The sequence below is a fragment of the Catharus ustulatus genome, assembly GCF_009819885.2.
Source record: "Catharus ustulatus isolate bCatUst1 chromosome Z unlocalized genomic scaffold, bCatUst1.pri.v2 scaffold_26_arrow_ctg1, whole genome shotgun sequence".
In the NCBI taxonomy this organism is placed as follows: Eukaryota; Metazoa; Chordata; class Aves; order Passeriformes; family Turdidae; genus Catharus; species Catharus ustulatus.
In genome coordinates, this window is record NW_024879445.1 from 105,831 (window position 1) to 394,188 (window position 288,358).

At 49.7% G+C, this 288,358-nt stretch overlaps 2 protein-coding genes across 8 annotated transcripts in view; one reads left to right on the top strand and one right to left on the bottom strand.

Annotated features, from left to right (window-relative positions):
* Positions 1 to 25,629: 25,629 nt before the first annotated feature.
* PAX5 (paired box 5) lies at positions 25,630 to 162,362 on the bottom strand. 5 transcript variants are annotated; one of them, XM_033086474.2, is made up of 11 exons: positions 162,235 to 162,362; positions 155,280 to 155,445; positions 151,847 to 152,044; positions 147,792 to 147,856; positions 145,693 to 145,821; positions 109,931 to 110,106; positions 91,718 to 91,774; positions 87,697 to 87,826; positions 59,158 to 59,259; positions 39,093 to 39,179; positions 25,630 to 31,862 (listed from the first exon to the last, which is right to left on the bottom strand). In XM_033086474.2, exons 1-11 carry the CDS (start codon positions 162,278 to 162,280, stop codon positions 31,786 to 31,788), a joined length of 1,233 nt encoding a protein of 410 aa, XP_032942365.1. In that variant the 5' UTR covers positions 162,281 to 162,362; the 3' UTR covers positions 25,630 to 31,785. The 5 variants fall into 5 exon arrangements, with proteins under 5 accessions (XP_032942365.1, XP_032942363.1, XP_032942366.1 ...); XM_033086472.2 differs by lacking the exon at positions 162,235 to 162,362 and adding an exon at positions 159,340 to 159,556; XM_033086475.2 differs by lacking the exon at positions 91,718 to 91,774.
* Positions 162,363 to 202,021: 39,659 nt separating this feature from the next.
* Positions 202,022 to 288,358, top strand: part of ZCCHC7 (zinc finger CCHC-type containing 7) — a 95,616-nt gene continuing 9,279 nt past the window's right edge. Inside the window, exons 1-8 of one of the 3 annotated variants that reach the window (XM_033086493.1) lie at positions 202,022 to 202,108; positions 202,665 to 202,704; positions 204,924 to 205,016; positions 206,447 to 207,160; positions 261,124 to 261,167; positions 262,236 to 262,361; positions 263,250 to 263,420; positions 277,169 to 277,204. In XM_033086493.1, coding sequence (XP_032942384.1) covers positions 205,007 to 205,016; positions 206,447 to 207,160; positions 261,124 to 261,167; positions 262,236 to 262,361; positions 263,250 to 263,420; positions 277,169 to 277,204 — 1,101 coding nt within the window. In that variant the 5' untranslated portion in view covers positions 202,022 to 202,108; positions 202,665 to 202,704; positions 204,924 to 205,006. The remainder of the gene's footprint in view (positions 202,109 to 202,664; positions 202,705 to 204,923; positions 205,017 to 206,446; positions 207,161 to 261,123; positions 261,168 to 262,235; positions 262,362 to 263,249; positions 263,421 to 277,168; positions 277,205 to 288,358) is intronic. The other 2 variants (XM_033086494.1, XM_033086495.1) reach the window with 2 other exon arrangements.

Here is a 288,358-nt window from a genome sequence, read left to right on the forward strand (position 1 = left end):
AATTATAATTAGTGGATGCCTGTGAGGAGTCCAGACCAGATGTTAGCCAATACACCTCTCTGACAATATCTCTGCACATTTTATCAGTAGTTTTTTAGATTTTACTTTTCCTGCCTTGTAACTAATGATGGCTGAACCATTTAAGGCAACATTTTCCCTGAGCCAGGAACAGTTTCAGTCGCTGACATACTTTGGTATCTGTAGAAGACAGCTGACAAGCAAGCTTCCTGGAGAAGCATGGCTGCACCAAACCCCACAGCTCAAGTAGTCAGGTTCATACAATCATGACATTGTTAAGGTTTGACAAGAGTTCTAGGGTCTTTGAGACCAACCATGAAACCAGCACCACCGTGTTACCACTAAATTAAGTTCCAGCCTGTTGCTTTTTCTTGGTATCACTGGTAATCCTGACTGTCATTCCTCCTACGTCCAAAAATGCCACCAGTCTGCTCTAAGTGGCAGGGTTGTTTTTTTCACTCAGTTTCTCACCTTCAGAGTTTCTAAAGATATTAACACCATGCAAGGCTGACAAGATGAATTCCGACAAAAGATAATTGCATGAGTCCTTTGTCGCTGAGCCCTTTCACTGCCTCAACACTGTCACTTTCCATTTTGTTCAAACATATGTGTCAAAGGTGCACACCTCACACAGGGAGACCAGGAGGAGCTCGACCAAAGCTGTTTGGAAGATTGGAACCAGTGTATTCTCAGGGATTCATTTTTTTTTTTTTTTAACAAGATGGAGGTGGATGGAGGATGGAAATGCAGGTTCCAAGGTGTACCTCAAGCAAGCTAATGCCTCATTGAGGGACCAGAGTGGACATGCCATGATCAGAACACCCCTGGGTGGTCCCACAGGGATGGCAGGACACAGCAGAGGCATGAGTCCTGCAGAGGGAAACTGACTGGCATCACTGACACAGCTCTCTGTGGTCATCACCATGCAGCTTGACAAGGGACTGGGCTATATCTCAGCCAGACCCAACACACACAGCAGCACAACTGTTCCTGCAGAGGAAATAACACACACAAAAACCAGCAAAACCCCAAAGAAAAGTAGTGCAGATGTTTCCAACCAGAAATATGGGGAAGTAGGGACAATTTTTTGCTTCTTCAGGCATCTCTTTTGGAAGAGTCCAGGGTGGGAGGACAGTGCCTGAGGCTCTGCATGGCTCTCAAGGCATGTGAAGTCTCCCAAAACAGAAGTTTTCCAGTTTTTCCCAAGTATAATTTTTAACAAAATCCCTTCTCTATAGCATTCTTGTGGATGTGAGTGATCAAAAATTCCACACAAATACACTTTAGGGTTGTTTTATTTGTTTATTTATAGACCCCCCTTATTATTCATAATCCTTACAGGCACTTGAGAGCATGGGTTAGAGGTGGCCTTGGCAGTGCTGGGGTAACAGTTGGACTTCGTGGTCTTTTCCAACCTAAAGGATTCTATTATTATGTGATTCTGTTTCTCAGTGCTACCAACTGATGGTTCTTAATCCAGGAGTACAGACCTAGATTAATTTCTAGCTTTAATGAGAACTTGTCATTGTGCCAAAATTATGTTTGCTTGCTCTGGATATTGGCCAAGTGAAGTGGGTCATGAACTTTCTCAGAACATTGTGTTTTGAACATCAATTTCATTCAAAGAGGGAGGTTTTAGCATGTATGTCCATTTCGAGAAAATCAGAAATTTCTGCTAGAGAAACTTCCAAAAGATATTTGAAGTTTTGGAATTTTTATTTTGAAACAACCCAAATCAGCAGTGTGGGGTTTGGTTTGTTTTTTGGGGCAAAGTGAGGGCAGGAAGTTGGCAGGGTAAGGAGGAGTCACCTTAGTTCCTTTTTCATGCTAGCCATATTTTGAAGTGATACAAAGAAATGCAAAATACACATATTTGAGTTCATATTTCAGTTCCCCCATGAAATACCAGGGTTATGAAATGCCACCTTTCTGGATCAAATCTCTCAGAAGAGTAACTCTAGAAATACTTATTTCACTCTGAATCAGGAAAATAAATTTTGAAACCCTGGTGTTTCTCTTATGCTAGAAATTGTAGATTTTTCCTGGTTAGCTGATTTCTACACTCCACCTGCTGAGGACCTTGCTCCTATCATCAGTGCTTATCAGGCCAGAGGTGAGCTGGTAAGGGGCTGCTTGAGTAAATATTTCTTCCACTTCTAAACAAACTGTTTCTTTAAGTTTACTTGTGTTGTGTCAAGATTTCCTCTCTACAGAGTTGCTCTCCTGCAGCAAGATACCAAGCTGATTCCCTGTCTTTGCTGTGACTCTGTCCCCAAAGTAAGAGAAGCTGTGGCACTGGAGCACCAATGGTGAGGACAAAAGAACAGCAATTTGACCAAATCAGAGGTACAAACCCAGTAGCTTAGAGTCTGACTGCACTGTGCTGTGCTTACAGCCAGTTTAAAGGCTGGGGCATGCACCAAGGTGGTGATGCTGACAGGCAAAGTTTAACTCAATGTTCCTGATAAGGGCTCCAGGCAGGGACCAGCAAATATGCCTCTCACAGGGACCAAAGGCAGTAGACTGTCACCCTTGCAGCCCCTGAAGAGAGCCCTCCTCTCTGGGGGGCATCTTACACCTGCAGTCAGTACCTGTGTTTGCAACACCCACTGTCCTGATCAGAACATTGTCCTGATGCAGTGGGGAGAGCCAAACCTCAGAAGGACACAGAGCTGACAGCATCATGGGGCTGAGTCGGGCAGAAGCTTGTGCACAATGAGAAAAAAGTAAAAAGAGAGAAGAAGTTAAGAAATGGTAGCTTTCAATGAGCTGAACTCCCTTCTATGCATCACTCCAGGAAGCCCAGGACAGTGTCTCCAGTAACTCTGATCTGCTGGGAAACACACTGGGTGGGAAAGTAAAATCAGTCTCAGTTCAACCTGCAGACTTGTGCTTATGCTATGTGACTTTTAATCCCAGGTTAGTACTGCTGTCCTGGTTCAACCAGTGATGGAGAAGGAATAGGGATGAGAAAACCGCTGTTGGTCTGGAAGTCCACCTGCTATCCAGTTGACACAGCTCCACTTGGAAGAGAAACAACTTCCCTGTCCACCCAACACCCGCACCAGGGCTGGCCAGTGACAGACTTTTTGCTTCCCAAAGTAATGCCACTTGCCTGGGAAGGGAAGTGGTGACATCCATGGCAGGCAGTTTGGTTTAGTTAGTTCATGGATAACCTGGCATTGACAAGTAATTGCTGGTTTCTTGCTCCAGTAAAATTTGGAAAAACAGGTAGAAGAAACATGGCTCTTTGCTATCCTCTGCTGTCATATCCAGTCAACTCATTAACTTTACTCTCTCCCTAGACTGCCTCTAGGTAGCTGTTAATTTCAGGTGCTAAAAATGCAATTTAGTAACTGCACGAGACCAAGAGGGAGAATATAATTCACTCCCCTGCCTCTTATGAGACCTGTACATAAAGCAAATGAACCCAGACTTGCTGTTGTACAGAAGTTGGTTTTTGCAGGGGTGGGGGGTCGGGAAACAGTATAAGCAGACAACAGGCAAAGTCAAGTGTCAAAAATTATGAGCCCAAATGAACTCAGTCAAAGATACTCTATCTCCAGTTGAAAGGGCCAGGTATTTGTCAAACAGGTGCAATATAACCTAACCTGATGAAGTGCTGTAGTGTCACACCGTAATGCATGCAACAATATGGTCTTTCTATAAAGCCCTTTTCCTTCACCACAGCATCCCTTCTACATCCTCAGATGTATGCAGCATTTGGCCATGGGAAAGTGAACTGAACAGTTAAGAGCTGACAGAAACACAGCTGATGATACCTCCAGGTTTAACCCAAAAAGAAGGAAAATCTATGGATGCCCATTCAACCTGAAACTCTAAGAAATCATTAGTAAGCCATGTTCAATGTTGATGACAAAAGAAATTTAGGGGTGAAATGGAATTATTGGCATTTGCTTAAATTTGCCAGTTTCGATAGCACAGGAGACAGATCTGTGCTGAGGTGCTTGCAAGAGAAAATATAGTTCAGGGTATGTACACAGCAGTGGGCTGGCAACTGCTGAAATGACAAACCTTGATCAATCCCCTCCCTGTAGTGGCTGGGCTCAACTCAGCTGGCCTCCTGGTGAGGAGTGAAATCTCTGCCCATCGTCTAGTTCATGTGCATGGGAAGGAGTAGCTACCTCCAAAGATGTCTTGAGCCTCGATGTCTGAGGGCTTCTAAGTCCTTTCTTGTCAGCAAACCTGCAGTGGGACCAATATGATGCCTCCAAAACATGTTATCTGTCTCCTCAGACAAGATACCATTCTATCTGTCAGACCAAATTTTCACCATCCTTCTTCTGGTCAGGGAGGGTGCTCTTGTGGTTCTGGCTGCATGAATGCTTTGTTGCTGGTTTGGATGGCCTCTGTTACCCTTCTGCTGAAAAGTAAAAAGCAGAGTAAGTCATGTTCAAATTCTACCCAAGTTTGATACACACGATGCTGTGTCCTTCCCTGTTCCAACATTACATGACCTTCCCTATGGACTGTCACTCCCAGTAAAGTATGAAATCTCCCAAATCCTCATGAAATTTCAGGTTTCAGCTTTATTTTAAGCTGGATTGTCCAGAAGTGAAAGGATCATCTGCAAATGTAGTTCTCTCTCTATGAAAGCCTATGTACAGAGAAAGAAATTCTACCTGGTTTCAGCCTTTCTGGTTTAGTTTTGGTTTAAAATTTCTGGATAGATTTTATTGAGTTCGTATCAAATAATGAAAAAGAGTACTACTTCAAAGTGACAAACTCATATAAGCCTAACTGACAAAGGATTATGCAGTTCTTCCTGCAAAAGCAAACAATTTTTGTCATCAACATTTCAATTTTTAAAAAATACTATCATTATTATCTTTAACTTGATCCTTCATGGTACAACTTTAATTTGTTTGGGCTAAAGCCAGTCAATTTTACAGCTATGGTTTTTGTCTAACCGAGAAAATATGTTCCAGTGTTGGAAAATCCCTTTGCTGACCATTACTGTCTGTAACCAATCTGTACCTCTCTTCAACCTTTGATTTTGTTGCAAGCATTTGTCCTGGTTTAAAGGACAGGTGTCTGCCAGGAAAGGTTCCAAGGGAACCTCCCTTGGAATGAAAAATATTACCCCCTTTCCTACAAATTATTGTTGGGGCTGTCAGGCAAAGATATGGGAAAAGGAATAATAGTTCATTACTTGGTTGTCTTTTATCTCTCTTAAGTATCGTCATTATCATCTGTTAGGTAACAAATAATAGAAAATTCCCTGAGGTAAAGAAGAAGAAGAAGAAATAAAAAAATCCTAACCTTCAACACATTGCCACTCCTGTGCCATCCCACATTTTTCCCTGTTTCTCCAGGGGTGGTGCCACAGGAAGGAGGGTACTGCTGCAGAGTGGTGGTGGCAGATATAAACTGTGACCCAGCTCTGCAGGAATGTCAATGAGGCAAACGTTCCCCTTCATCTCCATCTGTGGACATACTCCAATCCTTCCTTGCGATTTCTGAAATTTCCTTTGAGGACTATAAAAACCAGAGGGCATCTTACCTCGTAAGTACCCTCATATAGTAAGAATTGCAGGGAAGGTTTTTCAATCTATTGCTTTATTTATTTTCCTTTACTTTAAGGCCTATCAACCATCCAGTTGAAGTGCCTGTATGGGAAGGGTCTTCTCTTATTCCCTGCCCCCCTATGTCAGGCAAGACACCAAAAATGGTGGTTTGTTCTGCCATGCAGATATCAGACAAGAGTTCACAGAGTGACAGTAAAGCCTCACACTGGGAGAAGACTTCTCTACCCTGGTTGAGGGATGTAGCTCCTGTAGGAGCATGCAGGTAGATGGGAGTCAGGAGAAGCAGAGTGCTGCTGGGTGAATGAGGACTTGTCCATCCTGCAGGCACCAGCAGGCTGAAGGCTGGGACTCTGCAGTGAGGACATGTTTTCTGGGGTAATCCTGGAGAGCACTGGACCACTGCAGCCCATGGGGTGGGTTAACCAGTGGAAGAGTGTATGTACTACTGATGTACACATATAGCTCCAAACACACTATCTTACCACATAACTTCTCTGCTGCTTCTCATTACTATTTGCAACAGCAAAGGAAACCTTTTAAACATAGCTCCTGCTGTCTTATTTCAACAACAACCTTTAAAAAAAAATCTGGAACATGTAATAAACAATATATCTATAACTAATTTCTTACAAAATATGATGGGTTTGTTTCCCCTAATCAGCAGAGTAACCACTTGCTGGTTTTTTCCTGCAATTTTAAACCCTCCGTCTTACTTCATGCAGTGAAGCAACTTGAGCAGGATTGAGAAACTGAGATGGCATTAAAATAGTTAAATTATTTAATTTCCACACTTAGAGATCTGTTTAGATCTCATAATCTGCAAGCCCTGTACAGAAAAGAGCACTCATGGGTGCACCCAGATTTTGTCCTGCTCTTCATCAATGACCACCACTCATCTCCTGTGGCAGCTCCTCCATCTACGAACTCCCATTCTCTAATAAGATATAAATATATGCATGGTGCTTCCTGCCTCTCTTGGCAAGAAACGAAGGGGACCATCTCAGTCATATTTGTTTTCTCACAAAGGCTGGATTTATAAGGATGAAGTGACTAACCTGAAGAACAGCCCTTGGCAGAACTCTGTGCCATGGGACAACCACACTGAAGACCAAATGCATACAGAGAACTTACTCAGTTCACCTGACTTTCTTCAGTTGGTTGTCAAGGGGTCTTAACATAAAACACAAAGGTGTTCATTCACTTTGCACCCATGTGCTTCATCGACAGAAGCTGCAGAGTTCCATTTTTCATTGGAAAGTATTAAGTCATTCCTACAAAGTATCACAAAGCATCACAATGATGCCTTCAAAGGCTCACAAACAGTCCTAAATATGTCTATCCTGAATGTCAGGTGCTGCCATAAATATGGTATTGCCTGCAACCGAATTTGTTTTCATGAATCCTGCTAAAGTTGGAGGAAGCTGAGCCCTCTGTTTCTTAATAGTCTGTGCTTCTTGGCAGACAACTTCTCCTACACTAATAAATAAGAAGTTCATAATTCACTTTAATAAAACAATTATTCTTTTTAATTAAGATAAGCCTCACATACATTTGCTAGCAGTTCCTCTATGCCTATCTGAAAACACCTTGCCATGAGAGACTTCCATCAGAACTGACTTTGCAACTAATAATGTGGTCTTCATCACTTAACTCAAAAGTCCCTACTGGCTTTAGCACAGTGAAGCATTAAGGAAATGAAATATTTTAAAAAAAAAATCATACCCTGAAGTTTGATTTGTTGAAAGCATTTCCTAAACTGACAAGCTACATGCCGTGTCTATGAAACCCACTGGGAACTTTCAAAACTTGAGCAGCAGTTTCTAATCACTGACTATCATTAGCATTTTAGTGAATAGATTTTTGATAAGAAAAATCTTTGCCCTGTGAAAAAAAGAGAACCAAATAACCTGACATTTTTAGTGCAAACAGAACTTCTCTTTAATTATTCTTTTAGCTATCCTCCAGGCACTGGGTGCCACAGTGAGTGATTCTGTTGTGCTCCAGCAGAGAGCCCAATGTTCTGCAAGCAAATGCTGACATTATGCCAAAGCTTTACACTGTCACTTACACATTACCACCATGGGATATGTCTTCTGCCATGCACAGAGGTGAGGCAGAGGGTTCCTGTGTGGATGGCAGATCAGCACTTCTGGCGGACCTCATGGCAGCCAAGCTGTGCCAATGGTGTTTCACAGCTGCCTGTAGTGCAGGATATCCAAGTCAATGGGACCCTTAATTCAGGACAATACTGGAAGGTGCACACTGGGGCAACTGTTGTAGAGGAAACTTTGGGTATTGCAAGCTTAAGGACACAGAGACTCTGTAGAGGGATCTGGATAGGCTGGTTCGATGGGCTGCAGGATGAAGTTCAGCAAGAAGTGCCGGGTTGTGCCCTTGGGTCACAACAGCCTCAGGCATCTTCAGGCTAAGCAAGAGTGGCTGGAAATCTGGAAAAGGACTGGGGGGTACTGATTGACAGCCCAGGTGTGCTCTGGTGGCCGAGAAGGCAAACAGCACCTGGCCTGTATAAGAAATAGTGTGGCCAGGAGACCCAGGGCGGTCATTGTCCTTCTGCTCTGGAGAATTGATAAGGCCTTATCTTGAGTGCTGTGCCCAGTTCTGGGCCCCTCAATTCAGGAAAAGACTGAGGGGCTGGGGCATGTCCAGAAAAGGGGATGGGGCCGGGGAAGGGTCTTGAGCACTAGGAGTGTCTGAGGGAGCTGGAGAGGGCCAGCCTGGGTAAAAGGAGGTTCAGGTGGAACCTTCTCTCTCCCTGACAGGAGGGTGGAGCCAGGTGGGGGTCATGGTCAGCTCCTGAGAAATGAGAACAGGACAAGAGGAAATGGAGGGGAGGGGAGGGGAGGGAGTAGCTTTAGATTGGATATTAGATTAAGCCCTTGACCATAAGGGTGGTGAGGCACAGAGAAGTTGTTGATGCCACATCCCTGGAAATGTTCCAGACGAGGTTAGACAAGGGTTGGAATGACATGATCTGTAAGGTTCACTCCAACCCAGGTCACTTTATGATTCTATCAATCTATAGCTAGATGATGCCCCAAACTTGGATCTTTAGGGCTAGAGAGACCTGGCAGAGGTGAACAAAAGTCTCAGTGCTATACAGATTGTCTCCAGACATGGAGAACCACGGAATGAAGCAGAGCCAGAATCAGGTTTACCAACATATTAATCTCTGCACAGTTGAATAGTTACTTTGTCTGTGTCACAACCCCTGCAGCCTCAATGGATCCAGAACCAGGACCAGGAGCTGGTATGGGTTAGAGAACAGCCCAACTGGGCTGCCAGCTGCTCTTCACCCTGCCAGGCTGTGCAACCTTCAGGTGTCTCACCATGAACTGCAACTTTTTTTCCAGCTTCTCACTAGGTAAACATCACTTTCCTGGGCTGTGAGAGTGCTCCCAAACTAATTTAGGTGCTTTGGTAAAATCTACCATGTAATCTACCCTGTCAATAAAAATCTGTTATCTATGTTAGCCAGAAAGAGAGATGGGGCAAGTCCTTCGTGATGTGAAGCAGCAGTGCTGAGTAACAGCCTTTGCTTTCACCAGCCTGGTGTTTTAGCAAGAACTGAGGCTGGAGGAAGGGGCTACTTCACCAAAAGCAGTGCCAAGTTTTCCTTGAGATGTGGCTGGCCATGTCTGTCTGCAGAGCAGGAAAAAAACTGTGGCTTTGGAGAAGGTTCTGGGAAGATCGTCAGAAGCACTCACTGGCTGTCACCCACTGTGCTGCAGTCTACAGGGGAAAATTGGCTGAGGATTCACCCAGGTCAGCAGCTCTGCCTGGCCTGCCTTCACCAGCCCCGTCAGTGCCTTCTTCTGCTGCTGACAGGCAGGCACCACGTCAGGCAGGGGTCAGCACTCAGGTGGCAAATGTGGGTGGGAGCAGGGCTGGTGGGATAAAGCAAGGACAGGCGGGACAGGAGGTCCTGCGTGCAGCAGGTGAAATGTTCATCCAAAGCCACCCAACACGTCTCTGGTTTCCTGAGGGAGAAACGTGGCCTCCAAGGGCTGCTTTATCCATGGGCAATGCCCCTGCCCACATGCAGCAGGGGAGACCTCTCCTCAGGGCTTGGCTTGCCCAAAGGGAAGGGGACAGGGATGGGAGGGGGCACGGTTTCGTGGAGTCTGAGCAGCCCTTGCAGTGGTGTAGGGGGTTTTCGGGACCAAGAGGAAAAGTAGAGGGCTGGAGCTAGGGGTGAAGTGCCACAGCTAGATTTTTTGACAAAGATGAAGTAGAAGGATACATGAAGAGCTCACAGAGCATTCTCTCCTCTGTCCCCACCTCTGTGTGCCCAAGTTGCCCGTGGCCTCTCAGCCGCCTCCCACCTGACAGGGAGGAGGCATGGGTCTGACAGCGTTCAGGGGAGAAAAGGGATGGGGAAGAGACAGAGGCGGCTGCAATCCCCGCTCGAAGCTGATAATTAATAAATGAAATGCCCTGGGACTCCACTAAAGCTTCCTCAGATGACTTATCTGTCGTGGGCTCGGCAAAGCATTAAATGGCCATTTTCTGACAGAATGACTTCACTGCGCCAGAGCTTCCTTGACTTTGTGAGGAATATTCCTCCCCTCCTCCCACTCCTTGGTTTTTTTTTTTTTTAGATCTTCTCTCTTTCTTCCTCCCTCCCTCCCTCTCCTTTTCTCTCTCCCTGGTTGACGGCTCTAGTTCATTTCTGCCTATTTAATTGGGCCCCGGATGAATTTACTCGACAGGGCCATTCATCATGTGGCAGCGGCTGGCGGACGAGCCCAGGGGGAGCGGGGCTGACAGCTCCGGCAGCCTTGGATGCTGCCTGACTCTGGAAGTTCACATATTTGGGCATTAGTGCAGCTATTAGTTTAACAAGCTTCGTTTATCCCTGTCACTACCACTTCAGCTTCCCATGTAATAATTTGAAATGTAGATTACTGCTAGACAAATGGGACAGAGCAAGAGTACACAGGAGGGAAAAAAAGTGACATGGATTGCTTGTTACGAGCTTGCTTTTTTTCCCCCTTCCCTCTTTTAATCCCTTTCAATGTGAATGCTTTGATTAACTTAATATTCACATTATTTCTACTGTAAGCAGTTTGTCACCTGTGTACTTCCCTTTTTAGAAAATAGTTGTTAGGGATTTATTGACCCAAAGAAGAGGTTTAAAGCAATTATACAGGTGTCCAGGGGCCAAGGTCTGTGCATACACAGCCTCCTCTGTAGGAGCAGCTGGAGGTCAGTCTCTGCCAGCCAGATACACCTATGGACTCCAAACCTGAACCTTGTCAGGACAGGTCTGTTCCGCATGGTGGAATTCATCTAAGGTGCTGCAGCACAGCAACATCACACACATATTCAGCCTTCCAGCTTCTGATTCCAAGGCTTCTGACTACCACATTGGTTTTGCCACTTCTAACCCAGGAGTAAAGGTGATGCTGCAGGACCTCCACCCCCAAATCTTCACAGGTTGTATTGCACTCTTGTTGAAGTTAAATGTATAGCACCTGATGTGGCGAGGCCAGAAAGAGACACGTCACCACCTGCCCTATCGCCCAGAATGAGAGAACTTCATATCAACCTTTCTCAGCAAGTCCAAGGCCAGCACCAAATTTGTCTTTTGAAGATACACCTAGAGGAGCCAGGTGTGAAAAACTCATATTACTGAAAATGATCCAGCCTTCAGCTATCTCCCCAACCTAAATGTGTTCAACATAACTTGTATTTGCCCAACAAAATTCTTGTTTCCCACTGTGTCTCTGATTAGTGCGGGAACTCTTCTTTGCCAGATTACAGCCTTGTGCTCAAAGCTCAAGCTTTTCAGACCAGATAGGCCAAGTTGTTTTCAAACTGACCCTTGAAACATCCAAAGGGGATGGTCTTCATTCAGTTTCTCAAATGAAGTAAGGTTTTCAAGCTGTGAGTTATTCTAGAAGACTTACAAAAAGCCATGTCCAGGTGCCTACGTATTTCCTGACTCTGCAACACTTTATGTTGCTGTGGTGCTCAGGACAGAGTTCCCCAGGTACTGCCAAGACCACCCCTAACCCATGTCTCCAAGCATCAAATCTACATGGCTTTTGAACACCTCCAGGGATGGTGACTCAACAGCTTCCCTCCTTCCTACAAGCACTTACCTGCTTGACCTTGCATTTCACCATGTGGAAGATGTGTTTGTCAACTAAAACCATCATACTCTGCAGATTTGAGTGATCTACAGATCAGACACTGCCACTAACCTGTGGCATCTGCAGACATTACCACTGTAGTATTGGGAATTCCTTCCTGCTCCCTGATAGAGCTAAGTGGGGTTCACATCTGCTCTGGAGGAATTCTGGTTATTCATCACTCCAGTCTGCACTGGAGCACAATAAGTCATTAAAAATCAGTAAATTATTCAGATAATTTTGTATATTTGTATTCATTTTAAGACACTGGCATATGTAGTGAGAAAACAGTCAAACCTTCCTAAATAGGAGTTGTCTCAATTCCCTGGACCTAGAGGTGGGTGTGCTGTTTGTCTCTGGAATTACAATTATGGTGGTGAACTTCTTGCAAGGAACATGCTGGCAGCTCTGGTTTTGGATGTAATCACTGGCATCAGCATGGTTTGCTCGTCTCCCACTCTATCCCTATTTGCACAGTAAGATCTCCAAGGTGCTGCTTGTGATATGTTGTTATCCTTTTCCAAGTCACTGCAAAGTGACACAATTCATTTATCCCTCTCTTCTCCGCAACCCTGAGACTCTCCTGGGGGCCTCAGCAGCTGGTGTCTTCCCTTAATGAAAAGAGCTCACAGGTCCGTGTCAAGCCCACAGGCAGCTGATTTTCCTTCGTCATCAAGCTGGAGTGCAGCAACTAGCCAACCAGCCACTGTCCTGTTCCTCCACCAGTATGTCCAGGACAAAGAGGAAGTTCCTGGCTTGATCCTGGGACAGATCTCAGTCTTTCACCCCTGGATTTGCTTTGCAAAGCCCCTTCAGGAATTTCTCCTCTGCAGATCTTTGGGAATGCAGCAGGAGACCATATCTTCCTCTAATGCAGTGTATACTGCAAGAGACAGAGGGTCAGTGGGAGGGGGAACTATTCCAGGGGGAAAGACAGGAGACAAATGGTGAAGGGGCAAAGTAGGGGACCAGGCAACTGGAGTGATTAATGGGTGCTTCTCTCTCTGTCTGGGCTTGGAAATTCAGAGTTCTGCAGAAGACAGAACATTCCTGGAGTTCAGAGTCCCCAGCCATCTGCAGACTTCTGCCTTGCTAGGATGGGTCAGGCCCAGGCTGCCCTCAGGGCTCTGGCCTTCAGAGTGCAGAAGAAAATATCTTGATTTAAGGTCCTCCAGCTTGCCTGTCCCTCCATCTAGAGAGCTTTTCCCCAGCAGTGCAGCTAGTGTTTCTCTGCTCCCTGGATAGCTCAGGCTACCCCAGGTACTTTCACCTGTTTGTTGCTGAATGCATCAAAAAGACTAAATTCCCTGAAGCCACATCACCCAATGCAGGAATACTGGAGCTATAAGTGAACATGATCTAAGGTCATGTGGCTTTTGACCTGTGTCACCACTAGAAAACCATCCACTCAGGCTGTGGTGAAAAAGTCTTGGTGAGGAGGTAGGACTCACCAATCTCCAATTTCCTGCAGCACCACTTCAATCACAATACGGATTGACAAAATGGGTCAGTAGGCAATTTTTTTTGGACACCACTTCCACTGGAATGCCTGTGACTTTGGAATGAGGTGAATTGGACCTTCCAAGATGCCAGTGCCACTGTTCACAGAGCAGCCTCTTCTTCTGCAGAAGGTTCAACAGAGGATGGTTCTCCAGTACCATCTATTAAGAATCACCAAGTTCCTGGGCTCTGATGAGCCCCAGGCATGCCTTCTAACAGCAAATGCATCTTGATGCAATGTCAGCTTTGCACATGTGTATCCAGCTGCTACCTCAGGATGGGAGTTACCTCCCCACCACCCACCTGTCAAAGCTGAGGCTCTCAAAGCTCCCATCTCCAGCACTTTTCTGCTCCATTTCCAGGAGGCGCTGGCTCTTCAGCAGAGGTTCAATCACAGACCAAGGGGAGAACAGATGACACTGATCAGCAGCATCATGAATTGTTCCTGTTTTTGCAGGTAGTTCCCTTGTCCAGTCTGGCTCTTCTGCTTTACAGGAGAACTATGAATTGTTGTCTGTATTGTAATTAATTACAATCTATCATTTAATTAATAATGAGTTATTAAGTAACCATGAGTAGTTTTAGAAGGCTTTACATGCTCACTAATTTTGCAAGACAGCTTTTCTAAATTAAAATATTGTCTACACCCTAATGAAATGCCTCTTTGAACAAAAGCAGGAACATGACATATACCTTGCAAAGCCAGGGAGTAAAGCCCCAAGGTATCATGTTGATTTCTTTGGATGACTTCCTTCTTCTGAATTACAACGCATCAATTCTCTATGAACTGTAAACAACTGTGGGGAAGTTTTTAGCCTGTCAAGCACCAATGCTTCCTCAAACTTGCATCCCCTTGATCCTCTGCAGTTTCTAGAACTACATTAAAGTAGTTGTAGGGAGGTAGAGGTGAACTTTGGTCCCAAGTGCCAAGTGACAGGTCAGGAAGGAATGGCCTTCATTGAAAGGGTCGTACAGCCCTGGCAGAGACTTTACAGGGCAGTGGTAGATACACCATCAATGGAAGGATTTCAAATATATATAGATGTGGCCCTCGTAGACATGGTTTAGTGGTGGCTTTGGCAATGCTGACCTAATGGTTGGACTTGATCTTAAGGACCTTTTCCAACCTAAATGATTTTATAATTCCATTAATCTTTGCTCCTTTCCAAGTTAGCATGTAGCAGGATTATGGGGAGTGAGCTGAGCAGTGCTCTTGGGTACTTGTGAAAGAGTGGTTTTGCATCATCTCACATGGTGCTGACACCCACCTACCTTGGAGATACGACCCTTCCTCCTCTACTGTGAAATACTGGGTTTTCACTGAGGTTTGCTTTTTCCACAGGATTTGCCTTTGCTCACCCTTTGCAAAACAACACTCTACTGCATCCTGCATGGTCACATATGTCAACTGGGAGAATCTAAGAATCCTGTTTTAAGGTTGTCTGAGTCTGCTGAGGCTGAAATGTTGCTGCTGTCAAATCCAATCCAAAAAAGCCATGATCACTCCTGGGGGCACCCAACAAGATTGCTTCATTTACTATGTGTTTAGCAGTGGATAATCATTCTGAATTAAGTAGAAAAATGTTAGAGTCATAGATGCATCTAAAAAGAAGTTTTTCCCCACCAGCAGTCTTCCACACATTCTTCTTCCCAAAGAAATGTAGACAAACAAGAGTGATTTCCCATCTCAGGAAACAGATTTCCAGCAAACAGTAATCCTGACCCTCAGTAGGCAGGATTGGTGCAGCCAAATAAAATCCGGTGTCCCTTGCTCCCTTTTACATGAAAGTGAATTGCTCCTAGCAGAAATTATACTATGTGAACAGATCCCACCAGAACAGCTATTTGGACTACGTGATTTTCTATTTGTTTATTAGATTTGAGACCCAAAAGCCAATACAAAATCCCCAGCCCTTCAAGTAGTGGTGGAGCAGGTGTGTGCTGAAACCTCACTTAACCTCAGGAAACTTCCGTCCCCATCTGCCAAAGATTTCTCTTTCCTTTATAACTCAAGGCTAAAAAAACCCCAAAACCAACTTCACTCAACATTCAGGCAGTAATTACAAGATCGTATTTTACAAATGGAACATAAATAAAATTACATAGCTAATTAAGATGTATCATGAACTGAAGCTGATTTCTATGATACTAATTGCATATTTCACCTCCCTGTTAAATGGATTTGATGGTCTGAAAATAAGCCATTCATTTTATGCAGTGGGGGAGGTTTCTGTGAGAAGCAACTGCTGGCTGTCAAGTGGGATGTTAGGTTTCCCTGGTTAGACCAAAAATTAACTGGGTGAATTGATGACCCTTTTTACCAGTCCTCTGAGGAGTGTGAATTTGAATGTGTCAGATACTTTTTCTGCCCCAGCCTCCCTTCTTTTGCAAGACATGAATGTCCAACATAGTAAAATTCATTGGAACAATGGAAATTTAAAAAAATACTTACTTACTCCTACTTTCCTGCACAGACTAGACAGGTTAAAAAATTGGCTTGGGTACTGCTACATTTACATAACCACAATCATCCACAGAATTTTTGTTTTAACTCAACAATTAATTTAGCTTACTTAAGTAAGTTAAAGTTAAAAGAAATTAATAAGTTTAATATTATAGTTGTTTACATTTCTATGCAACAGACAGCTGCTAGGCATGTGTGACCTATGTGTCACAGGCAGGTGTATTAGTTAATGTTACATAGGGCCTGGAAAGTGTGATCTGAAATCTTCACTCTCTAGAGGGTGTTCCTTAGGATTTGGCCAAGTGCTAGGATCTTCCCCTTCTTGCCTCACAGTAGGGATGCAGTTTATACATGCACATAAATATATTTAATTCCTCTAATACAGATATCCGTCTGGAATTTCCAAGGACTGCATTTGTAACAAAATTCTGAAAATCACCATATAAGGGACAGAAATCCAGGATCTGAGAAACAGTGGGACAGATGAGTATTTTAAGATTGAATGCTTTAAATCCTGCATTGAGGGAAAACAGGTATTGCTGTGCCATTGAAGGCAGGAGGTGCTTTGGCAGGAGGATTCTCTCTGATTTCATGCCATATCCTGAGAGGTGCAGGGGAGTTGGACCTGCACTGGCAGGTGACCCTCATTCCTCCAGTTCTCATTGGGAAGTGTTTCTCAGCTGTTAGCAGCTCTGGAAAAAGAGCACAGGATCTGTGGAGGCTGAAGTACACCCCCAGGAAAACCTGCTACTTTTCTCCTAAAGGACTGCTCGTGTTTGAACATGAGGTCCAATTTCCTGTCAGTGATAGATAAAATGTCCATGATGTGGCTTTTTACATCAGGCAAGAGAAACAGTGCAGATGCAAATTTTGCACACCTGACGATTTGAGACCATTTTTTAAAGAATTGCACATTTGGAGAATGAAGCATTATTTCAGTGAAATATGGGATACATCCCACAGCTCGTAAGTGGTGAAGAATGGTGGTACAAACTACTGGATCCAGCAGCCCAGGTGAGATCCTGCCAGAAGCAGCTTGAGCATGAGCTCCAAGGAGACGTGTGCCCAAGTATACATGTATATTCACACATGTGAAGACAGCCAGCCACACAGATCAACACAGACTCATAAAGTTCACACATGAACACAGAGTGTTGTTCTCCTCTTGCTGAGTAGGACAGAGTCCATCAGTGGCAGAATATATATACACACACACATATAAATATATATGTATGTATGTATGTATATAATGTATATGTATATATATGTGTGTGTGTGTGTGTATATATATATATATACGTATATATATGTGTGTGTGTGTATATATACACACATCCCTTCAAGAATATATCTCCCTCCAACGTCAGAGCACAGATTTTTTTCTGCTTGGTAGTTGCTTGTTTCCCTGAGCCTTCCCTGGGACAAATTTGTAAGGGTCCTGTGTGTTCCTTCCAATGAGTTCCTAATTTGGGTTCCAACTCCTTCTCTTGCCCTGAACTCCCCTGGGCTTGTAAAGTGAGTCTTGAATGGGCACCATGGACTAGCCCACTGTTCCTCCTGTCCCCCTGGTACTTACATGTATGTCAAAAGCAAAACCAGATGATGTCTGCTTTTTCAGGGATCGATTTAGTCTGTGTCTCATGCGCTCAGCTGCATCTTCAGATTTTCATAATCCTGGACTTCTGTTCTGGATTCAGAGTGCAAAGGGTTTGTGATTGAAGTTATAGTTTGCCTTAATGAAACTTTACTCCATGAATTATTCCAAATGCTCACATTTACAGAAATCTGACCTCTCAGAGGGGGTCTGCAGAAGACAAGCGGTCTGGGGTATCCTGTTTTGGCATCTGACACTTCAGAATACCTTAATTACAAGTTTGAGATAGACAGAAGAAACTGCAATAATCTCTGCCATATTTAATGATTTTGTTCAACACTATTTCAAAAGTGCACAAATACCACCAGGATCAGCGTGTGAACCAGCCCCAGGAGCACCACTTGTCCCTGGGAACATCATCCTGGCAATTCCCATCAACTGGCATCTCCCCCTCTCCTGACTCGGCCCCAGTGTCCGGCATGTTGGGTCACCCACAGAGAAGTGATGAGATCCCCACAGAAGCAATGCTCTGGGTTCAAAAAGCAGAAACTTTTCTTATTTGTTTGCCCCTTATTCCTCTCCACCTAGTGCCTGTTCTGGGTGTGATTCTTGACCCGTTCCAAATAATCACACAAAGCAGTGAAAACAGCAAATCATAATCAACTATGTTTCTTACTATTACAAAAGTGACATTATAAACTTAAAAGACATAATATAATTTTATCTTTACTAATAGTCCAACATGCATACGAGAAAGATATTTGACATTTTCTACACCTCCAACTCTTCTTCATGCGCTGCTGAGCAGGCTGCACCAGAGTTCATCCATTTAAATCCAGTTTAGAACTCAGTATATATACAGTAAAAGGATTTCATGATACAGTTGTACTTCCTAGTCGTGCTTAAAAAAATTTAGCCATCTCTCCCCTCAAAGTTTCCTGATTGGAAATGTAAATCACCGCTAATAATGAAATTGAAATCAGACCTGATATTTAGAGTGAGGTAGACTGCCCCACTCCATTTACTTGAGCAATTTGTGGCTTGTGTTGAATATTACCAATACTTACTAGAAATGGTTTTGTTTTGCTATGTAGCAGAGGTTACCTTGCCCAAAGCTCCTCCAGAGTTTTCTCTTAGCTGTTCCTTGTTAAATGCTGTCTTGCAATAAGCCACTGATGTTTGCATTTCATTTGCTAGATGAAGACTATTGAAAATAGTGTGATTAGTGTTGCACTCTGAACCCAAGAAAGGAAGGTTTTAAGGGCCAATCAACACTTTAAGGAGTTGTTTCAGCAGTCAGACCTTGCCCATGCCCCATCTTGCTCTCATCCCTCTTTGACAGCAACACAGTCGAGTTCCTGGCACCACAATAGGGTCGTTCCTCCTCTCCCCTCCATCACCAGCCTCTCTCCCAGCTTCACGTCACTCCCAGCCTTCTTCTCCTTGGGGCCCTTCTTTGCCCCACCTAGGCAAGGAAAAACTGCACATATGTTAATGCTTTCCTGACAGATGGAATACCATGGGAAGACAAGGGTGAGCAGCTCACAGGGATGGACCCCGAAGGACTGGACTGATGTCAGGCCAAGTGCACACTGCCACCAGTGTCAGGATTTATTCATTCCCATCCTTGACTTTTATTCTGCCAAGTGGCCAGGTAAGCCTCTTGTTCCAGTAGACAGGAGCAGCCCACCTGCCCTTCAAACCAGGGCAGCCACGAGCCATTGCAAGGCTACAGGAAGCTCCAGTGGGCTGCAAGGCAGCTCCAGTGCTTGTTTCCACAGAAAGTGGAACACCTCTACGCATTTATCTCTGAAAAGATGCCCCTTTCCTATGCCTCAGCAGTTGGTCATCGGTGTTGCAGTGGTCCTGACACCCAAAATCTGTCCTGCAGGGAGGGTGAAGCACACCACACACGTGGCCCTGTGTGTGAGCTTGCCCAAGCAGGGTCACTGGGTGGTCTGAGTGGTCTGTGGGCCACAAACTGGAGGATGAGCCAGAAATTAATGTTTCAAGTTAACTGGAGTTGTGATGTGCTCCCTCTTACTGCCCCACATCTCAGGACTTCTGAGAGGGGTCAATGCCACTCTCACAGTCCTTGCTGCAGTTCTTATCGTGGGACCAAGCTATGTGAAACATTTTATCACCATTTTTCCTAGCTGCAGTGTGCTTTTTGATCCTTAGCAGAGCAGGTATGGTGCCCTGAGCCACTAATGCCCTGTAAGAGCCCTATTTCTAAAACAGCAACTGCTGCACCAAGAACTACGGAGAAACCCTTCCTCCATTCTGGATTCTCAGCACATTTTGGGGTCCTTGTTTACTCAAATAGCAGTCTTGTAATTTCCAAATCAAAAGTGTTTTTAAAAACTACTTTGTATTCCTGAAAGTTGATATCTTACTCAGTGAAGAATCATCTCATGTCTTTAAAACTTACACCATTACTCTTCTTGATTAACAAAAAAGCTGGCCTTTCCAGGGCCCATAAACAGAATCAGCCAAGCATAAAATATAAGAGAAGGGAAAACAATTAGAAGTTATTTTAGTTGTTACTTTGGAGTTGAACATTATATTTCCATTTTTTTCTCTGTACAGTAGGAAAACTATTGCTGCATACATATTTCTCTTCCAGTAATGGTATGTGGATATACAGTCAGAGTTTCATACTGGTCACTTTACTTATGGATTAGTAAGCAATATGCATGTGATAGTTTTGAGCCTTCCTTTTTATGATTGTGAAAGAAATAGACACAGTAGACAATTATTATGTTAGCTGGGACTATAAGGTTTATGTGAGAGGTCTATCCAGATGTTTGGTCTTCTGATGTGCATGGTGGTGCTTCCTGAGAAGGAACAGGCAAAGAGCACCGTGAGCTGAGAACAGTTTGCAGGTTGTAAAGGAAAGAGGACAGCCCCTTAAATGTGGTGGAAATACAAGTTTCCATGTGTCAGGGGCAAGCTTGTTGTCCTGTCTGTGAGAGACGTATCCAAAAAGTTCTCCATTTAGATTCAGACTGCAAGAGACGCAGAATATGGTGGTACATGGCACTGAGAAGGAAAGGGCATGGCACAGGTTTGCCATGAGTATGAAAATAACATGAACCAGGTACCATTGTCTGTGACATAGCAAAGAGGACAGTACAATTGGGGCAGCTTGCATGCCATTCGTGAAATGTTTGTTATGAAACAGAAGACTGTAGTCATCATTTTTAAAAACACGTAAATCACAACAAGTAAAAGATTAGAATGCACCTTGATATTATGCTGTGGTTGTGTCCTAAAATGCCTAATTTTACAGATTATGTTCCTAGGTATAAAAGATTTTAAAGAATCAACCAAGGTCTTGTCATTTAATTTTTTATGGATTGTATGAAAAGGGGACAATATTTTGAAAATCATCCACTCGTTGGCACCTAGTCACAGCTAAATAGGTGCTGAGGGAGAAATCCAGCAAAACCAACCAGCAGAGATTTTTGTGAGGGGGAGACAACATCCAAGCTGGGTCTGGAAATCTGAGGTCTGCAAGGACTTCTAGGAGCTGGATTTGATGAAGCTTGGGGTGCATTGCAACTAAGAATGTTTCTAGGACCTTCTATTCTCCAACATTTCTAGCTAACCATAAAGGCAGGCTGTATAAATGAACCTACAGTGAGTTCCTACAGGACTGGCATACAGACATCCAGAGATGTGAGCCTGGTGTGCCAGACTCCTCTCCTTTCTTACCATACAGAGACTCTGAATTACGTTTTCCTCTGCTAATTTTAGTTATCATATGCTTACATCATCTGTATATAAATGAAAAAGAACTTAATATGTTTGTTAAAATCACAGTGTTATATTAAAGAAGAGTTTATTTAACTTTATTTAATTTAAAGGCCACTTAGTAGACTGAGCCTTAATGATCCACAGTAAATGTATTTTTTCAAAAGATTTCTCCATTATTGGGTGTTCTTAGACAAGAGTCCACATTTCATGTATAGGATTTAGATAAATTGCTGCTCTGGTAACACAGTGTGATAAGGAGACATTAATTCATGCTAAATGACAAAGAAATTCCTTCAGAGGAATTATTCTATCCCTATGAATATAAAAGACAACCTTTCTAGCTGAGCATTTAGTGAGAAATCAGACATTCTGTGCATTATACCAAACTGCAGATGTATTCATTATAATAACATTAATCATGATGACTCCATTTGTCAGTTCCACCCTAATTAAGCATGGCTGCCATAACAGACAATTTAAAGTGTTATAAGAGACTGTTTACAAGGGGGTTAATAGAGTTAGGAGTCAGAATTAAGTGGTCTTCTATCAGGTGTGACTTTCCTGGTGCTGTGAGGTAGCAGAGGCTCAACAGTAACATAGGATGGAAGGGATGACTGAAGCATCACACTCAGTCTGGTCTAGGTATGTTACCTGTTGGCTGGGATGGGGTATCCTGTTCATGGCTGAAATAATTTTCTTCCCAGTAGTTGGTGCAGTGTTGTGTTTTGGATTCAGAATGAGAATAATGTTGATAACACACGGATGTTGTTGATGCTAAGTAGTGCTTATCTTAAATCAAGGACTTTTCTGTTGTGCACAAAAAAATTGTTCCATTTCCCAACAGAGAGGAGGTGAGAAAGCAGCTGTGAGAAAGCATGGCCAGGGCAGCTGTCCCGAGCTGCTCAAAGGGATCTTCTACACAACAGATTGTCGTATGCAGCATATAAATTAGGGAAGCTAGCCAGGAACCAATCCTTCCTTCCACAGGGCTCTTGCACATTTTAGCACCACCATGTCTTTTTGCACACACAGATGAAATTGCACAGCATGATCCGTAAATTTGTACCTTTTGGAAGTTCTCTGTGGAATTCATTCCTATTTTTTTGATGCTTCTGCAAAACACATCCCATTGCTAATTCTTAGCCTTTGCTTGTATTGGAGATTGCTGCAGCCAGCCAAATTCTCCCTGTTTTGGAGAATGTTGGTAGGTGAGTTTTTCATGTGTGTGGTAACAAACATTCTCTCTGCAGTTTTGGCTGCATTTTCAATGCCTACTGCTCCATTTGAAGCAAGGGCATGGGATCCAGTTTCAGGTGGGCCCAAAGCCTCCTGTTCAGAGAGCCTTTGAAAGGTGAATGAGTGAGAGTTACTATAAATTTGTAGGCAGAAAGAATCCGTTCAGCTGAGTGGCAGCTGAAGCATGCTTCTCAGTTCACTGTTCACTGTAGCCCCACAGCTTTGGAAACACTGCTGTAAAAAGATGTTTCCTAAGTACTTAAAGAAAGTTCATATACACATAGGAATTTTCTCCCTAGGGCATTTCAAGTTTTTGGGGTCTTTTGATAATGAAAATAGGTCATGAAATCTTCAGACAGAAGCCATAAGTCTTCACCAGCTGTCTGTGACATTATTTCCAGATGTTCCTGCTCATAGCCATCATGGCCCACTGCAGGAATCCTGGCAAAGGAGCTGTCACTGTGATCTCTTTGTACCAGCTCCTGTATGCCCACATCTCTGCTCCTGTCTTTCCTTGCTGGACTGCATATTGCCCTTGTCTGAAAAATCTGTTGCAATACAGAGACATTCCTTTGCTTAACCACAGGTCTGCATTTCCTATTCATTAAAAGTACAAGCGACAATTCCCAGGCATCTTAAACAATGGCCATTTGTGTGAAGGTTTGAGCTAAAACCGTATTTGCATCCTTGAAGGGCATTCTCACTGAAGGAAGCAGTATGGGGCCTAACACCTGAAGAGACAGGAAGATTCCATGCCTCTCACTGCAATTTTGTCAGGTCTAATCCCACTGTTCTGCTACCAGCAGGCTGCCATGCCATTTCACATCCAGACGTGGAAGGGCTTTAATGAGGAACGGGCACTGCCTGCCTGCTGCAGGAGTAGACAACTTGTTCCTCTTTTAACCTAGCAAGGCTGAAAGACAGCAGAAGTGCAAAACATATAAAAATAGAGCAAGAAATGGCAAACACAGTACAGCCACAACATGGCTCCTGGTGTTCTCCTGTAAAGTCCCTCTGCTGCTAGGCCACGAATCTCCACTGAAAGCTGGCCAAGCACTGGCACAGGCTCTGCAAGGAAGAGTCAGTTTGGTTCATGCACTCTGCTGTCCTCAAGAAGTACTGGGAGATGCACTAAGACAATCTCAGAACTGTAGAAAGTTGGAGTTGGAAGGGACCTTGAAAGCTCATCTGGTTTCATGCCCTGCCATGGGAAGGAACACATCCCACAAGACCAGATCCAAACTCCAAACCTGGTACAACCTGGCCTTGAACACCTCCCAGGATAGCACAACCACGGTTTCTCTGGGCAGCCTGTGCCTAGAGTAGTTATTCCCTCTTTGGAATTATTTCCTCCAAATATCCAATCCAGCCCGGTCATCTGTCAGTAGGAAGCCTTGTCTACTCTCTCCAGGCCCTCCTCCAAAGTCCCTTGGAGCCCTCTCAAGTCTTGGAAGGGACCCTAAGGTCTCCCTGATGAGAAAGAGGGAGACCCCTTCTCCAGGCTGAACAACCCCATCTCTCATGCTGTCTCTGTAGGAGAGGTGCTCCAGTTTTTTCACCACTGTTATGATGATGGACGGCTGCTGAGAGTGGTCTCTAAGCCCCAGAGCCTTCCAGGACCTTGCTGCCTGGGAGATGAGACAAGCATTGTGAAGGTCTGATGGCTTTCCTCCCTCCCCAGAAGGCATCACCACCTGCTACCTACATGAAGAGGAATCTCCCAGGACTCAGAGGGCAATGCAAGGGATTCCTGCTCCATCGGGGGATATTGGGTTCCTCAGGGCACCAGTGCCTTGACAGGGGCCAGCAGGTGGCTGTGAGGAGACAATTTCATTTTGGTTTGTGCTAACAGTGGTTGTCAGAGGCACATGGGAGAGGGATTGTGTAAGTGCCAGGTCCAGGAGGCAGCTAGGAGAAGGTGAATGAAAGCCTTGTCTCTGGGGGGATTTGCCTGGAAACCAGTTCAGGTCTCACACGGGACAAGCAGTCAGCAGGGGAACACAGGCAGGTTTTGGCAGGGGCTAGGGCCATTACAATAACTTCACAATTATAAGCCGCACTTCCAGGTGTTGGCAAATTTTCGTTCCTTGTCCATACATAAGCCGTACCTGATTATAAGCCGCACGTTACAATACAGAGTGTGATAAAAGGTATCTGTTCTATCACCATCTGTTGAGGGTGGGGCAGTGATCCTGATCTCCCTGGGAGATATTCTGCTAATGGGCATCCATTGAAACCAGGCAGGGCATTGTTCTTTATCTTTTCACAGCCCATCCTTCCTCCAGCCAGTCATTTTCTGCTCATGGCCATTGAGTCCCACTGTGGCACTGATAAAATTACTGCATCCCATTGGGAGTTGCTCCAGCCAGGGGGAAGAGCCCAACATTTCTTACCAAGATAAAAACAGAGGTTTTGGGACACTAAGGGAGCCCTTTCTCCACTGGAATCCAGAGGAAAACCGGATTTCTCCAAATCACCACTGGAGCTCCGGAGGGAAACTGCACCTTGTACAGGAGCACTGCTCCAGCTGAGCCACATCTGTCACTGCAGGAGGATGCAGCCACCATGGAATGGCACTGCTGCCAACACCCTGCCTGACGGGTGTCAGGTTGTACTCTGACTGTGTCAGGGTTTGGGGTTTGTTCTTTGTAGTGCTGTATTTCTATTTTAATTTCCCTGGTAAAGAACTGTTATTCCTAATTCCCATATCTTTGCCTGAAAGCCCCTTGATTTCAAAATTATAATAATTTGGAGGGAGGGGGTTTACATTCTCCATTTCAAAGAGAAGCTCCTGCCTTTCTCAGCAGACACCTGTCCTCCAAACTAAACCAGCAACTTCTCATTCTTTGTCCATATATAAGCTGCACCTGATTATAAGCCGCAGTTTGGGTTCAGACCAAAATTTTAGTCAAAATTGTGCAGCTTATAATCGTGAAATTACTGTAACTCAGACAAGCCACTGTGGTGTTCAGATGGGAGAGAAGCCTTCGGGGTCTTTTGAACAGCACCTGACTCCAGGCCCCAGTAAACTGTTCCATCTTGCATCCAGGGGTATCTTGGAGGGTGCCTCTGCTTCATGGGGAGAACAATCTGCCCACAGGAACAAGGACACTTGAGGACCAGCACTGACCTCATCATTTTGTGGTGGCATGGGCTCTGCCACAGCACACAGTACCTTAGAGGGTCCAGCCATGCTGGGAGAGGGTGTTGGTGACACCAGGCTGCAACGCCTCACCGTGTCTGACGGGTGCTTTTTCATGAGGGCCTCCAATGTCCCACTTCAAATGCAACTACCTGGTAATTTTTTCCCTAGAAAGGCAGGACACAAGGAGAGCACAAGAAGGAAAGCAGACATTTTGAACTTAAAAAAATTACTTTTATTTTAGGAACCAATAAAATTATGGTAAATATTTACAAATAATTATCTCACATAAAGGTTACATAAAACCAAATGTCCACAAGTAACAGTCACTCTCATGAAAAGACACACAGATATTGAACTACGCCAATCTTATTGCATGTTTCTTCAACTAACCTAAAAAAAAAGTGTTGCAGTCAACCATTTAACTTAGAATAAAATCACAAATTCCAGTACTGACAGGAAAAAGAATTTTGTAAAAAAAGAAAAAAACAAAGAAAAAACCCCTTCAGACAGCCCCTCCTTTTTGACCCATGCCTTAGCACCCCTGGTCCCCAGCCCACCTCCCTTTTTGCTACCCAAAAACAAAACCCAAAACAAAATCCCCAAAATAATGTTCGACGTCTTTGGCAAATTGGCACTGCTGTAATTACATTCAAATATTATAACACACAAAAGCAACACACGGCACTAAGGAAAAAACACCAAGATTTCAAGTTTGTTCTTTTCCTACTAGAAAAAAAGAATACAAAACATACACATTTTAAGAAGCATTTTTTCATCTGTTTTGCAACAGATGTTATCCCCTACTTTCAAAGGCAATTCAACAGTATTTTTAGGATTTTTTTGTAAGTTATTTTTTGTTTGTATGTACTTTTCAAGGTGAGGAGGCTTTTCTTTTTCTCCCTCTCTTTCTTTTTCCTCTCTTTTTAAAGAAGTAAGGTTCAATGCAGGCATTGCAGACTTTGGTGGATACAATAGGTATTTCTTTGTTGCTAGAAGTCCCTAATACATAGTAGTTTGTCTTTAAGAAAAAAAAGTTTGTTCTTTTTTTTTTCTTGGAAAGGAATTCCATTTGCAATGAAATGAGTTTCTGTAATTTTGGAATGTACAAAGGCCACTAGACAAAGTGAAAAACCATGACAACATTTTTTCCCGCAGGAGGCTGGGCAAAGGAAAAGGCAGGTCTAAATGCCCACTGGCCATTTTTCCCACCTCACCTCGTGTAGACAAGGCAGAGCCAGAGACCTTGGACACAGGGGTCTGGCTGGGTGGTGTCTGGGGCTGATGCACGACTAGGATCCACCTCTCCACAACCCCTGCCAGCTTCTGAGATACTCAAGTAGTAGCATACTACACAGACAAGTGTGTAGACAGCAATCCCTGCGTGCATGCCTGCCCACCCAGCAATGCTGCAGCGGTGTCCAGCTCAGTCCTTTCAGCCTGGCTCCCACCCTGTTACTCCTGCATTCTCTGAGCCTTTCACAGCACTGATGAGTGAGGCCACTGCTGGAGCTGACACCTGTGCCAGCTGTGACACCGAGGTGAGCAATCCAGGCACCACTTTGCCATGCTTTTCATCAGCATTTGCACGTCAAGTCTCATAAACTTGACCAGAAAAAGAACACTTAACTGGTTTTGATCCTTTCAGATCCTTTTGTTTGTCGTACTGTGGTAACACATACCTGTGACAAGAGCAGGTCTGAGGAACTAAGGGCTTCCTAGCTGGCATCCCCAGCCTTGTGTGCTCCTGAGCATTCTGCCTCCAGGGCAGAGTGGCAGCTGGCTGCAGCTCGGAATGTGTGCCCACTGCCTCTGTCAGTACAGGCTGCCTGACCTGGCTGTGCCTAACAAAACCCTCATGAGACCATCCCTTGGACGCTTAGTGAGACTTCAGGGTACGTTAGCCAAGAGATAAAGTTGGTTAGAGTTGGTCCTCTAACATTTCATCAACGAATCCAGAAGAAAAAACAGGTTTTTCCAGAGTTTGCTGGGACAGAGTTATGGGGTGGGTCAGCCTAGGTCTGTGCTATCTCTTAGGCTTTCCTGTGGCACATGCACGCAGAAAAGAGCATGGTTCTGGGAAGGACACCTGATCAAAGCCATGTTGCAGCCAGTGGCAGCTGCACAAGTTGACTCTGCTACAAGCCACGGCTCTTGAAGTATGGGTACCCGTCTGGAAATAAACAGGACGTGTCTTCCTCTCTCCTCCATACTGAAGCATGTGTAAAATACATAAATTAAAGAAAAAGAAAGCCAGGAATAGAACCCCATTAGCTAAGACCAGCATGGCAAAGCATTTATCAACACCTGGTAACTGCTAGGGCTGGCACGGTGAGGCCATCACAACTCCTTCACCCACCACGCCACTCTCTCCCACTGCACTGCCCACACACTACAGCACCAAGAGGACTCGGTCAGAGAGTCAGGGAGGGGTGGCAGATTGTGAGCTCCATGTACCCTGGTGCTGTTTCCTTCCTCGCCATCTCTTTCCCAAGTGCCTCATGCACTGATGTTGTCCTAACATCGTCCAGTCCAATCAGAGATCTTCTCAGATATCTTGGAATGAACAGTCACTTTCTGGCCCCATGATGCCAGAGCCCGTGTGTTTTTCTACTTTGACAGTGATCAAAGAAAAGTTTTGATCTGTTGATCCAGTCTTCAGGGACATCCAGAGCTCTGCAGTCAGTAGAGCTGCCTAACAATAACGTCTCCATAACTGAACCTTCGAACACAGATGATGAACAAATTCAGTGTCCACAACATTTTGTGTCTTCTTTATGGTCATGGTCTGACAGCATTAAACTGAAGGTTTCCTCAACAAGTGAGTTCATGCAATCCTGACTCCGGCCTCCATTGATTTAGTTTTACAGCAGCATTGTCCCTCTCCACCTCTCAGATTTAATTTCTTAGCCTGCGTCAGCAATGTATTTGATAAAATTATTGCTGGAGCATCAAGGACTGGAAAACCCTCCACCTAACCAAGTGTATTACAGAGTTCAGTGCTGAAACTGCCTGAAGGCACTTCATGGGGTTGATTACCACAAGGGTTTAGTAATGATTCACTGCTCTGCAGGGCATCCCACCTGAGTAATTTTAGCAGGGCACCCCAAAACCCAGAACTGGGCTGGCTCTCTCCCTTCCTTGTAGCCCCTAAGGGTCATTTGCTTCCCATCTCCACCTTACCCAGTAACTCCTCCCCCATGACACAGTGAGGCCACAGAGCACAGAGGGAAGCAGGAAATCCTCTGTCATCCCCAGATGACCAATAGAGCCTTTCAGAGATGCTGCCCAAGGAGGAGGATTCCCACAATGAAGAGTATGGACAGAAGGTGTTTCTGAGGGAAGCAGTTTGTAAATCTCAGCTGAAATATTCCCAGAAACAGAAAGTACTGTCAAGAAGTGCCTTTTCCAGCAGCATGGCATGAATACTCCATGGCCTGACTCATACTGGCTGTTTGTGACAGAAAGATATCCCAGCAGATGTGAGTGAGCCATGGCTGCCACATTTTGGGAGATGGGTCAGGTACGAGTCCCTGCTTTGCATGTGCAAGGATGGGAGTTTTAGGGCTCCTCTCAGCACTTGCCAGAGAGTCCTTGGGATGGAGCCCAGCACCGTACCTGGCAGGTCAAGGGCTGCCCTGATGAAAGCCTTGAGGCCACTCAGGCCTGAGCACTTTGGGTCACTTCAGCCAGTGGCATCCACACATCCATCATTTGGAGGAAACACATCTGTTATGTCTTTCCTAAGTCCCCAACCCACCTAAAAGTACTTCTGGCATGAGTATGGTAACATCTGCTGAAATGTCATGTTTGGTCTTCTCAGTGTAATCTGAATTAATATATGTCCAATTCATACTCAGCAATACATACAGCTGAGGAAACAAGTAAAAGTAATGTGGTTGCAGGAGAGCAGATGGAGTGCTGAAGTGGGTGAAGGACCCACATGCCAATGAGCTGCACTTCCCTCACTGGGCACACAGACTTGTTTTAGCCAAGGCTGATGGTGTCCCAACAGCTGGTGTAACTCAGCACACCTCTGCTCCAGATACATCACCAGCACCAGTGGTCAAACCCTTGTTTCTCACGTCTTCAGTAAAAGTGTTGGACAGGCACATGCCTTCCTGAACTCAGAGAGAAGGTGCACGTGCTGAGTGGAGACAGTGCACACCACCTGGCCAGGCTCTTGCATGTGGTCCCAGGGACAGAAATGCCCTTTACAGTATTGTCCAAGAAATGCAAGCAATTATAGGATATGCAGATAGTTATGAACCCAAAGCAGGGGTTCAGAAGGTTCCTTGTGTAAATTTTCCATGCTGTAATTTGTCTTTTGTTAAAAGCAGGTGCGTATCAGTAATTGATTGCTGAAAGATTAAAATTGGCACTCATCTCACTGATAAGTTTGTCACAAAACTTATTGCTGGATTGGTTTAAAAGACTCTGGCTGAAATCTCTGATGGGGTCTGTGAACATCACACTGAAATGTCACTGAGCTGGTGGCACCTGGATGTCTCCATAGCTGCTGAGGATTGGACACATCTGCCCTGGAAGCTTGGAAGTGCTGGCTGCATTTCCATTATCGTGAGAGGATGCCAATGGAGTGGGAGAGAGAATTTCTCAGCAGATCAGTGGTCACTACAGATACCAGATATTCAGCACAAGTTATGAGGTGGGAAAAGAGAGAATAGTGTTAACTCAGTAGCTGCCAGAGAAATGTTTGTACAACTGGAACTGGTGAATACCTGCTAGAATATTCCTCCACAGGAGTGCCTCTCAGGTTTGACACCAACAACCTTTATTCTGCAGGGAAGCTCCAACAGGACTCCTCAGTAGAGCCCAGGCAGCTCTGGGTTGATGAGGATGGCTGGGTCGGGAGTAAGGAGGCTACAGCCAGATCTTCATCTCAACAGGACCAGGGAGCTTCTCCACTGCCCTCAGGAGGAAAGGGATGGGGTCATGCCCATCATCCTTATGTGGCTGACGATGTCTGTGCCTTGGTCTGGGGTAGGGGGAGGCTTCAGGGAGAGATCAGCACTTCTCCTGGCTCCATGGAGAGGCAGTGATTGGTAGCTGCTAAGTGGTCATTGGTAGCTGCTCTGCTCTCTTAATTTAGAGCCCCACAAGGTGCACATTGAAACCTGTGACTATTAGTGCTTGCTATTCAAGTAGGAGGGAAGAAACATGGAATTAGCAGGGCAAAAGTCCCCTCAGGCATGTCTGGACTACAGTGCTGGAATCTGCAATGCCTTCACAGAAATGTACAGACACCCCAAAGCAAGTACTTTCCCCTTCAGCTTGGCTTGGAAAGTGCGGCTGCCCTCATGCCTGGTACACGCCACTCACTACATGCACTTAACAAAAATCGTAACCACAGTATTTCTCTGCCTTCCTCTCAGGGTTTTCATGACTGGGATTTAGCACACAATCTATAGAGATATACATAATATGTCAACTGTTATTTAGGAATTCCTTCCTGGATGCTGCTTAACTTGAGTTTGTTCCAGTGTTTAGTATGATGACAAATTAACAAAAATTAATATTAAGCAGTAAAGTATCACAAAATTGCCTATGTCTTTCAGTTGCCCATGTGTTTGATACAAGCAAATAGCATGATCACACACAACTGTCAAATAGGATGCTCTATATAGAAACAACATCAGCCCAAAATACAGCCACAATGAGTGTTAACCTGGTTCAAAGTTGCTTAAAGCTTACGGAGTTCTTTGAATCAGTGCACCAGTTTCAAAACACACTTTTGGATGTGTTTTGAGTTCATACTTGTACAATGTTGCTGTTTATGTTTAAGCTACTCTTACAGTAATACAAACAAGCAAATATTTACAGTGGTGTGCTTGCGTAAAACTGAGCAGACTGATTTTTTCTTTGCCACACACACCAAAAAAAAGAACAAAAAAAAAACAGTAAAAAAAGGAAAAGGAAAGAAAAAAAGAAGAAGAAGAAGAAAAGAAAATTGCCTTGAGTCTCACAGCCTGTTTCAGTGTGCAGCAAGAGGGAGCTGCCCCAAGGGGAGCTGTTCACACCTCTTCCTTATCCCCAGATACAGCCATGGCACCCGCAGGCGATTAAAGCAGTAGCCAGCCGGCTGCAAAGAACATGAAGCTACCACACATTTTTGACCACACAGAGCTTCAGGAGTACCGCTTCCTCCTGTTTCTCTGTTTGATTCAGGACCCAACCAGATTTAAGAATACAATAATCAGTTCCACAAGCTTAAAGAGCAAAATTTCAATTATCGTGCTCCTACTAGGTACTTTCTCCTTCCCTTTTGGAGTGGCTGGCATGGTGGCAGCACGGTGTCCCGGTGGTCCCAGACGTGCGTGCCGTCAGTGCCGATGCCCTGAGCTCCGGCGTCAGTGGCGGTCGTAGGCAGCAGCGGCGGCTGGTGCGGCTGCTCCGCGGGCTGTGGCGCTGTAGTAGTAGGGTGAGCCTGTGGGAGATGAGACCACTGTGAGGAACACAAAGGTGGAAAAGTGCCAGCTTGCAGTGTTTTGACAATGGCTGTCAGAGAGCACTCCAGCCAAAGCTTCAATAAAGGCTGGGTAAATAGAATGAAAATTGCATTCCTGCATTCTGCATGAGAAGGAGGCTACCATTGGTTTGCATTGCTGCTTGCTGCTTGATACTTTCTTCCATTCCTTCACTCAAAGCATCAACTTCATTTACTTCACCAAAAAAAGTTAATTACTTTCCAGAACAGAAAGCCAAGATATTCCAACCCCAACACACTACTGTACTCTGATTTCTTTGATTTTTCCCCCTCCTTTTAAAAGGAGGAGGTTGAACCCCAAAGCATTCAAAATATTTCAGTGAAAGCACTTGTTTACCAAGGAAAGGCCTGGAAAAGATTGGTGGAAATTCTTTGTCCTGCCGGGCTAAGGACTGGTAGATAGGACAATTACCCAAGTATCACCAAGAACCTGGACTATTTGTTTGAATGAGGGAGAGTCTTTGCTATCTAGAGAGATACCCATCTGTCCATCCAGCACCAGTTTTAAGAAACCCTCCAAGCACACCAGCAATGAAACCAACTCCAATCCGTCCTAAGGAGGGACTTTTCTCTCTTCAAGGTGCCACCAGTTTGGCCTGAAAGTCGCCAGTTTCACATGCATGGGATGTGAGGCACATCACATGTGGAAGAATCCCCCTGGAAGGAATTTTCCTTGACCACATGCATCTGAGACCAAGGGAGGCTTGGATGAGCAACAACAAGCCAATGCGAGTAACAGCGCTGGATTAGTCAGGGCTGTAGGGTTTGTTTTCATGAGTGGCCTTCTCTAAGAGCTGCCTTCCATCGTGAGCTCCCTGCCTTCAACACACATGGGACAGCAATCTATCAGACGTTGTCAGGGGTCTTCACAGCCCTGGATGTGACTTGCTGCAGAGGCAGTGACTTCTGCTGCTTCAGTGGCACAGAGGAGCTGGCCCCACCAGGAAAAGGCGATGGCACCAGAGCTCAGTGGGGACTGTGGACCTCTTAGGAAAGCATCAGTGACGGTGAAACCAAAGGTGCAATTTTGGTTCTTCACTTCCTATCCCAGACTCTAGCAAACACCGCTCCCGCAGATCCAATGGCAGACCCTGGGCACAGCCTGAGTGTGGCAGTGCCTCAATTGTTCTACTACCGTGGCCCTGCACACCCTCTGGAGCTGGAAGGAGGACCCACTGGCATGCCTGGTGCTGTTGGTAACATGCTCTGTACTGAGCCAAACACCTTCCCCGCGGGAGGCTGGAGAACCTTCTTGCCATCACCTCTTACTGTACAGCCTCCAGATGAATGCTTTGCTGTTCACTCCAAAGTGACCTGAGTGATTATTTGAGGGCTGCTGATTCAAAAGCCCAGGCACAGAGTAGGAATCACACAGCCAGACTCTTTAAAAGGAAGCTCAAGGAAAGTTGCTGTTAACTGTTGGCAAAATGCAGAGCTACCCACTGCTGTGGCTCCAACAGGATCAATCTGAAGGCAAGCCCAGCTGTTCCTTCTTGGCTGCTTTTGTCCAGAGTTCTACATCAGGAGATTAGCTCAGGCTTCATCACCAGCCTCCAGGTTTTCATTTCCAAGGGAGCACAAGCTGATGCTTCCAAAAAACAGAGCACAGGCAGCATTTGCTCTTGCCCAGTATGTGCAGTGCACTGCTCAGCACAGTCAGTCAGAGAAGAAAGTTTTGTGATGATCAGTGTCCCACTACAGCATGTAGTACTTAGCTTCTGCAGCCCTGAGGGGTCAGAAACACAGGACTTTGGCTACTGTGCTGTGGCAAAGCAGGAGATTTTATGCAGTGTGTGGGTCTGTGTTGTCCTCAGTTGCATCCTTAGTGACCCAGACATCCAAAATGAGACAAACCCACACCAAAGGGCTGGGTTCAAACAAAGTAAAGCAATCTTCAGGAGTGTGGTGCTAGCTGACTAGAAGGATAATTTTACTGTACACAAAAATAATTCAAGACAGTCCATGAAATCACTAGCCAGGAGAAACTCTTGCAAAGGTGTGTACAAACACAAAGATGTGTTTGTGTCTACAAACTCATATGCAGGAGCTAATCCGACCTAGGTTTATTTACTAAAAGTTAAAACATTTTAAGCCACAGCCAATGGTGTTAAAGCAGATCCCTTTAGCAGGTCATCATTCCATTTATGTTTGCACAAGTGTAGTCTTGTGCTACCTGCTGACAACACCACAACTGCTATCCTGGACAGATAGTCTTCTTCCAGGAGACCTGAGGCTAGGGCTCCTTAACCTGATGTCAGTTCCCTGGAACAGGCTATGCCTGGAGAATACTGGAAAGGTTCACAAGGACAGTGAAAACCATTTTCATAGGTAGCCTAAAGTCAAATGCTACATACTTCATATCCCAGCCAAACTCAAGCCATTGAAAGCACAGAAGCCTTCCTTGGTTGAATTGGCCACTCTTGAATGAGCTAAGGCAAAAGTTAAAAACTTATCAGACTTTGAAATGTTCATGCCATGTCTAGGTGAGTTTTGGGGATGTTTCTTTGGGGGTTGCCCATTGGTGGTGCCCACTTTGCTGGCCCATGTCCTCTCATGGCAAATCCAGCAGCACAGTTGTCCTTGGGGATCACAGCAGCAGTATCTTGAGGTAAAACAGTTCACAGGCCAGGTGGAACTGCTGTCTTCACCCATCACCCAGGGGGTCAGTGTGAAGCAGGCAGTGGTGGTGGGCAACAGAGATCCCAGTCCCCACTGGTGCTAGCCATGGCAGCTCAGCTCAGGCAGAGAGGTGAAAAACACACAGGAGGGATGCAGCAGCACCGAACAATTTCACCTTGACTCATGGAGCAGTGAGTGGGTCCCACCAGAGCTGGATGCAGTGCTTTCTGAGGTTTTAGGGTAAATGAGGTCTTTTGGTGGTCAGAGCCTTTGTCTTCCCACTCTCTCTTCCTCCACTGTTGTTCTGACTCAAGGCAGCTACAAAAGGCCCAGTATTTCTCCCATGCATTCCAAAGGCCTTACATTTCTCTCAGGTTAGATTTTGCCAGTTTGCCTTTCAGCTGTGCAATCAAAGCTTGTATTTAAAGTGAAAAATGAAAGTACTCACTCTTCCTGTCACCATGCCCCCATCCAGAACAGACTAGTCCATCCTTCTGTCATTTTTCCTTTCTAATTCATACTATCATCAATTTATTTCTTGACACAGTCATTTCTAGTGCCTACTTGTTCTCTAATCTTTCCACAGAATCCCACTGAGAAATTGAATCTAATCCTAATCGAGAGGCTCCAAGTCCTGCCCTTGCATGATGCCTTGCCAGCACTGGCACCATGGCACTGCAATGGTGCAGCCAAACCCTCCCAGCCAGCTCACAGGGACCACATATGCATGTGGGCAGGGACACTGCATCAAACAGAACCCACAGTGAGCAGGATTTAGCCAAATGCTACAAGCCAGTGCAAAACTGAATTGTTTTTCCTGTTTATCTGCCCTCAGCATGCACATGTTGAGCTGATCCCATGCTGGTGTGCATCGGTGTGTGCCAACAGTAACAGCCTGAGCCCTAGACATGCACATTTGCCTCTCATGAGCTCAAATACAAATGCATGTACCTCTGTGTGCATCCCTGCACTGCACTGCTTGCAGGTCGTTTGCAGGACAATGTGGGGAAGAAAGAAAGGAAAAAGATGTTCCTTCCCTCAACTTTTTGTGTGGCTTTGAGATGGAGACACCTACTTCAGTCCCTAAGCCAGACCACAGAAGTGGCCAGGGTTTATTTCCCTTTCCCATCACATTCCTCGAGGAACTTGGGATCTATTCACACTCTTGCTGTGGTGAGGTGGGACTGAGTCGTCCCCCACAGCAAAGTCAGTCATGTCTCTGACACCAAAGGAGATGTGGTGTCACCAGGGCTGATGCAAGATGCAGGAGCATGAAAATGCTGTAAAGCTGCATCAGGTAACTGACTTCTTCTGCCCCTGTTTCTGTTGACCATTCTGGAGGACCACAGGTTGTTTGTCTGCTCTTCCCCAGGAGCCATGGGGCACAGCATTGGGGACTGCCCCAGACAGGAGGCAGCACAGTCCTCCATCTGCACTGGTTTCATGACAGCTGGGGCACAAGAGGCTTGCTGCCAGGTGCAGAGAAGTGAGAAGCACCAAAGCAAGGGCAGAGCAGACAGCAGGGTAATGCTGAATAGCTGGTGCTCTGCTGGGGCCAGACAACCCAGTCCCAGGGTCTGCAGGAATTTGGTTCTGCCTTCCCCTGAGACACCACCTCACACCCCTCCCTGCTGCTCCACACATATAGAACAGAGACTGGGACTTAAACCCAAAGCTTTCTTACCTTTCTCATCTCTCTCTCTTTTTACTCTCCCCCAAATATAATTTTTCAATCCAAGTATCCTTTCCTCCACTTGCAAATCATGGCATTTCTCCTTTTAGCTCCTCTTTCCCAGGTCTCAGACTCGTGTGATTGCTGTGGTGCAATTCCTCCTTGCCAGCTCAGGGAATTAATTGAACGTAGGTGCTGCTAAGTGCTTACAGTATTGCACTTTCATCTCAGTGAAAGGAGCAGGACTTTGTAAAACAAACTGTGTCAGGCAATGTACCAGTCCTGATTAATTTTGTCAAGGTTTCTGCTCTGAGGCCGATGCTGCCAGAGCTTGTTCTCAGGAGAGAATTACTAAATGCACTCACGTATACTCCTGAGAGGAGTGGAAGCATCCAGGATATAGTTCAAATTAACCTATTCTCCACTGCGTGTGCCCAGGCTCGTCACACAGCACCTTCTGGTGTGCAGGGAGACTTGGGGCAGCTTTTAAAGGCCCTGCCAACGACTCCTGCTTGCCCTAAACTACCAGTGGGATTAGCAGGCACTAGGGAGAAGGGATTGCAGGATCAGGCTTCCAGTGACAAAGGCAGAGCTTTAGATAAGAGATCTCTGCAAGGCACAAGAGACATCTCACCCACAGACTAGGGCTGATTGCAGACATATTCCTGATCAGATCATACCACAGTACTTGGACCTACCCATGGTCAGACAAGGGGATTCCCCCTCCAGGAAACTCCAGTCCCCCCAGTTCTGTGACCACACTGAACTGAATTTTTTTTTGTTTGTTTGTTTTTTGTTTGTTTGTTTGTTTTTTGTTTTGTTTTGTTTTTTTTTAAATATTGAAACAAAGTATGTTGAAGAGGACAAAAATAAGGAAGCCAAGATTATATATTTTACATTTGCCAACAGAAAAAAAATTAGTAATCAGCATTGACATTATAGCATGAAACACTTCAATCTCAAGAAAGCTGCAGTTTCTGGAAAAATATGAAAGCCTCTGATTCTTTTTACCCTTGCCTCATTTAAACACATGTTCACAGTATGCTGCTGAATAAATTCTGCTGAAGGAACCCCCTCCAGCCTGAGAATGAGCTTTGCTGGGAGAAGCACACTATCCCCATAACTCGTCATATGTCAAAGATGAGTCAGAATTTGCCCCCAAAATGCATGATCCAAACAGGAAATGAGAAAAGGAGGATGAATGCAGAAAAAAGGGAATGGCACAGGTAAAAGGCTCTGTCGTCTCATGACCAACCTCGGTTTAAATTCTTCTGCTGACCCAGACCTAACAATCTCCAGCCTCTTCAGAGCATTACAGGGACCTACCTTGCCAGAACCCTGGACAGCATGCTCAGAGCTGGTACAGGCCCATCACCTCAAATAAAGAGTGGAGCAGGCCCTGGGTGCAACCTGCTGCTGGCAGAATGGAAGGGCCACTGCCCACACCTGTGGGACTGCTCAGGAATGGCCTTGGGTTGGCTCCAAACGGTGTGCACACCCTTCTCATGGATATCCACAGGCAGGAAACAGCCCAGGAGCCTCTTCAAATGCTGTTATCATGCAGGTGGAGAGCTGGGTTGTCATTTATTTTTAGTGTCATGCCAATATCTTTAACACTTGAGAAGGACAATTTTAAAAGTTAAACAAAACCTGGCTTCCCAGGCCATGATGCAGAGCATTGTGAAGCAGCTTTCCTGATTCAAAAGGAGTTGCAAAATGAGAAACTAAGAAAGCATGGTGTGTGTTCTTGCCTCTGGCAAAAGCATCTTCCCCAAGCTGCTCAACCAAAATTCTGCCAGCACCGCTGGCTGTGGCCATGGAAACAGTGGGTTTGAGCACGGGGACTCCCCTGGCTTTGTGCAGCTATGCCCATCCATATTAGCTGAAGATCTGTCTGCTGATTTATGATGGAAGCACTAACAAACCCTTAAATGTGGCACAGCAAATAACAGCATTATACCAGCACCATGGCATGAGAGGCAGAGGCTGTCTATTGCTCCCGAAGGATTTGTTTAAGGACAAGAACCATGATGAATACAGCCTGGGTGGTTCAATTACATGGGGACTCAATTACTTAAAACAAAGAAACTGGATGAAAAAAGTACGACAAAAATTCAAAATTATTTCGCTGCTGGAGGTCACATATAACAGCCCTGTCATCCATAAATCTGGAAATCTCTAAGGCATGCTACTCCTGTGTTGAGAGATGACAATTAATTGGTATTTTACTTACCTCATCCATGCAAATTATGCAGGGAAAAATTCTAATTACTGCATGCTACATGTATATAAGGTCAAAGTGGGCCAGTTTTTGACGGGGTGTAAAATGGATTATGTTTATCCTTCACATGAGGGCCATGATCCTGCAGGAGTTACAGGGCTTCTGTCTCCCATTGCTCATAGGGACCATGCTGGCATCAGTAAAGCTGTACCAGTGGTGTCTTGCTGAGGAGACATGGAGTGGGCATCATACACACAACATGGGAGCAAACACAACACTAGATCAGGGAGAAATGCAGAACACATGCATGAGCAAGCAGCAATGGCACAGGAAGCAGTGGAGCTTACAATCGGGCTGTAAGCAAACTGGCACCACAAGTTTTGTCTGAACAGGGTCCCTTACCCTCAAAAAATGGTGACCCTGCTTTCCAGCAAGACCCTATGTCTCTGGAAGGATTTTTATCAGAAGCAAGAATACAAGACATTTGGGCCAGGTCTTCTTGCTGGCAAAGTGAACCAAGAGCAGTCGAGCACCTGCAGTCCTGTTCTGGGTCTAAAGTTGACTAAGGACAAGCTGGGAAACACATTCTGCCCACCCCAGGGATGGACAAACACTGCACACCTTTCACTGATCTCTCAAGACAGGAGCAAACACTTACCCAGGAGTCCAGGGTTGGGAAACCTCCAGGAGTCATTGTATGTTGAATATTGTGGGTGGCTGTATGGGCTCCCAGAAAACTCGCTCCCTAAGTTAAAAAGACAAAGAGAGAATAAAAGGTAGTTTAATTTGAGATGACAGTTACAATTTGGGGGTAAAGGGGGTCTCCAGTGTGTGCTCTGCTCCACTGAGTGCCACAGTAAGAGCACTGGTGGACACCCTGCTTTGAGGAAGGTGAACATGGATAGGTAAATTATCAAGTAAATGGGTGAAGACTTATTCTATGTCTTTTTTCTGCTGCATCCCAGGCCACCTGAACTTGCTGCAGGATCAAGGAAATGAGGAGGGATGGAGAAGCCTCTGGGACACAGAGATGGGGCTGGCCTCTGCCTCTCCAGCCCTACAGAACTCAGGGTGAGAAGCACAATACTAGGACAGGGCTATCCAGATACAGTCTCTGCTGCAGGAGAAGATGAACCACTCAATTTCTAGATATTGGATATCCTCCATGGTGAACACTGTCCCGGTCCCAGGTATTTCAACAACACTGTAACCCAAGGAGAGGGATGTTTACATCACTTTCAGACAGATTTGAAGCCTCAAAACAAAGGCAAAAAAAAGGGTTGAAAAATTAAGGTTATTTATCTCCCCATCAATTCCCATTCTTTCCATCTGTTTGTTTTCTTCACATGTCACCTGCTTCATACTTCAGCTGCAAGCTCTTCAGAACAGAGTGTTGCACCATGGGGCTCTGACCTGGCCCCTCCACCATGCAAATACCAACGCTGTTTTATTAGGAAATGTTCCTTGAATTACAGACTTCCTCCTCTCTCTTTTTCTTCCTCCTTCCCTTCTCCATCTCCCAAATGTAAATATATACAAGCACAGCACAGCAGGAGAAAGGGTATGTTTCCTAAAGCAAGATTTGAGCACTGTGGGTCATGCCACAGCAGATGCTTGCCATGACCTTTGCTTGCTTTGGTCTTTGGCATTGCCACAGCCACGACCCCGTACCCAGGAGCTGCCATAACCCCACTGCTGACACTGTGTCCTGAGCACCTCAGGGCTCAGCACCCCTGTCCCACACAATCCATAGACCCAACATGGAGACCACATCTGGGTCCCCTGGACAGTGAGCAGCCATGGTTTAGGCCATTTGCTGTCACACTGGCCCCAGGGAAGAGAGGGTGATGCTCTGGTCACCAAAACATAGGGTCTGGTCCAGGATAGCTTGATCTCCACATGATTCTGCTTCAGTGCAAACAAGCTTCCTCTCCACCTGCCTCTCAAGATGAAGACCGAGTGTGCTGACAGCAGGACCAGCCCACTGCTAGTCTGCTACAGGACATCTCTGTCAGCATCTCCTCCTTGTTTCTCTTCTGCAGCCCTTCAGAACCATGAGACTATCAACCTAGTCTCTCTCCCCAACACAGCTTCCACAGAGAGAAGCTCCAAAGTGTGCAGCAGCAAGCGCTTCCACACTCAGCACACATTATTGTGTAAAAAAAAACTCTTCACAAGCTCAGAGTAGGTTTTCCTTCTTTTTCTCTAAGGAATGGCATTAACTCACCAGGAAAAATGGAGCTGTTTCAAACCTTTTTCAAACAGTACCTACTGTTCTTCTCTGCTCCTGTCCCTGTGGATGACAGACAACTTCAATGCCTGAAGTTACCTCTGTCAGAGTGCTCATTTTAAAAGAGTAAGGCACGCCAAAGTTGACAATGCCCAAAGAGATGTTAGGAGCCACTTGACATACTGCAGCCACTGGCAAGGGCTTGCCCATTGCCTTCCACCAGTCAGGGCTCCATGTGTCTCCTGCAGGACATCCAGCTTCTCTCTGGTCCTTTCTGCCTCTGCATCACCACACTTGAAGCTGTTGTCTCACCCTGAGTGCTCCCTGATTCTTCCACGCTCCTATAGCCCCTGGGCTTCCAGCTCGTCTCTGCCCCAGCCCTGTGTTTCTGGTGTTTGCCCAAGCCTGCAAAGCACACAAGCAGCAGTCTGGGAACTTCACTTGGGACAGTGATGAGGTTCCCTAGTCCTGAAGTTTCGGTAAAATTCTCCTGCCAATGTGTGGCACACAGAAATCCTTGCAGCTTGTGGGTGCCTTTCTACAGGAAGGCTGTCATACACTACCTTCTCCAGGAGTTGCATTTCTTCCTCTCTACAGGAAAGTGAGATTTTCAAAGGTTTAGTCCTGGTTTAGTTGCACAAAACAGCTAACCTGTCTTACTGACATGGCACACAAAAGCAGATGGGGGCGAGTCTTGCTGGTACATCCTCCCTGAGAGCAGTGCAGTGCATGGACACAGGGACAGAGTGGACAGGACAGCAGGACAGACCTAGATCCCTGTTGTGGTCTGTTTGCACAGAGTGCACAGAGAGCTCCGTCCTGTTCTTTGTGCACCAGGAGCAGCCTAGGCTTGAAATAAAGCTCCCAGTGAGCTCTTGCATGCCTGCAAGAGCTTCATCCCAAGGGGGAGCATTCTCCCCTTGAACTACACGACACCTTATTTTCAAGTGTCCCGGCACTCTCTTTCTCTCCCTTGATCCCTTCCCCCTCCTTCCATCCCTCTCTCCCTCCCCTTTCCTATTCTCCTGGAGCTGCACAGACCCACTCCATTCCGTGCTGATGCTGTGCACGCCATGGAGTGGGCAGCAGCACTTTCCAAACGTTTATCACTGCTGCAGCTGGGCTGTGGGTGGGAATGGGCTGACATTTCATTGTTTCATCCTCTCCTGTCTTGCCCTCCTCCCCCACCATCCCCACTGCCCTCCTCCCCACACTCACACACAGACACACATCGTGGACCCTCTCTGGGGGATGCTCCAGTGCCTGTCAGGCTGAGGCTTCCAATTCTCTGTTTTTTATGCCTCAGTGGTCAGGGTGTCAAGCTCCTGCAGTACAGACCAGCCAGAAGCTCGAGGAGTCACTGAGCACCATCAGCTCAGTGACAGTATTGCTTGCTTCTTAACATACTCTGCATATCCATCAGCCTTGCCCGGGAGGTGGGGGGGACTCGGGGTGGGGGGAGGGGGATATGGGGGGGGAAGAGACAGAAAGAGGGAAGGAAGGAACGAAGGAAGAAGGAAAACGAGAGGAAAGAAACATGAAAGAAAGGAGGGGAAAAGGAGAAGTGGGGGGGAAAATCTCAAGCCCTGTTATTACCACCACAGGACTTGGGCAGACAAATAGTACAGCCATAAGTGAAACTAAGCTAGATGAATGAACACTGCATGACTGCCTCACAAATTTCACCAGCTATTCCAAGGTCCATCAACTACACTTCCTGACAGCACTTCTTAGCAGACAGCCCTCGCCCCGTTCAAAAACAAACACCACGGATCAGCCATCCAAGGATGCACACGCGCGCGGCATGTCGTGCACGCTGACTGCTGCAGCGTGAGGAAAGGGTGGGAATCACACACATCCCTCCTTATGAGAAATAGTAAGCTTCCTCCTCACTAGTTCTCACCTTGCTGAAACACAAAGACACAAAACAAAGAATTCCTGCCAGAGTTAGCTCAGCTCTTTGCCACAAACCTGACTCTACACTGCACGTATGGCTTTAACCCAAAACAGGGTCAGACCCTTCCATCACCCCTCCAAGTAGAGGTTAGGAGGGGAAAGAACAAAGAGTGATTCCCAATAACACTGCTGCTACAAGCCAGTGCCAAGCCCGGGGAGATGCATTCCACCCTGAGACAGTGGGACAGAGATAGCCAGTGTGATGGTGATGGATGGACCTTCTGCTCTGCAAAACTGTCCTGTCCACTCTGCAGCATTTTTCTCTGAGGACTGGTTAACTCATTACTTTATCAGTCTTCTTGGTTTTAAGGTAAGCTTCCTGAAAGTTTTCTTTCTGATTTACAGAGAAACTGAACAGCATGAGTCTAAAAATCTCAAGAATGAAGAGATGAATTAAAAAGCATCACCATGTTTTTCAGACTGCTGTGGCTTTAGAGAACTGCTGCTGCAGGGAATGGGAAGGATGCAGGCACATCCATGTACCAGTACTGGGCATGGGGCAGGAGGGTAATGGAAAGTTTCCTGCCCTGCAGAAAGGCAGAAGGATGTCAAAACACGGCCAGCTCTGACAGAGGCCGTGTTCAGCAAAGGTGTGGGAACTTCCCAGGATGGAAGAAGTCTGACCACTGCCATTGCACTACACCATTCAACATGCAGAGCACCTGGCTGCAGCCCCATGAAGCTCAGCAGTCATGAGTCTTGCACTGTGTGACAACAGCAGAAAACAGAAGATTAGTTCAGCTGTTCAGCTGCTGATACTTTTGGACTGAAATACAAAATTTGAATGAATAGTCTGCAAAGAAGTTTCAGATGCCACTTGTAAGTATAACAGTCAAGTTCTCAAAAGGCCTCATGAATCAGAAGCTCCAGAGCCAGTACAGCTCAACAAGAATGGTGGAGGTTAGGATTTTTTCCTTTTTTTTCTTCTGTCTCTCAGGGAATTTTCTCCCATTTATTGCCTCACAGAAGATATCTGCAATATTTAAAAGACAAAAGATGTGACTGGAAGGAGGAGGAAGGGGAAGTTGCAGTTTGTTACTATTTCTTAGCTGGGGGGCTTTCTCTTGGGAAGTGCAGATAGTGCAAGATTTTGGCTGGGGAGGGAGAGAGTGGCCTGGGCCTTAGTTCACTCATTCATTCTCAGGATCAGAGCGGGGACAGTCGTGGTCTTGCTGCTGCAGGGAGAATTTGCCACCACCACAGAGTTGTTTCCTGGACTGCTTCTCCTCACCGTTGGTAAGCCTTTGCCTGTAGGAGTGGCTGTTGAACTGGGACCTTTTCAATTCTGAAAACGACCCTCACCATCTGCTCAGGTGCCTCAGGGAACATCCGGGACTCCAGACCCCTCCCCGCTTCAGAGGACTACCAGCTCAGTCCCACTGTTTTCTGCCACTGCTTCGGGCTTTTCCCTACACTTTACCCAACACCCTGTATGTGCCCAGACTCCCGCAGCTCCTGGCACAGCTTAGGAGTTCTTGCTACACTTTGTTTTGCCACCCAGATGTGCTCACTTCTGCCGTTCCGGCCTGAGGTTCCTGCTACAGTCCATTGCACCCCGCAGAGGGGCACTGACACCAGCTGGCCTCTGAGGCAGTAAAGGAAGCCCCTTCTCTCTTCACCCCCGGCCCACCCGCCATGGCCCGTGCGGAGAGACGCAGCCGAGCCCCCGCGCCACAGCGCCCCCTACTGGCCTGGAGGAATCATTGCACCTGCCCGGCTGGGAGCCAGCAGCGCCCCTGCTGGCTGTGCCCGGAACTGCACCAAGGGAAGGTGAAGGCTGGGCTGGACATATTTATATATATATTTTGTATCACAGTACAGAACTGTTATTCCTTCTCCTGACAGCCCCAACATTTCAAAGTTATAATAATTTTGAGGGTAGGAGGTCACATTTTCCATTCCAAGGGAGGTTCCCACCTTCCTTGACAGGCACCTGTCTTTCAGACCAAGACAAAGGGTCAGTTACATGCAGACAAAGGTTTGGACACTTTTTGCTGAGTTTTCTCAGACAACAGGTTTTTGCACAAGTATGTGTAACACAAAGAAACCACCAGGAATATGGGGGTAGATGCTTGTTATCCATGTAACGGTTACTAGCAATACAACATGCAGGTGATGCAACTGCAGGTGATACAGCATGCAGATGATGTAATGCACCTTCGTCTCTGCCACAGCCATGTGACAGCCCCAGGCTGTCACCCAACAGGGACAGTGACCTGGCAGCCAGGCCACCCTTCCTGCCAGAGCTGTTGCAGCTGCTGTTTTCTCCACTAGTGTCCACTACTGGGCCTTTTTGTTAACCAAACTTTGCATTTAGGACAATGTGGTATTCAGCCCTTCCATTTGGCAAGAAATTAAAACTAACCAGGAGGAAATGCTATTGAATAAACACAGCTGCTTAAAAGACAAGAACAGAAGGTCGCGGGACAAAACACAGAGTTACGGCAGAGTAGTATCACCTTCAATACTCCTTCTGGGGGGTTTTGGATAAGTTTAAAAACAACCCGCTATATTTGTCCCTAGGTTGGTTTCCTGCAGACAAACCCATCTCCCTGTTAGTCCAAACTCCTGGTGCCTCTACCTTTCCCTTCTGACAAGGGATCTTATTGTAACTTTTTAAAATTAGCGTTCTCAAGACTTTTATTTGTTTTCTATCATTTGATTACTTTGAGGAAGTAATCACATGGATCATAAATTTCTTCAGCGAATTCCAATAACAATCATTACCCTGGTAAGCAAAGACACGCTTGACTGCGTGGGGAGCAGGCATAAACACTGCACTGAGCCATGTGTTCACACCCACACATCAGTGGCTGACTCTGTGAGGCAGCAGCTATCCAAACACAGCCTGGAAATCTATTACATCAAAGTTCTGCCTGCCACAGGGCCAGCCATTGCCTGAGCTGGAGGATATAAATCAAAGCAGAAACTTCTTGTCACTCTGTGCCAACACCACCCCAGAAACCGTTTCATGATCCAGCAGCTCAGACAGTATCCTGCATAAAGTCAGAGGGACAAACAACTGTGGGGACCCTGATGGGCAGGAAAAGGGTCTGAGCTCTCGGCAGAGAATAGCATGGTTTTCTCTCAATAAAATGACCTTTCCTCTCCACACCAAGCCATTGCAGTAGCTTAGGGTGAGAGAATGAGGTTTGCAGTCCTGTTTGGGAAGTTGCTGCCTCTGAAGCTCACAAGACTCATTCTATCCCCATGAACTGAAGAGGTGGGAAAAACCTTTCAGTTGATACTCCACAGCATACGAAAGAAATGCTTTTTCACATCACTAACATATTTGTGACAATTTATGACAATTCAGACAAAATTCTTCTAGTGAGAGCCATGGATTTGGGTTTGGTTTTTTTTTAATCAGTTGTTTTCCAAACAAATATTTTCCTTTTAAATTCAAAGAAATACTAAATTTTCAAATTTAATTCAGTGAGGTTTAAAAAAAGACAATTTTGCCAAAAATCTCAATGGTAAACTAACTGTACCTTTGAAAAGAAGAAAGAACTGTACCTGTGAAGAAAAGTCCACAGTCATTTTTATTGTTGGTTTTTGTTTTGATTGAATCATGGACTTACTTCTAATTTCAACATTCACTAGCAAACAGCAGGATCAGAGATATATATCGCTCTAAGCTAAAAATATCAGCTGCATTTAACCTGGGAGAGTAGCAACCCAGGGCATGCCACAGGCTAACCACCAGGCCATCTGCCAGGTATTCTCCTGGTCCCTCACCTGCTTTTTGTGCAGAAGTCCCACAGGAGAAAGGAAATGGATCACTCTGCTTTAGGTTCTGCAACTAAGCACACTTGGCTGCTAACTTGCCTGCTCTAAACCAAGTAGTCTACATGATACAGAAGTGCCAAAAAGTGGGGGAGGTTACCAAACTGCATCTCTACTGTAACAAAGCAGGTGTTTCAAAAACAGCAGGTATTTCAGAAACTGAGCAGGAAAATACACTGCATCTAGAAAAAGCCTTCCATGATCCACCCGGTTTGTCTCAATGAAGATACCATGGTCATAATGAGCTAACATCCAGGACAAGCTGGTGGGATTCATAGATGAATCTTGGAAGGGCAGGCTTGGAGAATTTTCTCAAGACTGTGTTACCATAAACTATGCCAGGATGAATGACACATCCAACAGGTGGATCCCTGGAAGGTTCTGGCAGCCTGGGGGGCCAATACCCCCCTCTCAGATGCCACTCTTGTGCCCATTCCTGCAAGCAATGATACACCACCACAAAGAGACACATCTTCACTCTGAGCACAGTGACACATGATGACAGACCCCTGAGCTCACATGGAGCTTGGGCTAGCATGGGCTGTGGTGGGAAGAGCCTTTAAGAAAAAGAAAAGTTTTCCAAGGGGGTTGAAAAATATAATTTTGGAAAACGTCTGCAGTGAGTAGTTTCAAAAAAAGGAAGCTGCTTTTCAACACCTGAGGTCATCTGCATCACAATGGGAAGCTGTTCTCTTTTTGAACCTACACTTACATGGCATTGTATCCAGCAATCTATTTATTTTCACAGGAAAGAAGTGACAAAAGCCTTAATAATGCAGAAGTGGAAATGCTTTCTGTACAATTAATATCCCACCCCCAACCTTTTCTGTTCTGATGATGGAATTTAAAATATTAGATTTCATCAAAAGAACAGCTCTCATAAATGGTTTCCATGTAAAACTTTTCTTACACAGAACAAAACCTTCACTTGTTGATCTTGAAAAAAAAAAGCCCTGACAAACAGTGAGTCCTTAGAGCAGTAAACTTTTTACCCATGTTCTTTCAACATGGCATGACAAAACTGCAGCAAACACTTCATCCACCTTTAGCCAAGACAGAGTGTCTGGAACTGTGATGTGCTGCAACCATCAGGCCAACCCTGAGACACTGGCATTCACAGGATCCTAGGCAGTGCCACTAATCTGTATTAATAAATAGACAGCATTCTGCCTGTAGGAAGGACTGCCAAAAAATGTTGCCACATTTTCTGTTAATTACTGGGGCCAGTGGCAGAAGCCAGGCTCTTCTTTGGCCACTGAGCACCTGCAATACCCTCCTTCAAAAAATCTGAACAAAACCAGGAATACTTTTGTTTGTTAGAACTATTTCTCTCCTAAAAGCAGGAGGAACAACCCACTTTTCTTTTTCCCCAAGAAGCTACACTATATACATTTATATAGATAAATATACGAAAGTAAACACTTCATGTTCACTTACCTACAGACACTGTCACAGCACTCCAGCTGGATGCCATGTGGACAATTGCTGGGGGCAAAACCCAGGGTCTGCTCCCACAGCAGGTGGGTATTGCATACAGAGCCACTGGCAAGGGGACCAGGGCAGTGCTAGGATGTCAGGAACTGCAGCAGCAAGGGTGCACATACAGAAATACACCCCACATGTAAGGACAGACACACACTCACAAAGACCTGCCAATATGGACTCACAGATATGTGCATCCTCCTTACATACACAGGCTTGTAAATCCACTGGCAAATCCGCTCTAAGTGATCAACAGATCACTTATAATCATCTGTGACCCCTCACACACTCACCCTCACCAAAAGCACATCCAGTCCCTGTCTGTCCCATCTTGCAGTCATTGATTAACCCTTCAGAGAGATGCTGAGGTACAGCCATCCTCCACATTTTCACACGTGTGATTTCAAATAGAAATTAGCCCCTAATTTGGCTAATTGTTCCTGCACATCAACCAAGGAGAGGTTCATCACAGTTGTGCTTGGAATGCACTCAGTCACATCCAGAGAGCATGTCTCCAAAGTTCCCAATCCCATCAAGACTGCCAATTAACTTCTAATGAAGATTGTGCATAATTCTGTGATCACAGAGTTTGGCCAGTCTTTCTCCTTTATTTCATCTTTTCATTACCCAACGCTGGTCAAAGATGTCGCATTTTAGCAGTTCTGGGTGGGCTGTCATATTGTACAAAAACAGTAACATGCAGATTTTTGTAACACTACTGCGTTTCCAAGAAGCTACAAGGCACAGAAATCCCATCAATGACTAATGAGTTGTGGGTTAAGGTGGACGTACCTTGCTGAGAAGTCACTGTAGTATTCTCGACCCGTGCTGCCTGCCATAAAATTTTAATGCTGCTTCTGACATATTTATGAAATACCTCACCTAGTCTTTGCAGGATGACAAAAAGATTTACATCTGCAATTACTGCAAGCACATAGGTTTTAGCTGTGCACTTTAAACTTTTGTACACAAAGGTATTTAACTTTAATACAACAAAGGTAGGTGGTGCCACAGAGCAACCATATTGGAACTGCATGAGGAGAGATCTATTTCTCTATACTGGAGGACAATTGCCCAACTCAGCTGAATATAAGATGGCATTGCCATTAATGGCAGTGAGGGATTTGCCCCTTCCCTCTCTCAGCTGCCCCTGTAGGGTCATCTTCCCTCTCCACCAGCCAGGGGCATGCAGACTCTTGGGATCCCAGGAGGAGCCAGCAGCAAGAAGCTGCACTGCCAACAGTGATATCAAGATCAGCAATCCACACTTGGCCATGTGCACAGCCTCAGGACCAGTGCTGCCAGATATGGGACTGGGAACACACTGCTGCTCCATCCGGTTGCTGCAGTTCTTGCAGCACCTTCCTTCATTTTCACTACAGTATGCCATTTTGATTAAAAGTTCTCACTTAATTTTGCTTTCTTTCTGTTACCCCATTTTATTTATTTTGCACAGGTCACATTACATTGAATTGCACTGCACTGCTATCTATTATACTGTCTAAGCATTTTCACCTGTTTTGATAAAGTCCTAAGGAATCCAGAAAATCCTGGGAATATTTTATTATCAAAGTATTTAATTTCAATTTGTGCCATAGGCATCAGTTCTGAGAACTGGAGCTCACCAGAGGGCAGATGTTCTATGTTCAAACAGTTCTAACTGCAAGCAAACCCTCTCCAGTAACAACCATAAAGAAGTCAAACCTACCATCTCAGAAAATAAGTGGGGCAAGTAGCAAAAAGACTGAATTCATAAACAACAGCCTGCAGGAGAATGGCTGCAAAGTCCCCCAAACCCTCTACAGGAGTCATCCTCCCATGGCAGAGGGGAGTGCTCAGGGACCTGGGGACACTGGGGTTGAGGATCTAGTCTGCAGAATTCCCTTGGACACAAAAATGCTGGAAGCAGGAGACTTCCATCTCATTGCAGGACAAGTCCTTGGCACCTTGAAGCCAGGCATACATTGAACCCCTGTCACCCTGAGGTGGGCACATCGCCCAGTGCATAGAGAAACCCAGGCTGGGGATGGCGTATGAGAAGCCCCCTCTGAGACAAGAATCTCATCAACAGGTGGGCTAGTCTGGTCTAACACTCAGGAGGAAAGAAAACATCCCAACCCTCACCACATGGAAGCACTGGACAGTTGGGCTGTCGAGTTCAGATGTGATGGGAACATAGACTTTACCCTGCCACCACTGTCACCAGCTGCCATGCTCCGTGGTGTGGCAGGAAAAGACCAGCCATGTCACACTCCTGCTCATGGACAGAATTGGCCATGAAGTGCTTTCCACTCTGCTTACTTTGGGGATCTCGGCATTTGCTCTTTGTCAAACACAATTTGTCTGGAAACGGCCTCATTGATTTGATGGCTGGTCTGGCTGCTCCACACACCCCACATATGAAGTCACCTCATGTCTGAGCCACAGCTGGCAGCCCTTCAGATGCTGGGCACTTCTCAGGGCTCAAAGCTCTGACAATTTTCTGTTCTCAACAATGACACTTTTGTAGTCTCCAATTTTTTAAACTCTGTGTGCTGACGTAACACAAAGGAGACACAAGCATGAAAAACAGAATGCTCAAAATTATAATCTGTGTTGTGTGCTCTCACATGGCTATTTCTCTCCTCTGAGAAACCACACTATGTGCAAGGTAGTTGAGTTCAGCCCAGCAGGTCCAGGTCAGCTCTAGCTGTTCCTTCGTTGGTCACAGGCAATGCCTTTGTGAGGCTCAGAACACGGGTACTTGCATCACAGAATCACAGAATAACAGAATGGTTTGGGTTGGACAGAACCCTAAAGTTCATGTAGTCCTAGCACCTGGTATGGGGCTACAGCAGGCACTATACCATTCCACTACCCCAGGGTGCTCCAAACCCTTCCAGCCTGCCTTGGGCACTTCAGGGATGGGGCAGCCACAGTTTCTCTGGCCAACCTGTGCAATGTCTTACCAGTCTCCTAGCTCTGCTACACCAATCCAAACCATAACTTTCCAAAATCAGATCTAATGTAGGTGTCATGGCTTTCAAATGACAGTTATCTTTTCCTTATTTTATTTTCACCAAAGGACAGCTGTCTGTAATGAAGAAACGAGAGCAAACGGGAGTGGACTCATGAAATGCAGAGGATGCAGCAGTGTGCCTCACCCTTGGCATGCCACATCTGGCTGACACCACCTGCCACAGCTGGCACACTGGGGGTGCATCCCCTGAGCAGCCATTGTCACTCTGTCCTTGAGAGACAGCACAACACTGATCTATTAGCAAACCCTCTGCAAAGCTGCTCCTGCCTTTGCAAAGGAGGAGTGCCCCTGCACCCTCCACACACAGAGGGACTGTCCTAAGGACCCAGAGGAGATCCTGGGAGCTGCCTGGGCAGGGGTGAACTGATCCTGCATATGGCAAACTCTTAAAATCAGACCCATGTGCCAGGTCCTGCGCAGCATATTACTGAGCTTTTAACACATCATCTTTAAATTTCTGGCTCTAGATATTTTGGAGTAGTTTATTGTAGCTGCCAGCACAAGGAGTCTCAAAATTACTGTATTGCAGAGGGCACAAAAATGTTTAGTAACATAACCTCCCTTAAATGAAAAGAAACAAACCAGCAACAAAAGACTTATTAAATTCTCACTATTGCTTTTATAACCACCAATCTTGCTTAAAGGTGGCCAGCACATCAGACTGAACAGACATTAACAGAGAACCATTCCCAGCTGCCAGCAGGGTCTCCCTGGGGCTGTCTTAGAGAGGGAATGGTCTCATGGCTCCCTTCTGGGGATGCAGGACAGAGCCCTGTGCCACCAGCTGCATGGCTCTCTCTCCCCACTCCCATCTTCAGGGGTAGCATGCCATCACTGCCCAGAGAACCATCCTCTGCAGTGATGCTCCAAGAGCCTCACAGCCACAGACAACCCGGGAGTCCTGGCCAAGGCTCCAGAAGAAATTACCACAAGCCCTGGTTTCCATCCCTCAGTACTAAACAACCCCAATCTCAACCAACACTCTTCGATCCGAAGAGAAGCTTAACTTGAACACTGGCATCTGACCAGAGCACTCCCCTGTCCCAAGGGCAGCATCCCTCAGCTCTGGAGCCCAAACCCTGGCACCATCCTGTGGAGAGGAGGGGACAGTTTTGGCAGGGATGTCTGGCTGGAAGATGCTCCCCAGCCCACGGCCCCCGGTGTCACCACTGCTGGCTGACAAGATAGATGGATTTGACTGAAGGTAGCCAAACTGTCACTCAGGAGGTGCCCCCTCGGTACTCTTCTGGCTGGATCTACTGGAGGATGGGCCTGCCTGAGCCCCTCCTGTCAGGGATTTCAAAGGGAACAAGCAGCCGAATGCGGATCTGACAGCTCGGCCGAATTAGGGCTATTTGCATGCTAATTTCTACCATGCTTAACTCACTGGCAGACCTAGAGCGAGAGGCAGCCTCTGCATGTTTGGAACAATGCTTGACTGATCTAGCTGCGTTAACGAGCAAATTATGGTAATTTTGTTATTACAAATGCATAGAAATTTCCAAAGAGTGGAGCAATACAATATGTTTTCTCTCCTCCTCCTCACTCCTAAATACAGACCTCTTTGTTTATACACACTTCACCTTGCTTACTTATGTTTAGATATGCACAATGTCTCACCTCAACGGGAGGAGGCAGAAATTAGGACGGAGCAGAGCGGTCTGCCTTTGCCACACGTGGACCCTGGGGACCACATCCTCAGCTGGAGGAAAGAGCAGAGGGCCAAACTGACCCCAGCGAGGATTGCTCTGCGAGGGGAAGCTGGATCAGTACATCCAAAGGCTGTAGGCTTTCCAGCATTTCATCTTCCTGCCCTCTTCAGCATAATTTCTAAGTCAATTCAATGAAATGATATCTGACAAGATCATATTGAAAACAATATGGATTTTATCTATATTCTGTGCAAGCGTTCCTGACAGATGAAAACCAAAACATTTCTCTAGACTTCCAAAATTCTGGCAGATCCTCATTCAAAATGCACACCAGCAGAGGATAAACATATACCATTTACCTAACTGCTTCATTGTTAATTAAGGGAATCATTTGTCAGCTGGTTTGCAATTTGCCCCAAGATATTTGTGATGGCACATCACATACTCCATCAAAGGTGATGAAACCTCTAGGATTTGTCTTCTAAGAACTGCAAAAGTGTGGGGAGATATTTCTGTCGAACAGCCCCAGACTTAAGGGAAAATTTGCTTTACCAGAGAAGGCCATGTCAGCACTTCTGCCCTTTGGTAGCAGGACTTCTGACTGTGGTACTGAAGCCCTGGATTTTTTAGAGGCTGAAGCTGTGCTTGGGGTGTACCAGGGGACATTTAGGTTTGGGTTTGAGCTGCTGGAGCTGTCAAAAAGGCACAAGTGCCTCTAACCCAAAAACACATCTCCATCCCAGCCACAACAGCAGCGTGAGGTGGTGGAACAGATGGCAAACTTGGGAGTCACTTCCAGGCTCTGAGGAGGTAACTTGCAAACTTCCAGCTTCACTGAGGAACTGTTGAGGTTTATTTCCCATTTGCTTTAGGTTCATCTACCAGAAAGGGCTAGAATCTCACTGGCCAGAACAATGCAAGTGTTCAAGTAACCAAGCAGTTCCAGCATTATGCAGTACAACAGAGAAGGACCTGGTTCATTGATGCCCTCTGACATCCCACATACTGCAATTTTGTTTCTCTGCCCCTGGTTTTAGGCATTTTATCTCTCAGCTGCTTCTCTTTTATTTCCTAAATATTGTCATGAGATTACAACTTGCTGTTGCAAAGCATAGGCAAAAGTAGAGCCAGAACAAAAAACAATTACTAAAAGAAAAAAAAAATAAAAAAAAAAATTAAATTAAAAAAAATTAATAAAGTCTTCAGTGTTCCAGTGGATCTAAATTCCACCAATCTCTACAGACTGGATCCTGGTAGTCCCACTGATCCCAAAGTCTGCCTCCTAACCCCTCCAGGACAGAGGCTGGCATTCTGGCCCCCTGCACCCCTTGCTGCAGGCTGGGTGCCAGTGCACTGAGGGAGGGTGCTGTCCCTTGCAGACCCAGAGTGAGGAACAGCCCCAACAGGAAGAAGTCACACGACCTTACTGCTCGTCAGTATCAATACCTGCCAGCTACAATGAAAAAACTACATTTGAAAATCACATGTTTTGTTTGCAACATCATCTCTTTCTCCTTCACATGTTAGAGCAAGCATCTTCTCCTAGCTAAAAGATTGCTAATGACAGCATTGCTATTTTTTATGCCTTTCTTTTCAAAGACCAGTTTTGAATGTCAGTGTTTTCAGGTCCCTTTAGTCGGGTAATTGCACATAGACTTCTTATAAAGGAAATTCATTTGTTCAGGGTCACTGCATGGTTTTTCATTAAAAACAAATTACCGGTGTTCAGAAAGGACATCTGGGTTTCAAGAGTCCCATTAATGACTATATTCTCAGCATCACTATTCTGGAGAGTCTACCCTTTCCTGTCACCCAGCATGCAGAGCCTGCCAGGAGAGGAGGGGATGGGGTGAACAGCAGCCCTGGGGAGGGGAGCAGAGCTGGCAGAACGGGGGCTTCAACCCTGGAGATGGGAGGAAGGAATCAGGGGAGGGGGCAGAAACTGAAGGGAAACAGGGAATGCTGTCCCAGCATTTCTAACACACGAACTGGAATAGAATTTAAGCGAGTTATCATGGCTACTTGCATATGACCTGAGTCCAGCTCAGCTGCAGCATCACAAACGTGATGGCAAGGGCACAGACACACTGGTGAACACACCTGTGGTTTGTCCAAACCCCTGTCTCAGCAATGAAATAGCTGCAAACCCCTCTGCCCCAGCGCTTTCAGGACTCAAATAGGACACAGCTTCTGGGATGGGTTGCTTGGAGCAGCTCTCACACCACTCCCCATGTTTCCCCTCTGTCCCATCGCTGCCATCTGCCCCACACTTAGGAAAACACTGACCTTGAGATACAACCTGGAGCAGACCCCTGGACACAGGTGATCTGTGAGGGGAGACCTGAGCCAGTGCTGGAGACAGGCTGGTGCTTTGTGAAGCTACAAAGGATCAAGAAAAGGCTCCAGGCAAGCAGCACTGATCCCGATCATCATGCCAGGTCCAGTCAGCAGGACAGCAGAGCCCATGAAGGAGGAGGAATTCTGGGGAGAAAGCCCAGCCTTCCAGAGGTGAGGGATTTATGGTGATGGTATGGTCTCTGTGAGCAGCCAACAGCAGCTTCAGAAGCTGTGCTTCCATTCAAACTCCACCTCAGGAAAGGGCTCTGAGGCCCCTGCAAATGTTGCATTTCCCAGTGTGCACACAGTTTGCTTCTGCTGAGCTCTCAAAGTGAAGTGTGAGGTAGTAAAAGGAGAAGAGGAGGCAGAAACTGCCAGCAAAAGACAGCACCATCTCCATCCAAAGAAGCAAGCAGCCCCAGGATCACATCTCTGTGATGCAGCAAGCCCAGCCAGGTGGCAAAGGCTTCACGCTGTGAGTATATGGCAGGGTGGAGAAGATGCAGTTTGTTCTTCCCCAGGGATTTCCCCCCAGGAAGGAAAGGCAGCTGGGGAAACACTGCTCCATGTTTCCAAAGCAACAGCACCTTAGGGGCACTGTCATAATGTGAACAAATAGTAACAACAGTACCAAATTATTTGGGATAATTTCTGCATACAGCATCTCAGTAACCTGTGGGATCCTGCGCCCCAAGATGATGCTGAGGCCACTAAACTAGTAGGAACCAACAGTGGATTAAAGCTTTAAACAGATAATGAAAACATACAGAGAGCTGCATTAGACAAATTGAACATTTACAAGAAATATAAACTTCCATGCTTCAGGCCACCAGACAATGAGGGTTAAAGAGAAGAGCTCATTCTGTGCAAGCTGCTTCAGGCACTGCTATGTTCTCATCCCCAGCTGAGGTTGGTGGCTGTTCCTAGGATCCTTCCTGTGATATGCCACATGATAGAGTCAATGTTCATGCCTGCTCCCGGCACATCCAGGAATATTTACCAATAGTCATCAATCCCTGTTGGGTCTATCTGCCTCCCTGCTGTCAGCAATAATCTCCCAGAGGACAAGGCGAGTCAGGGATGGGACATGGAGCACTGGCAAACAGGGTGCCAAGCCAGGGGCTAGAAGGTGCCATTGGACTGCTGCAGGGTGAGACCATGGTCATGGGATGGAAGAAGAATGTGGAAAGTGATTTTTCCCAGTCCCTGTGTAGGCATTCACCTCTTCCCTATGACAGAGGAGATGTCTATAGGGCTCCCTCCAGCCTCAAAGTGGGATTCATGGCTCAGCCAATTAATGGTAACTGGGGTCTAGAGCAGAAGTGTGTCTTCTGCGTGGACTGCTGGCACACTCCTCTACAGAAAGGAGCCTGATCTCCCTCTGTTAAGTTTCCTGACTCCATCCCTACCCACAGTATCATGCAGAAGCATATGAACTTCTGCAGCACATCTCCAGCAGTGTCTCAGTTGAAACACTGAGTCGTGGAATGAGCAGTCATGTCAGGATGGAAAGGTCATCAAAGGTCTCAAGACCCTTCTCAGTGCAGGATCAGCAATAAGGCCAGGGCAGGATACCCAGGGCTTCATCTAATGTGGCCTTGAAAACCCTCAAGCATGGAGACTGCACAACCCTTCAGCAACCTGTTCCACCACTGGGCCTATCTTTTGGGGGAAAAGTTTTGAGACTTTTGTCATACCCCGTTGCATCTTGCTTGTTTTGACTTCTGTCAATTATTTCTGTGTGTTAAGGGGGCCCAAGCCAGTACCACTGTGAGTCCACAAGTTCCAAGTGAGGGGCATGACTCCATCCCTCCAACTCCTGCACAGGATGATGCTGATTCTAATGACCAGTGCAGATGGCAGACTGATGCTTAACTCTCTGTCTGCCTCATCCCTGGAGCCCCTCCAGGAACTCAACAGTCTAAACAATCTTCAGCCCATGTTGTTGCAAAGGGCTCCTCTTCCTGGTGCAGGATTTTTTGGTTTGCCCTTGCTGGGTTTCATGCTCTTCCCCAGCCTGCCTATGTGCCTTGACATCACTGGATCCTACTGACAGAATCATGCAGGTTAGCATCCTCTGACTACCTGATAAGCTGGGCTCCCTTCTAGGTATGAGGTTGTGAACCAAGAGAGACCTCCAGCCATGCCCTGCAGTCTGTGTGAGGCACCAGCATCCACCTGGAGTGTGGCATCAGGCACTCCTCTGAGCTGGAGCACCCAGCCAGCTGTTATCCCACCCATCTGTCCCCACTGTGGCATTCCACTTGCACCCTGTGACACCAGAGCACTGCAGCTGCTGGCACCTCAGCACAGCTCCTCTCCAGTCAATTCTACAGCATGACCAAAACACAGAGCCAGAAGCCTGCAGAGGAAACACATTCTTGGGAGACTTGAGCAATGCCAGCTGTCAGTCCCTAAAGCTCCAGACTGAAATCAAACAATGTGTTTGCTTGTTTGGTTCCTTCAGAGAAAAGCACTGGAGTAGTTTATTCTCTGCCATGGCAGACAAGCCACATAAAAATGGAAATTCACTGTTGATATGCAAATCCCTTGTTTTGCAGGGAAGGGAGGAAATGTGAAATTTTGAGCATGTGTTTGAACAAGTCATGGAGATGCAGCAGAGACAGGTTCCTGTGTACCTCCTTGCCTGTGGGAGAGATAAGAAAGGGCCTGGGGCTGTCAGGAGGCGGAAGTGCTCCTGTTAGGGTGAGCAGTGTGGGGGGGGCTGGGGAAAAGATAAGGACAGAACATGGAGCTGAATCCACACATCCTGCAAATGCAAGGAGTGTGAAGGTCTCCTGTGCCCCACAGGGAAGCACAGAGCCCGGCAGGAATGGGACAAACACCCAGCCTGGTAAGAGCTGGGTTTATCCACATCAGCAGGGGTAATGGCAGCAGCAACAAGCACGCAACAAAACACTGCTTACGTGCTATCATGTCTACATTTCTCCCATGTCTCTAACCACTTAACTCACACAATTGCTTAATTACAAGCAGAAATTCATGGCTAATGATTAAAAATCTTATCAAGGCAGCACATTTCTAGCAAAGGCTCCGAAAACTAGAACAAGGCAGAGGCAGGTCGTGAGACGAATTCCTGAGAGCTGGCACAACGAACACATGCCTGTGCTCGGGCACGACAATTTGGCCACTTTGGAACAAGCAGGGATGTGCCAATGGTGGCAGACTGGGTCTGTCACCTGCCTTACTGTCAGCCCTTCAGGGACTGTGGTGCTTACCCTAGCAAGGCTGCAAGACTGGTCCTGCAAAGGACAGGAGTCAAAGAAGGATTGAGAAGGCATTTTGGATGCTAGTTAGCAAATTCTCACTTAAATGAGACGGAGAACCTACAAGAATTTGCAGCTGACCTTCACACTAGCTGGAGCAGAAGGTTGTTATTAAAGGAACCAGTGAGAGGAACAGTGCAGTTATTCAATATAATGGGTCACACAAGCCTATATGTAGTTAAAAATAAAATCTATTACCTGGGAAAATCGGCTCAGATGACTCTACATCACTGAACCTCACTGCACCTCCTCTGGCTGAGCACCATTAAGTCCCACATCCTGCAGCTCTGCCAACCCACCCAAAGAGTGGTAAGTCCCCAGAAAAGGCAGGAGTACTGTTGCTGCCAGCACCCAGAGCCACTGCCCTGCTCTGAGCTGCATGCAGATCTGCAGCCAGCAGTGCTGAAGGCTGGCATCAGTGATGGGACATACCTGCAGAACCTGCTCTGCCCACCCCAGGCACCAGCACAACCTCTGCTCCTGCTGCCACACAGCCAAGCAGTGGCACACGCCACCTGGCATTTCTGACAGCAACGTTCCAAAACGGGAAGGAAATTACAGAAGTACAGTGTCCTGGGAACAACTCGGTGTCCCCATCGCTCAGGTTGCTCTGAGGTCAGGACATGTCCAGCCCCCAGGCCCAGTGACCTCACTGCTGGGGCAGCACAGGGACACAGTGTTGGGAGAAACCCGGCAAGGTAGAGAAAAGCCTGAGCCAGGTGAGGAGAGCCTGGCACAGCCCAGTATGAGGCAATCTCCAGGCTCCACAGAAGGGAGCTGGGAGCTCCTTCAGCGTTTCAGTGCCAACACTTTGCTTTGGCACGCTGCAGATCACTCGGGATCACTCCACACCTGCCCTTCATCACTGTGGCTTCCACCTCAGCACAGAACATTTACAGCACGCGGTGTTTCTCTCCTGAAATGCTATTTGTTTTCCTTTTACGTTTTCTTTCCCGCCTACCCTGAAGACTCACCAGGCACCATTCCTGTCAGAGCTGGAGTGGAGTAGCTGCCCTGTCCGGCAGGAGGGACGTGTGGAGGGTATCCTGGGAGGGTTGTACTTGCCAGCTCGCGACCTGAGGAATCAAACCAACAAATCACCACGTGAGCATCGCGACAAGCAGACACGGCTTTACATCTCCCCAAGCACCCAGAACACAGCCATGCATTTGTCATCACTGCTCTGCGAGGACCAGCATGGGATTTCCAGCCTGGCAGGGAGGGCAGGCACAGTTTGTTTTCTCTATAAGCTGCCACAAAGCTCCAATGAAGTGCAAGACTGGAAGGTGAAGAGCAGAGCTCCGCAGGGAGAGGAACGCACCCGCCTGAACTCCAGCTGCTCACCCCTATTCCCAAATTTCTCCAAAGCTTAGATTTGTAAAGTCAAAAGCAGTGAAATGGGAAATAACACAGATCTTAATGACATTTTGCCAGAAAAATCACTAGAAAATCACGTGCACAGGCTGAGACTATTTGAGATCTAAATGCGATGCAGGGCATTTTTTTAATCTCTTATTAAAGCAGTAAAACAATAAAAAAGAAAAAAGGAACAAACACAAGGCATCAAGGCATTGAGACATGAAGGTGGCTCAAAATGTAGTGTGTCACAGTGCCAGAAGAAGAGTCAGATTTGCAGATACAGCCTGATGCCCTTAGCCACAGAAACATAAGTTTTAGTCAAGTACCCACAGGACTTCCACGGAAATAACCCCACAAAAGCAGGCAGTGGGATGTCTTCCATCTCCCTGTGCCCCTGGACCAGGGGTCTGGGGTGCCCTCTCATCCTTCACCCTCTCCCAGACACATCTCTTATGACCTTTGAGGACATGTTTCTGCTGGCAGTGTAAGGACAGGAGGTCAGCTAGCACGGCTCACACAGTGCCACACAAGTGTTTCCTCAGTCATGCCTGGAGGTTCTGGAATAGTCACCATCCCTTCAGACTGCCACAGTGGGGTTTTGGGTAAGTCACTGCCAGCTGTGGCCACAAGAGACCCTCCAGAAGGAAAGGATGCTCCTGTGATCTCACCAGGCAGCATCCATCCCTCACCCCAGAGGGAATCCTGGATTCCACTCATGGTCTGCTGGGCTCCCATGGCATCCTTGGGTGGAATACTTAGCTAAGGAGAAACTGCCTTCAAGACACACACAGATACCTGGCAGCACTGACCCTGCACCCCCATGGCTTGTCAGCAGCTGGATGTAGGCTCTGTCATCCCCTCCCAGTGTGACATCACTCCCACCACTCAGGCACCACTTTGGTTCATGGTCCTGTCCTTGGACCCACCCCGTGGCTCTGCCAGCACCTCTGGTAGCCTGCCAATGGCTCCTCCAGGGCCAGAGGAAAATGAGGCTCCATCACATCCAAACCACACTCAGAGGATGTGGCACTGATGAGAGCTTAGCTCTGAAAAGCTGAGTGTGCCCCTCAGTGAAGAGGAAGGGACTCTGGGCTGCATGAAGCACCCAGCCCTTGTGCTCTTCCGTCCTCTCCAGGACAGGGACCACTCTGGAACCAGTCAGCTCCAAGATCCTGTTGGTCCAAAACAGCTCATTAGCAAAAATCATGTTCCTTCCTTAAAAGGTAGCATGTTGGATCAGCAGAAATTATGTGAATTTATTGATTTTAGAACCACTGTCAAAAAACATGCACAGATTCTGTTTTTTTCACATTGTGTTTTGTAGGCAGTTGTTTTAAGACAGTGAACTTTTTTCAGGTCTCTAAAGCTTGGAGTGATTGAAATGGAACATTTTTCCAAAAGCCAAAACCATTTTTAAAAAAAAGTTCTTTGTTTGGAAAAGATTTTGAGCCCAAATTTCATTTTGAACTGATCTAAAAATAAAACTTTAAATTTTCCCCTTTTTTGATATCTTTAAAGAAATGAGACTTGGCCTGATGAGACAAGAGACAGCTACACAAGTAATTGCAAATTGTGGCTTGCAATCTGTGGGTCATGGCCACAAGGCTGCCTCCCCCTACCCTCGGATGGAGGGGTGCTTGCCAAAACTCTGCATTGCTGCAGGGATCTCTCAGCACATGCCCCACTTTCCTCCTCACTCAGTATCTGCAAATCAGGATGTAAGCTGTTCCTCTCAGGCCCTTCCTACAGAATATTTATGGTGCATTCACATCCTAAAAGAATTTCAGGTTCAAAACAATTGATTAATTTGCTCTCCAGTGCTAGAGAGAAGTCACATCCCTTACGGAAGGGCATAATGAATTCTAATTATTCAATGCAGGCAGAAAATGGTTATTTTAGATTAAAATGTTCTCCCCTCATCGCTGCCCTGCTTCCTTCTCTCCCACACAAAATTAAATGCTTTATGTCACCTCTACAGTCGGGAGAATACAAAAGTGTCTGCACTCTACATAAAGTCAGTCTCAAAGCCAAGTTCACTCCCAGTGCTAGCAGGGACTCAGCTCAGGGCTGTCCCTAAAGCTGATGAACATTTCACAGGCTGACTGCTGCCATCTAGGAGCCCTCTGGAGACCCCGGGGGAACTCAGAACTCCTCCCTTCCCCTTGGCTGAGTGGGGTCACACAGAATGGCACAGCACATCCCGGCCCAAAGGTGCCTGGAGCTGTGGGAAGCTCCCCCTCCCAAACTGCCCACACTGACTACACCCTGCTCCTCACTTTCCATAAAAACCTTGGCATTTACTTCAGTATTCTAAAATATTACAAATTATTCACTTTCTCCAAAGCCACTGCCACACCCAGAATGATTAGGATCGTTGTCAAGGGCACTGAGCAATGTAACCACCACAAACAACAGGATAATGAAGGACCTCTGCTCCTCAGTCAATTAAGAAAACATTGACCATGATCTATTCCACAGGTATAGGCTGGTTTCCATTACATCCCATTTCCAAATGAAACGTTCTGTCATCTGTCAACAAATCTTCCTTGTAGGGTCCCCACAGCCAAGTGTCAGCAGGGTCAGAGAGGAGCTGAGGGTCCTGGCCAAAGGTGACCGAGGACATAGCTGCAAGAGCTGCAATCCAAACCCATCCTGTCAATTCCATGCAATTTGCTTTCACCAAAAGAGAGAGAGTGAAGCATCTCATGCTTCTGTGAGATTTCCCCCCAGTGCTGGCACTGCAGCTTCAACTGCATTAAACCAACTGATTAAAGAGAAAAACACTAACCCACCTAGTACAAAGAGAAGCAGCCTCTGCCCCAGGGTGTTCCTGCCTTTCTCACGCAGGCAAAGCACTCAAGAGGAAATGAACATCTACATTTTAGCAGTGGCCCACACAGACATAGGAACCTAGGTCCTTCACAACGTATTTTCTCCTGAATGTCTTTGTCCTGTGCTATTTGAAGATCGTTTCAGACACCTGAAGTTAGAGATGGGGCAGAAGCAGCCGTGGGCAGAGCTGCCCCCTTGCCTTGCTGGGCTGGTATTGAGCAGCACAGAGCAGCTCACCTGCCAGCTCCAGCCTGCAGAGAAGCTCAACCAGAGCAGAGCCCAGCAGGATTTTCCAAGGTAAACAAAAATCTCTTTCCAACAATTTTAAGCTCCAAGTACCAAAATACCTTTCTGAGTCTTTCCCACAGTGGCCTCCCCATGGAGAGGCTGGTAGCCCCAGCAGCACCAGTACCTTCAGTGATATCTGCTGACCTGAAACTGGCACATCTCCGTGATAGAAGGAGCACACAGCAGCTCTAGTGCCCGTTCAGCGTGCACTCTGCCATCTCCTTTATCACGCCATCTCCTCCAGACTGCTTCACCAGGCTCCCTCAGCTCCTGGCAAACACCTCCAGGGCAATGCTGACCCATCATTCATCTGATTTCCAGAGGGAAAATGTCTTAGGGGGATCCCCAGTGCTGTCGTTGTGGGGAGTGGAGCAAACACGTCTGCTACAGATGCCCCCGTACCTGTCAAAGGCTCTGCACACAGAGGATGGTCAATACAGCTCTGTCCCACCATCCACCAGGAGCTGGCAACACTCACAATGAAAGCAAGTTAACATTTTGAAAAGAAAGTGGAAATAAGTAGGTTTTTTCCATAAAAGAAATTTTGTCACTAGCTACAGGACAGCTTAGCAGCAACCTCTGCACAGATGTGGCAAGCAGTGCTTGGGCATCAGCAAATGTCCCTGGACAAAACGGCTGGGGCAGAGAGCAGCCTGCAGCAGCAGAGGACTCTGCTGTCTCCAAACCACGTGAAAAAAACAGGGAGCAGTTTAGAAGCATTCCTCAATTCATTTACCTTCTCTAAAAGAATTCAAAAGGCAGTAAAGAGCATTTTCAAGTGTGTCTTTGTACACTACTGTGTGTAAACGTGAATCCAATTAACTTCAAATTTAACTACTAATGAAATTATCTCATTTTGCTATCAGCTCAGCTCTCATCCATGGCAGTAATTAACCACTGGGGGTTGTCACTCCCAGACACATGACACAAGGACTCCCCCAAGCTCAGGTGCTTCAAACCCGTGCAGAATTCATTACCCTGACAGTGTGAAAACCCTTCACTTTCAATACCACAGGGCACCAACGCATTTTTTTCCCTTTATCTAACAGATTGTCAGTAACAGTATGAAAGAAATGAGCCCACTGGACATGTAATTAATTACAGCAAAGGATACATCATGAAATGTACGGGGTTCAGGTGGTGGAAGGGGGCTCACAGAGCCTCTCTGCCACTGTCTCACAGCCACCAGCAGGGCTGGTGATTTTCCTCTCCGCCCTGCACCGTGGTCTGCACTGGGGGAAGCCAGGCCTTTGCCCCCTGCCCCATGCTCACAGCAGGAATGTGACTGCCACCAGCTCAGGAGCACGGTCAAGAGTGAGGCAGTGCTCTGGGTTAATGGGGTAACGCCACCTCTTCAGAGTCAGGGGTTCAATAGCACTGGGTCAGCAACACTGGGAAAGCCAGCCCAGCAGCCCTTGAGCTGTCCTGCATTCCCACACTCCTTGCAGGTACCATTACAGGACATCAGCCAACCTGAAATGGCCACCTAAGGCAGCACACACTGCTGTCTGAAATCACACAAGGTACCACCAAGCACCAGAGCTCTCCACCCAGCAGAGAGCCAGCACTGCCCTAGGCTCCACCCCAGGCATCCCTGCCCAAACCAGATTCCCCACAGACCTGTCCACCAGCACAGATGAGAGGCCTCCCCCCAGATCCCCACAGAGGCTGCTGCCTCGCTTGACTCTTCAAGTCCTTCCAGAAAACTGTTTTTAAAAATGCAGGTTTGCACTAGGCAAAGTGGGGATGAAGACATGCTGACACACCAGCCCACAGAGCTGTGCAATGAGCTGGGCAGGTGCTTCCAAGCACCATCCCGCCCAGTCTGGGCTTCTACAGCTCTGTGCCTGGCAGCCTCTATGTGCAGGGAATCCTTATGCTAGTTTCATGCAGGGATGCCACATAGCAGGTGCAGCAGGGCACCAGCAGAATTGATAAACCACTTCCCAAAGGCCTCCCAGAAGGATGAACTTGGCCCCAGACTGTGCTCTCTTCAAAATGACCTTGCATGGTCTCTGGGACTCCGCATAGCGATGGGAGGAGGATGGCACCCCTGCTGTGGTCACGTTTCTGGCCCTGTCACACAGCACCTCCTTTGTCAAGTGCCTGCCAACCCTGGTGGCAGAGGCAGGGACCTGTACTGGTGCTGTTCTGCTGCCAGGACCCCAGAGGACTGCTGGCCCCAGGAGCCTGCACATGTTCCCCTCTCTCTGGGGGCTTTGGCAGCCGTCCTGCCACACCAGGCACCTGCTACCCCAGATATGAGGAGGCTGTGGTGCCTTCAGGAAGGGATGACACTGCTTAACACCAGAACAAAAAAAAGTAATTGGCAGAGATGCTTTCTGGATGCCACTTCATCTCTGGGAAGCAAGCCCAAATTTCTAGCACTATTTCAGTTAAATTGGTTACCAACACTGACTTCTATTCCGAAAAACCCAGTTCCCACTTATAGAAGCTCTTTTTCTTCTGCTCAGTGAAGAATTTGATCATGCTAACATGGTTGTTTCAACTGTTATCCCAAAGAAAATGTTTTGATCAAGTGCACAGTGCTGTTATCATGAAAAGGCTTGTTGAGTTCCATCAATTGGCTCTTGCTCCCTTTGCCACCTGGGGGTGTGTGCGTGTCACCCAGGGCAGCAGCACGGGGCAGTGGAGTACCCAAACAAGAGAAGAACATGTCCTAAAAACCTGCCTAGTTTTATCACATACAAAATACTGCTGCACAGCAGTAGCTCAGTCATTACTGCCTCGGGTCCAAAGCCACTGAGCACATGCCCCAGCATTCAGTCCTGCCCAAAAGTCACTCAGACTCTGTATCCCCTCCATGCCTGCAGCATGGCATTCCATGCCATTCCACTGGGAAAGGAGATGTCACCAGCACAGGACTCCAACACACTGAATCGCTGCTGTTAATGAATAACTCCCCTCCTGTGCTCATCTTGCTCTATTTGTGGACATCAAACCAGTGTGGTGTGCTTACTGTGATGAGTTACCTCTCCTGCACCTAATTAGAGGCAGATAAAACAGTGGTAACATACAGATCACCTGTAATGATTTTGCTGACTCGATTATTCTTCTGACAATTAGCTCTGGCTGCCAAAGCCTCACAGGAATGTCAAAGTCTACTTCCTACAAAGCAGGTAATGTCACAGGTATGACCATGAAATCAATAATGAGGCACAGCTCTCGCAGAGGGCATTCAGGTCAGACGGAACAGCCCTTAAATTAAACATTGATAAGCAGAACACAATTATCCATCATGTTTAAGTGCCTGCGTGAAATTAGCAGCCAGGGAATGGGAGCAGTGGGGGAAAGATTAGTGGAGGAGGTATTGAAATGCGCAGTGTCCACTGTGACTGGGGCTGCAAGGGCTCATGGCAGTGGCACCGTAATCTGCTATCAGAGCCATAAAATTCAGATTAAGTACACTGCACTGAAACAGGGGCTGCAGATGTGGGTCTGTTTTTCTCCTCATCTGCAAAGCAGCAGCAGATGTTAGAGGACTCCAAAGCTGCTCTCTGCTACTCTTTCTGTAGACCCAATTACACTTTTAAAAGACAGCCAGGGCAGGTAAAAGAGAAAGAAAGGAAGGCTGATGTTTTCTGTCAGAGCAAAAATGCAGTGAGAAATTACAGGTGAATACCCCAGTATGCTTTCTCTGTGATTCCTAAGAAAGAGTCCTGAAGCTATAGAGTACTCTGCCCTCAGTCCCATCTCCTCTGGACAACTCTTTGTGCTGCTGCATAAAACTCCTTCTTCTGTGCAGCCACAGAGATCTTGCACCTATAAACAACTCAGTATTCCAGCTTGTCACAAACTTTTTAGGGTTGTGAGGATGAGAAAGTTTTTTCTGCAGATCTGAGCTGAGCTGCACCATTATCCACCTTGTTCTTCAAAGTCCACCTGGTTCTCTGTCCCTCCTGTAACACGTGCAAGGTCAGAATTCCAGGGGTTGACCCCTTCATCCAATGCACTATGTATTGGAGAGGACATCTGTGTGAAAAATAGGGAAAATACCCCAGGCAGAAAACATCTTTGCAGGAACCCACCCCCTAATTCTTGTGTGGCCAACATCTAGCCTCACACTAAAACGCATCAACATCATTTAGCCTTTCCCTGGCCCATGATAAATGACATCTTCAGGCCTTGCAAGCTTTCCCTTTGTTGAACCCAGCTGGGGCTAGCAGGCCCACCAGTGTTTGGGGCAGGGCAGGCATGGCCTGGATCTCAGGTGCTCACAGCTCCATGTGTGGAGGGATGTGGGGAGGTGTGGGGATGCTGGGATGCACGGCAGAGTGATGGAGAGGCACACCACCACAGCTTTATCTGTGACATTTCATCTGTCAAGGGGACACCAAAAGGACGGGCAGATGGAGGTGAGAGCAAGGATGGAGGGCACGTGGTGGTCTGGATCCATCAAACCCCTCTTGTGGGGCCTCTCCCACACCTGGAGAACAGCAGAGGAGCAGGTCACGAGCAGCATGGGGCATCCTGCAGCAGCACCCTGCAGGACAGGATCCTCAGGCAAGGCTGGGTCTGCCTGGCACAGCCTGCAAACCCCGCTCAGGTCCATGTCCCTGCACAGCTCCTGCATGTCCAAACCCTGGGAACTCCTTCCTCACTGAAGAGCACAGTCCCTCCCAAAGGAGGGGCCAAACAGACACACAGTGAGGAGGAGGTGGCATCATGTCACATTTGCCTTCGTGCCAGTGCCACCTTTAATAATGAAGCCTTTACACTGAGAGACAGAAATGTGCCAACAACTTGAATTGTGTAAACGTGGAGTTTATGGAAGCAGAGAGCTGTTCATTTGTGCATTTTAATTCCAAGAGGGTAACGGGTGTGTATCAAAAAAGTTCTGAAGATGCTGGATTTGATTTTCATTTTTAAAAAGAAGTTAAACTTCATTTTCAAGTTTAAAATTACTTTGCTATGTAAAATTTAAGATACTGAGGACAGATACAGAAGGTGTACAATGAAGAACTGCATACTGCTCTGGTATGGTTTTACCTTTTTTAGTACTTTCTGTTGTTAAACTTTCTTCAGCTCTCAAGGTTTTTAAGGAGGTATTTTGTTTGTCTATTTGTTGTGGATCTGGTTTTGTTGGTTTTTTTTAAAATATGAAGTAGGCCTGAACAAAGTAAAAATCTTGAATATTTTCACAGTTGTTGGATCTGCAGGGCCCTTCCTCAGCCAAAAGGATGGACCTTGCATGGGCTCAGCAGGGATTCACAGAAAAGGCTACAGGGCACAAGGACCCAACAACCCAAGCCTGAATAAACCCCCTGAATATTCGAGCCAGAATAAACCCCCAGGGGCTCCTGGTCCAGGGGTCAGTCCCTCCTCCAGTCGGCAGGAGAAACACCTCCACAGATAACAAGTTTCAAGAACAGGGGAAGGCAGGATGGGATCTTCTGTTGGTCAGGATCTCAAAGGTGAAACTCTGCTTACGTGACACTGAAACTGATGGAGGTGTTCTGGGTTTCAGGTGTGGCCAAAGTTTCACTGGAAAAGTGCCTGAAATTGGCAGGAAGAGTCAAAACTGCAGGCACTTAGGATGTGGGAGCTGCTAGAACAGCTTGAGGGAAGCCAAATGAGCTTCCAGAGGTTCTGGAAAAGAAACGGAGCAGGGAATGCAGACTGGAAGCATGGACACACCAAGACACACGTGGGCTTGTCCTCCTGCTCTGGTCATGCCACGGCGCCAGCCACACTGATCTGCAGTTTTCAGTGTTCCACAGGGGATTCACTGCACACCAAGTGCTCTCCTCAGCAATTTGCATTCGTTTGGAAATGACATCAAGTGCTGCCTGCAAAGGCAAAAATCCCCATCTGTCTGCTTATCTGCGAGACCAGTTAGGCACCTCCTCTCAAACTCACATGTTTAAGGGGGAGAGAAAAGAAATCTCACTTTAAAATAATGGGCTGACCATCACAGCAGGTCTTAGACTAGAAAATGTTATTTTTTGGTCAAGTGCATCATGCAGCGTAATTCACAAGGAACAATGAAATAAAACTTTCAAATAGAAATAATAAAACCAACTTTAAAGAGTTAAGAATTAAATAAATGCAAAACAAAGCAAAATCAAAAACCAAAATATAAAACAACAATTCCAAAATAAACCACCTTCTCCTGCTAAAATGTAGAAAGTGCCAGTTTTCTCTATTTTTCTGCTGTTGACTAACATGCTTCTACATTTCCTATCACCTCACATCTCAGGCCTGAACAGCCTTACACACCTCACAACCATTGCCAAATTAAAGAAGGGGATTTTTTGTTGCCTTATTTCTAAAATGTACTCTGGCCAGCATGCTACATGCAATGAATGAAAGAAATAGGAGAATTAAACCACGCAATGAAACAGCTTTCTGACGAATAAAGCTATGGAAATTTTAGGCTCCATTTACTCCTCAATCTAATTTTGCCCTCCAATGCACATTATGTCTGAAATGGGATCTCATGTGGTTTGATCAGTGCTCTTAACGCATGCAGAGGCAACATATTCCCTTTATTGTTGTTTTCCTTCTGCAGCACAGCAATACTTCTAATAAGAGCAGCACAGCAGGCTTGGTGAGACTATCTCCACAGTAATCACTGTGCTGCTGGAAAGATGCAGAATGACCAAGAGGATCAGCAGTTTGGAAAAGTTTGTGGTCCGGGGGATCCCTGTTCCTGTAAATGCACAGCTAGATGCTAAACACCCCACAAAAACCATGAGGAGACAGAGTTACCATGAGATATTTAAATAAAACATTTTTCCTTTTCTTCTTCTGCATTTTTGGATTTTTGCAAATGCCCGGAAAGTGTTTTCTAGCTTCTCTTTGCAAGCAAGAAGACTAGAAGGATACTGCCATCAGTTTGTCAAGAACTACAAACTCCTCTCACTGTAACAAGACTCCAGACAACTCCTTGGAGCTACAAGGGAAAAACCAAACAGTAGGACCTGTAGTGTGACAAATAGCATTGTTAGCATTTTCCTGTGCTGGCATGGATGCTCCCAAAAACTAATGGATATGTATGGGGAGAGGAGGCTGGCCTCCAACCTCTGCCTCATCAAGAAATGGAAATCCAAACTTTTTCCAGCCCCATATGTTCAGCCCATGTGACAAACATGCAACAGTTATGAGAAGAGGCATGCCAGCTGGGGAGTGCTCCTGCACATTCCTGGAGCCCTGAGCCTTGGCACAGGATGGCAGCTGCCCTGGGAACAGAGACACTGCTTCCTTCAGCAGGGCTCAGATATTCACAATTCATTCCACAGACCTGGCTAAAAGACCTTGCTCTCCATAGATCACTCAGAGGGCTCATACCAGGCTGTGCAGTCACCTCTGGGGCCTTCCCAGGCACCGAGGAAGTGTGGGAGGAAAAATGGAGATGGCCCCTGAACGACCAGCTGCCACCACAGTCACTTCATGAAGAGAATGCTGATGCCCTGATACCCAACCACCATGAGTGGGATGTGCTGTGCTGAGACATGAACTGCAGGAAAAGGCCCTGCTGGTACAGATGTTGCTCCAGAGCATCTGTGTGACTATGATATATTATATTATATTATATTATATTATATTATATTATATTATATTATATTATATTATATTATATTATATTATATTATATTATATTATATTATATTATATTATATTATATTATATTATATTATATTATATTATATATCATATTATACCATATTATATTATATTACATTATATTACACTATATTACATTATATTACATTACATTACATTACATTACATTACATTATATTATATTATACAATATATTATGTCATATCAGGAGGTGCAGGGCAGCCCACCTCTTCCTCCCAGCCTGGCACCTGCCCCTGGATCTGAGAATTACAGAGGACGGCCTGCAGGGTACTAGAATCCAGGCAAGCCTTCAGGCTGCTGAGTCCCTGGTCCCTGCCATGTCCTGCTGGGCTGGGATGACCCCCAGCTTCATGATCCCAGCCATGTGTGGGAAAGCTGGATCAGGTAAGCTGATCCAGCCAAGCAACCATGGCTTTCCAGCTTTGTCCTCGCAAAGGCCAGCAGTGACATCCAGAGAGCTTTTGGGAGCAGCAAGAGCAGAAGGAGAAGCTCAAGCAGCACGTACACCTGGCTCAGTGGGAATCCCTTTGGTCCCTTGCACCCCTCAGCAGCAGCCAAGGACTGAGGATGCTGTGGCAGATGGTGTCACTGCAGGGCTGTGGTGTGTCCAGCCAGGCTCAGGCAGCACTGCTGTGCCAGGGGCTGCCAGTGCTCAGCCAGATGCCAAGTGACCCAGGGTTTCACTGTCCTACCTGTCCCATGCAGACAGACCCCTGCCCAGAGCTGACACGGGTGAACATGCCCCAGCAGCCCGCTGGTGCATCCAGACATGGGAACACAGGAGTACAGTAATTTCACGATTATAAGCCACACTGATTATAAGCCGCACGTTACCATACAGAGTGTGATAAAAGGTATCTGTTCTATCACCATCTGTTGAGGGTGGGGCAGTGATCCTGATCTCCCTGGCAGATATTCTGCTGCTGGGCCATCCATTGAAACCAGGCAGGGCATTGTTCTTTATCTTTTCACATCCCATCCTTCCTCCAGCCAGTCATTTTCTGCTCATGGCCATTGAGTCCCACTGTGGGACTGATAAAATTACTGCATCCCATTGGGAGTTGCTCCAGCCAGGGGGAAGAGCCCAACATTTCTTACCAAGATAAAAACAGAGGGTTTGGGACACTAAGGGAGCCCCTTTCTCCACTGGACTCCAGAGGAAAACCGGATTTCTCCACATCCCCACTGGAGCTCCGGAGGGAAACTGCACCTTGTACAGGAGCACTGCTCCAGCTGAGCCACATCTGTCACTGCAGGAGGATGCAGCCACCATGGAATGGGACTGCTGCCAACACCCTGCCTGACGGGTGTCAGGCTGTACTCTGACTGTGTCAGGGTTTGGGGTTTGTTCTTTGTAGTGCTGTATTTCTATTTTAATTTCCCTAGTAAAGAACTGTTATTCCTAATTCCCATATCTGTGCCTGAGAGCCCCTTGATTTCAAAATTATAAAAATTTGGAGGGAGGGGGTTTCCATTCTCCATTTCAAAGAGAAGCTCCTGCCTTTCTCAGCAGACACCTGTCCTCCAAACTAAAACAGCAACTTTTCATTCTTTGTCCATATATAAGCCACACCTGATTATAAGCCGCACTTTGGGTTCAGACCAAAATTTTAGTCAAAATGGTGCAGCTTATAATTGTGAAATTACTGTATATGGACAACTGGTTATTCAGCTTGCTACGTAAGCACAGAGGAAAAGAAAATCCAACAGCTTCCACCAGTCTGTTTTGCAGTGACATTAAACCCATGCTGAAATTTTTCATCTCACAAAGATCAATATTTATGATCTGCATCTGGAATTAATCTGAGATGGAGGCATTTCCAATCCAAGCATCATTGCTAATGTCATGAACGGTTTTCTACTCTTCACAGAAGAAATATTTACACCCTCAATTTTTACATCTTAATTAGGGTTCAACAAAGTCCAAATCAACAATCTGTGTTCTATTTTTTGATATTTAAGTAATGTTATTTTTTATCCTGGAATAATATGAAAAGCTGAAATCAGGCACTTTACCCAGATTCTGTGATGGAAATAGTGAAGTTATGGAAATGTTGACACATGAGAGTTTCAGTATTTTCCACCAAATATTCTCAATTGTCAAGTTTGAACAGCAGCAGGACCAAATTCATATTTCCAAGTCCCACCTCTTTCTGAGCATTCTAGTGGGTAGATAGCATTTCTTGACATAGTGAGATGTGCACCTCAGCTGATGAACCTTGTAGTTTACAACATAACAAATGTGTGGATTACTGTATGGCAAGCACCCTCCAGTGAGGTCAGACCAGAGAACAGAAGGGAGTGGGGAAAAGGATCTCGCTCAGAGCCCCATGTGATATTCCCCTTCTGCCACATTCAAACAGGACTGAAGTACAGTAATTTCACGATTATAAGCCGCACTGAGCATAAGCCGCACTTCCGGGTGCCAGCAACTTTTCATTCTTTGTCCATACATAAGCCGCACCTGATTATAAACCGCACGTTACAATACAGAGTGTGATAAAAGGTATCTGTTCTATCACCATCTGTTGAGGATGGGGCAGTGATCCTGATCTCTGTGGGAGATATTCTGCTAATGGGCCATCCATTGAAACCAGGCAGGGCATTGTTCTTTATCTTTTCCCAACCCATCCTTCCTCCAGCCAGTCATTTTCTGCTCATGGCCATTGAGTCCCACTGTGGCACTGATAAAATTACTGCATCCCATTGGGAGTTGCTCCAGCCAGGGGGAAGAGCCCAACATTTCTTACCAAGATAAAAACAGAGGGTTTGGGACACTAAGGGAGCCCCTTTCTCCACTGGACTCCAGAGGAAAACTGGATTTCTCCACATCACCACTGGAGCTCCGGAGGGAAACTGCACCTTGTCCAGGAGCACTGCTCCAGCTGAGCCACATCTGTCACTGCAGGAGGATGCAGCCACCATGGGATGGGACTGCTGCCAACACCCTGCCTGACTGATGGGTGTCAGGTTGTACTCTGACTGTGTCAGGGTTTGGGGTTTGTTCTTTGTAGTGCTGTATTTCTATTTTAATTTCCCTAGTACAGAACTGTTATTCCTAATTCCCATATCTTTGCCTGAGAGCCCCTTGATTTCAAAATTATAATAATTTGGAGGGAGGGTGTTTACATTCTCCATTTCAAAGAGAAGCTCCTGCCTTTCTCAGCAGACACCTGTCCTCCAAACTAAAACAGCAACTTCTCGTTCTTTGTCCATATATAAGCTGCACCTGATTATAAGCCGCACTTTGGGTTTGGGCCAAAATTTTAGTCAAAATTGTGCGGCTTATAATCATGAAATTACTGTAACCCCTGAGTGCCAGACCAGGATGGGATGCTGCAGTGATGCCCAGGGCCATGGGGCATCCCCACCCATCCCAAGAGCTGGGGGCTGTGCAGCCTGCCTGGGCTGGGTGAGACACCTGGGGCTTGCATGGTCCTCTGCCATTACCCTTCACGTGGGAGCTCCCAGCTCACATTTTTCCCTGCCTGCTTCTCAGCTGAAAACAGTGACTGTGGACAAAAGCAGGGCAGGAGAGTGGTCAGAGGGGTCTCCAGCTGACAGTGACCATCATGGTGTCAGAATTTATAACTGTATTAAAATGGCATGACAGTTGGCCACAATAAATCAGCTTCCCTTCTTTCCAAATCACGGACAATAAAAGGTTTGGCAGTGAAAGTCATTCATCATCATAAAGACTTGAGACATTCCAGCCTTCAATTTCACTCACATTCTCAATACACCAGAGAGGAGTGCTGGGGTTTTCGGGGAGAAAAAAGAGAGGGAGAGAAGAAAGGGGAAAATAATTAAAAGAAAACATGAAGAAAGACTCGACAGGAATAATTACAAAGGTCACAGAAAGGAGTACATCCAGGAGAGCGCTTCTGATGATGGGGGCAGAGCTGCTCTATTCTCTGCAAGGGTGTATGTGACACTGAGCAGGGCAGCAGGAGAGGCTGGGACAGTGTCCCAGAGGGACAGCCAAATGTCACAGTCACTCCCCTCCTTTCCCAGACCTGTGGTGACACTGCTGATCCCTGCTGCCTACAACCCCTTCATGCCACGCAGTGGGGATGGAGGAATGCAGGTGATGACAGCAGCTAGCAGCGGTGGAGCACCGTGCCCACAACCATGATGGTGCATCCCCCTCCACGAGGACTGCAAATTCTTTATCTATCCACTCAGCAGGAGGGACCTCTCCTGCTGCACCAGCAGCCAGCTGCAGCCTGAAGACCTCAGAGCAGTCTCTACAGAAAGGGAGAATTTTGCTGAGGGTCAGCAGGCAATGTCCTGCAGATGAAAGCACAGAACTCCATGGTCTATAAACCCTTGGGTGACAGCACGCACAGGAGCAGTGGCTTTCCATCCCTCCAAGGGGTCAAGCACAGGGGATAGGCTCTCCTGTCCACCACATGCTGGTCAGGGCGGGGAGGCATTATCACACAACACCAGAGCTGCTTTATCCATGTCACAGTAGGGCCCAACAATAAGCTAGTCAGAAGTTAGGAACTTAAGATCATGTCTCATTAAAACCTGAGTTGGTATCAAGACTTGAAGCAGTGAAGATGCAGAAGAGATGAGTAAAATCTGTCTCCTGGGTAGCAAGGATGCAGCAGTGCATCCCCAAACCTGTTAAGTGAATCCTTACACAACTGACAAGGTGTGCCCGGCCATGAGGTGACAATCCCACCTCTGCATGTCCCAAAAAGACCCAATGTGACTCTGCAGCTTGTGCATCCTCACAGGGGGAGGCTCCAGCAGCTGCCTGTACCTCTTTTGGTCAAGCCTTTGACTGCAGAATGAACACTGGTCACTCTGGGGTGGACAAAGCCATCGGGATGCACTGGGGCAGGACATTGGGATTCATGGGGCACCTCCTGGTACGGCCCCAGCAGCTGCAGGGAAAGGATGCATGAAGCAGAAGTGTGCTCTGCAGCCCTGAAGCCGTGTGTGTGCACAGGTATGGTGTATGTCCCGTGTGTCCCTCTCCTGCCGGTGTTCCCTTGTTCCTGTGATCCCATCTCCAGCGGGGGAGATGGGCAATGCTCTCCAGGGAACTCAGCTCTGCCACCCAGGCTAGGCTGGCAATGTGCTGGCTCTGCAAGACTGGTTCATAGTTTGCCCTGATTCAATGTTTATCCCAGAGAGCTTGGCTCTTTCTGCATCAGCACGGGGGCAAAGCTGGAGCTGGATGCATTTGGGACTGCCTTTACTGGCTAGCACACACAGCTCAGGTAACAGAGGGCACAATCCTCCTGCAGTGTGAGCAGCTACCAGACCTGTCCAAGGCTTCACCAAGGTCTGGGAACAGCTTGTGTCCATACACCATGGTTACAACAACATTGACAAGGACAGAAGGAGCAAAAACAAGGCCTCTGTTTAGTAATGAACACCTGATTTGCTGACAGCCTCATCCACAGCCCCCAGCATCACCCCAGCTCTTGTGCAGTTAGTGCAGCTGTAGCAGCACCTGCTGCCTCCCCACCACACCCTTCCACACACTACTCCTGCAATCTTTACGTGGTCAAGGACCATCCTTCCCCCAGGAGGATGCTCAGAACTGGGGATGCCACAAGGTCTGGACCCACAGCTGCCAGAGATGAAGGCAGCTGGGGAGGGGATAACCCACAGCTCTCTTTAGAGGGGGACTGCTGATGCACGAGCCTTTTTCAGATGTTAGAGTTCAGAAAAGGTAAAATGTCATCACAGGGCTGAGCTCAAGGATTTCAGACTGTTGTAATGAATGTACAGTGAAAAGAAGGAAAACTCCAGAGGGACCCCAACACTCCTTTCACTCTTTCTACTGAATTTACTTTTGAGCCGCATCTGTGTGAAAATCCCAAGCCAGGTGTCAAGTCTGTGGCAGCACAGGCAAGCCCCATCCCCGCTGATTCTTGTGGGATTTCCACAAGTGATATTCCACACTGCTGGTAGATGTGCCAATTCCATAAAGCAGCTCAAGAGCAGGAAACTTGTATTTTGATTAATTGCCAGTGACATTTTTCTTTTTTTCTACTGCATTTTTCTTTTTCCGTAATTTTTTATCACAGTTCAACATTTTAATGAGAAATTATACAAAACCCAAAATTCATACTTTGTTTGTCTTAATGTAGCATGAAATCATAAAGAAACAATGGTTCATTCTGAAAAAAAAACCACAACCAACCAAACACAAAACCAGCCAACCCCAAAAAATCCTCTAGCTAATAAAATCTCTATTCTTGGCCAACACAGTGTTTTCTAGGGACAGAACTACAGGAAGAGCTCTTTCAAAGACTAGAGAACATAAGCAATAACTTTCCTCCAAATATACACTGCAGCATTATTAAAGCATGACTTCAAACACTTCACACTTTGCAGTTTTTCTTTCTTGAGTCCTTTCAGGTTCTGCCTAGATTTCTCCCATATTTCTCCTAGATTAAAGCAATTAGATCATGGTCCCATTTCTAGGGGATGGTAGGAAGGTGTGAGCACACAGCAGACAGCTCGTGGCCTCCTTGGCATGCTCTCCATTGCTCAGGGGTGCACACAGACCCAGAGCTGTCTCTTTTACGATTTCCTCTACTCACTTCCCAAAACTGCTGGTCTGATTGCTCACAGCCAATTCACTGTAAATACATAATCTCCCAGCTGGTCAGGTATTATTTAAGAGTTAACTGTCAAGAAAATTATCATCAGTGTCAGAATAACCGAATGGTTTAAGTCAGATGAGCTCTCTAAGATCACTCAGTCCTGCCATTCCCCAACAGTGCTGAGGACACCAGCAGCCCATGTCCCCCAGTGCCACATCCACGGCTTCTAAATCTTTCCAGGGATGGCAACTCCACCACTGTCCTGGGCAGCCTGAGCAGCCCTTTCACTGAAGGTATTTTCCTAATATCTGGGCAAGGTGTGAACCTTCCCCAGCATATCTTGAGACCATGTCCTCTTGTCCTGTTCTTGTTCCCCAGGAGCAGAGCCTGACTCCGACCTGGCTGCACCCTCCTGTCAGGGCATTGCAGAGAGCCAGAAGGGCCCCCCGAGCCTTCTTTTCTCCAGGCTGAGCCCCTTTCCCATCTCCCTCACCACACCTAATAACACTTGGGCGCCAGACCCCTCCTCAGCTCCATTGATTGTCATGGGACACATTCCAGGACCTCAATATCTCTTAGAGGTCTTCAACCACTGCCATCAAAACAATCACCTTGTCCAAGAAACAACTTCTGCAGCCTGGCTCAGAGTGCTACTAGATTTTATTTTTGTGGTGTGCAGATGCACAGATGCCAATGCATCCCTCTAATCACCTGGAAATATCATTTTGGTGTCTTGCACAGAAACTCTCAGATGTTTTGTTATTGTTGTGGACCCCAAAAAAAAAGACAAACAAGGAAGCATTTAAGCTAATCAGAACATTTTCCTTTAGTTTTTCTTTCTTTTCCATTTTTTAATTATTTCCAAATTAGAGATGTACAGTAATTTCACGATTATAAGCCTCACCTGATTATAAGCCGCACGTTACGATACAGGATGTGATAATAGGTGTCTGTTCTATCACCATCTGTTGAGGGTGGTGCAGTGATCCTGATCTCTGTGGGAGATATTCTGCTAATGAGCCATCCATTGAAACCAGGTAGGGCATTGTTCTTTATCTTTTCACAGCCCATCCTTCCTCCAGCCAGTCATTTTCTGCTCATGGCCATTGAGTCCCACTGTGGGACTGATAAAATTACTGCATCCCATTGGGAGTTGCTCCAGCCAGGAGGAAGAGCCCAACATTTCTTACCAAGATAAAAACAGAGGTTTTGGGACACTAAGGGAGCCCCTTTCTCCACTGGACTCCAGAGGAAAACCGGATTTCTCCACATCCCCACTGGAGCTCCGGAGGGAAACTGCACCTTGTCCAGGAGCACTGCTCCAGCTGAGCCACATCTGTCACTGCAGGAGGATGCAGCCACCATGGGATGGGACTGCTGCCAACACCCTGCCTGACGGGTGTCAGGCTGTACTCTGACTGTGTCAGGGTTTGGGGTTTGTTCTTTGTAGTATTGTATTTCTATTTTAATTTCCCTAGTGAAGAACTGTTATTCCTAATTCCCATATCTGTGCCTGAGAGCCCCTTGATTTCAAAATTACAATAATTTGGAGGGAGGGGTTTTACATTCTCCATTTCAAAGAGAAGCTCCTGCCTTTCTCAGCAGACACCTGTCCTCCAAACTAAAACAGCAACTTTCCGTTCTTTGTCCATATATAAGCCGCACCTGACTATAAGCCGCACTCCAGGTTCAGACCAAAATTTTAGTCAAAATGGTGCGGCTTATAATCGTGAAATTACTGTACAACAGATTTCAGCATGTATCTGGCAGTGAGAAATGCTGCCTGTGGATGGAACTGGCTGCTGATGCCCTAAAAGCTGCCAGCCAGCCCTGAGCAGCTGAACCCCCAGCTGCCAGGGCAGCAGGTGGCACAGCCGCATGTGAGCATCCCCAGGACACAAGGTGCTGTGTGTGAAGCCTGCAGAGCACTTTCCACCACCACCATGGAGCTGACTTGACATCCTTTTGTTTCTCAGGATGTTTCAGGCCACGGAGAGCATGAGACGAGGCTGCTCAGCACGTTTGCAGAACAAGCCCCAGGCCTGCCACAATCAGGACCACCATGAAGGCACCAGAACTCTCTTGTCTTAATCCTCCTGCTATAGCTGCTTGATTTAAAATTGCATTTATTATCCATACCACAGTGGTATTTGGGGCAGAGGGAAACAGATTTAATTAATTAGACATCGCAAAATCCTTAAGTAAAAGATGCTATGTAAATGCAAATTGTTATTATACATGCTTTGCACCAAAATATGTTTACCATAGTTAAATTCAACATTTAAATCCACAGCCAAACTCCCAACAGAGTCAGGCTGTACATCATCAAAAGAGGCAGTTAATAGCCTGGGTCTTAGTGGGGTACAAGTGCCCTCGTTTGCTTTCTCAAATGTACTTCTTCTTTAATGGCAAGATAAGAATTCATAAAAATTGAAAAACTCAACAGTGTCACAGTTAGACTCTGTCTTCTCATTAAAAATGACACTTCTGTTTTTCAGATTGGCTGCTTTCCAGAGGAGTTTATGTGGCCTTTTTTCAAGTCTTTAACATGGCAGAGCCTATTGTGAGTGATGGATAGATTATTGAAAAATGCATCTGCACTTTTATCTATTAAATGTAGAAGCCAAACTGTAACTCTTAGCATTACACTTCACTAGAAACCATCCATGCATTCCAACACCCATCTGCACTTCAAAGCAGTCCCAAAAAAGTTAAAGTAAAATTCTGTGACTATGTTCCATTTTTAAACACAGATGATAATTTCCAGGTAGGGACAGGTTATATGACCAAAACACAGCCACAGAAAAAGACTTTTTATTTTTGCTATTACAACTAAGCAGCAACAACCACAAAACCACCAAATCATTTTTACCAAAGAAAAATGTAATATTAACAAGTCCAAATGTTTACTTCACTTTCTTCAAAACCATACTGATTTGAGGATAGGGATGGGAGGAGAGAAAAAAAGAGGGGGAGAAGAAGTTGTGAAAAAGTTACCTTACTCTTATTTCAGAGAGTTGGAACAGGAAATACAAATTGAAATAACTTTTCATTGAAAAAAACGCAAATATTTTAAAACTTGGCATCAAAATAATTTAAATCCTTGCATTCAGCTAGTGAAAGCACAGCTGTAAAACTGCTGCTGACTATCAGCTGGATCACAATTCTCCCCAGAATCTTTGGGTGACCCTTCTTTCTCTCTCCAGACAGATCCATCCCACCTACACAGGTCCACCTTAAACTGAGCACTCCTCACTCCCTCAATAGCCATTGGAAAGCAACAGGCACATCCTGATGAGAATCCCTAACCTTACATACAGAAATTCTTTGGACAAGTCACCTTCTGCAGGTGTTTTCTTCTTTCCACCTGCCACAGACCTGAGCAGTGAGACATCAGCAAAGAGATTCCAGTGCTGTGTCACTCTGAGGATCAAATGCATGCAGGTAACCAAGGGGGCCAAAATCCAAGTGTAAACAGTAGATTTATTCCATCACCATGCTGGCACAACAGGGACAAGCACACTGCTAAGCTTTCATCTTAACAGGGGCAAAAAGTGTGTGGGCTGTTCCCAGCCTCAGGTATCAACAGGTCTGTGCAACACTTCACAACGCTGTGAATTTCCTGTGTGCTTTTATGAGCTCTGCTTTTATCTCTCTGCCACGACAGGGAGCTCAGGAATGTCTGAGAGTGTCCATAAACACCAATGTTAACTCTACACAGAAATTCTACTTCTCAGAAAAGACAGAATAAAGAGCATAAATTATGGTTTTCCACACTGTCATTCTCCAGGTATTGGCATTTCCAGTTGCAAAGTCACTAAACTATCATCCTCCTCACCACATCTTTTTACAACACTTGCATCCCAGTCACTCTTGAAAAACAAAGTAGTAAATATTTAAAAGTAGTAAATTTGCTTAAGGGATAATTAGTATTTCCCAATGAAACCAGGTTTGTCAGCAAGATCTGGATTTAGACCTGAATTCATGAGAAAAAACAACCTACAACTGCTGAATCAGCTAGATGGGAGATTCTTAGGTTCATTCTTTTTGACTGCAGTAATATACAAGTTAAAATAAACATCCTCTTTCTCCCCTGGGAGCTGCCACCAGCAAATTTCACAATGCTTTTCCCATCATTATCAAGGCACTTTTTTACTTCTTGTTAATGAAACACTAACCCTGTATCACATTTTTGCACCTCTAAAATCATAGTAGGCTTTCACTGTAAACATCAGGCGTACACAGAGGAGAGAAAAGTTCTGTTTCATTATGAATTCCTCAAAGGCATCTGCTGGGAGCTTTTTTCCCACTAAATGTCACAGGGTTCAGTCTGTCACCACCTTCCACCCCACACACCCACACTGGTTAAATCTTCCACCTGGATGTGCACACCTCACCACACACTATTATGACTGAACTCTTAATTAATGACTGAACTCTTAATTAATGACTGAACTCTTACTTTTTCTTCTGTACCCCTAAGGCTCCAAATTTCCAAAGCCATAAAAAGAAATAGGCAGAGTTCAAGGTGTTTACACAACCCAAATGTCCTCTCTTCTGCTTTCACTCTCCCAGCCATCACCAGAGGAACCAGACCCTTGCAAGCTTCATCAGAGAGGTTCAGTCGGGCCAAGAATCCCAGGAAAAGAGTTTGAAGGTTGGTCTCTTTTCCTGGTGACTAGAAAGCAACAGGACAAGATGAAACAGCCTCAAACTGCACCAGGCACAGATTGGACATCAGGGAAATTTTCTGCACTGGAAGGATTGTCAGGCACTGAAACTGTCCACAGCAGTGATGTCCCTGGAGGGATTTAAATTACATGTAGGCATTTGGAGACATTGCTAATCATAGACTTGGGAGTGCTGGATTGGTGGTTGGACTTAATGATCTTGGAGACCTTTCCCAGCCTAAATTACTCTGAGTGAAAAAAGGAAAAATATACAAAGATGTGAAACTGCCCCCAAAAATGAAACAAAAGAAAACAAATCATCCATATTTTCCTTCCATGCTTTGTGGTATCTCTAAAATGTCCCCTAAAGTCCCATACAAAAGCAAAAAATTGTAAGAAAGGTTCCTTACCCACCTGCTCCATTTTCATGCCCTGTCTGGTACAGACAGACCCTCAGAAGGTACCAGGGCTCCAGGAATGCACTGCAGGCTGCCCTAGAGTCACCCTGGGCACAATCCCCCACAAAAACAACACACAGCTCCTACCCAGAACATGGGAGTGCAGAGCCAACCACGGAAACAAAGGGCAGCTGAGATTAGAAAGCAATTCTGGAATTCACCCAGCCCAGCTCGCTTGGTTATGATACAGTGCAGGTGTGGAGTCCAAATTCAATACTGAAGTTCTAGCCTGGGGAGTCCAGGGGGCTTCCCCAGACCCCTCCAGCCAAAGAGTGGTTTCTAGGGCTGCTCAGATGAATCCTCCATCCACAGGCTGAGGAAGATCTGTCATCACTCTTTTGGAAGTGATCTGCATCCTACTGCTACTTGTTTTCTGGGTAAAAAACCTGGAAGTCCTTTTGGATTGCATTGAGCTGAAACATATTAGTGTTTAATCCTGGCAAGAGATCAGCCTGGGATTCTAGAGTAGTGACTTCTTTTCTCCTGTTGCAGGCATCAGAATTCATACTGGTGGCAAATAATTTGATTTTGGCGCTGGCCTGTCTAACTGCAGTTCCACCGTGTCATGCCTGCTTTCAGAAGGGACCAATAACACCTTCCATTCAACAAAACCTGGCAAAACAGCGGCTCATAAACTACAGTTACATTATGATGGCACAAACAAAATAGCACAAAGACTCAGGGAGCAGATGAGACTGAGCAGTCCTAAGGAAAACTTAGGAGTTGTTGAGAGGCCAGCTGAGCACTGCATGTCACCACAGAATATTAGCAAGAAACATCTTGTCTTTTGGCCTGCATTTATCCCATTTTAGCAACTGTGTTCCCTAACTGCAAAAACTGAATATTTTACCAGGAATGTGGATTGCTAAACATGTCCCTGCTACCTGCATTAGCCACCTATGAATAACTACCTACCTGCCACCTAAGACATTGAATACATCTAATGAAAAGGTCAAGCTGATCTTCCCAGGGATGGAGGAGTCTGCTCTGTGTTCAGCTCACTTCACATCTGGGATCACCTATGTCTGGCAGTACAGTCCAGCAATACAAGCCAGAGCAGGTAACCAAGATGACAGGAGAGAATGTCTCTCCTTCTCCATCCCTCGAATGAATAAACTGACTCTGGTCCTGCTCTTGTTCTCCTTTTCTCACTTTTTGATGTCCATACAAATTGGGTGGCACAGTCCATGGATTTGACTCTCCAGAACCATTGTTTGCAAGACTGACCACAAAAAGAAGCAGGGGATGTAACAGTCCAAGCTGAGGCTGCAAGTCTGAATGCAGAGGATGAGACATAACTTGTCCATACTCAGCAGAGTCTTGGTCTCTCCCTGCATGTGAGGCAGAGCAGGTGAGCCAAGGATGACAGAGATGTCCCAGCATGGAAGAACACCAGGCTCCTCTACTCCAGCACTTGATAGACAAAAAGCCCACTGCCAAAACTTTGCTCTGTGACTTCCTTTAATGGAGTGACACAGAGCTCAAATCAGACCCCAGCCCAGTAAATTATGCTTCTGTGCCCTGGGGGAGGTGAGGCTGGTTGACAGCCACCCCTGGCTCTGTAAGAAAATACAGACTGCAGCTGGACACAGCCAGGCTGCTGCAGGTTCACCAGTCCAGCCCCAGCAGTACTGGAGAGCCACATAAAGATATCAGTTTAACGTGGCTTTGTCCTCTCAAAGTGACACCAACCACGCTGAAATCAGCAATTCAAAGCGGGGAAAATGCATCTGGAGGTAATTAGTAACAATCAGGCTGCTTGGAAACTGCTGACAACAGCAGCAATGTGCCAGGCCTGTGTCATTGGCCGGTGAGTGGAGACAGCACTTGCAGGCTGTGGCAGCATGCAGTGATAGAAGGCAGTTTTTAAATTTACTATTTAATGTGGCATAAAAACAATGCAAAGAAAGCAAGTGGTTCTCTAATCAGAGGTTTAGCTGGTGATCCACAACACAACAGAGGTGGTGGATGAAGCAGTACTGAGAGCTGTGACTACATTTCTTCTCAGCAGCAAGTACCAGCATGAATGCCAATGTTTGAGCAATCCTTTAATTTTCAAGATCTATCCCATATGTTTTGATCTGCCAGCTGGCTAAGAGTGAAATATAACATTTTCTCTACCAACAACTGCACAGAGGATCTTTGCCATCTCAAATCTCAGCATTGCACCCACACCACAACCTGGTAGCAAGAGTAATGAAGAACTGTAATCGTAGCTCTGTTCTCAGATTTATTTCCATTAAATTATTTTGTAATCTTACAGATTTAAGACTGACCACATGAAATAGACTAAGTTCTCTTCATATATGGCAGCCCAGACTACTCTAGAATTTCTCATAATAAATGATTAAGCTTGAACAGCAGATAGAGCTCTGGAATGGATGTAAGTGTTCCTGGCTCAAACTCCTGGTTTTCACATTTCAAGTTATTTATCCACTTTTCAGCCTTACCAATAGCCCCATTCTGTGTTGAAACACCATGCAATTGTGGTCACAGCTCTGCTCCACACACAACCAGAAGAGTTCCCAGCAGAAGAGATGTTTCCCACCAATGCTGCTCTGGATACCATAACTCATTTGCCAGGGTTTTGAGCAGCTCTTGATCTCATGACACTGAAGCTGTTACAAAATTATTTATTATGTAGAATGTCAACACAGAAGCAAGATCGACCTCAAGGCATTAACACCACCAAACACAGACTTAGGACATCCAATTTGCCCTCACCTTTACAGTGGAAAACACACACTACCTAGCATGATAAAACTTTCAGCTTTCAGCTTCATTCTCTGAGTTTGTTCACATACACCACAGGACAGCCTGGATGAAACAAGGAGGAGTGGAAACACTCGAAAATAGATGAAGAAATTAAAAGCAACGCAACTTCCTGAATCTCAAGATTCCTCCTGCAGTTAGGAGAAGTTCACATGGAAAATGCTGTCCTGGATCTGTGAGGCTTAGGCTCTTCTGAGCTGAGAGGGCCAAGGACCAGGAGGGGTTCTGGCAGGATTTCTCTCATGAGTAAGAGCCTTACCATGGAAGTGGGGCTGGTACAGAGCTGACCTCCCTCCAGGGATTGTCACCTTCCTGATCACCTCATCCCCTGCCCATCCCAGCCACAGAATACTGAACCAATCCCTGGATTTACCACAGCTTTGGTCAGACCACCAACCACAAAAAAAGCTCTGAGAAGGCAGAGTAGGTGGTGTGCTAGCAGACATTTGTTGGACCTTGCTCTCATAAGCACATTGTGCACCATTTCCCAGCTCCTGATTTTTAGTTACCTACCACAGATTAAACCCTATGGCAAAATGCACCTCATGCTTACAAGGGAAATGCGGTTAATAAATGTGTCTCCTTTTCCAAATTTCCTCTCCCACCAAGGAAACAGGCTGGGAAAAGAGTTGTGACTGAAAAGATTGCTTACATTTGGGGGAAAAAACCAGAGAAATCTGTCTAGAACTGCAGTGAGAAATGCACCACCAGGTATACTGTAATGGACAAAGTAGAGCTTGCTGCTGAATCCTTCCTGCTCCTGACAACATCTCTTTCAGCTCCTCAGGAAGCCTCAGGGCATAGAGCATGACTCAGGCATAAAATCCAGGCTGAGATCGTGATGGGGATTTCTGGGCACTTCCAGAGCATTACCAGCACAAAACAATTCCTATGGCTATTAAAAAAGAAAATTGAAGTAGAGCAGGCAGACAACTTCCTCCAAAAATCCATCAGAAGGCAAAGGTTTTAGAAGAATTTTGATATGCTCATGTGAATCTACTTTTTATGAATGCTGTTGACAGGAAACTCAACAGCACTGTCAAATTAAATACTCAGTGTCTTGAAAAATGTGTTCTGTTGTAGCTGTCACTCTGAACATATTTAAGACTAATGGCAGTTTTGTTCTAGAACCTGCTGTTCTTCAAGCCTGCTCCGTGTTTTTGAGAAGAACTAGTAAATTTAACATTTTGAGCTTTTGTTCAAGTGTAGGCAATGTCACAGGGAGAACTTCTGTGAAACCCAAATTGAACTCTGCAGCATCACCTCTGCAGTAGTTTTACTCCAACAAACGTTATCAGCCAGCTCACAACACTCCAAGGAAGCAGCAACAAGAGACATGTGAGAAGTGCTTAAACCAGCCCAAAAAAAGAAGTGCTGCTGATGTACCAGCCCAAACAGATCTTAGCTGAACCCCATTTGGGCCAGGTGTAAATCCTGGAGGAGCAGCCCCTTGAAAGATGACAGAGGCTGCAGTTAGGCCATCCCAAAGCCTTCTTTCTCCAGCCTGAAAAACTCCAATTCTCTCAGCCTTTCCTCACAGCAGAGGTGTTCCAGCCCTCTGTCAACCAGGATGCCTCCTCAGGACTGGCTCCAGCAGCTCCAGCTCATTTCTGGGGTGGGGTCCCAGCTGAGCAGGGCAGAGGGGCAGAATCCCTAGACTTCTAGACTTTTTCCATCCCTCTTGGATGGCCCTATCTGCACTCTCAGCCTGGTGTCCCCTGCAAATCTCCATCTGTGTCACTGATGAAGACAGCACTGGTTCCAGCACAGACCCCTGATGGACACAGATATATCTGTATCAGTGCTCTGTCTCCTTACATCTTACAAGCCACACACCTCCTTCTCTCTTTCTGTTCCTCTATCCACCCCTATACACCTTGATCTATGAATCCAAAACTCAAACCACCCTTCAGAACCAGGCAGACATTAAAAGAAGTCTCTCCCTTCCCACTTCAAAGTACACACGTATTTCTTTAACTCTCCAATCTTTTTTGAATCCTCCAAAATTCTGTCAAGAAAAGCCAAAGACTCATGCTCTACTGGGTTAAAACAACTTTGTGACAACACCTGTTTTCAAAACTTCTTTGCTAGATGAGATTGTAAGGCTTTAAAGACATAGTAATACTTCACAAAAACAGTATAATCTTCCACTGTAGCTACAAAATAAAGCATTAAGTCCAATCTTTGTCAAAACAGAGAAAATCCAAGGAATTGCACTGATTAGACACAGCAGTAACACACAGAACTAACATTCATATGAAACACAGAGCCTTAAATTTTAAAAGCCCTCCTTTTCTCTTATTTGCACAAGTAATTTGAGACACAATTCAATAATTTGATTACCATTTGGCCAATTTCCTTGCATGCAATGGGGTCAGTTCCCAATAAATAGGTGGCCAAAGCCACTTATTGATCAGGCTCTATCTGTTGCTTAACTCTTGTTCTACAGTTGCTGAATAAAGGCAGGTGATTTGGCATTCCTTGAACAGACAGCCTTTGCTTTTCATTTAAATGCTCCACTTTAGTGCACAGGTACAATTCAGAAACGGTACAAAATGAGCTTCCAAAAATCAGGCTAGTTTGGACTGTCACAAAAACTCCAGGCAGTCAAACATACCAGGTGCATTTATGAAAAATGAACCCCAAAGACCAAAAGCAGAGGTAAGCATTCTACTTTTCAGTGATGTGGTGGTGTTCAGGTACTTTTGGGGTGGAGGGGCAAATCCTTTCCTGAACAAGAGGGAAAGATGCTCCATCTGTAGCTACAAACACAAACTATTTACAGAAGCCATGAGGATCTCTTTCAACAACAGCTTCTATGAAATCACATACAAAAAGAGACTTTTTGTGCAAAAGACTCCACATCAGACACAATTCTTCCACAAAGGACCTCCTCATGCACTATGAGGGTACAGTCAATTCAAACTATTCTTCAGTGTTCGAAAATCATTTACCTGTGACAATAGGATAGGACTGAGGCCCAGGAACACTTGCTCCCAAATCTGCTGAAGTAGGGCTGGTTATGTTTGCCTTCATGTCATCCAATCCACCAGCTAGTGAGGCCATGGCTGAGTATTCAGTTGCCTGCAAAGAGAAACAAAAGACGTTTTAGTGGCAATAAATTTACTAATCAAGAGCTTTTTTTGGCGTGCCAACAGAAAGTAGATGCAAGACAGAACTCAAAAATCCTTTGTTCAGACAGTGTTAAAGGCAATGCCCATTTACACTCAACCTTTCAACATTCAAACTGTTGAGTGGGTCTGTGCTTATCAGCAGTGTTCTCAGAGAACACCAAAATAGGTTTTCTTTATAACATCAAAACCAAACTCATTAATATGTAACAAGGCTTTCCTGAAAGAGGAAAATTTGTAGATTACCTGCCAAGTGCAAGCTACTTTCTTGTAGGGAAAAATGTTCATGCCTCTTAACCTCCATGCTCTCCACATTTCAGAGCTGGCATTTGAGGGGACATGCACTAACAAGAAGGTGGGAACAGGTTTTCCCTTTTCCCTTTTCTTGGGAACGTGGTATTTCTTCATCATCTCACAGGGAAAGAAAAGGCATGTGTATATAAGAGTTTGCTTAATGGATGCATTTGAAGCTACCTGTTTCTAAATCCAAGTTACTTAAAAATAAATCCCCTGACTGTGGTAAGGACACTGTGCCATTTCCAAATAATTTCTTAATCTCATTACCTGAAAGAGACTATAGTAAGCAAGCACAGATCCTCAGAAATCAGAGTGTTTGTGTCCTATAACCCCATTTAAATGTCTGTAGCCACAGCATTCTATAGCCAGGGAGACCAGTGAATGCATCTAACAGATGTATTTGCACATGGCACAAAGCTTATCTTCATTTGCCCTTCTAAAATGATGTCTTATTGCCAGGATCCTTTCCACAAATCTGGGAAGTTTCCTTTCAAAGTTCTCTGTTCACTCCTTCCTTCCTTTAAGTTTTAATCCCTTATTTGTGAGATGGCAGTCATGCCCTTATCAACTGGAGATTGACTTCAAATAAAGAACTGCAATGGGAACAGGTAAACAGAAGAGCAGCCACTGTGATGCCAATCCCTAAGGAATTCCTGAAGATTAAATCAATGAAGAAGCCATGCAGAGATGAAGAAATGTAGATGAACCCAGGATGAAGAAATGTAGATGAACCCAGGACCACACAGAGGTGTTTTTTTGAGCAACCAAATAAAACTCACAAAAACACAGAATCCCACACTGGTTTGGATTGGAAGGTACCTTAAAGACCAACTTATTCTACCCCCTACCACAGCCAGGGACACCTTCCACTAGACCAGGTTTTTCAAGGTCCCATCCAACAGTTCCAGGGATATGACATCAAAATAAGTTAAAATAAGTGGAGTTTTTTTTTTTGTTTTTGTTTTTTTTTAAACAAAACCTGATCTGAGTGAATACATCCTTCTCTTTCCTGCAAGTTTCTCTGAGAACCCAGCACATAATCCTTTGCTTGCCACTAACTCAGCATTTTAGCCAGGAGCACATGCTGGTGTCTCTGTAGCTCAGGTGTCACTCAAACAGAAATTAACTTACATGGATAATCCTGCATTAACAGTTCTGTGTGTTAAACATGTGTTTTCTGCAGACACCACTTGCATGAGGCAGGAGTGCAGCCTGTCTCCTTGAAGGATCCCCCACACAAACCTCTTGCAGATGAGCAAGCAAAAGTCATTCACCAGGGACCAGCTGCTGGCCACCCTTGTCCTGCACCCAGCCCACGCACCAGAGGCCTCAGACTTGTCTCCTAGGATCCCATACAACCTTTGCTCTCAGCTCATGCCTCCTCCAGCACCCTCTGTTCCCTCACTTGTGCCTTGCCATCATGCACCGAGGCCTTTTTGTGTCCCCCCCTTCCTCAAAGTCCCCCACACCTCTGACTCACCCACCTGTGCTCCTGGGAGAGGACAGCCCTGGGAACCTCCCTCCTCTGCAGAGGATGCTGATAATGGTCCCAGCCTTCCTCCCTCCTAGAGGTGTAATCAGAGCTCCTTCTTCCCACTCAGCATCACACCACAAGGCATTTCTCAGCCTTCCCACACTGTTCCATGTCTCCAACCCCACCTTTCCCCTACGTGCACATCTGGAGGCGCTGCAAGGTTTTGTCTGTCCCCAAAACCATAATCTGACAAAACATCAGAGAAACAACAGCCCTGCAGAGCCATCCCATGCAGCTGGTGATGCACAAGCATGGATGAGCTGCCAGCACAGCAGAGGACAAACCTGGCCTTGTGTGCTACCTTTGGTATCTCCAGAAGAGCAGACACAAATCCTTTGGGAAGAATTCCTGAATTCACCCTCGTTGCTCTATGAAAGCCATAACCACGCCCTATTAAATCTCTTTGGATCCTCCCATGGGGTGCTAATCCACCACTCCCAACAGCCAGAGGATGAATGTGGCCTCCCAATCACAAAGTGAGAGCTGCACACCTGTAGTTTGGGAGGCAGCATACACCTGGAATGGGACACCTCCCACGGACTGGGACTGAGGAATGGAGGTGCACATCCCAAACTACAAATCCAACTGGAACCAGCTCGAGCTCCCAACTACAATTCTCAGACATGGCAATGCCTAACTCCATAGCTTGCTTCCCTTCAGGAGTCCAAGGAGCTGACCCTGGCAGAAACAGGACCAGAGTTAAGACTTTTAACTGGAATAACCTGGAAGCATCATGCCAATGAGCCATGAGTAGCCCTGTGAGCTTGGAACTGACCAGTTCTGGTGTCAAGCAAGCAGCTGCCAGAGTGTAGAATAACCTGGCAAGGGTCACGACAGAGGCAGTCTGTGCTGTTCCATGTCACTGCACCATAGAGAGGTGGTGCAAAACGCAGTGGTGCAGACTGGAGGGACTGGAAGCATTACCATGCACAGCACAGTGCAGATGGAGAGCCCATAGCCAAGCAGCACTGTGGTAGGAATGAGCTGAAAACGTGCAAAATGGAGATTTGGCGTCCTTCCCTGCTTTTGGTCCCAACAACTTCCTGCGGACAGGAGCTGCATGTCTTCTGCAATGGTCCAGCAGCTTTTCTTGGGGTAAAAATATCTGGATTTTAAGGGATCTTCCCAGCTACTTTGCTGTGCTCAAATCCCTCCTTGGAACCACCATCCACTGAACACTAGCAGCTACATGGAGCAAGCACTGACCACTGCTTCCAGCATTGAAGCAGAGCAAGTGCAGGCTGAGGGACAGCCCTTGTGATTGCTGTCTCCCCTGCCACCATGCAGTGCCAGTGGAGGAGCAACCCCTCACACCACATCCAGCTCTGCATTTACTGTTCACACCAAAAGGAGAGGGGTCAGGCCAGCACTGGGCTGGCACAGTGGCAGTGATCAGCAGAAAACGAAACACAGTGCTGCCAACAGCACGGTGCTGCAGGGAGGTGAGGTCAGCAGAGACATCTTCTGGCCCCCAAGGATTGGGGCATCAGAGGTGCAGAGCAGGTGAGCCTTCACCCTAAACCCAGACCATGGGTACTGCCACAGCTCCTCTCACCCCCATGGAGGGGCCAGGAGATGCAAGAACCCCCTGAAAAAGCAGAAATGTCTCTGACACTGTGGGCTCACAGTGTTGGGTGTTGAACCACTCATGGGGGGTACAGCAGCATCCCCTCTTCCCATTCCCCCCAGACAGATCTCTCCCTTCCAGACACCCCATCTGGAGATGAATGCAAACCCCAGGGGAAGGCAGCGCTCCTGGAGCAGTCCCTCACCCCATGGCCCCAGTGAGACCCTCCTGCTGACCCTCCTGCTGGCCCTTCCCAAGAGCTTCTCCAGCGGATTGGGGTGGGAGCAGCAGAAGGGATCTCAGCTCCTGCACTGTGAGCTGGCACTGCTGCTGGTGAGGAACAGCCTGCAATGACCATCGTGGCCAGGGTCCCTCCTTGTGCAGCCTGACCTCCTGCTCGGTAGGTGAAAAAGCAAGAGACGGGTGTTCATGACTCTAGAAATTACCTGAAAAATGACTGCCTGCGGTTGTACCACGCACTGTCTCATCAGCATGGAGCACCACTGCCATAGCATGGAGGAGAGAAAACACAGACACGTGAAACGAGGAATATATAAAAGAGAGACTGAGAAGGACAAACTGAAAGGAGGGGCAAGAGCAGATCTCGTGTGTTCCCCTGCCCTGTCCTGCTCTGATCTGGCTTGGCTCTGGCAGAGAGGAGCCAGGGGCAGTGGCTGCAGTGGTGAGGAGTAATTTCTGTGCACCTATTAGCAGCAGCACAACTCCTCTTGCAGCAGCAGGGTCTGCATAGTCCCTCCCCATTAGACTTCTCCACAAAGTGCAAATGGGAAGATTTCTGTTCTAGGTAAAGACTCGAATCCACCTCCATTACAAAAGCTTTTTTTCTAACTATTGATCACTTTGGAGTGGTGGATGTGATAGGCAAATGGAAAGAAAAAGGGTGCAGAAGGGTTTAATAACTGTTTTCAAACCTGCTGCACTACAGCAAAGCAGAGAGGCAGACCACAACCAGCTTCACCCTGCACTTTTTCTGGTGAGGATGCCTGAGTGTAACACACCAAAAAGTCAACCCATCCCACGTGTACAGAAATTGTCTTTGAGTTTCACCTGGGATTTTATCCTAAAGTGTCAGGACACAGAGTAGAGAACAAGGCCACTCCACGAAACAGCCTGGTTCTGGGGTGCCAGTGGGGGAATCTCAGGGAGCTGTCAGAGGCTGGAATGAGCCCTGCAGCAGTGCTACCACCCATGGGGTGTGAGACAAATGCATCCCCCTTCCACCCCATCCCTTCTGTGGGGCATGGACCTCACCACGCTGCTGAAGAGATTGCACCAAGAGGAGACAGACAAGAGCTGTCTGCTGCACAGGGCAAATGGCCATTAAAATGAGCCAGCTGGGGTCCTCTGGGACTTGCACATGTTGCTTTTTTGCATCTGCTGTATTTTCCACATCAGAACACCAGGCAGGCATGAAATAACTTCTGTGTTCTCCTGCCCCTGGCACAGCTGCCCCCAGGCCACGGAGCAGCTCGGGATGCAGCAGCAGCAGCAGCAATAACAGCAGCTCAACAGGACCCCAGACCATCAGTGCAAGGTGCCAGCTTGGGGCCTCAGGGCTTAGTCTGCCTCCTCATTGACCATGTGCTCTGCTTTCCTTCTGACAGAGATGCTGCATCAAGAGCCTTCATTGCCAAAAAAAAAAAAAAATTGAGGTCTCTGAAAGGCACAGTGTCTCCCAGATCACATCCCCTGCTCACCCCTGATGGCAGCAAGCCAGACCTCACACCAAATATTTCCAAGTTATCATATCTTAATATTTTAAAATTAATTAATAAATTGAGGCAAAAGTGGCACACGCCAGGCAGGCTGTCCACAGAAACCTGTACCTCAGCCTGACAAAGGCAAAAAATTTGTAACATTAGACATGGTTCGAAGAGTTTAATCCAAAGCAGCTCTAATTAATCTCCCCAGGCTTTCAGAAACCCAGCACCACTTGCAGCTGCACAGGCACCACTGCTGCTCTGCCTGGAATTTCATGGGAATGGAAAATCCAGCCCAATGCCCTCCTCCTCAGCCACCCACGATATGGGTGGGAAAGGCTCCTGGAAGCCTATACATCAAAGTCTCACCACTGCTGCTTGCCAGCCACCACCCATTTAATAATTTACATGATATTCCCTGCACTGGCCACTGCTGACAACAAAACCAATCCTACGTGAGAGCAAACGTTATTTACACGCCTAATTGGGGCCAAACCCTGGATTCTCTTTGTTTTCAGCCACATTGGGCTCATTGCTGTCTCACAGAACGTGGAAGTTTGATTTCAGTGGTGCAACCCTTTTCCCTCAGTTTAAACTGAGTGTTTCTGAACCTCTCTTTCACAATACGTATTTGTTTATAAAAAGTTAACAGCTGTGCTTCATTTTAGCCCAAATCCAATTAGGATTGTACACATCCCTAGACATTCCTTTGAAGGCAGTGAGAATTAGTTCGTGCACCCTGCCATGAACACATTTACCCTCATACTTCAAAATAACTGACCTGTTTTTGACCCAATCTTCACATTAGCTGCATATGGGAAACGATACACTACATTTTACATTTCCACACTGCAATTCATAAGTGGGTGCAGCTATTCTCAGATTTTCCAAAGGGACACCCAAATCCAATCTAAATGCCTAGAATTTACCTGTTGTTTTTCTTTTATACATATAAATAGCCGCATTTCCATTCACTCTTTGTTTCTCATTTTCATTTTGTTCTAATATCTGCATGTAAATGTCTGAAAATAGCATCTGTAATTGAAGATTATGAAGTATAGCCAGCTCCTGACAGGCTGCTAAGGAAGATGGATTATCCTCATTTTTCTGTAAATTTTGTCAATTTTGGAATTCATAAGCTATCAACACTGATCAAAATGTGACTGCACAGCTGTGTCAAAGCGGACGGCGCAGCACCGGCGCGGCTCCGAGGACAGCTCTCCCCAGCCACTCACCCGGGGCACACACTGCAGGAATCCTTCCTGCCTGCTCGTGGTACCTACATCCCAACCACACTGCCCCCTCCACCCCTGCAAAAAAAAAAAAAAAATCAAATAAATAAGCAAATTGAAAGTACGCAAATTCTCTGGTGCGCCAATTCAGATCGCAAAGCACAATTTATTGCATGTTCTCTCTTTTTATTTATCCCTAAGTAGTAAACACGATTTCCATTCAGGGGGTTCGTTATGTTCCACTCCTACCAGACAATCACGGCACACTTGAGGCAATTGTTTAGCCTCTTCCTCTCAATTTTCCCATTACTGGGAGTAAGTACTGTTGGGACTCTTTAATAGCCCGACTGCAGCCCATATCAATAACAGATGAGGTTTAATCGTCCAACACAAAAATTATTTAGGCTCAGTAAGGACATTCAATGTCATTTGCATAATGGCATTTCTATCCTAAGCACCTAACCCATCGTGCATAAACAAGACCCTGGGACCATAAATAATAATAAATCATGACGTCCATGCTCCTCTTGCTGTAATAGGAGCCTCTCCATGTAGAAATTATTTCAGCAGGAAGCGGGCACTATAATTTTAAAGACATGTGGCATTGCACAGGGCAGTAAATCACACCCGTGCACACAGCCCTGCACACGCATGTGCCAGCGAGGCTGCCCGTAGCGAGCAGCAAAACCCCACGGAGCAGCAGCACAGAACGCTGCCCGTGCTGGCTGCTGGATATGTTTTTAATATTGTTCCTTAGTCAGAGGTAGCAGGCTGAACAAAAGCAGTGCCTGAGTAGTGTGTGCGGTGCCTGGGCACGTGCTCGATGGACCTGTCAGTTTGCCAAATCCCTGCTGGGCAATCCCTCATGCCTGCTGTCCTTGGGTCTCCGGGAAGGTCTGATGGGAAGAGAGCAGAGACTTGCAGATGCTCAGATGGGTATTTTCCAAGCAAGCCCTTTGTGGGCCCTTGCAGTCCCTAATCACCAGTAGGGGCAGAAATTGCCAGTGGACAGTCTCAGAATCATGAATCTTTGAGGATGAAAAGCCTTCCAAGAACAATGAGTCCAGCAGGTAACTCAACACTGCCAAGGCCACCACTAACCTACGTCCTCAGGAGCCAAAAACTTCTTTGGCTTTCAAAAAGAAACCTCCACAGAAAACCATGTAAGGCCAGCCCAAGAGTGGTAAATAGACACAATGAGCTGAGGTGGCTTTCCAGACTTCAACCTCTCCTTGCCACTAACAAGCACCTGGATGAACAGAAACACCAACACCACCACAGCGGCAAAGCCAGCCTTGTTTCCACCAGGATTTGCTAGTTTCAACATCACACACTTGTCAGCAGCTCTGGCACCTCTCTGTATAATACAAACCTTGCTGTGTTTCCTGCAGGACACAAAACCATAGGATGACTCGCCCACCCACCCTCATCAGCACTGCCCAATCCTGCACAGGCTCTCCCAGTTCAGTTCACTGAGAAACTCCAAAACACATTTTGTAGGAGCCTGCTCCCGGTTCCAGTGTTGCAGTGCCTGTAACTGCCCCAAACCCCTCCAATTTCTTCTCTCCAGTCCTTCCCTCTCCACCCTTCCTCCTCCTCCCAGGGCAGCCCTCTCCTGCTTTCCAACAGACTTACATGGGGCATTTCTCTTCTTCCCCCCTTTCCTGCCCTCTCCCCCTGCTCTCCCCCTGCACCAACTGAATTCTCTCAGCAGTCTCCACCATCCTACTGGCAATGCTAAAAAAAAGGCACCTGATCACAGTACAGCACGAGACACACAGCTGAAATAAAGCACAGCTCAGTAAACAAGCAGTTTACTTTTTATAAACCCAGCACAAAATTTAGGCTTTTATGCCTCTAATTGCTACAAGATGTTGTTAAAATGTGGTGTTTCTCAGGGCAGGAACTGGACACTTTCAGCACAAGCAATTTCAGCCAGAGGAGGAGGGAAAAGGCACAATCCTGCATCGTGGCAGCTCCTCTGCTTCCACTGAAGCACTAAGCATGAGAAGAAAACAGAACCCTCAGCCCTGTCAAGTACTTCCTTATGGAGAAATACAAATCAGAAATGTGAATGCACGCTGAGAGTGTGTAAGGCTGGCACCAATATTGCCAGATCTTCCATCCATCTCGCCAATGGCCCCTCACACTCGAGAAGTCTTGTGCAAATTTTCAAGAACAGTCAGCATTTATGTAATGCTTCACATGAGCTACCCAAAGGTGTTTCACAGATGCCATCTGGGAATCCTGTCATGGCATTTTTTGTATTATATTGAACATTGTGTGCAATAAACTGGTCACACAGTGGTGTGATTTCCAAAGTAGCAGATTACCAGGGGCCAAGGGGCAGCCACAGCCCCTGCAGTCACTGCATCTACACGGGCACCAAACTTTACCCAGGGGAAAGCCAGCAGGGAAAGGTGCAGAGTTTGCTGTTTTGTGGCATGTTGCAAGCTGAACAAATCCATGTCAACTCATTAACTCCTGTATTTCAAAGCCAAACACCAACTGACACACTTTTCTTCATTTTCCACAAGACTTTTGTTTTTCCCTTGGGTGTCCCTTGAAGTGTGATGATCCTGTGGAGATCAGGAGCCTTCTGCCTTCCATTTTTGGGGTGGAAGCTTTCCCTGCAATGCTGAATTCCCTATCATATCCCCAGTATGGAACTGATCTTATTAAAAAAAAAAAAAAAAAAAAAGAGCAAAAACAAACTTAAAAAAACATTTTCCAAAGCTTTTCTTTCATTTCTTTGCCTGCACCTGAATTAAAATGGTAAAGGGCCACAATATTGCTGGCCAGTTTTCATTATAGTATGTTTATGGAAAAGCCAGGAATCTTAAAAGTCTTTTCCAGTCTGAATGTTTGTATGGTCCTGTGCCTGAGGATGTAGGAAATACAGGAAAAGGTAGGGGAAAAAAATTATCTTTTTTTTGGAAAAAAAAATTATGGAAAGGTTTGTAAATCATTAGAACAGGTTGCCAGGGAAGTAGTGGAGTCACCATCCCTGGAAGTGTTCAAAAACCATGTGGATATGGGTGAGGACATGGTTTAATGACGGATATGGTGGTGGTGCTGGGCTGACAGTTGGATTTCATTCTAAAGGTCTTTTCCAACCTTAACAATTCTGTGATTCTGTAAGTGCAGATGTTGTTTTCAGAAGCATTATGCAGCACTTTCTGATTACATGTCCTTGGAGGCATGGGATTAGAGAGGCAGCAGGGACTGAACAAGCTCTGTGCAGTGACAGCAGGCAAAGTGACTGACTTGGATATCTTAACAAGAGTGTTTTGTCCTGAAAACAGAAAGTGTCAGGATGGCTGCTAGGAATGTGGAGTGGGGGAGATGCTCCTTGCCCTTCATGCATGCTGCAGGCATGTCTCAAGCAAATGGAGGCCCTGGGCAAGGGAGCATCAGGGGAGTGATGCAGCTGTGATGTGACAGGCACAGAGCCCCACCCGTCTTGTGGGGTAAATCTTGACCTGTTTTTCCCCTTGACTAATTATCTGACAACCAAATCTGACCAGCATCAGGTTCAGAGTGTGAAGGCTCCAGGACAAGGTGCTGGAGGCTGGGACAGAACAGTATTCCCCACCTCAGGAACAAACATTCTGTCTGCCCTGCCACGGGGCAGGGAAATGGGCTCCTCACCTTCAGAAATACATCTAAGAAATTGTCTGCATATTGGTATGAAAAATCAAGGAGAACAGAGACAAGCTGACAAGTCAGGGGACCTATAGGGTGCTGGTTCCAAGCAAAGAGGCTCTGATGACACACAGAACCTACTGCTGCTGGCTGCCCCACTATCGTGATAGACTTCCAGTGACAGACCCTCTATACAGGAAAATCATCAAAAACCATAGATTTCAGTGAAACTTTTCAGTTTTTATCAAAACATTTCCTATTGGAAAGACAGGTTCAGCCAGGCACACTGGTGTAATAATCACTGTTCTGCTGCTAGAAGTGCAGAGGATGCCTCCACACGCAGTGGAGCATCACCAAGCAAATGGCATCAGGCAAACAGAATGGACCCCACCACCAGTATTATTTGAGCATCTCTTCCACCCCAAAAGCTACTCCAGTTCTTATGCCAGAGAGGCATTTGGGGTTATATTTTCAAAATTTCCTCTTCAGTCAGAGAACCAGAGAAGAACCACTTGAACAAAAACACAGGCACAGGAGATCTGTGATAACAAAATCTCCATTACCAAGCCTCACAGTTTGACAATGCCTGAAAGTCATTCATCAGATACATAATCTGATGACGATTTCTTGTGTAACATCATTTAATTTGTTACTTAATCCTGTGTTTCAATTATTTAGAGAGGCCCTAAATGACCAGTGAAATACTCCAAGCCTAACAGAGCATCCAACAAGTGCAGTTGTTCTGCCTGGCTTCACTCCATAGCTCCTATTCCAGGGATGCACTCATCACCTCTGGCACCTCATTCTTCCTCAGCCTTTTGTACCTGACCTATCTGGTCAGCCCTGAGCCTGAAGGGGTTTTTGCAGGAGACACCCTTGCCTCTCCAATATTGTCCTTATTTCATTCCACTTTTAGGGTGAGAGGAGCAGACTGTAGGATCATGCCCCTACATGTTAATCTACTTAGTTAGTGCAGGAGTTCTCTCCTTTCAGGTTTTGGGGGGTTGTTTGTTTGTTTGTTTAATTCTGCTGCAAAAAAAATTTAAGCAGTCATTATTTGTATGAGCAGAGAGGAATTTTGAATTAGTCCATTTTGCTTGGAAGTGGCTTAACGCCACAATTGCTTTGTCATCATTCAGACACTGGTTGATTTGTTCAACCTCATACTAAAAAAAAAAAAAAACAGGCAACCCAAAACTGTGGGATTCTTTTGAAAACCCAGCCTGTGCACTGAGCAAGTTTGCGGCCGGTCATGCCCTCCCATGCGCCGTTCCTTTATCCTAATCCAGTCTTTTTCTTGTATTTCCTTAAGGTTTAATAAGCCTCTGAAATTTTAAAAGTGAGCATTGTCTCTCACAGTGCTGCATGCTGAACAACTCTCCATCTCATCCATGCACCAGTGCTGCTCTTCCACACTAAAGACACTTTTCATTGCAGCCCCACAAAGGTTTTCCTTAAACACATCATCACAACTGGAATGAGTAAAGTAGCTCAGCAAGGTATGACTGGGTTGGAAGGAAGTTCCAGAGATCCCCAAAAGAGGGCTAGCTCTGGAGTCAGGCTATGCAGCTCAAGGGTTGATCTAGGTGGGTCAGACAGACCCTGCACAGCTTCAGACCCTGCACCAGTCCATGCCCCTGTCTGCTGTGCTCCCACTGGGTACCCCCACCAAGAGTTTGGCTCCTTCTGAGATGTTTTAGCACCTCAAGGTCTTCAAGGGACCCTACTCCTGTCTTTGTCAATCACAAGGTGATGGGCAGAAAGCCCACAGAACCACTGCAAAACAACAATGATTTCCAAACTAAGACTGGAAAATGTACTTGGAACTTGTCAAAGCCTGTGGAATCCAGACATCTGCTGAGGACTAAGTAGAGAATTCCTGTTCCATCCTTGAAATGCTGGTGCAAGCCCTTCACCCTGCTATAATCTGAGTGTTCACTCACACTGAGTATGTTTACTCACAGAGTTGTCCTCACTTCTGTTGTAGGGCCAGCACAAACATTAGGAGGTCGGTCAATTTTGACATAACTGGCCAACTAGTGCTGTTACATGACATTGTGATATGGGTGAAGGGCCTTGTCTATCTCTCTAAACTAAAAAAAGAAAGAAATTATTTATTGTGAAGCACGCAATAAAAAAAGAAATGCAATTACTCAACGCCAGTTCCCAAATTTCAAAGAAGTATGAACAATTCTGTCTGGATAACAAGTGGGGAAAGTTTTCTTAGATTTCCCACCTCTGTATCACAGTTACAAGCCAAAGAAAATCTTTGGGAGGCATCACCTGCTGCCTTTGCAAGACGTTGTGTTCTATGTAGTCACCAAGCTCTGGCTGTAAAGCTGGTGGAAGGCGCTGAGATAAAACTGGGTGGCTGGAAAAACGTCCCCTTTCAGCACTGACCAACAGGAATGGTGCTGTAGCTGCAATTTTCAAACATTTTGTGAGGTGTTGGGGGTTAGGATTTTTTCCTGTTGTTTCTTTCATGCTAAGAGAATAATGACTGATACTTAAGAGACAGAAGAAATGGTCAAGGTGGGGGAAGGTGCAGCTGGCTACTTTCTTAGCTGGGGACGATTTCTCTTTGGAAGGGCAGAGAACCTGGGAGATTTTTGCAGGACACTGGGGGACAGGGCTCAGCTCCTCTGACTCTTGCTCTGGACATCGAGGGGGAGAGAGGCTTTGGTCACTGTGGGGAGAATTCGCCCCTACAGCAGGGTTCTGTCTCCTGCTGCCTTCTCCTACTGCAAGTGAAGCTGCTCGTAAGAGCAGCAGTTGCACTGAGACATTATTAATGCCCAGTCCCACTGAAAAAAACTTCCCTCTCCATGCACTTGGGTGCCTCAGGGGAATCCCCGGGGCCTCTCCCTGTCCCCTCTCCCAGGGAGCCTCTCCCTGCCACGTTCAGGAGCCCTGCTGCCGCTGCCCAGCCCTGCCGCTTCTCTGCCATTGCTGCGGTTTTTTCACTGTGCTGCAGCCCAGCCCCCGCTCCCTGCCGGGACACCCCCGCAGCTCCTGCTGCAGCTGTGGAGTTTCTGATACCTTGCATTTGCTGCTCTGGAGCCTGCTGGTCCTGCTGTCCCAGCTGCTGCCCCGAGGTTCCTGCTGCATCCCCTTTTCCCAGCCCGCCATGGCCCGTGCGGAGAGACGCAGCCGAGCCCCCGCGCCACAGCGCCCCCTGCCGGCCTGGAGGAATCATCGCGCCTGCCCGGCCGGGAGCCAGCAGCGCCCCTGCTGGCTGTGCCCGGAACTGCACCAAGGGAAGGTGAAGGCTGGGCTGGCTCTGCGGGTCTGCTTGTTTGTTGGCTGCTGTTTGTTTGCCCTGTTATGCACATACACACTGGTAAAGAACTGCTATTCCTTTTCTCATACCTTTGCCTGAAAACCCCTTAATTTCAAAGTTACAGTAATTCAGAGGGAAGGAGGTCGTATTGTTTCCATTCTGAGGGAGGTTTCCACCTTCCTTGCAGACACCTGTATTTCAAATCAAGACACCAGGCTCTCAGGGAAAGAGCACACCACTCTCCTTTTCAGCAGCATCCTCATCCCTGAGGAGCTTCAAGAGCAGGGGAGAGCTGGTCTGCCTCTGCCAGCTGCTGACCATACCACGTCACCAACATTACCTTTGCACAAGCCTGTGCACAATGTGGGGAGCCTGCCAGGGGAAGACACCCCTCCAGTTTATGCAGAGCAAAGAGAAAAGAGACAAGGGCAAAAGAGATGTGGGAGCAAAAGCTGCAGCCAGGTCGGACTGTCCTTTAACTTTTGAATTTGTCTTTTTACATGTAGTCATATTTGAGAGCAGTCAGGAGGAAAAAAGAGGATGTTTAAAACCAGGAATACAATGCAATTCTCAAAGGAGCTGTCCACCTTGGCATTTTGGGATTCCTCCTGTTTGATAGGCCAAAGGAAGAAGGAGGTGACAAGGACTCCCCTGTGTAGGAAAAGGACTCACACTTGGCAACCCTGGAGACAGAGACAGTCCCCAGACAGAGTCATGTGAGTTGGGGAATGTAGCCCAGAAACCCCAATGCTCAGACCAGGAGAGAAGCATCATTTGCATCAGCTCCAGCCATCACTGAGGCTTCCCTAACATCCTAACAGGCACTAGGCAAGCTCCAGTCTTTCAAATTTACTCTGAAATCCCTGAAATGTCTGTGCTGTTACTCTTCCCCACCTTGGTCTCGCTGCACTGACTGTGATCACAGCAGGGTGTGTGCAGTGAAACCCCAGCACTCTCCTCTACCAGCAGCTTCTCTTCAGCATGGTCCTGCTCCCAAGCAATTGAAATGCTCCCTGCCACCTTCTGGAAAAGTCTGCAGGAGAAATTCTGACCCCGGGCTGCCCATTACTTCTAGACAAAGTGGGAAAGCTGATCACCACCTGCTTGTACAGGAAGGGACCTCCTAGAAGGGACATTGGGCACTGAGCTGCAGTGGGAGTGCAGGGTATCCCCATCTCCGTGCCAGACTGGAGAGTGGGCAACCCCTGGATTATCCACCTGTCCTTCTTCCCACCTCTCTTGCTTCCTCAAAGACCAACCATTTCAATTCCAGACTCCCTCAGATATCCTCAGCTGCCCCCGAAAGCTGCAGGGTTGCTTTTCACAAGAGGATGTTGATGCAGGAAGATGTTTGCTGGAGACATGGCTCCTTCCCCAGAAAACTCTTGGCCTCCACAGCCCCACTGTCACACAGAATACACACAGGTGACATACAACAAAATCTGCTGTGACTGTCACCACCCAACGCAGCACAACACAACAAGGTGGCACACGCACAGAATTCTGTGTGGTCTTCAGAGGCTCCTGCACAAAAAAATGCTTGCAATGAAGGGAAAAGGAGTGGGTATGCAACATGGAGGTACTGGCCAAAGGACCTGTGCTTTCTGTTGTTCTTTTAAAAGAAAAGCCTTTCCACTCCAGAAAAAAAAAATAAATAAAAAAATAAAAAAAAATTAAAAAAAAAAATCCCCACAAACAAAAACCACTATGACAGGTTGCTTTCTCCTTTTTCAACCCAAACCAGGGCAAAGTCAAAGGACAAGGTGGTGCATCCCTCTGCATCCCCAGCAGTGAGATGAAGGGAATAGGGCTCAGAGAAAACACTCTGTCCTGAGGAGGCTTCAGCCCCTAGAGCAGCACAGGTGTAGCATGAGAACATCTGAGACAGACAGTGGAGCTCTATCAGACACTTTTGCAGAATAACTTGATGATGCTGAACTGGAGACAGCAGCTGACAGCATAGCTGTGAGGCTCAACGTGCTTTGTGTGTGGAGCAGCTCCAGAAAAAACACTCATGTTATCTCCCAGAGGTTGCTGTGCTGTCCCAGTGAGGCACTCCACGTTACAGCTGAGCCCTGGTCCTCTCATCTTTTGTTTACCTGTTTAGTTTTTACTATTATTGAAAGGTTCTACTGGACAAGAAAAAATATTGCCAGCCTGAGATCTCCTTCTGAGCAATCTTTAAAGGGCACAAATGGTTGGCAGAGAGGGCTGCAGTAGGAGGGGGTTTGTCCCCACAGCACCACCCAGGTGGGAGCAGCTCATTCCCACACCACCAGCCCCCTGGCATGGCTTACCATGGGGATGAGCAGCCAAGCCCAGCACTCAGGGACTCAACAACTGCAGCAAGGGGCCAGTTGCCACATCCTGGCGAGCAGCAGGAGCACAGCTGTTTCCCCTGCAGCCCCCACACGGGGCAGGGGTCATGGTGCCTGTGCTCCCAGCTGCTGTCCCTGCGCCGTCCTGCCTGCCTGGACCCCACGCCCTTTCCATTCGGTAGGGGTATTGATCTGCTGGCAGCAATGGGCTGGATAATTAGCCAGGAATTAGGGTTTCTATTACAGTCAGGAGGCTGCCCCAGCTGATTTATCACCTGAATAATTTACTGTGATTGAAAGGAAATTAAAATGAACTCCATTTGACAACTGTGCGCTTTTATGGGCTTTAGTGAAGACTCAAAAGCCAAATTAATAGCCTGGTGTTGTTTGATAGTCTACTGAGAGTAAATAGGGGAAGGCTTTTTGTCTCCTGATGTGCTCTCCTAGACTTGATTTTAGAGTTGGGATTTTCTTCCCCTCCCACCAGTAAGGCTGTGGCCTGGAAAAGGGGAGATTTCAGCTGTAAAACCCAGAGAACTGCCCTTGCTGTCTGCACTGCCAGCACTCACCCTCCCGTTCTTTCTCTGTGGGTACAGAGGATCAGAGGCTCAGCAGACTGAGGATGAGCAGGTTCTGCCCCCAGCACCCCCTGCCCCCAGCTGGCACCAGCAGCCTGGACAATCCCACACAGCTGCCAGGGCAATGCAGCCACCCACAAAATCATCCTGCACCACCCCACAGCCCCTTATCACTGCCTCAGACCCCCGCCACTGAGCAGAACTGGGGGTGCATCCCCCATGGCATCCACCTACCCACTACTGCCTGGACTCCTGCAGAGCTGGCAGAGCATTGCCAGGTTCTGCTCACCTCTTCCTTTGTCTTTATTTTTTCTCAGTTTTATATCTGTGTACATTTATTGTTCCCTTTTCCTTTTTAACTTCTTTTTCATAGCACACCATGTAACACAGCCGTGGTTAAGAGCTTGCCTTGGAATGCTCAAATCATTCCCACAAGTGGCAGATTGAGGAAGGATTTGATTCTTCAAACTATCAATGAACAGTTTTCACAATTTTCACTGTTTCTGGACAACATGAAGTTTTGGGAAGACACAAACAAATATTAGCTCTGCATTTCCCAATGAAAGTCTCAGAGTATTTTCAGATGCTCAACAACCTCTGCCTACCAAAAGGTTTCCCAAGAAAAAACGTATTTCTCACACTCTGGGGACCAGGACCAAGCATGCAGTCCTGCAGTTCATAGAATCATTGCATGGCTTGGGTTAGGAGCAATCTTAAAGACATGTCACTTCAACACCCCTGGCACAGGCAGGGACACCTTTTAGTGGATTCATTCCTTCCTTCTGCTTTTCCAATAACTGCACTTTGGGGGTGAGTGCTCTTATGACAGAAATATGTTATACTTTATGGATTTATTAGAACTACTTCCAAAGATCAAACTCCAGTACTGTAATGGGGATTGTGTACCTTGCTCCTGCCAGAAGCTGCATTCCAGCTGCTAGCAAAAAAAACCCCAAGATTCCTCTTTCAGTACTTAGGCAGAAAGCAAAACTTGAAGGTTTTTAGAACAAGTTTATGCCCCTTTCTTGGTAAATTCAGAGAGCTACTTAGGTGCAACGCTCTCTGCATCAGATTTCAACTTCATGCAATTCTTCCACTTTTTCCAGATCATAGTAATTTTGGGGGAATTCCTTGGCTATCCAAATTCCATTAGTTATCCAAATTCCATCTGCCTGTGCTTATCTCCAGATCCACATTTATTTGCACTCTGTGTCATGAAAACCTGTGTTACTATGTGTTTGCCAGGTTACTGGTTTCTGTACGAGCACAGAATATCTACATTTTATCCAGAAATCAATCTGAACAGATATTCTGTTTAGTTCCAGCTTAAAGCAGTGGGAAAGCACCAGCACAGACCTACAAATTATTTACTATTAGCAGCAAGCAGTTATCTTCTTAGCTGGTGACCTACATAGTGTTGAACCTGGTCACATCATGTTATGCCTCATTATGGCCCTGATCTAAAGTTTATTGAAGTCAATAGAAATATTCCTCTTGGCTTCAATGAGTATTCGATTGGACCCATGTGTGAAACTGAAAGTACAAAAGAATCCATTTCTGTTGTGGACAGAAATCCAGCATGGCTAATTCTCTTCTTTATTCTGAGAAAATTAACGCACTGTCTCTGCCATTGAGCCAATCCAGCTGCATATCCTTCACCCTGCATTTTTCACCCCTAGATGCATTAATCCTGCTCTCACAGCCTCCACGAGTGCATTGGTCCACAAGCCCTGGGTTTGCCCCTGCCTGCTTCAAGTGGTTCTCCTGCACTTGTCCAGCCTCACATGCCTCAAATCCTCAGCTCTCCTTGACCTTCCTGGGTCTTGATCTGCAAGAACATCTCTCTCTTTGTCAGTGCTTTGACTGGAGAACTGCTTGAGTCAACAGTTCATCAAACAGCTGACCTGGCTTGGCCAGTCTGGGACACCTTCCCAAAGATGCTGTGGAGGGCTGCTCCATCCCTCTGGCTGGAATCACAGGAAGCCACTGGAGAGCAATCACCCTCACAGCCCCACAGAGGGGCTTGCTGAGTACAGCCAGTGCTTCAAGCTCCTCTGGGTCTTAATGGATTACAGGCACTGGAGAATTTTTCCACTGAGTGTTGCAACTCTGTGCACAGGATGAGCATCAGTTCTGGATAAAGTCTGAATTGTCACTGCAATAACAGGGGGCTGCCTGAGGCAGAGGCCAGGCTGGTCTGACACAGGTACAGGTGCACAACACAGTTCCAGTGTGTCAGATTGGTTTGTTCCAAGGGAATCTGGCGTGTTGGCCACACCAGCAGCCTTACACACACACACAGAGCACAGAGAGAACGGGACTGCTGTGAAGGCTTTCCCTTCCCAAGCCCTGACAAATACAAGTCTGGCACTGGGTGATTGCAGACACAGAGCTGGTGCACAGCAGGGTGTTCAGAATGGCAGTGCAGCACTGGAGCTGCAGACACCAGTGCACACTGTGTGCACTCCCACACCCCTGCCCACAAAGTAGTGAAATCAGTTTTCCGTGAACATTTGCAGCCAGTGCAAATTAATCATGGGCTGTTTGCAGAAAATGAGCACAAAAGGGCATACACATGAGAGAAAGGCCTTCATTCTTACAAATTCTCCTAACAGAAGGATTCACTTTTATAACAGGGCTCTGTCAGGAATGCTTCTGAGCACTGACTTTATGTCAGGTTCCTCCTGACGACACAGAGACGTGGAAGGGCTTGATGGTGTTTGCCCAGACAGCCCTCAGCCATGGCTCCCTCTGCCATGGGATGTTTTCACACTCCACACGTGCAGGAAACACACTCATGCATGTGCCCAGCTGCACCATTAGGTGTTAGGCTGCAAAACAAGGTGAGTAACAGCTGATGCCTTACTTCTGCCCTTGATGCACAACATCTGACAGAATGGGATGGTAGGAGCACACGGTGGCATCCCTGCCTCACCCAGCGCACAGAACCATCACAATTTCTCTCAAACAACCATCTGATGCTTTATTTCCCTGTCACTGTCCTGTGGTTGCCTTCCCTTCCAACATGGTGTGAGCCCTTCCCCAAAGACAGGTATCTGTTGCTCATCAGTCTCTCCACAGATGCCACAACTTACAGCAGATGTGAAAGTTAATATTATTTCCAACAGTACAGCACAGATTTGCAGATTCACAGAATATTCTAAGTTGGAAGGGACCCACAAGGATCATTGACTCCAGCTCTTAGGTAAGGAACCCACAATCTTGGTGTTACCAACATCATGCTTATGTCATATGATGATAAATAACTCAAGAGCCTCCATTTCATACAGGCTGACTGAGGGAAGGGCAATGGGCTTTTAAAGGTAAGGACAAAATTTTGTGCAGAAAATGCCCCAGGAGGACTTTGGGCAGGATCTGGGAACCAAGATGCAAATACTGTGCTGTGCAGGAAGGACTTTTCTCCCCTTCTCCCATTGCCAGGGGCCTGCCCCAGCAGACCAGTGAGGAGGAAAACTTAGAGAGGAGCCACAAAATAGGAAGGAAAAGGGATCTGCATTCTCTACAGAGTAACAATTATTCCAGTAAAATAGCTGGAGCCCTCCTCAGGTGAATAGTACTGGCATGGCCATAAGTTTTTGTGCCAAAGCAAAATTAGTGATGTTCAGCTGGCTGCTGTTGGATCAGATTTCTAATAAAATGGATAAACAGTGGGTCAGCAGCTCATATCAGTCTTCTTCCCACATCCTGTCTCCATGGGGAGGAGTGTCTTTTCCACATTTTCCTCCACAGAAAGAGCTTAAAGCTCCATGCATCCACCACTGTAGCTCCTAAAGCACCACCTTGGGGTCCAGCAGCACTTGGGACAGACAAATGTCACAGGCAGATCTTGCTTTATACAGCAATCTAATCCAGGGACGAGTCTGTTTTTGCAAGGCATGTCACAGATATCCTCAATATTTGATTTTTCATGGATTTCTTTGGCCCCACCAGCTGATGCAGACAGCTTCTCCACTGTGGTTAAGCATCATGACAGCTTGGCCTGACTCACCAAGGAGATGAGACAAGACTGTTTCTGTAAGGGCTGGGGTTCATACAGCAAGACATTCAGATCACATCTGGTCATGTTACCCTTCACATACCATCAAAATCAGAGGCTGACCCCAAATTGCACAAACCCTAAACCATGGTCCAGCCTTCAAAAGCAAAGGCCATACTCCAGGACAAATTAAAACAAACGAAAACAAATTTCTTTTATAATTACATGTCAAAATGCCAGGCAACGTGGTTCTGCAAAGTACATTTTGAACCTCATCATGGCAGATTTCTCAGCATCTTACATGGCTTCCCAGAGCATGCAAGGAGTATCCTGTTCATCACATTAATAGCAGATTATCTCCAATTTTAATAATCTGGCTGCTTAGAGCCATTCTACTCACAATTCCTTGTGTGGCCCTGGGAGATCCTTTCTCCATCAAGAGCAAAATATCCCATATTTGATAACTGGGACAACACTTCACCAATATCCTTATTCAATCTCCCATTCTTTCTATAAAACCAGTAAAAGTTTATCTCTGAATAAATGTCCCTTCACTGCTGGACTCTCTCCCATGAGCTACAGCTGGCCATGACTAGGAAGCTCCAGAACACAAAAACAAATAAAAAGTCCCCTCCCATCACTGCCCCCTTTGCAGTGGCTATTTTGGCCTGTGAAGTTTTTGCAGGAACAGCTCGAGCAAGGCACAGCTCCTGGTGACCAGTGCTGCAAAGGTTTGCCACAGCCCTGGGCACGGTGCCTGCCCTCTGCACATCCCCTGTTTGGATGGGACAGCCACCATCTAGTGGCACGTGAAGGCCACTTCACCTTCCAGACACCCCTGGTGCGACTCCCCATCTCTTCCCAGCTCTGTTCGGATCTGCAGAGCGGATTTGTGCAGCACACACAAACCAGGGAAAACACAAAAGGCAGCAGGAGGTGGTGAAAAGCAAATGTCTCTATGAATGAAAGAACGAGTGACAGATGAGATTAAAGGCATGAGGAATTCCTGCTCTGCTGTAGGATTTCAGAATTAGTGAAAAAACAAAGTATAAAAATATACACATTCCTTAACTGAAACCACAGTGGTAATAGGCTGCCATGAGGGAATCTCCAATGGCCCTCAAATGCATAGATTCCTCCAAGGGGAATTGGTGTTAGAAAAGTCCATCCACCTTGCTAAAAAGCATGTCTGATATTAAGAACACTGAAGATTAATAGCTGAATACATCATTAAGTAGCAAGCTAGACCGATATCGGTGCTGACAGCAATATATTAATTTCTACCTCCTTCTCAGCAGCTAAATTAAATACTGCCACCCAAGAAGAAGAACACAGAGAGACACAGCTCATCAGTTTTTTCATGTGCTTCTATAGTATGCCTGCAAAAATGGAATTTTTTCAAAATGTTAATGCCAAGTCCTCCTCAAGTGCAGTGTAGATCCATAGGTGCAATTAATTTACCTTCACATCCTAATCAGGTGTTTTTCTCAACAAAGGGCCAGTTGCATGTGTAATAAGCCATTTCTGGACACAAAAACCTGATTTTTTGTCCACAATCATGCTCACTGAACCAAAATTAGGCACTGGGTTTTTGCAAGTCTTCCCCTTGTTACCTGCACTGCCTGCTTTTGATCCAGCAAAAACATCAGAAGCTGTGGTGCTCTTTAAAGATTCCTTTGATGCAACTGGTCCAGATCAGGTGCAATTTCATAGCCAAACACTTGCTAAATGCGTGCACAGTGAGTGTTTTCCTTGATTTTTGGATAGGCTTTAATGGGTAACATGGACTTGTCTACTGAAACTCTGAGCAGCCTTTGGTGATGCTCACCAAACACACCTCTGCCAGTGGAAAGCACATCAGGAAAACATGAAATTTTTGCAGTAGTACCTGCTCTGGTTTGATGGGCTCTGTTGTTGTGAAAATGTCAGAATAATGTTGTCTCTCAAAGACACGATCCAACACTTCTAGCTGCTGCTGGGTGAAAAGGTCTCCTCGCATCTGTTTCCGAAGAAAATCTCTGCTGGGGAGGGAATGGCCATTTGGTACTGGAGATTCCTGAATACCTTTCAGAGAGGAGAGAGAAGAGGAAAAATGAGTGGTCTCATGATGTGGCCTATAGAAGAGTGTCTTATTTTACCCCCTGAACAAATGTAGGGACCAGTGAAACACTAATCTTAGAAAAATTAAGATTTTAGTTAAATAATTGATTGATCGTCTGTCATCTCATGTTTGTTCAGGTGTGCTTACAATGGGAAAAGACCAAACTGGTAAGCAGGCCTGAAGAAGCACAAACAATCGCAACCAGAAACCCATTCTTTGAAAAACTGGAATATCCCCAGAAATCATTTGTATTGTCATTAATAGAAAAGGGTCCAAAGTTCAGGGTGAGGAAGACTCACCTTACTTCCTCCTTTTAGGACCCCTCCCCACAAAAACTACCCCAAACTTAATTCAAGAAGCCAACCACGCATGCTTAATTGCCATTCAAGCTAATTACCATAGGAAGCAGGGGATGGGAGGGGTTGGTGTTATGAATATGTATTTATTTAAACCTTTTGTCAATAAATAGACTCTGTGACCACCTGTAATTTCACAGTATGTATTAGGGGTTACCCCACACTGCTGCCCAGCGCTGAATAAACATTCCCTTTCTAACTTTAAATTGTTAGAGAGTCTTTTGTCGGTCACAGTTAAGTATCCGTACTAGACCAATACTCATATTTTGGTAAATCACCAGAGCAGTGAAGTCATGAAGACTTTTTGAGAGGTTACAGTTTGCTGGAAAACACACTGCACAGTCCTGCATGACAGGCCACCCTTAAACCATCAACAGCTTCACTCATAATTTAAAGGCAGGACACAGGACAACAGTCACCTTTTTGCCTGCATCACTTTTGCTGTGCCACCTGCCTGGTTCATGCTGTGCACACAGAACACAGAGAGCAAACAGCTGGCCTGGTGGTGACAGTCACAGCCAGCCTGGGCCAACAGAACCCTCTGTGCACCCACCACCCACACCCTGTCCCCTTCCTGTGCCACCTGCCAGTCCTGCCCCACCCATCCCGTGCTGAGCTCTGAGCTCTGGGCTGTCTCACCCCTGTCCCCAGCACAGCCCTGGAGCCCCAGCACCGCCTGCATTGTACCAGCTGGGGAATCCTGGGCTCAGGCACCTCTGCAGCACCAGCCCAAAACACACTCCTGACCCCCAGCTCACTCTGCATTTCTCCAGCTTACTGCAGACCTCAAACCTGGGTCCAAAACACAGTTTGCTCCTTCTCCCCTTTGGCAGAGATTTTTAGCGGGAGTCGTAAGTGACTGACCATGGTTGAAAAGCCATGAGACAAGTTTGAAAAATATTTGATTGGCAGTCTGAAAAGGCTCTTGCAATACAGGGACTTGTTTCAATTTGCTTTTTGCAGATTCACAGTGGTTTCCTACTTTTCTTTCACCTGTCAGTGCTGGAAATGTGTCTTTTATGCACTGAAAATTGAGATCTGCAGTATTCCCAGGACTCCAGGAGGTGGAACTCCAAGAACAACAGTAAATATCAGATTTCTTCTCCAGATGGCAACATCGAACTAGACAGAGGGAGGAAATGTTTTAAAAATAGCATCTAGCTGCCAGATTACTTCTGAGGAGCAGAATTCAGATGCATCCCTAACAGCAAAATTTCCATCAGTGCTGCAGTTGCTTACAGTCCAAGGAGTCTGCAGAGGAATAACATCAGCCAGACCTCCTCTGGCAGATTCTGCACCAAGTTTTGTGATTGTAAGTATAGAGGTGATCTGATCTGCACACAAACAGCCCGTTGCTGTAGACATTGGTTGTGTCCACAGTCCCATGCTGGCCATCAGTAATGCAAGAGATGCTTGGTGGACACGATTTTTCACAAAGGACTATTGATTTAAGATCATCCTTCAGCAGAAGGATTTTGTAGAAGATGCTGTCTGTCCAGAAAACCAGGTTGGGGAGCAACACAGGGAAATTCCTCATTCAACCTCAGCTGATAATGTTGAATTTAAGCAGAACTCTCCTTATACTGAACAGACATTTGAGGTTAGCAGTTATTGCTGGAAACGTCATTCTCAATTTCAGATCAGCAATTTCACTGACAACTTTATGTATGCCCTTCTTAGAGAAAGTCATGCAATTTTATCAAGGGTAGATGATGTTGGCTTTTGTAAAGTGCAAGGATCAGTTTATTCTGCACAGGAAAGGAAACAAAAACCTGAACCTGTGGTCTTAGTAGGATGGAAAAGGTACAGAGGGATACAAGAAAGCAGTGTATCTTTAAATTGTTTGTTTTTCTTTTTTTTTCTTTCTTTTTTTTTTTTTTTTTTTTTTACTATTCTAAATCAAATAATATCTAATAGACCCTGTGCTGAGTGTAGTCAACCATGGCTTATAGAATTAAAATTCTGGTTGGTAGCTGTATGGTAGCACAGGGCCAGGGAGACTCTGCCTCTGGAGCATGGAATGCTGGCTTTAAATTTCAGGTTAACATGTTATTCACAATCTGGCATCAAAGTTAATGTAGTTTTGGGATAAAGGGGAAAAAAAAAGGGAGTGAAATGACACAAGACGGGCATGACCTGAAAACTGTTCCTGGTGATGCCAGTACAGGCTGTGCACTGTTTGTGCCACCCAGAGACTGGAAGTACAATGAGATGCTCTTGGGTTTGAAAATGGAGCAGCTGACCCACCTTTCCCCATTAGCATTTTTATTATGGAGTCCAGCTCCAGGGTTTTGGGAGTGAATACCTTGGAGAAGAGGAGGCTGATGAAAGGAAATCCTGGGGCAGCAGCCTCAGCCAGGGACAGGCACTGGGCTGGGAAGGGTCTCCCACCCCAGATTCCAGAGTGTGAAGTGTAGGAATAAAGGCACCATCATGTGCCTGTGCCATCACATCCATTCATCCATCCCAGCTGCCCTTCCTCCAAGGGGCAGAGGGGCAGGGGATGAGCCTGAGGCCACCGAAGCACGAGGAAGAGGAGGGTGTTTGTGAAATCACAGAGGTGGTGGTGGGGCTCTGGAGGGGTTGGGTTTCATGGCAGCATTTGGCTCATTGCTGGAAGCACAGCATTTGTACTTCCCCACATCTCCACATGCTGTCCTGAGGAGGTGAGATGGGATCAGTCTCCAGGATGCACGTTCCAGTGCAGTCAGGCCGTCCTGGGATGAGGAATAATGCATGCAGCATTTGTTCCAGGCCAGGAGTCAGGCAGGACTGGGACCACTGAGGTGGCTGACACTGCACAACAGGAGCCACCCAAGCCTTCCTCTCTGTCATTGTCACCTGCTCTCCACATCCTGTCAGCAACAGAATAGCTTGTATTTTGGCACTGTGTCTCCCAAAATCAGACTAATTGCCACTAAGTTCTGGATTCCACCGTAGAACCAAAGGATTTCCTGTACACTGCCTATGACACACAAGAGTTTGTGAAGGTCTTCAGGATGTGTTTGGCTGTTAGACATTATATAAATAATACCATTAACATTCTACGTTGCTTAACTAGAATATCTTTGATAATTAAAATGCTGTTGGAGGGCTTGAAACAATTGCAGTTATAAATAGGCTCTGGGGAGTGTAAGAACATTTTTCATATAATCAGTGCATCCACACAGGGTTGCATCCACATGTTTTATTGACAGTGGCACTCACTACATGTGCACCTACATATTCTGTGAAACAATTAGCTCCCAATTCAATGAATCTTTCCAGAAATACAAGTGAAGAGCACAGATATAACACTTTCCTTAGTTCAAAAGACTGCATTCTCCCCAAACAAACATTTCATCCCTTATCTCTGCAAGCCTGTGCCATGTGGGACAAGATGATGCCAGTAGCCCACAATTTCCTGAGCTATTTCTGATGAGATGCATCGAGATGTGCTGCACTGAGCCTGCCACAATGCCACAATGCACAGGGAGAGCCTGCACATGCTCCTCCAGCAGGTGCCACCCCTGTTTGGACATTCACCCTGTCTGAACCCAGCCCCTCCCAGGCATCCCACCAGCTCAGAACGCTGACTCAGTTTCCCATGGAGTTTTGTCATGGAAGTCTGAACAACCTCCCTGGTTCCAAACTCACCAACAGGCGTTTTCTTGGCAGGGAAAATGCAATCGTGTCTGCCTCTGAAATGCACAGACACCTCCTGTCCACACCTTGCCCAGAAAATCTGACCTGTGGTTTCACACCAAAAGCTGGACATGCTGCTAAAGAAACTGGCCTGCCTTTGACATAATCTTGGCATCAACACAAAGATCTTCTGTGGCTGGCAAAGTCTGAACACCCTGAGAAAAGTCTGGGGAGAGTTAAGCACAGAAGAGGTTTGCCTCTGAGAAGAGATACCATCCAGAGTCTTGGTGACAAAAGATTGCCCAAGTGATGTGGGTATCATCCAGAAAATATGGAATCACTGCCTGGTTTGGGTTGGAAGGGGCCTTACATTATCATTAGGTGATAGGCAGGGCACCTTCCACAGCTCAGGCTGCTTAAAGTCCTTTTTGACCTCTCCTTGGACACTGAGACTAATACATCTTTGTTAATTAATAGCAAGTTATTTTCTGGGGGCCTAAGCAAATAGCAAGATCAGTTTAAAGAATCAGAGATCTCATTTTTCTAATGCACTTCTATGGTTATATACTGATCCATGACATGCTTTCTGAAACAGCAGGAGAATATTTTAAATTGCTAGAAAAATCCAGAAATCCAGAATTTTAGCAATCTTCACCACACAACTCACTTGATTTAAAATCCTGTTTCTAAGACTACAGAACAAAATAAGAACAACACTATCTCCACAAAACACTGAAGTATATTTAAAAGCCTTAAACTTAGTATGCAAACAAGGCAAAATACAGAAATACCAGTTAAAAACACTGAAATACAGAAATTATTCACCTCCACTTTTTTATATAGTGATAAGGACAGCAGCACAATTCAGATAGCGATAGGACAATGGGCAGTGTTTTTAAACTGAAAGAAGAGAGATTTAGATTAGATGTTGGGAAGAAATTCCTCCCTGACAGGGTGGGCAGGGCTGGCACAGCTGTGGCTGCCCCTGGATCCCTGGCAGTGCCCAGGGCCAGGCTGGACACTGGGGCTGGACACTGGGGACACTGGGAGGTGTCCCTGCCATGGCAGGGGTGGAACAAGGTGGTCTTAAAGGTCCATTCCAACTGGAAATGTTTTATGATTTTATGATTCTATTTAAATATTTATTACAGTGTGGGACAGACCTTGCCCTGGGGCAGTTCCATTGAGAGTCCCAGCAAGGTGACAACAGCTGACAACAAACAGGTGCCAACCACAAATCCAGCTGGATTAATATTTCCAGTGTATTAATAATAAAGGTGTGCCATGTACCTCCATGGTAGATTCATCTGATGCAGTAGTCTTCTGAAAATAAAAGGAATCTACTGGTTTCAGATTTTCAGGTTGTTTTCTTTTTTGAGCAATATACAGGGTGAATCAAGGAAAAACACAGCTAGTGCCATGAACAGCCTATATTCATAAAGAACATGAATTCTGCCTCTAATTTGTACTGTCCAACTTCATTACCTGTTATCATACCTAATTACTCCACCTTATAGGGAAATGCAGACTAATTAGGGAGGATGTTATTCACCACATTTAAAACATCATGAGGCAAATGAAATATTACCAGGAGGCAAAAAGGTGATTTGTTTTCTTGTAGCATGCCTGTAAATTAGTCCGGAGAAGATAAAGACTCTGTTTAATTACCACATGGAAGGTTTTGTTTAAAACACAAGCTGAATTTTCGTACCACCTTCTCAGGGTTGTGTACATTTGGCAGACAGCTGCCTCAGAATGCTCTTCCCAGCCAAGCATTAGTTTCAGAACCACATCTGTGGAGAGAGATCTTTGTATTTACACTATTCAAATTCTCTAAGCACTGCTATTTCTTTTTTCCAAAGGAGAGTATCACTACAAAGGATCTTTATATTTTGACATGTATATAGCTGATCACTGCAAATATTTTCAAGAGAAATCACTGTATTTCACAAAGGTGGGTATGAGTTTTATCATAGATCAAAGTGAGAAAGAAGGGGGGAAAAAAAAGATAAATCATCAGAGATCCAAAAATACTTTTCATTTGGAGAAGATATCAGGCCATTTCGGTGGCACTGATGGAGTCTCTGCTCTGTCTCCATTACCACTGAAGGCAGCCCGAGTCAGGAGCTGACTACGCTAGATTATATTCCCTATAAGATGGTCACCAATATATATATATCTGATCTTCAACCTCTATTGATTGACCAATTTCACAAGCAAAGACTGGTGAAATGAAGCTGAAATGAACATCATGCTTTAACTCATTGAACCCATCAGGCCTGAGTTAATCTCACTGCCCACTGTCTCTGATAGAATTCAATTGATCAATCATGTTTCGGTGATAGTACCATTTCAGTGGCTTATTGCTTCTTCATTTCAAGCCTTGACCTGTTAGATATACTTGGGCCAGCTCAGCTCCTTCTGGAGACAGAGACCCACAGCAGTGCATTGTCCTGCTGCCAAGCACAGGAAAACTCAGGGGAGCACTGGTGAGCGCTCTCACCTCCACCTTCTGCTTCTACAGCTATTCCACCTGTAAACTTTGCAGCCTGCATCTCTGCAGATGGGTGTGAGGACAACAATCTGAACAGCCCAAGCCCACTGCCCTCTGGTCAGTGCTCGGACAAGCAGGACAATGCCAGTTTGGTGGCTGCAGCCTCGTGTGCAGGGCACACTTCCAGCTCCTGGGCAGACTGTCCCCAGAGCAATCCCAGCTGGGCATGCCAGCACATTGCACACCCCAGAAGCACAGGGCTGGCCAGGATTTGCATGGGGTCTTCAGTGATGTTCCATCTGCCATTTAAATGCACAGCCACCCCATTTGTCACTGGCCTGGCCTCGCTGTGCCCCTTCTCCAGCAGAGTCCCTCGCCCTGCTGGGGACACAGCCATTTGGATCCCACCTCACCTTGCTCCAGCAGTACCTGGAGGCTCCTCCCAGGCTGCCTTCCCCCCTGCACACTCTTGCAGACCAGGCTGCATCTCTGCAGCCCGTGAGCCCTCGCCACACCACGCTCCCTGCAGCTCCCATCAGCGCTGCAGAGCAAGGCCAGCCAGGGCTGTACCCCCAGCACCAGGTTTGCTCTGGGGAATGGGAGAAGCAAAAGGAGCTGTGCTGTGCCATTGGCCTGTCACAGCTGCTCTTCCTGAAGTGTTCAGCAGCACAGCGATCAGCGCTTTCATCACCAACCAGACCCCTCTGGTCCTTCACTGAGGAGTGATGGAGCTCTTCTCCACCATGAGAACATTTGTCTCTTTTCTGTCAGACAGCTGGAGGTCCTCCCTGGTGTACAAGCTGGAGCCAGGCTGCATATCCACAATTTGTGCATGGGGCTGTGCCAGTGCACCCTTGAGGTGCCACCCCACAGCATTGCTGCAAATCTGCACCACAGGGTTGGTTATGAGACTCACCAGCAAAGTGGGATTTATTTACTGAACACCTTTCCCATGTGGTCACAGCTGTCTTCCTCCTATAGTTATTTTAATCCCACCACAGCCACATATGGAAATGTTTTTATATATCTCCTAGGACAAACCTGCCATCTCTGCCACCCCAATGAAGATATGGTGGGACCTCGCACCTCAGCAACCCTAATGCTCGTGAATCTGACAGCATATACATCTGAGCAAACATTTGTGCAAATAGTGCCACTGAGTGGAGCTGGATTGCTTGTGCACCTGCCCAGACTACCATCAGGATGGACTTTGCTCGTGCCTCAAGCCTTGCACGTACAGGACACAGCCCTGCACCCTGCACAGTCTGCACCAAGCAATGCCCCGGGGCTGGGGGACTTCCCACAGGTCTGACAGCTGCCCTGGACTTGTTGTGCTGCCCAGCAGCTCCAGCGAGGGCTGTGGTGCTGGAGGAGAGCCAGTGCGCTGTCCCCTGCAGCTCCAGGAGCCCAGCACAGCTGGCTGTGCAGATGTGCCCACCCCTGGGCATCCAGGCGAGCGGTCAAGAGTCTCGTGGGGCAGCGTGTGCTGCTCCTGACCGTGCCTAGCCTGGCAGCTGGCTCCATGCAGCATCCTCTGGGAGCCACAGGGATGCCCGTGGGCACCAGCCCCACGCGAGGCACAGCCCACCTGAGAACAGTGGCTGGATGAAAACGTTTTGTCACTGCTCTTCTGCCACAGTTCCATATTCAAACAATAACAAAACTCATGTCAGCGATATCCCCCCGCACAGTGGGGAATGTAGAAGGGCAGGGATTGAAAGGAAGAGGCTGAGAAGAGCAGAGCAGACACCCCAAGCCTGGCACAGAGATCCCACCACGGATCCTGGGCCACAGCAGACTGGGCGCCTGGAAAAGCCTCCGGGTTCATGGCACCCCTGGCCAGCTGCTGTGTGATGTGGAAATATGCTTGGATATCTGTGATTTCTGCAGTAGCTAAGGTGAGCCGTAACTCCAGTAATGACACACAAAATGTCATGACAGGTTCTTTTAAAAATGGTTGTGTGAAACTGTTTCTTTTCCTAATCCACTCCTGTAAGCCGTGTTCAGCTTTCATGCACTTTATATCATGAACTCCCAGCTCAAAGGGCATTTTGGAGAGGTTGTTAAAAGCTTATTGAAGTAATTTTAACACAGTTTATACCTACTTCCATACCATATCATAGCATATCTTTTCAACACAATAAGTTCTACGTATGCCTGACAAGAACTAATGCAGTTTGCAGATGAAACTGCTCGACGCAGATTTGGAAATGCAAAAATGGCCTCTCATGTCAAACAAGCAGGAGATTATTTACAGCTGTGAAAAAAACTGAAGGAAAGAAATTTGACAGGCAAGGGAGAGGTGGTGGTAGGACAGGCAGCCCACTGGGGTCTGCACAGGCAGTGACCATGAGCTCTGCTGAGCTGGGGAGCTCTCAAGCAAGGCAAAGCTCCTCAGAAACACAGAGGACTCCCAAACACCAATGCTGCTCCTCCTAAAATGCCAATTCCTAGCAAAACATTGAATTACTACCACCAAAATATGATGAGGCTGGAATTACTAAAACAAAGGAGGGAAAAAACTTGTGGAGGATGCAGCTTGCTCTCTCACAAAGGGAAGGTGTCTGTCCACACTTCCTATGCAATTATTCACAAAGACCACTAATAAAGAGTTCTTAATACCTGCAGACTTTTCTTGTGCATAAATGAGATACCCCTCGATTTTACAAAATCACAAACAGTGGTTTCAAGCCTTCAAGTTTTGACACAAAGAAGGAACCAATATCACAGATGAAACCACTAAATGGGAATAATGGAATACACAGGAATAAAACACCATTATAAAACATAATGTACATCTACAGATTTTTACAAGTAACACAAACTGCAAGTGTAATGATATTTTTATATATTTTATCCACATGCATGAGTTGGGAGAAATTATGCTTTAAATATCCTCCACAGCTGTGGTTCTAACACTTAAATTTCTGTTTATTTCTTACAGCTAGGATCCACATCTTCACTTGCTGTGCACCTGAACACAGACACCCTCTGCCATGGTGCTGCAGAGTGCCCGAGCAGTTTGCTGCCTGTGGCATGTCTGGCAGCCCCCAGAGCCAGGGAGGTGCCCAGCAGTGCCCAAGGGATTGGCACTGATGGGGGATGCACCCACCCTGTGCTGGGCAGCCCCTGGCATCCCCCAGGAGGGAGGGAACAACGCTGCTGGCACCACCCCTGCCCTCACTGCTGCAGTTTGGGACACCTTGACAGCTGGCACAGGACATGCTGTGTGTGCAGAGCAAAATCTGGTGGGATGAGCAGTGGACGCTGTCTCTCTCAATGTTTTAGAGGTTTTTGACATGGTTTCCCACCACCTCCTCCAGGAGAAACTGATAGGATGGAAAAGTGGGCTCGCAGTAGCCTTCTGTAATTCAGCAAAGACAAACACCAAGTCTGGCACTTGGGAAAACATAATCCAGGAGCCCATCACGAGCTGGGACCAGCCTGGCTGGGGGGCAGGTCTGCTGAGGGGATCCTGAGGGTGCTGGAGGGCCCAAACTCAGCGAGAATGACCAGGGTGGCCCAGCAGGACACTGGGCTGCATCAGCAAAGGCGCTGCCAACAGAGAGAGAGAAGGCATTGCCACACTGTACTCAGTGCCTGGAATGCTGTCCTCAGTTTTGGGCACCACTGTGCCAAACAGACGTGGACAGGCTGGAGAGAAGGGCCACAGAGATGAGCCAAGAGCTGGGCAGCTGCTGTACAAGCAAACTGAGTGATTGGAGCTTGGCCAGAGTTAAGGAAAAAGGCTCAGAGGAGACCTTACTGTCATATTCCCTGATAAAAACATGCCCACAAAGATGATGGAGACTCCCTTTTTTAAAAGAGTCACATGGGAGAGGTATGGGATAGTGGGTACAAGTGAGTCCTGGGGAGATTCCAGTTGGACACACAGAGAAAATTATTTGCAATGAGAACAAGCAGGCACTGGAATAACCTCTGCAGGGAAGAGCTGGATTCCTCAGTGTTGGGCACTTCTAGGATTTGGCTGTCCAGGGTAGTGGGCTGTCTTGTCTGGGCCATGATTTTCCCAGCACAGGTTGCACCAGACAGTGCTTAAGGCCCCTTCCAGCCTCATGTTTGAGGATTCTGTATGAGAAGGGCAGATGGTGACCCAACAAAAATGCTGTGCCTCTGCATATGCTTGTATTTTATGGTTCTGCCACAAATGTTCTGACACACTGGACACTGAACAAAATTAAACAGCCAAGATTTTACTTTTGAGGAAAAACAGTGTGGCTCTTTTCTAATTGCTGTAATTAATTACTGTCCTCTAAACATTAATTATTTATCGTGCAGTAAACTTAGTAATCTGCAGTACAACTCCCCTGATGCGGTGCTTATCACACAGAGCCCCTTATTAAGCACGTGTGGGTGAATCTCCCCGCATGTATTTGTGTTATTTCAAAACCTGATTTCATTCACTGACAGGTTGAGGGGATCACTTTTGGGCTGCACCACAGAAATTCCTGCCAAGATCTCTCCAGCTGCAGAGCCTGTTCCTGCAGCTCCTGTTGGGACAAAGACCCCAGGAACAAACATCCTCCCCACGCCAGCAGGTGAGGCTGACCTCATCTCTGTGCCAGTTTTTCTAACCTCACTTATTATATATAATAATACATAATATATAATATAATATAATATAATATAATATAATATAATATAATATAATATAATATAATATAATATAATATGATATAATATAATATGATATGATATGATATGATATGATATATGATATGATATGATATAATATAATATAATATAATATATATTATATTATATTATATTATATTATATTATATTATATTATATTATATTATATTATATTATATTATATTATATTATATTATATTATATTATATTATATTATATTATATTATATTATATTATATTATATTATATTATATTATATTATATATATAGATGCATATACATACATATACATATATATATACACATATACGTGTGTATATATATATATGCATATTTTACTTATTTAATTTTATGTCTACCTAAAGATATATTGGGAGGGGAGAGAGAGGAAGAGATGGCTCAATCTTGGCTAATAACTTTGCAAAACCACTGTATCCAATGTTTCCTCTTGGCTCCCAACAGCCAGATGTTGAAAACCACTGGTTTCCATGGCTCAGTGATGGTGCTCTGGGAGTGAATAACTGGGGTGGTGTGGCAGACAAAGTTTTGCTTGGTGCTGCAGAAACCAAGGGCAGGGATGTGACTCTCACTGCGCTGCAAAGCTGCAGTGATGGGGAAATTTTCAGGACTTTTCCTTCTACAGAAAAGCACTTAAGGCCTGAAACTGAGTCTTGTTCACAAGCAGAGATCAGTTCTGAAAACTCTGTGAGACAAAGCCCTACTGAGGAAAATATGGAACATGCAGATAGACCCCATCCTGAGATTTTAAAATTAAATTTATTTTAGTTTTCTAGTTCAAAATAATTTCAGTGTTTAAATAAAAATTAATCAGCCTGTATGAAATCACAGAATCACAAATTCAATTACATTGGAAAAGTCTTCTAAGATTGTCAAGACCAGCCATTTACCCAGCTCTGCCAAGACCACCACTAATCCATATTCCTGAACAGCATGTCTACAGATGTTTTAAATCCCACTAGGCATGGTCACTGCACCACCACTGTCCTGGGCAGCCTGTTTCAATGTTTGACACCCATCTCAGTGAAGAACTTTTTCCTCATATCCAGTCTAAACAGGTCACAGCTGCAGGCTGTGTCCTCTCACAGAATCCCAGAATGGTTTGGGTTGGAAGGGACCTTAAAGCTGATCTCATTCTGCCTCCCACTGTCCCAGGTGCTCCAGCCCCAGTGTCCAGCCTGGCCTTGGGCACTGCCAGGGGTCAGGGGCAGCCACAGCTGTGCCAGCCCTGCCCACCCTACAGGGAACAATTCCTGCCCCAAATCCCACCCAGCCCTGCCCACCCTACAGGGAACAATTCCTGCCCCAAATCCCACCCAGCCCTGCCCACCCTACAGGGAACAATTCCTGCCCCAAATCCCATCCAGCCCTGCCCCCTGTGAGGTCTGAAGACATCACCCCTTGTGCTATAATCCATCTATCTATCTATCTATCTATCTCTATCTATCTATCCATCTATCCATCTATCTATCCATCTATCTATCCATCTCTCATCTACAATTAGAAGTATTGGAATGTGAATAAGCCATCAGTCCTCACAACTCCCCAAGCCTGGCTGGGCACCAATCTCTCCTCACCCACCAGGTACTCCTGTTGTTTATGTAAAAGACAAGAACTTTTCCCTTAAAAATGTTTACAAAATCTTTAGGTGAGGTTCGTTATCATTTCCCACAGTTTCATTTCCCCATCTCTTTTTGACTTTAGAAAGAAGGAAACACACTGAGGATGCACTGCCTGAAATGTTTGTTCCTTGCATTCACACAGGTGTGTAAACACAAACATTTACCTGTGTTCTTCACAGAACCACATCCACGTCCCCACACCCAGCCAGAGGCACACATGGCACGACAAAACCACGCAGGATTGACAAAAATTATTGGATTGCACTACTCGACTGTTAGGTAAAATCTCTGAAAGAGTCCTTTTTTTTTAGAAAGAATGAAAAAGAAAGAAAAACAACTTGTGACATGTGACTCTGCTGCTGCTGCAAAAGTAGGGGCTTGGACAGGGAGGCCAATAACTCCCCAGGAGGAGCTGAGGGGTCCCTCCACTCTCATCCCTGCCAATTTCCCTCTCCCTGGAGGAATTGTAGGAGGCAATGACTGAGGGTCTGCCCTGCTGCCAGCACGGGGATCAAGTGGGAGCACCCTGCATCATTCCCACCTGCACCAGCCAAGCCCCTGGAGCCCTGTGGGATCCCATCTGCTGCCATGCCCTGTACCTGACTCTCAGCTGTGCCCCGGGGCTGCCCACCACCTCCAACACCTTCCTTTGCCACCGGAACGTGGGCACCAGTTGTTACCACAACACACTCAATTGTTCTCAGCGGTGCTCCAGCAAATAAAGCCATTAATTACCGCCTTTCCCTCAGCCGCCGTTGGCTGGAGCAGCAATCAATGTGCAACCCCTCATTGCCTGCTCTCGGGGAGCAGAGACAGATGCCATAAAAATGATGCTGAGCCCCGCCGGCGGCTGCGCCAGGAGCGGCCGCCACGCTGCTCCGACACGCGATACCAGATTTATTTGGGCTGCTGCAGCCAGGGGGGAAGCCATCCCATTAGGCGATTATTTTTATCTTATAACGTCAATTTACTTATACTGATTGGCTTCCTGCCGCCAAATATCAATTAAATTGCAAATGCCTGCTGAAGCTTATTTTATGTCTCTTTCCCCTCCTTTTCTTCTTTCTCTTTCTTTCCTTCTTTCCTCCTTTCCTTCTTTCTTTCTTTCCTTCTCTCTCTCTGCCTGTCTTTCCCCTTCTTTTTCTTAGAGAGAGAGGGAGGGAGATCGCTATGTTCGAACATAATTTAGTTTATTTCCCTTTCCATATCTCAAAGGAAAATCTATATCTCCCCCTGGAAGGCCATTTGCCCTCTGTTATTGGGAGCTGAGGTATCACAGCAGTGGGCAATTTGTTTCAACCGACTATCGCCAGCCCATCAGGACTCCTCAGGACCTCTGCCGTCTCAGTGCAGTTGTATCTGGTATTTCCATTTGTGGTTTGTTTTCAGCAGCTGCCAGTACCCACCGGATGAACGGGGTTCAGCTCCCAGGCTGTGCCCACCCCGTGCTGTCCCAAGGAGAGGATGCAGGGTTCTGCCTGTCCCAGGCTGCTGCAGCCCCCCAGTTCTGTCTCAGGAGGTGACAGAGGCTCTGAGCTGTCCCCTGACAAAGAGCTGCACACATGGCCTTGACCATGGTGAGCACTGGCAGCAAGAACCTGTGGCTGCAGGGGTCTGGCCTCACTTTGTCATGGGCTGGGGGCTGCTCCTGTGCACACCCACCACCCAGGCAGCACCTGCTCTGCCCTGACCCAGGGAAACTCCAGCCAAGGCATGGCAGCTGCTGGCAGCCACCAGAGCCAGCTCACCCTCACTGCTCCACCTTCCAGAGCCGTGGGGGCTCAGCACAAGACCCCAAAGCATCACAGTCCGCAGGCAAACCCTCACCCCATCACGACACCCTGGAGCACCTCTGCCCACGCCTGCAGGGAGAGAAAGGGAGTGGGACCACACCACACTGATGCGGCTGAGGTGAGCATCAGTGAGCAAACCAGACATCTCTGCCAGCCAGAAACTGACAGCAGCACTGAGGTCTGGGGTGGGACCAAACATCTCTGCCAGCCAGAAACTGACAGCAGCTCTGAGGACTGGGGTGGGACCGAGAGGGTAAAGCACAGTTTAAATGCAATCAGGACCAAAAGGAGAGTGCCAGCCATGAGTGAAGAGCCCTCGGGTGCAGACCACACCTGACCAGCAGCACAGCAGTGGATTAAACCCCTCCAGCCTTGCCTCTGACTTCCCACAGAGTGCATGGGATCACCAAGGGAAAGAGTAGAGACCAGAAGTCCAAGGAAGATCAGCTGCAGCCTCTCTAAGAGCAGAGGCAGCCTTCAGCCTTTTCCTCCGTGCTCTGCAGAGCTGTGCACACACACAGCCCTTGAAGGGGTGCAGAGAATGGGCCAGGCTGGGGTGCAGAATGGAGCAAACACCTTGCCACACATGCACCTTCATCCAGCCAAGCACTGAACACACTGTGATCAGCCAAGTCCTATCTGTTACAACTGTCTGTAATGAGCCCAAAAGTTCTTTGGCAATTTAGAAAAACGCAGGTAAGTTTGTTCTGGGCTTGCCAGGTACCAAGGTGGTTGTCACAGCAGTGACAATTATTTTCCCCACAAGGTTTTGGACCTTTTTGTAACAGTTTAGCAAGGTTACAAACCTGGGCCCATGTGTTTGAGCAGTGCAGTCAGAGAGCAAGAGAAGGAATTATGAGGAATGCACCAGCGTGCACATACCTACAACAGCTGCCTCTTCACCTAAAACAGACACACACTGTCTGTGTATACAAACACAGTGACCATCTATATTCCATCTGTCCATCTATATAGCTATACCCCAATGTACAGGTGTTCATAAGGAAAAAATCAAGGGTACTAGAAAAGACCTCTTCACCCTTGGCAATGTTGATTATTGACTGGTTCATTCAGTTCCTGATGGAGATAGTGTGATTGCCTGGGATGTACCTTGCAGGTTTCTAAACTGAAGGCTCCAGAATCAATTTTGTGGTAACTGGTTAGATGTGACCAGCTTACAAACTCAGCATGGGTGTCAGGAAGCAAATTCAAGTAGCACCATCACCTTTTTTTAAATATCAGGGGTGAGGGAACGCTCCTGATTGAGCAAGTCACAGGACAGAGCAGAGATTAACAATTCTGACTTGTTTTCATCACCAGGGTGACAAACAGGTACACAGCAGGTCGTGGCTGGTGGTGCAAAATGATGCTGAAGCTCACAGCTTGCACAGGAAGATTTGTCACTCCTGCAGTGAGGATGCTGCCAACAGCTCCTGCAGGTTTGGCTGGAGATCACCCTTCCTCTGCAGACCCAGAGGTCCACTCCTCATGGTGGCTGTGTCCAAGGGCAGCCCCACCCTCTGCCAGCTTCCTTCTTGGAAGGATTGTCAAGAACCTGTCCTTGGTGGTGACCAGGGGAGCTGCACATGGATACTGCACTGCCAAACAAATTCTCCACTTTTCTGAGTGGTGAAGTAGCCCCAGTTTCACACTCCCCAGTCAAATCATCAACTCAACCTCTCCATTTTCATCCTAAGAGAAAGCATTCTTGGGGATTTGCTTCTGCTGGGACAAGGATCTGGAAGAGGGAGTCAGCGTTCAGAAACAAGATCAAGAGGTTCCAGAGGCTTACACTGATTTGACACACCAGACACTAACTCCATGTGGAGCCCTGGCAGATTGCAGCATCCCCACATCCTGACATCCTTCTTTAAGGTAAACTGATCCTGTAAGGTGCTGTGATGGTCAAACCAGCAGGAACCAAATACCTCTGCAACAAGTAACACGTAGGGGCAGGAGAGGGTGAACAGCTAAACTGAACAGTTACACAGATTTTAAACTCAAAGACACACTCCTAAACTGTTCCAAAATAATCTTCCTTGTATTCAGGCATGAATTATGTTCCTCCCATCTCTGAGCACTCATAACAACTCTCCACTGCCACCCAAGGCCATGAGAGATGAGGACTGGTTTTTGTTCCCTGACTGGCACCAGGAGGAAAAAGACAAGCTCTGCTCTACCAGAAAACCTCCCTCTTCCACAAATGCTAACTCCTGTGTCCTCCTGCCCGGGAGAAAATCAGTGTGGGAATGGGGAGAGAATGGTCAGATGCTCATTCTCAAGGAACCAACTGGAAACCCAAGGAATCAGAGAAGAAAAAGACTGCTGCATGACTATTTCTTATTAGTTGACGTACAGACAAAAAGAGTCAGGCACTGTCAAGCATGAAATCTTATTGGGACAATAGAGATGGAATTGCTACTGCTGACAGCAATGTTTACAAGGGCATGATGTGTCGATGCTGCACAGCATGAAACCAGCAGCCCCGTCTAGCTCCGCGAATTGTAACAAGAGGCAAAATATCCCATTTGGGACAGAGAGGAATTGTACCACCAAAAATAACCTCTCAGGTGTAAAATCCATTACAGGTGGAAGCAGAGGAGCCCAGTTGGCACAGCAGGAGGCTCCTGAGCTCTCTGCAGCCAGAGCACACAGCGAACATGGGCTCTGAGAGGTGACTTGCCAGTGGGTTTGAGGGCTTCCCATCAGCTCCAGCCAAGAAAAGGTGGAGTAAAGGCAGCAGGAATGTGCTCCTCACACCGTGGGCTCTGACAGAAGGTATTGCCTAAGCATTCTGAGGCAACACACGAGATATTGGACCATCTGCCTGCCTTCAGGCACCCTGAGCCCTGCTGTCAGACTGCTGAGAAACCAGGAACACTTCTTAAAGGTCTGAGTTTTTATAAAACTTCCACCACCAAATCTGTCAAAGGAACTGTACACAGGGCAGTCTGGCAGCTCAGTCCAACAAACCTTAAAACTGCTGATTTTGAGACCTTCCAAAGAATAGTCCAACAGGCAAATGTCTCAGGGACAGCAGGCGCAGAAAATTGTATTGCAGGGAAAGTGAGCACAGAAGGAGTACCTCAAGTGAAAAGTTCATCAAGAACTGTTCAGAATTATAACAGGGGAGGCTGGAGCATGTTTGGCCAATGTAACACGTTCTGGAGTCCTCAGAAGTGCTCAGCCACCATGAAACCTTTCATGTGCACACTTGTGCATCAGCTGCTCACAGCTTCTCCCTTAGGGCTGTGCCTCTCCTCTCTCAGAAGCACTGAAATGCAAAAGCAGGATATGTATCCTGGCCATTAGATGCAGCAGCATGGGGGTGAGCAGTGCCCACTCCAGCAGAGCTGTGTGACAGCTCATCAGGCAAACCCAGCACCCAGCAGCTGCTGCAGCATCACAGGGAAATGAGGCTGGGCTGTGTGAGATGGCCACCACTCAACCAAGGCTGTTCTTAAAGATGATTCCTCACTGTAAGTTTCTTCCTCCATATTTTGTCAACTAAAAGTTGATGAGACTCCTGTAAACCACCTGAAAGGAGCACCTTGTGCTGCCACAAGAGCAGCATCCTCTGGACCTTGTCCTGCTCTGTGCTCAGCATCTCTGAATCCCTGGTGAGCAAAGGTGAGGGGGGTCAGACTAGATGGCTTTTAGAGGTCCCTTCCAAACCAAACCACTCTGCAATTCCATGATTACAGGCCCTGTGAGGGATGTGTTTTCCCTGCCCCTGTGCCCTGTTGCAAGATGTCAGAGAACCATCATGACAGAGCTGCAGGAAGTTTCTAAACGAAGTTCTGATGGTGGGTGCACATCCCTACTCAGCCTGTGATCAAAAAAATCAGAGAGCAGCTGATGCAGTCTACAAATGTTTCACTGCAGCCAGCACCCCGTTACAGAGCTACAGGGAGGCAGTTTTAGGAAGATGGAATGCCCACAGGTCAGACAACCCTCACATTTCTCTGATGTTACCACCTCAGGGAATTCCCATACCCTGACCTCCACTGCAACCATCTCTTCTGCCATGCCCAAATCAGCCACATCAGTGTCCTAACAGGAGATTTTAACTGGATTTCCTTTCAATGTAAGACAACTAAGCCAAGAATCCTTGGGTCCTAACCTCCACCTGTAACATGGATCTGCAGGAGCAAAGGAGAATCAGCCTCCAGCTAGAGCTATAACCTTACAGGAATTATCACAGGTGTGTGTTGACTACAAATATCTCTTGGCAGAATCTCAGATGAGAGAAAACATTGACAAGCCCCACACTCACATCTCACAGACATCTGAAGAAAAGGCATTACTTGCTTTCAGACCAAGGGCTTTTCCCATCACTGAAGTCATGGGCACCAACACATGGACTGTCACTGCAACAACCCACAAGAAAAGGAAGAAGCTGTGGAGGCACCTCCCTAGCCAAGGCTCAAGAAAAAAATGGAGACAGCCAAGGCTGTGGCTCTGAAACTAGCTCCAAGCTCAAGCAAAGTTGCTCCAGCATTTACAGGCGTGTGCATGAGTGCACTCCTGTCGTGACAGAAGGGCTGGAATAGAGAGAAACAAACCTCAGACCAGCTGGGACAGACTGCCCAGAAGCACACACCAAACAGAAGAGGTCTGGCTGAACATCTCATGGAACACCAGGTGTAGTTGAAGGCTCCTGCCCACAGCAGGGGGCTGGAACTGGATGGCCTCTAAGGGTCCTTCCCACTCAAACCATTCTGTGATTGTATGGATATGAAATGAGGAAACGAGTTGCAATCAGTCTTCTGGAAGTTCAGAAAAACACCGAAAGTTCAAACACCAAAATTTCAGCAAAACTTCATCTATCAGACACTCATAAGTCCTTCTGGAGCAGGTAGGGACACCCATCTCTAGATTTTCCCAATTAGGACTTCCTTTTCCATCTGTAAAGTCTTCTCAAGTAAAAAAAAAAAAAAAAAAAAAAAAAAAAGAAAGAAGGGGTTGGCTTTCTGCAGCACATCTGGCTGCACCTAAAATACAGCTTTTGGTGCTTGCTGCTGATGGCTGTTGCTGCTGGATGTCTGGAGCCCCAGGGAGCCACGGGCAGGCACTCAGGGGTGCAGGCCATGCACACACCTGAGCACCAGGGGCTGTGGTCCCATGGCAGAGCAAGCCCTGACCCCAGGCTGTGCTTCAGCACAAGACTCAGGGGGGAAACCCCCATCTTTTGTAAGCACTACAGCTCCCTCTGAGCTCTGCCACATCCTCATCTCTACGCCACGGCAAATTTGTAAAGGGGCTCTTCTCAAGTTGTGGCACATCCAGGAAGAGCAGACAGCCTGCAGGTATGAATCCAGTGCTCCTGCAGGCTCAGTATGACCAGCTATTCACACAATTAGCTGAAAGCACACTCAGTGCAAAATGCAGCCACCAAGTCTGATGCAAATAAATCCCCAGTGGGACTGTTCTGCAAATGCCAGGAGAGGGCAAGATGGGCAGGATTCAATCAACGCTGAACAACCTCCTCCAGCAATGAAAAGCCCTCAATGCAAAGAGCACACACAAAGGAGATGGCAGACAAAACCTGGAGTGCAGAGAGCTGCCGGTCTCAGGACACCTCCATTTTCTGCGTTTCACTGATTTCGCTCTGCCTGCTCATGGGAAACTTCGCGATCGCAACAACAGCAATTACAGCTCACAATATTAACTCCAGAGCTTCCCAAAGCACCATCCCAGAAAGTGCTTTTCCATTATCATTCAGGATTTCAGGAGGCTCTCATTTCAGCCAAGGAAATCATTCTGGTTTTAAAATCCCAGTAAGCTTGAATTGCTTGAACCAGCTGTGACAGCAGCAGATTTCAGCCCCTACATGATAATCCTGGTTCTAGGGATGCACTTTGTGCAGCTGTGGAGAGGGCAGCTGACCTGACATTCCCTGCTGGACTGTTTAGTCCTTCCCGAGGGGCAGGAGCACACCTGGGGGGGACAGGGACACCCTGGCTGAGCCACAGCCTCACCCTGGTGGTCACCCCACTGTGCAGGTGGAACAAGGCAACAAAAAATCCAGGCACAGAGAAAGCCTGACACAGAAATAAATGGCACTTGGAGAGCTCTTGATACAACAGAGCTGCCAAATCGTTTACCTTTTGCCTTGCTGTGAGATGTTTTGTGTGGGAATGCATTCCCTGCCTCTCTCCAGCCATCCTCTGTGACTGCCACATCTCTGCCTGGGCAAACAAATCTGAGCCACTGCAGCTCCCCCGAGCTCCCCTCATCCCAAACAGGTCTGAAATTCAAGCATTTGCCTTAACAGTGCAATGTATGCTGACCCAAGAGGCTGGGTGTGCACGATGCTGGTGTACAAACAGGGAAAAGGGGGAAAATCCAGCATCACACATCCTGATGTGAACCTGTGACCCTCCTCTGGACCCTCCTCTGGCACTTGCTCCAGAGCAGCAGGTGAAGGAAAACAACCACCAAAAATCCAAACAATCCTTTCCTGACTTTGTTCTTCAGACCTCTCAAAAATCACTGTCATAATTGTAAAAGTGAAAGTTTGTGAGTAATATAATTTATCCATTTTAAGGCAAAACTTTCATCACCTCTCTCTGCATACACATGCATGTGTAGGATGCATCCCAGACACAGAGATACATGCACTGCAACTGCACCTCAGCATTTCTTCCTCCCTGGATTCTACCAATTCCTTGATAAATCAGAATTATTCATTGTGCTCATGACTTTTCTACTTAATTTATATTAGCATTTATAACAAACATCCGTCAAAACTGACAAGTCCTGCTTTTCCACTAAACTGCTTTTTTTTTTTTTCTTTCAAAAATGCATTCTTACAAAGGAATTCTGGCCAGCCCCAGTACTGGCACCATCTGAAAAGTCACCCACCCCTAAATTGAATTTCAGCTAAATTTATATGAAGAGGTTGCTCCTTGAAAAGCATCTAGCAGTCGACAGCTCCTGATGAGAACAGCTGGAGCTACAGCAGGGCTGTAAGGAGTGGTGGAAGCCTGGGCTTTTCATTAACATAGCTCTGAGAAAATCCCTGCTTCACTGGAGCTGATGGCAAACTGGCAGGGCTTCACCTCGGAGCCAGAGGAGAGCTCTCTGGAAAACACAGGCCCTGGGGACCACATTAGGAGAAAAGTGACAAACATGCTTGATGTGCACAGCAGACAGCTGGTAACCTGGCTGCGCAGAGAGGGCAGCTGTGCTGGCAGGGAGCTCTGCTGTGCTGGGATGTGAACAGGTGAGCGTCACCGGCGGCCAGGGCAGAGCCAGCCCATCCCTCAAACCCCTGGGACACAGCCACGGGGACAGCCTCACCTGGGGACAGCCTCACCTGGGGGCAGCCTCACCTGGGGGCATCCTCACCTGGGGACAGCCTCACCTAGAAACATCATCACCTGGGGACATCCTCACCTGGGGACATCCTCACCTGGGGACATCCTCACCTGGGGACAGCCTCACTTGGGGACAGCCTTACCTGGGGACAGCCTCACCTAGAAACATCCTCACCTGGGGACAGCCTCACCTGGGGACAGCCTCACTTGGGGACATCCTCACCTGGGGACATCCTCACCTGGGGACAGCCTCACCTGGGGACATCCTCACCTGGGGACAGCCTCACCTGGGGACATCCTCACCTGGGGGCAGCCTCACCTGGGGGCAGCCTCACCTGCGGGCAGCCTCACCTGGGGGCATCCTCACCTGGGGACAGCCTCACCTGGGGACATCCTCACCTGGGGGCAGCCTCACCTGGGGGCATCCTCACCTGGGGACAGCCTCACCTGGGGACATCCTCACCTGGGGACATCCTCACCTGGGGACAGCCTCACCTGGGGACAGCCTCACCTGGGGACAGCCACGGGGACATCCTCACCTGGGGACAGCCTCACCTGGGGACAAGCCTCACCTGCGGACATCCTCACCTGGGGACAGCCTCACCTGGGGACATCCTCACCTGGGGACAGCCTCACCTGGGAACATCCTCACCTGGGGACAGCCTCACCTGGGGGCATCCTCACCTGGGGACATCCTCACCTGGGGACAGCCACGGGGACAGCCTCACCTGGGGACATCCTCACCTGGGGACAGCCTCACCTAGAAACATCCTCACCTGGGGACAGCCTCACCTGGGGACAGTCACGGGGACATCCTCACCTGGGGACAGCCTCACCTGGGGGCATCCTCACCTGGGGACAGCCTCACCTGGGGACATCCTCACCTGGGGACAGCCTCACCTGGGGACATCCTCAGCTGGGGACAGCCTCACCTGGGGGACATCCTCACCTGGGGACATCCTCACCTGGGGACAGCCTCACCTGGGGGCAGCCTCACCTGGGGACAGCCTCACCTGGGGACAGCCTCACCTGGGGACAGCCTCATCTGGGGACAGCCTCACCTGGGGACAGCCACGGGGACAGCCTCACCTGGGACACAGCCGTGGGGACAGCCTCACCTGGGGACATCCTCACCTGGGGACAGCCTCACCTGGGGACAGCCTCACCTGGGGACATCATCACCTGGGACACAGCCGTGGGGACAGCCTCACCTGGGGACAGCCTCACCTGGGGACAGCCTCACCTGGGGACATCATCACCTGGGACACAGCCGTGGGGACAGCCTCACCTGGGGACAGCCTCACCTGGGGACATCCTCACCTGGGGGCATCCTCACCTGGGGACAGCCTCACCTGGGGACAGCCACAGGGACATCCTCACCTGGGGGCATCCTCACCTGGGGACAGCCTCACCTGGGGACATCCTCACCTGGGGACGTCCTCACCTGGGGACAGCCTCACCTGGGGACAGCCTCACCTGGGGACATCCTGACCTGGGGACAGCCTCACCTGGGGACAGCCTCACCTGGGGACATCATCACCTGGGGACATCCTCACCTGGGGACAGCCTCACCTGGGGACATCCTCACCTGGGGACAGCCTCACCTGGGGACAGCCTCACCTGGGGGCATCCTCAGCTGGGGACAGCCTCACCTGGGGACAGCCACGGGGACATCTTCACCTGGGGACAGCCTCACTTGGGGACAGCCACGGGGACATCTTCACCTGGGGACAGCCTCACTTGGGGACAGCCACGGGGACAGCCTCACCTGGGGACAGCCTCACTTGGGGACATCATCACCTGGGGACATCCTCACCTGGGGACATCCTCACATGGGGACAGCCACGGGGACATCCTCACCTGGGGACAGCCTCACCTGGGGACATCCTCACCTGGGGACAGTCTCACCTGGGAACATCCTCACCTGGGGACAGCCTCACCTGGGGACATCCTCACCTGGGGGCATCCTCACCTGGGGACAGCCTCACCTGGGGACATCCTCACCTGGGGACAGCCACGGGGACATCCTCACCTGGGGACAGCCTCACCTGGGGACATCATCACCTGGGGACAGCCTCACCTGGGGACAGCCTCACCTGGGGACATCCTCACCTGGGGACAGCCTCACCTGGGGACATCCTCACCTGGGGACAGCCTCACCTGGGGACAGCCTCACCTGGGGACAGCCACGGGGACAGCCTCACCTGGGAACATCCTCACCTGGGGACATCCTCACCTGGGGACAGCCACGGGGACATCCTCACCTGGGGACATCCTCACCTGGGGACAGCCACGGGGACATCCTCACCTGGGGACAGCCACGGGGTCAGCCTCACCTGGGGACAGCCTCACCTGGGGACATCCTCACCTGGGAACATCCTCACCTGGGGACAGCCTCACCTGGGGACATCCTCACCTGGGAACATCCTCACCTGGGGACAGCCTCACCTGGGGACATCCTCACCTGGGGACAGCCTCACCTGGGGACAGCCTCACCTGGGGACATCCTCACCTGGGGACAGCCTTACCTGGGGACAGCCTCACCTGGGGACATCCTCACCTGGGGACAGCCACGGGGACAGCCTCACCTGGGGACATCCTCACCTGGGGACATCCTCACCTGGGGACATCATCACCTGGGGACAGCCTCACCTGGGGACAGCCTCACCTGGGGACATCCTCACCTGGGGACAGCCTCACCTGGGGACAGCCTCACCTGGGAACATCATCACCTGGGGACAGCCTCACCTGGGGACATCCTCACCTGGGGACAGCCACGGGGACAGCCTCACCTGGGGACAGCCTTACCTGGGGACAGCCTCACCTGGGGACAGCCTTACCTGGGGACATCCTCACCTGGGGACATCCTCACCTGGGGACAGCCTCACCTGGGGACAGCCTTACCTGGGGACAGCCTCACCTGGGGACAGCCTCACCTGGGGACATCCTCACCTGGGGACATCCTCACCTGGGGACAGCCTCACCTGGGGACAGCCTCACCTGGGGACAGCCAGAGCCGTCCCAGCCGTGGCCACCTGGAGCTGGAGGTTCCACGGGGAGGATCTCAGCCTGCAGGCTCTGTCACCTGCCTGCACAGAGCCTGCTCTTTCCCTCCCAGAACACAGCTCTGGCAAACACCTGGCTCTCAAACATTTGGAGGCTGAAATGGATTTTTGTTACATTTCTCTGAATTTAGAAATTCACAGCAAATGGACAACTTTCTCAGAAACTGAGACTACATTATTTTAACACTGCTGTAGTGGAGATCTGAGCTGACCTATATTTATTCTTTTCTCCCTAGAATTTCATTAGGAGTGGAATTTCAGAGAAATCCTGTGCCAGCTGAGCTGCTCCTTTCAATGTCTGAGATCAGCACCAGTGAGCCCACAGATGCAGGGTGGTTCTTGAAACACTCAAGGGTTTAATTCTCATGCCCTGGGGCAGTCAAACTCCTCCTGCAGACACCCAGAACCATCCAGATGTGACACCACCACATCACCAGCATGGCCAGAGCCTGCTGCACACTCAGGATGGACCATGTAATGTACACAGGAGGAAAAACTTACAGAAAACTCCAAGTGCTCTCACAAACTATGTCCAAGAACTGGAAAATGAGCTTCTAATGAATGTAAAAAAAAGTAAATATAACCTGCACCAAAAGTAGATGGCTTTGGATAGAGCACAGATGCAGCCATCATTGCAATGTAATAGCAAACTCAGGTCAAACTCTATTTAAAATGATAATGTCAGTGTCTGTGTGGTGAGGGAAAACCATCTCTTCTGAAGAAATAAGGAAATTATGGAACAAGCAGCCTAACCCACTGTGCAACTCCGGGAATGGGACCCTGAATGGAAAGGACAGTCTACACCAGCAGGGGAAATTCAGACCAGCGCTTGCCAGCCCTGCAACACCTCCTGCCCTCCCAAAGCTTCGTCTCACTGCAGTCACTGGACTTACTCCTTGGGGCAAAGACAACTTCAGTGAGTAAGCACTGCTGGAGTGGGGCCAGAAGTCATTGAAGTCACCTCCAGCCCTTCCTGAGGACTCTGGAGGGGTTCCTTTCTCTTTCACCTCTGTGTGGCCTTGGATGTCTCCACTCGTTTAACCTGATTGCCTGCAGTACAGAGGGAGTTTTCTGATTTTTGTGCATTTTCCCACTGCCCGTTTTTAGCTGCTGCTCACTCAGCAGTGGGATCTTTGCACCCCTGGTGCCTCCCAGTGCCACAGAGCCATAGGAGGCATGGTCAGTGCCCTACCCGTGCTCCTGGGGAACCCTCTCTGTGTGTCCCTTCCTCCTCACCACTGCCCAGACAGGCACTGTGTGCTTTGGCACTGAGTAATTAATAATAAACTTGAAGTTTCTATTGGCAGGTGATTTTTTTTTCTCTCCATAACCTCCTGCTCTTTTTCCTCTCACTCTTATTCTGCTTTTAACTGTTTCCCTTGCAGTTAAGATTCCCAAAGGGTTCAGTCCTTTTCACACCACTTGCATGGTGCAGAAGACCCCAGGAAAATGCTGGAGAGGACACCACCAGTGCCCACCACACCAGGCTCTGGTCACTGTTTGAAGTGAGCCGAGTCACAGGACCTGTGTCAATATGGACCTGTGGTTAATTTATGCACTGAACTCCATCCCTGCTGGCTGCAGCCCGTGTTTGTGTCCTGCTGAGGTGTGAGTGCAGGCAGGCAGCACAAACACCCCTGTGGGCTCTGTCCTATCCAGACTCCTAGGCCAGCACGTCCTCCCTGATGGGACCCCAAGACAAAAGTGCCCAAAATGACTCAAGAAACCGCAAAGAACAAATCTTGGTGGGTAGAGAACCCATTCTCAGGAGGGGATGGGGCTTTTGCACCAGAGCAGACGCTCACTGGAGGTGTCCTGGAATGAGCAGGACACTGAGAGCACACACAGAGCCAGCACTGACTGCCAGACGAAGGGACAGAGGAGTGTGGGCACAGGAATCCCATATTCCAGCCCTCAGAGACCAAAGATTCTGGTATTTGATGGAGTCCTATTTCTGTTACTTGGGTACCTACAGTAAGACCTGCTTTACCTGTATGAACATTTGGAAAGCCACAGCTGGAAAGGGACACACTCCTGATTAACTCCATGGTGTCAGGGCTCTCCTGATAGCCCTGGCACTGCTGCACAGCAGCTCTCACCACCCAGGGCTCCTGAGGTGGGAGCTCTCTGCTGGCAGGACACTGACAGGAGGGCAGAGCACTCATGGGTTTGTCCCACCACGAGGGACAGAGCAGCAGAACGTCCCCAGACCGTCTCCACCTCCATGTGTACACCCTGCAGGTCATGGCACAGCCTCAGGCAGGCACAGAGACGTGGATGGCACACCTGACTGCTCTGGGAAAAGCTCAGCACCAGCTGGGGTTGTGGTGTTCAACTTTTAAAGTGGACTTCAGACAAAAGCAGAGAAAATACTTTACAAGCCTCTCCTCTCCTAGAGTTGATACTTTGGCGCTTTGTGGTGTGACCACAGGAGGAGATGACAGAGGAATCTGGCAGCATTTTCTCCATCTTGGGGTCCCTTGGGAGGCCACTGTCCTTCTCCTGCAGTCTCCAAGACACTGCCCTTCAAACCTTTGCCTGGTGTGAGTGCAGTTTCTTATTTCTGTCCAGGAGAACATAGCTGAGACACAACGTACAAAAACACCCTCTCATGCTGAGTGCCATGCTTTGCTTTTCTCTGCCTCTCTGTCCCCAGACCTGTCACCGATTTGGCAAGCTCTTGTCCACCTTTGTCACTGCCAAGCTCTTCTCTAGCTGATCTCCACATGGTGCTGGTGTCATTGGAAATGTTCCCATCAGCTTCCATGTGTCAGCACTTGCTTGGACACCCAGACATGCCCAACCCCAGTTAAGTTTTCATTAAAACAGCTCTGAAATGGGATGGTTCCACAGGGACCACAGTGCACACAGGGTGGGTGCAATCCCTCTCACTCCCTTCCCATTTCCAGTACTGTCCTGGTCCCTCTTGGAGCCTTATTCTCCCAGACAGAGAGACCCAAACACCTGGGAACACACCAGAGAACTCCTTGCTTTAACCTGTGATCAAAAGCATTTCTCAAAGAGCTCAGTGGAGGAAAGAAAACACCAGCACTTACAGCATACCAGATGCAATGTTGGATTTTAGCTGGTGAGAATGGAAACAAAACAGAACAACTGGTGCAAGTGGAAGTTTCCTGCCACACTGCCTTCAATTCCCCAAACTCTCCCACTGCTGAGAAGTCTCTGTTAAGATTGAATTTGAGATAGGATATTCTATGATTTTAGCCATGGCAGGATGGGCCACATAACATTTGTGCCCATTGCTGGTCTCCATTTTAATACAAGCACTGTTAGGGTCACAACAGGCATCCTGGACTTGCAGAGAAGCTGCTGCATGCAAACAGACATCAGAGTGACTTAGCTGCTGCTAATGCTCACCTGCTGTCCCTGTCACCTGTTGCTATTTCAGATTTCTGGGTATTTCTGTGTCACAAGAGAAGGCACAAGCACACCTGTGGAAGGTCAGGCACTCACACCCCAACACAACCTTGCTCCAAAAAGGCATTACTCCCCTGTGGGGAAATAGTTCGTGTTTTGCACAAGAATGGAGATTCTTGCGAGTCTTCCAGCTCTGTTCAAAACCCGCCAGCAGCCATTCTCCTCTCTCTGAAGGGCAGAGGAACAAGATTCTCCCTCCAGCCCCAGCCCTGACAGTGCCCAGAGCTGCAGCAGAGCTCAACCAGCAGCAAGGCAGGATTTGCATGCAGAGTGCCCAGGTGAGCAGCTCAGAGGGCTCTGCACAGGGGCAGCACAGCTGCAGCCAGCATGCAGGGCCAGCATTGCCCCCACACACTCCTGGCTCTGTCAGAGCCTTGGGAAGGAGCAGCAGGCACAGCACGATCCCCACCTGGGCTCTTTGCTGGAGGGATGTCACCCTCTCACGCAGAGATCCACATCCCATGCCTCAGGATGCTCCAGGATCCCTCCCAGCTGGCACGGCACAAGCACAGCAGTTCTTGTGTTTGCATAAGCCCCTCTGACATCTCTCCACACCTGCACAGCTCTGCAGGATGGAGACAGGGCTGGCAAAGAGAGGGGTGAAGGGAGCAGGAGGGCTGGGCTCTGCTCTGGGGTTGGTGCACTGCCTTCCTTCCCCCATCATCCTCAGAGAATCCTCCAGAGCACTCATGGCCCAGCAACCTCCTTTGCTCCTTTGACCCTGTCTGCTGTGCACCCACCTGTGGACAAAAGTGTCTTTTGCCCTCTTCTCAGTGCTCAGCAAGGATTGTTTAACCCCACCTCAGAAAGCTTTGACTTCCAGACAGGAGATGCTCAGCACTTCCCAGAATGTCCATCATGAAATAATCAGCTGCTGGTGCAGTGAAACCAGCCCCTACCACGCGCTGGCTGTCAGCATCAGAAGGAGCATTCAGCTTGCTCTGACTCGAGGTCTTGCTGCCCCAAAGCAGATCCCACTGAGAGCAGCCCTCCCATCCTGGTCACTGTGCACCCCTGCTGCCCATCTGCCCCTCCACAACCCTTCTCTGGGATGCAGGGTTGGCAAACCTGCCACCACTGCACCCGAGGAGGCAATAATTTGCAGGCAGAGCAGCGAGGTGGCTGCCCAGCACCCTCCAGGGCTGGGGGCTGCAGCAGCTGCCTCACTACAGGACAGCCTGCTCCTCGTGCCAGGCTCCAGCAGAATGCTGTTTAACCAAAACTGAAAGCAACTGATCCCCCATGAAGGCACATCTGCTCCAAGCCCGTGTTTCTACAGGGGGAAAAATGACACCTTCAGCTGTATAAACCAATAAAGACTGTCTGGTTTGGTTTGCCCCTGTTGCTACCCAGCAAGCTCCCCACTGGGTTAAATACTGGTGACATGTGCTAGTATAATGTCAAGAGTGAGGAGAACAAAACTGAATAATGAATTATATCAGTGTGCTCAGTGCAGCTGGAAGGGCGAGTCCATCCCACCTCACGCCCAGGCCCAGGGCAGCCAGGACATCTGGACAGCACTGCAGAGCCAGTGGCTCAGGAAATGTGTGCAGGGAGGCAGAGCAGGGCGCTCACCTTCCAAGAGCCACAAAGGACACAGTGCCAGGGGCTCTCTGAGGAGAGAGCCCCTCCAAAGTCAGGAAATGGTTAAATTAGCTCTGCCTCTGGTGCATCTACATCATGATACAGGCCAGAACCAGGTGACATGCTTCTCCTCTTCCTATCTGTGCCTGCAGCAGATACAGAGCCTTGGGACACCTCCACAGGCACGATGCACCCACCCACACCCATCCACAAGGACCCTGTGGTTAGCAGGGTTGGGAGGGTGCTATGGATGCTCCTCCCCACAGACAAAGATGTTGGAGCACCTGGCTTTGCCTCTCCAAACCTGCAGCCCTGAGCCTGTTACAAAAGCAGTTTGAACAGCCTGCTGAGGACAGCATAATTGTCCAGCTCAGGAGCTCAAACCCCATGACTCATCCTGCCAGACTGACGGGGGTTGCTTTAGCAATCACATGCTCGTTTCTGAATGTGAGCTGAAAAAAGCTGGGAAGATTCTCAGCTCTACTTCTAGAACTGCTTTTGCTTTCCAAGGAAAGACTTAATCCTTTCCTCTGCAGTTAAAGCAGTCTTCTCACGGGCACCAAAAAATGGCTCTGTGGCACAGGACCCATGTGGTGACAATACAGACAGCCTGTCTCCTGACCTGGCTGATAAAATACAAAACTTCCACCCTACCTGCTTTCATGCATATATCTAACTATCCATTTATAACCTAGATTTGAAGAAAATACCAGGTATACAATCACAGAGCTAAGGAACAATGGTATATTCAGCAAGAACCTGAGCACAGGGAGTTTTATACTTCCACCATCAAATTAGTTCCCATGTTGCTGAAATTGGGCCCCCCAACCTCTTGCAGTTTTTCTCCCAGGTCAGAAAATCTGAGTCTACTCTGCAACCTGATCATGTGTTTCCACCGAAGGATGCACAGGCGCATGACCCTGTTTGCACAGCTCAGGCACCAGGCTGCTGATTTCAGCTGTGTTTCCCCAGGGGTTGGGGTGGTTTGGGGGTGCCCCCACTGCAGTTCTGGTGTCCCCTCTGCTACACAAACTGTGTCAGCAACTGTGGCCTCAGCTTCTCTCTAAGGGTTCTTCCAAAATGAAAATAATGCCCTAAACTAAAGGTATTTTTAAAAGACACCAGCACAGAATTTCTCGTGTTTTATCTTCCACTCCATCTCTGCTGCCTTTCTCTCCCAAACCTTGTTGTCAGTAGGATGGAGAACAAAACAGGACCATAGACCCTGTGGCTCTGAGGAGTGTATCAACAACATCCAACCCCAAGCAGACTGTGCTTACTTCCACCCTCCAAGACTGACAAATGTCCCTGGTGAAGAAAGTCCTGAGTGAAGCAGCACAGCAGGTGAAGTCTGTGCAATTAATTTTCTGTTTAGGGTGGCCATAGAGTCAACACAATTGTGTCTCTTCCCCTACTCATTGGCAGGATGGAAAAGTCCCACAGTGTGGAGAAGGGCCTGGCTCAAAACAGATATACTGCCATAGCTTTCCAAAACACCAGACAAGCCCCTGCTCCTGGCCACCGCATCACTGGAGTGGTCCCTGGCTTGTCTGTGACCTTGGCACAGTCCTGCTGAAACAGAACCAGCCTGCACTGCCGGGGATGTGCACAACTCCACCACATCATGAGGAGCCAGCATGGCCCCAGCCCTGCCCCAGCACTGCCCACCCCACAAACAGCTCCTGAATCCAGCTCCTGAATCCAGCTCCTGGAAACAGCTCCTGCACCCAGCTCCAGTACCCAACTCCTGCACACAGCTCCAGCACACAGCTCCAGCACACAGCTCCATCTCACAGCTCCTGCACCCAGCTCCTGCACACAGCTCCTGCACACAGCTCCTGTACCCAGCTCCAGCACACAGCTCCTGCACACAGCTCCATCACACAGCTCCAGCACACAGCTCCTGCACACAGCTCCAGCACACAGCTCCTGCACACAGCTCCAGCACACAGCTCCTGTACACAGCTCCAGCACACAGCTCCAGCACACAGCTCCATCTCACAGCTCCTGCACACAGCTCCTGCACACAGCTCCTGCTCACAGCTCCAGCACACAGCTCCTGCACCCAGCTCCAGCACACAGCTCCTGCACCCAGCTCCAGCACACAGCTCCTGCACACAGCTCCTGCACCCAGCTCCAGCACACAGCTCCAGCACACAGCTCCTGCACCCAGCTCCAGCACACAGCTCCAGCACACAGCTCCAGCACCCAGCTCCAGCACCCAGCTCCAGCACACAGCCCCTGCACACAGCTCCTGCACCCAGCTCCAGCACACAGCTCTATCACACAGCTCCATCTCACAGCTCCATCTCACAGCTCCAGCACACAGCTCCATCTCACAGCTCCTGCTCACAGCTCCTGCACACAGCTCCTGCACACAGCTCCTGCACACAGCTCCAGCACACAGCTCCATCTCACAGCTCCTGCTCACAGCTCCTGCACACAGCTCCTGCACACAGCTCCAGCACACAGCTCCTGCACTCAGCTCCATCTCACAGCCCCAGCACACAGCTCCTGCACACAGCTCCATCTCACAGCTCCTGCACCCAGCTCCAGCACACAGCTCCATCTCACAGCTCCAGCACACAGCTCCAGCACACAGCTCCAGCACACAGCTCCTGCACACAGCTCCAGCACACAGCTCCATCTCACAGCTCCTGCACACAGCTCCAGCACACAGCTCCATCTCACAGCTCCATCTCACAGCTCCAGCACACAGCTCCAGCTCACAGCTCCATCTCACAGCTCCTGCACACAGCTCCAGCACACAGCTCCATCTCACAGCTCCTGCACACAGCTCCTGCACACAGCTCCATCACACAGCTCCAGCACACAGCTCCTGCACACAGCTCCTGCACCCAGCTCCTGCACACAGCTCCATCTCACAGCTCCAGCACACAGCTCCAGCACACAGCTCCTGCACACAGCTCCAGCACACAGCTCCAGCACACAGCTCCTGCACACAGCTCCAGCTCACAGCTCCAGCACCAGCTCCAGCACCCAGCTCCTGCACCCAGCTCCTGCACACAGCTCCAGCACACAGCTCCAGTACACAGCTCCAGCACACAGCTCCTGCACACAGCTCCAGCACACAGCTCCTGCACACAGCTCCAGCACACAGCTCCATCTCACAGCTCCTGCACACAGCTCCTGTACACAGCTCCTGCACACAGCTCCAGTACACAGCTCCAGCACCCAGCTCCAGCACACAGCTCCATCTCACAGCTCCAGCACACAGCTCCAGCACACAGCTCCATCACACAGCTCCAGCACACAGCTCCTGCACACAGCTCCTGCACACAGCTCCTGTACACAGCTCCAGCACACAGCTCCTGCACACAGCTCCTGCACACAGCTCCTGCACACAGCTCCATCTCACAGCTCCTGCACACAGCTCCATCTCACAGCTCCATCTCACAGCTCCAGCACACAGCTCCTGCACACAGCTCCTGTACACAGCTCCATCTCACAGCTCCTGCTCACAGCTCCTGCACCCAGCTCCAGCACACAGCTCCTGCACACAGCTCCTGCACACAGCTCCTGTACAAAGCTCCAGCTCACAGCCCCTGCTCATAGCTCCTGCACCCAGCTCCTGCACACACAGCTCCAGCACACAGCTCCTGCACACAGCTCCATCTCACAGCTCCTGCACCCAGCTCCAGCACACAGCTCCAGCACACAGCTCCATCTCACAGCTCCAGCACACAGCTCCATCTCACAGCTCCTGCACACAGCTCCTGCACACAGCTCCTGTACACAGCTCCAGCACACAGCTCCATCACACAGCTCCAGCACCCAGCTCCAGCACACAGCTCCAGCACCCAGCTCCTGCACACAGCTCCATCTCACAGCTCCATCTCACAGCTCCATCACACAGCTCCTGCACACAGCTCCATCTCACAGCTCCAGCACACAGCTCCTGCACCCAGCTCCAGCACACAGCTCCTGCACACAGCTCCATCTCACAGCTCCTGCTCACAGCTCCTGCACACAGCTCCATCACACAGCTCCATCTCACAGCTCCTGCACCCAGCTCCTGCACACAGCTCCTGCACACAGCTCCTGCACACAGCTCCAGCACACAGCTCCATCTCACAGCTCCTGCACACAGCTCCTGCACACAGCTCCTGCACACAGCTCCTGCTCACAGCTCCAGCACACAGCTCCATCTCACAGCTCCTGCACACAGCTCCAGCACACAGCTCCATCTCACAGCTCCAGCACACAGCTCCAGCACACAGCTCCATCTCACAGCTCCTGCACACAGCTCCTGCACACAGCTCCAGCACACAGCTCCTGCACCCAGCTCCTGCACCCAGCTCCAGCACACAGCTCCTGCACACAGCTCCTGCACCCAGCTCCAGCACACAGCTCCAGCACACAGCTCCTGCACCCAGCTCCAGCACACAGCTCCAGCACCCAGCTCTATCACACAGCTCCTGCACCCAGCTCCAGCACACAGCTCTATCACACAGCTCCAGCACACAGCTCCAGCACACAGCTCCAGCACACAGCTCCATCTCACAGCTCCTGCTCACAGCTCCTGCACACAGCTCCTGCACACAGCTCCTGCACACAGCTCCAGCACACAGCTCCATCTCACAGCTCCTGCACACAGCTCCTGCACACAGCTCCATCTCACAGCTCCATCACACAGCTCCAGCACACAGCTCCTGCACACAGCTCCATCTCACAGCTCCTGCACTCAGCTCCATCACACAGCTCCAGCACACAGCTCCAGCACACAGCTCCATCTCACAGCTCCTGCTCACAGCTCCAGCACCCAGCTCCTGCACCCAGCTCCATCTCACAGCTCCATCACACAGCTCCTGCACACAGCTCCAGCACACAGCTCCTGCACACAGCTCCAGCACACAGCTCCAGCACACAGCTCCATCTCACAGCTCCTGCACACAGCTCCAGCACACAGCTCCATCTCACAGCTCCATCTCACAGCTCCATCACACAGCTCCAGCACACAGCCTCAGCACACAGCCCCAGCACACAGCTCCTGCACACAGCTCCAGCACACAGCTCCTGCACACAGCTCCAGTACACAGCTCCTGCACACAGCTCCAGCACAGAGCTCCATCTCACAGCTCCATCACACAGCTCCAGCACACAGCTCCATCTCACAGCTCCTGCACACAGCTCCAGCACACAGCTCCTGCACACAGCTCCAGTACACAGCTCCATCACACAGCTCCAGCACACAGCTCCATCTCACAGCTCCTGCACACAGCTCCAGCACACAGCTCCTGCACACAGTTCCTGCACACAGCTCCTGCACACAGCTCCAGCACACAGCTCCATCACACAGCTCCAGCACCCAGCTCCAGCACCCAGCTCCTGCACACAGCTCCTGCACACAGCTCCTGCACCCAGCTCCTGCACCCAGCTCCATCTCACAGCTCCTGCACACAGCTCCAGCACACAGCTCCTGCACCCAGCTCCAGCACACAGCTCCAGCACAGAGCTCCATCTCACAGCTCCATCACACAGCTCCAGCACACAGCTCCAGCGCACAGCTCCTGCACACAGCTCCTGCACCCAGCTCCTGCACACAGCTCCTGCTACCTTCATCCCGCTTGCGCTTGTTGCTCTCGGTGCCGGGCGAGGCGATTCCCAGGATCCCGCTGATGGAGTAGGACGAGCCCGCAGAGTCAGTGGTTACCGAGGACACCTGGGTGACTGATCCTGTGGAGGCTGCAAGGCAAGGACAGGCGTCAGGCACAGGGCAGCACAGGCACCAGCTCACCCAAGAGCCACTGGCCCACGGCGTGCAGAGGATGTCTGGGGCTCAGCTGGCCATCGTGGCCCCTCCACAGCAGCCCAGGGCAAGGGTGGGAGCAGAGGCATGGTCAGCCTTGCCCCCATCACGAGGGTTGGGTGGATGTGCTGAGGGACAGGAGATGCTTTTCCTCAGCAGCTCACACAAGGCTTGGTGGAAAAGCTCATTGCCCAAAAAAGCTCATTGCCCAAAAAAGCTCATTGCCCAAAAAAAGCTCATTGCCCAAAAAAGCTCATTGCCCAAAAAAGCTCATTGCCCAAAAAAGCTCATTGCCCAACGAAAGCTCTGCCCAATCAGAGGCCCTGCAGTGACACAGCAGCCCATGTCACACAAGGTGGACAGGGCTTGCTGGGACACGGTCCTGCAGAGAGAGGAGCTGCCACAGGAGTGTACCTGGGACAGGAACCTCCTGGGGGCACAGTGACCTGCACTGCTGTGCTAGCTCTGCACCCTGTTAGACCATGGCACTCGCCTCGGCCTGTGGAGACCTTGCACAGCTGGGCTTACCAGGGATGGATGCCTGAAAGACCCTGAGGTTCCCCGAAATATGACCTGCACCCATCCTGCTTTGGAAGAGCCTCAGAAGAGGGCACAGTTTGTGTCCAGCAAGGGCAGTGACTCCTCAGCAGTGTTCACCAGTCCGGGTGTGCCAGGTTGCACAGCAGACTCTGTCCTTGTCATGCTCCAGGTGCCCAAGGCTTCATGGAAGCAGGCAGAGGAGGAAATGCCACCATCATCTCCATCAGCTTACAGACTGAGCCTGTCCTGGCACATCCCTGCATCCCAGAAATCACCACACACACCCCAAGGGCACTGTGGGACCACACCAGAGACCCCAGACATAACTCACACAGAGCAAACCCATGTCAGGAATCCCTGCTCCCTCTGTCCACTCCAAGCCCTGAGGAACAAGATTTTTCTTCTCTGTTCTTGACTCTTTCAACAAGAGACAGCCCTTAAGCCACCACAGCGAGATAAAGGAAGCTTTTCTTCCCCAAGACTGTTTTGTCATTTTCCGGAGAGAAAGGCTGAGGGTGCAGGGTCTGCAGTGTGACTCTTCTGCATAAGGCAGCTCCGTGCCTCCACTGCCTTTCTCCCAGTGCCAACACACCCTTGCCAAGAGAGAGCCAGCAGGCATTTCACCATGTCACAGGTGACAGCATAAAGGCAGAGGGAAACCAGGGCCACCACCCCCTGCTATGAATCAAGGGCTGCCCACTGCCCTGAGAGGTTTCAGGGAACAGGGACACGAAGAGAGCAGCCCTGAGCCCCTCCATCCCTGCACTGCAGCACAGAGCGCCCACCCTCCTCAGAGAGACTCTGTCAGCCAGGACAAGGGTGAGGGTGTCTCAGCAGACTGGGGGGCACCCTCCACCTGCATCACCCCTCAGGCTGCAGCATCACTGTTCTGTGGCTGAATTTAAAGTTTCATAAAGTTTTGCTACCTCTTCACTCAAGACTGCAAGTGCACAAAGAACTATGGAAGGGATGGTTGATAGATGGAAAAAACACATTCAAAACTACTTACTGACTAATGATGCAGAAAATGTTATGAATAAGTATCCCTTTCTTGATTTATTACTTTAATTATCTGACATTCTATAGACCCCTATTAGTGGGGTTTTTTTGGTTTAGATTTCAATTTTCTGTCTCATGGTGAAAGCTATTTATCATAATAATCAGTAAAATTCAAAACCTTTTAGCAGTATTTATAAAATTCATTTACTATGTTCAGCCCTTGGAGAATGACAAAGAAGGCACATTAGCACGTGTGCTGAAGTGTTTTATGCAGAATTATCTGTCCATAAGAATGATTAAAAGTTCTTCAGAATATTTGTAATCCATTATTATTTTTTTAATGTATTTTAAAAAAAGTTTTCCTTACCTATGCTGTGACTGGAAGCCGGGACCTGCTGGTTGGGTGGCTGCTGCACCTTGGTCCGTATGATCCTGGAAAAAAAATTAGCACTTAGCTAGCCTTGGGCATGCAGTGCAGGAGGCATTAGGCACTATTTTTTCAGTGCAGGACCCTGATCAATACAAGAAATGCCTCTCTGCATGTGCTCCCCTCACCATTCACTGAGAGATCAAAGTTTGGCAGGAGGACCCAGAGCAGGCTTGTGTCCCCAGCCCTGCCCCTGGAGCCGTCAGGGTGACATTCCAGAGCCACAGAGCCAGGGAATGGTTGAGACAACAGCTGGCTGTGGTGCTCTGGTCCAACCTCCCTGCTCCAGCAAGGTTATCCCAGAGCTGGAGAGGATTTCATCTGGGGGCCTCTCGGGATGCTTCAGAGATTGGTGCTGGGGGGGCTTGGAGGAGCCAGCCCTCCCTGCCCAGGAGAGAGACAGCCCCAGCCCCCTGAGCAGGCAGCAGGACCCCCTCCCCAGGGAGCTGGGACCTTCTGAGCCCGGGTTCAGGCTGTGGTCTGCACTCCTGGGTGCTGGGACACATCTGCCAGGCTGTTCCCAGAGCACACCCGGGGCGGCACTCGCATGGCTGGAGGCAGATGGACGCCTTGGGAAAGGAGCAGCTTAGCCAATTTTTAAATTTTTGTTAAAATGTTGGAATAAATGCTCATTTTAAAAGCTGAATGGCCACATTTATCATCAGTGGGTACGTGCAGCCACTGCCCTGATTGATAGTGACGTCAATGAGAAAAAATTCAGAGGTAGAGATAAAGCAGAGGTGCAGGACAGAGGGCACCGGCCACAAAGGGAGGTCTGGGGACATGCTGCACACACTGTTTACCTGCCCATGAAAAAACGCTGTGAAAAACCAAAGACAGGGTCAGAAATTCCTCTGGAGATCACACAGCTCCGCCTCGGGCTGCGGCAGAGCTGGAGCAGGCTGGAAGGGAGCACGCCCCTGGTTCAGCACACATCCCAGCCCTGGCACCACTGCTACAGCAGCAATGCCACAGTGGGCATTTCCCCTCTCCGTGCCTGACCGATTCCCCTCCCGTTCCTGCCGCCATGAGTTTGAAGGAGAGCAGAGCAGAGGAGGGGAGCTGCCAGGTGGGGTGGGCTTGGGGGTGAACCTGCAGGAATTCCCAGCAGCTCCTTGCTGGGAAACCCCAGAAGCAGGCACAGGGACCACACTACTGACACCCAACCCCATCCCAGAGAAGGATGCACTGCCTCCCCTTCCAGTGCTTGGAGGATCTGGGGAGGCTGGCAGAGCTCTGCTCTGCCCACAAGCATTGATTGTCCAGCTGCCAGCCCCAGAGTGGAGCTCGGGGTGTCAGGAGTTGGGTTACAGCAACAGAGCCCAGTGCAAGGGGCAGGAATGGTTTTGGAGAGGGAACACATCCAAAAGGACAGGAGCCTGCCTGGTCAAGGCTGGAAACAGCCCCCTGCACAAGGCAGTCGTGGTGAAGAAAGGGTGTCCAGCCCTTGTGACACATAAACATCTCTATCTCTGGAGACTGGAGCGCTTGAAAGCAGCTGGACAGCTCTCAGCTGATTTGAGCAAAGCTAATCACAATGATTAATTAAGTCTTAATCACACAGACTTGCTTCTGCTATTGAAGAGTGGCCTATTATTAACATTGATGTTATTAATTAATAATAATTATTATTATTCACTCTTACACGGAGGCAGCAGCTCAAACCTCTCTGCTGAAAGGGCCCCTCGGTGTTGGGGATGAGCTGGGTGCAGTCCATCCTGCAAACCCCAGCGTCCCACAGGAACAGCATCAGCATTTTGGGAGGGAGCAGCGCAGCCCTGGTGACACCCCCTGCTCTGTGGGGCAGGGATAGGAACCAGAGCAGTGCCTCCATCCTGCCCTGTGCAGAAAGGGCAGGAGCAGGAGCGCCCACCAGGACCTGGGCTCCGGTTTGTGCTGACCCTGATCTTGTGGTGAACAGGAATATTGTGGGCAGGTCCCTGCATTCTTTCCACCTGCAAACCCCTGACGTGTACACTCCGTGTCAAACGTGAGGATACAACCCCACAGCTGGAACTGCAGGATTTAGCATGGAAGCCAAGTGTTGTGATGTGAATTCTTGGTTCTTTGTCATCTGATTGTTCAGCCTGGGTTTCACAATGAGCCCTAGGCTGGCGAAAACAATTCTCTGGGTAAACAGATTGACTCAAACAGATTGCATCCGTTTTTTAAAAGGGACTGCAAACCTTTGAGAAAAGGAGAATGTCTCAGCTAGAGTCAAAAGCAGAGGAGACAGAATTTACAGCCAAAGAAGATTTACAGCCAGAAACCTTGGTGGCAATCCTGAACTGGGGTTCTGATACAGGGGCAGTACAGGGTGTGGGCGTTAGGAATGTGGAAACATTTAAGGATGCACCAAGAGGAACACGGAAACTGGCTAAAATATAACTGGAAGCAACTTAAATCTCCCTTTTACCTAGAGCAGTGACTGCCTTTGTTGTTAGTTTTTTGGAGGAGACATGAAGTTCTACACAAGCAGAGGACTGCTCCCAGCAGCCGTGCTTCCCACACCACTCTTTGACATTAATGGAAGCAGGGCTTTTCCTCAGGTATTTGATATTTTCCTTTGATTTTCCTGGTGCCTGTGATATTTCTCAAACCCTCATTAAACTGAAGACACCATGGCCATAGAGTTACACACCTCCAAGTCAGAGGCTCCAAGCAGCAAGGGCCGCTCATGAACTGACACTTTTTTTTTTTTTTAATTCCACAAACATCTGACTCCACGTTTAGTCCATCAAGGCAGAGACTGCACTCTCCACCAGCGCTGGGGAAGCCACTCCAGCTACTCAAGCGGCAACTCCGTGAATGCAAATCAGATTGGGATAGCCAATAAAAGAATATTGCATCAATTTATTTCACGTCTGGACGCAAATGAGACATTTTATAGCGAGCTGCATTCGAAGAATTTGCATGCAGTTGCACAAGTGAAAATCATCTCACCAGCGTGGTGAGGAGGAAGCCTGGAACAGAGTGAAAATCAAAGAACCCTGCTCGCCAGGGGTGCCCCAGAGCTGTGCTGCTCTAGCACTCATCTCTCACTGCTGCTCTGCAGGGCTGGAGATCTCACTTGCTGTTTCACTGGGTTTTTCCAGCTTTACAGGTCGCTTGACTCAGGAGGAAACCGTGGGCAGGGAAGGTGTAAGGGACAAGGCAGCAGGTTGGAGCCCCTAACTCAGCCCTGCCTTGCAAAGCCGTGGCAAAACACCCAAACCTGGGGCTGACCCTCCGAATGAGATCCCCCCGCACTTTCACAAAAGCAATTCGAGGCCGCTTCAGTTCCCCAAGGTAAAAAGCAGACAACAGACGCCCTCAGACTCTACCAACCAAGTTCCTCCATTGATATTCACACTGAACACCGTCCTGGGCCAATGTCAGCAGCACCACTGAGGCTTCAGGTGACAGGATGGTACCTCAGACCCAGTGACAGAATGGTACCTCAGACCCAGTGACAGGATGGTACCTCAGAGCCGGTGACAGAATGGTACCTCAGACCCAGTGACAGGATGGTACCTCAGACCCAGTGATGAAATGGTACCTCAGACCCGGTGACAGGATGGTACCTCAGAGCCAGTGACAGGATGGTACCTCAGACCCAGTGACAGAATGGCACCTCAGAGCCATGCCTGGGTCCCTTCCTTTCCCAAAAACTGCCACCCTGCTCAGTGCCCATCTGAGCTTCCCCCCCGGGCAAAGCCCGTCCCACTGAACCCCCACCCACAGAGCAGAGCCTTTGGTCACAGCAAACACATGGGGTCATTCCCAGCAAGGCCCAGGGCAGAGCCCCCTGCCCACTCCAGGAAACCCTCCTCATCCTCCTCATCCTCATCAGCCACCCAGGGAAGCACACACACGGCTGCTGCCAGCCCAGTGCCCCAGGGAGTCAGGTCAGGCTGCTTCTCTCACAAACAGCCCAGCACCCAGCCCTACCCAAGGACAAAGAGGTGGTGATGGAGCTGCCAGGAGCTGCCCAGGCAGAGCCAGCTGAGCTTTACCTGTTGATGGAGCTGACGCTGGGCACGGTGTCATTGTCACACACTCGCTCTGCGAGGAGCCTGTCCCTGATCTCCCAGGCAAACATGGTGGGATTTTGGCGTTTGTACTCTGCGATTTTTTCGACGACTTTGGGTGTGGCGACCTTTGGTTTTGATCCTCCAATCACTCCAGGCTTAATACTCCCGGTTTCGTAATACCTGGGACAACATCCAAAACAAAGCTTTGGTTATCACACACGGACAGGGAACACGCTCTGAGATTTATCAAGAACATCGTTTCAAGGTAACCAAACCCCAGCAAATCCTGAGATACATCTTCACTTTCACATACACATTTTCTGCCTGCGTGGTTCTTTATCACCTAATAGATTAACTTATAGTAATTGGAATTGGGCCTCGGGATACAATATGTATTTTTCTGTAATAGCAAGACAAAAGAAACAACGCAAGATTAAAGGGCATGCTGAGATCCAAAATTAACTGAAAATGTGTGTTATTAATCAGCAGCACTGGCAATAATAGAAACAAATCACACCAAAGACCACTTTTTGCAGTGGGCTCTTTTGTAGCAAATCACTGTTTTTACAGAAATGCTGTCATGAATATCTACAGCTTGTTATGATCCAAAGTGAAATGAAGGCCAGGTATATTTTATTTGCACTCTGGAATAAATACACCAGCATATCTTTTTCCTGTTTTATGATTTTAATATGCATTTTACGGTTTAAATAGTTCCTGTTTTTCAGAATGTACCCTTTTCATCGCTATGTTTTCAGTAGTTTCCATAGCAAATTTTGGGGGAAAGGGAGCTGCTCATGCTCCAGCTCGGTTTCTGTGGCCAGCACTTCCTCGGGGGCAGCATCTCCACCACCACCAGCAGCTCTGCTGATGCCATGTCCCCAGGAAAGGTGGGGAATGACATCCCTAAACCAAAACGAATCTGACCGATTTTTTCACATGTGCATCACATGAGATCCATGGCTCTTGGTGGCTTTGCCATCTCACACGGCAGCTGTGCCCGCATTTCTAGCTGAGAAAATCTCCCAAGAAGAAAGATAAGGCTGCTTATTAATATATTTTCCCTGCAACTATCTGACATAACCATTATACAAAAGAAAAAAAATAAATTTGCCCCATTTTTCAAGCCTGAGCAGAGCACAAGCAGTCTGCACAGCCAAAGTCTGCCTCACTGGAACATGCAATCATGGTCATCAAATTTTTGCCAGGCTCCCTGTTCTCGGTGTTTCTAGGAGAGTTCTGTGGGCAGGGCCTAAAGTTCCTTTAAAGAGGCTGACATCAAATTGTTCATACATGTTCTCAGGGACTCTGTGTGCAAATGTCTCCATGAGCCATTTATGCAATATCAATAACAGCAAATGTTGAGTGTTAGAGATGGGTTAACCCTCCTGCTGCCCCTAAATGCTGTGAGAGCAGAGGGAAAAAATTTACCTCCTCTCACAATTCCATGAGGACATGACAAAACAACAGCAACCATGGGCCATGAACCTTCTAAAATCTCGCACCTCCAGCCTCAAAGCCTCAAGGCTGAGGCTGCTGGCACCACTTTGAGGAGATGTAGAATACAGCCAGACAATACTGCAAATGCTGCCAGACAAGGACTCACAGTTCTCCTAAATCTAGTCAAAATGATGGGTTTAATTAAGTGTTTCTCTATGTTTTTTCACAGCAGTGCCCGTGATCAGTGCCCTGCAGTCCAGGACAAGAGCAGCACTGCTGTGCCATCAGCACGCTGGGAGAGCCCAGACCCACAGCACTGCACCTGAGAGGAGCTCACCTGGGGACTACCTCCGGTGCCTTCAGAGCAGCAGCACCCCTGCTCCCAAAGCCTTTCACCTCTGCCCTCCTACTCTCGGGGTGAGCCCACAGGAGGGCTCAGGAGGGGCAGGGCTGGCCCAGATCCCCTTCCCTGGGTGCAGGGGGAGGTCACCACGATGGGGACAGCTCCCCCTCTGCACCCTGGCCGTGAATCTGGGCACGGCCACAAGGCCTGCAGGCTGCAGGGCTGCAGCATCCCTGACTCCCACTCCATTGCAGCGGCATTGTTCCATGTGCAGCAGGTCAGGGCCTTTTCCTTCAGAGAGCTGCAAAGGCAGCTGTAGGGTGGGCACCCTCCTCTGAGAGCTCAGAGCTCCCCTTGCCCTGCAACAGCTGGTTATCTGGGTGTTTTTTTAAAGCTGAATGTTTTTTAAAGATTCTGATAATGGAATTCCAAATGCAAGGATTTGTCATAAGGATTCCCATTTCTCACACGCGTGCACAAATACGAGAAAACATACACACACAGAGCTGCAATTGCAGAGACGTTTTGCCCACTGTAATTATTAGTTAGGAAAATAATGAGCTATGAAATCCCAATTTATTGTTGACAACTTTAATGACAGAGCTCTGGAACCTCGCTCTGAGCTCTGTAGTGCAAATACACCTAACAGCAACCCTAAACAGCCAGAAGTAAAACCATCAGACTTTTGCCTGGTGGGTAAACAAACTGCCTGCTTCCAAGCCTTAATCATCTTTGCAGCTATGCTACGTGCAAGAAAGGATATTTGTTAGGAACTAGGGGGGGAAAAAATTAAAATAAAATAGTGAAATTCTAAACAATGAAATTAACTGAAATCTTAGCAAACAGGTCAGCAATTAACCTTTCCAGATGATAAAGAAAAACCCTTTGTAAAGGGAAAAAAAAATCCCCTTAATATAAGTTGCCCAAGTCTGTAAGAATACCTGGGCTTCCAAACCTTTTGGAAATGGTAATTTATACAAATTAAGTTTAGGTTTGCACAGAATCTTAAGAAATCCAAAAGGGAAAAAGCAAGTGTGGCTTTTTTTACCTGAATCTATGCCGAATTTTAAAAGGCAATGAGGGAATAATATTAATTCAGAGTTTAATATCCTGTTGCCATAGTGTTTGGAGCAGCTCCTAGCTGAACAGAGAGCTACTCCTAAAGTAGCCCAAATAAGATGATTGCTGGTTGCTTAGGGTGTTCTGTGCTCTCTTAATCCAGGAGAAGACTGGAAAGAGATGTTTGACTATAAACTGTGGGACAGACAGCAGAACAGCTGCACGTGCCGCAATATTGATGAAACACATATTATGATAATATTATTTTTAAAGAGTTCTACTCGAGCAGCAAAACAAGTAATTTCCACAACTTCTGCTTTTTTTTCACATTTTGCTGAATTTCCAGATTTCCCTTCTTGCTCGGAGCAGGCAGGACATACAGGATACACACAGCAAATACTCGTGGCATTCTGGAATTACCCACAAGAAATTGTAACAGGGGCTAAGGAGACCCGCGGGTGCTGTCTCTTTCTCTGCACACCAGGCGTACAACACCACTGCTCTCCTGTCTCTGCGGCTGGCACCGACACCTCTCCATCCTGACGGACACAAGGATGTGCCGTGCCCCTTTACCTGCCGAGTATTTTGCTGACGCAGCCGTGGCTGACGCGGAGCTGCCGGGAGATGTCACACGGCCGGACCCCTTGGTGGGCGAGCTCCACGATCCTCTGGCGGACGACATCTGGGAGAGGGCGGCCGTTCACAAAAACTCCCCCCAGCTGGTTCACGCCTCCATGTCCTGGAACACACAGGGGAGGGGGAGAAGGGCCGGAGAAGAGCTGGGTGAGAGTTTCAGATGCTCTGCAGGGCACAACCTCCATCCCCAGCGCTCGCCGCCGCCGGGAGCCGCCTCCCAGCCCCGGCCCGGTGTCCCCGGTGACCTCCCCGCCGCAGGGACACCGGCTGGACGGGAAGACCCTGGGAAAACGAGGGGTCCCTCGGCCGTGTTCGGCACCCCGGTGGCGAGCCTCCCTCCTCCCGAAGTCGCCCGAGCAAAGTCGCGGTCAGGCCCCGCGCTGTCCCGTGGAGCGGAGGATGCTCCGGCCAGCGGGAAATGAGGCTGGGTGACCGCTCAGCCCACCTACTGCCTCTGTCTGAGCACGGGAAATAGATGAAATTAAACCCTGCGTTTTGTTTTGGTGCTCCCCAGATGCCTTGAATTAATCAAGTGGGGGAAGGGGGAAAGAAAGAGAGGAAAAAAAAAAGAAAGGGACAAAAAACAGAGAGAACGAGAAATAAAGAGAGAAAGAGAGAGAAATGAGGAGAGAAGGAGAGGAGGAAAGAAGGAAGGAGAGGAGGAAAGAAAGAAGAAAACAAGGAAAGAAGGAAAGAAGGAAAGAAGGAAGGACAGGAGGAAGGAAAGAAGGAAAGAAGGAAAGAAGGAAAGAAGGAAAGAAGGAAAGAAGGAAAGAAGGAAAGAAGGAAAGAAGGAAAGAAGGAAAGAAGGAAGGAAAGAAGAAAAGAAGGATCCTGCTCCTAGAATTTAAAGCAGTCTTGGCAGATATTATGATCCCACGAATAAAACATGAACACTTGGGCAAGCCCTGCAGTGTATGGCTCCTTTTTGAGGAGGTTTTCACTGTTCACCTTTAGCAAAGTAATTGTGTATCTGATGGGATACAGGACCCACTTAGAGGAACAGCAAAGTGTGCAAGCCCCTTGAACACACATTAATCCCACGTTATGGAAGGTAATATAATTAACCCTTATGTTGTTATTCATTCAATACTTATATTACAGAGGAGCGGAGAAGCTAAAAACGAGACATAGTGATAGTACAGATGCCAATTCTGAAACAAAAGTAATGCAGAACATCTCTCTGAGCACGGCTGGAACCGCACTGAATAAGCTGGCAAGCCAAATGCCTCAGTGTTTAGAAAATATGTATACAGAGCTATTTTCATTTAAATCTGGTTATTTCACTACTGATGGCAAACTTTGCGAACACCTTTTAGCACCGCAGGGACGCACAACGAACCCCCGTGAAATAGGTGATGTTAAAAGCTGTGGCGAGCAGACAGGAGCCTGCTCTGCCTTCATCGGTGCCAGGCAGGCTCTGCCGCGGGTCCGTGCTTCCCACCGGGGCCGGACGCCTGCCCGGATGGATGCCCGGGACACCGGGACAGAGCTCGGCGGCGGAGGAACGCGGGACCTGCCCGGGAGGCTGCGGGCAACGAGAGCTCGGGCTCCTCAGGGCTTCAGGTGCGAGGGATCGCACACAGTGCGTTCAGTTTGAGCGGGAAGAGCCTGGGGTGCTGCTCGGGCTAGGGGAGAAGCAGGGGGGAAAAGGAAAGAAGGAAGAAAAGGAAGGAAGGAAATGAAGCGAGGGAGGAAGGGAGGAAGGGAGGAAGGGAGGAAGGGAGGAAGGAAGGAAGGAAGGAAGGAAGGAAGGAAGGAAGGAAGGAAGGAAGGAAGGAAGGAAGGAAGGAAGGAAGGAAGGAAGGAAGGAAGGAAGGAAGGAAGGAAATGAGAGAAAAATAAAAGGAGACAAAAAGAAAGGGAAAGAACAGAGGGAAAGGATAGAGAAGGCATCATTAAGAGATGCCTTTCTCAGGGAAGGGCCGGCTTTACCCCCGGAGCCTGTCCCCAGTCCCCGGAGGCCGCTAGGAGCCGGGCCTGCCCAGGCCGGGAGCATCGACCCTCCAGGCGTCGGAAACAAAGGCTGGGACCACGGCCGTCCCTTCCTCCAAACCTGCCCCGGCCTGGGCAGCGGCACCGGGGCCCAGCCTGGCTCCTGCCCGCCGGGGCCTCTCTGCCGGGGTCGCGCTCCGGGCGCCTGCGAGCCGGGGGCCCCGTCGGGCCGGGGGCTGCTGGGGCTGCGGGGGCACCGAGCTCCGTCCGCAGCTCGGAGCGAGGATGGGGCAGCCGCCCCCCCCGGGCCCCTGTCCGCAGGGTCCTCCGTAGGGAGCGGGGACGGGAAGAGACTCGGGGGCTGTTTCGGGAGGGGGAAGCCCTGAGGAAGGGTCCGCGGGCCTAACCCCGAGCCGTGGAGCAGGCGGGGAGCGAGTGGAAGCCGAGGGAGCCAGTCCTGGGGACCCGCCGCCGCTCCGGCTCTGCCCGGCCCGCCTCGTCCCCGCACGGCGGCGGCCAGCAGCTCTGCCCACGCGGGACGAGGAGGCAGCGGGGACCGGCTCGGCGCCAGAAGGGACCGGAATTTCGCTCGGGACTGCACCGGCCACGGCCACCGTTCTCCGCGGCCGTGCTGCCACCCCGCTCCTCCCGCTGCCGCCGGCTCCCCGTCCTCCTCCGCCTTTTTGCAGGGGGGTCCCGACCCCACGTCCGCCCTCACGGCCCTGAGGAGCCGCGGGTCCGGAGATCGCTTGGCAGCAAACGGCCCCGGTGGCTTCCCCGACCGCGGCCGGCACCGGAGAAAAGGCGCCGGCGTTTTGGTTTTATTCCCGCTGTTTGCCCCGAAATTCCTGAGGACGGCATCGATTTTGCACGGCCGCGAATGACGCCAGAGGCGCCTCTGAACCCCGCCGCGGCTGCTCCTGCCCGGGGAGCCCGTCCTGCGTGTCCGCTCGCCACCGGGGCGAGGGGCGCTCCGGCGGAGGGGATTCCGCGCCCACCCCGCACCCCGCCCCCGCACCGCGCGCAGAGAGAGGGCTTTCCGACCTTAAAGTTCGCCTTTGGGAAAAAGTGATTTGGTTCGGCGCCGGCGGAGAAATGAACGCGGGGGTCGAACGCTTTCACGGGGGCGGCTGAGCCCCCGCCCGCCGCCGTCCCAGCCCTGCACCACCCCAGAAATCGAGCGGCGGCGAGAAGGATGGGAAAAGGGCCGCCGAGAGGACAAGGGACGCAGGGAGGGAATCTCCAGTTCCGTGGCTCGGCGGTTTATTTTGCAAACAAATTTCTTTGAGCCGAAAGGCTGCGGTGCGCCGGGAAATGAGATTAGTTCTACCTTAAATTCCCTCGCAATCTCTCGCCGTAATGCAGCGTTTAACTCACCGTGAGAGAAGATGTCATTTCACATAACACTGTGCTAATGGATAAGTCTTCCCCGACCTCTCAAGCACAACAAATCTCGGGCGAACCCATCGCGCACGACCTGTTAACTTCACCGGCCGCCCCACGCCGCGGTCGACGCCATTCTTCGGGGTTTAAAAAGACAAAAATCTTTCCTCCAGCCCGGTTCCTCGCCTTTCTCATTCGTTCAATTTGTTTGGGGTTTGGGGGGGCGGAGGCTTCTATTTGTTTGTTTGTTTAAGTGGGTTCAGTTGTTTTGGTTTTTTTGGGTTTTTTTTTGCTTTATTTCCAATTCACAAATTTCAAAACGTTGAAAAAGAGGAAGAATACCGTGCAGCAAACTTTTTCCGTTCGAAAGAAATACCCGGCGGCTTTTTTTTCCCCCGGATATTTGCTTGAGGGCGAAAAATAAAGAAACGCACATACATGTAACATCAATGTATCCATGCATGCACACAGCGCGCGTCCGTGTGCACTGGTGGCTGTGCACGCATCTCAAGACGTGTTTATACATCCGTCTGTACCGACACACACGCGCGGTGGCATCGGCTCTTTCTCTACGGGAAAGCAGCCCCCGGAGCAGGTGGCACCGATCGTGCCGGGGGAGGACGGCGATCGCGCGGAGCCCGTCGCGGCCGCTCGGACAAGTTGAAGGGCAGCCACTTACTGTGCATCGCTGCGAACGGGTCGTGCTTACAGTGTATTTCCATCGGAGCGGTCCGGGGCCGGGCGGCCTCGCCGAGCTGATCTCGATTCGCCGGCGGCGCTCGGGTTTCGGGCTGGGGGAGGGAGCCCGCGAAAAAGGACGGAGAACGACCAGAACCAAACAAGCAAATAAAAAAAAAAACCCAAAACAAACGCATAAAAACAAAACAAAAAAAACCCAAAAACAATAACAAATAAAAAAAACCAAACCAAACGAAACAAAAAAAATTTAAAAGGAAAAAAAAAAAAAACCAAAAAGGGGTGAAAAATAAAACAGAACAAAACCCCTCAAAAAGCGAAGAGTCCTGCCTCAAGAGGGGTCGCGATATCCAAGAGCGCTGGCCGAGCGCGGCTCCCGCGCCGCTCGCAGGCTCGGGAGGCTCCGTCGGGGGGCGGCCCCGGACTGAGCCCCTGGTCCGAGCCGCTCCCCGGGCGGCTGCCGATGAGCAGCACCCACCGCCGGGCTCCGGGGGCGCGGAGAGGGGCGAGCGCCTCTGTCCGGCGGACCGGAGCCCAGCGCTGCCCGCCCGACGGCTCTTTGTGCTGGCGGTGCCGGCGGCTGCGCGGCGGCGGCGGCGGCGGCCGAGGCGGGCGGCGGCGGCGGGGGCGGGCGCCCCGTCCGCGGGGCTCGGTCCCGGGGCGGCGGCGCGCTCCGCCTGTGCCGCCCCCCGCCGCGCCGCTCGCAGCAACTCGCGGCGCCGGGCGGGGCGGCGGCGGTGGGCGAGGGGAGCGGCGGGGGAAGGTGTGCGAGAGGGCGGGGAGCGGGATGGGGGCCGGGCTCGCCGCGGCCCCGCGGGACCGGGCCGCCCCGTCAGCGGCCGCCGTCCGACCTGGGGCGCCGGCGCGGCGCGACCATCGCTGCCCGCCCGCCGGGGCCGCGGCGCCCCCTCCCCTCCCTCTCTCCCTCCCCTCCCCTCCCCTCCGCCCGCCGTCGGCCGCCGGGGCGGCGGCGCCTGGCTGGCTCGGGCGGTGCGCCCGGCGCGCTGCCGGCCGGCGGCGGGCGGCGGGGGTTGTGGCGGGCGGCGGGAGCGGGGGCGGGGGCGCGGGGCGGGGCCGGGGCAGCGCGGGGGCGGGCGGGGGGGGGGGGGGGTCGGGGGGTCCGTCGGGGCCGCCCCGGGACCGGCCCCGCCCCGAGCCCCGCCGCGCGCGCGGAGGGGGCGGCGGGCGGCGCTTCAGCACCGCGCGGGCGGACAGCGGCGGGGGCGGGGCCGGGCTGTCACTCAGCGCCGCGGCCAATCGCAAAGTTCACCTGCGGCCGCCCCGCATTGGCCGCGGCGCGGCGGCGCTCCCTATTGGCGGGCCGCGAGCCAATGGGCAGCGGGGGGGCGTGGCCGCGGCCCCGCGGGCCGGGCCCGGGCGCAGCCGCTCGTGGCCGAGGCGCGGGCGGGGCCCGTCGGGGCTGCGGGACCGGGCCGCGTTCGCACCGCCCCCGACGGCCCGTCCGAGGGCCTGCGCCATCCCGCGGCCCCGCGCTGCTCCCCGCCGCCGTTGGTTTGTTTCCCCGACGCCCGGACGGCGCGTGTCGGGACCGTGCGTCCCCGGCGCCCCCGGGAGCCCCGCCGTGGGTGCGGGCGCGGAGGGGCGCGGGTAGAGGCGGCGGGCATGGAGGTTCTCCGCCTGCTCGCGCTGCCCGCGGTCGCGCCGGGGCTGGGCGGCCGCCGCGCCCAGAAGTGGCGAGTTTGCGCTGAGGCCGCCGCGCCCGCGGGTCGTGCCCCCGGCGGCGCTGCCCCGGCCGTGACCGCTGGGGCGGCGAGGAGACCCGGGCAGCGCCCCTCGCCTCCCGGGTGACCCTGGCAGAGCCCCCTGAACCGACATCCTCGGCCCCGCCGCCCCGATGTTCTCCCACGGGGATCTTTGTGGGGACGAGAGTGCGGCGGAGCTTAACCCGCCGTCCCGGGGCGAGCCTTTCCAGCCCCGCCGAGCCCTTTCGGTCTCGGCGACACCGGGGCCGTGCCCTGGGCCCCCTTCGGCCGCGCGGGTCCGGCGCCCGCTGCGCACGGGCGAGCGCGGGCCGAGTTTTCGTTGAAGTCGAAACTGCGGGGCGCGGCCGAGCGGCAGCGCGGAGCCAGCCCGCAGAGCCCGGCCGGGGAACGGCGGGGGCCGGGACCGCAGCCGAGCCCGCGTCCGCCGGGCGGGCCGGCCCCGCTGCCCTCCACCCTCGGCTCGGGGCGGCCGTCGGGGCCGGCGAGCGGCGGAGGGACGGGCGGGCAGGCAGCGCCGGCTCCCGTCCTGCCCGGCCTCCATCCCCGCCGTGAGCTCCCCGTTCTCCTTCTCCTCCTTGCTCACCCGGTACTGAGGGAAGGCCCGTCGGCCCGGCTCCCCACAGGGGTCAGGGGCGGCAGAGCCTTTGGAGGGCCCTGTCCCGGCGCGCCCGGCCCGTCCGAGTCCTCCTGCCCAGCCCAGGCAGCGCTGTCGGTGCCGCTGCCCCTGCGGCCACCCCCGCTCGCGGCCGCCTCCGCCGCGCCATGAAATGCTTTATCGATTAAACGATTATTCAGGCGATTTAACTAATAAAAGGCCACATCGATCGCTTCGAAATTGCATTCCGCCACCGAGCCGCCAGGCCGCCTCCGCGCCCTCCACCGCCCGCGCTCCCCGCAGGGACGGCGTGGCGGGGCTCCCGCCGCCTCTCGCCCAGCCCCGGTGCCCGTCCTGCTGCCCAGCTGGCCCAGCCGCGGGGCACACGGACACCGGGGTGTCCCTGCGCGGCTCTCGGAGCTCCCGGCAGCCCGCCGCACCGCCCCGACGGCCTGGCGGGGTGCTGCTCCCACCGCGCCCGGCTCTGCCCCGCTCACGCCGGCGCCCCCCTTGTCCGCGGAGCCGCCGGGCTCCCCGCAGCCCCCGGCCCGGGTCCCACCTGTGCGGCCGGCTCGAGGTGTCGCGTAGGCTTTCTCCAGCTCCATTCCGGCTCTTCAAGACTTGGGGAAACGGAGGCAAGAAAAAGTTTCCACGTCGTGGTATTACAACCTCTTCCTTTTCCCTCTTTTTTTTTTTCCTTTTGTTTTTATTGTTTTATGTTCTTTTTTCTTGTATTTTCCGTTTATCTTTTCCTCCTTTCTGCTTTCTTGTATTTTCTTTTCTTCTATTTTCTCTTCTTTATTTTCTTTTTTCTCGCTTCTTTCTTTTCTCTTTTTTCCTTCTTTATTTTCTCTCTTTTTTTTTCTTTCCTTTTTTTTTTTTTTTTTTTTTTTTTGTGAGGGGCTCTCTCAGGTTGGAATAATTCAACTCTTCCGCTCCCCGCCGAGCTTTTGCAGCTGATCACTGAGCTGAAACTAAACGTTTTAGGTGGAAAAAAGCCTCTGAAGGAACCGTGAAATGATTAAGAAACTAAAGAGCTCCTCGCCATGTGAGATCATGTCCTGTTCTCTAAAACATCACAAGATGTCCCCAGACGCAGCCAAAACCCAGGAAAACTCTTAACATGTTCTGTAGCAGGAATCAAAGTTTGCTCGCAGCCGGCCGCCCCCCGAGCGCTCCGCCGCCCCGGCAGCGGCGGCGGCACCTGCCCGCTCTGCCTCCGCCGCCCCAACCTGTCACCAACTTTTCAGCAGACCGACTTCCCCTTCCCGGGCCGGGGTGACGCTGCCGCCCCCGGGGCCGCGCTCCCCGCCGGGCCGGGCCGGGCCGCCGCAGGGGCGGGACAGGGAGCGCTGTGCGGACGCTGGGGGTGGCGGGGAGCCCCCCGCATGCCGCCGGGGCTGCCCTGCCCTCTGTGCCCCGCGCCCCTCGGCGAGGGACAGCCCCCGGACCGCGGCGGGCACCGGGGAGCACGGCCCAGCGGAGGCGCGGGGGCCCTGGGCTGGATTCTGCTGACCCTGGGGGGCTTCACTCCCCACTGCCTCCCATCCACGTGGCGGATGCAGACCCACGGCCACGCGTGAGGGTGGGGAGAGTTAAAGGGAAAAATCACGAGGCTTAGACCGCTCCCAGGTTTATTGGTTTATTTTTCGGCAAAACGACTGGACGTGTGGGGAGGGGGAAGCGGGGAATAACGGCCTTTCCCACAGGCCAAAACAAATTTCGGCTGCAAGCCCGGCGGGCAGCCCCGCTCCTCGCCCTCACCAGCAGCCACGCACCCGCGCACACTCCTGGCCCGCGGAACCGGCCGAGACACGGAACCGATCCCTGCTGAGGCCGCAGGTGGGCTCGGCTCTGCTCCCCTGCCCGAGCCTCCCCCTCCGCCCTCGGCCGCCGGGGAGCCGTGACACCGAGGAAGGGGCAGCGGGCTGTGGGGTGGGGGACGCCGCCGCTGCCCCGCTCCGAGCTCGGGATGTGCCGGTGCAGGGACTCGAGGCTCTCTCCCGGCTGCCTCGCTCGCCACCGGCAGCACCCCGGCCCCCACTGAGAGCTCACATGGACACAAATCTGTTTCCAAACTCTGTCTTTTCCCTCCCGGCCACCCCTCCGCCTTCGGGGCAGTCGCATCCCGAGACCTCGGCCCTACGGGACCCCCGGCTCCGACAGGGAGGCCGGCTGTGGCCTCTCTCCCTTTTGCTCCCTTCCCACCCGCCTGTCTTCGCTCTCATTTTCTTACACAGAAATAGCCTCGCCGGATCTTTCCGCCGGCTCGCCCAGAACCGCCACCTGCCGCTTCGGGGCAGGGGGTTCTTCCTGGGGAGGTGCCCCCGCAGAAGCGGCGCACACGCTCGGCAGACCCCGAGCCCCTTCTGGTCCCCGCAGGCGCTCGCCTGGACCCTCCCGGCCTCGCCGGCCTCGGCAACGCCAGCAGCCGGGAGCGCTCTCTGACCTCACGCAGGGAAAGGAACGAAAAACACTTTATTGTGCTAAAAGCAGGCCGCGGGGCTCCCTCCTCCCCTCCCGCCGCCCGCGGCGGCCTGAGAGAGACCCCGGGCAGGCGGCGGCGGGGCCGCAGCGGGGCAGGCCAGGCCCCACGCGTGTGCCAGCGCGGCCGTGGCCGCGGAGCCGTGCGAGCGCCGACCCGCGTGGGGCCGCGGGCCGAGCAGCTCCGCGGGGTGCGCAGCTCCGCGGGCTGGGGCACAACGAGCCCGTCCTCAGCCGCGGTGCCGCCTGCCGGGACCGCCCGGGCTGCCCCCGACCCCGCTCGGCCATCCCCGCCGCCGCGCCAACGAAAACAAGGCGGCGGCTCCGGCGGGGAGCGGCCCTGCTCGCCCCTGGCCGCCGGGGCAGCGCTGGGAGCCGCGCTGCTGGCCGCACGGCCACCCCCGGAGCGCGGCTGCGGGGCCCCGACCCCCGCCCTGGCGGGACCGGGGCCGGGATTTAAGGCCCGGTGCGGGAACCGGCGCCTCACGACGCCTGGAAGAAGCCGCTGCTGTCTCCTCGCAGGGGCAGTGCCTCGGCAGGGCTGGGGGTGGCCAGCATCCCCCCTGGAAAACGCCCCCGCTGTCCCCAGAGCAGCATGTGGGGGGACACGAGTCGTGGCACGGCACAGAGCCCCAGGGTCTGGGGTCAGATCACCGCGACGCTGCGGCCACGGCCGAGAGCCCCTGACCTTGGCATGTCCCGGACCATGCTTTGGAATGATGCTGTGCTTTCTGCACATGGAAGGGGAGAATGACAGCGAAGAGGAAAAAAAAACAAAAAAAAACCCGTGGCTCAGCAGAAATCTGGATTTGGAGTTTTCCTAGGACAGTGATTGTTGCCTGAAGAGAGGAGATCACGAACCCGGGCCAACCTTTTGTCCTTTTATGTCTGATGCATAACGTTGGGACGTGAAGGGCTGTCCTCACATCCTACAACGCTCACACTCGTCCTGCAACGCCCGAGACTGCGAGGGGCTTGGCCTAGCACCTGCCACCCACCACACCTGGAGCGGCTGGAGCAGAGCGCCTCGCTTCCCCAGGTACCGGCCTGCGCTGCTCCCAGGGCTGCCCCCTCTCCCCGTTTGACGGGGGTGGAGCGGCACAGGTTCCAGGGAGCATCCAAAGACCCGCACCACCTTCACAGTTTATCTGCGTTCTCTCATTTTTGTGTAAAACACACCGACACGCAACACGGGAGAGGGGGAGCGCTGCTAAAATTCTACCAATTCGATGCGGCTTGGCAGCGTTAGGGGCACGGAGCGGGGGGAGGAGAGCGCTGCTGGTTTGGAAATAGCCGGTGCTCCTCTGCAGCACTACGGTTTCCTTTTTCCTCCCATGCCTGCCGTTTTAAATTCCGAGTAGAGGAGATCTGTCCTGGCCCAGTGGGCTCCCAGAGGAAAAGTCACCTCTGAGATGGGGATGCTAATCAGACCGAAGCAATTTAGAAGGTGTTGGGTGGGCAGTGCTGTGAAGTTGAGAGCACTTAGGTAGCGTACTCTAACATCCTCAGTGATCTTCAGAGAGCTGAGCACGGAAAGCCACCAGAAAAAGAGGTCTGAAAGAGGAGCTGACCCACACGGAGGAAGTGTGCTGTCCCCTCAGACAATGATTTTGCAGCTGGACACGAGCGACGGGAGCTGCTGACCGCCCTGTCAGGGCTCCGTCCCCCTGTCCTGTCCAGTCAGTACGAGGAGAAGCCAGAGCCGAGGTGACGCAGCTGGCAAAAGCAGCGGGTTTTATTTTTGAGAGCGTGCGAGGAGGGCAGGAAATGCTGAGAGACTTCTCTTTTTCAGCCAATATTCATAACTGTTTTTCTTTCCCCTCACCTACCAGTAAGTTCTGCCTCGGATGCGCTGCCAGTTGCCAGCCGTCCTTGCCGGTGTAATCCCAGGGGTCTTTCCCGGGCGGGTTCTGCAGAGAGAGCCGCTGCCAGCACCACGGACGGGTGAAACGCTTTTAGAAAAGACCTGCACGGAGCTTTTCTGTCTGGCACTCGGGGGGCTGCTCCCCTCGCAGGTCCGTAGGACTTTTTCCTCCCGTCCACAGCCACGCTGAGTGGGGCCTGCCTGATTTTGGATATGAACCTGTGTCAAAGCAGAGGACGAACCTAGTTTAGGACAGCCATTAACAACCCAAACCTATTTAATCAGCCCGGTGTGGAAGCTCTCAGGGCTCCAATGAACGCTTCAGCCTCCTCTCACAGTCACTTTCACTGATCTCGAGTGTGGTTACTTTGATAGCTAAAAAGACACAGTTTTAAGAGCCAGCTCTGCAGAACCTTCTGCCCGGTAAAATGTTCGCATACACAGCTGGGAATCCCGAGCCAGGATCCAAGGGAGCCCAAGCCACACCAGGTGCTGGCTTCTGTCTCTTCCGGAGAGTGAGAAACCCCACCGCATGCTCCGAGATTGCTGCAGGAACGCGGCCGAGCTCGGGCCTGGCCTCCCGGGAGCGGAGCGGGATGCTGGGGCTATCAGAGGGCCCGGCAGCCCCTCCGGACCGGGGGGAGCGGGATGCTGGGCTGTCCGAGGGCCCGGCAGCCCCTCCGGACCGGGAGGAGCGGGATGCTGGGCTGTCCGAGGGCCCGGCAGCCCCTCCGGAGCCGGGAGGAGCGGGATGCTGGGGCGTCCGAGGGCCCGGCAGCCCCTCCGGAGCCGGGGGGAGCGGGATGCTGGGCTGTCCGAGGGCCCGGCAGCCCGGGTTTCCTCCGGACCGGGAGGAGCGGGATGCTGGGCTGTCCGAGGGCCCGGCAGCCCGGGTTACCCCGCACGGGCAGCCCGGGTTTCCCCGCACGGCAGCCCGGGTTTCCTCCGGACCGGGGGGAGCGGGATGGACCGCGGCTCCCGAGCTGACCCCGAGCGCTGGGGCAGCCCCGGCAGCCCCGGCAGGAAATTATCCCGCTGGGATGCGGTGGGAGCGGTGGGATGGGCGCTGCTCGTGTGACCAGAGCGCACAGAGAGGAGCAAAGAGCCGCCCTGAGGCTCTCCGGGGTGGAAGGGGGGACAAGGGCCAGGCTGCTGATCCTTGGCTAGAGGGAACGCGCCGCGCAGAGCCCGGGGTCTGCACAGGGCACAAAGCAGGAATTGAATCCCCGCAGCTGCAGGTCGGGGGCCTCCTGAAATAGCAGCCTTGGAGCGCAGCCTTTGTCACCGCGCGTTGGGGACTTCGCTGGCGGCCCCGGGTGCCTGGCGAGGGGCAGATGTCCCCTTTCCTCGGCACCGAGCACATCTCCGCATCCCGGCTGCGGAACAGCTCGCCTAGCTGCAAGCCTCGCTTCCCACAGCCTGACAGCGTCCTCCGTGGACATTTTAATAGGAGGGGCCCGTTATGGCTGTGTCGCAAAGTAAACAAGAATTAGTTGCGTTTTTTTTTGGTTTTTTTTTTTTTTTTTTTTTATGGGGGCTCTAGCTGGAAATAGCGGAGTTCACTACACAATGCTCGCTTTTCCAGTCTTTCTTGAGAAATTTAAGAACAAAAATTTCACCTCGTGTTCATCTCACGCTGTAACTTTTGTGTTTGATGCTGTTAAAACGTTGGAAAAGGTCAGATTGATTCCTCTGCTTTTGAGGATTCCTGGGAGAAGAGGTAGATTGGAAGGCAAAAATTTAAATCACTGAGTAGTCTGCTTCCAAAAACCGCCCACCAAGAAGATACAGAGTATTCAGTGAGCCCATTGCTAGACATAAAAGTGATCCAAAAGTACAAACAGAAGGCGGGATGTTAAAGAATCTCAGACTTTCTCAGAGTTCAAAAGCAGGCATATTCAATGCATTAGCTGTTATCTTTCCTAGATTAGGTTTCCTGTTATTAAACTGATACTTCTCGACTAAATTTAAAAAAGGATGGTGGGTCACAGTCTCCAAACACAGAATTAACTCCAATCAAATTCTTGGACAGGATCAGAAACTGGGCACCATCAGAGTCCAGCACGGCCCAGAATCTTTCCAGAGCGGGTATTTAATGCCTACAGGAACACTGTACAGTATTCTCCCGGTCCTCCTCAGTTAGCCAGAGGCTGATTGCTAGGTAAGCACATCTCTCTGCTGACACGCTGCCTCACACACAGACGGATGCCACCGCAAATCCCGGCTGCCAAAGGATTTTTCGTCCTTACATATTTTGCTTCTAAAGAGTTTTCAAATTTCCACCTGAGAATTTACCACAAACCTCCTATCAGCTGCTTCAGGTAGGTGTTTTAACAACCATCTTTCGGTGGCTTACACAAAGGTTTCCATCCATGGTTTAGGGAACACGCCTGGCGATGCAGGAATGTGTAAACATGCGTTAGACCATGCTGGGCAGCTTTGTGCATCCACTGCTAAACGTCCACACCACATCTCCAAGGAAGAAGTAGCGACAGAGGGACGAAAATTGTAAATTTTCAACCCCCAGGCCACACTGCTACAGCCCAGGAAGTTTCTCATTCCCGACAGGCACAGAGTCTGGGGAGGCTTTGGGCTGCTTGAGGAGGGGTGTGCACCCTGGGGTGCTGGATTCATCTCCAAAATGGGTTTGTGAGAAGGGACTGGGGCAGCAAAGGCTTCCTAAGAGCATTTTGCTGGATTTTCATAGTGTGGAGCAGCAACAATTGGGATGTTCATCTCACTAGTGTGGACAATCAAATGTCCCTCAGACAGGAGACCCCTGCCCTGGGCCCTGAGCACATTCCCTGCTGGCAGGGACACTCTGGGATCCGCTGAGCACAGACCCTGCTGGCAGGGACACTCTGGGATCCGCTGAGCACAGACCCTGCTGGCAGGGACACTCTGGGATGCCCTGAGCACAGACCCTGCTGGCAGGGACACTCTGGGATCCCCTGAGCACAGACCCTGCTGGCAGGGACACTCTGGGATCCCCTGAGCACAGATCCTGCTGGCAGGGACACTCTGGGATCCCCTGAGCACAGACCCTGCTGGCAGGGACACTCTGGGATCCCCTGAGCACAGACCCTGCTGGCAGGGACACTCTGGGATCCCCTGAGCACAGACCCTGCTGGCAGGGACACTCTGGGATCCCCTGAGCACCGATCCTGCTGGCAGGGACACTCTGGGATCCCCTGAGCACACACCCTGCTGGCAGGGACACTCTGGGATCCCCTGAGCACAGACCCTGCTGGCAGGGACACTCTGGGATCCCCTGAGCACACACCCTGCTGGCAGGGACACTCTGGGATCCCCTGAGCACCGATCCTGCTGGCAGGGGACACTCTGGGATGCGCTGAGCACAGACCCTGCTGGCAGGGACACTCTGGGATCCCCTGAGCACAGACCCTGCTGGCAGGGACACTCTGGGATCCCCTGAGCACAGACCCTGCTGGCAGGGACACTCTGGGATCCCCTGAGCACAGATCCTGCTGGCAGGGACACTCTGGGATACCCTGAGCACAGATCCTGCTGGCAGGGACACTCTGGGATCCCCTGAGCACACACCCTGCTGGCAGGGACACTCTGGGATCCCCTGAGCACACACCCTGCTGGCAGGGACACTCTGGGATGCGCTGAGCACAGACCCTGCTGGCAGGGACACTCTGGGATCCCCTGAGCACAGATCCCGCTGGCAGGGACACTCTGGGATGCTCTGAGCACAGATCCTGCTGGCAGGGACACTCTGGGATCCCCTGAGCACAGACCCTGCTGGCAGGGACACTCTGGGATCCCCTGAGCACAGACCCTGCTGGCAGGGACACTCTGGGATGCTCTGAGCACAGATCCTGCTGGCAGGGACACTCTGGGATCCCCTGAGCACAGACCCTGCTGGCAGGGACACTCTGGGATCCCCTGAGCACAGACCCTGCTGGCAGGGACACTCTGGGATCCCCTGAGCACAGACCCTGCTGGCAGGGACACTCTGGGATCCCCTGAGCACAGATCCTGCTGGCAGGGACACTCTGGGATCCCCTGAGCACAGACCAAGCTGGCAGGGACACTCTGGGATCCCCTGAGCACAGATCCTGCTGGCAGGGACACTCTGGGATCACAAGGCTGGGGATGCCTGGGAAGGGATGTGTGACACCAGTGACGCCGTGCAGGGCTGTGGCAGGGCACTGGCAGGGACAGCCAGGGGATTTCCCACACAGCACCTGCAGCCCAGAGCGCTCAGATGCCAGGAAGGAGCAAACGATGGGTGGGCATGCGCAGAGGTCTCGTGTTCTGGTTCTGTTGCTCAGGTTTTCCACCAGCACATCGTCCTCTGAGCCAGCTGGAATGGTCTCAGACAAAGGGGAATTGGCCACATCATACAGTGAGGCTGGCTCTGTGAATGCATCATCATTTGGGTCTCTCCAGATTCTGTCTGGTCACAGAATCACAGAATGACCCACGCTGGAAAAGACCTTTGAGACCATCAAGTCCAACCCATGACCTGACACCTCCTCACCCACCAAACCAAAGCACTGAGTGCCACATCCAGTCTTTTCCCAAACCCTTCCAGGGATGGTGGCTCCACCACCTCCCTGGGCAGCCCATCCCAGTGCCCAGTCACTCTTTCTGTGCAGAATTTTGTCCTGATGTCCCACCCGCCCTTCCCCTGGCACAGCCTGAGGCTGTGTCCTCTCACTGTGCCAGAGCCTGACCCCCCTGGCCACAGCCACCTCCCAGGAGCTGTTCAGAGGGACGAGGTGTGCCCTGAGCCTCCTTTTCTCCAGGATAAACACCCCCAGCTCCCTCAGCCCCTCCTCAGGACTTGTGTTCCAGACCCCTCAGCAGCCCTGCTCCCCTCCTCTGGGCCTGCCCCAACTCCTGAATGTCCATCCCAGACTGGGGTGCCCAGAACTGGACACAGCACTCACAGTGCTGCCCAGTGCCAGCCCAGGATCAGCACCAGCATGTTTCAGGGCACGATTTATTCTGGTTTTCATTCTGCCAAGACTCTCACAGACCTCTCCTTACCCCCTCCAGGGCCCTCCCCCACCCCTGCAAACTGCTGCTTGCCCATCAGGCTGTCCTGTTGCACAGTGCTGCTCTGCCTACCATCAGGGCCAGAAAAATACCCGTTACCTAATGGAAAATAATCTAAAAAAAAAAATTTTAAAAAATTTAAAAAGGTACTTCAGCAGTGATTTTACTTTAACAGGTTGGGAAGGTTTCTTGCCTCTTCATGTCAACAATTAACTCTCCCTTTTTCTCTCCCTTTTTTTTTTTTTTTTGCTTGTGCAGCATTTCTCTCACCTGTTCCAAAGCTATTAGCCTCTCATACATTGCCATGCAGTAAAACAAAGCAGTTCCTTCCCCTGGAAATGCTTCTGGGTATTATTGCAATCTACTTGAAGAAGCTCTCAGGTCACAGCAACAGCTTCCAGAGGGCTCAAATCCTGCTCTGTCCTCTCTCATCTCTGGGAGCTCACCCCTCCCGTGGTACACACACCCCTCACCCACAGTGGGGCACGGGAATGACATGTGCGTGGCATTCCACACCGAATTTCTCCATGGAATTCCACAAAGGGCCCTCGGATGAGGCAGATGCAGGATGCTCAGGGTGTGGGTCGCTCTCACCGGTCCTGCTGCACACACCAACAGGTCAGGGTGTGCTCAGCTCTTGCACCCCTTTGAGAATAATTACCACACGAGATTATTTTTCTCCTCTCCTGCGGTATTTTTGGTGCAATTTCTCTCTCTTTATTTGCATTCAGTGATTCTGCAGGGGTGGGGGCTGTGTTTGGGGCAGGTGACGAAGAGCTCTGCTCTTTCCCATCACACTGTGAATGGTCATTAGCTGGGGACTTTAGAACAATGCAGAAATCTATTTCATTAGCTCCAGATTCTGCTTACCTCCAATTATACAGCTTCATGAAAATTACCAAGTGTGAAATATAAAAATGTTGTCTTGTAATTGAAACCTTTTTTTAGGCAAATTTTGAAATCAATAAGAAGAAAATTAAAAAGCAGTGGTTAGATAACGTTCACCCTGTTTGCTCAATATATAGCTATAACTGCCTTGAAAAGCCATTTGCCTGGTGATGTGTTCTGCAGGAAAGAATGCTGAACAGACCTGGAGAGGCACTTCAGACAAAGGTGTGATGTAGCAGGACACAGGGATTGGCTTCCCACTGCCAGAGGGCAGGGTTGGGTGGGATTTGGGGAAGGAATTGCTGTCTGGGAGGGAGGGGAATCCTGGCACAGGGTGCCCAGAGCTGCTGTGGCTGCTCCAAGTTTCCAAGGCCTCGTTGCACAGGGCTTGGGGCAGCCTGGTGTAAAATGGAAGGTTCCATTCCTTCCTATCCCTGCCATGGCATCCTGAGATCTCCCCCTGCCAAAACTTTTGTGATTCCACACTGGAGAGAGCTGCACCACTGCCCACTCAAACTGGGAGAAAATGCTCCATTTCCAGCACCTCCCTTTCTCCCAGATTTGTTTGAACTGTGCTCCAGGGGTGCAGCAGTGTCCGAAAAACGCCCAGGTGTGCTCCTCCCTGCAGGAGAGACTGTGAAGATGAACCCTTGTATTTAGTGCCACTAAAGCGGAACAAAACATTCTTGAGGGGAATTTCCTCACTGCTTTTACAGCCCTGCTCTGATATTTACTTCGCTCATTAGTGCTGCTATTTTAGTTCTGTCTCTATTTCTCGCCCTGTGGGGTATGCATTATTTTGAGTGTTGCGACCAATCTGGGGGAAGTTTTTCACAAGTTTTGCAGCAAGGCACGTGGGATGTCATTAAACACTTGTTTCCCAAAGGATAATGGAGTTGCCCAGCTGGAAGACCCCTCTGGAAGCTCCAAATGTGACAAAAATCTCGGTTTTTTGATAGGTCTGCCTTCCTGTCTTTCCCTGCCTCCAGCAGTTTCCTGAGAAATCACACCCAGAAATCACACCCAGAAACTGCACCCACACCACAGGAGAGGTGGAAGTGTCACCCTGGTGAAGGACAGTGCTCTGCCCAGGCCGGGAGGTGTGTGAGTCCAGCCTGGCAGGGTGGTCAGCGGGAGATTTCCCATCCCTGTCTCACTGCCTCGAACAGCAGAGAGAGCACCAGCCCAGCTGCCATCGTGGCACCCTCCAAAACAGACCCACCTCAGCCCGAGAGGGGAACTCTGGCTGTACCAGATGGACACCGAGGGAAATTGCAGGGAGAATAATGGGCTCAGTCTGGGAAAACAGGCTCTGGCATGGAAGAGGGCATTTGGGGTGGAGGGATGAGGTCTGCCAGGTCGATATGGTCAAGGCAAAAAAACTCCAGGATGAGCTGGGTGATGAGCAAGGTAAAGATCAGAACCCTTCCACTGCTGTCACCTCACCCTTTTGCCTCAGGCTTTGACTCCCTTTTTTCTGAGAGCCCTGCCACTCTGGGTCCTGTGGGGCTCCTCAGGCTGCCAGCTCCCTGCAGACAGGGCAGGACATCTCACACTGCAGGGGAAAAGGTCCAGGCAGCAGCTGCTGGGCATGCAGAGCTCACAGTAACAGGTTAAAAGGAAAAACTGAGTTTTGCTAACTGCATTGACATCCTGTGGCTGGTGAGTGGACAGTCTGACTGCGAGGGCTCTTCCCGCTGCCTGAGCTGCAGGAGTGACCCCTGGGCATGGCAGGAGTGACCCCTGGGCATGGCAGGAGTGACCCCTGGGCATGGCAGGAGTGGCCCCTGGGCATGGCAGGAGCTGTGACCCCTGGGCACAGCAGGACTGTGATACCTGTGCATGGCAGGAGTGACCCCTGGGCATGGCAGGAGTGACCCCTGAGCTGCAGGAGTGACCCCTGGGCATGGCAGGAGCTGTGACCCCTGGGCATGGCAGGAGTGACCCCTGGGCATGGCAGGAGTGACCCCTGGGAATGGCAGGAGTGACCCATGGGCATGGCAGGAGTGACCCCTGGGCATGGCAGGAGCTGTGACCCCTGGGCATGGCAGGACTGTGACCCCTGGGCATGGCAGGAGTGACCCCTGAGCTGCAGGAGTGACCCCTGGGCATGGTAGGAGCTGTGACCCCTGGGCATGGCAGGAGTGACCCCTGGGCATGGCAGGAGTGGCCCTGGGCATGGCAGGAGTGACCCCTGAGCTGCAGGAGTGACCCCTGGGCATGGCAGGAGTGACCCCTGGGCATGGCAGGAGTGACTCCTGGGCATGGCAGGAGCTGTGACCCCTGGGCATGGCAGGAGCTGTGACCCCTGGGCATGGCAGGAGTGACCCCTGGGCATGGCAGGAGTGACTCCTGGGCATGGCAGGAGCTGTGACCCCTGGGCATGGCAGGAGTGACCCCTGAGCTGCAGGACTGTGATACCTGGGCATGGCAGGAGTGACCCCTGGGCATGGCAGGAGTGACCCCTGGGCATGGCAGGAGTGGACCCTGGGCATGGCAGGAGTGACCCTGGGCATGGCAGGAGCTGTGACCCCTGAGCTGCAGGAGTGACCCCTGGGCATGGCAGGAGTGACCCCTGGGCATGGCAGGAGTGACCCCTGAGCTGCAGGAGTGACCCCTGGGCATGGCAGGAGTGACCCCTGGGCACGGCAGGAGCTGTGACCCCTGGGCATGGCAGGAGTGACCCCTGGGCATGGCAGGAGCTGTGACCCCTGGGCATGGCAGGAGTGACCCCTGGGCTGCAGGAGTGACCCCTGGGCATGGCAGGAGTGACCCCTGAGCTGCAGGAGTGACCCCTGGGCATGGCAGGAGCTGTGACCCCTGGGCATGGCAGGAGTGACCCCTGGGCATGGCAGGAGTGGCCCCTGGGCATGGCAGGAGTGACCCTTGGGCATGGCAGGAGTGGCCCCTGGGCATGGCAGGAGTGACCCCTGGGCATGGCAGGAGCTGTGACCCCTGGGCATGGCAGGAGCTGTGACCCCTGGGCATTGCAGGAGTGACCCCTGAGCTGCAGGAGTGACCCCTGGGCATGGCAGGAGTGACCCCTGGGCATGGCAGGAATGCCCCTGGGCATGGCAGGAGTGACCCCTGGGCATGGCAGGAGTGACCCCTGGGCATGGCAGGAGTGACCCTGGGCATGGCAGGAGTGACCCCTGGGCATGGCAGGAGTGACCCCTGGGCATGGCAGGAGTGGCCCCTGGGCATGGCAGGAGTGACCCTGGGCATGGCAGGAGTGACCCTGGGCATGGCAGGACTGTGATACCTGGGCATGGCAGGAGTGACCCCTGGGCATGGCAGGAGTGACCCCTGGGCATGGCAGGAGTGTGATACCTACCGTGTCAGGGATTTTAGGAAGGAGCAGACCCATCCCAGAGCGCAGGGCCAGCCCAGCCCTGCTGTGCCCGGCACCCCCAGCCCCAGGCTGTGCCCAGAGCCCCTCGGGGACCCTCCCTGCCCCGACAGCAGAGGGACACAACGTGCTGCAGAGAGGCAGAGGAGCAGGCACAGCCCCCTTCCCCCCCAGCCCTCCTCAGACTGACTCACAGGGGTGGTTGGTGCTGCAGGAGCGAGGTCTCAGCTCAGCCTGGCTTCTGGCACAGCCGTGCAATCCTCCCCAGTGCAGGCACAAACACTCTCCTGCTCCTGCTCCTAACATTGCAGGTGTTTTTTTCCCAAAGAACACCACCAGCAGGCTTTCCCCACCCACCCAAGCGTCCTTAAGAGGCAGGCATGGTGAGACAGCAGATCCTTGTCCTGTACAGGTAAGCCACCCAGCTCTCATACTAATTAAATATATGAACACGGTGAATCCTGCCTTGCAGCTGGATGAAATTCAATCTAACAACTTCATTTTCTCCGGTTCAATACCAGCATTTTAAAATATAAAATTCCAACTGTGTACTGAAGTCTTTAATCCAGCCTTCGGGATGGAGGCCTGAAATTTAAAAACCACACAGGAAAAAAAAAAAAAAAGGACTTTTCTACTTGCTGTATTTGCTATCTGAATATTTCAAATTATTTTAAAAACATAGTTGTACATGTATATCAGATATCATTTGAAGTAATGAGTGTATTTTTCTAATTTTCCCAATGCCAACCTAACAACCCATTTCCAATATCATGCATAATAATTAATTTGTTTTCTGTATAGTAATAAGATTAACAACTTCACATTTACACGGGGTACTGAGTTATGTTCAAATAAAATAAGTTCTAATGAGAAAAATTGGAAGTGGCAGCAAATCAATGTTCCACTCAGCAATCCAAGTTTTTGTGTGTTTGTCTATCTTTCCTGCATGATTTTTGTCAAAGTTCCACTGTAAACAAGATAATTTCTTTCGTGTTGGGTTAGCCTGGGTAAATATGTTTAATGAACAACAAATGCATTGCAAACATTGGAATAAATCTAAACGCCTCAGAAGCTGTAGGGTGATCCAACAGAGAGTGTGCTGAGCAGGAGGTTGCTCCGTGTGGGCTCCCCAGGGGCACAAAGCTGACACCCCACATGGCATGATTTCAAACTGATTCTTAAATGCTGTATTTTAAAATATCTGCCCGTATAACATGCATCTCTCAAAGCAGCTTCTTTCTGTCAAACTGGGAAATTTGCTTTCTTTTCATAAAACACTGAAGCAGTGGCCAAAAGCAGTGAATTCTGACCAAGCAGGACAAACACTGGGGAGCTTTTTGTTCAAATTCACAGCGTTCCCATACTCTGCAGACCTGAATGAAACCAAGCCTCCAGGGTTTGTCCTCACAGCCCTTTTTCCAGGGCTCCCATTGGGCTCCCCAGACACTTCACAGCGAGGGATGGACACAGCACAGGGGAGGTGACACACCCTGAGCATCCCTGCACCCAGGGCTCCCTCCAGCCCCAGAGTCTGTGCTGCCTTCCCCAGCCAGGCTGAGCTCTGCCCCTGTGAGCACCTGAGAGCCCCCTCACCACCAGGCAAACCCAGAGCTCTGCCCAAGCAGTGCCAGCCACTGTGCCAGAGCATCCCCAGCTCGCCCCAGGACGGTCCAGCCCCAGGTGCCAGATGGAGAGCGGTGAAAACGGAGCGCCTATTAATAACTTGTTTGTATGGTTTCCGGTGCACTTGTTTCCTTGCCTAATTATAGGTGACTCAAGGTTCACTGCCCAACGGCGTGGCCATCACTTCCCACAAGACCTTCTGTTGCCTTCACCAGATTTTAAGGGTTTGGGCTGAAATTTTCCACGTGGTGTGGGTGACGCAGGCTATGGTTTGCCTCTTGGGGTTTCTGTCGGCTTGGCTGCTTTAGAAAAAGCTGTGATTACAACTAGCCATTTCTTAAATCATAGAATTATAAAATATCCTAAATTGGAAGAGACCCACAAGGTTCAGAAGAGTCCAGCTCCTGACAGCCACTGGTGTAATCCCAAGACAAGTTTTTTCCACAGTAAGTGTGTTTCAGAACACTGCTTTGACCATGAGAACTTCGCATTTTTGGGCTTGGGGACTCCTCCAGGTGACACATGTACCTTTCCCCACAGAAAGCTGTCCAGTTTGAGGACAATGTGCACTGCCTGCTGCTCTATGATCTGTGCACATTACACCCCTGGCTGCTCCAATCCTCAAATCCTCACGTACACCGAGCAGCACCTTGTGTTCCACCTCCTGCTTCTGGCCAGCCCAGCTGTGTGTTGGCTGCACAAGGACAGTGAGGAGTGTTTTACCTGGCCTGAACAGGAATCCTTCAGGCTAGGCTCCCCGAAAAAAGCAAGGTTCAGCAGCCAAGAGGATTTAGGTCCTTCCCAAAACAGGGGGCTGTGATATTCTCAGCACAGAGTGCAGCCTGTCTGTCCACTGGCAAACCACCAGCCTGTCCCTCCACCACAGGAGCTGCCTAAGAGGCTTCAGAGACATTCCTTCCCTGCTGTGTGTGGGGAATCCAACTGAAGAGCCCCACTGTTTGCTTCCTCCATCTTCTCCTAGGCTCATAGAATCATTTAGGTTGAAAAAAGACCCTTAATAGCACTGAGCAGAGTGCTCCAGCACTGCCACATGAAACCCTGCCACTTGTCTGGTCCACCCTGCTCCTACTGTGTGCAATACCTGCACAGGCTTGGTCACCTTGAAAAGATCAGCAATTTCTGCTAATTCCATCACTGAAACAAGTAGCAGCTCAACAGGATGCTGAGCTAGTTATCTACTCCTTATGTTTGCCATGGAATTAGCTGAAATTGTGATGTTTAACAATTGCTCCACGTACACCCCAATGGCCACGGCACTCCTGTGCTGGCAGAGGTCTCCACCACGCTGCTCCATCAGCTCAGGAGTGCTGGCAGCCCCCAGCACAGGCTGGATTTCCACTGCCTGGCAAAGGGCAGAGAGCTTTCCTGCCCGGTGAGTGCTGCCCTGGGGCTGCCTTGCTGGGCTCGGTGTGTCCTGCTCCTGCAGGGTGCCAGGGATGGGCAGTGCAGCTCCTGTGGCAGGGACCAGCATCCCAGAGCACACACAAGAGACACCTCTCGTGGGGACACATCACGACCTCAGAAGGCTCCTCTCTGCCCAGCAAACTCACTGGCATGGTAGCTCTTTTAATTCACGATCAGCACAGATACTGGGAATCCAGAGATCCCTGGTGACAAGTGCCCAATAAATTCATGACACGCCACATGGGCTGTCCCTCCCCACAGCTCCGCAGGGATGGCAGGAGCTCTGGAAGGCACCTGCACAGACAGGAGGGATGAGGCCAGGCTGAGGCCAGCTGCACACTGTTAACCACACAGTTCCTTTCCTGTTTGCCCTGCAGAAGGGAAAAGTGAAGGAGGAGGCAGTGGGATGTGCGCTGGCCTTGTGGCTGATGTTGCTGCTAACAACAGCTGGCACTGGCAGTGCTCCAGCTGTCACACCTGCAGGCAGCTCATCCTGGGCTGATTTTGGTGGATTTTCCCCTGCTCTGTGCTCTGGCTGCAGGGTCTGTGTTACCCTGCAAGCCTGGCAGGAGGCACCTGGGGGCTGGCCCTGAAGACCCTGCAGGTCACCCACGGCTTCACAAACGCCCAGGGGAGCAGTGACCAAGCTGCTCAGGGTGCTGCAGGGGTCAGATCCCACCTGTGACACACCAGGGGCAGGGGGGTTTGTGCTGCTGTGAGCTGCTGTTCCACCGGGGGATGCAGATCCCATCGCCCCGGGGGTCTCCAGCCCTGAGCATCCACAGGGATGGAATCAGCAGAGAGGAGAGCCCGAGAGCTCAGCCTGCCTGGACTGCCAGCATCACTCTCCTGCTCTGCCCGTCCTGGGAGCGGAGGAGCAGCCTCTGCTGGGATCACAAGCACTGCCAAGACCACCAGGAACCAGCACAGTGCTGGGAGCAGGTGCTGGAGCTGCAGGGACTGGACGCAGCTCACATCCCCATCCTGAGCAGAGTGTGCTTCACTCCCTGGGGTGTTTTGGACCCTCAGCCTGTTCATCCCCAGCCCTCTATCACTGCCAGCACCCGTTGGGGTGGGAGGGATGGCCAGGATCTGTCCTCCCACAGCCACAGCTCCCAGCCTCGCCAGGCTGAGGTGGGCTCAGGAAACAGAACTGGGGCTCACCTTGCTGCAGAAGCAACCGTGGGCAAAGCTGGAAAACCAGCTGGAGTGGATTTAACTGGAAATTCTCATGCACCTGAGGGAGGTCATCTGGACTGCAAAAAGCAGACCTACACCTAGCAGGAGTGACACCTGTGGGATTCATTGATGGTGTTTGCCCAGATTTGTGACAAAACAGGGTGAAATCTCTGCTGACGTTCTTCCCAAAGTGAGAGCCATGTGAACAATTGTGAATCCCTGGAAGACTGTGACAGGCGGCGACCTCCTTTATGGTCAGAGATCACTCACCTGCACAGCAAAGGGTGGTCTGAGAGTTCTTGTTTTGCAGTCAGGGCGCAGCAGGGCATGAAAGAAGACTCGAGAGCTGATGTGCTGAGGTTTCCAAGGTTGTTTATTCTTTCTTATCTAAGGACCTTACAGCGGTCCACTCTGCATCTCATCCAAGGCTGTTCTCCTGCCCTCCTGGGCAGGACTTATCTTTTATGCCCTAAATTACGTCTACTTTATTTACAATTAATCACCAATGCTTTATACCCACTTTACACCGTGCAGTTTTCCCTTCACCAATCCCGAGCTGGCATCCCGACCCAGAAGATGGATGCCATGAAGAAGAAGAAGAATTTTTTACTACGCCACAAATCCCCCATCTTGTGTTCAGACCCCCTAATATAAACGATCTTTAAAACCTTACTTTTCTACCTTTTAACACACCAATTTACACTCTACTTATTTCTGTGACTCTGTAATTCTGTATGTAAAGATGGTAATTTCTCCCAGGGACTTAGATCGAACTCACAGGGATTTTGGGCACCTTCCCAAGGCTTCTGAGCCCCCTGTGCAGGCTCCAGGGAAGCCAGGGGAATATCCTGGGTTCCCACAGAAGACAGCAGTGAAAGAGCTTGGAGAGTCACCTGAGAGTGACAAACAGAGACAGCCAGAGTGCCCATGGAGTGGCAGCCAGAGCCTCTCCCAAAAGGGGCACACAGCAGGGAGAGGGGAGAATGGGTGCAGGGGTGTCCTGCTGAGGCATGCAGACCCCGTGAGCAGTGCTGGGGAAGGAAGGGTCTGCCTGGCTCTGCGTCACCCCCACAGGTCCCACCCTGCCCTGACTGGCAGGGATGAGGGCAGGCTCTCAGGGAGGAGCCACACAGGGTGTGAAGGGCTGGAAGCCCTGCTGTCCAAGAGATGGAGAGCACTATCTGTGAGCAGCTTCTTGGAGAGAAGAAATTTTACAGAGGGGGCTGGTGGGTGCAGCACACACACTGAGAGCGGGATCCAGCATTTGAACACTTCAGGCCAAGGCTAGGTCAGCCTGAAGCAGAAGGCACCCAGCAGGGACAGCCCACTTCTCACCAGTCTCAGGTTGGCTGTGCACACCTCTCCATGCCTTGTATCACAGAGACCTACTCCAAAACTTCCCGGAAAATTTGTTCTGCAAGCGCTTACAATTTCATCATCTGAGACAGAAAACTTGCTGGAAAAGCAACGTTGGAAAATACCAAAGTCTTGGTGGTAAAATAACCAGAATACAGTAATTTCACGATTATAAGCCGCACCTGATTATAAGCCCCACGTTACAATACAGAGTGTGATAAAAGGTGTCTGTTCTGTCACCATCTGTTGAGGATGGGGGCAGTGATCCTGATCTCTGTGGGAGATATTCTGCTAATGGGCATCCATTGAAACCAGGCAGGGCAGTGTTCTTTATCTTTTCACAACCCATCCTTCCTCCAGCCAGTCATTTTCTGCTCATGGCCATTGAGTCCCACTGTGGCACTGATAAAATTACTGCATCCCATTGGGAGTTGCTCCAGCCAGGGGGAAGAGCCCAACATTTCTTACCAAGATAAAAACAGAGGGTTTGGGACACTAAGGGAGCCCCTTTCTCCACTGGACTCCAGAGGAAAACCGGATTTCTCCACATCCCCACTGGAGCTCCGGAGGGAAACTGCACCTTGTACAGGAGCACTGCTCCAACTGAGCCACATCTGTCACTGCAGGAGGATGCAGCCACCATGGGATGGGACTGCTGCCAACACCCTGCCTGACGGGGTGTCAGGCTGTACTCTGACTGTGTCAGGGTTTGGGGTTTGTTCTTTGTAGTGCTGTATTTCTATTTTAATTTCCCCAGTAAAGAACTGTTATTCCTATTCCCATATCTTTGCCTGAAAGCCCCTTGATTTCAAAATTATAATAATTTGGAGGGAGGGGGTTTACATTCTCCATTTCAAAGAGAAGCTCCTGCCTTTCTCAGCAGACACCTGTCCTCCAAACTAAAACAGCAACTTTTTGTTCTTTGTCCATATATAAGCCACACCTGATTATAAGCCGCACTTTGGGTTCAGACCAAAATTTTAGTCAAAATGGTGCGGGTTATAATCATGAAATTGCTGTATGCTACAGCTGTGTTTGCCAGTGGAGATATCTGCCAGCCTAAAGCCATCCCTCCTTCCCAGTGCCTCAGGCCCTCCCAGCACATGGAGAGACAGACACCATGTCTCCAGCTGGCACGGACTGACTCTGCTCCAGATCTGTGCTAATACCCTTGTTTACATATGGCCTGACATACTCTTAATGCTAACAAGTAAATAGAAGCCTGTGGCTCGATTTACTGTGCAATTACACTTGCAAAATAAGAAGGAAAAATAAGCTCGTATTAAGCACTGATACACACATTTTATTCAAGCACAAGTGGCACATGACAATGTGGATTTGCCCTTTGAGATGTCAGAGTTTAATGAAGTAGGAGAAATCCAGCAGAGAGTAGCACAGGACTTAGATTTCTCCTTATGAGGATTAAATTCATGCCCCTGTTTGGAAAAACAAACATTTTCTGCAGCAAATGAAAGTTGTCCTCCAGCTCAGGGTAGCCTTTTACCACCACTGCCAGATTACTTTGTCTTCTGCTGGCCTGCTCCTGACAATGCACAGGTTTGCAGCTGGACCTGCAGCCCCTCGGGTCACAAGGCCTCAAGGTCCTGGAAGTGACAGATCTCTGCATGCATAAGGTCCAGACTGTGTTTCTTCCACAGAAAAAATAATATGTGGTCACATCTATGTTTCCTTTGTGGTGAAGGAGACCTGCAGCCTTGTGGAGTGCGCTGGAGCCTGTGGCTGTGTGGAGGATCACTGTCTCTCGTGCTCACAGTGAAAGGATGCTCTGCCTGCGGTCACCTGGGCAAAATGTGCAAGACAGTGATTTGGCCACAGCCCAGGGCACTGCCTAGGCATCATTAATAATTTCATAATTATAAGCTGCACCATTTTGACCAAAATTTTGGTCCTAACCCAAAGTGCGGCTTATAATCAGGTGTGGCTTATATATGGACAAAGAATGAAAAGTTGCTGTTTTAGTTTGGAGGACAGGTGTCTGCTGAGAAAGGCAGGAGCTTCTCTTTGAAATGGAGAATGTAAACCCCCTCCCTCCAAATTATTATAATTTTGAAATCAAGGGGCTCTCAGGCACAGATATGGGAATTAGGAATAACAGTTGTTTACTAGGGAAATTAAAATAGAAATACAGCACTACAAAGAACAAACCCCAAACCCTGACACAGTCAGAGTACAGCCTGACACCCGTCAGGCAGGGTGTTGGCAGCAGTCCCATCCCATGGTGGCTGCATCCTCCTGCAGTGACAGATGTGGCTCAGCTGGAGCAGTGCTCCTGTACAAGGTGCAGTTTCCCTCCGGAGCTCCAGTGGGGATGTGGAGAAATCCGGTTTTCCTCTGGAGTCCAGTGGAGAAAGGGGCTCCCTTAGTGTCCCAAAACCTCTGTTTTTATCTTGGTAAGAAATGTTGGGCTCTTCCCCCTGGCTGGAGCAACTCCCAATGGGATGCAGTAATTTTATCAGTGCCACAGTGGGACTCAATGGCCATGAGCAGAAAATGACTGGCTGGAGGAAGGATGGGTTGTGAAAAGATAAAGAACAATGCCCTGCCTGGTTTCAATGGATGGCCCATTAGCAGAATATCTGCCAGGGAGATCAGGATCACTGCCCCACCCTCAACAGATGGTGATAGAACAGACACCTTTGATCACACTCTGTATTGTAACGTGCGGCTTATAATCAGGTGCGCCTTATAATCATGAAATTACTGTTTGGTTCATTTCCCAGCAGAAATTTATTTATAGACTCGGTGTGAGACTGTCAGCAGCAGCAGGACAGAGGTCCTGCACGCAGATCACCCTCCCTGCCCTCCATGCCCTCGGTACCCCCAGGCAGCTGCTCCAAGGGCTCTGCAGCTGGGTGCAGCCCCACAGTCCTGGTGGAAGTTGTCCAGCTGGAAATCTGGTTGGTGCATGACCCAGTCAGACTGCTGCTCAGGCCAGCAGATGAGTGGAAGAAGAGAAATATTCATCCTGGGGGAAAAGGTGACTTTCCTGGGACAACACCTCTCCCTGCTTCCTTTAGAAGTCCCTGCTGAACCTTCAATTCCAGAAATTTAGGGTCCAGAAATTCCTACAGAAAGTGGAAAATGTTCCATCACCTCCAAATGCACGGGTGAGCTGTGGAAGGTGGCATGCACCTGGGAGTGGTGAACACCCCATGCTGAAGGTGCTTGTCTGTCAGCACTAGAGACCACAGCAGGCTTTCCATGTCTGTGACAGACTGCAGACAATCTCAGAGCCCTGCAGTGGCCGTGGGCCAGCCCTGCAGCAGTGGCACACACTGCCAGCAGCCCTTTGGACTGCCTGCAGCTGGTGCCTTGTACACCACGAGCTTCTGACAGCGTGGAAACAAGACAAGGCAGAGGAGCCAGCAAGGGCTGATGGCACAGCTGCAAACTCATTGTTCAGGGAAATTCAGCTAAGAGTAATCCATGGGCTGGTTTTGGGTTTACATGAAGAGAAATCAGATTTTCAGCCTCTCTCCAGATTTGACTGTGAATCAGAAATCTGGGGGAGCAGCATGTTACCCTGCTGAGGCATGTGGGCTCTTGGTCAGCAGAGATCCAGGACTCACCTCTGCACAGCCTCAGGGACTGCTTGGACAAACTCTCACAACTCTAGCAGGAACCCCTACCATGCAGAAGCCAACATCCTCCTGCTCCAACCTTCCACCTACCAGGGGATGGGGTCACAGGACAATGCAGGGACCTCAAGAACTCTCTAAACAATCCCCAGCTATGAGACAGATCAGCATGCTCTGCCCTTTACTCCTCCTGTTCTTGGCAGCCCCTAATGATGGGGACTCCACCACGCTGGCCTCACTTATCACCAATATTCACTGATGCTGCAGTGCAAAACCCACGAGACCAGCTGAGAGCAGAGGGTGGAGCAGCTCATTTACTTTCAGGCAGGTGACTTTCCTCCTCTTCCTTTTGTGTTTGTGACCAAACCAATGAAATCCAGCAATCTGTAGTCCTGGGTGGATCCTCTGCCATGCCATTCTTTTTCTCTCTCCAGGTACATTATGTTTAGGAATAATCACCCTCCCATAAGGCACTGCCATTCTTACATTTTAATTAACACAGAATAACAAACTTGTAAACTCGGAGCAGATTTGATTTGGAACATGTTGGTGCATTTGGCACCAGAAAGTGGGTCACTGATTATGTTCCCTCTGTGCATCTGGTACCTGTTGTTCACTTCCTGCTGCCATGCCAGGAACACAGGTGCTAAAAATTGAAAACGCTGTTGCTCTGGATTTATACTGCATTCAGTACACAATGTCTTAAACTTATCTTTCACTCCCTGATAGTGCTACCAAGCAGGATTATTACTTTTTAAGGCTGTGCCTTTTCCCAACAACCCCCCAAAAGGAATGGAGTCTTCCCAACAGATCCACGCAGAAGCGAAAGGATGAAACACAGAATTTAATCATAATGCTTGTGCATGGCTTTCAGACTGACATCTGTACATTAAGAATATGTAAAAGTACCAATTTCATGCTCTGACAGCTTATTTCGCATTGATGGGGGATAATGGGGAAAATGCCATGGGAATGCCAAATGTCAGAGCATTACATAACGCAGAGCATTCACACATTGTCTCTTGGGCCATCGCCGGTGGTTCCTTAAGGGAAATTTTCCAGTAAAAGAGGAAACAGAGACTGGGCCCTGTCATAAGAAAGTCTAAACCATGAAGTTAAAGCTAAGAACTGTTGGTAGTGCATCATCAAGTGTTCAAGCACAGAGTCCCTTCTGGATTTGAATTGTCCTTTCACTTCTGTCAAAGGTGAAATACACACACACACGTTTCAGAAGGTGCAGATAAGCCCCAAATGGTTTCCCACGGAGGATCTGAACATTCTTACCACCACCACCCTCTTTTAAACAACTTGTTTTCAGAAACTGTGGATGTTCAGAAAGGTAGTCTCTCCCCTTAATCCCAGGACCCTCAAAGCAAGGATGACAGAAGTGTTGTTCTCTAGCAGAGGCTGCCTCAGCAGTGAGAGGAGCACAGGACAATTTTCTCCTCCCCTCATGATGTTACAGGTTTTGCCCTTAAAGCGCTGGGGATTCTTTTCTGATGTAATTGGGAGAGAGGGTAGAACACTCCTGCAATTATTTTGCTCATTTAGTGAGAAAAGTGATTGAGGAAAGGAGATATTTTCTGTGACAAGGGTCAGTATGTTGTAAATCTGTCCTCCAGCAGCCATGCCATACCCAATGGCACTGCCAGTGTTCTGATCCAGCGCCTGGGCAGGTACCTGCTCTGCCAGAGAAGGGCACAAAGGACACACTGGTCCCCAATCTGTGTCCCTGCCACCCTCTGCAGACACTCCACGCCACTCCCCTACACAGCTCCATCTTCTCCACCTCCCTCCGAGTTCCAGCTGTCTCCCACTCCCTGTGGTTCTTTCCCAAGCTCCTACCTGCCCGTACCCTTTGCCCTCTGCCCAATTTCACCCTGGCTCTCCCGGTTGTCAGCTTTGGTGGCTTGGACTTGGCAGAGTCCTCAGCGGAGTGCCCCCGCTCCCCGCACGCTGCTCTGGTCCTGCACTGACTCTCGCGGCTGAAACTGTAATTAACAAGCTTTGAAGCACTGTGGAGGCGGCTCTGAGGAGCTCAATAATTACACTCCCTCCTCTCTCCCGCTGCTCCGTTTGAAGCGGCAAAGTGGAGCGCTGGGAGGAGGAGGAGCGGAGCAGGTGGGGGGTGGGAATTTAATTAACTTCTGGAGTGCTCCTGCTCCTGCTGCAGCCGGTGGGGATGGGGATGGGATGGGGATGGGATGGGGATGGGATGGGATGGGGATGGGGATGGGATGGGGATGGGGATGGGATGGGATGGGATGGGGATGGGGATGGGGATGGGGATGGGGATGGGGACGGGATGGGGATGGGGATGGGATGGGGATGGGGATGGGATGGGGATGGGATGGGATGGGGATGGGGATGGGATGGGATGGGATGGGGATGGGGATGGGATGGGGATGGGATGGGGATGGGGATGGGATGGGGATGGGGATGGGATGGGATGGGGATGGGGATGGGGATGGGATGGGGATGGGGATGGGGATGGGGATGGGATGGGGATGGGGATGGGATGGTGATGGGATGGGATGGGGATGGGGATGGGGATGGGAATGGGATGGGATGGGATGGGAATGGGATGGGGATGGGGATGGGGATGGGGATGGGATGGGATGGGGATGGGGATGGGGATGGGGATGGGATGGGGATGGGGATGGGGATGGGATGGGGATGGGGATGGGGATGGGATGGGATGGGATGGGATGGGATGGGATGGGATGGGATGGGATGGGATGGGATGGGATGGGATGGGATGGGATGGGATGGGGAATGGGATGGGATGGGGGATGGGGATGGGATGGGGAATGGGATGGGGATGGGGATGGGATGGGATGGGGATGGGGATGGGGATGGGGTGGGGATGGGGATGGGATGGGGATGGGGTGGGGATGGGGATGGGAATGGGGATGGGGATGGGGATGGGGATGGGATGGGGATGGGATGGGGATGGGGATGGGATGGGGATGGGGATGGGATGGGATGGGATGGGGATGGGATGGGGATGGGGTGGGGATGGGATGGGATGGGATGGGATGGGGATGGGGTGGGGATGGGGATGGGATGGGATGGGGATGGGGATGGGGATGGGGATGGGATGGGATGGGGATGGGGATGGGGATGGGGATGGGGATGGGGAAGGGAATGGGGTGGGGATGGGATGGGGATGGGGATGGGAAGGGGATGGGATGGGGATGGGATGGGATGGGATGGGATGGGGATGGGGATGGAGATGGGGATGGGTCGGGGATGGGGATGGGATGGGGATGGGGATGGGGATGGGGATGGGATGGGATGGGATGGGGATGGGATGGGGATGGGATGGGGATGGGGATGGGGATGGGATGGGATGGGATGGGATGGGATGGGATGGGATGGGATGGGATGGGATGGGATGGGATGGGATGGGATGGGATGGGATGGGATGGGATGGGATGGGATGGTATGGGATGGGGATGGGATGGGATGGGGATGGGATGGGATGGGATGGGATGGGATGGGATGGGGATGGGGATGGGGATGGGGATGGGATGGGATGGGGATGGGGATGGGGATGGGGATGGGGATGGGGATGGGGATGGGGATGGGGATGGGGATGGGATGGGGATGGGGATGGGGATGGGATGGGATGGGATGGGATGGGATGGGATGGGATGGGATGGGGATGGGGATGGGGATGGGATGGGATGGGATGGGATGGGATGGGATGGGATGGGATGGGATGGGATGGGATGGGATGGGATGGGATGGGATGGGATGGGATGGGATGGGATGGGATGGGATGGGATGGGATGGGATGGGATGGGATGGGGATGGGATGGGATGGGGATGGGGATGGGGATGGGATGGGATGGGATGGGAATGGGATGGGGATGGGATGGGGATGGGGATGGGGATGGGGATGGGATGGGATGGGGATGGGGATGGGGATGGGGATGGGGATGGGGATGGGGATGGGATGGGGATGGGGATGGGATGGGGATGGGATGGGGATGGGATGGGGATGGGATGGGATGGGATGGGATGGGATGGGATGGGATGGGGATGGGATGGGATGGGGATGGGATGGGGATGGGATGGGATGGGGATGGGGATGGGGATGGGGATGGGGATGGGGATGGGGATGGAGATGGGGATGGGTCGGGGATGGGGATGGGATGGGGATGGGATGGGGATGGGGATGGGATGGGATGGGATGGGGATGGGATGGGATGGGATGGGATGGGATGGGATGGGATGGGACGGGATGGGATGGGATGGGATGGGGATGGGGATGGGGATGGGGATGGGATGGGGATGGGATGGGGATGGGATGGGGATGGGGATGGGGATGGGGATGGGGATGGGATGGGATGGGATGGGGATGGGATGGGATGGGATGGGATGGGATGGGATGGGATGGGACGGGATGGGATGGGATGGGATGGGGATGGGGATGGGGATGGGGATGGGATGGGATGGGGATGGGATGGGGACGGGGATGGGGATGGGGATGGGATGGGATGGGGATGGGGATGGGGATGGGATGGGGATGGGAATGGGGATGGGATGGGGATGGGATGGGATGGGATGGGATGGGATGGGGATGGGGATGGGAATGGGGATGGGGATGGGAATGGGGATGGGGATGGGAATGGGGATGGGGATGGGGACGGGATGGGATGGGGATGGGATAATGGGATGGGAAGGGGATGGGGATGGGATGGGGATGGGATGGGGATGGGGATGGGATGGGGATGGGGATGGGGATGGGATGGGGATGGGATGGGATGGGATGGGATGGGATGGGGATGGGGATGGGAATGGGGATGGGGATGGGAATGGGATGGGGATGGGGATGGGATGGGATGGGGATGGGATGGGGATGGGATGGGGATGGGGATGGGGATGGGATGGGATGGGATGGGATGGGATGGGATGGGGATGGGGATGGGGATGGGGATGGGGATGGGGATGGGATGGGGATGGGGATGGGGATGGGATGGGATGGGATGGGATGGGATGGGATGGGGATGGGGATGGGATGGGGATGGGGATGGGGATGGGATGGGATGGGATGGGATGGGATGGGATGGGATGGGATGGGGATGGGGATGGGGATGGGGATGGGATGGGGATGGGGATGGGATGGGATGGGATGGGATGGGATGGGATGGGATGGGATGGGATGGGATGGGATGGGATGGGATGGGATGGGATGGGATGGGATGGGATGGGGATGGGATGGGAGGTGATGGGGATGGGGGCGGGCTGTGGCTGCACAGGTCCGAGCACCATGCGTGACTCATGTCCCTGTGGTCTGTGCCCACACCCGGTGAATTTGGGAGCTGCACATCCCTTCCACGCTGTGATGGAGGCACACCCTGTCAGGGCACAGCTCCTGAGGTCTGCAGGGCTCCACATTGATGATTTTCAAGCCATTTCACTGTAAAGTCCATTTAAAACGCTGTTCCTGTGGCAGGGGTAAGGCGGTTTGCTGATGATGAAATGGGAGGGAAGGTGGGAAAATATCTGCAGAGGCGAATGCCAGTCACCTCCTCCTGTCCTGGTTCAGCTGCTCCTCCTCTCACAGCCCCTCTCCCAGCCGCCTTACCCATTTCCTGACCCTTTTCAGCCCTCCTGCAGCTGCCACCCCTCCAGTGTTGGCTCCATACGAGGCCAGTGCAGAGAATCCTGCCTGGTAGAGTGGGGCAGGTCCATCTGAGCTTCGAGGAGGATGAGTGGCTCATCACCTCAAAGTTTACCTCTTTTACTGGGTCAGGACGCATGAAAAGGGAGTTCACATGCCCAGACACAAAACACAAAAAAACCCCAGCAACAACAACAACCAAAAAAAAAAAAACCACACCAAAAAAAACCAAACAAAAAAAAAAACCCAAAAAACCATCAGTTGCATCTTCCAGATGAAAATAAAACAAAATTATTGTCAGGAAACTGTTTATACAAGTCAAACACAACTCCCCCGGGCACAGGTGACAAGAAGCAAGTACAGCCCACTTGATTCAACAAGCCCAGGTAAAAAAGGTGTTTGACCAGGCTGCAGAATTAGGCTCTTTTAAAGAAGATCATTGCCCAAATAGATTTAATTAACCTCCCTACATGCCTACGTGTTTCAATCACGTCCTCATGTTGCTCCACAGCAGAAGAAACATCACCCAGTGTTTCCACCACGGTACCAAGCGTCCTGAGATTTTCCTCAGCAGCACGGTTGGACAGGACACCTCTTTCCAGTCGTGAATTCCACTAGGAATGCTGGGCGAAGCTGCATCCCTCCTAAGCTTTTCATCTCATGGAGCTGGTGTCTAGCAAAGTTGGAGCAACAGCAGCCGGCACCCTGACACAGAGACTTCATTCATGTGCAATACTGCTGGGCACATTCGGGGTGCATTTGGAAAAACTTTTTAGAAATAATCAAGCGGAAATCGTACTTTGGGGTCCCTTGCGATGGTTGCTGTCCCCAGAGCCACCCAGAGCGGGGCTGGAGATGCTCGGGGAGCAGAGGAAGGCGGCGCATTCTGGGTGCCACCTGCCGGCACCTGGACCGCGACCGGCAGGGCGCATCCCGGGAACACCTCCCTCCTCCTCCTCCTCCCCTGTCCTTCCAGTTTTCGGTCTCCACCTGTCTCCTGCGATCTGTAAGGCTGCAGGAGGCACAGCTCTGTCCCCGGGCACTGGGGGCTGCCGCAAAGCCGCCTGTCCGTGTGGATTTCCCGCAGCATCCTGCGAGCCGCTCCTTCCAGCCGGGTTCCAGCTGGGGTCCGGGCAGGGCAGGGCAGGGCAGGGCAGGGCCGGGAGGGTCGGTGCTGCTTTGGCTGCGCTGGCAGCAATCCTGGCGGGTCAGAGCAGGGTCAGAGCAGCGCTCAGAGCAGCGGGTCCTTCCCCGGAGCGCGGTCCGCGGGCGGGTGCGGAGGGTGCCCCGCAGCCTGGGCTGGCACAGCGGGTCCGCTCGCAGCACGGAGCTTGCTCCGCTCCCCGCAGCCCTGGGGCACGGTGCTGGGCTGCAGGAAAGTGCCTGCTGCAGGAGCCTGGGCTGCAGGAAAGTGCCTGCTGCAGGACCCTGGGCTGCAGGAAAGTGCCTGCTGCAGGACCCTGCTCCTGAGCGGCTCAGGAAAGCTGAGAGATGCGGGTGAGAGGGGGCACGCTCCGGGAAGGGAGTGAAGCCCCTCGGCTGAACTGAGCACAACCGGGGGTCCCAGGGGAGTGACACCCCCTCACCTCCTGTCCTCATGTGAGCAGCAGGACCCCAAGCTCTGTGCCAAGCTCCTCTCCCTGTGTCTCACCAGAGACAGCGCCTTCAGGGGACAGGGGAACAGTTTGGGCTGTGCAGCAGGTGAATTTTGTCACAGCAGCCTTGAGAGCAAAGGGGTGCAGGGGTGCAAGCGGCAGGGACTGAGCGAGGATCGCTCCCGTTGCAGGAATGCAGCAGCTCTGTGCGCCTCTCTGCAGCAGCACAGCGCCCTGCAGCACGGCCAGGCTGGAGCTGTGCCCCTGCCGTCCAGGGGAGGGATGTCCCCTGGGCTGTGGTGGCCTGGGCACTACAGGACAGTCCCTTCGGATGGGTGATGGGTGGCTCAGAGACTATGGAAGACTTTTTCTATGATGCCACCCCAATGAGCTTCTTTTCGGGGACAAATCCAGCAAGAATGGGTTCTTGCAAGCGTAAAACACCACCACAGACAGTGCTAAATCTAATTTTTCTCCTGTTGTTTCTATAAACAGTGATTTTTATTTCCTGGGGAAGCACGCCTGACCTGAGGTCTTTCTCCAAACGTGAATTTTAGACCATTTCAGTGGCTGCCGCAGTGGGGCTGACAGGACAGGGCCCGGTGGTCACTGCCCAGCCCACAGCCCGCACCAGGAGAGGGCAGTCCCATCCCTGGGCACCGCCTGGCACGATGGCAGCCTGCAGGGAGGGATCAGGGTCAGTAATTTGGGAAACTGAGGTCAGACACGCACGGTTCCAGACAGTTGCGTAACATTCTGCGCTTCCAGCCCATCTTTTAATCATCTCGCCAGCGTATGTTTTACAGCAATTAAGTAGCTGATATGTTTGGGGAGGTTTCATAACATCCAGAAGCATTAGAAGCAGTTTTGTTTTGAAAGGTGCCCTGATAAGATCACAGCAAAGCACCCAAGGCCAGTAGCAGGAGTCACAGTTATGTCAGGTTCCACTTGCTCGGTGCCACAAGATAAAACCTCCCAATCCGTGGCCTGGTTTTGTTCACCTCTTCCCAGAGGCAAACACATTGTTCTGCCTTTCTAGAGGTCGATTTGCAGCCCACACATACCTGCCTGTGCTAGCAGCCTCAGAGGCAAATTAGAGGTCACAATTACATTGAAAACAAAGTGCTAGCACTGCATTGAGGAAACCCCCAAAGCCTGGAAGGCCCACAAAGAGTGAGATGGAAAATGAAAGCTGTGTGCTCAGTGGATGTGGCAGTCCATGCGTGCCTGTGTGCACAGGCAGCCCTGCTGGCCTCAGAGCACTGGGGCAGCACAGAGGGGCAGCTCTGTGCTTGTGGGGCACACCACTGGAATCCCCCCAGACCCCTGCACCTTCTCACCCATCCCTGCTCCCCTCTCCTGCCCCTCGCACGCCCTGCCTGGCTCCTTGCTGCCAGGTGCTGCAGATCAGCCCACACTAAAAACAGAAGAACATCACACATGTACCCTGAGTGACACACATGACATACATGTACCCTGCATGACTTCATCTGGCAGTGTTAAGAAGGATAGCTGTGTGTGCTGGGGCAGGTCTGTGTGTGTGCTGGGGCAGGTCTGTGTGTGCTGGGGCAGGTCTGTGTGTGTGCTGGGGCAGGTCTGTGTGTGTGCTGGGGCAGGTCTGTGTGTGCTGGGGCAGGTCTGTCTGTGCTGGGGCAGGTCTGTGTGTGTGCTGGGGCAGGTCTGTCTGTGCTGGGGCAGGTCTGTGTGTGCTGGGGCAGGTCTGTCTGTGCTGGGGCAGGTCTGTGTGTGTGCTGGGGCAGCTCTGTGTGTGTGCTGGGGCAGGTCTGTCTGTGCTGGGGCAGGTCTGTGTGTGCTGGGGCAGGTCTGTGTGTGCTGGGGCAGGTCTGTCTGTGCTGGGGCAGGTCTGTGTGTGTGCTGGGGCAGGTCTCTGTGTGCTGGGGCAGGTCTGTCTGTGCTGGGGCAGGTCTGTCTGTGCTGGGGCAGGTCTGTGTGTGTGCTGGGGCAGGTCTGTGTGTACTGGGGCAGGTCTGTGTGTGCTGGGGCAGGTCTGTCTGTGCTGGGGCAGGTCTGTGTGTGCTGGGGCAGGTCTGTGTGTGTGCTGGGGCAGGTCTGTGTGTGTGCTGGGGCAGGTCTGTCTGTGCTGGGGCAGGTCTGTGTGTGTGCTGGGGCAGGTCTGTCTGTGCTGGGGCAGGTCTGTCTGTGCTGGGGCAGGTCTGTGTGTGTGCTGGGGCAGGTCTGTGTGTGCTGGGGCAGGTCTGTGTCTGTGCTGGGGCAGGTCTGTCTGTGCTGGGGCAGGTCTGTGTCTGTGCTGGGGCAGGTCTGTGTGTGCTGGGGCAGGTCTGTGTGTGCTGGGGGCAGGTCTGTGTGTGCTGGGGCAGGTCTGTGTGTGCTGGGGCAGGTCTGTCTGTGTGTGCTGGGGCAGGTCTGTGTGTGTGCTGGGGCAGGTCTGTGTGTGCTGGGGCAGGTCTGTGTGTGCTGGGGCAGGTCTGTCTGTGCTGGGGCAGGTCTGTGTGTGTGCTGGGGCAGGTCTGTGTGTGCTGGGGCAGGTCTGTGCTGGGGCAGGTCTGTGTGTGTGCTGGGGCAGGTCTGTGTGTGCTGGGGCAGGTCTGTGTGTGTGCTGGGGCAGGTCTGTCAGTGCTGGGGCAGGTCTGTGTGTGCTGGGGCAGGTCTGTCTGTGCTGGGGCAGGTCTGTGTGTGCTGGGGCAGGTCTGTGTGTGCTGGGGCAGGTCTGTGTGTGTGCTGGGGCAGGTCTGTGTGTGTGCTGGGGCAGGTCTGTGTGTGTGCTGGGGCAGGTCTGTGTGTGTGCTGGGGCAGGTCTGTGTGTGTGCTGGGGCAGGTCTGTCTCTGCTGGGGCAGGTCTGTGTCTGTGCTGGGGCAGGTCTGTGTGTGTGCTGGGGGCAGGTCTGTGTGTGTGCTGGGGCAGGTCTGTCTGTGCTGGGGCAGGTCTGTGTGTGTGCTGGGGCAGGTCTGTCTGTGCTGGGGCAGGTCTGTGTGTGTGCTGGGGCAGGTCTGTGTCTGTGCTGGGGCAGGTCTGTGTGTGTGCTGGGGCAGGTCTGTGTGTGCTGGGGGCAGGTCTGTGTGTGTGCTGGGGCAGGTCTGTGTGTGCTGGGGCAGGTCTGTGTGTGTGCTGGGGCAGGTCTGTGTGTGCTGGGGCAGGTCTGTCTGTGCTGGGGCAGGTCTGTGTGTGTGCTGGGGCAGGTCTGTCTGTGCTGGGGCAGGTCTGTGTGTGTGCTGGGGCAGGTCTGTGTGTGTGCTGGGGCAGGTCTGTGTGTGTGCTGGGGCAGGTCTGTCTGTGCTGGGGCAGGTCTGTGTGTGCTGGGGCAGGTCTGTGTGTGCTGGGGCAGGTCTGTCTGTGCTGGGGCAGGTCTGTGTGTGTGCTGGGGCAGGTCTGTGTGTGTGCTGGGGCAGGTCTGTCTGTGCTGGGGCAGGTCTGTGTGTGTGCTGGGGCAGGTCTGTGTGTGTGCTGGGGCAGGTCTGTGCGTGCTGGGGCAGGTCTGTCTGTGCTGGGGCAGGTCTGTGTGTGTGCTGGGGCAGGTCTGTGTGTGTGCTGGGGCAGGTCTGTGTGTGCTGGGGCAGGTCTGTGTGTGTGCTGGGGCAGGTCTGTCTGTGCTGGGGCAGGTCTGTCTGTGCTGGGGCAGGTCTGTGTGTGTGCTGGGGCAGGTCTGTGTGTGCTGGGGCAGGTCTGTGTGTGTGCTGGGGCAGGTCTGTGTCTGTGCTGGGGCAGGTCTGTCTGTGCTGGGGCAGGTCTGTCTGTGCTGGGGCAGGTCTGTGTGTGCTGGGGCAGGTCTGTGTGTGTGCTGGGGCAGGTCTGTCTGTGCTGGGGCAGGTCTGTGTGTGTGCTGGGGCAGGTCTGTGTGTGTGCTGGGGCAGGTCTGTGTGTGTGCTGGGGCAGGTCTGTGTGTGCTGGGGCAGGTCTGTGTGTGTGCTGGGGCAGGTCTGTCTGTGCTGGGGCAGGTCTGTCTGTGCTGGGGCAGGTCTGTGTGTGTGCTGGGGCAGGTCTGTGTGTGTGCTGGGGCAGGTCTGTCTGTGCTGGGGCAGGTCTGTGTCTGTGCTGGGGCAGGTCTGTGTGTGTGCTGGGGCAGGTCTGTCTGTGCTGGGGCAGGTCTGTGTGTGCTGGGGCAGGTCTGTGTGTGCTGGGGCAGGTCTGTCTGTGCTGGGGCAGGTCTGTGTCTGTGCTGGGGCAGGTCTGTCTGTGCTGGGGCAGGTCAGTGTCTGTGCTGGGGCAGGTCTGTGTGTGTGTTGGGGCAGGTCTGTGAGTGTGCTGGGGCAGGTCTGTCTGTGCTGGGGCAGGTCTGTGTGTGTGCTGGGGCAGGTCTGTCTGTGCTGGGGCAGGTCTGTGTGTGCTGGGGCAGGTCTGTGTGTGCTGGGGCAGGTCTGTCTGTGCTGGGGCAGGTCTGTGTGTGCTGGGGCAGGTCTGTGTGTGTGCTGGGGCAGGTCTGTCTGTGCTGGGGCAGGTCTGTGTGTGTGCTGGGGCAGGTCTGTGTGTGTGCTGGGGCAGGTCTGTCTCTGCTGGGGCAGGTCTGTGTGTGTGCTGGGGCAGGTCTGTGTGTGTGCTGGGGGCAGGTCTGTCTGTGCTGGGGCAGGTCTGTCTGTGCTGGGGCAGGTCTGTGTGTGTGCTGGGGCAGGTCTGTCTGTGCTGGGGCAGGTCTGTGTGTGATGGGGGCAGGTCTGTGTGTGTGCTGGGGCAGGTCTGTGTGTGCTGGGGCAGGTCTGTCTGTGCTGGGGCAGGTCTGTGTGTGTGCTGGGGCAGGTCTGTGTCTGTGCTGGGGCAGGTCTGTGTGTGCTGGGGCAGGTCTGTCTGTGCTGGGGCAGGTCTGTGTGTGCTGGGGCAGGTCTGTGTGTGTGCTGGGGCAGGTCTGTCTGTGCTGGGGCAGGTCTGTGTGTGCTGGGGCAGGTCTGTGTGTGCTGGGGCAGGTCTGTCTGTGCTGGGGCAGGTCTGTGTGTGTGCTGGGGCAGGTCTGTGTGTGTGCTGGGGCAGGTCTGTCTGTGCTGGGGCAGGTCTGTCTGTGCTGGGGCAGGTCTGTGTGTGTGCTGGGGCAGGTCTGTGTGTGTGCTGGGGCAGGTCTGTGTGTGTGCTGGGGCAGGTCTGTCTGTGCTGGGGCAGGTCTGTCTGTGCTGGGGCAGGTCTGTGTCTGTGCTGGGGGCAGGTCTGTGTCTGTGCTGGGGCAGGTCTGTCTGTGCTGGGGCAGGTCTGTATCTGTGCTGGGGCAGGTCTGTGTGTGCTGGGGCAGGTCTGTGTGTGTGCTGGGGGCAGGTCTGTCTGTGCTGGGGCAGCTCTGTGTGTGTGCTGGGGCAGGTCTGTCTGTGCTGGGGCAGGTCTGTGTGTGCTGGGGCAGGTCTGTGTGTGCTGGGGCAGGTCTGTCTGTGCTGGGGCAGGTCTGTGTGTGCTGGGGCAGGTCTGTGTGTGTGCTGGGGCAGGTCTGTCTGTGCTGGGGCAGGTCTGTGTGTGTGCTGGGGCAGGTCTGTGTGTGTGCTGGGGGCAGGTCTGTGTGTGCTGGGGCAGGTCTGTCTGTGCTGGGGCAGGTCTGTCTGTGCTGGGGCAGGTCTGTGTCTGTGCTGGGGCAGGTCTGTCTGTGTGCTGGGGCAGGTCTGTGTGTGCTGGGGCAGGTCTGTGTGTGCTGGGGCAGGTCTGTCTGTGCTGGGGCAGGTCTGTGTGTGCTGGGGCAGGTCTGTGTGTGTGCTGGGGCAGGTCTGTCTGTGCTGGGGCAGGTCTGTGTGTGTGCTGGGGCAGGTCTGTGTGTGCTGGGGCAGGTCTGTGTGTGTGCTGGGGCAGGTCTGTCTGTGCTGGGGGCAGGTCTGTGTGTGTGCTGGGGCAGGTCTGTGTGTGCTGGGGCAGGTCTGTGTGTGTGCTGGGGCAGGTCTGTCTGTGCTGGGGCAGGTCTGTCTGTGCTGGGGGCAGGTCTGTGTGTGTGCTGGGGCAGGTCTGTGTCTGTGCTGGGGCAGGTCTGTGTGTGCTGGGGCAGGTCTGTGTGTGTGCTGGGGCAGGTCTGTGTGTGCTGGGGCACGTCTGTGTGTGCTGGGGCAGGTCTGTGTGTGTGCTGGGGCAGGTCTGTCTGTGCTGGGGGCAGGTCTGTGTGTGTGCTGGGGCAGGTCTGTCTGTGCTGGGGGCAGGTCTGTGTGTGTGCTGGGGCAGGTCTGTGTGTGTGCTGGGGCAGGTCTGTGTGTGCTGGGGCAGGTCTGTGTGTGTGCTGGGGCAGGTCTGTGTGTGCTGGGGCACGTCTGTGTGTGCTGGGGCAGGTCTGTGTGTGTGCTGGGGCAGGTCTGTCTGTGCTGGGGCAGGTCTGTCTGTGCTGGGGCAGGTCTGTGTGTGTGCTGGGGCAGGTCTGTGTGTGCTGGGGCAGGTCTGTCTGTGCTGGGGCAGGTCTGTCTGTGCTGGGGCAGGTCTGTGTGTGTGCTGGGGCAGGTCTGTGTGTGCTGGGGCAGGTCTGTGTGTGTGCTGGGGCAGGTCTGTGTGTGTGCTGGGGCAGGTCTGTCTGTGCTGGGGCAGGTCTGTCTGTGTTGGGGCAGGTCTGTGTGTGCTGGGGCAGGTCTGTGTGTGCTGGGGCAGGCCTGTGTGTGTGCTGGGGCAGGTCTGTGTGTGCTGGGGCAGGTCTGTGTGTGTGCTGGGGCAGGTCTGTCTGTGCTGGGGCAGGTCTGTCTGTGCTGGGGCAGGTCTGTGTGTGTGCTGGGGCAGGTCTGTGTCTGTGCTGGGGCAGGTCTGTGTGTGCTGGGGCAGGTCTGTGTGTGTGCTGGGGCAGGTCTGTCTGTGCTGGGGCAGGTCTGTCTGTGCTGGGGCAGGTCTGTCTGTGCTGGGGCAGGTCTGTGTGTGTGCTGGGGCAGGTCTGTCTGTGCTGGGGCAGGTCTGTGTCTGTGCTGGGGCAGGTCTGTGTCTGTGCTGGGGCAGGTCTGTGTGTGTGCTGGGGCAGGTCTGTGTGTGCTGGGGCAGGTCTGTGTGTGTGCTGGGGCAGCTCTGTGTGTGTGCTGGGGCAGGTCTGTGTGTGCTGGGGCAGGTCTGTGTGTGTGCTGGGGGCAGGTCTGTCTGTGCTGGGGCAGGTCTGTCTGTGCTGGGGCAGGTCTGTCTGTGCTGGGGCAGGTCTGTGTCTGTGCTGGGGCAGGTCTGTGTGTGCTGGGGCAGGTCTGTGTGTGTGCTGGGGCAGGTCTGTCTGTGCTGGGGCAGGTCTGTGTGTGTGCTGGGGCAGGTCTGTGTGTGCTGGGGCAGGTCTGTCTGTGCTGGGGCAGGTCTGTGTGTGCTGGGGCAGGTCTGTGTGTGCTGGGGCAGGTCTGTCTGTGCTGGGGCAGGTCTGTGTGTGCTGGGGCAGGTCTGTGTGTGTGCTGGGGCAGGTCTGTCTGTGCTGGGGCAGGTCTGTGTGTGTGCTGGGGCAGGTCTGTCTGTGCTGGGGCAGGTCTGTGTGTGCTGGGGCAGGTCTGTGTGTGTGCTGGGGCAGGTCTGTCTGTGCTGGGGCAGGTCTGTGTGTGCTGGGGCAGGTCTGTGTGTGTGCTGGGGCAGGTCTGTGTCTGTGCTGGGGCAGGTCTGTGTGTGCTGGGGCAGGTCTGTGTGTGTGCTGGGGCAGGTCTGTGTCTGTGCTGGGGCAGGTCTGTCTGTGCTGGGGCAGGTCTGTGTGTGTGCTGGGGCAGGTCTGTCTGTGCTGGGGGCAGGTCTGTGTGTGTGCTGGGGCAGGTCTGTCTGTGCTGGGGCAGGTCTGTGTGTGTGCTGGGGCAGGTCTGTGTCTGTGCTGGGGCAGGTCTGTCTGTGCTGGGGCAGGTCTGTGTGTGTGCTGGGGCAGGCCTGTGTGTGCTGGGGCAGGTCTGTGTCTGTGCTGGGGCAGGTCTGTGTGTGTGCTGGGGCAGGTCTGTCTCTGCTGGGGCAGGTCTGTGTGTGCTGGGGCAGGTCTGTCTGTGCTGGGGCAGGTCTGTCTGTGCTGGGGCAGGTCTGTGTGTGTGCTGGGGCAGGTCTGTGTCTGTGCTGGGGCAGGTCTGTGTGTGCTGGGGCAGGTCTGTGTGTGTGCTGGGGCAGGTCTGTCTGTGCTGGGGCAGGTCTGTGTGTGTGCTGGGGCAGGTTTGTGTGTGCTGGGGCAGGTCTGTCTGTACTGGGGCAGGTCTGTGTGTGCTGGGGCAGGTCTGTGTGTGCTGGGGCAGGTCTGTGTGTGTGCTGGGGCAGGTCTGTCTGTGCTGGGGCAGGTCTGTGTGTGCTGGGGCAGGTCTGTGTGTGCTGGGGCAGGTCTGTGTGTGTGCTGGGGCAGGTCTGTGTGTGTGCTGGGGCAGGTCTGTGTCTGTGCTGGGGCAGGTCTGTCTGTGTGCTGGGGCAGGTCTGTCTGTGTGCTGGGGCAGGTCTGTCTGTGTGCTGGGGCAGGTCTGTGTCTGTGCTGGGGCAGGTCTGTGTGTGTGCTGGGGCAGGTCTGTGTGTGCTGGGGCAGGTCTGTCTGTGCTGGGGCAGGTCTGTGCCTGTGCTGGGGCAGGTCTGTGTGTGTGCTGGGGCAGGTCTGTCTGTGCTGGGGCAGGTCTGTGTGTGCTGGGGCAGGTCTGTCTGTGCTGGGGCAGATCTGTGTGTGTGCTGGGGCAGGTCTGTGTGTGCTGGGGCAGGTCTGTGTGTGTGCTGGGGCAGGTCTGTGTGTGTGCTGGGGCAGGTCTGTGTGTGTGCTGGGGCAGGTCTGTGTGTGCTGGGGCAGGTCTGTGTCTGTGCTGGGGCAGGCCTGTCTGTGCTGGGGCAGGTCTGTGTGTGCTGGGGCAGGTCTGTGTGTGTGCTGGGGCAGGTCTGTGTGTGTGCTGGGGCAGGTCTGTCTGTACTGGGGCAGGTCTGTCTGTGCTGGGGCAGGTCTGTGTGTGTGCTGGGGCAGTTCTGTGTGTGCTGGGGCAGGTCTGTCTGTGCTGGGGCAGGTCTGTGTGTGTGCTGGGGCAGGTCTGTCTGTGCTGGGGCAGGTCTGTCTGTGCTGGGGCAGGTCTGTGTGTGCTGGGGCAGGTCTGTGTGTGTGCTGGGGCAGGTCTGTGTGTGTGCTGGGGCAGGTCTGTCTGTGCTGGGGCAGGTCTGTGTGTGTGCTGGGGCAGGTCTGTGTGTGCTGGGGCAGGTCTGTGTGTGCTGGGGCAGGTCTGTCTGTGCTGGGGCAGGTCTGTGTCTGTGCTGGGGCAGGTCTGTCTGTGCTGGGGCAGGTGTGTGTCTGTGCTGGGGCAGGTCTGTGTGTGTGCTGGGGCAGGTCTGTGTCTGTGCTGGGGCAGGTCTGTGTGTGTGCTGGGGCAGGTCTGTGTCTGTGCTGGGGCAGGTCTGTGTGTGTGCTGGGGCAGGTCTGTGTGTGCTGGGGCAGGTCTGTCTGTGCTGGGGCAGGTCTGTGTGTGTGCTGGGGCAGGTCTGTGTGTGTGCTGGGGCAGGTCAGTGTCTGTGCTGGGGCAGGTCTGTGTGTGCTGGGGCAGGTCTGTGTGTGTGCTGGGGCAGGTCTGTCTGTGCTGGGGCAGGTCTGTGTGTGCTGGGGCAGGTCTGTGTGTGCTGGGGCAGGTCTGTCTGTGCTGGGGCAGGTCTGTGTGTGTGCTGGGGCAGGTCTGTCTGTGCTGGGGCAGGTCTGTCTGTGCTGGGGCAGGTCTGTCTGTGCTGGGGCAGGTGTGTGTCTGTGCTGGGGCAGGTCTGTGTGTGTGCTGGGGCAGGTCTGTGTCTGTGCTGGGGCAGGTCTGTGTGTGTGCTGGGGCAGGTCTGTGTCTGTGCTGGGGCAGGTCTGTGTGTGTGCTGGGGCAGGTCTGTGTGTGCTGGGGCAGGTCTGTCTGTGCTGGGGCAGGTCTGTGTGTGTGCTGGGGCAGGTCTGTGTGTGTGCTGGGGCAGGTCTGTCTGTGCTGGGGCAGGTCTGTGTGTGTGCTGGGGCAGGTCTGTGTGTGCTGGGGCAGGTCTGTCTGTGCTGGGGTAGGTCTGTGTGTGCAGGACGGGGTGGGATATCCGGAATAAACTCCTGCCCAGGAGGGAAGGAGCGGCGGCCCCGGCCCTGGCAATGCTGCAGCCAGGCTGGGCTGCGTTTGAAGCAGCCCGCTCTCGTGTCCCCGTCCATGCCGTGGGGTTACCGGATGAGCTTTAAGATCCTTTCCCACCCCATCTCTGCTCGGATCACGCTCCCCGCGCTGCCCGGCGCGGGCTCTGTCCGCTCCGCCCGTGGAGACGCGGTCCTCCCGCAGGACTGCGCTGTCGGGCAGGGCGCGGAGCATTCCCCGAGGCGTGCCAGACTGCACAGCCCCGTTCCGGTGTCCCCGATTTTCGGTAAATCCTCCGGGATCCGCGGCCCCAACCCGCGGCGGGCCCTGGGCGGGCCGGGCCTGAGGGGCGGGGGCACGGAGAGGGCGGGGCCTCGGAGGGGGCGGGGCCTCGGAGGGGGCGGGACCGGAAGCACGTGGCCGGACGACAGGGCCCGGCCGCCGCCACTTCCGGCCCGGCGGTCCCGGCGCGGCCGGAGCGGAGCACCGGCACTGAGGGAGTCCTGGCGCTGCGCACCGGCTCTGGGTGAGTACGGAGGTCAGCCAGTCCGTCACTCAGTCAGCCAGTCCGTCCCGGTACCCAGTACCGAGCACTGTTACCGACTGGGTTCCGGTGTGGGCAGTGAGTGAGTATCGTCCGTGACTACCGGCACCCGGCCTCACCCGGCTGCGGCCTGACCGAGACCCCGCTCTCCACGGCAGGCCCCCCTCCCCAAGGCCCCAGCCCCGGTTTCCCCCGTCCCGTGGCCGCTTCTCCCGCCCCGCGCTCCGGCCCCGGTGTCCGTGATCCCGGCCCAGCCTCCGGCCGCGGCGTGTCCCGGTTCCCCCGCAGCCCCGGGAACGAGCCCTGGTCCCCAGCGGCCCTGTGGTTCCGGCGGAGGGCTCTCCGCGTGCTCCTTCGGCTCTCCACGTGCTTCCCTTTCCCCTGGGATCTCCAGTCCTGACTTGTTCCCTCTCCCCAGACCACACCCGGCCCCAGGATCCAGGAAAAGCTCCTCGCCCCTAAACGTGATCCCGAAAGTGCCTGTGGGAAGAGGAAATCTTCCGAAAAGCTTGAAGTGAAATATTTTGTTGTTTTCCAGGGCTCAGGCGTGGAAGAGATATTCCCATGATCTCTTGAAGGTATAGCTGCCACTAGAAAAATGCTGACTCTTCTCCGTGGCTTTGCTTCTCCCTTTGCACTTCATTTAAAGAAAGTTCAGAACAGCTGTGTCTCCTCAAACTGCAAATGGGGCATGGATAGGGTTTGTGTCTCGGTATTTAGCCAAAAATCGCTGGTAGAGCATGGAAAATGAGGGCAGAGGGTGCTCCCAGCCCACCTCCTGACACTTTTCCGTGTTCCTCTGCAAGGCTTTCTCCACTCCAGATGGAGGTGACCGATGGCTGCAGTCTCACCTGGGCAGTGGGTGAAGCTGTGCCTTTCCCTGCTGCCCTGAGAGCCGTGTGGGTGCCCCTGAGAGGCACAGCCAGGCTGGAATCTCACTGGGTACAGGAGCAGAGCAGGGGAAGGCAGACAGTCCTGGCACTGGCTTCTGTTAATGTATATCTGTATATCTTTGTATTTATAAAAACATTCAGGTTTGACATTTTCATACCCTCCCAGGTGTGATTTTCATTTCAGTCATGATCTTCCTAATGGTAATTTTCTCATGGAATCCAGGCAGTGCAGGGAACAAAAGCAGCTACAGCAGCTGCAGGGAAGGGTTCCATTCACATGCTGTGGAACATGTAAATTCTCTGTCAGGTTCCCACTGCCTGTGCACTTGCAGTGTCTCAGCAGTCTGAAGCACCAGGCAGTTCATGTACCACAAATGCAGCTATGTTTGAAGCTGACAAAAGTTCTGTTTCCTCCTGTCCCAGTATCTGACCCTCTGTTCTGGTAGATAATATGGAAATTTTCTTGAAAGAGCTGTCTTTTCCATTTTGTTGTGGCTATCTGTAACAGCCTGACAGTAGGGTTATGTTTTGTCTTCCAAGGCAGTGGAGAGTGTGTTTGCCTCTCAGTGCAGCTGTTATCAAAAAGGGTTGGGTTTGACTGTGGAGATCAAGCAGATAATGAGACAAATAAGGAAATATTTGGAATTCACTGGTGATTTGTGATGGGAACAGGGCACTTGTCCAAAAAGTCACATGCAATAGAAGAAGTAATCTCTGTGTTTCAGTTTTTGTTTGAAATTTTTAAGGAATCTCAGCATTTGAAGTTAAGCACAAAGAGCTGTGGAAGCTGCTAGGAGCTGAGAAAGCAAGAGCAGCAGAAGTGCTGGAGCACTGGAGAGGAGGGAGAGTCAAAGTAGCTGACATGGGAAGGACTGGCCTGAGCTTCTATTTCAGAGCCCCTTCTGCAGATTGGTGAGACCTGAGCGTCCCAAATCCCTTTGGGATTTTGGCAGAGGTGTTCCAAGTGCCAGGTTTTCTGGCCTTCCTCTTCCTCCCTGCTTTGAGTTGGCAGTGGCACCTCCCTTTTGTCTGCCTGGTGCTGCTGCCTCTCCTGTGCCATGTCAGGTTTCCAATGGGCCAGGTGGAAAACGCTGGCAAGCAGTGTTTGGAGATTATCCCTGGCATTGCCAGCTGCAGCCATTTGCAGCTCTGTTTGGAAATGGTCAGAAGGAGCTCAGATGTCTGTGGTTTTTTAATTTTAACATTGGTAGCCCTCACTTAGGGGCTGCCTGAGAAGTATTTAGGTGCTTTTGAGGAAGGTTGTGCTCTGGGTTCAGCTGGGAGTGGGGTTCCTCTTGACAAAGGGATGGGGTTCTGCTGTTTCCAGGGGTTTGAGGTTTGGGATTTCCTCTATGATTCAGGTAATCTGGTTCCAAAGTACGGTGTGTCAGTGTGTTGTTGCTCCCTGCAGCCTGTCAAATCAGGTCGTCTTTGCAGGGCTGATATTTTTTATGTGCTCTTCACACTCCGTTGTGAGGAGTGTCTTTATGACAGTCCATCTGGAAGCAAGATAGGTGTGGCACTTAGAGGTGAACACAGCTGAGGGAACAGTGACCCTAGGGGTCTTTTCCAGCCAAAACCCTCCTAGGATTCCATGGAAAAGAGGGTTTGCCCACAGTCTGAACTTTTTACTCTGAGGATGCAGTCAGGTCTTTCTCTGAGTTACCTGTATGAACTCAGTGAGAGGCTGCTTCAGCTTGTCAGTCTGAAAAACAGCAAGGCTTTGTCGAGCTGCTCTTCCCTCTCCTGTGTGTGTGTCTGCTTTGATGCCAGGTGTCTGGCATGCCTGTTTCTCTTTCCTGAAGAGGAGAGGCACGGCTGTGAACCGAGTGTGAGAATGATGGTGAGCAGCAACTCTTGAGATTCCGTTGTGGTGCTGATGTCGGGTGTTTCTTGTTTCCCAGTGGCCTGAGCAAGAGGAAGAGCCCTTCATTATCCCAGTGTGGGCCTGAGAGGAGGAGGAGGAGCCGTTTGACTCCTGAGAAGGATGGATCAAAGTGAGTGGAGTGCTTGCAGCCTGTTGGTGCTGTTGCCTGCGCTGTCAGGTGTCCATGAGTCAGCTCCCTGGAAGCTTGGCACACACCAGTGCTGTTCAGCTGCAAGCTTTTAGCAGTGGTCACTGCTTGCTGTGTGTGACAGGAGGGCAGGAAGGAGTCCTTGGATCACTAAAAACACAGAATCTTCAGGAGGGTTTGTCTCTGCCTACATTGCTGAAGGTGTCTTCTCACACCTAGTAATGATGTGAATGTGCTTGACTGCAGCTCTGTTCTTGCTGAGGGGATGGGGACAGGGTGAACGCCCTTGGAACTGGGACACCATGTGAAGTTTACTAAAATGTGGAAGTTTGGGGCCTTCATTTGGTCTGCCAGATGTTTTTCTAAATTCTGGTGCAATTACTTTATCTTCCTTTCTACAGCATCTAAAGCTAGGTAGTGGTGTACAGCAGGTTTATTGTGCCTGCTACCACCTTGTTGTTTCATATATTTAGCATTTTAGGTGTTATGTTTACCTAGGAACCTGGGTAAGAGAAGAGAGCCTTCATGCTAAGAACTTTGGGTTCTTTAAATGCCATCATCACACGAGTTACCTCTGTGCAAAGCTCACGAATCTGAATTTTTCTGTTTGTGTGTGACTAGGTGGATTAGTACCGTGCAACCCTTCTTCCCCAGCCAAAAAACTGAACTGCACTGGGCAGTTTTCCTGGCTGGAAAAAGCTGGGTGACTTCCATGGGAGTGTCTGTGATGCAGAAATGCAGATTTTTGGAGGAGGTGTTCCAGGAACAATTTCAGCCCTGGTTTGCTCGGAGTAACGGGTGAGGGCTGTGCCTGGCTGGGGTTTGAGCATCCTCAGGGATGGAGGCTTCGCAACCTTCCTCAGCAACGGAGTTACGTGGAAGCGGAATTGGATGTTGTTAGTTTGTGTCCATGCCCTGTCAAGTTGTTTCTGGGCCCTACTGTGGTGGTTCTGCCTTGTTTACCCCCCTGCCTTAGGCTTGTGAGCGTGGATAAATCCTTCTGAGCTTTCCCCTCTGGCAGTTGCTGTCCCTGCTTGACCTTCTGGCAGATGTTCCAATCCCTTGATGGCTTTAGTGGCTCTTTGCTGCAGTGCTGGAGAGCCCAGGGTGTGCACAGCGCTCTGGGTGTGGTCCTGAGTGTCTGGGTGACCTCCCTCGTGTGGGAGTGGACGGCTCAGTGGCTGAAGCCACAGTAGTTCAGCTAAGCAGTAGTTGTGGTTAACACAAATGCATCCCTACGTGGCTTTTGCTGTTGCACGTTTGAGTACAGGCAGCTGTTCAATCTGCTGTTTGGTGTTCTGGGTGCAGAGCTCTGCAGCTCCCCTAAGCAATTTCAAGAAGACCAAAGGTATCATTTGAAGGCTTATTTTGGACAGATGGCCATTCTGATGTAACCATTTGGTTTTTTGCAGACACAGACCCTTCACTTTCCAGAATGTTTACTGGGTACGGTGATCCTGACAGCACTGAAGTGTACGAAGATGAACTTTATCCCGAGGAGTCATCCAGTGAGGAGAGTGTTGACAGTGAGGTGGAGTTCCATCTCTACAGCCAGATCCACTATTCCCAGGACCTTGGAGAAGTCAGCACACTGGAAATGGATGGAGAAGCTGATGTTGGAGACATCGTGAGTCAGAGTTCAGGTCCCAGTGAGGAACAGGATGAAGATGAGAAGCTCACTGAGCTCACTGATGGTGGCACTCAGCTTTCAGAAGAGCCTGAGGTCATTGTCCTGTCCGACACACCAGATGAAGACAGCATCTATGAATGCAAGGCCAAGGTGTCAGGGTGCTCTGCAGCTCGAGGAAAAACCCTCGTGCACCCGGTGTCCTCCACACCAAACCACACCAGAGCTGCTGGCTGCGACCCCCTGTGTCCCCCTGGCTCTGGTGTGGGCACTCCAAGGAAGAAGAGAGGCAGCACTGGTGGGAGGCCTTCCCCAGGGCGTCCTGCTGTGCCTCAAGCCATCCACGACGTGCTGGTGGTGGACAACAGCTCGGAGGAGGAGAGCCTGGTCTCTGACAGTGACCACGTGGAGAGCTGGATGCTGCTGGGAGCTGGTGCTGATGACAGGGATGGAGACATCATGCTGAACCTCGAGGGCTGTGCCACTCCTGCCAGCCAAGGTTGGTGCTTTTCCTTGGCTTGTTTGTTCTTGTGTGGGGACAGCAATTTGTCTGCAGTGACACTGGTGTCAGTACTTGAAAGGTGAACAGAAAGCCAGGAGTGCATGGCAGTGGGTGCAGAGCTGTGGTAATTGAAATGGTCGTTATTTGTACCATTTCAATACCTCTATTTCAAGAGCATGACATGTGGAAGGGAAAACAGCATTTAGCAGTGATATCAGAGTGATTTGCACTGTGAATTTTTCAACCTTGCCATCTATTTTGTGTTTCTGAGGGCGTCTAAGGATTTGCTGTGTGCCAGTTTAGAGACCTTTCAGCTCAGGACAGGCATGAGCTGCAGCAGGAAGGAGGCAAGGGGTGGAGGGGAGCCCTGAGCATTTGAGGTGACTGTCCCCTCAGCACTCCTGGCAGTTTGGGCTGTTCCTCTGAGCTTGTCTGACTCCTCTCATGCAGATTCTGCCCTGAATTCCAGGAGTTTTCTCCCTATCCAGTAAAGTCTGGTGTTTTGAAGAACAGCCTTCCATCCACATTACAGCAAAGAGGGTCCATCAATGTGGGCAGTGTGTCAGAGCCTGGCAAGTGTTTGTAACACACACCGTGTCACCAGCAGCTGCTGGGTGGTTAGCCAGGATTTCTCCTTGCTCTCTGGTTTCCTGGAGCACAAAGGCCACTGAGGGAACAGCATCCCCCCTGCCAGCTGAGGGAAGCCATGACCCAGACAAAGGCTGGAGGAAGAAACAAAAGAGAGAAGTTTATTTATAAAGTGAGATAGAGCATACCTTGAAAGCAGTTAGAAAGCTATGTGTGCCATAACTTTGCACACATGTCAGTGAGGAGGTTTTGGATGAAGTGGAGCGTTCTGTGACGCTGATCTGCAGGCTGACACCAGCAGGGTGGTTTGTCAGAGTGTCTGCAAGCAGTGCTGCTGCTCACACGCTGCTGCTGTGCTGTTGGAGAGGGAGGAGCTGAGGAACAGGCTTCCCCTCCCTTGTTGGTGGAACACGTGTTTCAGGACCATCAGTGTTTGATAACCTGCTGGAATTTGTGTTTTTGTGAATTTGTGGCTGCTCAGACTTCCATGTGAAGCACTCTGTCACTGCATCAGAGACCTTAATAAGCACAACATGTTTGCCATTAATGTTTTTTCCTCCTTGTAAGTGTTTTAAAAGTTCCTGAGAATTGCCTTGGGGGTGTGGCAGTCCTGACTGATGGGGGTGTTAAAAATCAAATGGCAGTTTGGTCCCAGGGGGCGGTTTTTGCTAAGTTATGTCATGTTTTTGTGACAAATATTGTAATGTTTTTGGTTCACAGTGGATGTTGGGAATAAGAAAGCCACACACAGACATCAGAGGTGGAACTGCCCTGCACTGTATGAATGGGTCTCACTGTTCAGAATTAAAATTCTTTTGTAGAGTGTAGCAATACAGTTTTTGAGATGTTTTAGTGGGAAGTCAAAGAAGGTCCTGAGTACACCTGCTCTTCTCCCACTCTGGTTCTGTTCTCAGCAGTAGCCAGAACCTTCTCCAAACCCCTCCAGGTTGTGTTTCACAAAAGTTTGGTTCAGCTGCTGCTTTTCCAATACACATTGTGGTCCCCAGGCAAAGACATAGTCTTGGAATAAATTGTGTTGTGGGTATGTGTGTGTAATGAAAAACCACAACAGCATCAAAAGAGTTGTAGGGAAAAAGAAGCCATAAATATTCCTAATGTACAGAAACTGTAATTCCTTTACTGAGCTGCTGTCTCTCATCCTATAGACAATGATGCATAACCTGTCTAATGGAAGGTGTCCTGGCAAGGGGTTGGATCTTTAAGGCCTCTTGGAACCAAAACCATTCTGGGATTTTTGCAGTTCTATAAATGAATATAAAAATTTTCAGTTCAAAGAAATGTATTTTAGAAGTATGTGTTTTGACAAATCATGCTCTCAGAGACATTCTCTGCTCATTCATTTAAAATATTTTGAGGCATGCACAGTTCTGTTTTCAGGGTTTCTGGAGAATGAGGCGGATGTTTTGGTGGCAATGCTGTATAAAAATTGTGATTTTAGGGCCTGTGGTGCCCTAGGGATGGTGATAGCAGGTAAAACTGAGGAAGCCTTGCCTTCCCTTCTCGCTGGCACTGCCTGTGGCTGTGCCTTGGGCAGGCTCCCGTGGCAGTGCTGTGCTGTGTCTGGTGTCCAGTTTGCTTCCCGTGGCAGAGGGAGCTGGAGCTCTGACCGTGAGAGCAGCCGGTTGTGTCAGGGTTTGATGAGTCTGTTTTCACCTCTGAGCCCCTGAATAGAGATGCTGAGCTCAGAAACAGCTCCTTGAGGGAAGGAACTGAGCACATCTCCTTATTCTCTTCACTGCCCCACACCTCGCTTGCCCAGCCTGCTCTTGTTTAACAACCTTATTATTTTAATATTCCCTGTAAACAGATAATGCTGTCCTGACACTCCCAGTGCACAGACTTTCCTCCATGCAGCTCCCCAGCTCCAGGAGATGCTGTTTGGCTGTGGGATGTGAGCCCTGGGTGCAGGTGACAGATCCAGGTTTGTTCTGGTGCTCAGCTGCCACCCCGCAGGTTTATGGCTGGTCTGGCATTCCACACACAGATGGGAGTGTTCCCTCCTCTTTCCTGCTTCCTTCCCTGTGGTTTTGTGCCTTTCAGGTTTTGGTTTTGCTTGTCTAGTACCACTCTAAGCATATTTTTGCCTGTATTTCTGTGAAATTCCTTGTTTCTCTGCCAAAAGGCAAGGCCAGCTACCTGTGTGTTCCCTGGTGGTTTTCCTGGCATGACTGTCAGGAGGCTGCCTGGTGATGCTGCTGTGCTGGCAGGGTCCTGCCTTCCTCACAGAGTGTTTAAAAAATGGATAATTCAGCAAATCAGCACCTTTTTTTTAATTATTTTTAAGTTTAAGAGTCCATAATAAAGTGTGCAAAAGGAATCACTGCAAACTGTGCTGTGCACTAATGCAGAGAATTTATTTTCAGTGTCAGAGTTTCCATGTCTTTGGGGGAGTGTTCTCCCCTCCCACCCCTTCTCTCCGCTTTGCAGTAAGAGTTTATATGATAAGAACGTTAATCTCCTGTAGTTGGAAGTCTTTCATCCATTTCTTCATTAAAACCTTCCTTTTAACATATTTCTTCTCCCATGAATAGCTGCAATCCTAATCTCTCTCTCTCTTTTTTTTTTTTTTTTCTTTTTTTTTTTTTGGAAAGGCAGCTTTCAGAGCTGCAGCATTGATGTCCGGCCACTAAGGGGTACAAAAAGCAATTTATCTTCTCTCTGTTATATCCTCTGCCTTTCTCAGGCACTGGGTGTGTGTGTGATTGCACTCTGGGCTTGGCAAGTTTGTGCTGTGTGGCTGCTTCTGACTCCAAAGAGCACTTGTAAAACGAAAAAGAGGAAAGGAAAGAAGCGTGTTTAAACATTTAGTGAATGAAAACATGACAGCATGCCTGAAATTGAGAAGAAAATTAATTTGAAAGCATTTAGATTTTACCTCTTCCCTAAAAAATAATACAGGAAGGAGTCTTCTATCCCTAAAAAATAATACAGGAAGGAGTCTTCTATTCCCTGAAAAATAATACAGGAAGGAGTCTTCTATTCCTAAAAAATAATACAGGAAGGAGTCTTCTATCCCTAAAAAATAACACAGGAAGGAGTCTTCTATCCCTAAAAAATAATACAGGAAGGAGTCTTCTATCCCTAAAAAATAATACAGGAAGGAGTCTTCTATCCCTAAAAAGTAATACAGGAAGGAGTCTTCTATCCCTAAAAAATAATACAGGAAGGAGTCTTCTATCCCTAAAAAATAATACAGGAAGGAGTCTTCTATCCCTAAAAAATAATACAGGAAGGAGTCTTCTATCCCTAAAAAATAATACAGGAAGGAGTCTTCTATCCCTAAAAAATAATACAGGAAGGAGTCTTCTATTCCTAAAAAATAACACAGGAAGGAGTCATCTATCTCTAAAAAATAATACAGGAAGGAGTCTTCTATCCCTAAAAAATAATACAGGAAGGAGTCTTCTATCCCTAAAAAATAATACAGGAAGGAGTCTTCTATCCCTAAAAAATAATACAGGAAGGAGTCTTCTATCCCTAAAAAATAATACAGGAAGGAGTCTTCTATCCCTAAAAAATAATACAGGAAGGAGTCTTCTATCCCTAAAAAATAATAGAGGAAGGAGTTTTCTATCCCTGAAAAATAATACAGGAAGGAGTCTTCTATCCCTAAAAAATAATACAGGAAGGAGTCTTCTATCCCTAAAAAATAATACAGGAAGGAGTCTTCTATCCCTAAAAAATAATACAGGAAGGAGTCTTCTATCCCTGAAAAATAATACAGGAAGGAGTCTTCTATCCCTAAAAAATAATACAGGAAGGAGTCTTCTATCCCTAAAAAATAATACAGGAAGGAGTCTTCTATCCCTGAAAAATAATACAGGAAGGAGTCTTCTATTTAGTGGCAGTAGCTGCAGTTTATGGATTAGAATGGAAATCACAGTATCCAATAAGTTTGACTTATTTTTTTGTCTCTATCAGAAAGGAAAGGCCCTTTATGGACTCTCAGTGTTTGAAATGGCTTCTTCTAGACATTGAACTTAAATTTATGTCAGCTCTGTGGCACTGCAGAAGCTCTGACCACATCTGTGTTTCCTTTCTTTGTGCTCTATTATTCAAATCCCTCCCTTTATTACTAAATGGTGGAAAGGTGTAAGTTTATTTCTGAAATAGCAAAACACAATGAGTTCCTCTTTGCTTCTTTTCCCTGACAGCTGCTTTTGAACGTGACCTTTGCATGGTACAGTTTGTTTTTGTTAGGGAGTCTTGTGGTTTGTAGCAACAACTTATTTTTTCCTACAGAAATGGCTACCACAAATTTTTGATTTTGCTAAGCCAGAGCTCTGTACAGAGTCAGATTTCCCTCTGCCTGTTGGATACCCAAGTTGTGGCTGAGCATTGCTGGCTTGCACCACACTCATCTCCTTGTGCATCCCCTCTGTGGCCTGGCTCCCCCAGAGCTGCTCCCTGCTGGGTGCTGGGATTTGGGATTTTCCTGTGCTTTGGGGGGGTTTCTCCTCACTTGTGTGTGCTGGAACCGCCGTGGAAGTGCAGGAGGAGCGGTTTGTGCATGAATTCCTGCAGCAGAACGCACCCTGCAGCGGGAGCCAGCAGTGGGAATCCACCTGCCCCTTGGAGGAGACAAGGCATGCATATGGATATTTTGATTAAAGAAAAAATCTCAATCTTCCTCGCCGTGTAATGTGGATACACTCGAATCTCTTGATTATTTAAGGAAAAAAAATTAATAAAACTAATAAAGTTCCTCTGCAAATCCAAAGAGATCGAGGCTGAGCACATCCTGCAACCTGAGCAGCCCCTTGTATCTGTCCAGATTCCGTCACTGCTGTGGACCTGGCTCTCATTTGAATTTCCTCTGGCTGGGGATTGCTGACTAGGTTTTCTGCAAGAGTGCCCATGCTTACATGGTCATATATTCTGTGTGACTTTTTTTTTTTTTTTCCCCCTGTTCAGGTGATAGTTTTAAGGGGATTCTCTCCCCCTCTTCTGTTATTAGTTGGATCTTTCTTCCTTGTCCCAATTTCTTTGTGCTGCTTACAGGCAGTAACAAACTGCAACTGAATTTTTGAACACTGATGGGAAGCTGTGTAACCCTTTCAAAGGAGAGGTTTTAGGGGTTTAAGCAATTAAAAGGTGCAGTAGAGACTACACTGGATACAAAAGACTTAGGGAAAAAGTGCAATTTGAGGGGAGCAGGCAGGTGTAGGTCCAGGTGCAATCTGACCTGGCACCCTGCAGCACCCCTGCAGTGATGCTGGCCACGAGGCAGGGGTGTGTGGTCACTGCTTCCACCCCAAAGCTGCAGGAAATGCAGAACCTGTGCCTGTTGAAGCACACACATGCTGGCAAGGTGACAGGGTGGTGGCTTGATGTTCTCTTAATGTGTATAGCTGGTTGTTGAGTTTTTTGTGGGTTTTGGTCTTTAAAGAGACAAGAGCGGTTGGTGGTTCCTGTAAAGTTGTTTGTTGAGTGAGTGCATCAGTCTTGAAGGCAAGGAGGTTGGAATATTAAAGTTAAAAAACTCTCTGGCACAGAGTCACAAACAGCAGCAACAACAGTTTCCACACTTTTCTTCTTCATCCTCTTTTTTATTTTTCTTTTTTCTTCTACATCTCTCACTCCAATACAGAGGATTTTATTCGTAAATCATCCAGTCAGCTTAAAATACGATTCTATAACATTTTTCTTACACTCACTAGAACTCAGCTCTCAAGTATGAAAGCTGTGTCAGTCTTTACACATAATTTACACATGTAGTTTTATCTGACCACATAAGTGGTTTTGTCTGTTTTATCTAGAAATGCAAGTAGTTTTCTGTTATGTCTGGAGCTAAGTTACTGAACTTTAAACTAGGCTTTATGGCTTTCTAATTTCTTAAGGCATTTACAGTGCATTGTTATTTACTTGAAACTAAAACACTTCTACTTCATGTCTGTGTGGCCTAATGTATTTTAATTCCTTTAAAGGCTTCAATTCAATCCCTGCACTCTCTTCTCTCTCTGAGGGACTCAGAGAGGCTGTGTGACACACTGCCCTGGCTGGTGTTCCAGAATTCCTGCTGGAGAGGGCTGTGTGTCTGCTCTCAGCCCTGGGAGAGCTGTGGCTGCTCGGGGACGCCCTGCTGGGTGTGGGGGCACGCTCCAGCCCCTCTGCTGGGGATCCCCAGCTCCCCACAGCCTTTCCCAGCAGTTTTTTACTCGTGGAGTTTGGGTTTAAGCTATTTATTTTCACATGGCAGTTTTTTGGCGTGGTAAGGTTTCCCACCTGCTGGGCTCAGCCTCTTCCTCTCGTGGTAGGGGTGGTTGTCTGCTTTTCCTCAAAACTTTTGCCAGTATCTCTGATTTTACATGTGACATTCCCAGCTATCCAGAGTGTGTTCTGTCAGCAGTGAGGAAAGAAGGAAATCAAAGCTCTCTGGACTTCTGTGGGTGGATGTGGCTCACCAAGGGTAACGTGTCTCCCTTGCCCTGCTGAGAGCCACGTGTCAGAGCCAGCTGCAGAGGGGTTTCTGTCACAGTTTGGCGTGTTTTGGCACGGGTTTGGTGTGCTCTGCCATCGGTTTGGTGCCAGTTCTGCCTGTCCCTTCGCAGAGGTGGCCGGTGTCCCTTTGTCCACACTTCTGACCTGGAGGTGAGGGGAATGCCCTCAGAGAGCCTGAGGAGGCCCACTGCAGACAGCAGGTCCCAGTGGCATCACAAATCACCTCTGTGCCCTGGGTGGGCAGGTTCCTGTGCCCTGGGTGGGCAGGTTCCTGTGCCCCTGCCCGTCTGTGGCTGGAGGTGCTGCTCTGCCTGTCCTTACCCTGAGCAGCCCGGCATCCTCGGGACAAACCTTCCTCCACCAACTCCTTTAAACCAGGCAGCGAGGGGGGAGCATGGGGGAAGCTGCCAGCTGCTCTTTTCGGTCTCTTTTTGAAGCCGTGTGTGCGTGGCCAGGCAGCAGAGCCGGCTGTACCCCGCGGCACGGCGCTGACCGCCCAAGGTAAGAAAGGCGGCGAGCTGCGGTGTGCTCCCCAAATTCCTCCTGCTGATCCTGGGGTGCTCCCTGCCCCTGGGGCTCCCCAAATTCCACCTGCTGAGCCTGGGGTGCTCCCTGCCCATGGGGCTCCCCAAATTCCACCTGCTGAGCCTGGGGTGCTCCCTGCCCTGGGGCTCCCCAAATTCCACCTGCTGATCCTGGGGTGCTCCCTGCCCCTGGGGCTCCCCAGATTCCACCTGCTGATCCTGGGGTGCTCCCTGCCCCTGGGGCTCCCTCCCCAAATTCCACCTGCTGAGCCTGGGGTGCTCCCTGCCCTGGGGCTCCCCAAATTCCTCCTGCTGACCCTGGGGTGCTCCCTGCCCCTGGGGCTCCCCAAATTCCACCTGCTGAGCTTGGGGTGCTCCCTGCCCATGGAGCTCCCCAAATTCCACCTGCTGAGCCTGGGGTGCTCCCTGCCCCTGGGGCTCCCTCCCCAGATTCCTCCTGCTGAGCCTGGGGTGCTCCCTGCCCCTGGGGCTCCCCAAATTCCACCTGCTGAGCCTGGGGTGCTCCCTGCCCCTGGGGATCCCTCCCCAAATTCCACCTGCTGAGCCTGGGGTGCTCCCTGCCCCTGGGGCTCCCTCCAGCTGTTCCAGCTGCTGAGCCTGGGGTGCTCCCTGCCCCTGGGGCTCCCTCCAGCTGCTCTGGGCTCCCCAGCAGTGCCTGTAGCCACGGACACACACACATGTGTGAGCAGGAGCACACGGATGTGTGTGCTCATAGCTGTGTCTGTGTGCAGGGACCTGGGACATTCCCACCTGCCTTGTGTTCCCAAACAACAGCAAACAAGCCTGGAGGGGGAGAAGTTGCCCACTCTGAACAGAAATTTCAGTGGTGTCCCATAGCACACCCATGAGGGGCAGCCCTGCAGCCAGAGGCTGCACGAATTGTAGTGTAAACATAGATTTTCACAATAATGCTGCACTGTATCTTCCCAGAAGGAATTATGCTAAATGTGCCTTTCACCTGTGTACAGTCAAATTTAACAGAATGCATCCCTGTGTGTTTAGGAGCTGTGCCCCCAGGCTGGCTCCTGGGCACTGCTGGTACTTTGGGCTGAATGGCTGTGCTGTGCTGGGGCAGCATCCTTGCTGGGTTTTAACTGTTATAAAACTGTTACTTTAATTGTGATTGTTTTGGCATCAGGGAGCAGGGACGGGCTCCCTGTCAGGGATCCGTGTCAGCAGCTGGAGCAGAGGGGCAGTTCTGGCTTTGGTGGGGTGTGTGTGTGTGTCTCACATGGTGGATCCATGGTATGTGCTGAGATTTTCAGCCAGCAAGCCCAAATGTTCCAACTTTGGCTAAAAAACCCTTGTGTTGAAAACAAAAAAAGCCGAGCTCCGGTCACTCAGTTGTGATTTTGTGGTGGTGTTTTTGGTTTTGAGGGCAGCTCTGTGCAGGTGAGGCAGTTTGTGCTGTGATTCCCCACGGATGGAGCGATTCCTGCAGGTCACAGAGCTCCTCTGTGCTCCGTGTGGTTTCTCTCAGGATGTGGTGAGGGGCCCCAAAGGCTGCTGCTCTGCTGGGGTCAGAGCAGCCTAAAAACCCCAAAAACATCTCCTTCCTCCTCCCCGCCCTGGGCAGCACTCCTTCCAGCAAAGGGCTGCTCAGTTACACGAAATTTAATCTTTTGTGGGGCCAGCCTTGTGTTGTTAGTGAAGAAAAATAATTATTCTGCAAAACAGCAGCAAAAATGTTCTGGAAATAAATACAAGTGACGTGTTTTTGAGGTGTCACCGGTGTGGTTTTATGTTTTTACACACAATGACATGTTTGTGACGTATGTCAGTGATGTAATTTTTTTTTTTTTTTTTTTTGTGGCACACACAAGCAATCTCCACAACACAAAAGCTGAAAAGCAGTTCTGCCTTTTATGGAAATGCACATTTGAAAATAATTTCCCAGCGAACTCGAATAATTAGAAGAAGCACATGGAATTTTAAATTTGGAAGCTTGGCTAATCCTGAGTGGCTTTGTGAAGCTTGAAATTTGCAGGAATTTGAGGGAGAAAGCAGGCTGTTAGGAACTGAATTCTTCACAAAAGAAAATTTATCTGGTCCTACTTTATTTTAGTGTTGCAGGAAAGGCTGAAAATTTAGGAGTAGCTTCATTGGGGCTTTATTTCTTTTTAGTTTGGCAATTACATGATCTCTTTTCCACCAGTAAGACTGAGACCAATATTGTTACGTTGCCACTCCAGTTTGTGTCTTACAGGGAGGAGACTCACCCAAAAAACCAGAAATAAATGGGAAACATGCCCCAAATCCTTGTAGTGCTTCAGGAAAAGCTCAGGAGCCAGAACAGCTCCCTCAGGGGCTGCTCTTCCATCCTGTGTTTGCTCTGAGAGTTTCAGCAGGCAAAGGGAGCACCTGGGCTGCTGGGATGTGCAGGTGAGGTTTAAGATTTCCAGGTGCTCATTTTCTCTTTAATGTTATACTCACCATCCACAAGGAAAAGATGAAAATTACTGTTAAATGTCAATTCATTCAAGGACACAGCATTAAGAAATACTCATCCAGCCTGAATGGGAGATTTAGACAGCGAGTTATTTTCGGTTTGTTTTCTAACATTTAGCTTTGTTCTTGTAATTTCAAAGTACATCAGCAAAACAAAATTCTACATGAGGCACAATTCTGTACAAAACAAATGAAAAATCAGTGTCATCAAACAATTCTTGTCCAGGAAAAAAACACAACAGTTAAGAAAATCAAAACGACACCAGGAATTCAGTATGAGGCTGTTTTCACCCAGCCCCACAGTAAAAATTTTAAGTTCTAATTATTGACCAATGTCAGTAGTTAACACATAATTAATAGAGCAATTTCTTTAATATTTAAACAATTTCAGTGTAAACATAGATCTTCAAAATAATACTTCATTGTGTCTTTCCAGAAACAATTACATGAGTGCCTTTCATCTCTGCACTCAAATTTCATTTTACAGAATTCATCCCTGTGTATTTATTGACAGCAAAATATTTGCCCTTATGCATGTGTAGCATCAAATGTTTTAAATGTTTAAAATTACATTTGTTATTTCTTCTTTGGTTCGACTCCCACTCCCATTTGGTGGTGTTTTTTTGTTTTATGGGTGTTTTTTTTGTTGGTTTTTTGTGTTTCTTTTTGTTGGTTTTTTGGGTTTTTTTGTTGGGGTTTTTGTTTTGTTTTGTTTGTTTGTTTGGGGTTTTCTTGGGGTTTTTTTTGTTTGTTTATTTGTTTTGTTTTGTTTCTGAGGGTGTTTTTTTGTTTAGTTTGGTTTTGTGGTTTTTGGTTGTTTGGGTTTTTTTTTTTGCAGAGAGATCCCTTAAAATCAATGATGATTATTTTAAAAAACTTTAAATAAGTTAGAAGGAAACAGAAAAACGGGAAAAAATCCTTGTTTCACTCCAAGTTGGAAAAAGTAATTTCTATTTAATTCCCTTAAATAGAAAGGTCTCCCTCTCCTTCTGTTTGGGAGTTTTGGCAGCAAGTAATAACGAGTAATTCACACAGACTTTGGCACAGCTTTGGGAACTGAGAAATTGCTGGTGTCTCATGAACCTGCTGTGTGCTGGGGGAGTTTCAGTGCAGTCACCAGAGGAATTGCATTTCACTGTTGCTCTGAGAGTTTGAGGAAACAGCTGGGCAGGTGGGGTGTGCAGGTGAGGTTTAAGACATCCAGGTGCTTATTTTCTTTTTATTCACCTCTTCCAGATTGTACCAGTGAGTTGCAGTATCAGCTGAAGTGCATTAAATCCCCTCCTTTCCAAAAGGTCTCTAATTCCACCTTCAAAAGTTGGAATTACACTCCTTTTTGCTCTGTCCCCAAAGTAATCCCAACATAGTTTCAGTTAATAGGGAACTCATCTTTGGAATTATGGGTGGCACGTGTGATAGTTTGAAAAATACTGTCAGGTTGTTATTTAACTGGAATGTTGTCAATGTCGAATTTTTAAATTATTCATGATTTTTGGAAACTATGGTGAAGGCTAGAAAGCTGTGTAGTACCTTAAAATGTACCTCGGTTATCACAATTTAAAAACAAAAAAAACGAAACAAACAAACAAAAAACCAACAAAACAAAAAAAAGAAAAAAAGAAAAAAAAAAAGAAGACAGAAAACAGGTATTAAATGCCATTTTGCAGGTGTGGGTTATTTTCCATGGTGGATTAAAGAGTATCTCCTGAATTGTGTTGCTTGAGGATGTTCACTGTCAGCAAGTTTGAGGGTTTGTGATGTTCAGGGCTCATTGCATGTGTGGGTTGCTAAAGTGCCGTGCCTGGGGACAGAAGTGGGTAAATGTGAAGATGTCTGAATTCCTCACCTTTGGAAAACTGAACTGGTGAGATTCCTGGGAAAAGCCAGTCCAGCTTAGCCTCGGGTTTTGAACACGAGACGTGTTGAGGTTGTCACATTCTTGTACTTAGGGAACAGCAGAAATCCAGCTCGGGAAGGGTGAGTGTTTGGCTGGGACCTGTTATTCCTGAGCCTGCAGGGCTGAGGGTGGCATTTCCTCAGGAATTAACATCCCACGGCACAGCAGAGACCCAGGCAGGGCTGCAGGGCAGGGCGAGGAGCACAACCGGCTGGGCTAGAGAACAACCGGCTGGGCTGCAGGGACAGGGCCAGCAGCACAACTGACTGGGCTACAGAACAGCTGGCTGGGCTACAGAACAGCTGGCTGGGCTGCAGAACAGCTGGCTGGGCTGCAGAACAGCTGGCTGGGCTAGAGAACAGCTGTCTAGGCTACAGAACAGCTGGCTGGGCTGCAGAACAGGGCCAGCAACACAACTGACTGGGCTGCAGAACAGCTGGCTGGGCTGCAGAACAGCTGGCTGGGCTACAGAACAGCTGGCTGGGCTACGGAACAGCTGGCTGGGCTACGGAACAGCTGGCTGGGCTACAGAACAGCTGGCTGGGCTACAGAACAACCGGCTGGGCTAGAGAACAGCTGGCTGGGCTACAGAACAACTGACTGGGCTGCAGAACAGCTGGCTGGGCTAGAGAACAACCGGCTGGGCTACGGAACAACCGGCTGGGCTACAGAACAGCTGGCTGGGCTAGAGAACAGCTGGCTGGGCTGCAGAACAACCGGCTGGGCTACAGAACAGGGCCAGCAGCACAATCAACTGGGCTAGCAGTGCTCTCAGCTGGGCTACAGGACAGTGCCAGCAGCACTCCTGACTGGGCTAGCAGCACTCCTGGCTGGGCTAGCAGCACTCCCAGCTGAGCTATAGAACAAGGGCCAGCAGCACTCCCAGCTGGGCTAGCAGCACTCCCAGCTGGGCTAGCAGCACTCCTGACTGGGCTAGCAGCGCTCCCAGCTGGGCTAGCAGCACTCCCAGCTGGGCTAGCAGCGCTCCTGGCTGGGCCAGCACCACTCCCAGCTGGGCTAGCAGCGCTCCCAGCTGGGCTAGCAGCACTCCTGGCTGGGCTAGCAGCACTCCCAGCTGGGCTAGCAGCACTCTCAGCTGGGCCAGCAGCACTCTCAGCTGGGCTAGCAGCGCTCCTGGCTGGGCCAGCAGCACTCCTGGCTGGGCTAGCAGCGCTCCTGGCTGGGCTAGCAGCGCTCCCAGCTGGGCTAGCAGCACTCCTGGCTGGGCTAGCAGCACTCCCAGCTGGGCTAGCAGCACTCTCAGCTGGGCTAGCAGCGCTCCTGGCTGGGCTAGCAGCGCTCCTGGCTGGGCTAGCAGCACTCTCAGCTGGGCTAGCAGCGCTCCTGGCTGGGCTAGCAGCGCTCCTGGCTGGGCTAGCAGCACTCTCAGCTGGGCTAGCAGCACTCCTGGCTGGGCTAGCAGCACTCCTGACTGGGCTAGCAGCACTCCTGGCTGGGCCAGCAGCACTCCCAGCTGGGCTAGCAGCACTCCTGGCTGGGCCAGCAGCACTCCCAGCTGGGCTAGCAGCGCTCCTGGCTGGGCTAGCAGCACTCTCAGCTGGGCTAGCAGCACTCCTGGCTGGGCTAGCAGCGCTCCCAGCTGGGCTAGCAGCACTCCTGGCTGGGCTAGCAGCACTCCCAGCTGGGCTAGCAGCACTCTCAGCTGGGCTAGCAGCGCTCCTGGCTGGGCTAGCAGCGCTCCTGGCTGGGCTAGCAGCACTCTCAGCTGGGCTAGCAGCACTCCTGGCTGGGCTAGCAGCGCTCCCAGCTGGGCTAGCAGCACTCCTGGCTGGGCTAGCAGCACTCCCAGCTGGGCTAGCAGCACTCTCAGCTGGGCTAGCAGCGCTCCTGGCTGGGCTAGCAGCGCTCCTGGCTGGGCTAGCAGCACTCTCAGCTGGGCCAGCAGCACTCCTGGCTGGGCCAGCAGCACTCCCAGCTGGGCTAGCAGCACTCCTGGCTGGGCTAGCAGCACTCTCAGCTGGGCTAGCAGCGCTCCTGGCTGGGCTAGCAGCGCTCCTGGCTGGGCTAGCAGCACTCTCAGCTGGGCTAGCAGCACTCCTGGCTGGGCTAGCAGCGCTCCCAGCTGGGCTAGCAGCACTCCTGGCTGGGCTAGCAGCACTCCCAGCTGGGCTAGCAGCACTCTCAGCTGGGCTAGCAGCGCTCCTGGCTGGGCTAGCAGCGCTCCTGGCTGGGCTAGCAGCACTCTCAGCTGGGCCAGCAGCACTCCTGGCTGGGCCAGCAGCACTCCCAGCTGGGCTAGCAGCACTCCTGGCTGGGCTAGCAGCACTCTCAGCTGGGCTAGCAGCGCTCCTGGCTGGGCTAGCAGCGCTCCTGGCTGGGCTAGCAGCACTCTCAGCTGGGCTAGCAGCGCTCCTGGCTGGGCTAGCAGCGCTCCTGGCTGGGCTAGCAGCGCTCCTGGCTGGGCTAGCAGCACTCTCAGCTGGGCCAGCAGCACTCCTGGCTGGGCCAGCAGCACTCCCAGCTGGGCTAGCAGCACTCCTGGCTGGGCTAGCAGCACTCTTAGCTGAGCTAGCAGCACTCCCGGCTGGGCTAGCAGCACTCTCAGCTGGGCTAGCAGCACTCCCAGCTGGGCCAGCAGCACTCCCAGCTGGGCTATAGAACAAGGGCCAGCAGCACTCCTGACTGGGCCAGCAGCACTCCTGACTGGGCTAGCAGCACTCTCAGCTGGGCTAGCAGCGCTCCTGGCTGGGCTAGCAGCACTCCCAGCTGGGCTAGCAGCACTCCTGGCTGGGCTAGCAGCACTCCTGGCTGGGCTAGCAGCACTCTCAGCTGGGCTAGCAGCACTCCCAGCTGGGCCAGCAGCACTCCTGGCTGGGCTAGCAGCGCTCCCAGCTGGGCCAGCAGCACTCCTGGCTGGGCTAGCAGCACTCCCAGCTGGGCTAGCAGCACTCCCGCCTGTTCTGCAGCCCCTGGCACTCAGCTGCCCTCCAGCCCACCCACGGAAGCACTGCTGGCTCACCCGATGGCTAAAAACAGGGAATTTCCTCCTTTGATGACAAGGCTGCCTTAATTCTAGCCCAGATCCGTAACACACGCTGCTGAATACCTGGTTCTGTTATTTTATTATTTTTTTCAATCAGGTAAACAACAGTAAAACTTTGATAAGCTTTTAAAGCACACATGTTCCCACTGAGAAAGTAACTTCAGTGACAGAAATTACAAAGGCCAAGCCTTATTTCTGGCACCTGGTTTCTGCTTTGCAGTGAGTTCAGACGAGGCCCCGAATTGGTGAATTGAGTGAAGTTCTTCCTATTTCTTTCTGTATTGCAGAGATCCCCTTAAACCAACTAAATTCATCAGCTTTGAGAGGTAAAAGTGCTGTGCTGCTCCTTACAGGCAGAAATAAAGCAATGTTCTTTCAGCCTTAGCATGACTGTGAGGTCAAAGCAGACACACACGGTCAAAACTGTCCTCCAAAATCCTAGAAAAATATTTCCTCGTGTATTATTGTAATTGAGCATGGATTCTGGAAGCTAAAAATCTTAACTATGATCACTTTCCTGTCTTCACCATGGCAGCTTTCCTTTAATTTAAAAAAAAAAAAAAAAAGGAAAAAAAATGAGAGTTATTTTCTTAACTAACTCACAAATTTTGCTAGCATGAGGTAACTCAAACTTCTGTCCTATTCTGTTCCATTATTAATGTGTCACTGAACACTGTGCTGCTGTTTTCAATAATAATTTCCTAATTTTGGGAATAAACCAGTTTTAAGACACGTTAAATGCCAAGTACATTAGGGTAGATGCAAAATTTAACTTATGCAATATTTCAATACTTGCAGATGTATTGAAGACTGGAAAATAATGGCTTACCATTTTAAGGGAATTTTTAGTTTTCTTGAATATGTGGGTTTATATTATCTGAATTTTTAATTTGCTAGCATTTCAATACTTTTGTAATAATTCTGGCTAACTTCTGTTTCCTTTAAAATAGAAATTATGTGCACGAATAACCTTTAGTATAGTTACTAAGTTGAAGAATCGAGTATTTGTGTGTTAAGGCAGGACATTTTCGATAGGGAATACTTATCTCTAATAATGTTACATTGGTTTTAAAGAATGTATTACAATATATCGTTGGAAGTTACTGCTTAGGCATTTTAAAATAAGTGTTACTATAGAGTGTATCTTGTCTCAAACTCAGATATTTTTGGGCACTTGGTTCTCAAAGCTGCCTGGGTGGGACGGAGATTGATGCATCTTGTGTGGCTGAGACCTGTGATGTTTGTTGTGTAGGATAATACATCTTTTAAACCCTGAGGGGTTAAAAAATAAGTGAACAAACAAAACCCAACTAGCACTAAAGAAAGAAAAAAGTACTTAGAACAATGAAACCGATTTTTACAATTGCCCAGGCATTTAATTAATAATTAGAGCAGTGTGCAGTGGATGCCCAGCCAGAGCAGCAGGGAGATTTTTGTTTTTATTCAGCAGAATGCCCTGAGCCAGGCTGACCTGTGTGCCCAGGGTCAGGGCTGAGCTCACCTGGCTCTTGTCAAAAATGGGAATATTTGCTCTGCATTTCACCCTCCTGCAGCCCCACAGCCCTGCCAGAGTCTGGGAAGTGGCACCTCCAGGTGTTGTGTGTGATGGCACAGGCCTGGAGAGGAATCACAGAATCACAGAATCACAGGGTGGTTTGGATCAGAAGGAACCTCAGATCCCACCCATCCCACCCCTGCCATGGCAGGGACACCTTCACTGTCCCCAGTGTCCTGCCAGGGATCCAGGGACAGCCACAGCTGTGCCAGCCCTGCCCACCCTGTGCCAGGGAACAATTCCTGCCCCAAATCCCATCTAATCCAGCCCTGCCCACCCTGTGCCAGGGAACAATTCCTGCCCCAAACCCCACCCAGCCCTGCCCACCCTACAGGGAACAATTCCTGCCCCAAATCCCACCCAGCCCTGCCCACCCTGTGCCAGGGAACAATTCCTGCCCCAAATCCCACCCAGCCCTGCCCACCCTACAGGGAACAATTCCTGCCCCAAATCCCACCCAGCCCTGCCCACCCTGTGCCAGGGAACAATTCCTGCCCCAAATCCCACCCAGCCCTGCCCACCCTGTGCCAGGGAACAATTCCTGCCCCAAATCCCACCCAGCCCTGCCCACCCTACAGGGAACAATTCCTGCCCCAAATCCCACCCAGCCCTGCCCACCCTACAGGGAACAATTCCTGCCCCAAATCCCACCCAGCCCTGCCCACCCTACAGGGAACAATTCCTGCCCCAAATCCCACCCAGCCCTGCCCACCCTGTGCCAGGGAACAATTCCTGCCCCAAATCCCACCCAGCTCTGCCCACCCTGTGCCAGGGAACAATTCCTGCCCCAAATCCCACCCAGCCCTGCCCACCCTGTGCCAGGGAACAATTCCTGCCCCAAATCCCACCCAGCCCTGCCCACCCTGTGCCAGGGAACAATTCCTGCCCCAAATCCCACCCAGCCCTGCCCACCCTACAGGGAACAATTCCTGCCCCAAATCCCACCCAGCCCTGCCCACCCTGTGCCAGGGAACAATTCCTGCCCCAAACCCCATCTAACCCAGCCCTCCACCAGTGTGAAGCTGTTTTTGGTGTCCTGTTCTAAACTCATTGCTTGTTTAGAGCTTTGGGGAAGGAGAAATGTTTAACAACTGCAAATTGCCCAGGGTGGCTCTGGCTGTCAGAAGCTGTTCCACACTGAGCATCACTGCAGTCTGGGGCAGTATGCTTCCTTTTTAGTGTTTGCTAAATTGTGAATAAAGCCCAGAATGTAGCAGGCTACAAATAATGTTTGTTTTCCTCTGGCTGCTTGGGATCCGTCATACAGAGTGGCATTAGTGAAGTCAGGATCCATATTGTAATGCCTCTCTTTTATTTCCAAAGAATTTCTGTATTATTATCTAGATTATCTATATTATTACCTCCATATATTACTCTCTATTATCAGGTGGGCATATGCTGCTTTAACTCCTTAAGATACATAAACAGAGTTCTTTTCAAAACTTGGGCAGAACTTTTTCACCTGGCCACTGAAGAGCTAGTTTCCCCTACTTAAGAAAAATAGTATTTTTGCCATATTTTCAGCAGCAGCTGAAAGATTTGTAAATACTGTGCTCCTGTGAGTGTGTTCATATGTGGGGAGGCTTGAGAAGAGCTGGAGAGGTACTTTGGTGAGAAACTGGAGGGGCAGTGCAAATTGAAATGGCTCCGAGTGCCAGAGGGCAGGGCTGGGTGGGATTTGGGGCAGGAATTGTTCCTGTAGGGTGGGCAGGGCTGGATGGGATTTGGGGCAGGAATTGTTCCCTGTAGGGTGGGCAGGGCTGGGTGGGATTTGGGGCAGGAATTGTTCCCTGTAAGGTGGGCAGGGCTGGGTGGGATTTGGGGTAGGAATTGTTCCCTGTAGGATGGGCAGGGCTGGGTGGGATTTGGGGCAGGAATTGTTCCCTGTAGGGTGGGCAGGGCTGGGTGGGATTTGGGGCAGGAATTGTTCCCTGTAGGGTGGGCAGGGCTGGGTGGGATTTGGGGCAGGAATTGTTCCCTGTAGGGTGGGCAGGGCTGGGTGGGATTTGGGGCAGGAATTGTTCCCTGTAGGCTGGGCAGGGCTGGGTGGGATTTGGGGCAGGAATTGTTCCCTGGCACAGGTGCCCAGGGCACTGTCACCAGAGCTCAGGGCACCACAGGACTTTGAGGATTTTTGCATTGTTAGAAGCTGCTGCAGTCTCCAAACTAGTGTTGAAAACTGCAATGTAAAGTGACTTTATTTTTAAAAACCAGCATTATTAGCTTTCCTTAGCTATCAGCCCAGACAAACCATGCTAAAGTAACCATTGAACTTTTTGTTCTTATAGGAATAACTGTTTAGTAAATACAATAATATATGAAAATATGGAATTCCTAAAGGGGAAAAAAGATAAGTTAATAAAGGAGAAATAATCTTAATAATCTTAATATGTGGTACATGGGGTTTGGGTGCAGAGGACAGAACAGGGGTGCAAAAAGGCATGGGAGCTTAGATCCTTAATAATTGACAGTCCTCCATATGTCTGCTGTCAGTTTGTGTTCATTGTGACGTTACAAAAAAAAAGAAAAGGTAGATATGCATAATTTATCAATGCCATGCACAAGACTACATGGATCTCATTTTAAAATTAAGGTGAAAGATTCTCATTTCTGACACTTGCATGTAAGAAAATATTTTAGGGTGTCCCTGTCAAGGGTAGGAGCTGAAATCCGTATTTCATCTATTTAGACAAGTGCTGCTTTTCCTGCGGCAGAGTTTGCACAAATAAATTTATTATCAGAGAACCTGGACATTGATTTTCAGTACTGCAGAGGTGTGGAGAAGTTGGCCCAGCACGTCTGTGGGAGCTGGAAAATGGGCTGGCGTGGAAATCACAGTGTGTCTTCCCTAGGATATTTCAGATTTTGTGGTGGTCTTGCCTTTTATTTTATCGTGGGAGAAATGCAAGAGGGTTTTCATGCTGAGCCTTGATCTGGACACGAAACTTAGATGAGCATGAAGCAGAGAGGAGTAACCTGTGTAAATCTTTATTGGCATTTTTGTGGGAAAGAGGAGGAGCCTATTTTTTTTTCCCCTGTCATTGTTAACGGTGTGTTCCTAAAATATGATGGATTTATGAATATGTTGAGCATGTCTTTCCATTTTTTTGTCTTATTCCTGTGCTCCTCACTTGCAGGCGCAATGGCTGAACAATGAGCCGTGTGGTGTGACAGGTAAATTTCACAATTTACCTGCTGTAATGGTGTGCTCTGTGCTGCTGTTCAATCATCTCAGAATTTTACTTGCCTGATTAGTTGAGTGCAGCAGATTTTCAATTTAAATGTAACTTCATCTGCTTGATTAAAAATGTAACAGAACATTATCTGTTGCAAATAAATTTCAGAGGAAAAGATGATTTTGCCTGTTTAAAAATAACATCTGTTTATATTGGCTGGGAGCAGATGATTAATACCTCTCTAATTTCGAGGTTTACCAGTCCAGCTCACCTGTCTCTTTGCATGGGTAGCTGAAATTGATGGCTGTCGGGTATAAACATTTACCTGTCGATGTTTATTTGATGGATTTCTTTTTTAAGGATAATATGGAATCCCATCATTGGGCATTCATTTATTTGCTGCTCATCAAGATGATTGACAGTTTTGCCAGCAGCTGTGCCCACCCTGCACAGGGTTGTGTCGCTGTATTCCTGCTGCCTTCTGCATGCTGGGGTTTTTAATCCAGAAATTAGATGTTATAGGAAGATCTACAGTCTCTTCAACTTACTCATCTCCTGAAAGTATGAAAAAATAATTTTTTCTGTGAGAGATCAAGCTGCGTTTAAATTCGATTTGTATTTAAGGTGGCTGAGGAAAATGCTGTGAAATTTTTGTCTTGTCTTTACCTGAAACTGAACACCTGGGTCACAGTGACACAGCATCCAGGGACAGGGCCTGCAGCTCCCAGTCCCCCACCATTCCCAGTTCCTCATCCATTCCCAGTTCCCCAGCCATTCCCAGTCCCCAGCCATTCCCAGTTCCCAGCCATTCCCATTCCCCAGCCATTCCCATTCCCCAGCCATTCCCAGTTCCCAACCATTCCCAGTCCCCAACCATTCCCAGTTCCCAGCCATTCCCAGTCCCCACCCATTCCCAGTTCCCAGCCATTCCCAGTTCCCAGCCATTCCCATTCCCCACCCATTCCCAGTTCCCCACCCATTCCCAGTTCCCAGCCATTCCCAGTCCCCAGCCATTCCCATTCCCCAGCCATTCCCAGTTCCCCAGCCATTCCCAGTCCCCACCCATTCCCAGTTCCCAGCCATTCCCAGTTCCCCACCATTCCCAGTTCCCAGCCATTCCCAGTTCCCACCCATTCCCAGTCCCCAACCATTCCCAGTTCCCAGCCATTCCCAGTTCCCCACCATTCCCAGTTCCCCAGCCATTCCCAGTTCCCCACCCATTCCAATTCCCCAGCCATTCCCAGTCCCCAGCCATTCCCAGTCCCCACCCATTCCCAGTTCCCACCCATTCCCAGTTCCCCACCATTCCCAGTTCCCACCCATTCCCAGTTCCCAGCCATTCCCAGTTCCCACCCATTCCCAGTCCCCAGCCATTCCCAGTCCCCAGCCATTCCCAGTTCCCCAACCATTCCCAGTTCCCCACCATTCCCAGTCCCCAGCCATTCCCAGTTCCCCACCATTCCCAGTTCCCCAGCCATTCCCAGTCCCCACCCATTCCCATTCCCCAGCCATTCCCAGTCCCCACCCATTCCCAGTTCCCAGCCATTCCCAGTTCCCACCCATTCCCAGTTCCCCAGCCATTCCCAGTTCCCCAGCCATTCCCAGTCCCCACCCATTCCCATTCCCCAGCCATTCCCAGTTCCCCAGCCATTCCCAGTTCCCCACCATTCCCAATTCCCACCCATTCCCAGTCCCCTGCCATTCCCAGTCCCCACCCATTCCCAGTTCCCCACCATTCCCAGTTCCCAGCCATTCCCAATTCCCAGCCATTCCCAGTTCCCTGCCATTCCCAGTCCCCACCCATTCCCAGTCCCCAGCCATTCCCAATTCCCAGCCATTCCCAGTTCCTTGCCATTCCCAGTGTCAAGTGGAGCCTCCCTTCCTCACAAACCAGGTTACCTGTGGAGCTTTGAGGCTTTTCCTGCTGTTGTGACACTTTGGAAAACTCACATCAGAAGTTCAGTCCTTTTCAGGTGGTTTTAAATTGTCAAATACACACATAAAAATCAGTCTATTCCCAGCTTGATTGTCCTGCCCCTGAAGCTGGCATCAAAACCAATTTTCCCTTCCCAGCTGCGGCATCTCCCTCACACCCACCTCACTTTGAGACAAATGCATCCTGAATTACGAGAGCAGCCCTTGGTGTTCAGCTTTTCCTCAGGAATTTTTAATGTGTGCTATTACACATGGGAATCTGTTTATTCTTACACTATTACACAGTTCCCTAAATATGTAGGTTTGTTAACACACCACCAGAGGCTTCCGAGTTTGTCAGCTTGGGACACGAATGTCTTTCACTGGGCACCTCTGTGAACACAGCAAATCACATCCAGTTTGGAAAAAACCCTTTCTTTTTGAATTGCCATTTGTTTTGTATTGTTTTGCCCTCTGTATGGTAAATACAGAGGAGTTCTATGTGCTGGGCATGTAAATAAACCTGTTAGGTTTGGGGGTTTTTAGTATAGTCTATTTCTCTTTATTATATATGAGTGAAAGGGTTATTGTATTTTCAGATCTAGAAGCTCAAGACTAATCCAGGCTGCGTGGAAAACAAGGGGGTGTACTTCAGGGGATTTGCTGGAGTTGGGCTTTTGTTGGTCTCAAAACACAGCCTCAATGGGCCTAGATGACCTCATCTTTTGCTGCCCGCTAATCCACCACCTCCGTTTTCACCGTGCCTCAGAAAAGTTTATTTGAGGAGACTTGCAGGGGAATAATAGCTGGCGCTTTGCATAAGTCATAAAGTCAAAGTTGAACAAGTACATCTGTGTTGTACATTGTGTACTGAACACTGAGGGGAAAAACTTCAAAATTTGCCTTTGCACCAGGTTTTTATGGGAATGCTTTAATTTTATCGGGTGGCATTAAAACATAAAGCAGCCCCAGGCAGCTGTAACTAGTGCAGTGTCTGTGGTTGGGTTTCAGCTTTGGAAATGCGTGTGCTTCCAGACTCTGTTCTTCAGGTGTGGATTCTGCTATTGCAGCTGTGAGTACTGGCAAATGTCATCCTCTCCAAGGATAATTGGAAAATATTATTTTACCACCCATTTTAATTGGAAGGTTCATCCTTTTTGTGCCACAAAGAAGAAATGCTCTGCAGAGGTCTTTGCTTTTAATTTTTTCAAGGAGCTGGAATCTGGGTATGTGCTGCATAAAGCTGCCAGTAAGAGTTAACTATGAAACAAGGCAGAGGTATTTTCATTATCCTGTCTCCAATTGTTGTTGGGAAGCTAGTAGGCAAGAGGTGTGTGGGATGCAGTTATTTGACCTGTCACAGAACCAAAAAATATGACTTGGAGGTTAAAAAGAGTCAAAAGTTGATTCCCCAGTCTCATCCCATTGCAGTGCTGTTGGACCATGACCTGTCCGTGTTTCCATCCTGCTGGAGATGCCCCTGAGGCCGTGCCTCCTGCCTGGTTTGGCTCCCAGGAAATCCCAGGCTTGCTGTTGCCCTTTTCCCCATCTCTGCTTCTCTTCCTCACCTTCTCCAAGCCCTTCTTGTCCCAGCTGGCAGGATCAGCTCCAGGTGCCCAGAGCCCATCTGCCCTGGAGCTGAGTGGCACCGAGCTCTGCTGCCAGGGCTGGGACAGACAGGCTGGGACAGACAGACAGACAGACAGGCTGGGACAGACAGACAGACGGGCTGGCAGGAGCTGGCAGCGCAGGACACAGTCCCAGACCTGTGGAGTTAAGGAATTTGAGGTTAATTTGTTGATTCTCACATTCTGGTCGTCTCCTTGCACACACAGCGGTGCCAGGTCCTTCAAACCGTTTAAAGCTGTGATTATAGGAATTTACACCCTGATTTTACACCCTGAATTGCAGTGTAGAGGGCGAGGGCAGCACGATTCATGGCTCCATAACTCAGTTATGATAAGCCTTGTTAAAATGTCACTTACCAAGTGCTTTTCCATTGATTTGTTTTTGTGGTGCCGTTTTTTTTCAATCCACATCAGTAGCATTACAGTGAACGTGCGTATAACTCAAATTTCTGTGGCTGTGCATGCTTACCTGAGCATCCCAGGTAAGAAGGGCTGTGCTGCAGTAACAGGGAGCTGTGGATTGCTCTGTGCACCCTTGTGTTGTTCTGCAGTTTGGGTCTGGCAAGGGGATGTTTTCCTCTTGCAGTGTACATTATAATCCTGTTTTTATCAATACTAATGCGTGCTGACAGCTAGGGAAGTGGCTGCAGTCTTGCCACCTGTTTGAAAGCAATTTTATTTACCTTTTCAGAACAATTTTACTAGTCAAAGTAACTTTACCAGGGTGTTACAATCCCTTGCTCATGAAGCAGCATGAGATCCCCTGGATACATACTACATTCAGAGTAGCTGAATTTAATTGCTTAAGGCTTGTTTGCACAGTTACAGTGAAATCATTCTGAAAAATTGATGGGTTTGGTAAACATGGTTCTTAGACAAAATCGTGCTTTTTCTGCTGTCGGTCAGAAAGTTGCAGTAAAAAGAGACAGTAAAAAGATTGGGTTTTTCTCACCTTATCTGAGGTGTTTCCAGGGGAAGGGGTTCCCAGGACAAACAGCATGTGATGTGTGTAACAGCTACAGCAATTGGATTTTCATAAACTTTTTATCCAAACTCGTGGAGTTCTTCTGCGCAGCATAAACGGTGTTATGAAAATGTAAAGTTCATTAGCAGGCTGTGTATTTTTTATCCAGCTGCATGTAATTTAGAGATTATATACTGTAATAGGATTTATAACACTGTGCTGTTTAATCTTTATGGTGCTGCATACACGTCAAGCACAGCTAGCAGAACCCAGGGCTTGCCTTCGACAGGCAACAACAAACAGCACGTGCTGATCTGCAGAACTTCTGTTTGTTTTATAGCATTGATGGAAATAAAGAAATCTGTACAACAGAATGCAATGGACTCACCATCTTCCTTTGGAGGATGGGGCAGTTTGAGGAAAATTTCTGTTGGATGTGGAGGGGGTTTGTATTTCCGTGTCAGAAAACTGCTGTGCTTGAGGATGTGTTTTGAAAAGTGACCTGGAAAGGGCCTTGTTGGCCAGAGGAAAGATGGTATTTATCTTGAGCCTGAGGAGTTAAAATTCTTCAACCATCTGGTGGTATACAAAGCTAAATGGTTTGGGAATAGATAATTTCTCCTTTACAGTCAGAAGTACAAGAAAAGCAAATGCCCAGGAATGTCAGAGCAACCTCTGAAAGCAGAGGGTGCTGTGGCAGACACTGCAGAGCTTTTAATGGGAATTAAAACCTTAGTCCAAGCCAGTTGGAGCTGGAGTTTGCACCCTTCCTCAGTGCAAAACGCTTCTAGGCATCCCTTTGTCTTCCCACGCTTTCTAAAATACATCCTTTTACTCTGCTTTTTAACCTTAAAATACCACACAAAGATAAACTCCTGCAGAATGTGTTTTACCAGATTGTCCCTGACCCCAGCCCAGAAAAGGCACTTTCCAGAGGGTGTAACTCTGGGTCTGCCTTGCTCCTGGCTGGGTGCAGGAAGCTGTGGCTGCTCAGAGGTGTCCAGCACTCCAGGTGCTCTGGCCAGGCAGTTCTTAGCACAATCCTGAGGACATTCACTTTGTGATGAGCCATAGTGCTGCTTCATCTGCCAGTGCTGTGTGTGGTGGCAGAAAGGGAAACCTTCCACCCTTGTGGTGGTTCTGCCACATCAAGTTCAGCACAGATTGTGCTGACACACCTTTACCTGTGTGCTGGACTGGACCTGGCTGTGAAACTTAAAATTTCCATGATAACCAGACAAGTGTGCCTTGTGTCCATATTCTGTCGTCATTGTATTTTCATAAAAATGGATCAGGCATTGCACCCTGTAATTTTACACCAGCTTTGAGACACTGTGCTGATTTTTCCCCTGTTTGAGTCTACGTTGAGCAGTCATGAAAGGGCTGCTGGTCTACTGAAGTGCAGAATGTTTTAGAAAGAGGGATGAGAGATAAGAATTTCTGTGTTGATGACAAGCTGTGTTTTGTGAAAGAGAGAAGAGAGTTTCAGCATTAATCCAGTGCAGGTTGTGATGAGCCAGGAGGCAGTGATCTTGGCTGGTTGCTGTCCTTCAAGCAGAGAAAAGAAGCAGAACCAGACCTTTTTGTGAACCAGAAGAAATTAGAAAAATTCAGAAGCAGGGGATAACTTTTCCAGTTCTTCCAGAGCGCAGTATGGTCTATAGCTCCCGAATTTCCCCTTTGTTAAAAAACCACTTTGTAATACATTTGTCAAAAGCACCAGATGTGCAAAGCCTGCCTTGCCAAGACCCAGACCAGAGCCTTGCTTGCCCCAGAGGGTGCAGAGTGCAGAGCATTCCTGTCTGTGGTGGCAGCAGCAGGGCTGTGGGTCCGGCTGCCACCGCTCCGTGCCACTGCCTGGGGCTTGTGGCCACCACCGAGCCCGGCGTGGCCACTTGGGCTCCTGTGCTGCACCTCCTGCTCCCACTGCCCTGCAGCATGAACCTCCCTGGGACAGAGACATCCAGGAGCACAGCTGGCACGTGAGCTCCAACAAAGATCTGCCTGTCAGCGAATGCCACCCCTCAAACCCACCCAAAAACGTCCTTTTCTTCCTCCCGTCTTCCCATACGGCTTCTCTTTATTTTTTTATGCAAAATGTCAACTTTTTTAGCGTTGGGGTTATTCCTCAGAATGGGTCTTTTCTTCGTGTGAAATAAGCTTTGGGTGTTTATTTAGATGTTCAGTGAAACTGTGTAGAGAGCAGTAATTGTGCGGTGCTAAAGAATTAATCCATTTAGTCATGGGAAGCCCTACTTAGCCTTTTTTTCTCTATTTCTTTCTCCTTTTTTTTTTTTCTTTTTTGGTAGCAAACTAGGCAATTTTAAGGAATTACAACTTTATTTAGAAATTTTATTTTAATAATAACTTTGATAAACTTGTTTTCATCTGGGGGGAAAAAAGCACGCTCCTTGTAATTTTTTTGATTTCAAGAAGAATTGTTGCTGTCTGTAGAACTCTGTTTTTGTGCTTCTGTTGCCTTTATTCTTCAATTTCTGAGTGGACAATGTTCTTGTAAAACAGGTCCTGCTAACTATTTTATGGAGACTGCTAAGCCAGCTTAGGGAATCTTAACATTTAAGCGTATAATTGTCAGTCAGCGCCATGGACTGGTAAAATAATGTCCCAGGCTTCCTGTACCTCCTGTGTCTTGCCTTTCAGTCCCGTTAAAGCTGTCATGCTTGGGGGTTTTTTTGTTGGTTTTTTTTTTCCACCTCCCCAAGCATATTCTTGGTCTCACTGTACGGCGCTGCTGTCTCTCTTAGGAGCGCAGCAGGGAACCATTTGTTTACCGGCTGCTCAAACCCTTCCCAGCAGAATTCCAGCATGTCTTCATTGTCCCTGGGAGGGCTGGAGGGGCTCTCAGACCTGCAGCAGCAGCGCTGTGGCTGCCCAGGGGTGCTCAGGGTCCCCATGGGGCCAGCAGCCTCCTGTGACCATGGCAGGGACACCCAGGGGGACACCAGGGGACACCTGCAGCTGGGGACAAAGCCACCTGGGGCTGAGCAGATGTCCCTGAGGGTGCCCACGGTCTGTCCTGAGGAGCAGACCTGCTGCTTTGTGTTTTGTGGGTTTATAGAAATGTTTAAAGTTACAGGCTGTACAGAAGCACAGCTCAAGGAGCGTTTGGACAACACTCTAGGGCACGTGGTGGGATTCCTGTCCTGTGCAGGGCAAGGACTTGGTCTCGGTGATCCCTGTGGGTCCCTTCCAACCTGGAATGTTCTGTGGATTCCTGATTCTGTGAGGACACGCATATTCTGAGTGCTGAAGTGTTTGGTGCTGAAACCCAATGGCCAGCTCTTCAGCTCTTCCTGCTTTCCTTTCATTCCTGCGGAATGGCAGGGAGGAAATTGTCAGAAATAAACCAGCTAAAGTGTTTATCGGTAGAATAAAGGTGACACAGTCAGCAGTTTGCCTGAAAAATTACAGTCCATCAGGAATGGTGAGTGGAAATGCTTTTAGACTGAGTCTGTTTGGGCCAGAGCAGGGCAGCATATGGACTGGGAGTGCCACTGGACGTGCTGGTTCTGATTCTCTCAAACCTTGTGTATTGCTGACACCAGAGAATTTCAGCTCAGTTGTTACTATATGCCTGTCAAATGTAATATCTTCATCACAGCAGTGCTAAAGTAACAGATCTTTTTGAGCTGTACTGGTACACCAGAAGTGTGTTTAACTTGGCTTATTAATAGATTATCTGCCAAGTACAGGACAGATTAAAAATTAAGACATATGGGTTTTTTGTTGCAGAAATGCAATTATTTTTGTTTTGCCATCAGCACAGGGTATTGTGCACATCAGGATTTCCTGGGTTTGGAACCTGATGCTCAGGTGTTTAAAATTATGTCTGTGTTTATGATATTAAATGGTCATCACACCAAGCTGAACATGGCATCCAAACAGGATAGAGGTGACGTTTTGTGGCAGGTTTCGGTCAGATTTTCTTCTCTCAGATTTCCTGGACATGGTGCCTGTGCTTTGGGCAGGAAAGCAGTGGATGGGATGCTCCTCTCAGCAGCTGTAATGTCAGAAATCCACGGCTTGTTTTAATTAAAAAACCAAACAGAAACAAAACAAAGCAACAACAAGAAAATAAAGGCCTGAAATAATTCTTGGTTTTATTTAAAAGTTTAATAAGGATGTAGAAATGGAGTTCCCAGCACAGACTGCCGCTGAAGCACCCGGCCTGTCCTCAGCATTGCTGGGGTGTTCATCCCCAAAAGCCTGGCTTCTGCACAGGACATTTGTGGGCTTGTTGCATGCTTGGTTCTGGCATTAGGATGGGTATTTAATTATTTTCTGGTGATTTCTGGGCATGTCCTGGCTTTGGCCAATTTATCTTGTTGGCTTTGCCACCCCACCTCCTGATCCTCAGCACAGGACATAGTGAAGAATTGCAGCTGAGTTCAGGAAAATGTCAATAATGGATACTTTTGACCCAAATTCAAAGTTGTGTTAGCATTGCTGAAGTACCACCTTCAAAAGGCATGCCTGGAGATCACACCCAAGTTTTTCCTTTTTCCCGCTCATTGTTTTGTTCCACGTCTTTTAAATAGATTTTTTTCATCAGACATACTTCCTAAAAAAATCAATTTAATTGTTTTAATGAGATTTATCGTTTTTAGGCAGTGCCCTGTGGTTTACTTCATGTAATTACAAAACAAGGTGCAGCTGCAGCAGAGTACCAGCGAAGGAAGAGCAGAGTGGGTAAAGGAAAAATGCCAGAAATCTCCAGGCTGGCCAGCACAGCAGATAACCTGAGTGCTCACGATTTGCCAGCTCCCTGGCAGGAGGAAAAGAAATCCTTACAGCACTGAGATGTGCCCCAGGTTGGGTGACTGTGGCAGCTTCCTTTGGCTCCTCGCCTGCAGGGAAACGCCACTTTGGGGTCCCTGAACTTACAGCCCCTCAAAATGATTGTTTCACCCACTTCAGAGACTTGGATGGGTTTTTTTTGCAGTGGACACCAAGAGACAAGTGTACTGAAAGCAGCAGCTCTGCTGGTCCTGTTTTTTCTGAGGATTTTGGGAGTTGCTGATGAGCTGGGGTTCCTTTGGGGGCAGAGGGGCTCAGCTGCAGCAGCATCCCCCGCCACCTCTGACAAGAAGGAGAGGCACTGCTATTTATTCTCCCTTTTTTCCCTCAGAATTACAGCGAGCAGCGACTGCAGCCGAGTTGCAGCAAGTTGTTTAGCAGCCAGGAGCAGCACCCACTCCCACCCTGCCCCTGGGTCTGGGCTGCAGCTGCTGCAGATCAGGCAAGGGCCCAGATGGTGCTGCCTAATCCCCAGGAGAATCCGAGTCCTGGAGGCAGCCCTTATCGCTCCAGACCACTGCAGACATTGTCTGCAGGTCTGCTGCGAGGGGGAATAATGCAGACATGCAATGCATGAGTTTCACTTCCTCGAGCGGCACAAAGGCGCAGGAAGTGAAGTTAAACATTACAAGAATAGGGCTCACATTACCGAAAGCCGAGCTATTTTTGCTGCCCCAATAAGGTGGCTGGTGGTTTGGGGGGCAAGGGGCACGCTGGAACCTGCCAGTTGTGTTTTGCCGCTGAGAATTGCGGTGTGGAGGCCGTTTCAAAGAACATTTTTGCATTTGTTTTGTCTGTGCTACCAGTGGCCGTTGGCTCACCTGGCTGGCGCTACCGGCTGGAAATGCTCGGATTCCTCAGTTTTACCAGCAGAAGTGTGTCCTGGGTGGCTGTCCTGGCAGGGGTAGGACACCCAGGCTCTGCTCCTCTCCACCTTCCCCTGTGCCAAGGTTTCTGCACACGGACAGGGAATATCTCCAACCACTCCTTTATTATTAAATTATTTCTGAGCTACACAGCGGGTGTAGGTTTGCACGCTCTTGTCTATTTCCTTCCACGTATGCCTTTAAAAATGCTAGGCTTTCTGTAATTTTAATTTAAAAAAGCAGCCTGGATCAGTTAATCTTGGCGAGCAGTGCAGGTGGTGCTCGTGTATGGCTCGATCCTGTCACCTCTGGGGCTCCTGGTGATCTCCACAGCAGGTATGACCGTGCTCCAGTGGAGGCCAAGAGCATCTGATTAAATTTCAAAATAAAATATAATTTAAATGTATTTTTAAAACCCCACAACCTGGGCATTGCTGGAATAGCGTTCACATCAACAGATTACCGTCGGTTTATCGCCAGTGTCTTGTTATCTGCTGATCTGTGAGGCCTGTGCTGATTTCACGTTGTACCTGGTTTATGCTGCCCTGAGCTCTTCCATTCCGTGCCTGAAAAATTACAAAGGGGCTCAGGTTCTGATGGGTCTTTCTGGAGAAAAATAAAAGAGGCTGTGTAAAAGCCTCTTTTAATATATAGCCCGCTGCTCTGGCATAAAAAATAAAACATCTCAGGCAGTTCTGTGGAAAATGTCTAAGTCCCTGCCACCTTGCAACTGGAGTCATAATTTGGGGGGTTTGTGCTTTACTTAAAAGAAAGCAAACACAAACTATTAGACTTTTCATTTGGGAGCAAGTTGAAGTCCCGTGGCGGTTTTTACCGCGTTGAACAGGAGAACAAAAGTCTCACAGTAAATTATCGACAGTTTTAGTCTGATCTAGGTCCAGCTGCTCTCAGAAGAGAGCACAGGTGAATGTTTTTCATATTTCAGATAACTGCATCCCAGCCAACAGAGTTTTGGTGAGGATGTGCGTGTGCTGAACGTGTCGCTATTCAGACTTCTTTACTGTTTCATAAAGAACTACTTAATTTATTTCTCTCTAGTTTAATTTTGGCAAAAGCTGGTGGAGGACCTGATATTTCCTAGCAGAAGCAGTGCTGTAAAGCTGTTACACATTCTCTTTGCATCCCTAAATAATCGTTTTTAGCAGTATTTGTCCTGCGCGCGGGTTTCCCGGGCACACGCCTCTCGTCGCGGTAACTCTGGGAGCACGACACAACAATCCACTCTCCAGAGCTGAATATACAAGATAAAAGATGTCTGAGATTAATAGGCAAACATGTGGGAAACAATGGGGATGGCAGGCAGGCTGTGGAAGTGGGGTTTGCTGAGAAGCAGGACCCCCAAAGGCAGAGTGTGACCCCCTCCCAGGGCACAGGCACCAAGAATTAGAGTGAGGAGCAAGCCAGGTACGGGGTTTGTTCACAATTTAACCACAGAAAACGAGGTGCAGCAGGAATGAACTTCCCTGTTTGTACTTGAAAGGTTCCTCTGTGTTCTCTTTAATTTTAACAGCATTGATATTCTGTTTGCTTTATGAAACCCTTTATTACAAACAGTTATGAATATGAACATCTCATTTGACTGCTGATGAACAGAGGGGAAAATCTAAATTAAAACTTTAAATACCACTATTTAATTACCCAAATGGCTTTGACTGTGTTAAAGAGTGCCTGGGATTATTCTGTTTTTCAATTTGTTTTAATGCTTCCTCGGTAAAAGCTGATGGATTCCCAGGCCCATTGCTGTCACTGATGAACTATATAAAGATAAATGACATTATGGTAAATTCCACTTAATGACACATTTTTAATTTTCAGAACACAGACATTTTCTGGCTAGTGAATGAAGGCTAATTACCTCAAGATCAGAACAAAATAACTCCTCATTTTGAAAGATAATAGAAAAGAAATGTTGCAGATTAATGATGCTATTTATCTTTAAAAGAAAAAAAACTCTATCTTTATCCTGATAGTGCAGTTCCCTGAGGAACACAGTTATAAAATGAATCTGAAGTCGCAACTTAATAGGTTATTAAAATTATTTGAGTGTGGGCTCCTCTGGTTCAGCCTTTCCATAAATTTAAATTGGAGGTCTGCTGTATTTCTAAAGAAAGCAGCTTGTTTACGAGGCCACAGGGAGCAGACGGGGTGCTGACAAAAGACACGCCTCACCCCGTGCTGGAGCTCCTTTTCTGAGCCTGAATGGAGCTGATATGTTTCAGAAACAGTTGAGAGAAAAGTTTAAAGTGTCTGAGTGATGTTACGCCGGTGTCTTTTCTTTCCAGCGTGTGTCCTGATAAGGGTGAGCAGGAATAAAGGCGCAGAGATGGGGGCACAGCGGAGGCACCAGCAGCACAGTGTCAGACTGGGGCACCCTTGGCTCCTGCTGGGAGGCTCCAGCAGGGCAGAATCACCTTTGGAAGGGAGGATGGAAAAGGGAAAAGCAGAGAGTGTGAGCCCTGCTGGTGCTGTGCTGGTTCACAGGTGGCTCCTCTGTGCCTCTCCCTCCTGGTACCACACCTGTGCCATGGAGCAAACTCCTGACAGGAATCCTTCTGCTGCAGGGAACTGAACTGTGGGGGAATTAAACTGAGAAAGGAAATTCTCATCCATGGCAGTACCTTTAATTGTCGCCTAATTCTGTGAATCTGGAATTGTGTGTGTGATGGAGCCTCTTGTGTGCTCCATCTCCTCAGTTTTCCAAGCACCTTGGAAAGCACATGATTTGTGGTCTGGACCTGCATGAGTTCACTCTGGAGCTGCAAGTGACAGTGCTCACCTGAGCAGGTCGGGAAGGAGCACCTGGAATTTCCAGGGCTGCAAGACAGGAAGGTGGAGGAAAATCCACTCACTGGATTCAGGCACAACTGGGTTTAGGGGTTGGTTTTTGGGTTTTTTCCTGTGACATGCATGAAGCAGTGTGCCATTTTCCCTCACCCTAGCTCAGCTGTGTGCTGGTGGTGCATTGCTGAGGCTCCATCCCAGCAGAGCCAGGAGCTGCTCCCAGCACTGGTGCTGCAGGATGGGACCCTGTGTCACCTGTGTCACCTGTGTCACCTGTGTCACCTGTGTCACCTGCAGCCTGGTGACTCGAGGGTCACTGCAGAGCCAGGAGCTGCTCCCAGCACTGGTGCTGCAGGATGGGCCCTGTGTCCTCTGTGTCACCTGTGTCACCTGTGTCACCTGCAGCTTGGTGACTCCAGGGTCAGTGCTGCAGGCTCATCCTCCTCTGCCTTTGGACAAATTAGGTAGGTATTTAATTAGTGGATAAATACCAAATTCAGTATTCCAGTGTAGCCTGGGCTCCACGAGCTGCCCTGACGTGCAGTGATTCCAGTGCCTCGTGTCTCTCCAAGCCCCCAGGGCTCTCCTGGCTCAGCCCTCTCTCCCTGGGGTGGCACTGGGGCTCCACAGCACGAGGCTCAAGGGGATGAGTGCTCCTGCCATGCTCTCCAGAGGGATGCTTCCCTTCCCTCTCTGCTCCCCATCCCAAATCTGCCCCATCACCTCTGGAAACCCCAGTGGTGCTCATGGAAAAGTGATTTAAGGGAGCCTTTTCTACCATTTGGGTTCATATTGTTTGGGTACTAATGATGTCCAAAAAGATGGATATATAATCCTCAGAAAAGTGTGTTTATGTCTGTGAAGTTCCATGCTATTTGTTAGGCATACATTGGCTTATTGTGGGGTTAAAGCAGGGTAATTAGAGTAAATCCCCATCCAGGTCCCTCACTGATGAAATGCAGCATTTCTGGTGGTAACAGTCAGGAACAGCACTTCCAGCACCTCTGGTGCTGCTGTGTTTTTCATAGTTCTGTCAGTTTGTTCCTTCCACTCATCTCTTGCTCTTTACTGAGACTTTCCTTTGGGATTGTGCATCTGCTTTGCAGACACTGGTCACCTTGGTCTGGTAAAAATGGATGGTCTGGAGATCATCCTATCCAGTTAATACACATGGTGCCAAAGGAAGGAAGGAAATTCAGAGCAGATTCAGAGCAGTAAAATGGTTATTCACTGATCTTTCACGAGTCTGGGCAAACCTGGGAGGTTTCACGCCTGTAGGTTCAGGATTCCACTGCGGATGAATCAGCAGTTCATACAGCAGTATTTTCTGTAAATTATTTATCTACTCAGGAAAGTGCCATGTGAGCATATTCTCTGTCCTGGATTGCTGGGCTGGTTCTGCAAGGGCTCACAGGCCACAGCAGCCCCACTCAGAAGCCAGCTTGCCCCCATGGCATCGCCCCTCTGAGCTGCTGTGTCTTCCAGAGCCCAGCAGGGCATGCTTATCACCAGAAATCAGTTTCTGTAAGAAAAAGGTTTATTTTCCAAAGGTTGTGTTCACAAAACTGGCCGAGGTCGCCTCGCTTCTTGAACTTTGTATTTGGAAATGGTGTGTCTCACAGAGTCAGTTTTGCTTTGTGCAGTTTGGGGTTTTGGAGGCTTAGGATTGTGAGATCAGTCTTGAGAAAAAAGCCTCTTCTAGGCAGACTTGCTTTTAGGTAATATCAAAACTATGGTTTTTGCTTGTGTGATTATGTTACATACCCAGAATGCAAATGTTGTGTATCACTAGGTTTTAATAACAGTACAGTGCTTCAGGATGACGTTTTCAGGGTTAGGTTTTCCTGGTTTATTGTAGTAGTGCACTGAATATCATAGATGTATATGGGAATATTTTGCCAATATTTCTGATGGATTCTACCAGCAGAAATGGCATTTTTTATTGTTTATTTTACATGGCTTTAGGTTTTCTGTTGGACAATTGTCGATATGACTGAGGAGATCTCATTTAAAAAAAAAAAATATTTTCATTTACATGATGTTATCCGTGGCTGTTGTGGCTCATATCTAGCATTCATACATAAATTCTTCCAATTGTACTAATGGAATTCCAGTCCCAGGCAGCAGCATTTTACAACACCATAGCAAAAAGCAATGTCTGAAACTAGGAGTGTCTCTAAGAAGTTCTTTCACGTTGAAGCAAAAATGTGCTCAGCAGAAAGAAATGTAAATTTAGGGAAAATCTCCAATTTCCTATTCTATGCAAAGCTTTGATTTTTTGCTGATTCAGGCAGTAGGGTTGACATTGGAGCTTCTCATTTCTTCTGAAATAATCACTTTTTACTTTGGAACAGCCTTTCATTTTTCACAGCACTATCTTCTGAAACAGTCCACTTTGTATGTATGAATCTGTTTTTCTCCAGATAACACAGAAAGTAAAACTATTAGAAACAGGTTCCCATCTATTACTTTCCGGAGTCCATAGAGAAATACTAATTTTCAGTGGCACCCATTTGGGAACTTTACTGATGTGTTCTGCCCCCCTTTCAAAAAAAGACAGAAAGAGGAAGAAGTAAATGCATCTGTAGCCTAAATTGACTGTGCCAAATAAAACATTAGATTTCAAAAGGACGTGTGAAAGGCAGAGAGTTGGTGGCAATAAAGCTGTCAGTAAAAGCCTGATGGCTGAGGAGGATTGCAGAGCCTGGTCCAGAACCATCCCTGGGGCTGGTCAGCGCTGCTGGTCAGCACTGCTGGTCATTCCCTGCGTCCCACACAGCCCTTCCCTGCCACAGGCACAGTGTTACCTTTCTTTGGGAGTGGGATTGTGTTTTATGATGCTGCAGTGAGCGCATTCTAAACAAGAAGCCTGGGTACATTTCCCTTTTTTTATGTGATGGCAGCCTCATCTGTTTGCATCCCTAATTACTGCTGGAGTTAAAAACACCTCAGACTCATCGGGGTTCTGTTAAAGTTTGCTTTGTGTGTGGATTTCCATTCATTGCTTCTCTCTTCTGATCACTTCTGCTGTTCCAGTATCTGTTTTTTTTTCACGGAAATGAAATCCCCAATGCTCCCTGCTGCTGCTTTGCTCTGAGGAAGCCCCTTCAGTTTGTCTCAGGTTTTCCAGTGGAGTTTTCTTCTGCACCCTGTGCTGCCTGACTTCTCTTTGTGCTTGTCACATCACAGCTGCCCCAGAGCCGATGCAGATGTGTGTTCTGTGTCTCTGGGGCACAGAGAGGTTCCATTCTCTGCCCCTCCATGGATGTGGCTGTGCTCAGGCTGGTCAGCTCTGCAGAGCCAGGCCAGGGTGAGGATGGGCACTCTGCTCCTCTCCCAAGCCTTGGGCACTCCCCGCTGCTGGCTGTTGGTGTCCCTGCTTTTGGACACCCCTCTGCTACTGCAGCCCTGTGTGGCACAGCTGTACCTGCTCTTTTTGACATATTCCAAAAAGCAGATGGTTTTTAGTGCATGCCTTTGGAAGCAATCAGCTCTCAGGTTTTCTCCAGCTGTTCTTGCTGTTCCTGTTTTTGTCACCCACCACCCTTGCAGCTACCTCGAATGACCCAAGTTGGGATGTTTTACAGGACCTTTCTGTAGGAAGAGGTCTGTCCTTAAAGCAGCTTGCTGAGTGTTGCTGTCCCCTCTCCCCATGGCCACATGCAGTTTAAAAACCCGTAGGTAGCAAATGACACATCCTCTGCTCCTGTCAATGTCACGGCCTCACTCCCCGTGCTCAAAGGTATCTCCTCGATTTATTGTGCCCTGGTAGTTGTTTCTTTGGGAGCAGGCCTCTTGTATAGCTATTTGTTGAACTGTGTACCTACTGAATTAGTCAAAGACCTGTATAAAACCATTTTTTTCTTTTCCTCTTTACCCCTCCCCCAAACTTGCTTTTGTTATGTATTGGCTTGCTAATCCTTGTGTTGAGCAGTATCAGACATCACCTTTCTTGGGGGCACTTAGTCCACTCTTCCGCTTTCTTTGTCAAAGGGCTCCCTTAATAGGAGAAGTCAACAGGGAGGACAAAAGGGATTGAAAGTTGTATTTAATCGGGGTCAGAGAGGTGGTGTTCAGAGTGACGGGCCCACAGGCAGGCTGGCCTTTTATGCTTTCCGACACAGATGGTCCCAGAGCATTCAGCTAAGTGAAGAGAAAGCTGCCCAGTGAAAGCTATTGTGGGGCAGCATCGTTACAGTTGAGAAGGGTTGCCAGGGGTAACTGGAGAGTATCACCAGCATCCTGTGATCACTAGTCTGTGCCATTGAAAACCCCAGACCCGGGATGGCTCTGGGTCCCTTGGCATCCTCCCGGTGCTCTGGCGTAAGCAGCAGTGTCTCATGCTACCTTTGTAAAAATTTAATATCAGTATTTTTTACTTTGAGGCACATAAACTGTAGAATCATTTGCATTTCTTAATTTCGGAGTAGCCACCCTCTGCAAAATATACAGCCACTTGCTTTGGAACATATTGCTTTTCTTCCCCCGGGGAATAGTCTAGTAATATTTGAACTTATTAAGATAACACTGTGTTTACAGAAACTTAATTTTTTAACATTTGTCTAAGTGCGTGAATAGCTGAATTAAAAAAAAAAAAAAAAAAAAAAAAAGAGGGGGGAAAAATGAGTTCATATAATTCCACATGAATAAAGACTGCAGGCATGTACGAAAGCTTTGGAAACTGTGCTGAGAAGAACCCCGGGGATTTGCCACAGTACCTCCTTTGGTCTAACCAAATGGCACATCACAGCAGGTAAAACATGCTCCTGACAAAATAGTTGAATGCTGTTTTCTTTTCAAACAGCAACAACCCTACTGATTTTTTATTGAAGCCATAGGTAGTGGCAATTGTAGCTCAGGTGAAATGCTGCTTGAAAGAGCAAACACACACAGAATCCTCGAGACAAGCACGAGAAAGTCAGCACTGAGAGTTCCATCCCTCAGCATGTGCCAGCAGCAGCACAGAGAGCAGCCCTGGGTGCAGCCCAGGGCACCTGGTACCTGGGGACAGGTCTGGAAGGGGCAGATGTGGAGCCAGCTGTGCCACACACAACCAGCTGTGCTGCCTAACATGGTGCCAAGCCAGCTGTGCTGCCCAGTGTCCAGAGTGCAACCAGCTGTGCCACCTGCTGTCTGGTGCAGAAGCAGCTGTGCTGACGTGCTGACCAGTGTTCAGTTCAGAACCAGCTGTGCTGCTCAGTGTCCAGCCCAGATCCAGCTGTGCTTCTCAGTGTCCAGCTGGGATCCAACTGTGCTGTTCAGTGCACAGCCAGGATCCAGCTGTGCTGTTCAGTGCACAGCCCAGATCCAGCTGTGCCGCTCAGTGTCCAGCTGGGATCCAGCTGTGCTGCTCGGTACATGGCACAGATCCAGCTGTGCCAGCTGCCAGCCCCTGCACACCCAGAGCACGTCCACGGCCAGGCAGGCCCCACTGTGGGACAGAGGGAGATGGGCACAGCCAGGGATCACAGCCAGGGATCAGAGCCAGGATCACAGCCAGGATCACAGCCAGGATCACACACAGGGATCAGAACCAGGATCACAGCCAGGGATCACACACAGGGATCACAGCCAGGATCACAGCCAGGATCACAGCCAGGATCACAGCCAGGGATCACACACAGGGATCACACACAGGGATCAGAGCCAGGATCACAGCCAGGATCATACACAGGATCACAGACAGGGATCACAGACAGGGATCACACACAGGGATCACACCCAGGGATCACAGCCAGGATCACACACAGGGATCACACACAGGGATCACAGCCAGGATCACACACAGGGATCACACACAGGGATCACACACAGGATCACACACAGGGATCACAGCCAGGATCACACACAGGGATCACACACAGGGATCACAGCCAGGATCACACACAGGGATCACACACAGGGATCACAGCCAGGATCACACACAGGGATCACACACAGGGATCACACACAGGGATCACAGCCAGGATCACACACAGGGATCACACCCAGGGATCACAGCCAGGGATCACAGCCAGGGATCACAGCCAGGGATCACAGCCAGGATCACACACAAGGATCACAGCCAGGGATCACACACAGGGATCACACACAGGGATCACAGCCAGGGATCACACACAGAGATCACAGCCAGGATCACAGCCAGGATCACACACAGGGATAACACACAAGGATCACACACAGGGATCACACACAGGGATCACAGCCAGGATCACACACAGGGATCACAGCCTGGGATCACACACAGAGGATCACAGCCAGGATCACAGCCAGGATCACACACAGGGATCACAGCCAGGATCACAGCCAGGGATCACACACAGGGATCACACACAGGGATCACAGCCAGGGATCACACACAGAGATCACAGCCAGGGATCACAGCCAGGATCACACACAGGGATCACAGCCAGGGATCACACACAGAGATCACAGCCAGGATCACAGCCAGGATCACACACAGGGATAACACACAAGGATCACACACAGGGATCACACACAGGGATCACAGCCAGGATCACACACAGGGATCACAGCCTGGGATCACACACAGAGGATCACAGCCAGGATCACAGCCAGGATCACACACAGGGATCACAGCCAGGGATCACACAGGGATCACACACAGGGATCACAGCCAGGGATCACAGAGTCAGGATCACACACGGGGATCACAGACAGGATCACAGCCAAGGATCACAGCCAGGGATCACACACAGGGATCACACACGGGGATCACAGCCAGGATCACACACAGGGATCACACACAGGGATCACAGCCAGGATCACACCCAGGGATCACAGCCAGGGATCACACAGAGATCACAGACAGGATCACAGCCAGGGATCACACACAGGGATCACACAAAGGGATCACAACCAGGATCACACACAGGGATCACAGACAGGATCACAGCCGGGGATCACAGCCAGGGATCACAGCCAGGATCACAGACAGGGATCACACACAGGGATCACACAAAGGGATCAGAACCAGGATCACACACAGGGATCACAGACAGGATCACACACAGGGATCACACACAGGGATCACAGCCAGGGATCACACACGGGGATAACAGACAGGATCACAGCCAGGGATCACACACAGGGATCACACACAGGGATCACAGCCAGGATCACACACAGGGATCACAGCCAGGGATCACACACAGGGATCACAGACAGGCTTATACACAGGATCACAGCCAGGGATCACACACAGGGATCACACACAGGGATCACACCCAGAGGATCACACACAGGATCACACAAAGGGATCACACACAGGATCACACACAGGGATCACAGCCAGGGATCACAGCCGGGGATCACACACAGGGATCACAGCCAGGGATCACAGCCAGGATCACACACAGGGATCACAGCCAGGGATCACACACAGGGATCACAGACAGGCTTATACACAGGATCACAGCCAGGGATCACACACAGGGATCACACACAGGGATCACACCCAGAGGATCACACACAGGATCACACAAAGGGATCACACACAGGATCACACACAGGGATCACAGCCAGGGATCACAGCCGGGGATCACACACAGGGATCACAGCCAGGGATCACAGCCAGGATCACACACAGGGATCACAGCCAGGGATCACAGCCAGGATCACACACAGGGATCACAGCCAGGGATCACAGCCAGGATCACACACAGGGATCACAGCCAGGATCACACACAGGGATCACACACAGGGATCACACACAGGGATCACAGCCAGGGATCACACACAGAGATCACAGCCAGGATCACAGCCAGGATCACACACAGGGATAACACACAAGGATCACACACAGGGATCACAGCCAGGATCACACACAGGGATCACAGCCTGGGATCACACACAGAGGATCACAGCCAGGATCACAGCCAGGATCACACACAGGGATCACAGCCAGGATCACACCCAGGGATCACACCCAGGGATCACACACAGGGATCACACACAGGGATCACACACAGGGATCACAGCCAGGGATCACACACAGGGATCACACACAGGGATCACAGCCGGGGATCACAGACAGGGATCACAGCCAGGATCACAGCCAGGATCACACACAGGGATCACACACAGGGATCACAGCCAGGGATCACACACAGAGATCACAGCCAGGATCACACACAGGGATAACACACAAGGATCACACACAGGGATCACAGCCAGGATCACACACAGGGATCACACACACGGGATCACAGAGTCAGGATCACACACGGGGATCACAGACAGGATCACAGCCAAGGATCACAGCCAGGGATCACACACAGGGATCACACACGGGGATCACAGCCAGGATCACACACAGGGATCACACACAGGGATCACAGCCAGGATCACACCCAGGGATCACAGCCAGGGATCACACAGAGATCACAGACAGGATCACAGCCAGGGATCACACACAGGGATCACACAAAGGGATCACAACCAGGATCACACACAGGGATCACAGACAGGATCACAGCCGGGGATCACAGCCAGGGATCACAGCCAGGATCACAGACAGGGATCACACACAGGGATCACACACAGGGATCACACAGGGATCACAGCCAAGGATCACAGCCAGGGATCACACACAGGGATCACAGCCAGGATCACACAAAGGGATCACACACAGGGATCACACAGGGATCACAGCCAGGGATCACACAAAGGGATCACACACAGGGATCACAGCCAGAGATCACACACAGGGATCACAGCCAGGGATCACAGCCAGGGATCACAGCCAGGGATCACAGCCAGGATCACACAGAGATCACACACAGGGATCACAACCAGGGATCACACACAGGGATCACAGCCAGGGATCACAGACAGGATCATACACAGGATCACAGCCAGGGATCACACCCAGAGGATCACACACAGGGATCACAGCCAGGATCACACACAGGGATCACACACAGGGATCACACACAGGGATCACACCCAGAGGATCACACACAGGGATTACAGCCAGGATCACACACAGGGATCACACCCAGAGGATCACACACAGGGGTCACAGCCAGGATCACACACAGGGATCACACACAGGGGTCACAGCCAGGGATCACAGCCAGGGATCACACCAGGGATCACACACAGGGGATCACACACAGGGATCACCCACAGGGATCACACACAGAGATCACAGCCAGGGATCACACCCAGGAACACAGCCAGGATCACACACAGGGATCACCCACGGGATCACACACAGGGATCATGCACAGGGATCACAGCCAGGGATCACAGCCAGGGGATCACGCACAGGGATCACAGCCAGGGATCACAGCCAGGGGATCACGCACAGGGATCACAGCCAGGGATCACAGCCAGGGGATCACGCACAGGGATCACAGCCAGGATCACAGCCAGGATCACACACAGGGATCACAGCCAGGGATCACACACAGGGATCACACACAGGGATCACACACAGGGATCACACCCAGGGATCACACACAGGGATCACAGCCAGGGGATCACACACAGGGATCACACACAGGGATCACACACAGGGGATCACAGCCAGGATCACACACAGGGATCACACACAGGGATCACAGCCAGAGATCACACACAGGGATCACACACAGGGATCACAGCCAGGGATCACAGCCAGGGATCACAGCCAGGGATCACAGCCAGGGATCACACCCAGAGGATCACACCCAGAGGATCACACACAGGATCACACAAAGGGATCACACACAGGGGTCACAGCCAGGGATCACACACAGGGATCACAGCCAGGGATCACAGCCAGGATCACACACACGGATCACGCACAGGGATCACACATAGGGGTCACAGCCAGGATCACACACACGGATCATACACAGGATCACAGCCGGGGATCACAGCCAGGGATCACACCAGAGGATCACACACAGGATCACACAAAGGGATCACACACAGGGATCACACACAGGATCACAGCCAAGCCTTTGCCATGTTATTGGCGTTCTGTCCCCATCAGTCACATGAGAGCACTGCCTGCCACAGGCCCATGGAAGCATCACAGTGCTGGCATTTGTGTGATGTCAGTCACGCAGGGAGTCCTCACACCGGCTACCATATGACTCAAATCTCTTTTAAAAATTGGATCTTTTAATTAAAAAGTCGTCCTTTTGGATATTTCAGCACTTCTGGACATCTTTACCAGTGCAAATATTGTCTACAATGAAGCAGATCCCATTCTCCTCTAGTTTGTTCCCTGCTTAGGTCACTGAGATGTTCCAGTCTGAGCACTCCTGTTGATCAGTGACAGTGGTGGCACCTGCACTGGTGACACCTGGGCTCTCCACATCACTCCTTTCTTGTGTGGTGGCAGGGTAGGGTGCTGTGGGTAGAACACCCTGTTTGTGGTTTTTGTTATGGCACTGTCAGATTGCAGAGGGAAGGGAGGTTTTGCAGGGCTTTGTCAAAGCAAGCAACCTTGGAAGTCAAAAGTATAATCTTCATTATAATGAAACAGAAATAATGAAGGCTGGAGGCAGGTGTGTAATTCAAAGAGCGTGTTGTCAGAGACAATGGCAAAAAAGGAAATCAGTGTTTCTACCGCTCCTGAGATATGTTCTTTTCAGGCAACCAGTGAATTTATCATTCTTTATATTTCCAAAAGAGAGAGGCTAGCTGTTCTTTCCTTTTTCAGGTTAAATAGTTGGCCCACTTGATTTCCAGATTTTGAATGTTGCTGGTGAGTGATGTAATCTGTTTGCTTTGAACAGTGTGTTTACTTGCCTGCATTTACGTTGAGTAGGTGCCTTTTTACGTTTATAACTCATTTTCATTTTTAAAACCATTTGAAGATCTGCTGGGTAAAAAAATTGCAGATTATCTTCCCCTTATGCTTCCCTCTGCACCTCTGTTAAAATAATAATAATGTAATCACATCTTTCCTAGTGCATCATCGAGTCTGTTGATCTTATACAAACACAGATGTAAATGAAAGCAGGTCCAGAAATAATGCATCTCGAATGGACTTTCTTCACATTTTTTTGAAAATGAACATCTGATTTTCAGACTTGTGTTGTACATGCAAAATACATGAATCACTGAATCATCTGAATCACTAACTAACAGCAAGAGGAGGTGCAAACTTGAGCATCCCAGCACTTCTCTATTGCTCTTATGTCAAGCACCTAAAATAAAATGGTTTGAGGCTGTAGTCAGGGTGCACAACATTTTGGGAGGTCCCTGCCTCTGGTCTTGCCCTGAATTAGAGAGGTAAGTGCATGGGAAGAAACCTGTAACTCAGTTTTTTTAATTGGCAGTTAATATTTGGATTATTTTTGCTAAACCACGTGCACGTGGCACCAAGGGCAGACTTGTGGCAGCTCACACTGACACACAGGAGGGTGTGTGGCTTTGCTGGGTGCTCCTCTCCTGAGAGCTGGGGTGCTGTTCCTCACCACCAGGGCCAGGTGGGGACAAGCTGTGGCACTGATCCCCGTGAGCTGTGGTGGCTCCTGGCTGCACAGAACATCCATTTGTGTCCCACTGCTCCTCCTGTCTCCCTCCTCCCCGCCCGCAGCCCAGGCAGGGATGGTGCGAGCTCCAGAGATGTCTGCATTATTATTTGTTTAAAGGACTGACGAGCTTCCACCCTGCTCAGGAAATTTGGTTGGTTGCACATTTTAAATGAGGCCTTGGTGATTTTTTCGGTGGCAGGACTGGGTGTTTTTTTTCCCTGTGTTGCTAGGTAGAAGCAGGATCTGCTTTGCAACCAGCCCTTAGTCATGGACTCAGGCATCCCTTCCTCTTCCTCTCAGATGAAGGGGGGAAGCCTGAATCAAAGATTTCAGCAGTTATTGCCCAGATTTGTGATACAGAAACTGCATTTAGTGCAGTACAACATGATTGTGCTGCAGGGTAGGGGACTTTCACCTGAGTACATTGAGTCTTTATCAGAAAGGAGTCACTTAAATCACAGCTTTTAATGTGCATCAGCTTTCTTGGAGTAATACAAATATTTCACATTCAGCTCAGTCACAATCAAGTAATTGATCTGAAATAAATAACCACATATTTTAAAAAACACAACTGTTTAAAAATCTACATTGAAACAAAAAAAAGAAGCTGTAATCAAAACATTATAAATTAAATGAAAAAAAATATAAATATGAAGTGCATAACATTTTCCTGCTAGAACAGCAAAAAGTTGAGGCCTGCAGCGTTTGAATTTTGGTAGGAAGAGCTGGAATATAATATGCCTTCCATTTATACTGATGTCAGGAAAAAGTGATATTGAGTGTCCTAAGTGCTTTTTTTAAAGTAATTATATGCAGGTTAATTATTCAGTACTGCTGTTGTCCAATTAATTTTCGGTAAAGGCTTGTTAAAATCTCGGAATTCAAATGCTTAAAATCAAGTCCAGACGTGGGGACTCTCCAGGTCCCTGTGCTCTGGGATTGGTGTGGTGCTGGTCACATCCCTCCTGTCCTCCTGCAAGGCAGCACCTGCCCAAGAGCCTGACCAGGCTCCTCAGGTGTGTGAAAACCTCATAGTGTCAGAGAACCCAAATTTAGTAGGTGTGGAACAAAGTTTTGTTCATTGCAACAACAGAATTAAAACATTAATTGCTTTATGGTAGCAGTGGAAAGGATTTTCCTATTGCTGTGGTATTTGTGTAAGAAAAAAAAAGGAGACGGGAAAAAAAAGCCTAACAAACAGAAGAGAAAGCAAAACCACAGATTCAAATGATCAAAGTATAAATAAGTGTGTCTTTAGCATTGTAGGAGGTGCTTTCACCCCACCATTGAAACGTCAGTTGTGGTTACACGGCATAAACGAAATAGAAAGTAAAAAATAAGGAGAGAAATATCAAGTATACACTGATTTTAAAAACTGATTTGTTCTATTTATGAAAGGTAAAAAAGGCATTTTCTCTCCATGCTGCAGTGGAATGCCCTCCCTGCTCTCAGGGTGTCTGCACCCTGCAGACTGACTGTGCCAGTTCACATGGGAAACAGAGATTAAACTGATTCATTTCATCTCCTTCCAGCACTGAAAATTTTTGAACAAGCAAAAACTGAATTCTCCCACTGAGAATTGTTATTTGCTGATTATAGAGCGAGCTTTTCCTTTTCCCAACTTTCCTTTGGAAAGGGAAAGCAGGAAGGAGAGTGACACCTTTTCTGCTGTGAGGCGTGTTGCACAGACAGAGCTGCTGTAGCCAGTGAGATTTAGCAGCTCTTTGGCAAGGCCTCTTCATTTTCCATCACCTCAAAATTGTGCTGTAAGTACAGAATGACACGTTCCTACAAAACTGGTTTCTGTTGCAAGCAGAAGACTGATGTTGAGGAGATGCCCATTCCAGTTGTTTTCTGCTCCCAAGAAAAGGATGTCTTTGATATGAAGCAGAACACCAAAAATCAGCACTGCAGTGGAAAAGGATATTTGTATTTCCTCATTCTGTGCAGTGTTCAATCTCCACCCCAGCAGTGACTCCTGGGGACCAGCTGCTCCATCCTGGTACCTGCTCTGCAAGCCATGGCCAAGGTTGAGAGGATCTTTCAAACTCTTCCTGCTCTAGGATGGACTAAAGGATCTGCCTGTGGTGGTGAGGTCACAAAAGCCCAGGAGGATGGAATGGGAGCAGATCCTTTACCCTGGAGCTTTCTTCTCACGGAGCATCCTGGGTGCATCAGCATCTTGTGTCCAGTCTCTGTCCAGTGCTGTGTCACTGCTTCACCCCTCTCTTTTCCTGGAAGGATCAAGTGTGCAGAAGGTTTAATGTGCAGGGGCACCCGGGGTGCATGGCAGATGGGGAGATTTCCTCAAACAGGTCAACAGCAAATCTGGGAGGTGCTGTTCATTTCTGTCACCCGGGTTGGAGGGGTGTTCTGTTCAGTGTGAATGTTCTGAGGAACCTCCTGCTTGTGGTTCCTGTTGCTGTCATCATCAGGAGGATCAGAATGGAAACCAGTATTGCCATCAGCTCAGTTCTGCTCTAGAGTAATGCAATTCCCACCCATTCCCCTTTGGGAATCCTTTTGTCTGGAGCTCATTCTGGAGATGAAGGTGCTGAGAGCTGCCACCAGCAGAGCTTTGGGTCTGTCTCCTCCCAGGCACCCTGTGGGCCTCCCTGTGTCCAGGAGCTGTTTGTGGGAGCCTGGTTTGACAGTGAGGATGGGAAGGTCTCACCAGAGCTGGGATGATTTAGTTTGCCTTTGCCCAGTGGGCCATTTATCAGCATGGAAGAGAGTTGAACCAAAATTCTGGCCCATACCCAAAGACTGGCACTCAGCCTGCATTGAAATGTGGTTTATTTTTTTCCTGGGTTAAAGATTTTGGGAATTTCAGAGAAAAAGTTAAGATCCCCAATTAAGCTTGACAAATATTTGAGATATTCATCTACATCAATGTTATTCCAACTCGGGGATTATTTCCCTATTTTATTGTTTATGACAGCATCAAGAGAGCCGTGCTGTTTCTCCAGGATGCAGCTACTGGTGAATGGTTTTAGGTTTGTGATTCAACTGAAGCATTGAATTTCCAAGAAGCAATTAATTTCCAAGAAGCTTTAAATCTGGATTTCATTGCAGAGAGACAACGTCACATTGTTGGCACACACCTTACAGAGCTTCCTTTAGCCACAGGGACCTTGGCAGATCAGACACCACAGGAGCGAGGTTCTGTGGACTCTGTTGTCTCTTTCTAATGTACATTTCCATTTCATCCATGTTGTGAAAAAAGATGGAACGTGTTGGCAAAGGGGGCAGAGTGTTGGTGTTGTGTGAATGGTGAGGAGCGGAGCGAGGGTTGCTCAGGAGGCTCAGGAGGCTCCTGTTTGCAGCTCACCGTGGTGTCCAGGGGGATCTGTGGAGTTCCCCAGCAGCTGGCAGGGGCACTGACCCCGTGTCCAGCAGCTGGTGAGGAGCTGGGGGCTCCCAGAGCCCTGGGCAGGGTTTGTGCAGCCCCGGCTCCTCGGACACGGAACAGCCCGGGCGATGCTGGATCAACCCTTGGCACCCCCCTGGTCCCATCAGGCATCTCAGAATGTCTGTGCCACTGCAGCCCAGGCCCTGCACGCCCAGACCCTGCTCCCTGTCCATCCATCTGTCCGTCTGTCTGTCCGTTCTGCCAACAGCCCCGCGGTAACCCCGCGCGCTGCCGCAGCGAACGCCGCGGGCCCCCTGTCAGATGGACGGCACCAAACAAAAAGCACGATTCCCATTTTGAAATGGGGGTTTATGATTAACTTACGCCAGTCTAAGACCTTTTCTGGCAGTAATGTACCCTGAAATCTCCCTTTATTTTGTTACTGTACTTCTGGCTTTATCCCCCTCTCCGTTTTCTCACATGTAATTCTGCGTTAGTATTTATTATTTTTCTCTTCACCAAGGATTACTGGATTCTAAAAGGTATTTCAGACAACTCAATCAAATAGCTAAAAAGGGTTTTTCTCTTCAAAGTAAAGTATTATTCCTTTTTCAGTCATATAGAAAATAGTCAAAAAGTGAAATCTTGATGCACCCGATGAGAACAATAGATTTGTGTTCATCCTCTCCTTCTCTAAATTAGAAATCACAGTATAGACAATGGGATTTCTAAATCATATATTATACCTTATTCTCTGGTGGGAATAAAATGTTCATGTTTGCCTCCTTTTCTCTGTTTAACTTTGACTGCTGTGAACACTAGGAAGAATAACCCTGCAGCTTTTCTTTCTTTTTTTCTTTTTTTTTCTTTTTTTTTTTTTTTTTTTTTTTTTTAATCTATTCACTTTATACTTTTCAGACAGATTTTTCCCCGGGGTGAAACAAAGGTTAACTGAAATTTCCTCTGTTGTGTACCTGAACGAATCAGCAGTTTGAGAAGGAAATCCCATTGATGGGCAAAGAGAGTGACAGGCTCTATTTAAAGAATTCCCCCGACTGTGTGGTAGACCAACCATGCCATGAATTTAACTGTTCCTGTGGTCCCCATACTTGTACCCACCAAAAAGAGAGAAAAACCTACTTTGTTCTGCAAATGTTGCGCTAAGCTTTGAAAATCATGAGCCGCTGAGTTGTGTGAATTAACATGGCCAGCAGTGGCCAGTGCTGAAGGAAGCAGTGTCACAGACAGAAAACAGACAGGAAATTATGCATACTTACATAATGGAAAGGGGTTCATGTTTAGCATGTGTCCCTGCATTTCAGAGGTTTGGGGGTATTCCGCAAAAATGTGATTTACAGAATCGCCCTCTGCACATTTTTATTCCCACTCGGTACATGAGGTGCTCTAAACACAGAGATAAATGTGATAAATGTGATAAATGTGATAAATGTGATAAATGTGATAAATGACGGGGGCACAGAAGGGCAGAGGTGTGCAGGGTGGGTCTGTGCAGAGGCTGCTGGCCACAGAAACAGGGCACAAAATGTGGGGCAGGGACCTGAGCCCCCATGGAGCAGCAGGGCACACCAGCCCTGGAGTGACTCCTGCGTTTGTGGATGTCTGCTCTGGCCCCAGCAGCACATCCCTGCCTGCTGAGGTGCCCTGAGATGTCCCTGGAGCGGCCACCAGGCTGTGGGGATGGGAGCTGGGTCCTGCCTGACCGCCAGCCCCTGCTCTCTGGATGGTTTGTTTAAAGCTGGGGGGGCTTTCCCACCTTCGCAGGGCTGCTCAGAGCTCTGCGAGTTTCTTTTCCTGTTTGCTTTTGGCCAGCTCTGCCCTTGCTCCAGTCATCTGCTTACATTTTCATTAATTTTTTAAATTTCAGAATGGGTTGGGCGTTGTTTGTAGGATTTTGTGATGCTTTTCAGAAATGGCTGATAAAGGTTGCTAAGAATGAAGCATTGCAGAGATTTCCCTACTGCCAAATTACTGGCACATACATAATTTTGGTATGAAGGGGAGAGGCAGGAGAGCCTTTTTTTGCCATGAGAAAATGTCTCAAATTGAACTTCTGTCAACAATTCCATCGACAGATTTCCCTGCGGGACTTATGGATCTCTCTTAAAGAGATATTGACAGGTGTTCCATTAGACAGCAGGTGTTTTGTTTTTAGGGAAATCACCTCTTTGTTATCAGGGAGAAGTTGGGAAATCCCTGGAAATGGTGAGGAGAGGGTGCTGCTGCCCTCCCAGGGTGCTGTGAGCAGCTGGGTCCTGTGGGATGCACCTGGAGCTCCTGCCAGCACCAGCCCTGGCCCAGGTGTGCAGCCAGGTGTGCACCAAAACGTGCCCAGACCCTGCACACACACACCTGTGTCTGCCAGCACCTCTGCCACAGGGGAAGGTCTAATCTCTGAGACCCGAATCACTCACAATCAGGAATTTTCAGATATGTGTAATACGTCACAATGCAAAATTCTTACGGCTCTAGTGATTTTTTAAGGCTTATAATTTTTTAATGCTCTTCCACTGGCAGCAGAAGCTGTGTCCTGCTATGGTAAATATTGTTCAGAGATAGGTCTGAAACAGTCCTTGCCATGGAGATCTTACAGTAGAATATAATTAGAGTTCTCTATTCTGTAATATGCTATGTTAATTAGCAGTAAAAATCCAATTTTTAAAGCCCAGCTTTGAAATGTGTTTGCCCTTCAGGCCACGTATCATTGTGCCACAGCTTGAAGTGTCCTGTTTCACTGGGCTGGTCATACAGCAAAATAAATAAAATACATCTCATCATGTATTTTCCAATTAGAAGGAAAAGGGGGACAGGCCACTTGGCCTTCTTGTTTTGGGAGATTCAGTGTTTTATTTTCAAAGTTGGATGTCTGCACCTCTCTGTTGTGGGAGGAGGTGATGACACAAACCCTTGCAGGGCCTGTGTGAGCACGGATGTGTTTTAGGATGTGTTTTAGGACGTGTTTTCTGCCTGCCCTGATGTGATTTTGGGGTCAGCTGCCGGGCCCCTGGTGGAGCAGCACGGCAGATAAGGAAATTTGGTGAAGCGTTTATTGTTTATTCTGAGTCAGTGTTTTGTTCCGTGGAAGCAGATTGTTCCTCCGGGCAATTTCAGGTTTTTGACTGCTGGTCCTCCTTCTCCCTCCTCCCCTCCTCTCCCTGTCTGGGATGAAAGAGGGGAGGTTTGAATGCACATTGAACAGTGGTCCTAAATCTGGCTTCACCCCGAGCGCTGCTCAGAAATTTACATTTTCATGCTGGTGGAAGGATACATGTGAATCTCAATGATCTTTCAAAATTTTTCCTTTAAATAAAAGCAAAGCTGTTGCTCGCCATTCATCCCATTGTGCAGAGGCAGAGGACAGCCAAAATGTGGTACTTGATAAAGGAAGAACCTTGTGCAGGGCTTCCATTTTCATATAAATGGTGTGTATTTTACATCCTCTTCCTCCCTGATCTCCAGTTTGACATTTTCTGTAGTATAAATACAAGTTAGTATAAATACAAGCATAAGTACTGGAAGTTTATACAGTAAAGTCTGTTGTATTTTTTTAGTGCAGAAATATATAATCATAGTACATTAATTCATCTTAATCTTACTATTAAAGTTAGTGTAGAAATTAATATAATCTTATAAAGGAGACAGCAATGAAAAAATTAAGATGAGGAAAATTAAGAGCACAAATATATCAAAGATGTTCTTGGTTTTATTTAAGTGGCAGAAAGCTTTGAGTGAGTTTCATATGAGCGACTTCTCTTGTGAAGCAGGGGGAATCTGGACAGAGATTGTCTGAACAATCTTTGAACTGCTGTGTTCTGGAGAGTCAAAACGAAACCGAAGCCAACGCAAAAACACAGCAATCACAGCCCTTCCTTCGGGCAGGAATCCGCCTCCTGTGGGCATTCCCACCCTGAGGGAAGCCTGAGGAGCTCTGGAGGGTCCTGGCAGTGCCAGGACAGTGCCAGGCTGGCTGGGGATGGACACAGCCCCAGAGCTGCCCCCTCCCCTCCGCCGGGCTCTGCGGGTGGGAAAGCCTCCTTCATCCCTGGGCATCCCAGCTGTGTCCCTGGTCCGTGATTTGGGGTGATTTTGGGTGGTTTTGGGTGGTTTTGGGGTGATTTTGGGGTGAGTTTGGGTGATTTTGGGTGATTTTGAGTGGTTTTGGGGCCAGCTGCCCACCTGGCTGCCCCGCCACCGGGAGGAGAACGAAGGTGGCCAAGGGAGGCGAGGGCTGCAGAGATGTGGCAGGAGGGGACCCCAGCACCCCAGGGTGCTGCTGCTGCTGCTGGGGGAGCCCAGGGAGCAGCCAGGATGTGCAGAGTGGCCAGGAGCCACCCCGGAGCCACCCAGGAGCCACCCAGGAGCCACCCACCAGGCACCCGGGCTGCCTGCCGGACACGTTAATTCATCCACGTCAGGAAACAAAATCAGAAGGAAGGAAAAGTATCTGTCAGTTTGATGAGAGTTTTGTGATTTATTTCATTTTCTAGAGCCAGGCAGAACGCTGTGTTCAGCGAGAAGCGTGGCTGCAGATTTTTCTGTGTGTCTCTGCATCAGGATTTCACCTTGGTTGCAGAGGCAAGGCTCTCCCTAGGTGTTTCAGTCTGAGGAATTTATTGTGTGTGAAAGCAAAGCCTTGTGCAATCTGTTCTGAATTGGAATTAACTTTTAGATCACCAAACAGATTTGGTAAGGGGAGATTTTCTTGTAATATTTCATTCAGCATTAAAGGTCTTATATTTATTTTCTGAGCGGAGTATTTGAATCATTGTATCATGGTTTTCCCCTGTGAAGCTGGGGATTTTGACAGTGAAGAAGAGAAACTTGGTTGGTTTGCCCTCAGGAAGGACATGCCTGGTGATTAACAGGAGTTAATTCGCTGGTAATTCTGATCTGTGACCATTCTGCATGTGCATTTCTGTGCAACGCAGCACTTGCGGTGCTGACTGCCAAGGCAGGGCTTTGAATTACAAATACCTTTTTCATTATGAATTAATTTCCTTAACAGTCATTTAAGCTATAAATAATGCACTCAGATATGACAGTGTTTCCTTCCTTGCAATGATTAGGCCTCCAAAGGCTCCGTTTTCCCTGGAGCATCCCCCAGCTTGCTCCTGCCCCTGTCCCAGCCGTGCTCCGAGATCCAGGGCTGGGGTCATAGGGCAGCCCTGGCAGTGCAGCCACCACTCAGGGGCACACAGCACTCACACCACTCCTTCAGCTGGCCAGTGGGTGCATTAGCAATGGACACAGTCCTTGGCATGAGCAGGTGCTGGAAATAAAAATACTTGAGGGTGCTGTTCAGGTATGAGCTCTGATTGCTGGAAGAACCTGAGTGACACACCTTATATCTAATACACCACACAGCCAAAACTGCTGACTTTTTCAGTAAATGAAGAGGGAGACATACAATTGTAGGTGATGTAATTTTAATTTGTAGTCATCCACCTTCTAAGGGAAATGAATAGTGCAATCACAGTTGGAGAAATTTTTGCTGTCCGTAAACGGTGATGATGTTGTGATTTGTGTTGGTAACAAGGATGCAGGATCAGGATGGGACAGTTTGCATTTCAGAGTTTGCAGAGGTGCAGCATTAATTTGTGAGGCTGGCTGTGAAGCACAGGTGAGGCTGGCACCTGTCTGAGGTGGGTCCCCTGCAGTGTGAGGAGCTGCTGTGGGAGCACAGCTGTGTGTGCAGCCAGGGCTGAGCCGTGCTCACATGCAGAATTTTCAACAGCTCGAGCTGCATCCCCATCCCTTTAGCTTACTGCCCTTTCATTTCCTTCTTGGTTTGTTCCTTTTGACTCCTGCCAGCCCAGAGGCTGCATGTGAGAAGGTTATGGCGTGACAGTCGATAATTCAGTGTGTCCTGCTGATTTATTGCACATTACCAAACCCTGTTTGGAAATAGATTTGCTCAGCTTACAGTCTGGGTGTCTGAGGCTGTGCTCAGTCGTGTGGGCACGCAGCAGTCAGGCTGCAGGGCTGCAGACACTGACTTGGTGAATTCAGCAGGAGGAAAAGTGTTCCCTTGGTGTTCCCTCGCTCCCAGGTGTGCTGGGCTGGAGCTGGGCATCCCCACCAGCACGGGCAGAGAGAATTCCAGTGGCTGCAACCAGGACCTTTGGAGCCCTTGCCTCTGCAGGAATTAAATCCCCACCTAAATTTAAACCCCAGGGGTCAGGACAAGAGTGTGGTGTCAGGAAATCTCCTCCCAATAGCTGCACCTGTGCTGGTACTCAAGTGATGCAGATTTGGTGCCCAGTGGGTCAGCAGCTTTCCTTCACCAAAGATGGAACCAGTTTCTCTGCTTTAGTCCATCACACTCTGTTAGCAGTTCCAATAAATGCAATAATCATCACGTTGAATACATTGTAGAAAAATATTCATATAAATTAAATATAAATAATTATAATTTTGTTTTCCAGGAGAAATTGATGTGGACTGGTCCATCTCTCATAAAGACTTAGAGGTAAATACAGACAACAAATTTTTCCATAATTGCAGGATGAAGTGAATGGGATTGGAAAGGGCCTCTGTGTGTTTCTGTGGGACGATTAGCAGTGCCCTGCCACAGGAGGAAGGAGTTTTTGGGCTGGGGCTGGCACAGAGGCAGGAGGGGACAGGGATTCCAGGAGCTGCAGTGCTCCTAACAGACTGGCAGGGCAGACCCCAGCCCTTCCTGCTGCTGTCTGTGGAGCCCCAGGGCTGTTGCAGGCAGGCTGGTCCCTTTCTGGAGCCAGCAGGGTGTGGGGAGCAGGGGCAGCAGGGGGATGCTGCAACCCGGGGTTCCAGCGCTGGAGCGTCCGGGACTGAGCTTCAGCTCCGGCCCTTTTTCTTTCCAGTGTCCAGTACAGCTGACACAATCAGTGGACATTAACAAATTCTTTCCCTGAGGAGAAATAGTATTTTTATACCTCTCCTGCTCACTCCTCCAAAATTTCATGTATTTTTTTTTAAACTTGTGATTTTTACTAGGTAATGACAGTTGTAGATGGGGTTTTCAATTCTGAAAGTCTGTGTGAGGTCACTGAGAGAGAGACAGTTGTTTCCAGCTTCTCTCTTTTTTTCTTTTTTTTTTTTTTTCCTTTTTAAGTCTTTCTTTACAATTGCAAATTGCAGATTTCATCCAGGCTTGTATAGCATTGTACTTTGTCCAAGCAGTTTGCCTTAATGTGTGCAAGGGAAATGTAACTTGCATTTGCGATTGATGTTCATTACATCTGTGTTCGGGAGAAAATTGCAGTTTGTCCTGACATAGCACAGTGAGTAAAAGTGTCTTGGCTAATTGAGGAAAGCTCCACAACTGCAGTTTTAAATAGCAAAGCAGAATGTCCTGAAATGGAAGTTCAGACAAGAAGTTTTCTCCCAGACAATGCGTGTTTCTCTGTGACAGAATTACCCATTCCTGGGTGTGTAAACTGTGCAAGTGAAACATTAGATTTCTGCTGGATCACTGCCAGCAGTGACCTTTATAATTCCCAGTTCCCAAAGCACGGAATCTCAAGTGGTAAACGCGTTTCTCCCTCTGTTCCACCAGGCACAGATCTCCAACTACGCGGGCGCGAGGCACGGCAGCGTGCGGTACTACTCAGCCGCCAAAAACGTTACTTGTAGGAACTGCCACAGACCAGGACATCTTTCCAAGAACTGTCCCACTCCAAAGGTAAATGCAATGCTTAAATCACTTGAACATTCAGCTGTTTTCCTGGTACACCTTTGTGCTTGCTGTCAGAAGCGTTGTTGCAGTGGTTTGTGCTTTCTCTGGGGCAGCGCTCTGAGATGCAGGATTGCACAAGGCCAGTTTACTTTATAAAATTATCCCTCTCTTTGGTGATGTCATTCCTTTTATTGTTTTTATAAAAGAAAAAGAGGCAGAGTTATATTACACAGAATGGTTTGTGTTGGAAGAGTCCTTAAAGATCAGCTCGTTCCACCCCCCTGCCACGGGCAGGAACAGCTTCCACTAAACCGTGTGTCTGTAAACTGAGCAAAAAAAAGAAAAAATCAAGTGCCACACAGAAACATCGGTTTTTTTCATATGGTAAAACAGTCAATAAGTGTAAAATATTTTTCAATTGTCCTTTCAACAAGGAGAATATATGGTATCAGAAATGCAGCCTTAGTAAATAAGTGAAAGCAGAAAATGTAATGAGCCGTAATATGAGCAGTGTTGAAAACTGTGGATGAGGCAAAACTGGAGCTAACTTTAGGAGGCTCAGATAGGTGCCAAATTCTCCAAAAACTGTGGCTAGGGGTTTAAAAGTTGGTCAGTCAAGGGGAGCCATTGCACGACAGCCTGGATTTCATAGCAGGGTCTGTGACACCCTCTATCCGTGGGGCTGTTCCCACCCTGGGGAAGTGCCTCACTCACTGGGAAACTGCCTTTGCAGACATTCAGAACAGCTGTCTGTGTGCTCTGTTTGTCCCTTCAGGTGCTGAACTGTGTGCCCAGTGCCAGCCCAGTGCCCACCACCCACCCCCTGTGTCAGGGCAGGAGAGCTGGAGGGATTGACCACTGCCACTCACCGTGGCTCTGTTTGTGTTTCTGCAGAAAGTTCCCCCTTGCTGTCTGTGTGCAGGCAGAGACCACCTGCAGCACAGCTGCCCTGCCCGTTTCTGCCTGAACTGCTGCCTGCCCGGGCACTACTTCAGGGAGTGCCTGGAGAGAGCCTACTGGAACAAGCACTGCAACCGCTGCGACATGAAGGGGCACTACGCTGATGTGAGTACGGGCACACAGAGCTCTGTGCCTGCCAAAACTGAGTGTGCAGTGCCTGCAGCCTCCTGGTATTTCTGTGATTTTACATAGTGCCTGTGTAAGCGTGTGAAAATGTTGTGTGTAGTCATGGCTCGGCACTGTCAGGGTTTTCATGGGGGTTGGTTCGAAGACAACAAACCAAGGCATTGTCAACACTTAGCTTGGCTCAGTTTAGCGGGGTTGGACAAAAATTACCTTTTTCCTGGGGAGTGAAAGGTGTGGGGAGGTTGAAATCAGGAGGTGCAGTCTCTGTGAGTGCACCAGGAGGAAGCAAAGAGTAACTCTGGTGCATCAGCAATTCCAGTTTGTTTTTTTTTCACTATGATTAGATATTAATCAGTGAAAATACTATTAGAAGTAGTTTGAAGGCTTTGGGTTTGACAAGATCCACTAAAGTAAAGCCTAGAAGGAAAGTAAAGGGAGAACAAAGGTAGCTGTCTCTTTCTTTCATCTTATATTACGTTATTATGGTTTTATATATCACTAAAATTCAATCCTATGTGCAGCAGTCAAGCTTTTATCATATTTTTTCTCTTGAATTAAGTACAAAAAAAGGACAAAAGGCAAACTGGGATAATTTTGACATACATTCACACTTCAGTTTCTATCTGTAGATATGGCCTCTATGTTTGTCTTCCCAATACACCTGTGGGATAAACACTGGATTTTTTTAAACTCTCCTTCCTGCCTTTATTTCTTCTGTTTGGTCAAAGAGCATGTCACAGTGGTACATGAGACATGCAAAGGCATATTTGGGAGTTGCTATTTCTTGTGAGATGTGAATGTGTTCCAGGTGTACTTTTGCTTATGGCTAATGTGCCCACAGCACCTTTAAAGAATGTGAATTGTACATTTCTGCACCCTGGTTGGCAATGAGACATTACAAGCATTTAAATCCTGCCTGAGCCCTGCAGGTTATTGGGAACATCACAGCCTGTCTTTTCTCTGCTCATTTAGGCCCTCCTTAAATCAGAAAGGTTTTTCTTTGAGACTTAGGGCAGTTGTTGTGTGCTCCTGCATGGGAGGTGTGAGGCTGCCTGTGTCACCCACCTGTGTGAACACTGGGGCATCAAAGCCCAGTCCTGGACAGAGGGAGATGGCACGGCAGAGCAAAGCCAAGGGCAGCAGAACCCACAGTAAATCTTTGCTGAGATCAGAGCAGAAAGCCTGTGAAGGCAAACAGGTGATCAGGACACAAAGGGAACTTGGACAGGACAAGGTTGCTGCTGATGGCCTGAAGGTATTTCTGTGCATCTGGGGTGTTCATAGTGGGAGAAACCAGGGATGTCCCCATGCTGAAATCTCACTGTGTGCAGGGGAGCACCAGAGGAGGTGTCAAATGGAAGAGAATGTGAGGGTTCCTACAAATCTGTGAGTGCTGGCCTGTCACTAAACTGGGTAACAGCTGCCAAAAAGCTGCAGAGGAGCACGAGGGTGACATGGCCAGGCAGTGATGGCAGCGTGGTGCTTGGTGCATGGGGGGTGACTGAGCTGTGAATGCAAGGACAGCGTGTGGGCAGTGTCCCAGCAGAGCTGGGGGTCCCATTGCACCAAGGACAGCGTGTGGGCAGTGTCCCAGCAGAGCTGGGGGTCCCATTGTGCCAAGGACAGCGTGTGGGCAGTGTCCCAGCAGAGCTGGGGGTCCCATTGTGCACCAAGGACAGCGTGTGGGCAGTGTCCCAGCAGAGCTGGGGGTCCCATTGCACCAAGGACAGCGTGTGGGCAGTGTCCCAGCAGAGCTGGGGGTCCCATTGTGCACCAAGGACAGCGTGTGGGCAGTGTCCCAGCAGAGCTGGGGGTCCCATTGTGCACCAAGGACAGCGTGTGGGCAGTGTCCCAGCAGAGCTGGGGGTCCCATTGCACCAAGGACAGCGTGTGGGCAGTGTCCCAGCAGAGCTGGGGGTCCCATTGTGCACCAAGGACAGCGTGTGGGCAGTGTCCCAGCAGAGCTGGGGGTCCCAGAGTGCCAAGGACAGCGTGTGGGCAGTGTCCCAGCAGAGCTGGGGGTCCCATTGCACCAAGGACAGCGTGTGGGCAGTGTCCCAGCAGAGCTGGGGGTCCCATTGTGCCAAGGACAGCGTGTGGGCAGTGTCCCTGCAGAGCTGGGGGTCCCATTGTGCCAAGGACAGCGTGTGGGCAGTGTCCCTGCAGAGCTGGGGGTCCCATTGTGCACCAAGGACAGCGTGTGGGCAGTGTCCCAGCAGAGCTGGGGGTCCCATTGTGCACCAAGGACAGCGTGTGGGCAGTGTCCCAGCAGAGCTGGGGGTCCCATTGCACCAAGGACAGCGTGTGGGCAGTGTCCCAGCAGAGCTGGGGGTCCCATTGCACCAAGGACAGCGTGTGGGCAGTGTCCCAGCAGAGCTGGGGGTCCCATTGTGCCAAGGACAGCGTGTGGGCAGTGTCCCAGCAGAGCTGGGGGTACCATTGCACCAAGGACAGCGTGTGGGCAGTGTCCCAGCAGAGCTGGGGGTCCCATTGCACCAAGGACAGCGTGTGGGCAGTGTCCCAGCAGAGCTGGGGGTCCCATTGTGCACCAAGGACAGCGTGTGGGCAGTGTCCCAGCAGAGCTGGGGGTCCCATTGCACCAAGGACAGCGTGTGGGCAGTGTCCCAGCAGAGCTGGGGGTCCCATTGCACCAAGGACAGCGTGTGGGCAGTGTCCCAGCAGAGCTGGGGGTCCCAGAGTGCCAAGGACAGCGTGTGGGCAGTGTCCCAGCAGAGCTGGGGGTCCCATTGCACCAAGGACAGCGTGTGGGCAGTGTCCCAGCAGAGCTGGGGGTCCCATTGCACCAAGGACAGCGTGTGGGCAGTGTCCCAGCAGAGCTGGGGGTCCCAGAGCGCCAAGGACAGCGTGTGGGCAGTGTCCCAGCAGAGCTGGGGGTCCCATTGCACCAAGGACAGCGTGTGGGCAGTGTCCCAGCAGAGCTGGGGGTCCCATTGCACCAAGGACAGCGTGTGGGCAGTGTCCCAGCAGAGCTGGGGGTCCCATTGCACCAAGGACAGCGTGTGGGCAGTGTCCCAGCAGAGCTGGGGGTCCCAGAGTGCCAAGGACAGCGTGTGGGCAGTGTCCCAGCAGAGCTGGGGGTCCCATTGCACCAAGGACAGCGTGTGGGCAGTGTCCCAGCAGAGCTGGGGGTCCCATTGTGCCAAGGACAGCGTGTGGGCAGTGTCCCAGCAGAGCTGGGGGTCCCATTGCACCAAGGACAGCGTGTGGGCAGTGTCCCAGCAGAGCTGGGGGTCCCATTGCACCAAGGACAGCGTGTGGGCAGTGTCCCAGCAGAGCTGGGGGTCCCATTGTGCACCAAGGACAGCGTGTGGGCAGTGTCCCAGCAGAGCTGGGGGTCCCATTGCACCAAGGACAGCGTGTGGGCAGTGTCCCAGCAGAGCTGGGGGTCCCAGAGTGCCAAGGACAGCGTGTGGGCAGTGTCCCAGCAGAGCTGGGGGTCCCATTGCACCAAGGACAGCGTGTGGGCAGTGTCCCAGCAGAGCTGGGGGTCCCATTGCACCAAGGACAGCGTGTGGGCAGTGTCCCAGCAGAGCTGGGGGTCCCAGAGTGCACCAAGGACAGCATGTGGGCAGTGTCCCAGCAGAGCTGGGGGTCCCATTGCACCAAGGACAGCGTGTGGGCAGTGTCCCAGCAGAGCTGGGGGTCCCAGAGTGCACCAAGGACAGCGTGTGGGCAGTGTCCCAGCAGAGCTGGGGGTCCCATTGCACCAAGGACAGCGTGTGGGCAGTGTCCCAGCAGAGCTGGGGGTCCCAGAGTGCACCAAGGACAGCGTGTGGGCAGTGTCCCAGCAGAGCTGGGGGTCCCAGAGTGCACCAAGGACAGCGTGTGGGCAGTGTCCCAGCAGAGCTGGGGGTCCCATTGCACCAAGGACAGCGTGTGGGCAGTGTCCCAGCAGAGCTGGGGGTCCCATTGCACCAAGGACAGCGTGTGGGCAGTGTCCCTGCAGAGCTGGGGGTCCCATTGCACCAAGGACAGCGTGTGGGCAGTGTCCCAGCAGAGCTGGGGGTCCCATTGCACCAAGGACAGCGTGTGGGCAGTGTCCCAGCAGAGCTGGGGGTCCCATTGTGCCAAGGACAGCGTGTGGGCAGTGTCCCAGCAGAGCTGGGGGTCCCAGAGTGCCAAGGACAGCGTGTGGGCAGTGTCCCAGCAGAGCTGGGGGTCCCATTGCACCAAGGACAGCATGTGGGCAGTGTCCCAGCAGAGCTGGGGGTCCCATTGCACCAAGGACAGCGTGTGGGCAGTGTCCCAGCAGAGCTGGGGGTCCCATTGCACCAAGGACAGCGTGTGGGCAGTGTCCCAGCAGAGCTGGGGGTCCCATTGCACCAAGGACAGCGTGTGGGCAGTGTCCCAGCAGAGCTGGGGGTCCCATTGCACCAAGGACAGCGTGTGGGCAGTGTCCCTGCAGAGCTGGGGGTCCCAGAGTGCACCAAGGACAGCATGTGGGCAGTGTCCCAGCAGAGCTGGGGGTCCCAGAGTGCCAAGGACAGCGTGTGGGCAGTGTCCCAGCAGAGCTGGGGGTCCCAGAGTGCCAAGGACAGCGTGTGGGCAGTGTCCCAGCAGAGCTGGGGGTCCCATTGCACCAAGGACAGCGTGTGGGCAGTGTCCCAGCAGAGCTGGGGGTCCCATTGCACCAAGGACAGCGTGTGGGCAGTGTCCCAGCAGAGCTGGGGGTCCCATTGTGCCAAGGACAGCGTGTGGGCAGTGTCCCAGCAGAGCTGGGGGTCCCAGACTGCACCAAGCCAGGGGCAGGAGCTGTGCTGGTGGCATGTTGGGACTGGTGTAAAAATATAATATGCATGGGCCGGTTCAAGGCTGCTTTTGTGAAGGAAATCCCACTTCTCAGGGATCTCTGGAGTTCTTCAAAGGAGCAGGTTGACAAGCATGTGTGTAAACATGATCCAGTTGACATAGTCTACAAATTCCAAAGGGCGTTTTACAAAGTTCCTGACCAAAAGCTTTCAAGCAAACTAAACAGGCATGGAGTAATAGGATAAAGGTGGGATATGCTAGTGTGACACGGAAAAGGGTGAACAATGGGGCAACAAGATTTGCTGAGAAGGCTGAATTACTTACAGAGTCAGTGCTGTGAGCCAGCTGTGCAGAACTGCCCAAGAACTGTAAGAATCACAGGGAGAACACAATAAAATGGCAATTGAAATTGAGTGAGAATAAATGTAAAGCAAAATAATCCCATCCTGGCATATGGAATAACAGGTTCTGCATATTACTGTTCAGGTCTCAGATTCTAGTTATGAGATATGATTCCATAAAAAAACCAGTTTAGTCTTCACAAGCAAAAAAAAAAAAAAAAGCTGGTGGAATGTTAGGAATCATCAGGAGCTCCTGGGCACAGCTTTGGTCCCTGTCTTCTGTGTCCCTCAGCACAGCCACAACTGCTCAGGCTGCAAGGAGGTAGCAGAGGGAAGGGTCTGTGAAGAGCTTCAGAATCACAGGAGACAGTGGTGAGGGACCAGGCTGGGAAGAGACAGTCCAAGGTGAGTCTGTGTGGTCAGCAGCAGACCTGGAGGCTCCTTCCTCAGGGGTGCAGATCTGCTCTGCTTCCAGAGGAAATGGGAGCAGCTCGTGGGAGAGGAATCACAGAACCCTAAACATCAGGGTGAAAGGAACTGCATGGACCCCATGGCAAACGCATGGTCTGCCCAAGAGAGCCCAGCCAAACCCTGAGTGACCAGCTGTAGGGAACCTACCACTTTTCTCACAAGATTGTTCTCATCATGGAAGCTTTTCTCCTGTGTCCACCTGAGATCTCCCAGGAGTAACTTGTAGCTATCACTCCTTGTCTTTCCCTGCATCTTCTTGTTATCAAACATACTTTGGATGCTCGAAGGAAGCTGTGATTTGTCCTTCTCGGTAAGTTTGCTCCCTTTTGCTGTGACACAGAGGGTGCAGAGCAGGCTCTTGTGCACAGTCTGTCAGACTGAATTTCCACTTTGGTCCTGCAGTGACCGTGAGGCAGTTCAAGGTGCTTCCCTGACTTTGGTTGGGAAGCATTCAGAGTTACTGAAAACATTTTAGGGGCATGCATTTATGATGTGCTGGATCGCTCTCTTCTGCGAGGCAGTGCTGAGTCACACAGCTCCTCTCAGCTGGAGGGGCACTGGCAGCAGCCTGGCCTGGCACGGTGTCCTGGGGCCATCCCACAGCTGCCCCTGGGTGTTCAGTGGTGTCAGGAGCCCTGTGGGTGGTGAGCAGCCCCGCAGGGGGACTGCCTGGGGAGGGGAGAGGCGGAGGGGCCGTGTTCCACGCACCTGGGAGCACCAGAACACAGGTGGGCTCTGCCAGCAGCTGGCTCGGTGCCCTACAGCCCATCCAAATGCACAAATACCCAAATAAATACTCCTTCCCGTGAGCCAGCTGGGTGCTTCGAGTGGCATCTCCTCCCTCCGCGTGTTCTGGCAGCTTCCAGGGCGTGCAGACAGCGCTGGGCTCTTCTCTCCGGGGAGATTCCTTCTGCCCTTGCTGGTCCTGGCATCCCGCTGTGGGCTGGGATGGGGCTGGAGCTGCTGGGATCGCTCCACGGGAGCAGCTGGGATCGTGTGCCCTCTTCTCCTGGCTGGGATGGGGCTGGAGCTGCTGGGATCGTTCTGCAGGAGCAGCTGGCACTGTGTGCCCCACTTCTCCTGGCTGGGATGGGGCTGGAGCTGCTGGGATCGCTCCACCATGGTGTGCCCACTTCTCCTGGCTGGGATGGGGCTGGAGCTGCTGGGATCACTCCATGGGAGCAGCTGGCACTGTGTGCCCACTTCTCCTGGCTGGGATGGGGCTGGAGCTGCTGGGATCACTCCATGGGAGCAGCTGGCACGGTGTGCCCCACTTCTCCTGGCTGGGATGGGGCTGGAGCTGCTGGGATCACTCCATGGGAGCAGCTGGCACGGTGTGCCCCACTTCTCCTGGCTGGGATGGGGCTGGAGCTGCTGGGATCGCTCCAGGGAGCAGCTGGCACTGTGTGCCCCACTTCTCCTGGCTGGGATGGGGCTGGAGCTGCTGGGATCGTTCTGCAGGAGCAGCTGGCACTGTGTACCCCACTTCTCCTGGCTGGGATGGGGCTGGAGCTGCTGGGATCGCTCCACGGGAGCAGCTGGGACTGTGTGCCCACTTCTCCTGGCTGGGAGCACGATGGAGGGTTTGCTTTTCTCCTGAGCTCACCAGTGTCCTTCCCCCGGGCTGGCCTGGCCAGGGTGACCAGCAGGGTGACCAGCAGGATGACCAGCAGGGTGCCCAGCAGGGTGACCGGCAGGGTGACCAGCAGAGTGACCAGCAGTGGACCAGCAGGGTGACCAACAGGGTGACCAGCAGGGTGACCAGCAGGGTGACCAGCATGGTGACCATCATGGTGACCGGCAGGATGACCAGCAGGGTGACCGGCAGAGTGACCAGCAGAGTGACCAGCACGGTGACCAGCAGGGTGCCCAGTAGGGTGACCAGCAGGGTGACAGGCAGGGTGACCAGCATGGTGACCAGCAGAGTGACTAGCCGGGTGACCGGCAGGGTGACCGGCAGGGTGCCCAGCAGGATGACCGGCAGGGTGACCAGCAGGGTGACCAGCAGGGTGCCCAGCAAGATGACCGGCAGGATGACCAGCAGGGTGCCCAACAGGGTGACCAGCAGGGTGCCCAGCAGGATGACCAGCAGAGTGACCAGGAGGGTGCCCAGCAGGGTGACCAGCATGGTGACCAGCAGGGTGCCCAGCAGGATGACAGGCAGAGTGACCAGCAGAGTGACCAGGAGGGTGCCCAGCAGGGTGACCAGTAGGGTGACAGGCAGGATGACCAGCAGGGTGACCAATAGGGTGACCAGCATGGTGCCCAGCATGGTGCCCAGCAGGGTGACCAGCAGGGTGACCAGCAGGGTGACCGGCAGGGTGACCAACAGAGTGCCCAGCAGGATGACCAGCAGGGTGACCAGCAGGGTGACCAGCAGGGTGCCCAGCAGGGTGACCAATAGGGTGACCAGCAGGGTGCCCAGCAGGGTGCCCAGCAGGATGACCGGCAGGGTGACCAGCACAGTGACCAGCAGGATGACTGGAAGGGTGACCAGCAGGGTGACCAGTAGGGTGCCCAGCAGGGTGACCGGCAGGGTGACCAGCAGGGTGACCAGTAGGGTGACCAGCAGGATGACTGGAAGGGTGACCAGCAGAGTGACCAGCAGGGTGACCAGCATGGTGACCGGCAGGGTGACCGGCAGGGTGCCCAGTAGGGTGACCGGCAGGGTGACCAGCAGGGTGACCAGCAGGATGACCAGCAGTGGCCCAGCTTTGTCCGCCCGGCACCGCGGCCGTCTGCCCCGGCAGCGTGGGGAGAGGTCTCGACATCTGCCGGTGCAGGAGAGGCTTTGAAGGGAAGCATTGTGTGTTTGGCGCGGCGGTTCCCATGCGGAGGTGATGAAAAGTGTGTGTTTTGGCAAATCTTTTGTTTTATTGTGGTGGCTTGCAGCGGGGCAGCTCCAAGCAGCCGCTGCCTCTTTGACAAAGCACCAGAGGATTCTGTTAAAAAGTTGTGTTTAGTAATTGTAGTCGTCGTGTCAGACCATAACTGACTCGGAGCTGAAGGATTTTTGCGAGATGAGTAGCTGTGCCAGCAGGGACCCAAGTCTCCTGGGCCAGCCGCGCTCTCATTAAGATTTGCCGCTAGCCGTGGCGGTGTTCGGCAAGTATGTGACGTGCATGCTGTTATTGTATGCTTGGCTTGTCAGCCTGCAGCTTTCTGACACTCACTTATGTCACTCTTTATTCAGAGACGAAGAAGCTTTTGATAATTTGACAAGACAAGCTCTTAAACGATCTAGGTCATGGCCTTCACTGTCTGTGATTGTGAACATATTTCCTGAAAGCCCTGTCACTCATCACAGCTACATTTTCTCCCGGGGAGCCGCGGGCCCGTCCCGGTCTCCTGTCAGCGCGTGTATCCCGGTTTTCCGCCGCCGTACAGTAGCGGCTCCCGGCTAATCCCGGCCCCGCCGCCGCCCCGGCCGCTCGGCAGACGCCCGGCCGAGCGAGCCGAGAGCAGGAAGGGCCGCTTAGTGCCGGTTTTGTGTTTGCTCATTGTTGTGGAAATATGAGAACTGGTGGCAAGGGCCTCGTCTATTGAGCTCTCGAGTCCCGGTCTGCTGTCAGGGGCTGTTGGAGATTGAGTGTTTTATTTTCTTTGATGTTCACGCCGGAGAATGGGGAAGTGGGAATTAAACAACAGATGCATTAAGCCGTTGTTCTGGTAAAACAATAATTAGCACCTGATAAAATTCAATATGGGTCAGAACGTGCGGCGCCCAGCCTGGGCTCTCCCTTTCCCGCAGAATTCCCCGCAGGAGGGATGGCCCGTCCGCTCCGGCTGCATCCCTGGCATCCTCGGTTCAGGGTTTGGATCCCTGGCATCCTTCGCTCAGGGTTTGGATCCCTGGCATCATTCACTCGGGGTTTGCATCCCTGGCATCCCTGGCTTGGGGTTTGCATCCCTGGCATCCCTGATTCGGGGTTTGGATCCCTGGCATCCTCGGTTCGGGGTTTGGATCCCTGGCATCCCTGGTTCAGGGTTTGCATCCCTGGCATCCCTGGTTCAGGGTTTGGATCCCTGGCATCCTTCACTCGGGGTTTGGATCCCTGGCATCCCTGGTTCAGGGTTTGGATCCCTGGCATCCTTGGCTTGGGGTTTGGATCCCTGGCATCCTTGGTGCAGGGTTTGCATCCCTGGCATCCTTGGTTCAGGGTTTGGATCCCTGGCATCCTTCGCTCGGGGTTTGGATCCCTGGCATCCTTGGCTCGGGGTTTGGATCCCTGGCATCATTCACTCGGGGTTTGGATCCCTGGCATCATTCACTCGGGGTTTGGATCCCTGGCATCCTCGGTTCGGGGTTTGGATCCCTGGCATCCTTCGCTCGGGCTTTGGATCCCTGGCATCCTTGGTGCAGGGTTTGGATCCCTGGCATCCCTGGTTCGGGGTTTGGATCCCTGGAATCCTCGGTTTGGGGTTTGGATCCCTGGCATCCCTGGTTCGGGGTTTGCATCCCTGGCATCCTTGGCTCGGGGTTTGCATCCCTGGCATCCTTCGCTCAGGGTTTGGATCCCTGGCATCCTTGGCTCGGGGTTTGCATCCCTGGCATCCTTCACTCGGGGTTTGGATCCCTGGCATCCCTGGTTCGGGGTTTGGATCCCTGGCATCCTTGGCTCGGGGTTTGGATCCCTGGCATCCCTGGCTCGGGGTTTGGATCCCTGGCATCCCTCGCTTAGGGTTTGGATCCCTGGCATCCCTCGGTTTGGGGTTTGGATCCCTGGAATCCCTGGCTCGGGGTTTGGATCCCTGGCATCCCTCGCTTGGGGTTTGGATCCCTGGCATCCCTCGCTTGGGGTTTGCATCCCTGGCATCCTTCACTCGGGGTTTGGATCCCTGGCATCCTTCACTCGGGGTTTGGATCCCTGGCATCCTTGGTTCGGGGTTTGGATCCGTGGCATCCTTCACTCGGGGTTTGGATCCCTGGCATCCCTCACTCGGGGTTTGGATCCCTGGCATCCCTGGCTCGGGGTTTGGATCCCTGGCATCCCTCGCTTGGGGTTTGGATCCCTGGCATCCCTCGCTTGGGGTTTGCATCCCTGGCATCCTTCACTCGGGGTTTGGATCCCTGGCATCCTTCACTCGGGGTTTGGATCCCTGGCATCCTTGGTTCGGGGTTTGGATCCCTGGCATCCTTCACTCGGGGTTTGGATCCCTGGCATCCTTGGTTCGGGGTTTGGATCCCTGGCATCCTTCACTCGGGGTTTGGATCCCTGGCATCCTTCACTCGGGGTTTGGATCCCTGGCATCCTTGGTTCGGGGTTTGGATCCCTGGCATCCTTCACTCGGGGTTTGGATCCCTGGCATCCTTCACTCGGGGTTTGGATCCCTGGCATCCTTCACTCGGGGTTTGGATCCCTGGCATCCTCGGTTCAGGGTTTGGATCCCTGGCATCCCTCACTCGGGGTTTGGATCCCTGGCATCCTCGGTTCAGGGTTTGGATCCCTGGCATCCTTCACTCGGGGTTTGGATCCCTGGCATCCTCGGTTTGGGGTTTGGATCCCTGGCATCCTTCACTCGGGGTTTGGATCCCTGGCATCCTTCTCTCGGGGTTTGCACCCCTGGCATCCTTCTCTCGGGGTTTGCATCCCTGGCATCCCTCGCTCGGGGTGTGGGGACAGTGCCCCGAGGGCTGGGATGTGCCCCCAGCCCACCCCGAGCTCTGCCCCCTTTGTGCCGAACATCCGAATGCACGCGAGGTCAGACCGCTGGGGCAGCGAATAAACGCGATTTTATTTTGATGTAGCTCATCACGCTGCCGTGGTGGCTGGGTACCGCAAGGGTTTTCCTCCTAACAAGGGCCGTTCATGGTTAGGTTCTCTTAAATAAACAAGGGAAAGCGTGGGCTTGGCAGCGGCTGTGTCTGGCTGTGCTCTCTTTCACAGCAAACCTCTCTGCCTCGTCTGATGAGCCAGTATTTGGTAGTAATTGTTAATCATGGTATTTGTCATTCCGTGGTAGAAGATGCAGACAACCACCCCGAGCTGGTGCAAAGCAGTGAGGTTGCTGGTTAAAAGCATCATTTCTCAACAATCACCCCTCCTCAGCTGCTGTACCCCACTTCACAAAGCTGAGCAGTCACCGCCCCGATGAAGAAGTGTGCTCAGCCTTCCTTCCCTCACCACCTCCGTGTGATTTTCCCTCGCCCTTAAAACATCCCCGGGGATAAAACCCACCTCTGGGCAGCACCACGCAGGGGATGGGGCTGTGCCTCTCCTCTGCCAACTGTGGTTCTCACTCAGAGATTTTTCCTCAGAGCGATGTTTTTGTGTCCAGAGCAGAAATAATACCCAACCAAACATTCGAAAATAAAGTAATTTTTATGATGATTATTAAGCAGCAGTCGTGTGAGTAAAGGTCACACCACAGAGTGGCATTTTGCCAGTATAGGACAACTCACTGATTGCAGTTGTTCAACCACATTAGCCTGGGCACACTGTGGTAATCGAAAACTATCCAGAACTAATGTATAAATAACTGCCTGCTACCCCTGAGCCGGACCAGCACAGCTGTCCTGCACTGCTGAAACCTCCTCAGCTCGGGGGAGATGCTCAGGGCTCTGCTACAACATTTTCACAACCTACAGAGTGTTTGTGTGTTGCCTCTCTGAGCCCTGGCTAAGTTGGGGAAGGAGGAAAATCCTTTTGTTTTGTGCTCAAAGACAGCCTGAGTGTGTTCAAACTGTCAGATCCTCGGAGAGGAATGTGATGTCCTTCACACGTTTCCTTTATAGAAATATTAATATAAAACTCAAATATTTACACACAGTGTTTGAGTAAGAGGAAAAAATGTTAAACCGTTACACAGAACAGATTGTAGATTTTTCTGCAGACAATTATGTTGCTGTTGGAATGAATTTTAAATAATATTATTTCCATCACATCTGGGGAAAACACACTGCATGTGCCACAGAGTGACTGGCAAAAACTTGGATTTTATTTTAAGAGATACTGGTTGTGGTGTGGGTTTTTTTTAATTAACACGCTCCACCAAAATAAAAGAAGGCAAGAATTTGGGCATGAGTAAAAAATTAATTCGAAATCTAAAGAAATGTTAATAGTACTCATTTGCAAGTAGTCATGAGGCTTCACCGTTTGAAATTGCAGCTGCAGCATATTATGGAAACGCCGTGCAACACTCTATTTCTTTTTAAAGTACTTAAAATGAAGGCTGGCAAACCAAGTTGTTCATTGCTCAAATGAGTGCGGGGCTGTTGTAATAAGAGGGTAAATGTTCTAAAGAGAAGTGAAAGCCCTCCGCTGAGGTATCTGTGCACCAAAATGACAAAAAGTGCCACGATTTCTGTGTCTGCCTGTGGCTCAGGGGCCGTCAGAAATATTGTACATTTTGTAAAAGCATTAAGGACCCCTGAGAGAGTGTTCTGACCACCAGCATGCTCAGATTTTGTTTTAAAGATCCACATTTTTCCTCTTTACCATCTTTCATGTGTCCCTCAGGTCAACTGTGTCACTTCTGAGACTCAAAAACCTGCTCGGTTTTTGTTTGTTGTCTTTTTTTTTTTCAAGGGCTGCACTTGGTGTGAAAGTCTGGCAATTAAAAAAAATTAAAAGTAAAAAAAAAAAGCAAGCAAGTAATTGTAAAAATAGCAACATTAAAGCAATCTGTTATGGTTCTTGTTTACAACTCATCTGACATGAGGCTGCTGAGGATTATTACATGTAACAATTATATTTTGATTAGGAAAGAGATACGAACAAAAAAAAGATAAAATATTTCTGTTCCTGCGTTAAAGGAAGGCACCTTGTGATTTAATTTCTGGAGCATTGTTTAACTTTAAAATGCCTGAAAATGTAGAATTTAAATCCACCCCTGTTTATTTTGCAGCATTAATGTTTCCTACAGTCACGAACACGCTGCTCTCCCAAACTTCTGCCCCTCGGAGAAAAAGGGCAGAGAGAAAACTGTTACTGGCTTTCTGACAATGGCAGGGAGTGTGTTAAACCAGTGTAAAATTCAATTAAACTGTCTAGCCGGGTTTTTGAAGCTGAAATGCAGACCCTTTCAGTTAAGCTTCTTATTTTCCTGTGACCGACACCAGTGGATACTGTGTTATGCCAAAACCAACAGGCTGTAAAGCACCTTGTTTCATGCTCCTAGCTGATCAATATTTTTATTTTCCAGGCTTGCCCAGAAATATGGAGGCAGTATCACCTAACAGTAAGTAGAAACACCTTTTTTATTTTCTTCTACACCCAACCTATTTACTCCTCTGTGAACTGCTGACCATAAAATATAGATAAGCATCTTCTCTGAGAAGATAATAAACATCTGAAGAGTTTTTGAACTGAAGAAGGCAATGAAACACTGTCACTATTTTGTGAGCATCTTTAAAACTTCTGATTTCATTTTAATACTGTAATAATTAAATTAGTGTTTTGCCTCTCTTCTCTCAGTGACCACATTTACACACAGAGCATTAAATTTTAAGTTGGGATGCATAGCAGAAGCAGTAATCCCATCTCAGATATCCCAGATGCTGGTAATTAGTCACTCTGTGTGACAAAGCTTTCTTCTTAGATGAGTGAAATAAATCTCAGTTAGAGCGGAGACATGAATTTGAGGAAAATCACTTCATGAACTTTTGCAGATAATTTACAGTTAGTCAGGATATAGCTGTGACTGCTTGTTTGGCCTGAAACAGGAAAATAAAACTTTGTGAAACTGTACCACTTCGTTACTTAAGGTTTTTTCCTCATATGTAACACAGATATAAAAATAAAACAAAATGCATACAAATTTGGTGAATGTTGAAACCTGGTACAGTATTTATCCAGTAGAAACAAATTTTTGCATTGGTGTCACAGTTCTTAAATATATTAATTTCTAGAATTGCCAAACATAAAAACACCTTTAAAAATCAGGGCTTTGTTGTTCCTCTGCACTTGTGCTGTTGTTGCTGCCCAGATCGGCCTCACACGTATTTCACTGTTACAGATAATTAACCCCTGTTCTCTGCTCTAAACAAAGTAGAAAAGTTTCTCCACCACTTTTCTTTTTGGATCTTTGGCTTTTTCTCTGGAGCAGTAGATGGGATGTGCTTTATGATTTGTGCCTCCACCTCTTCATGGCTGTGGAATGCTCTTTTTTCTGCTTTTTTCTTCAAAATTCAATGAATAGAAGAAATCTGCTCTTAAAACCTCTCATTTGTGTTTTGTGCATAATGATTCTAACACAAAGATCTACCCTGGAAATCCTCCACCCTTCCTGAGAGTTTACTTTTAAACACATTTGGTAAAGACTTTTTGTTGGTTTGGTTGGTTTTGGATTTTTTTAAAGGAAAACATTATGAGGAAAAAAAAGAGGTGAATTCACTGAGTATTTCTGTTTGTTTTGTTTTGGTTTTTAAATTGAAAGTAGGAAAAAGGTAAATGCTGTTTTTCACTGTAATCCCTAAGGGTGAATGTAAAAACAATTTCTGAAATGTTTATAACACTTGGAACTTAATAATCAGATAGAAATATTTGGTGCAGTAACATCCTGAGTTCTGTTTTTTACTGAGATAAAAGATGTAATTTCATTTTAGTTGCACCTGCCATTGAAAATTCCTCAAAAAGTGAGTTGCCATCAACACTTATAAAAAATTTATGTCTTAAAAAAAAAAAAAAAGCAGGGGTAGCTGAAACTTGACCAAGTGCTATACTGGGGCAAAACTTGAGATTCCTTGCGGTGGGAAATTATTTCTGTGGATTTTGCAGAAAGCATTCAGGGTTTACACTTAACGTGAAGTGTAGCCCAGAGAACACGTCAGAACACGCTCTTGTTAGAAAATGTAGTGGTTACAAATATGGGCATATTATTAAAAGTACCCATTTGGAAATTTATGGTGCATTTTGGGGACATTTTGAAACGTTGGACTCTCACAGATTAATTGGTTTTGCATCAGGCCCTGCCTTCTAATAAACAGATTTTCACTTTGCACTGAAGAGCAGTTTATCTGCAAATAATACACATTTCTGACATGTGGGAAATGTTTTGCACGCCTTCATTTTTTGCATAGGAAGAGTACCTTTGGCACAAAGTTACATTAGCAGTTGGGTTAAACCTGAAATTTTAAAATTTGTGTGGTAAAAGACATGGTTGATATTTGCAGTCAGTAAATTAAAAGAAATTGCAGTATCTGAATTGTTTAAAATTCATATTTTATTGTTCCCTTTAAATATTGTCTTTTTCACCTGAAGCAGAGCAGAAGTAAATAATGTTCTGTCAAGAAACAAAACTTGTAAATTAGAATTTATATATAATGTTTAAATATGTTGCATATGTATATTTAAATATATATATATAGCTGTAGGATTGTAACAAAAAGCCAAGTTTTTTTATTCTCACATCAGCACAGTAATATTTCACCATATAAATTATCTTATAATTTTCCTGTTGTAGAATGAATATTTCGGTGCAGGAAGGAGTGTTGAGGAAAACAGCACATGTTTAAAATAAAAGTGCTGCTGTGGCTGTCGTGGCCCAGCTGTTGGGGCCACAGAAGAGCTTTTCCAGGGGTACAAGCACTAAACTTAAACTGGTTTTGGTAACTTGATGGCCAGCATCCCCCATGGAGGTCCATGTACGTGTAGGTGAATGCAGGGGTTTGGTTTTGTGATAATAATAATGATAATAATAATAATAATGATGATAATAATAATAGTAATAATGATGATGATAATAATAATAATAATAATAATAATACACTGGATTTTGGCACAGAGGGCTGTCACAGAGTTTGTCCCCGTGTTTTGCCTTGGATAAAGTATTCTTAGTTAATTTCTGTGAATGCTGGTGAAGGATCACACGGCCTTCCACCTCTGTCCTTGATGAGGTTTTGGTTCTCTCGTTCATTTTCCGTGCCTTTCCTAGGAGATGGACTGCCATCTATTGACTCCTCAGAGCCCCTGCACGGCGCGGGGCCGCTCGAACAATGACTCAATAACAAACCATTCTGCTCTTGGGGATGGTGGTGGGGTTTGTTGACGTTGGCCATGGTGACAAATTTGAGCACATTGCAAATAATTTGTTGTGCGGGCAGAAACATCTTATTCCAACCAAAGCAGAGTGCCAGCACAAGGAGTCTTAGGAAGAAATGGCAAAAAGGGTTGTAAGTGGAATATTTTAATTTTCCTTTTCATGGAAAAAAAAAGATTATCGTGAGGCATTCAGTGAAGCTTAAATCTAAGGGCTGTGTGGTAATCAAAGCTTTATAAGAGGCTGAAAGTACTTTCTTTAAACTTGTTCTTTCAACTCTTTCAACTAAAATTATTCTGGGAAAAAAACCCCAATCAAAGTCAGCAGAAAAATCCAACTCCCACTGTGGTTTAAAATACTATTTAATAGCCTGTTCAAGATGGTGATTTAAAACTTTTACAGATCATTTTCGTTATGACTGCTCTCTGTTCTTTTCCTATATCAAAGAAGGAAAATTATATTTGTCAAAATATAATTCAAATTTTACATGTGTAGGTATCTATTTGCAATTTATTGGTTCATACCCACTGAGGTTAGTCAAAGGGGTGATTGTCAATCAAATAACAGGACAAAGCCTTCTTTGACAGATTCAGGATAACCAGTTTTGATCATAGCTTGCTGGAGTGCCAGTGATGATACATATGATTTTATTTGGGCCTTGTTGAGCTTTTTGTCCTAGGTTAAGCTCAGCTTACAGCAGTGAGTTCCTGGGTGCCAGGTGCTCCAGGAACCCAGAGAAAAGCAGCCCGTGTTCCACAAAACATGCCAGCACATCCTCTCCACCCTCAGGGTCCGGGGTGCACGCAGCAGTGCACCCTCACAGCACTTGGCTTTCTCATTCCCTTCCTCTTGTCACCTCAGATTTGAGCTACAAATGCACTGATATTTATTATGCATTGTAAGTGGACGCCAGGTTGAAGCCCTCTAACAAACAGACAAGATAAACCCTAAACAATGCTCAAAAAATCGGTGGAAAAACTTGCGAGAAGGCACACATTGACTTCCTTTTGTTTCTTTCAGTTTTGTAGTGCATTCTTTAAAAAAATACAGTATTTCCCTCCAAGTCTGGCCAGCTGCTGGTGCAGCTCGCCATGCGGCCCATGGCCGCTGCTGCGCTCAGGCCATGGCGGGGCAGCGCCGGGGCCTGCGGCACGGCCACAGGGACACATCCCACAGTGGACAGCGCCTGTCCCCTCTCTGCTGGTGTGGGCTCTGAGCCCGGGCTCTCACTGTCCATCTGGGCAGTGCCTGGCCGGGGCTGCCCACACTGACCACGGGCTGCGGCCTCACTCCGGCCCGGGCCCTGCGGGGCCTCAGCGGCCCGAGCGGCCTGCTGAAACTACTGCTGGTGTAGCATCTCCACCCAGCAGATGACATCACTGCAGAGAAAAGAGGAAATTTGTTTATCCTCGGCGCATAGAGGCCCTGTTTTGCTGCGGGTGTGAGGTTGCACAGGTGCCACGAGGCCCCAGAGCGCAGCTCGGCTTGCCCCAGTGCATGGGCGCCGGCGGAGCTGCGCCGGGCCCGGCGTGCTTTGGTGTCAGATGGACAACGGGCTGGCTGCACATCTCACCACAGCTCCTTGTCACCACGGTGCCTTGTGCCACACTGCAGCGGATGTGGCCTGCTCGGCCCGGCGTCAGGGTGAGCCTGCCACAGCCAAGCAGGAATCACTGTGCAAGTGTTAGAGTATTCCGCAGTAAATACCGACTGAGTAGAGAAATTCTGTCCCTAAAATGGGCAAGTTTTCAATTTTCCTGCAGTGTTTCTTGCTGTTGGTGTGTGTGCTAAGACATCAATGTGACGGGGGCAGAGTGCATTTTTTCTGCAGGAATTGCTCGTTTCTAGCATTCTGGACACTGGCTCCGTCCCCTCCGTCCACTCCGTCCCCTCTGTCCCCTCCGTCCCCTCCGTCCCCTCCGTCCCCTCTGTCCCCTCCGTCCCCTCTGTCCCCTCCATCCCCGTGCCCTGCCCTCGCCAGCCCTGCTGCCTGAAACCTCCCCGAGCAAGATGGCCACCAGCAGAGCTCTACAACCGCCAGAATTTTTAATGTGCAGGAGCTATCGTTTAACACACTTTTTTACCAGTTTGTTAATCTTGCTTTCAATCCGCTTGCATAAAGGAAGGTGAACCAGGAACTGGCTGGTTTGGCCCTGAGTGTGAAGGACACGAAGGGACGTGCGTCTTTTGTGTTCAAATGTTGCGCTCAGATTTTCTTTGTGTGCGTTATTAAAATTCCTCATGGCCTGCTACTTTTTTTCTGAAGTAAAAATGTCAGCCATATCCCTGAAAGTCAATTTTTATCTGTTACAGAGTGACTTCCAGAAAGGGAAAATTAAAAATAATGCAACCTTGGCAAAAAATATTTAAGCTTAAGAGAGAGAAAGGGCATTTGGTTTCCAGAGATTTTTTTTAGGTGTTGAATGGTGAGGGAAGGGATGGGTTTAGAGTATTTTGGGGAGGAGGTTAATCGCCGGTTTCCTTGCAGCTGTGGCTGTGACATGGCCACGGGCTGGTTCCACTGGCCGTGACACAAAGCCAGGCCATGGGGTCGGGAATGCTGCAGCACCTGGACAGTTTCTCTCCAGGTGTGTCAAGGCTGTTTCTAGCAGCTCTGGAAAATAACCCAAAACCACTCAGTTTATTAAACAGTCCGTGTACTTCTGATATTTTGGAATCCCAGAGTAGGCCCTCATATGCCATTGCTTCGGTATCCATTCAGCAGGATATTTTACAGGGAAGGCAACTCAGAATTCCCAGGTCAGAAGGGCTTGGTGTGCTGGGCAAAGGGATTTCAGTGTGTATTTTCCCCTACTAATTGTAATTTGCTGTATTGCCACTCTCTTTCAAGTTTCAGATATTTTTGGAGGCTATCAGAAAACTAAACCCCAAATCTTTTCCTATTGCAAAAGAATAATATTTCACAAAAGAATCATATTTCACAAATTATATTCTTTCTGACAGGTTTTCTTTCTTTTTTTTTTTTTTTTTTAAAAACAAAACCACTTTTGGGTCCTGAAATACCTGTTAGGTGAATGAGTTCAAAGCATACAGCTTTCAGTACAAAAGCGTACTGGCTAGAAGTTCTTTCCCAATTTTTATTTCAAGGGTGTATTTAATTATGATGGGGAAAAGGGGTAGCTTTAATAACCCTGTGTAGGTTTTCTGCAGGGATCTGAGTGGCCGTTTTGGGTGGGATGCAGAACCTTCCAGCAGCACGGGCATCACCTGCCACTTGCCTTCCTCACCTAGTAACCATGGTAGGAAGTGTCCTGCTTTCTCTAGCCTTTATCTGTCTCATGCTCTTCTGCACCTGCTCCCCAGAAAAAAAAAAAATAAAAGTTGCTTTTAAATTGAGGGTTAAGAGAGATTACATCCTGACTAAAAATTGCATTTCTGTATATTTCTGGAAGCGGTCTAGCAATGGGGCGAGGGTGGAACAGAAAGCTCGGCTGGCTGAACGTTTCTGTGATTTTGGGGCTCCACATGGTGTTGTTGTGCTTGTCCTGCAGAGCAGATCGCTCAGGGAGTCCTGGAAGTGGTGTCAAGAACCACGATTAATGTGTTTTTACTGTTTTAAATCTCTGCTCAGCTAAGCCCCGCGTGCCTCGGACGTTCTTTGTGCGGTACCTTTGGTGGCATGTGTCCCTCCAGCCCAGCACACCCACAGCCAGAGAGCTTTGGGTCATTTTTGTGATTCACCAAAGCTGTTGGGTGAGCAGTTAATTCATCAGAATAATCAGGGGAGGTTTGCTGCTGAAATATTTTCCCTTCATATACTCAACCACAGTTCTCTTAAGGGAAGGGATTAGGGTGATTTATTTCTGTAATGCTCACAAAATCAGTTTAGGAATTTCGCCTCTCTTTCCTTCAGTTCGAAAAGGTGAACTTACACAAGCATTTACATTATTATCATTTTTTCAAGTATTAACCATCTTAATAAGGAAGATAGAATTCTCAAGCTAAAATGAGGTTTCCAAAGCGTTTTGAAAAGATTTGAGGAAAAAAAATTCTGTGCCTTCTTTCTGCAGACATCGCTATGTATGAACATTCCTAATAAAGTTCCTACATTCTGAGAATTTCTCCAAACCTGATATAAAGGTATCTTTTTAAAGTTTTGCTAGACTTTTGAACCAGTCTCAAAATTCTGTAGGAAACCAAAAATTGTCTGCAGATGTAATAGACATTTTAAAAGGTAGAAAAAACCCATGGTTGCACGTAATGTGCATAAACGCCCTAAAATGGGTTTTGGTGCATTTTCGCGTTGCGAAGTGGAAAGAAGAGCACAAAGTCAGTAAATCAGTTTTCCCTGCGTGGTTCATGGTGCTGGTGATTCTTGTCGCAGCAGCCCTGAGCTCGTGCCGGGTAAGACAATAACTTCCTCAAGTTATGCTCGATCATGTTAATAATCTACGGATTAGGGCTCCCTAAAAATATTCACTGATTTAATTCCAAGAGGGTCTATCATGTCAATGATATTAATACATCTTGTTAGGTCCTGTCATGTGCATAGAAAAGTTTCTATCCCCGTGACAGAATTACCCTGATTTTGATTCCAAGTGTTGAAGAATCAAGTATAAAGGGAATTAAGGGAGCCCAGGGCCCGCACAGAGCGGTGAGGAGCACGGAGCCAGGAATGGGCACTCCAGGCTGTGCCTGTCCCTGACCCAGGGCTGCCACAGGGCATTGTTTTCACACCAGAGCAGGTGAGCAATTCGCCAGTTCAGAGTTTCTTGCAGGTGTGTCCAAAAGTGCCTTGTCTTCTTTTTTCCCTTTCTCCCTTCTTGCTCCTCTCAAACTTGCAGTTTCTCCACCTGTAGTCTCTGCTCACCATGTCGCCAACAAAAAGCATTTTTGTGTTGTTTCCTGTTACTAAAGGATTTTTCTAACTTCTTTTGGCACTTAAAAAATGGGGTGATGAGCGCCTGTGCAGGAGTACTGACACTGGAGAATTTCTGTGACTGTGCAATAACTGTGAAATATCTCTCCTTTAAAATTAATTGCCCTTGATTTGAGTGAGACACCCAGTTTCTGTCTGTGTTGTTCCAATGCCATATGAGAGCTGGTTAAATTCATTCTGATTCTCTGATGGCAGCATCAGGAAGGAAAGAGAGGAAGAATTATAGCACTGAGATAGTGAAAAGTTGGTCTGGAGGAAACTGTTCATGTTTACATGGCATGAGAGAGCAGAAACCTGGTGTGCTCTGATCCATTTTCAGACACTGTATACTATTGAGGAGGTCCCAAATCATGTTAAAGTAAAAACCTGATGGAATTGAAAACCATTTTTAAAAACAGGTGTGCAAAAAGGACGCGGAGAAGCTTTTGTTTGTCAGGGGTTGTCTCCAAGCTGTCACACATCTCCACAAGGACATATTTGGGATGAATGTCACTCGTCACGAATCTAGGTGAAAATAACTGCTATTCCTGAATATATATGATGCTCTTTAATGGAGAGCACATGAAAAAATTATGAGGAAGTGGATAAACATTAACACGTGCAGTTGGCATGTTGGTAATGCAAGGAAGGTGCTTCTGTGAAATTGTCTGTTAGTGGAGGGTGCTGCATGCTGAGGAGTTCAAAGGGAAAAGGTTCAATTATTATCTATTTAAATGTACACCAAAACTCACTCCTGGCAAACTGATGCACTGCTCACCTGGCATCAAATATTCTTCAGCACAACTAAAAATTTTTCCTGTGTTTACTTCCATTTCAGCAGCGATTTGAAATCACCTCCGTAAAAAAATTACTAAAAGTCTATTTATCAATAAATACCTATTAAGAATACTCCCCTAAGAAAGTTACTCAGACATGGTACTTCCTCCTTTTGGGTGCAATAGTGAGCGATGATCAGTAGTTGACATAAAGATTAAAGTGAGAAAAAAGGAAGCTGTAAATCATCCAGAATGACAGAAAAAAAATTAAAACCTAGGGGTTTGTCAGGCTCCCCCGTGTATTAGCTAATAAATATAACTGTGCCTTAGTTCTGTTCATCTTCTGATTTTGCAGGCTTTGCAAATGTTTGTTTTCAGATTAATGTATGAATGTGTAACTGTGCGTACGCGCCCCGGCAGACAGATGGAAATATAGATACAGGGAGATGTATAGATATAGATATAGATACATATAAACATTTGGCCAATCCCCTAACACACATTCAAATAAAATACACATGTCCCAGGGCATGAGTCTCCTCCTCTTCCTCCTCCTCCTCCTCCTCCTGCTCCGCACAGCCTGTGCCCACCTCCCCCACCCCACTTCAAAGCTTGTGGTCCTTTCTCCATCCGTGTACTAAAAGGTTTCTTTGTGAGCCAGGCCATTTGTCCGTCATTGTTTGGGGCCCAAACGGTGGTAAAATACCCTGTCACCGATCTGGAGCACGGTGAATGGCAGCTTCTCTCCGGACAATTGGCGGCGGTGCCGAGAAATATTCCTGAGAGGATTATTTAACCTTTCAATTTAGGGGGCACAAAGCCCGGCTGATTAATGAACTTTCTGATGGGCGCCGATAAGCGGATCTATTTCTTTATTTCCTCCAAAAGTGATTCCTTCTCCTGTCCCATATTACTATAATCTTAAACATAAAATGTGGCAAATAGATTAAAAAACAGCACTAAAGAGTTTATCTGGCTAGCAAACTGAAGGAGCTAAATTAAAATTGGTAATGAAAGCAGTGGCTGAGCCCTATATATGGTTTTTAAATGCGCTGTGTATTTTGAAGAGACTTATTCTCCAGCCTGCCTGGTAATGACTGCTTTGGGTGCGCAGTCCGGGTCCAGCTTCTGTTATCCCCCCAAAAAAATGAGTTGTGTTATCTGGATGACTGCAGACACATATGCATCCCCCTTTCTCACTGCATGGGCAGACAAGGTCGATAGCATTACAAGGTATTTGTGGCAGTGCTTGTTTCAGTTTTCAGAGCTGCCAGTTTTCAGCCAGATTTGAATTACAAAAGAAGAAGCTGGCATGAAAATTGAAAGGGTTTATCGGCTAGTCTGAAGCCTCATAGCACATTGCTTATTTATGCAGTCCATTTGCACCAGGAAATGTAAAAAGGAAATACATTTTAAAAATAAGGTCATAAAGACCCAGATATGTTTAAGATGGCAAATAAAATATAGATACCTATAATATCTTTCCAGGAAACGATTTCACTTAATGTTGCACATTACTTCGGAGGAGCATTTATGTTACTGTCATAAATTTGTGTGTTTGTGTCACCATACAGATAGTCCCCAGGGATTAGGAACGAAGTGTTTGCTAACTTACTTTAAAATTAAAATAGAAGGGGAGATAGGTTTGTAGTTTGAGAGCCACATCAGGAATAGTTGGAGTTTAATGTGCCATCGTTTCTAAATAACAGTTTGCATGTAAAATTAGCCATGGACGGCTAGAGAGATGCCACCACCTTTGGAGAAAATTGGGATGCCTTTTAAACCATGAAGATTTCGAGGCATTCAGGGATTGTATTGCTGTTATCCTCACTATCTTGCATACATTCATTTTCTCTATGAACTTGAGGGGGTTTTGTCCATTTCTTAGAAAAGACTCTTTGAATTAATATTTTAGGGTTTTCTCCTCTGCTTGTGAGAGTATTAAAAGATTGCATTCATTTATTTTAAATATATGATATTGTACGTTTTGTCTCTTCCTTTAGCGTTTCCACTCAGTCAATTGTAGATGCTATTTGCATCTCTTTAAAATGCATTGTAGAAATGTCTTATTTCTGTGGAAAGAGATCACTTCACAGTGCTCATACTGTGGTCCAGGCAAGTTAAATTTTTTCCTCTGGGAAAGGTTTCGGTTTTCCCGATTGTACAATCAAAAATTAAAATTTCGTTCATTGGCTGAATTAATTTAATGTGTATCGTAGCTTAAAAAAAAACAAACAAATAAACAAAAAAACATCAAAAACCCCCAGAAAGCCCTAAAAGCTGAATGGGATTACTTTTTCCTTGGTTATTTCACTGTGTTTTGGTGATGTCCAAGTGCACATTTAATAAAGTGTAATTTGTGGGAAGATACTCAGGTGAGACCTCCACAACTCCTGTGGGAAGAGAAAGATTTGGGTTTTTTTGACAGCTGAAAAGAAGAAATAAAACTCAGAGAAGAAATTATTTCATTAGTAATTGTTTGGAGTTTAGGGGGATTAAAAGTCAAAATAGTGAATTTGTGTGTTTCTTGTTTATTAGCATGCACCAAGCTCGGTGTGTTTCTTTCATGAATTTTCATAAGGATTTTTACTACGTAGCATGTGTGGCTTAATGATGCAATCACCTGATAGACTGGGAAGACTCCAAAGGAGACGTTCCGGTCTGTTGTGTACATAATACTTGTTTCAAAAATCTGCCTAA

Excerpts from the sequence above, each read along its gene's own strand:
- PAX5 (XM_033086472.2), bottom strand. The coding sequence starts at position 159,535 with ATGCGTTTGTTTTGGGTTTTTTTTTTTATTTGCTTGTTTGGTTCTGGT. Across the intron at positions 91,775-109,930 it reads AGCCCATCAAACCAGAGCAG|TGGTGCTCCATGCTGATGAG; the intron begins GTACTACTGCAA and ends ATGCTATGGCAG. Across the intron at positions 87,827-91,717 it reads CGCAGGCAGTCATTTTTCAG|GCAACTGAATACTCAGCCAT; the intron begins GTAATTTCTAGA and ends TTCTCTTTGCAG.